The following is a 270,561-nucleotide window of genomic DNA, read 5'->3' as shown; positions in this document are numbered from 1 at the left end:
ATGATTTAGAGAGTAAATGATTCGCAATGAAGTGGATTTATGCAGTTACGCTTTGTTCCTGTCTGATGTATGTGCTTCACAATGGATAAGGAAAAGCCACCACCACTTTCAAAAGCAACCTAACTAAATTCACTTCAAATGTCAAAAAAACATCCTCTAACATATGGACTTTTCTCACTAACTCAACCTGAAAAGATCCCAGTTGTTTTCAGATAGGGTGAAATACTCCAGGCGGGAAAAACACTGTCTGCTTGCGACCATCTGTGGTGGGTCATCCCCTTCAGAGCAGTGTTATTGTCCGTTCAGCCAAAATTGTGGGATACTTTGCTCTGAAATGTTGCTAATTATTCATATCAGATCGGGAGGATATTTCGAAACGTTGAACTGGCACTTAAAGAAGCCATGAAATGATTTTCATCTAAGAAGCAAAGCATTAGAGGGAAAGTGTTACTGGCTTTACTGCACTGGAAAATTGGAGCAATCCACAGACAGCAGAAATCTGGCTTAGTCTGGGAGAAATAATGTTTACATCCCAGCTGAGGAATGTCATGATTATACAATCTTAGGTCAATGTGGAGGAAAATATGAAACAGTATATGTTTTACATATGGTTATTGTAATTGTTACAGCTGTTTCTTTTTTTTTATGAATTCTTCTTTAGTAGACATGCCATTGGCGGAGTGTCTAAACAAACAACAAGGTCTAATCACAATATCCGTGGGAGAAAACGCACCAACAACAGCTTTTCTTCTGTAACACACTAGATGCTGCTTCTGAGACGACGGGGAATCCACCCCCGGGCTAAAAACACACAGACACACAGACTCACATTTTAGTCAAATCCACCTTCGAGCATAAAATGGACGCCTACTCAACCTATAACTTCTCAGAATCTCCAGAGCCCTTTGCCAGCTGGACATGCTGAACACACACAGACACACAAGTAAGGTGGAAAGGAAGGCAGTGTGCACCATAGATGTGTACTGCATACATAAAAAACATCACAGATGCCATTTTGTTTGCTCTCTCTTTCTTTCACACACGTACACACACACACACACAAACATCAGAGTTTCCATTATTCTGTAATTACTGTTTTTTTTGAGGGGGAAAAAAACAAATCACAGCATTGGCCATAATGTCATAATGTCAAATAACAATACCCTTTAACTCTTATATCCATTTTTCCCATGGCACAATTATATACAAAGTCAGTGCAAAGTGTTTTCGTGCAAGTTGAAAATATTCAGCTTTCTCCCTCCAGCTTGCAGTGATGTCATCTTTGGCTGCGAGCCATCCCTGGACATGGCAGCCAGGTATTTGTTCTTAATGTGGTGCAGAATAATGCTAGTATTACTTTGATTTGTTGCCTTTCTAGAGGAAATGATCCCATTTCGCTTAGTACCGTTTTTTAAAATTGTTTTAACCTCAGACTGCTCTAGCAAAGTTAGCTGAGCATGTGTGTGTGTGTGTGTGTGTGTGTGCGCGCGTGCAAATTTACATTCCCATTCTAAAATGTTTTCAGCCAATCACTGGTTAACCACCGACATCCTCCACTGACGGCATTGTTTTGAGCTTCTGCGGCAAAGAACATTGGTGAACTTTTAAACAGAACACAGTGCATGTCGTGGTGTGCTGTTTCTGACTCTTGATCTTTTAGCTACTTTACAACTGTTACTTTTTACCCTTCCTTGGACATAATTGTGTTTTGTCTTGCTGAGTCCACAAAGACAATGCTGCTTTGTCTCCCCAGGTTCCTCTGGACCACTGACCGGGAACCTCTGTCTCCTGACTGTTGGTGTCAAATCATGTCACTTCGCTTCCACTGATCTGACAACACCTGACGCTGCTCAGCATCCTCCTGGATTCATATTATTTTTCAAATTATACATACATCTGTAGTTTTGTCAACAACATTTCTATATCTTGGGATTTATGTATTTATTTATTTGTTTGTTTGCTTGCTTGCTTGTTTGTTTGTTTGCTTGCTGATGGCCTGTTCTCTTCCAGGTCTCCGTGGCAGAGAGGAGGTTGATCCTCCTTGGTCCACATTCTTCACATATATTTTAGTAGTCACATAAATCAGTTTTTTCATCATTGTAATTTGTATACTATTTTGTCAGTCTGTTCTATAAACACAACTTCTCTTGCTGCCCCAACCCCCCGCCCCCCCATCCATTTTCTCCTGTTAAAAACATTTTGGCCCAGTAAAACCATGTGATTGTGAACTGTGATTGTTATTAGTGATCAGATGTATGCTGAAGCACACACAATCATGTACATGCACGATCTTGGTACCAATACGATGCAAACACACACACGCACACCACATGGTGTGGCCTGGGGCCATCATCTGAGGCAGGTCCAAGCGAGGGTCTCAGGATTATTGGAATGTCATTTCATTGTTTTTGGAAGGGTATCAGATTTCCAGTTTCCCTCGACCCCACTCCTCTGTGTTTCCCTTAGGGCTCTGCAGCAAATGAACAGGGTCACCATGGTAAAATAGGCCCCGCCAAGCACTGATCTGCCACAGGCATGCTAGAGGCTGAGTCCATCTGATCTAGCCAAGAATGCAATAAACAACGCATTATAGTGTGATTAGTTTTATGTCTGTCACCATAAAATAACAGTGAGCATTTAGAACATTTTGTCACACGCTGGAACGTTTTCAGCAACAGCTGGAGTGCTTGTTGCTTCATTTGAGGTTTGGGTGAGGGGAATTGAGAGATGAGTTTGAGGTAAATGAAGAGTCTCTCACCTCCATGTTTTGTGTGAAATTGTCTCAGTTTTTTAGCACCCTCTCCTAGCACTTCCATTCACACACTGACCCCTTTTTAAACCACTGTTGACAACCACATAACACTGTAATGGAGGGTGTCAGGAGCAATCTGGAGACGTTGCTCTCTGGGATCCCTCCCTCAGATTCAAGTCCGATGTGTCCTGCAGAGGAAATACACTCTGGGAGGAACTTGCTGTCTCTGTTTGTTGTTCTTGTTCTGCATTCATTCTTTTCTCTCTCTTTCTCATTCTCCCCCTACCAATTCAGTAATCATATCTTTGCCTCCGTACGAAAATGTATGTTTTGTTTTGTTTTGTTTTTTTAAAAAGCCAGGTATTGTGTACAGAATCTGTCACCTCCTATCGGTCAGATGAATTGGACTCAAAAAAACACACACAACCACAGTCACAATCACATACACACACACACACAAACGCACATTCCTTGTGTGCCTGTTTTTGGAACATTTCATTGTGGTAAATCGACCTATGGCCCACTAAGAGGATGATGGGAGGTATTAGGGGTGGAAAGAGAAATACCTGGGTGGACTAGATCACTGGAACAACCACTGATAATGGAAAAGGTAATACCTCACCCACATGAATTAGGATGGACTTGGATGAGCTAAGTTGCCTCTGTGTGATGGAGCAAAGGGTCACTCACAGATACAGTGAGAGCACATGGACACAAAGAGAGAGCAAGGAGCAACACACCTCTGGTTCTCACATGGTTCTCTCTGCTGATGGTGAGAGCAGCCTTCAAGGATTACAGTAAGGGTAAATCACTGGACTTACCATCCATTCTTTCCACTTTCTCTATATTTAACTCAGCCATGGCAGCTGGATTGCAGGTGTGTTTGCCATTCATTTGATTCTAATGCCCTTTATCTCGTTTGAACTCGGTTCAGTTCTCTGAATACTTATTGGCATAACATTTTGATTGAAAAAAGATGTTATCGAACATATACATAAAACAGTGAAGTGAGCTATATGTGTATGCATATGTGGACAAAATATGCATATACATATTTTTGTTACCTTTTGGGTTTTTTTACATGTAGGTACTGGGGAACCAAATGTGAAGTTATGAAATAAGGTGGTAACAATTCAGGACACTGTATTTGTCTTTTAACTGCAGGGTACCTATTGTGTAATTTAATTACAGTAGAAGTCTATATATGTCCTACTGAACAATAACATAACCCATATAACAACAACCCAACAATATAACAATAACCATAATGTCATATGGGACATTTGGGAATGGATGAAGTTACTGTTGTTATTATTTCCCTACTGGGCACCTACATACCTATCAGGCCCACAGGGCCCATGACCATAACACTGAAAAAAGTCTCTCTCTCTATCTCTATGTAAATATTGTTATATTATGTAGTTTTGACCACATTTAACCTAAAGTGTCCAAGTGTTGTTTTAGTTTAAAATAGGCCAATTTAATTTGCCTCCAATTTTATTGTTTTTTGATTAATAGAACAGACATACATTACATCTTATACATTAAAATAGGAAATTATCGTTGCAACTTTTGTGTTATCGACCAAAACTGTACTGTATCAGAGCTGAGAAGAGAGAACCTCTCTCTCTATCGCTCTCCTTCTCTCTGTCTCCAAAGTTCCTATTCTGTAGCCAACATCACATCTCCCCACACCTCTTGTCATACAGATGAGTGAGATATAGTCCCACATTCCTTTAATCATTCCGAAACCTAAAGGATCCAGGCCTTACACTGTTTTATTGCCAAGATTCCTCATACTGTTCCGTGTACTTGGAGCATATCCTCTGGCAAATGCATTAACTTGCCCATAAAGGTCTACTTTAACTTCTTTGCTTCCCGGCAGGACTATTTCGAAACTGCAGTAAAAGTAGAATTCAGAGTATTTTTCAGGAGGAGAGAAAAAGGGCACATGAAGGGCATTCCCAGTGACACAGTGGGACTCAGTGGTTACTGAGTATTGATGTTTGTCTCTCTTTCTTCACTCCTTTCTGTCTGTCTTCCTCCTTTCTGTCTTCTGCACAAGCTTTTAAGGGATCCCCAACCATTCTGACAGGCACTTAATTCAGTTTTTGTGTGTGTGCGTGTGTGTGGGTGTGTTGCTGTTAGGGCCCAGCAGGGATACCCACATGTGGAAGTGGTAGCACAGATCAACTGTAGTTGATATTTATTTATTTATTTATGCAGACAGGCCAGACTTTCAAAGAAAAAAAATCTTGGCATCGTCAGCCCATTATTGTTTAATATTTTAATTTTCATAAAAACCTAATGTTATTTATATTAGCCTACATCAGTACTGATTACTTCATAATCACCCCCAGAGGATCCCAAATGGTTTTTTATACCTTTGAGATTATTTCCTTATAGACTGAAGGTTTCATGATATGCGGAGGGGACACAAATTGGTCTGACGATGCACTTGACCAAGTTTATTATCACATCAGTGCAGGAAATGGGATTAATTGATGTTTGGAGAGAACTTTGCCCTTTATAAAGATAGTACACACTATTCAGAAACTAATTCTGTTTACTCCAGAACTGATTACTTTTTAATGCTGGTCAAAGTCATCGGGTCACAGAGCATAAAGATGACAGATGTATCAGACTGCAATATGACCAGCTTGACAATAAACCTGAATAGTAGGGAAAAAAAGAATAATTTGAAGGCTAAATGTGGGCATTTTGAACAAATGGCTACTTTCTCTTCCCTAAAATAAGGGAAGAGATTAAAAGGTCCAAGATACAGACAGCAGGTCTTCAGTGCAATTCATAAAATAAGAGACCCACAACTCAATCAATTATTACACGAATCAGATGATCAGTCAACCCAAAAACAATACAAATTCTTCTTGACTTGCACAATCTGCCATCCATTGGTAAGATACTAACTGATATCATTATGTCATAACTCACAGCAAATGCTGCAATCATTAAACAAACGGCCAGTAAATCACCAGCCTGTGGTGATGGTTTTCAATGAGAGAGCTAAAAAGCCATTTATAAAGGTTTTTGGTCTGTTTTAACTGGACCCATAAAGACAGCAGCCCCCCAACACCTCTTCATGGAAGGAGCAATTATCATTGTACCTGAGGCAAAGACAAAGAAATGTAAAAAATTTTAGGTCAGTCTCACTGCAAGATACTTGCCTCAATTATTTGCAAAAGAGACTTCGAGACTTTTGTACCAGACCTCCTCAGTGAAGATCAAACTGGATTTATTAGAGCTCAGAAAAAGTGTTTGATAGTGTTAGTTGGGCATTTTTATGTGAAGTACTGAAAATATTTGTCTTCAATAAAAAATCAGCTAAATGTATCAAAACGTGTTATGAGCCTACAACTATGATTAAGGGAAATGAAATCAGTCTAATAGGATTCAGCCAGTGAGAGGTTCAAGTCAGGGCTGCTGTGTTTCTCCTATTATTTTTGCTTTTGGAGCAATAATGGTCGGACTGCGCTGCTCACATTGTGGCAGTGTGGCTGCTCTAACCTTTTAACATGGGTGCCAAACTGAAAAGCAACAGGTTGACAATACGGCAGAGTGAAAACTTGTAGGGTTTTGCAGTATTACAGGGATAGAACAGATCATTGGGCTTGTCGCAGTCAATGTGATTTTCTGTTTTGAGCAACCATGTATGTGCTTCTTGAACCTCATGAGCCTACTGGAAGCATATGAACACTACACAGGGTATAAACTGAACGCAACACCAGTTCTTTCACTCAGTTATTCTGAACAAATCAGAGATGCACATGATCTGTAATTGAATTTTAAAACGATGAGCATCTTGGTCTAACTGTAATCAAAATATTGTCTGACATGTTTAAAACCAATTATAACAAAAATGGTGAAGACATCTAAAAGGATGTTGAAAGGTGGTCTACATTTCCTTCACTGCCAGAATACAAATGGCAAAAAAAAAAGAGAATAGCCTACCTAAGCTACTACTCTTATAACAATCCCTTCCAATTAAGGTACCACAAAACGAATTCATAGCCTGTAATTAGATGATCCCTACATTCATTTGGAATTTCAAAAACACTTCAGCTGTCTAAAAATAAGGAAGGACTGGCCCTATCTGATGATGAAATGATGGAAAGAAATCAAAAGGGAGATATAGGGTTACCAGACACAGATCTTGGTGGGAGATAAATATTATATATTTATTATTTTGTTTGGGGTTTGGAGTTTTGTTTGATTACTAATCTAATTCCATATTAAGATGTTTTTTCACACAGACACTATGCCATACCCTGCAATGAAGACTCTTCTTTACACTGCCTTTGTTTTATATTTTTTACGCTGAATAAGTGTGTGACTTTCTGCAAGCAAAAGAAACGTGACTTTTAACACGACAACATCGGCTTCATCGGTGATGCTTTACATATGCATCGGCCAGTGCTTTCTAAGCAATAACATAACATGGCAATAAAAAGCATTTACGGTCCCTGTGGCGTTTGATCTCTTCTGCTCAAAGGGTAAGGAGCTCCTTGACCTGTAACAGGCTGTGTAAAATGAGCTATACAAACATATTTTTCCATCTATATGTACATATGTAAATGAAACACAGTAATATCTATATCTGCAAAGGACAGCCTGCACATATCTGTATGTCCGTGGCTGTGCTTCAGTTCTGTTTACGCTGCTGGTCTTAACTATCATAGAAATGTAAGAAGTTTTAATGGTGCAACCCATTTCAGTAAATCACTAGTTTGAAACTAGAAACTAAAACTTACAAAGAAACACAAAGCTACTCATGGCTTTACAAATAGCTGGTGCCACCCTATCATGATGCCAAACACACACGCACAAAATGCAAGTACTTCACAAACTTACACATATGTGCCTACATTTCCCCCGTCCACATCTCAACGTCATGGCGGTGAATTAAAGAAGGGATCAGTGAGTCTGTTTTGCCCTTTAATTAATAACTGTCTCTGTCATTATCAAAGCCACACTATCTTTAGCAGGGAGGAGAAGAGGAAGTCCTCCCACTATACCTCATAAAAAACTGAGGGTGGCGAAAGAGAAGTTTAACATTCGGAGCAGAAGACTAAAGTACAGGACATGTGAAGTGTAACAGCAGTCAGCCAACAAGTTCTGCTTCCATGCTGCTTTTTTTTGTCACTGTATGATGAAGGGGTACAACTTGCTGCATCTGTTTGCAATTGCTTTACGGTAACAGTAGCACAGATCATACATCTTTTAAAGCTACATATTTCTAGCATGTTTCCACATGTTGTTTTTGTCTACAAGCGTATGTACTACACTTTGTGTCTATGTGTGTGTGTGTGTGTGTGTTGGGGGGAGGGTTATCGGGGGACTAATAACAACCTTGATACTGTTCTCACAGAGGCCTCTGAAGTTGACTCCACTCCATCAACTTAGTGTGCGGTTGCCTGGCAACCAAGGGTCCGGTGTTCCCGAGCGACGCTGTTTGTTCCCTGCGAATGATCCGCCAGAGAGAGGAAAGATGGGCGGAGGTGAGGATGAGAGAACGAAAGACACAAATTGGTAAATGGAAGACGCAGCCTCGAGGGGCCCTGAATCAATGCCTGAGCAAACAAGCTCTGTCTGTCTCTCTTCGCCATCGTCTTTCGCTCTACTTCTGCTTCACTGTCTTGTCCTGTCCTGCTCCTTCTTTTTACCATTTTACATCCACACTGTCAACTAATTATACCCAATTTTTACTTTAAAATGTTCTTAATTTCCTCTGAATTATTCAGCTTTCTGTCTCACCCCACAGGCTACTGTCTACCCAGTTTGTTTTCCCCCCTCTTCTCCCACTTCTATTCACACGTTTCTGTTCCTGTGCCATTAATAAAGACTGCGCCTCACAACATAAAAATCTTATTTCACTTTACCATCTCTTTGTAGCAGCTGACTGATGAAAATAGGCTATAATCTTATTTCTTGTGCCTTGTGATCAGAGTTCAGACTCCTAAAGGAAACTTTCTGCTACTTGGTGCTACGTCCCATGAAACAAATACCCCCATGTGCATGGATACAACCTTGACACCAGCTGTGGAATTACCTCCTTTAATATGATTAATGACAAAAATTAATTTTCTTTTTTTTCCCCCTGTTTTCATATTCCAGCTTCATAATGCAGTTTATCCAGTGATAAGAATTAAGCTGGCCAGCAAACTAAGTTACAGTATAGTAGCATTACTCTGTTGAGGTTAACAAATTACACAGCTGAACAGTGTTGCTGCCAGAAGAAAAGTGACGTGTAGCAAGAACAGTATCATACACATGTTCAAAATGAATATAAAAAATATCTTTGGACTAGAAAGTTAATTATCAAATCAAAATTTTGACCTGCATCAGATATACATTATGGTTGCACAAAGGATATTTACCCTCCACTATGTTTACTGTAAGACCAGCTGACCAGTCAGACCTCCCCGTCTGACAGTTCACACCAAAGCACAGAAAATGCTATGAGACAATTTCATATGAGCAGAAGTTCTCATGCATTGTGCAGTGTGAGAAATAGAGCTAACTAGTTCAACCAAAATATCTGTGGTTTGACCAAATCATTCCACAGGGCAGACTATGACCAAACCAAACAGATTCATACACTGTGAAGTATTATGTGGAAAATGTGGAAATCCAGTCTTGGTTTTCGTTTGGAGGTCTGTGGAAGATGTCTGACGTCAGTGCATGTCTTCACTATTTTGTGAAACACCGGATTTGCTGGTTAGGCAAAGATAGATGTTATGAAAATATTGCATTACACTAAAGATGATGTATCCTGACAGATCTTGTTACACAACATTTCGGACAAAATCAGTTTGTTAAAGTTGGTTCCATTGGAGTCAGGCACAAAGCAAACACTGAATGCACAGTGCAGTGCGAGAGTATACCTCGCCTTTCTGCCAAATGTGGCTTACATCAGCTCTCAGACTTAACCAGCTAGGGGTCAGAACACACACACACACACACACGTGTACTGAGTTACACAAAGGACACAATGTACTCAGTACCGGCTCTTGTTCTTATTCTTCTTTCTCACCCTTTCCCCCTTCCTTAACCTAATTGTATCTGTCCTTATACGTCTTTCTCCTCCCTTGCACTGCAGTGCTGGTGTTCTCAGTGCCACTAATGACATGGTGTGATCTCCACAGAGTCCCCAGCCAGCGAGCTGGGGTCACATATGTTCTATATCATCTCCTGAACACTTCCATATGGAAGCATGCCACCCATGCCAAGACCTGACACAAACACAGTGCCTCAGCAGGAGGAGGGAGAGAGAGAGAGAGACAGAGAGAGAGAGAGAGAGAGACTAGGACGGACAAACTGAGAGAAATAATGGGCTGAAAGACAAGAGATTAAACAATAAGGAAAATGGACAGAGAAAGATAGACAGAGAGAAAAAAAGGAACAGCCAGTTACAAAAATCCAAACAGGGAGAGTGTGAGTATGATGGAAAAGGAACACATACCAGGTCTACTTTTCCCCTGTCTGGCTGTTGATTTAGACAGACCAAAGCAGTCATAAACAGGAAAGCCTAAAGTGATGAAGCACCATGCTGCTACTGCATTTGTCTGCCCCCCGCTTCCCGTCTTCTCAGAATAAGTTTGCTCTTTCTTCATTTTCAAACCAGGTCTTATTGGAAAGTACAGCTTAAAGAAAATAACACTTTGTTGCAGCTTCTTCTTTAGCTTAAATGCAACATACCGTATTTTCCGCACTATAAGGCGCACCTAAAAGCCTTAAATTTTCTCAAAAGCCGACAGTGCGCCTTATAATCCGATGCGCCTTATCTATGGATCAATATTGGTCAATCGTGGCTACCGTAGTCAGGGGGCGTGGCCGAAGTAACAGGTTTAAGCGCACTGTGGATAAAACGAGAGCACGTACGGTGAATGTTCGCACCACAGGGAATGAGAAGTCGTCCTTCACTGTAGTTCTCGCTTGCCAGGCTAATGGCCAGAAACTACCACCCATGGTTATTTTCAAGAGGAAGACCTTGCCAAAAGACTTTCCAGCCGGCGTCATTATCAAGGCTAACTCGAAGGGATGGATGGACGAAGAAGAGATGAGTGAGTGGCTGAGAGAAATTTACGACGTTAACGACGTTAACGAGCCGGGCATGTTGGATGCCGTATTCGCCCAGCTGTTCAATTCGGACACTGAAGAAGAAGAATTCGAGGGATTCGTGGATGAGGAATGAACTGATAAAGTGAGCTTTACGTGTTTCTTTTGTGTGTTCACAACTGAACAAGGTTGGTCATATTGTGAATATGGACAGTAACGTTTGAGCAACATTGAGTTATTGTTAAATGGTTATTGCTTTGCACTATTTCGAGAGTTACTATATTGTTATTGCACTTACGTCTGAGTTACCGTAACGGTATCGGACTGTTTCTTTTACGTGTTTATTGAATCGAGGAAAAGTTCCCGTCCACTACGTGATAAAAATGTTGCACTACCTGTTATACCGTGCTGTTGTTAAAAGATAAACTGTGTTGCGAAAATACTACACCGCTGACATTACCTCGGGAAAAATAACACAGCTGTTTATTCATTTTGGGAGTGAACGGGGTTGTTATATTGTTATTACTTTCCACTATATAGAGAGTTACTATATTGTTATTGCACTTACGTTTGAGTTACCGTAACGGTATCGGACTGTTTCTTTTACGTGTTTATTGAATCGAGGAAAAGTTCCCGTCCACTACGTGATAAAAATGTTGCACTACCTGTTATACCTTGCTGTTGTTAAAAGATAAACTGTGTCGCGAAAATACTACGTCGCTGACATTACATCGGGAAAAATAACACAGCTGTTTATTCATTTTGGGAGTGAACGGAGTTGTCAGAACGCTGGTTTGTATTCTATTAATAAAGTTTGACTGACTTATCTGACTGTTTTGTTGACATTCCCTTTAGCGCAGCTCCATCTAGTGGACGCAAAACGCAACCTGAACCACTGCTGTAGCTTCTATCCTATGCGCCTTATAATGCGGTGCGCCTTATATATGAAAACAGTTTTAAAATAGGCCATTCATTGAAGGTGCGCCTTATAATCCGGTGCGCCTTATAGTGCGGAAAATACGGTAATAATATTATTTTGGCTTTTTAAATTATGATGAATCTACGTTTGTGCTGTGCAACATCTGTACAACAACCGGTTTGCAACATTTACAAATATTTATCATTTTAACGGCACCATATAAATACATTTTGATTGACTGACAACCTGAATCAGTGACTGCACCTTTAAGTAACCAGGCTCATCCATTCTTATTTCACACATCTGGTGATAAAAATGTATATTTCAGTAGAACTCTGACTATAATGCTTCTGGATCATAAGTGGTACCATTAAGCTTAACGTCTGTATTTGCAAGAATCTGACTGTTGAGCAAAAAATAAAATAAAATGAAGGTGTTTGCACGATTCTTTAGTTTAGAAACACATTTAGAAAATAAAAAACTGTAACAGGATATCTTTACAATACAGTGTTTTTGAGAATCGATGCAGTGTGACAAGAGATACATTTGTGACACTCAAGTATATATTGTGTATTTTCCTCCAAGCCTAATATACACATGCACACGCACAAGCACACATAATCTCGCTCTTGGCAAGCCTTAATCACTTGCTGTGACCCTGAGTTAAAGACAAATGAAGGAAAGAGACAAACAAGTTGGTTGCCATGCAGATGTGTATGGAAGTTGTGAGAACGCCGCTCTGCCACTAATCAGCCCATCACCCAGACAACATTAAGCCTTTTAACATTACAACTTACCAAGACAATGGAGGGCAAAGAAATCTCCTGCTGGAGGAGAGACAAAAAAACAAAAAAAACAATGCACTATGCATTCAGCATTAAAACACAGACATAATATTACGTTTCACAAGTTTGGAGTGATAACAGAATTAGAAATGCTGATCCGTGTGTGAAAATTGTAGACATGTAGGCAGATGCACACAACCACACGCAAATACGCACACACAGGTGCAGGCACGTAAAGAGCGTGAGTGTTTTTAAGGGTAAATGTGATGTTTCAAGAATGATGCAGGGCATACCCACTTCATATAGCAACAGCCTGCGCTAGCATTTCCTCAAGGGGTGACATATGGTAAGGAGTGCTATAGGGGGCAGAACAGCCTGTTCATACATGTGTGTTAACTGGAGTCATGTCCTTTGGTGCAGCCTGTAACGCAGAGGAGGACGTATGCAAGAGGTACACTCATGCAAAATATAGACTCATATGCAAGTAAACACAAAAATGAAGGCACACCGAGAAAGTACATGTGAGCAAACATACACACTCATCACGTTAGGTGGTGATATGTTGGTTTTATGTGTCACTAAAATAGATAACAATACTGTTGTGCATCTTGGAAGCATCAGAATACAACACATTCACACATTATTACCGTTTAAATTTGTTATATGGAAAATTAGTAAATGCTCTTACATAAACTGACACAGAGCAAAATTGGCACTAATTTGGAGTGGTCTTTAATAAATCTAAGTCCAATATTTTAGCTTTTTAGTTCTGCTTTCATCTTCCTATGAACCTCTGAAAGGAAAACCCATCTTGTTAGATGCTACGTGCTACACTGTATTCATTTGTCGATTTTTACATCTAGTGGTACAGGTAGCTGCAATGGCTTTATCATGGCTCTCTTTTAACTAAAAATGCCACCCCAAGTCAATAACTTGAGACAATGTGGAAGATACTTTAGATACTGTATGTAACACAGTTGTAAATCTTCATGCAACCAATTTGAACCTCTAATACAGCCAAATCTTCTATCAAAAAATCATCCCACAGAAAGGGATTACTCCCACAGCTTACAGTGCTGATTTCTGTCTTGATGCACTAACTGACAATTTTAACTGTGATTTTGAATGTAACCTACCAAAGTCTGACACCCACACGTCTGCGAGGGACAGCAGACAAGTGATCACAGAGAGATGTGATCCTCCCTGCACTCCGTGAGATGAAAACAGCACAGTAACAGAGTGCTTAAAGTGAGATATTGTGTTCCCATTACCCACTGATAAAGTGATGAAGGCACACTGAGTGAAAAATTGAAAATGAATAAACTATGTCCTTGATATGTCCTTTTCTTTTCTTTCTTTGCTGTTTGTGTGTGCTCTTCCTCCAAAATGTCACATGCTGAAAACATTGTTCATGATGATATTGTTATTTATAGACAGCAGTTCATGCTATGTGGTGAGAGTGAAGTCAGGAGAGTCTGGTTTCCTAATAAGGGGCCATATTGGAGCATGGCTGGATCTGTATTCTGTATGTGAGACAGCCAAACACGTGGCACACACTCACACACACACACACAAGCAAACACGCATGGCCTGCAGATGTATTAAGCTGGCAAATACAACACATGAATAACATCGTGTTCAGTTTGATATTCTTCAGATTTCTCTGTAATAAGATGCACATGCCTATGCAGCTTCCTGGTAGTGTCAGAGAACAAGAGTGTGTGCTGGAGGATGAGATGGGCTGATGATAGTGGCTCAGTGGACATATGATCTAAGGAACTCTCATTTGCAAACATACCTGTCCTTGAGTTTTCTGTTCCTTCACCACAGGTTTCCATGGAAACCAGGGAAAGCAGGGCGCTTGTGTGTGTGTGCGTGTGTGTGAGGGAGAGAGAGAGAGCAGATGAGAGGCAAGAAAGTGCTTGTATCTTGAGGAGATCGGTTCATTTTTTGACACCTGGTTGTTCCCAGAAATTTGAGTAGAAAGTGATTTTCAGTGATAAAAGGATGCTTGAAGTGAATGTCTGGAACTATAGAAGTGCAAAATTTTAGTTAAAATAGATAACAAGAAATATAGCTATGCAGTGGTTAAATGTGTTTTGAAAAGTCACTGTGTGACCAACAGTAAACACTCCCGAGGAAGACCTTATGTGAAATGAGTCTATGACTTTCCTCTTGACACCAAAGTCAAAGATCAAGCATATAAGTGCTGGGCTCATTTTAAGGCAGCCTTCATCAGACACAGCAATACCAATGATGTATTTACAAGCGACAGACAGAGAGGTCCCAGTGAATTTTTAATGAAAGCCCTGTTTGAAATTTTGAACAAGCTCAAATTGATTCATGATTTTTTAATGGGGCCTGTGGAAGCTTCCAGAATTGCTGATTGTTTCTCCCACAATAAGCAAACTTCCACAGTGGGGGGGTGGGAATGGTTTGGGGGGGAGGGGGGACGTTCTCTAGACATTCTTCATACAAACTTTAGGTAGGTATGTAACGTGATGACCCCATGAGTCAAACACTCACACTGAGAGCTTCTCCTCACCCAGCTGTCTAAAACCGGTTTGCTATCTTGCCTGAACATGACTTTGGACTCAGAAGGAAGAGGAATAATATCCACGTGGAGCTTGAAGTAAGATTATTTCCTTATAAGCATGGATGTGTAGGAGCCGTGAAGCAATTAGCTTAGCTTAGCTTAGCTTAGCTTAGCGTAAAAAAGTGACAGCATGGAGAAACAGCTAGCCTGGCTTTCTGCCAAGTTCAACCAACAAATACACACCAAAACAGCAAATCTAATTCTCGCTATAATCAACATGTCGTATGTAAATGTTTTCATGTTCCACGCATACAACAAATGTAAAAAATAACAATTTAAGGCCATTATTTTTCTCTTTTTGCCCACACAAAATGGAAAAAATGTACAAGCTGTGCAGAACAGATGACACCCAACTATGTGAGAATTAGTGACAGTATTTTTGGATTTGACAATGCAGAAAAATGGTGCATAAAAGTGAAGCTCTTTGGTGATTTTGTAAAACACAACTGCTATTTGTTAAGTTGTCACTCAAGCTCAAGAAGAATGAAACAAAAGTTAAATTGATTTTGTATTTTGCTAAGTGTAAAATATCAATTTTAAATAAAATATGTTACAGGAACAGATGCTACATATTCATTACGCATGTGTGTTTTGAAGCAGGGAGGGTGAACTTCTTGCCAGTAAACTAGTACACCAGTCTGTGTGTCCAGGACAAGCATGCTTTCGAGCAGAAGGAAACTTTCACAACAAGCCCTTCTGGTTCGTGTCCCGTAATAGAGAATTCCTGCTGTTCTCCAAGTGCTCTGCTTATGTTGTTGAAAGATTCAGATTCCATTGATCTGGCATGAAAATCAACACAATCTAAGCATCAAAGGGCCACAGTTACTATGACCAGCAAAACTTTTTGTCAACACAGAACGTTAGAGACATATTCAATAGAAATGAAACTTACAATATAATCCATAAACATCCTCCTCCTGCAACCTCATCACCTTATTTAAATATTTGAGCTTCTCTGTAAAATAGCTCATCTCAAACAGCGATGTAAGATTAGCCCCAACAGTCAAACCCACAAGCAGAATGAATGCAGCGGGGGGTAGCTGGGTAGGATTTCATGGTCCATCCATCCATCCATTTTCTATACCGCTTATCCGACAGGGTCACGGAGGAGCTGGAGCCTATCCCAGCTGACTACGGGCGAGAGGCGGGGTACACCCTGGACTGGTTGCCAGTCAATCGCAGGGCCAACACACAAAGACAGACAACCACACACTCACACCTAGGGGCAATTTAGCGTAACCAATTAACCTAATGTGCATGTTTTTGGTACTGTGGGAGGAAGCCGGAGTACCCGGAGAAAACCCACGCAGGCACAGGGAGAACATACAAACTCCACATAGAAGAACCGGGATTCGAACCTGGAACCCTCTTGCTATGAGGCGACAGTGCTAACCACTGCAGGATTTCATGGTCCTATTTTAGAATGACAATTTACTTGTGTAAAAATTGTCCAGAAGGTCACTGGTGAAGGCCTTTAGGTTTCCAAACTTGGCCTGTCAAACAGTAATAAATCATGAGACAGGAAAGTCAGGCTGCTTCATGGAAGAGGTTCAGGTGTCCATCCTTTCCACTTCTCTGCCCACACTTAATTTATATTGCAGGTGTAAAGCAGTCTCAGCTCAGCTAAAGGGCTCCTCCAAGACCCTCAGGGCCAGCACTCGCCCCAGCATGCAATAATTTTTGAACAAAGTTGCCAGGCTTTACAAGACAGTTTGTGATACCTTTATATATTCTGGACACGGACTCTGACTGTCTCAAATATAGATCAAAGATTGTGGCCTGGGTATAAATTAAGAGAATGTAGCGCAGAAAAGATGCAGCCGTTTACAAAAACAATAATTCATCTGTAGGTCAGTTTAAGGTTTGTGCAGGAATCACATCTGCACAAAGTACAGTGGCAGAAGAGAGGTGTCATTATTATATGACATTTGGGAGACATTACCTGCTGTCACGTGTCAATGTAAAGAAGACATCATGCCTGCAGGATGATCATTAGACCAGGGAAGAACCGTGGACCATCTATCTTCACTGTGTGAAGACACAAAGCTGATATCTGTCAGCCTCTCAATGTCACACTAACCCTTTTTCATCCCTGGTGCTTTTTTCTTTTTGCTTTTTGTCTCATCTCATTATGCCTCTACCTCTAAGTCTCCCCATAACTCTCAGCCATGCTATTTGTCCACGCAACTCTCTCTTTCTCAAAGTCTACAGTGCATCGGAAGGAGAGCAACATGAGAGAACCTGGCACACCGTATGATGGGAGCAGAGGCCACACACATCATTCAGCCCTGGCAGATATTTGTTCTCTTTCTAGACGAGGGCAACACTATTAGAGTGCTTAGAGCCATTCATCATCCTCCGCTCTGACTCTGTGCTTGCTAGCTTCTCTCTTTCAACTTTTTGGAGGTCAGAGGAACAGAATGAGCCATCTCAGTGTTCTTTAGCATTTCAGCTTCACGCTGGCGGCGGGGAGACGCAGGGCCTAGCAACGACAGGAAGGAGAAGGCTGCCATTTCTGCAAGAACACGCACGGGGTCAAACTAATAGACTGGTTTCTGACAACAAACACTCAGATGTCACCAGGCGCGGGTTAAAGACATGGCGGGGCAGCGAGTACAGGTGCCCCCACTGGTTTTGTAACAGGAGGAGCTAGTTCAAAGGCTCCTGCTGCTTACACAACAGACATTTACCACCTCTCTGCTGTCTGTCACTGTGTTACACAAGCATCTGTGCAGCACGGTGAGGAGATGTGGATTTTCTGAAGACTCTGCTGGGCCAATTGCAGGTGTGCTAGCCTCTTTGTCATCTGCAGTGGTGCTTGAAAGGTATGCTTTAGCTTAAAAAGCTTTCAAAAGAAAGCAAAATACTTCAAGCTGCTCATTACCAGCACAAGCAGCATCTGACAGGAGAGACTGTATAGTGGGAAATTAAGAGGATTGGCAAGGAAGTTAAAACAGATACAACGTGTCTATCTGCATGTCTGCTGGGCTTCCTGGAATTCCAAACATGGGCATGCACACAAACGGCTGCCGCGACACTTGCCATGAATGCAGCTAACTCAGGAAAGACAAACAGGTTGATGGATAGGCTGAAAGAAGACTGAAGACAATGTCAGATGAAAAGAGGATGAAGTCAGAGTCACACATCGATACAGGAGCATTTCTGTAGTCGAAGCCCTTTACCTGGTCTCATGACTGCGCAGAGACCATGTGATGTCTGCCACAGGACACAAAGCTGCTTTTCCTAGAATTCTCAAGGGCTCACACGCTAGCTGCATAATTATGTCTTCTCACCTCAGATCTTTCCCTCCTTCCGTCTCTCACAGTAGCTCCCTCTCTCAGCAAATTACTTGTCAATCCCTTCTTGACAAAGTTGGTTTAACGAATTGATAATGCCCTTCCCCTCACCATGAATAATGAAGAACACAGCACAACAACAACAATCTCGCACCAACCTCCTGTCCGTTGTCTTCTTTGACCGTGGAGATTAAAACACGTCTGGATCTTGTGTATTCACATCTTTAATGCTGTCAGGCTTGATTGTACTTAAATTTACCAACACAGCATCATGAGTGATTGGCAGTGCCCAAGGGGAGAATGTAAGAACCTTACTTGGCAGCTTTTTGTTTTGGTTAGCATACCATATATGTCTCATCAGTCATAAACCTGAGATTAGATGCTCAAGGCTTGCAAACTAGTGCTGAAGCAGGAGTTGATGCCTGGGCAAAGACTCAGTGTCATTTGAACAAGCATGATGGACAGAATAATAAGTATTTCAGTGAGCTAATTTGTTGATCCTGGTTTTCAGAAGAAGATGGAGGCAATATTACATTGAGTTCAAATTGACTGTTGCAGGCTGCTTGACTGAGTGTTGGCATTGTGAACACAATAAGGAGCACAAGCACTCACACGCAACCTGACAAGCACTCATTTACACACTTGCCATGCTGACATAATTAGCTGAGCGAGATAAGAAGGGGTACACGATAAAGCAACAGAGACTGCATAATGAAGTGAAGAAATGAAAGCAGCGGCACAGGCAGCTGTCAGTACCTCTGCTCTCAGATGTTGCTCTGGTCAATAGCGATCGATAAGCAGAGACAAATACCTCCCAACTACACACACACACACACACACACACACACACATGCACACAGTTTCTCTCAAATCAACTCATTTGTCTCTACTGTTAAGTTCTTGACAAACCTATCATCAAATCTCAGTCCAAAGACAACTTAGCCTTTCTTTCTCGCTACAGCCCAGCTGACAGTGATACTGGTCAAGTAGATTATCCAACAGTTTAACTTATCACAGATACATTGATGTCAGCGTACCTTGGCCAATATCTAACAAAAAACTGCAGTACAGAAATGCATCACGCAGACAGAGAGAATTCAGGTTACATTAAGGATAAATGATTCTGAATACATAAGGATGAATTAATCATAGGTGAAAGGCTGTCTTAACTGTCAAAACTTAATTCAATGTTCATAATACAGGTTTCACCACACAGTACATCTATTTGGTAGAACTACCGCCTCACGGCTTATGTCTGTGCACGCAAGTCAAGATGACGGTCGCATCGATGTGTGTCAAGACTCATAATGTCTTGCTGACTGACAGAGAGCTTCATCACATGGTGCACCGGCAATCACATGAGGCTCAATGGTATCAAAACCAGTGAGCTTGTGATAAACTACAGTGCTTATATTTATGTTATAATATTTATGTTGCTTCAAAGAAGCTTTAAAACCCAAAACATGCAGGCTTCACACACATCTTCAACCTGGCAGCACAGAGGATCTTGACAATCAAACACTCAAATTAGTTGTCACCAATTCAGTATCTGACCATATATGAGAAATGGTCAAAGTGACCCTGACCTTTGGGATAGAAAATATTATTACTTCCTCATAATTACTGCAGGCATTCTTGAAATATGGATAAAAACATGTGATGTAAGGTCACAGTGACCTTTGACTTTTGACCACCAAAATCTAATGAGTTCAGGTGGATATTTGTGCTAAATCTGAAGAAATTTCCTCAAGGTATTCACGTGAATAGTATAGACAGACAGACAGTGCTACAACAGGCAACCATGCACCACCATCCATTATAATCATAGGTGAAGCCTATTGTGTTGGCTTCAAAAATCCAGTGTGGGTCAAGCTCATCTGTGCACACACATACACACTCATGTCAACATTTGCACTCTTTGGTCAGGTGACATGGTTATACGGCTAAACCATTAAAACTAGCATTGAAAATATTGCCCATCCACACATGCTATGGCCTTCCATTTCCCATGTTTAAACAGGTAGCTTCTTGAGGTCGTAAGTTTGCGAACAGTCAGACAAGATGAGATGCGTATCTGCAGCCCACACCTGTTTTTCTGTTTTTCTCCCGTCAAACCTTACTGACCCATCCAGCGCACTCTGAGCACAGCATGCAGTGTTTTGAAAACGTGTCAGCTCTACTTCCAAACTATTTCTATAACATCCGTACACCACATGTGTGTGTGTGTGTGTCTGTGTTTGACTGGATCTGGGCTGAATTATCTCTCAGGCTTTGGACCTGAAATCTTTGTTGTTTACATGCAAGCGTGAGGAGGACAGAGATAGTCAGGATTTCTTGAATTTTTTTGGAAAAGAAAGAAAGGGCACTTTAGTTCAAGTTCAACATTGTTGACTGACCTCCACTTGTTAGAGAGGGATTTATATGTTATGCACTGAAATTGACCTTAGGATGAATGTAATTTGCATGGTTGTTTTAGTTTGTTTCATATATGGCAGGAGGCATTCAAAGCCCCTTGTTTTCTTAACAAATGACACTGAACTTTTGAACCAGATGCGTGGATTAACAACTGTCCTGGGAGCAGCAGAATATGGGAAACTATAATTAAAGTTGATTAAAGAACATTCCTTGGGTCTGTTTCTGCATGTTAAGCGAGCTCCAAAGGTTGCAGCAGTCGCGAGCCCTTATCAACCGGGTGAAATATGTTCCTTCATCATGAAAAGTGCCACAAGGCGCAACAGACATGTATATTCGCAGGCATTTAGGGAAATACACTTATGCCTGCTCACAGGAAAACATACACTCACGCTCAAACCTTCCCTGATTGTGTCCCATAGCAAAATGAACAGAGAGGAAAACATCTCTGAATGCTTTGGAAAGCCAACCAGTCATTACTGCAATCATCCCTATGGCATCCACAGTATAATTAGCTGAAACAGGCAGCACTGTACCTATAAATACCAGAGACTAAACAACAGTAAACAAAGGGACAACCGCAGCCAGCAACCTCCCACATTAGGCTTCACTTCTTTCCCACAAGCTCTGACAGCAGCAGTATCGACAAAAACTGTTGCAGCGGCGACAGCAGCGGCAGCAGAACTCAGCAACTGGAGGCTCACAACAGCAGCTACAAACGGTCGCTTTGTAAGGGACTCTCTTCTTCATAACATAGACACCACAAGCTTCTCCTTTTCCTCCTCCCTTTTCCTGCCCATGCTTTCTCCTCGCCAACTTCAAACATAGACATGTCACTTTCATTCAACTTGGTTTGGCCAGACTGCTAAAACAATCCTGGAATTAAACCATCCTTAAACTGGGTCAGAGGAAGCCTGAGCATCCATTCTTTATGCTTAGCTGCTGGCTCCAGCTTCATATTTATTGTGCAGACATGAGAGTGGTATCAGTCCTCTCATTTAACTCTCAACAAAAAAGCTATTTTTCCCATATGTAGAACTTTACTAAACTACAATGAAATGCATCACAATAGTTGGTTGATGTCACTGTTATGCCATTCAGGCAACAGTACACTGTCACACATATAATGATGCTGCTGCTGATGCTGACAACTACCTATTGCTTATATCCTTTGCTGATTTTTTTCTTGCTTTCCTTTTTGCATACACCAGGGCTCCAGTCACCACCGTCTCCTCTCACACTCATGAGGCTTCCTAAACGCACGCACACACACACAAATAATTTAAAAAAACAGGAGCTGTCATACTCCAGTCTTTGCTGCAGCCTGTGTGACCCACAGATGTGAGTGTACAGGCCTCGAGTGACAGGCGAGTGCTCCCCAGCCCTGAGAACAATTAGCACTGCCAGCACTGCAGACAGAGAGACGGGGGGAGAGAGAGAGAGAGAGAGAGAGGAAGACTGTCAAATGGACTTGGCTCACTGGAGAGAGATGATGGGTTGTGACCCTGCCCCAATGCACGGTGTTCAGTCGCCAGATGCTTCACGCTACGAGACGTATTGACAAAAACATAGAGAAACGGAGACGGTGACAAAGGCTGAGCTCACTCGAATGTTCATTTATAATTTTGATTTCAGAGTATCCATGGAGAAGACTTAGCCCCCCCCCCCCCCCCCCCCCCCCCCCACAACAGGTACTTCTAATCCCAGAGAGCAGGAAGGGAGGCCACAGCACACTCAGCTGAATCAGCCTGTCTTGGCCACACAGCACTGACAACTTCATAACACACACACTGAGCCTCACTCACCAGCTTCACATACACCCTTCATTGTAGTGCAAAGTCTTTAGCACAAAAAAAGATTTTCCGTGAATAATTGCATAATTGCAGCTTCACCACAATACGTCAAAACCCTGACAATCGAGCAAATTGTTGTTGAGCTTGACCTCTCACTTTTTAACCACAACTAAACTCAGGAACTATGGCACATTGAACTGTTTGGAGAAAAATCAGGGCATGTTGGTTTTTTGTTCTCAGTTTTCACAAAATGATGCGAATTCCTGGCATGACTTCACAGGCACATAGCCTTGTTTTTTTATTGTGCTCTTTGTAGATAATATATGTTGGTAGTGACAGGGTGCTGCTGGTGAGGGATTGTCCATGTGCACATTTGCAGGCAGGTGTGCTCATTGGTTGACGCATCCTCCATCTCAATTAGGTCTGTACCTGTGTTGTAACTCTTTTGCCATCAGTTTGGAGAAGAAACAAGCCAACCTCATGTGATATATTCTGGAAAAAAAATGCTAATATTCAAGCCAACATTTGCTCACGCCACCTTTGTACACCCGGTGTTATGTAATTCAGTGTTCATAAGCTTATTAATCTTAAGATTTAATCAAACGGGTCCCAGAAATCCTTGTTAATTCTCAACCCTTTTACATTGTTTAATTCATTGCTGTGATCACACTGGTCTTGTTTTTGCAGCATTAAGGAGCTACCCTCTTCCTTCAAATGACTAATTTCAGTCGGGAGAAGCCACAACGGCGTCTGAGTCAGTGGATTCAGGAAAAAAAACAAAAAACAAAAAACAAAAAACGATATAATCTATGTTAGAGTTGACAGCCCAAAATACTGTGCAGGCTGCTGGAAATACGTTTAAGTCTGGATTCCGTCTGCCATGCACAGACATTTTATGATGTTTTTTATGACCTATGACATAAACAGCACAACATCTTTAAATATGTTAAAGGGCGCTCGTCCCAAATCGTAACCGCAAAACTCGATGAATCATAATGAAGCAACTGGGAAAAGGAATTGGACGGAACATTAAAAAAAGATTTCTTCTTGTTTTCCGTTAATTGTTAACTTCTTCACATGTGATCACAACACCGTTCAACAGGAGGGTAGCTTTTCGGTTACAGCTCAAGCTGCATTTTGTGTAAGTTTCAGTTGTTTTGGTATGGTGAGTTTAACCCCTCTGCACTCCAGACAACAGGTGACTTCAGTTATATCACATCTGGCTGGTACACCACCTGGCCACCCTGCTCTCACAGGAAGAAGTCTTAAAACGCACCCACCCACACCCCCACACACTGTAAAACACGAGACAGGAGTTTTGTTAAAGCTTTAGCGGAGTATAAACTTCATCTGATCTTTAATCTTTAACTTTAATCTTACAATACTGATGAACATCCACATACTAAGAGGCTCATATAAAGTGCGAATCGAGGGCCTGACTCTGGTATATGAACTAAGCAGTCTTTGTGAGACTGAACAGTCTCAGCAGCAACTGCATACAACTTCAGCGAGAAAACATTTAGCAGTCAGTCGTAGCCTTCACTTTTATCAAACAGTGCTCGGCTTGTGACACTGTTTACGGTTGTCATGCTTTATATGCCTGAAAGTTAGTTTGGTAACATCTAAATGTTGTGTTGGAGGGACAAAGCGAGATCCTCAGAGTGCAAGCACAAGACTCCTGGATTTAGACATGCTACGTATTAAACTGACTCTTAAAATTCATTCAAGTAAAAGCATAAATTCAATGCAAATGTGACCAAGCAGTTGTTGTTATTAACCTAATATCTTACATCTGATGAACTCCACCATCTCAGGGAATTTGTACCAGATGGTTCCACATTACAATAACTTACAGAGAAGACTTTTAAGAAGATTTTTAAGAAAGCAGGGAAAGTGTTTTAAGTTAAATCAGCTTACATTGTTTTACAGCGCACATCCTCCATCCAAAGCTGCTGAAGGCCAACACACATAACACTCAGGTCTCACCTTTTCCTCTCTAACAGGGTAAGACCTCACCACCTGGTTTAACAAGAGTAATAAAACACACACACATGCACTGACACAAGCATGTGCTGTTTTACGGACAAACATATGCTCAAGTGGCTCAGGCGTTCGGTCCACAGTAAAAGCTATTGCCAGTTGCCCAGGATGGTTTCACTGTTTTCTGTCCGTGTTCAGGCTCACAGTTAAGGTTAGGAACGTCCTGAGGTGATGTTCACAGAAAATTCACAGGAAATTTCAAGTTTAAGTGCAGGCCCAGCCGACTGTGTTGGCTGGGTGTCTGGCCTGGCAGGTCCAGGCTCAGTTAGACGCGCACAGCCATATTTCATGTGCTCATTTCTGGAGCTCAACAACTTGTGGAACCCAAACAAGCATTCTGAGAGCGTGTTAGGAAGAGTTGGCTGAACATCACACAAGCAACTGGCCTAGTAGTCATGCACGCACACACACACACACAGGCACATTGGTGGGAATTCCAGAGGAAAAGTATAAAAAAAAGGCTGATTAAGTGAGGGACGAGGAATAAAGGAGGATATGGAGAAGGAAGAAAACGAGCATGAACAAGAGAAGAGAGCTAGAAAGAGAGTCTACATCTGCAACAGACTTTACAGGGTTAGCGATCACGCTGCCACGTCAACAGAAGACAGATAGTCTGAAAACACTGGGGTGAAGTAACGAAGAATCTGTCTTCTTTCTCGCTATGTGAACAACAAACTCCCTCGTTCTCTTAAGTCCATGACCTTAAGAAGGAAAATTGCCTCCTGAATAGCCCTTGATATTCCACTCCAACTTCCTAGCTCTCATTTTAAACAGATTAGCTGAATTACGGCAGCATTTTTGAGAAGCCCCTGGATTCCATATGAGCGCAATCAGGTGAGAATCATATTTACAGTTACAGTCCATTTCAGGGCAATAATAGAAAGCCTTGTGGCTCTTTGCACGCAACTTCTGCTGCATTAATAAGCTTCAGTGACTCTGTGGATACAGTGCTAAAACTGAATGTAATAACTACTTTGTTCTGCAGGACTTCACATTATTTTATCATTATTTGTTCCTGTCTCTTCTGTGGGCATCTGTTGAACATTTGCTTCCACTTGTGCACGAGTCTCTTAGGTTTTTTTTTCTTTTCTGCAACCACTTCATCATGTGCTGCTCCTTTATGAAGGTGAGATGGGGGCTCACATCCCTGCAGCTCTGTTAACTGGTACTAATTTTATGGACACAGCTGTAGCGCTTTACTGTGAAGAGTCAACAAACACAACCAACAGAGATCAGTGATGCATTCCTACCAGCACTATGTTCTTTCATGACAGGCTGAGCGTGATGAAGAGAGACAGGGTTGAACTGTCTGTTGGGGCAAACGTTCTACTTTTACTCAAGGCAACAAGAAATGAGTTTGATTCTCTATTAAGCCTCTTGTCTTAAGTTTCAGAAATGAGGTTTAACAAGAAAACCCATGAAATAACATTTTTAAATTATATCTATATCCATATAGATCCTATTCATGGCTTTAATGGACAGGACAGTCAGACAGTGAGAGGAAATGGGGGGCAGGCCAGACTCAAACCTGAGTCGCTGCCATGGCAGGATTTCAGCCTTCTGTACACGGAGCGAGCACACTAACCACTGCATCACCCCCTGAAAAAACATTTTTTTATAGCACAAAATTTGAAGACTTTTCTTGGCGTGACCATTAGGAGAAGTAAATAACTGCCCTGTTTTATGTTTTTAAAAAGCTGTAAACCAGGAGAGTTCAAATTAAGTGTTAATATGGGCATTATAACAGCTATAAAGCATAGTAAAGAACACACACAGAGTGAGATAAAGACGTGCATGCTTATGCTTGAGAAAAAAAAAAACTTTTCTTGTGTGTTTGCAGGGTTTTTACCAATTCACAATTAGTCATACATGTGTTAAAGAGACAGTTCAGTTCAATTCAATTCTATTCAATTTATTTATATAGTGACAAATCACAACAAAACTTATCTCAGGACACTTTCCAGTTAGAGCAGGTCTAGACCAAACTCTAAAGACTACAGGCAGAAACCTCACAGCAGAGCCTGACTATAGATGGGCAACCATCTGCCTCGACCTTTTGGGATGTGAGAGAGAGACAAACAGAGAGAGAGAGAGAGAGAGAGAGAGAGAGAGGGAGAGTGGGAGAGAGGGGTCACTCAGACAGAGATGTGTGGCAACAGCAATAACAGCAGAGTAGTGGAAATATTAAAAACAATAATAACAGCTGTATTAGCAGCAGTGGTAGTAATAATGATAATGTGGAAACACGACTAAATGTTAATAATAGTTCCCCGTAAAATCAAATACACTTATGTTTCCTCTTACATGTGATGCTTTTCTTTCATCTAGATTGTTTTGGTGCAAATTGCCAAGTTTTAGACCTGTTGGACGTCAGAGATGTCAGTTTTCTCTCGAATTTGATGGAATGAGATGGCCCTCAGTGTGTCCTGTGGGCACTTGCTGTGAGCAGTATCACATAGGGACTGTTTTCTTTCTTCTGAACTACATCGCGTCATCATGTGGAAGGAAACGTTAATCAAAACATTACAGCTAAGCAGAGGTGCACACCGTTAGCGTTTACGTCCCGCCCTGACACAGACATGAGTAGATGCACCCTTCCTTCTGCACCAGTTGGGGTCTGCAGTATGTTAGAAAAAGAAAATAGTTCCTACATGAGTCTGTGGATAGTCTTGAGTTACTGAGTCATGATTCCTGGAAACAGACATTGTTGTTGAGGGTTTTTTTGGCATGTTGAGCACCACCAACAAAGTACTATCTAGTTCAGTGGAAGAGAAGAGACACGACTACAGCTGATATATCCAAAACTCTGCAATTAACACCAAAGCAATGTTGTGTGTGTAATGTGTAAATCCACCACAGGTAAGAGGAAAAATATGCAATAGATATGTTTAATTTCTGAGAAAAACTGCACTTCCCCATCTTGATTTCTGGTTTAAAATCCAATTAAGAGGCATAATCAGCAGGGTGTGGCACAAGCAGATCATTATATTTACCTGGAGGATAATGCAAATATAGAGGATCTAAACATATAAAGCTTTAATCTGTCAGTTGTGTTTGTTAATATGTAAACTGAATTGTCTATAGCCATCAGCCCCCTCTGCAAACCTAACGGATAAGCGGTATAGAAAATGGATGGATGGATGGAATTGTCTATAAATGGAAAAAATGACATCACAATTTTCCAGAGTGCAACATGTCATTTTTAAGAAAGCTTGGTTTGTCTGATCAACAGTCCAATACTCAAAGGCATGTCATTACAATGATATGAGACACAACAAAAAGTATCACTGCCTCAATGTCTGGCATTTGTGCTCAATAAATTATTTTATTAATTTCCTTAATGTGATGAATAGACATAATGTGCCAGCAGTCGGCAGGCGAATATCTTAGAAAAGTGTTAGCAGTACTCAGTTAAGAATTGATCCTATTCCCCTGCAATCATTAGCATCTCTGATTGGTATTTAAACAATAGAAATATATTAAACTACACAACTCAGAACAAATGTAACACAGTGTTATGTCTTACATACTGCTTTGGTGTTTGATAAAATAATAGGAGGATATTCTTGTGGTCCTACTGTGTCCTAAAGTTTCCTGTTCAGCTTCCTGTCTCACATGGTCCCTGCTCTCTCCAAATTCACTTCAGCTGATGTTATGAGCCATCAGTGACTCCTTCAGACCCGCTTCAGTGGATGACATGGACGAATTAGTTTTTAGTGCTTGTTCAGAGGTGATCCTTTGGCTCCACCATGTGTCTACAAATATTAATGCACAAAGTGTCATCCCCAGGTATTCAGGTATTAAATGTTAATTTTCAGCTTTATTGATCCCCAATGGGAAATTCTCTTTTCATTTGCCATCCTGGAGGAAAATCAAAAGGTCAGGCTCAACTATAAAACAGCACCTGTGTCTTACTAAAGGACACTTCAGGGTGGATGAAGTGTACTTGCTGGCACAAATGCTTCAACCAAGATGGCCTCTCTAACCCACTAGTCAGTCTCAGATGAGAGTGTGCATGTTTTCATTTCTACCAAACACCCACTGATATTCACATCATTTACATGAGCTGCTGCACAGTTTAGTCAGAACGAAAGCCTGCATACTCCTGGGCATCGTGACGCAGCCTTCACCAGCTGTTCGACACACTCGCATCTTCAACATCAACCGCCACAGAACGCTCATAATTATTCAAAGGAAAGTTAAGCTATTGTGTAAAATGTGGTCACTGTGTGGTGCAAGATGGTAATGTGCTTGCTTCAGCAGCACGTTTCATACATTTTCAGCAGTCACTTTGTGCTTTATCTAGTGTTCAAAATCAGAGCAAGACTGGACGGAAAGGAAGGAAAAGGAGGCAATACAAGGAGAACAGATGTAGAATTTATTTTCAATATCCACTGCAAATGCAAAGAATAAGAGGTGACACAGCTTGAAACAGATAATATAGAATTTATTTTCAACCAGAAGTAGGAAAATACATAGGTAGGTGTAAAGGAAACAAGCAGAACCTGTAGTCAAACGGAAAAAATAAAGAAACAAAACTAGTCCAAAGAGAATCGAGAGGACGGCTAAGGGGTACAACAGAAAGCATTGTTTACCATTCAAATTCTTCTTAAAACAGTATGTGTTGATTTGAAAACAGCTGCCTTGATTTCTCATCTGGGTTAATGGACATTCTACAACATTGTGCAAGTGTTTTGTTATTATTCTCCTTTTTTTTTTCTTTTTTTTTTGCTGGTATTTCATGAATGGTAAACAATAGTTGGTCCAGTGCATAAACACAGTGACACAGATCAATATATGTACTCAGATGACTACAAATAGACAATCCTGATCATTGAACAACAACCACTAGATCAGCAGGGAGAAGATGAGCAAATATACAAGATGGATTATAAAAGAGGGAAAAGAAAGCATATAAAGGTGTTCAGGTAACGAAACAGTCAAGAAGGCTGAAGACGGGAGAGTTCGAAAGAGGAAAAAAACGACCACAGTTTGAAAGATGAAATAGCTACATTTTCCAGATAAAATATTTAAAAACCATTCTGAGCGTGTATGAATATTTCTGGGTATTATTGCCAAGGTTCTTTTTGTAAAAGGGTGCATTTAAATGAGCTGGGAAACAAGAGTGAGGGTACGGCCACACTTGCGAATGCGAGCGAGGGGCAAATAAAGTATTAGCATCAGTAGTCGCAGCCACAGCCAAAAGTAAAGATGTGTGTGCATTTGCCCCCCCCCCCCCAACGAGCTACAGACGAGCAAAGTGATTTCCATGTGTCGCTGGCCATTCTGCACAGGCAGGCGATGGTCGTTCACCTGCATTCGCTTACATGTGACCCTGCCACGACACATACGAATATGAATGCAATATGGATGAAATTCAAGGAAAGGGACAAAGTACCTTGCTTTCCTTACAGCCCTAACACTTCATGAAGACTATGATTTAGGTAAGAATTAAAAAATAATAATAAAAAAAAATAAAATAAGTGTGACTACTTGGTGAAAGAACTTGCTCTACAACAGAACTGAACTGCAAGCAGCTTTGGTGTGCACCATTACAAAGAGATGCAGCCTGGGAAAAATGTCTCTACACCTAACAAGCCAGCTATGAAACACAATGCAACAGTGGAAAGTACAAAGCCAACAATGTGAGCACTCGCTGAAGCTTACAGGGTGACATAACTCAGCTCTGTGATTTGCCAGACTTTCAGTCAGAAGTCATAGTCTCTGGTGAAGAGGAAGGGGGAGTCGACAATAGAAAAGATTTAAGAATAAAGTCAGTGACTATCAATAGTAGCTAGCTAGGGTAACAAATTTATCCACTGTGATGCACAAGAACAGAGTGAAATGGACTAGGAGTACTCAAAATCATCACAGGACCAGTCTAGTGACCAGCGGCAAGTCGTTAGCTTAGTCTTACAAATACATTTTACACCAGTCAGAACAGTGTTCTCTAGTACTGAACTGCAGCCACTAGCAAGACAGCTCTGCTGCCCTAACCTACAGACACTAGCTCTCTCCAGCTAGCACCATGCAACATCCAAAATAAAGCTGAAAGGTAAAAAAAAATAAATAAAATAAAATAAAATAAATTGAATATCCCTGTGCTGAAAGTTTTTTTTTTAAACTGATTGCAATGATTCATGTATTTTTCCTCCAATAAGCAGTCAATCCTTCATTCTACAAGGCTACATAAGGAACATTCAACTCCTCTGACCAACCATTCAAGACAACGTCTCCTCAGAATTTTTACAGAGGATTTGGTTTGTGATGGGAACAAGAGCATGTCTAAAAAATATATGGAGTAAAGGTAAAAACAATGTAGCAAACATAACACGATCATAGAATTCATGATTTACACATCAACAACACAATTCAATATCTTTTTAGAAAGGAAACATGAGATACATCTTTTATTCACACTTTACAAAAAGCTAGGCTTTAAATCTACTACAATACTAATGCCATTCAGGAAAAAAAAAAAATCAAACTGGACAGTTTCCATTGGAATACAAACAAAACAATTTAAAAAAACATGTAGGGAAAAAATAAAATGGGACAAGAGACTTTGATCTGAGGACTAATCTTCCTATTTACTTGCTTCCCTCTTGCTTTAAAAAAAAAGAAGTCATTTTAGCATATACATTAATGAACTCTTTATTCGCTAAACAGGGAGTGAGGGGAGCTGCATCTGAATCAACTAAGTGCTCATCATCAGTTGTCCTCTGTGTAAAAGCATGGCTGTTGATGTAATCGGCTCACCGCTGACATGTTTTTGTGTTTGTTTGGGATGTAAGTGTGATTGATAGCATTGCACTTGCTGGCTTTCAGAGAGATACAGCTGAACTCGGAGCCCTTCCTCCCTTGTTCCTCCAAAAGCAAGAGCAAAGTGGGCCTTCCACCTTTTCCAATACAGAGGTAGGGGGTCCACAGATGGCACTATAGCTGCAGTAATGAGGGTACAAGAACTATACAAAGTGGTTGAGCTGAGGGGGTTTAAAAGACACTGCTTGAATAATACAGTGGGCAGGGAAAGTCTGAGGTATAGGGCGATGGACAGGCTTAAGGAGATTTAAAACTCATGGCCAGGTAGGAAGCTAAGGGCTACATATTTTAGGGGTCTGTGTATGTGCTAAGGTACAAAGAAGAAGCAAAACAATCCTGGAGTGTGGATTCAGGAAAGTAATCCGACTTGTGTTCCTTTGAGGAGAGGAGAAAGGGTTGGTGGAGAAAGCATACCTCATTTCTGGAGAGCTCAATGAATAGGAAGGATATACACATCATCATAACATTGTCACAGCTCATAAAAAAGGAAATCAACATTAACAAAAAACCCAATAAAAGGACATAAAATCTTCACAAATGTCTCAACAGTATTTAAAAATAAAAGGAGAAAAGGTTGTTCGGGCGTTCGTCATATGGAAATAGTGCAAGACAACAACTGCTACAGTGAGGCACGATGTTTTGTTGTACAAGTGGGATTTATATAGGTTGTATCAGTCACATGCCACTGGTAGGAGTGTATGTAAAATCTCTCGAACAGATGTGGACTCACTGGTGGGCTGCGACTCATCCTTGCATGTCCTTGTGTCTGAACTGATGGCAGCAGTGTGGATCAATGGCTTTGTTAATGGGCAAAAAGCAACAAGCAGAATTAACTCTGTGTCTATTTACAATTGCAGCAATGTGCCAGCAAATCAAATCAACAGCTCGGGGTGGTGGGGGCAATAAAATAAACAATACCGATACATTAATTACAGTTAATCACTAAGGAGTGCAAAGTGGTGACAGTGAACGCCCTGAACAACCTCTTCTTACGTCTTTTGTACAGGCTGGTAATATCAATTCATCTTAACATTAACTGGATAAAAATTTAGCCATAGTTTACAATACAATCTTTTTTCAAACCCGATCATAATTTACTCTTAGTACAAAAAACGCCAGAAAACAGGTCTTTTGTGGTTCATATACAATCATGTAAAGACTGAGTCTAGATTGCTATTCTGTACAAACACTTGTGAAAAAACCACTGCCTTTGTGTATGGAATTTATGGCTGGGGAAAGTCACTACTGGCCTTGGAGACAGTGCTACACATCTGCCTGCAAATTACCTGTGTATGCAAGTGAGTGTGAGTGAGTGTGTGAGTGTGTGTGCGTGCGTGCCTGTGTGTGCATGTGTGTGTAAGCTTGCATGTGTGGAGTTGGATGGCAACTCCAGACAGTGAGAGGAATGCTGGTTTTACTCCTGTGTATCAGCCATTACTCGCTCTCTCTGCCTAAAAACAATCAAGACAAAGAAAACATATGCGAAAGCCCCTCATCGCTTTGCCCATCAACCTAAATCCCTTGCCCCTTGACTAAAAAAAAAAAAAAAAAAAAAAAAAAAAATGGTGGCAGGTGGGCCACAATAAGTTCCTAAGCACAAGACTAGCCTAACAACTATACAAGCTGGGGTGAAACAGTCTGCCAACAGGATGGTAGCTGCTCTCAGATTCTCACCATGTCGTTCCTTAACAAATAACCGCTACACGTCACCAATGTGAAATTGGGCAAATGTAGTTCTTCGATGTCTGGTTCTTGAGGCATCTGTGGATTTCGGTAGCTAATGCACCAGGGCCGAGGCCAGAGGTGTTGACTATCTTGTAGCACCAAAGGAGGCCGCGACCACACAAAAAGGCCTCAGCACCACAGAATGACAGCAGAAAATGTCACCTCATACAAGCTGCACTACATCCACCTCCAGGGACGCTTAAGTAACAGCTAAAAAAAGCTGCTCTAACTCAACAACATCCGACTCAACAAACGTGTGCATCCTAGAAAGACTGACAAGGTATGCAGGCTGCCCAGAGAACCAGGGGCACACGAGCACAAGCAAGTGATGGGGGTCTGAGATGGACAAGTCTGCTGTCTTTGCTGGTTTCAGATTTATACAGGACAGACAGACAATCAGACCATCAGCTATGGAGCTTATCAGGTGAATGCTGTACCTTCAGCCACTTCCCAGTTTCCCATTGCTGTTAAACCAAACAGTGCCCCATGTGACAAATCTGAATGAGCTACCATCCCCTCTAGTTTGAAAGACAAAAGCAAAGTGGGTGGGTGGATACTCAGGAGGAAAGGGAGTCCAAAACACAAAGTATGAAGCAGTTAAAAAAAGAACAAAAGTGAAAAACGGAGAAAGAAAAAAGAAAAATATAGAATATCTATAACATTATACGAAATCCCTGTCGGCCAGACCTCACTGTACGAATATTTTACAGGTTGTGTTGTTTTGTCTTCCTCCTCCTTTGTGGAGGGAAGAGCTGGTAGTGAGAGGGAGGAAGGTTGGAAAGGGAGAGGCTGTGGCTGCAGCTCGCCCCTGGTGGTACGGCAGGGTCTCACTACCTGCGTGATGGCATATGGAGCCCATTGATCTGGGGGGGCACGTTGAGGAGCAACTCCAGCTGGGCGAAGAGGGAGAAGTGGTCGGAGGGGATGAGCGGATGTGGGCAGCCGCTGACATTGTTCTCTACGAGCCAGTGGGGGTCCAGGGGGCCCAAGATGCCCAGCACGTTCAGGTGAGGCTTTGAGTAGAAAATATAGTCGATGACACCCTGAGGAGAAAAGAACAGGGGAGTCACCTCAACAGAAGTTTATGAATTCTACATCTGGGCAATCTGCTTATTTCTGAATAGGCTTAAAGCTGTAATTTGCTGCCAAAGTCACCTCTCTGCTCATGTATAAGCCACATCACTCACTGCAAACACGAACGTAAACATACGTGACGTCAGCAGAATTACCTTGAAGTCGAAGGTGTAGTTGGTGTAAGGCATCAGGCCGTTTTCGTAGGCGCTCTTCAGCTTGAAGCCGTGGGTGATCATACCATTGGACGTGCTGTTCTTGCCATTGCAGTTGAATTTGGTGAGACTGTCGCTATAGCGAAGCTCTTTGAAGTCCTTGTGGGTGCAGTCCACTCCACCAGAGCTTAGGTACTCCACTACGCCTGAATAGAACCGAGAGATGAGAAGTAGTCTTCATCAGAATCAAGAAAAATTCAAGTGGCACTTCAAGGTCCCAACAGACAAAAACAAGTTTGTTCTGAGTGTTACCATAGATACTGTTTTATGGCATCGCTAAGGCAGAAATATTGGACACTGTAGGTTATTAGCAGTATTAGCTGTAACACCAAAGTGGTTATTCATTCATTCTCTACATAGTAACGCAAGTCATCTTTCTGGCACACTTGCAGGGACAAACACCAAAACAAATCAGATTAATATTAATCCAGTCTTGTTCTCTTGTGGGCTCAATTGAATGATACACGAAAATCAACATCTTGAATATATCTATAGTTAAGCTGATGGACTGACTAACTTTATGCATGCAGGTAAGGTAGGTACACCTTTCCTTCCATGTACACAAGGATGGGTACTGATGACACGCATTATTAATAAGCTGATCTTTCTTTTGCAAAACACAAACTGTATTTTCTTTTGCAGTAAATACTTATGTTTGTTTTACATTACCATCATTACAAACTTTAAGTCTATAACAGTAATTTGTTCAAAAACAATGTTGCAGTGTGCTACTCAAGAATGTTACTTTATATATATATACGTATGAGACAATGTTAATTATTTTTTTCATTTAAAAATTTATGTTTTTTATGTTTTTTTTTTTTAAATATCAAAATAAGTAGTAAGTATGTAAGAGTAGTAGTACCCTTAAAATATTAACAATACCCATCCCAGACTGCATTACTACAACTTAGAATTTAATTATTGCTGAATTTATTTTCACAAGATTTCAGAAAACTTTTTTCACAGCAGTAAACACATGCGGTACAAATGATAAAGAAGATTTTGCTCCATTCTGGTGAAAAAGAATCACGGTACAGATATTTGCACACAGGCTCACTGGAAAGGCTCTGCTAAACTAAATGTAACAAAATGAATTACTTTAACCTCACATCAATATGAAAAGTCCATTAAATAACCTGCAAGGTCCAGGTTAGGGTCGAGATGATTTCTTAGTAATTTGAGTAGTTTGAGTTTTCTTTGCATCAAAGCTTTGTTTAATCCATGTTATAATCCACACTCTATATAAAGTATAAGTATCCACCACACTTGTATGCTTTGTTTTTTTTTTTTTTAAAACTTCAGAACAACAACAACAACAACGCGCTGGCTAGAAGGAACACATATTGACACAATGGCACTGGCATCCTGGCTCTGGCCAAATCTGCTGTCCACTGCAGATGCACTACCCACAACATGGCTGAATAACTACTACACATTAGTATATAATGTTTATATATTAATTATATGATGCTAATGTATTCATTATACTTTTATATAATTAGTACACTACAGAGTTTACCAATAATATAATATTAATTACGGCTGGATAATACTGCAGCTTTGAAATACATATTTATATCCTTTCTGAATTATTTTTTGTTCTTTCGCATTTTGTGCAGGATAAATGGCCTGCAATGGTAGCGCCTAATTTGTAACTGTTTGTAACAGTGAATACACAATTTTTAAAGATTACTGAGGAACGTCAACATTTTTTTCAATGTCCTGCCCAGTGAAAGGCACTATACAAACAAAGCTGTAGTTAGTTATAAATACAACAGATATTTTAAAAACTGAGGAACACCCATTTGAGTTATGCTTATTCCTTTTTTCATTAAACTGATGAAACAGCCATGAAAGACAAAGACATAATCATTATTTCCACACTCAATGGTCGGGTACAGCACAGCTCCACTGGGACTTGCTTACTTACCAGAGTCAGGCAAGGAGTTGAGGTCAGCGCACAGCACCAGTGGAATGGCATTGGTCTCACCAGAGACAGAGGACAACTTCAGGCTGCGTGTGGCCTTGTCCACTATATTCTTCACCTCTGACAGGAACATCATGGTCTGGACCAGCTTGACATCAGAGTACTCTGGATCCCAGTGCATGTGGGCATTGGCTACCAGGAGCAGCTGCTTCTCCATGCCATGGAGTGACTTTCCAGCTGAAAGATGTGGGGAAAAAGTAAGGATGGAGAAGACATACAAAGAGGAACTGAGACAAATTAAATATGCTAAATATGCTCAGTTACTTATACTCCATGGACAAAAACAATTCAGGGAAAACACGTGCATCACAGCAAAGGGTGTCTACTCACAGGAGACCTCCATCATCTCTTTGCGGACTTCAAGCAGCACAGCTACTCCGATGTTGTCCTTGGTCATCACCCTGTTCAGCATAGCCTCTGAGCCTTCAGAGTTAGCCATGGCCAACTGGTTGAACTCCACTGTGTGCTTCTGCACTGCACTGAACCTGGACATAAACACAGGGAGATGAGTGAGCTTAACAATATTTTTTTAATCAGACTCATTTAAATATTTTTACAGAAAACAAGTAAGAATTTCCCCTACTTGCCCCTAAAATTGGACATCACTTTAAATCAGTATAACATCAAAGACACCGCTGTACAATAAAGATTGTTTCTATCACACAGTGAAAACCAGGACTGGGTGATAGAGATGAATAATTTATCATAATAAAATGTTTCACTTCAGATGATATCAATAATTAGTTATTAAAGTTATTCTAAATTTTGAAAAGATTTTAATTTTTACTGCTACTAGGGGATCAGAATCAGCCCTGAAATAAAAACCATATTGGCCAACCCCAAATGTGCAACATTATCAAGGTATATCAGGCTCACAGACCACTTTCAGATTCTCTAACGAACATGTGCAGTTTTTTTAAAAAGAGAGTATTGTGCGTATTATAATAGTTAATACTCACTTCTTTGTACTATGGTATAAAATGGAGCCTAAACTGAATTGACTGCTGTCAGCTCTTAGTATCCTCTTTAAAAAAAACACACTACTAATGTTGCTTCATATGATAACTACACTGGACATTACATTATTAACTGGTCTATTTAATTATTAAAAATAAATCATTTAAATTTGTGTTTGTGGTTGAGACTATCTTAGAGTCATAAGTCAAAGATTCTAGCTTTTATACAAAAACTTTTAATATCTGTTAAACTATAATGAACACTGAACGATTGCATTAACGCTAGCCAGCAACAGACATATCTACAGAACTACAAAATTGCAGGAACATACTTTTCCGTCTTGTAAAAAATTGCACAACCATCCACGTGTTTTCGGTCAGACTCCGACATAGTCCTGGCTCGTGACTTTGGACTGAAGAACCCGTCATATCCCTGCTCTTTCAGCTCGGGCAGGAAGAAATTGTAGTACTGCTCCGTCTCTACTTCCTATAGTCAACCAAAAAAAAAAAAAATAAGCAGAAGTGTAACAGTGTAAGTATAAGTATAACAAAAACCCTCTTTCCAAACCAAAAACATAATTCAAGGCTTAGAAAAGTAAGAGAAACCTTTTCATTGAAATAGCACACATTATTTTGCTCAAGTTGAAGCAACAAAAAATGTCCACAGTGGAAAAAAGTGCACAAAGGAAGAGCAAATATAAAATCCACAGACAGACATTAACCCGCCTTCTTCTGACTTCGATCCATACAAAGTCTTTTTTCTTCTTTCGGAATAATTTCATTTAAGTTTTTTTTATTAACTTTTTCCTTGCAAAGTAACAACTATCAGCATGCCACTGTACATTAAAATGGATATATGAAACCAAGATGACAGCAACTGTCACCACACACCCTACAGATCAGAAAGTAAAAGCAAATCATTTAAAGCAAAGCAAACCAAATTATGCAAATAGTACAATAACAAGTTACTTAACATTCTGACTTATTACAGGAAAATGAGAGAATGGACACACATCATTGGTCAATGTTAAGGCAGTGTCATCACTGAACATATTGCTTCACAGGTGTTGCTTTAAGTGAACAGTGGTTCCCACTAAGACCACCAAACTCTGTCTTTTTTTTTTAATGGTGTTGCATCTGCATTGACAAACAAAATAAACATTAATTTCTGTGAAAAACCAAAAGCTTGCCTTGACATCCATCACTCACCTGCAGACTGATGATGTCCGCATTGCAGCCCAAGATCTCCTGCATGATATTTTTTTTCCTGTAGTCCCAGTTTAGAGCCCAAGACGGGCAGTAGCCATATAGCTGTCGTGTGGCATATTTATCACATAGTACATTGTAGCACATCACAGAGAACAGTGCTGAGGGGAGAAACACACACACACAAAAGAGTGTATCTTAGCTACATTAAAGCTATAGATTTTTGGCTCCATTTGATATTTTCAAGGTAAGGTGGGGACATAGCTTTAGAATTAGACAACCAAATTAAAATCCACTGCTGTGCTGTATTTTTCTTCTGATTTCTGATTCTGTCTATACACAACACATCCATCTCATGCAGTATTTTGTAAACCAAGTAAACTTGATGCCACTTAGTCATGTGTTTCCTAATATATATTTTTTTTATAAAAAAATTATTACAAAAATAAAATCTGACATAGAGAGCAGAGTGCTATTATCTGCATTTGAAACAGCATTCAAATGGTAAAATCAAACCAGTTATAAGTGTACCCAGCAACCCAGCTAGACCTGAGGCAAACACTGGAATATTGTGTATGTTTCTGTGAAATCTATTGAACCTCTTAGAAAAATGGTTAGTTTTGCTCAGGTTCAACCACAAGAAGTACGCACGCTCTAAACTGTGTCCAAAGTATTGCTTATAGATTAGGCCAAGCAACATCCACTCCTCACACAGAACTAAATCTGGACTACGACTGGACCAACTGCTCCTGAACTGCACGCTGATGTAAGTAAAAATTTTTTCCTCTCGTTCACCTTTTGTTCAACAACAAAAGATAAATGTGGCTAACAGCTTTTATGGAGACAAGCTGGTTTCATATTTATGGAACAGCTGAGTGTGTTACAAAGACAACTGACAAGCATATGTGCATCTGTTGAAGATCATGTTTCGTGTATTCTTTACTTACCTGATGGCCATGTTCGGTCAGGTTCCTGGAGTGTGATCCATGACCGAGCCGGGGGCTGCTCTGTTGGTACTGAGCAGTGGGAAAGAAAATTTAAATTGCTCAATATGGGTGACGACATGAACACAGACAATGACTTCGATAAGGTAAAGGGCACATAAAGTGTTGGGTTCACAATATCCACATCTATTTATATGCTGTATACATGCTTATGGAACTATACTTTGTGGAAATAAAAACAACTGACCATTCTGACCACAGTCTCAAAACTGCCAGGGAGAGGTGAGACTTACTGCGCTTGATAGCCCCTGCCAGATTGTCTAACAAGTAGCTGAGCAGTCTCCGTGTGCCATCAGGTTCCTGGTAGAGGCTCATAATTTCTTGTGCAAGTGGGTTTCCTGGAAGGAAAAGCAAAGTAGGCTGAATCATTCCAAAGAGAACCATGGGATTTCAAGGCTGAAATGGCAACAAAACATGGCCACTCACCTTTCAACCCCAGTGTTTGTAACTGAAACAGTTTCCCCAATTCAAATGGCAGAACCCGCAACTGGTTGTTATTTAAAAGTAGTTCCCTGCGGAGAACATAGTAGAACTTGATCATTGCAAAGCAGGTCTCCTGGCAAACAACCATCTTTGTTACTTGTCAAAAACATTATTTACAACATTGCAGCCATCAAGAACATCTTTAACATGCTTGTCAACTTCACATTGGTTGTTAAGATAGACTTTTGACATTAAAATGAAACATTCCAAAAAACAGAACTGAAAAGCAGCAGAAAGCCAGATATCAAAATCAGGGATACAATGAATCTACCGTTAAAGGAAACACTCATATTGAAATGAACAGAATCAGTACACGGCATGTATGACTACCAAAATAGAATTCAAAATGTGACTGCTACTCCTTTCCATTGTTCCTGAAGTAAGGGTTAATGTACAGTCTGAATTCTACCTGAGAGAAACCATGTTGCCGAGCTCTGCCGGCAGGCTCCTGATCTTATTGGATGAGAGATCCAGGTACACCAGGTTGTGTAGTTTGGCAATGTCTGGCGGGATTCGTGACAGTGAGTTGTCACTGAGGTGCAGGGCAGTGAGGTGGGTGAGAGACCACAGGGCTGTGCTGAGACTCCTTACTCGCCCTGAAGTGACAGTGCAAGAAGAATAAAAAAAAAAACAGAAAAATAAGTAATGACACCCAACCTTAACCCCTTTGCACCCCTTTGTTTTTATCCTTTTCACAATGATAAATGATGCTTGAGCATAACTGGCAGTCGTGGATCAGCGGTTAGGGTGTCGGACCCGTAACCGGTGGATCGCTGGTTCGATTCCCCGTCCCGGTGTCTATGGCTGAGGTACCCTTGAGCAAGGTACCTAACCCCCACTGCTCCCCGGGCGCTGCACGCGGTCGCCCACTGCCCCGGGTTTGCTGTGTGTGTGTGCACGTCACTTGGGTGGGTTAAATGCAGAGAACAAATTTCGTTGGAGTGAGTTCCCTCCAATGACAAAATATGTCACTTTAATCTTAATCTTTAATCTGTACGGTTTCATAAAGACCATGAAATTATTAGAACTACTTAAACAAACAAAATTCTGTTAAGAGCGTTGATCACATTGCATCTCCAGCATGTAATGTGACCCATTTTAAACTTTGCAAAACCTAGTATGGGACTAGATCTAAAATGACAAGTCAATTAATCAACAGAAAATGAAATGACAACAACTTTGATAATGGATAAATCATTAAACTTATTTTTACAGGAGAAATGCACAAAATTCACTGGGCCCAGATTTTGTACTGGTTAAAATGTGGATAATGCCAATTTTGCTTTTCTATGACAATAAATGGAATATCTTTAAGACTGTTTTGGACAAAAAAAAGAAAAGTCACCTTGGATTTTCCACAACTGTGTATTGAAATTTTGAACAATTTCAAAGCGATTTTATATGCCAAGCAGTAAATTAAGAAATAATTGTCAGATTAACTGAAATAGAAAATAATCCTTAACTGCAGTCCTATATGGGATTGTCATATGCAGAGCTAGAATGGCAGACCCATGTCTGTCTGAACAGTCAAGATTAAGTAATTGCCTGTGCCTAATGCAGTGACATGAACTTAATCTCTGTAACATCATCATAAGATACATGTGAACAATTATACCTACAAAACTACAGCCATTATTGTACATAGATTTTCTTTTTACATTTCCCTAGAGAGTTATTTATTTTTATATAGCTATATTTTTCTCTTTTTTTAATTTAACTGCACGGCATTAGTACTAAAGCAAGAGAGAGAAACAGTATTTCAGTTCTCCTGTATGTCCTGCACATCATAGTGAATTGACAATTAAAATCTTTGAATCTTGAATCTAGAGCTCAGGCAAGAATGTTACTCACCGCTGATCTCCAGCTCTGCCCAGTATGACTTCTTCCCATTTGCTGCCTCCTCACTGGACATAATTGTGTACATCCGCCGGGGATCTGGCGGGTCATATTTTTCCTTGGGCATTCCTATAACACTATATAAGTAATTTTATATTTTAATGTAACTTCTGGACATGGGTAAAAACATCTCTGAAAGTGCATCAAGTGTAAATCAATCTGGAAATTTTAGGTTTTAGTTAAACATAAAAGACTCTAATAATTCAGATTAGAAATTTTGCATTTAACTTAAGAGGCAACCATATTTCCATTGAGAATTTTAATAAGCTGCCAAGTGCTCATATATTAGCCACAAATATTAGATGATACATTACCAATCATGAGGAGCACTTTTCTGATCAAGATGTGGGTAAAGTTACACGTTGCTCCAGACCGTTTATAATGCAAAAATAAAATAAAAATACAAATTTAAACAGTTTCCCACAACAGGCTGATTTGAGTGGCGTTACATAATAATCAACACTACATCAGCAACGTGGTGCAGTAGTTTTCACGACAAACTAGTCTGTAAACAGCTGTGTAAAGCTTTCAGTAGACAGAGTTAAAAAAAATAAAACAATGTTTATAAAAGTGGGAGCAAATCAGCTAACGCTAACTACGACTACACGATATTTCTTCTTTGTCGCTACGTGATTAGCCTAGCTTAACCTAAATAGATAGCCATCAAACTATACACAACAAATGCTAATTGGCTAACGCTAGCTAGCTTGCTAACTATCATAATGGAAAACGAAAGCGTTAAGTTGGCGACGTTGAGAAACTGACTGACTTTAACGACCTACCCAAGCAGGTTAATATAAAAGGTTCAAAACAATATTAAAGGATGCCATACAATTGTTGTTTACATAACAGCAAAGCACTGACTTGCGCATTAACTGTTAGGCCACGAAACAGCGAACAAGTTAGCTGCCGCTAGCTAGCCTCCGAAGGCAGAATCTCAATCGCTGAGATAAACATTTGGCAAACGAGCTCACAATGCTACACAGAGCTGGGTTTGCAAGCAATTGCGAGCTATTTAGATTAGCTGGCGTTAGCCTGCTAGCTAAAAGCTAACAGATCCCTGTTATTCGAAGCTGACCGACTTCCTATTCAAATAAGTCTTAAGTCGGGAAATGGCCACACTACCTTAAACATATAACGCTAAATAGAAGAGAGGTCAAATGGATGAAGATACTTCGGCTATAGCATAACTGGTTCTGTTTTTACCTGCAAGAGCATACCAAATCGCGAGGACGACTGCGTGTTCTCTTTTGTTTTCTAGCTACTTCTCGCCCGTTTCCGCTGCTGTATCATGGCGACTGTGAGGATTTTTTTTTCTCTGCCGATAACAGCAGTTGATCCTATTGGTCAGCGCGCGGACGGTCCAACCAGCTGTTGAACCAGAGTAAATAAATCTTTAAACGGTGGTTAATGGACTAAGAGCTCGATAGATAGTTATGTCTTTGATGGTTAAAAGACAATATAATTTATTAAGAAAAGCCAGACGTTAGCAAATTTTAACTTTATAAGAACCAAAAGGCACAACTTTTTACAAACAGCAAATTGTACACAATGTACAGACAACTCATACAAAATATTAAATATTAAATTAATACCAATCTTTATAAATCATCCAAGAATTTTAGCAAAATAAAGTTGTTGGGTTTTTTTTTAAAGTCAACACTGGCAGACATCCAGCAGGTGATCCTGTAGATAAGTGAGGGACTCTTCCACATGGAGAGGTAAGGCTTGGCCAAGGTCAGCTTGAGATCTGGACAGGAAGGCCTCCACAGCTTCACAGACAGCAGGCTTGGATACCATATCTTCTTGCTTGTAGACCAAGGTGCCAACTCTGCCTCTTTGTTCACTGAGCGAGCTGCACAGCAAGCCTGGGTTTAACAGATGAGAGTAAGTAAGGAATAAACCAAAGTGGGATAGGTAGAGTCATGTTAAATTATTTCAATTACTAGGGCATCGTCAAATTCATTATTATCATTATCATTATTATCATTATTTTTTTATTATTATTATTATTAGTAGTAGTAGTAGTAGTGGTGTAGTTGTTAAAAGGAAATATGCCCACCCATGCATGAAAATAAACCAAACTTTGCACATAATGTAAATTTGCCTTTACATGCAACTTTGTGAAAGTCATCAGGTGAAGCCCTTGATGGTTTCTCACTTGGAAGGTAGCTCAAAAAGATTATTGCTTGTTACTAAGATTCAGAGTTTGAGCCCTGTATGATGCAGAGTGAACGTCTTTTACCCAGCTAGGTAAAGTCCTGCATGCTTTAGATGTACCCTCTTCCAGCACACTTGATTCAAGTGATCAGCTCGTCATGAAGCTCTGAAGAAGCCCGATAAGAACCCATTATTTGAATCAGGTGTGCCGGAGCAGGGAAACATCTAAAACATGCAGGACCAGGACTAGGACTGGATCAGACAATTTAATACATTTTAAATGAACTGTGTGAAGCCACCTCAAAGTACTTCTGTTTAGTTCAGCATGATCACAACATGACATTTGTGGCAAAGGTTCAACTCTCAAGACGCAGGTAATGCAGAATAGACATCTTATTTCTACTCAGGAACTGAGCTGTGTGAATTTGAAGGTATGTACTGAAGGTTTATTGAAAATGTTGGTCCAGACAGTGCTGCTGATGGAACCTACTGTATTTGTCATTTGTCTTCTTTCCATTTTTTTGCCGACTCAAAACATCAGCATGTTAAAAAAGGAACAGGTACAGGAATGTCTGGAAGTTATATTTTGTATATCAAATCTGGTATATAGTAGGTGGTGAAGAAATAGAATACATGCACAAAAGTTGCAAGAGATTCACCAAACACAGAAATATACAAATGGGGGAATTAGTGATGGAAAACTGAGAATATTGTATAGTAGAGACGAAAGGGAACGACATCTGACCGGGTGATCTGGATAATCCAGCTCTTGTTTGATCTTTTTACCAAAGTAAGGACTTCAGGTTCACTCTCTTTTCTTTTCTCCGCTGTACAAAAGATTCCAGTAAAACAGTTCAGTACAATCCCAAATGGTTTTGCAATGCATATTGCACATTCACTGGAGTCTAGGGTTTCCCTAAAGTGCTGTCTGCTTTCTGGAAGCAGTGCACCGGAAAGCTGGCCTAGTCATTACAGATGCTGGTTTTGATTTTGACGAGATCACTTGACTCACTTTATGTTTTGAATAAAAAGTCATCTGACAACATTGTGTATCATGAGTATTTGTTTGATCATTCCGAGACACCCATTGTCACTACCAAAAGGCAATGTTCTCTAAAGCCAGTTCCTGATTATAGCTTCAAATACTGCTGCACAGTGAGCTCATATTTACCAACATCTCACCTTTCATCGCTTTGTTGTAGCTGAGCAGCAACATCCACAGAAGATGGACCAACTCTTCCCACCTCTGCCACTTTTCAGAGCCATCCTGGGGAATATAATCATCTATCAGTTGCATCCTGGTGCAATGTGGAGTACCATGTACCACAAATATCATTGCGTTTTCATCGTTTCCAACCTACGCAGTTGTCATTTTCCAGCCCAGTACCTATACATGCTCCATGTACCAAGGACCACATACTTTGTCCTTCAGTGAAGATGGGTGTTGCTGTTTAAATATGCAATGTGCAGGCACATTTTGCTTTTAAAAGGAATGGGAGATAGCACTATAATTGTTTTTATTCATATTATGCTCAACAAACACCTAATATTAATTAAGAAACTAAATATAAGCCCTTTGCACCTTCCTTTGCACCCATATTATATATCATTTCAATAGCAAAATACAGTTGGACAAAACCAACATGCACCTTAGTCATGCACTTCAGACAATGATAGATTGTTTAAATAGGGCCCACTGTGTTTAAACTTCTTTTTTTCTGTATCAATGTATTATAAATCAGATATGTTAATAACACTGTGTAAGCCAAAGATGAAAACAGGGCACAAGAGTGATTATCACCATTGGGTCTGGTGCCAGAGTGCAGTTCTTCATAAAGTGAAGCAGAAGACTGAGCGACATGGGCAGAGAGGTTTTCATTGGGCAGGCATACTCCAGCAGATGTTCCAACAGCTTACATCTCAGCAGCTTGCTCTGCATGCTCTCCAGCAACAACATCCTGGGCGTCAGAAACACATTAGTCAATGAGAGCTTGTAAAACGAGGGAGAAGAGGTAGATTGGAACAATTACTTATATATTTTCTGTGGTTAATTGTGAATATCTTGATTGACAATATAAAAACATGCAATTACTGCCAATAACTTTTGTTTAAAAGATGAGCACAAGAATTTATTGTTCCTCCATTTTAATGTGTTCTGTCATGACATACGTTTTACAGTTGATTTGTCTGCATGGTTTATTGTGTTACATACACTATGACATTTACGGATATAACATTTAAGAAGGTCAGTGTTAAAACAGGAGAAATTAATCTTCTCTGGCACATGACGTAAGACCAATTAGTGAATGGAATGTATTAAAAAGTTCAGTTTAAAAGCATAATAACAGGACAGAAACAGACTGCAACGGACAATCAGGTCTGCAGAAAAAATCATCGGGGCCGACCTGCCCTCCATCCAGGACTTATACCAGTCCAGGGTCAAAAAACGGGCAGGAAGCATCACTGCAGACCCCTCACACCCTGCACACAAACTGTTTGATCTGCTTCCCTCTGGTAGGCGTTACAGAGCTCTGTATGCCAAGACCACCAGACACAAAAACAGTTTCTTCCCCCAGGCTGTCTCCCTGATCTCCCCATAAACCACCTGCCATTGTGTGAACCATCACACTGTTTGCACTACCTCATTCCACTGTTTGCACTACATGTATATATATATATATATTTTTTTTTTTTCTTGTAAATATTTTATTCTTCTTTTTATTATTATTATTGCTTTTTTGTATTTTGTATGGTGCACAGGACAGAGAAAAATCCGGAGTCAAATTCCTTGTATGGTCACACATACTTGGCAAATAAAGCTGATAAAGCTGATTCTGATAATGAAGATCATTCTGTGACTCCACTCAAAATGAAGTAATCATTAAAAAAATAATAATGACAACATATCACACTTGATATTTTAACCTATTTTACAAATTGTTCTATACTGTATTATTTAAAGGCAAATTATAATACTTTATGCCAGTTAAACTGTCGAATACGATTAACAACGTAATCAAAGGTGAGCGATTTAAGAAAAGATAAGCCTTTTTTAGTCCCGCAGTGGGGAAAATGGCCTTGTCGCAGCAGCACAGGAATAGCAAATAAAGGTACAGATCAATAAAGGGGAAAAATAAAAAAAATAATCCCTCCCTATCACTCGTCAACTTTCTCATAACTCAATCAAAACTACTTCTCTTGCCTCCTTTCACTCATTTCCCACCTCCTCCTCACCTGTGTGCTCGTAGAGGTGTATTGCCAATGAGCATATGGAAGAGCTCCTGGGACAGCTTGGCAGAGCTTAGAGCTGGAGAACGGTCCACCTCGACAGCCAAGGACAGCATCCTCTGGAAGATGGATACCATTCTGCAGGGGAGAAAAATTTGAATGTTGAGAACATAGCCACCAAAACAGCCGTAATGATATAGTGAGCTTATAAACCTGAGAAAGGTTATGCTCCTGTTGTTCCCTTCTGTTCAACCTGCCAACCCACTATAAGAAAAGCTTTTTCGATTTTTAATCACCTTATTTGTTCATCTCTCTCTCTGGCTTCTTCTTGATTCTCTCCATTTTCTGTTGATTTCACAATGGCAAAAAAGAGCCACTTGATGACATCTCTGGAGGAAAAACAAAACAAAAAAACACAATAGCATCACTTAAACAAATGAAAAATATGAATAGAAACTCAATTTGTCATATTTTATTGTAGATGTCATAATGTGGTGTCTATAAAAATTGTTTACATTTTGGATAGTCTGTTGAAGCTTATCTAACTTCAGGACATCTAATGCTGTTTATCTGAAAGAATTGGTCTCACAGATTGTTTACTGACAATTATAACAACTATAGGTTTCATTTATATGAAAGAGGTTTGGATTTTTTTTTAAACATCAAATAGCATGGAACATCAACAAAAAGGAGCACTGACACATGGAAAGATTATGTAATTGCAGTGACAAAACTGTCTAAAAGACAGGAAATGAACATTTGTGTGTGCAGTTTACATGATCAGATCCCTTGACCTAAACATGTTCAGACAGAACAGTTTCAAGAAAACCTGTTTCTCAAAATGTGTGTATTACCTATCTCAGATCTTGCTTTATGTTATAGGCCACTATTTACTAAACTCACCTGACACAAGGGAACCTCTGATCACATGATAATGTTGCCTTGGCAATGGAGTGGTGATGGGTAGAAGTAGAGCGTTTGGCCTGGAAGTCATCCTCCAAAGTCTGCACGACGTACTCCAGGAACATGCGGACAACCTCGCATCGATATCTCTTTGTATGGTCCTACGAAAGCAAAAGAGGCTAAAATCACACTAAGATCACAAACAAGACATTCAACTGTGTATATGTCTGCACATTAGTTCAGACTGATTGTGACAAAAACAAATATTTAAATGTTTTTCATCAATGATAACATTGAGGAAGCCTTTTGGTGCTTAGATAATGATGCATGAGATTTCCTTTCCACAGTGTTACAACCAAAATCATGATCAATATGGACTAGAGTTCAGCAACACTAATGGTACCATATACTCATGTATCACCCAGCTATATTGAGTATTCACACATTTTTCTGCCTGGAGTAGTACCTGATTGGTCATGATTGAGGTCAACAACTCCCAGTCCCATGGTACAGTGGTTTTATCAGCCATGTGGTGTCTAAAATCAGAAAACAGCTTTAATCTCTAAATTCAAAGAAGGAAAGTGATGAGTCAAGATGGAAACGAGGACATAAAAGACAGTTTAAGAATTTAAATAGGCTGCAAATTCTGCTCCTATGTGTGTGTTCACTGCACATAATTTGCTGGGTGTTGCATGCATGTTCAACTAAGGATGGGTTAAATGTAGGAGAAAAATTCAGTGTATGTAAAAAAACACATATACTGCCAATAAAGCTGATCCTTCCTCTTCTGCTTCTTATACATCACTACTGACTTTTATTTTCATGGTTCCTTCACCTCTGTGTCCTGATCAGCAGATTAAAGGCCTGCACACACAGGTGATAAGGACACTGTGGATCAAGCAGAATGCCATGTAGCAGGTGGGAGGTGATATCTCTGGGGGGATAGTAACCAGGCTGTAGTAAGTCAGACAAGAGCTGCAAGGTGCCTTCTGTGTAGTTCTCATCGATGGTACTGTAAACCAGGCTCAGGCTCTGACGGCATAGCACCTCTGGAGGTCCAAAGCTTTCATCTTCCTCATAGATCTAACAATAAAACATTAAAAAGAAAAGCTGTACATTAAGCCTAGCATATAATCACGTGCACTGAGTTAATGAGAGCAACAGAACAAACTCAAAAAATGTGGTGAAATGTCTCATACCGGGCCTTGAGTTGCTCCAGACATTTTCCTAAGTGCCACTGGGCATACATAAAGCCTGTCCTCTCTACTGGCTGCCCTGAAGTCCATATCAAATCTGCTCTCTTCGTTCATTTGTTCTCCATCACTCCCCCCTTGCCAAAGAAAAGACACTGGACTGTCACCTTCCAGATCCCCTTGATATATCCCACTGCCAGATCCGTCATTCATGTCCTCACTTTTACAAATTGACCAAGGAGATTCACTCGGGATACTGCAATGCAAGAGGTCCGGGCTATTTGAGGATTTATCAGCGTTAACCTCCCCCAACTGGCACTGAGATGTATTCTCAACTTGCTCAGGTTCAGCTGTGGGTATTGGGTCAACTTGTCTCATAAGCTTATGAGATATGACACTTGTGGGAGACAGGGGCTCAGATGGCTCCAGTCCAATAGTGGAAGAGAAGGGGGATGGGTGATCAGAGAGATTGTTTTGTTGAAAGTCTACTTGCTCTAATTCCAGTTGTTCCAGGTTGGAGCAGAGAACTTCAGAGGTTGCTCTATGGAAGGAACCCTCAGCTTTATTTTGAGATGAAGAAGGGGATGTCGGAACAGGGACGGGCACAGCTGAGCAAAAGGTATCACTCCCGTCTTCACAAGTGATGTGCTCCCTCGAGGCTGCGACTGAGCTTCCTTTATCTGAGCCGACAGAGTAAGCATTTAGCTGCGTGCTTGTGAATTCATTACTGTTCTCTTGTTGTCTCTTGTTGTCCTGTCCGACAAGAGATCCAATCACCTCAGGAGGAGAGTCATTCCGTGAACGCTCCATGGGAGTATCACTTGATGCGGTAGCTGTCCTCAAATTACTAATGCAATCCAATTCTTCTGCGAGACTGTCGAGTTGCCTGGGTTGCACTGATATTGTTGTATAGTCTTTTGTTAAGTAGACAGAACACTTTGATGTTTCCACTTCTGTGACGTGAGTTTCAAGAAAAGGTAACTGTTTTAATGTCACAGTTGGTGCTTGATGATGTGTTTCATCGATCTGCATTTCGTGTTGTGTTTGAGAGTCTGTACGGCTCTGCTTTGGCTTTAGGTCACCACAGTCCCACTGTAGTGCAAAAAGAAGTGGGTTTCCTAAAGACCTTTTCTGTAAGTTAAAATCTTGTTCGTCTGAAGTTTTATTTTTATCTGCATTATCTTTTTTTATTTGATAGTCATTTAGTAACAAATTCTTTGTCTCCTTTTGTGTCCCATTTGGTACGTCGCTCTCAGTCAAATCTACCACTGCTAAGGATGTGGGATGCAGTCTTTTACGAATCTTCAGCTCTGGAAGAGTCCATCTTGGATCTGTGAGGTCGATGTAATGCTAGGAAGGGGAAAAAAACAGAAAAATATGTAAGTTAATGCTGTGGTCTTCTGATTATCTCAGAAACAAGGAATTGCGAAACGCAGATCAAAACGGTATGTCGGTATTAACACATTTCTCCTCACCCACTGATAGGAATATAATTATTTCCTCTGTCAAAGACTATGAATCATTATAATTACATCTGCTATTTAAGCTGATATTTCTGAGTTAAAATATTTTGAGCAACCAGTATTATAATATTCTATGTTGACATATTATTATAGTATGTACTACTGTAGCTGTAACATAGTATACATGGGATTTTTTATGATAAATTAAGAAAATCTCATGTGCACTTTTTCCATATATTATGTGGGTCTTGTTATCCTCATACATTTTTCAGAAAATATTATATATCAGTATCGTGATACAAATGGTTTCCCATATAATACTGATAAAGCACGAAAAATATATTCAAATTATTATAAGGCAAATTGATATAACGTTACATAACAACTAAAAGACACACTGATTTATCAAACTGTTAACCTACACAAGGGGATAGGACATAAAATGTTAACAGCTCAAGGGAACATAACGTTCCCTTAGCATGTGGTAAAGTACAGTGATAAAAGTTACATTTTGTTAAATTAAAGTTGTGTTTGTGTGTTATAATAACAGAACCAGTCCAATATTGGACTGTACTGATTTCCGTAGGCAAAAACAAAAAAACAAAAAGAAATAAATACTAGTTAGCTGTAATCTGACACCGCCACTTTGACAAGCCAGCACTCGTCTGGGAAGTAAATGTAATAATAATTGCAATAACATCTCTATGTTAGAAATTTCACTACTTGCCTGAGGGTGGTGCTACCGAGCAGACTTTAGTTACCTTTTACAGTCTGGGTCGTTTTTCCTCGGTTTAAGTTTTCTACCTGTGACGTCTCTTGGCGGTTAGTGAAAGTTGAACTACACTAACGGTGGAGTTTGTTTCGCTTACCGCTGGGACGTTCTCGTTCGCAGCGTCAACGTCAACTCGCACGGCAGTGAGGGGGAGCGGTTCACCTTTGGTCATGAGGTTACTGTAGGAGCCGACTATTTCCACGTCGGAGTCGTCTTCATCACTGTCGGAGCTGAGGGTGATCACATCATCCATTTCTCCTCACTCATTCAGGACGCAGAAACCTTAACAGCTAACTGATTTTAGGGAATATTAACCTGTTCACCAAAACGCCATCCAGTGCAGACTAATGATAATCTCCACAATCCTAATAAAAGAGAAATTAGACATTGTCCTTAGGTTAATGTGCAAGTCCCCATCGAGATAAGTGTTCTAGTGATGGTTTAGGACTTGCAGCAGTTCCCGTTTTAGATTTGCAGCCAAGGTTCCATGCGCCTGATGCTGCCCGGTAACTTTGAGTTTAATTGTATTCCTCATAATTCTCGTCGCAATTTAACTATCCAGCTAGCTAGCTAGCTTGAAACTAACGCTAAAAGTACATCCTAAAAACAATGATAAGACCCTTATATGGTTGACTCAGCTGTGCATCTCAGCGGTTTAACTGACATATCTGAAATTTGATGCTTCCTGTTTTTTGTTGTCATGTTTCTTCGGTGCTATGGCGGATCACCAGCAGGCATGCAATTGCAAACATCTCCACCTGCTGTACAGGAGTGAGACATCACAAATCATTTCCACTCCTAAAACCTACAATATCTTAAAATAAGAGCCCTAATTATGCTTTTTTTTGACGTCTTTTACCCATTTGATTTCGCCAATCACATATATCTGTCCAACGTTTTTGAATTACACAACAATTTGGCCAGATGGAAACCCTCTCCACGCTCCTTTGCAGGTTTGTTGATCTCAACTTCAAAACACTTAAGCATGTAAATTTGTGTAATGGAATTAGATCATCTTCAAAATTATTACAGTGCTCAAAAGTGATATGTTTTATCTTGTGCACACAAGATCGGGTCATTAGGCTGCGTTTAACTCACAACATACAATTTAAACTAAACAGTAATGCCTTATGGGACTTTAGGGGCTCCCTAGTATTAAAATAAAACTCAAGGAATTATGTTGGTTTGATAGGGCTACCACACAGCAATATTTTTACAAGCTTGCTAATAACACAAAATGATATCTGTAATAAATTAAACGTGTGTAGTCTCACATATCACCACTGGAGTGCACTCACATGCAAACATTCTGGAATTTGTCATCTACATTCTTAAACACAAGATGGTGCGCAATAATCAAATGTCTGTGTGTTCTTCACAGAAATTTCCCTAAGAATAAACTGGGAACACAACAACTTACAGCTCAGATTAAGACCTGACGTAAGATCAGATGAGTTTTTATTTGGTCTTATATCATATTTGAGCTTGGGGATTCTGTGCACACGCAGGTAAATGTATTTTCCGTCCTTTTTCTTGCTTACTAATGAGCTGTCTGCTGTGGCCATGTGTGAAGCGGGACACATCATCCAAACATACCTTGCAGCCCTGATGCATCCTTGGTTTTCCTCTTACTTCTCTGATCTCCGGGGATACTGTTCTGATACTCAGTGGATCCAGTGTTGGAGTTAAACAGACCCTATAAGTGTGTCAGTGTGGAGCAGGCTGCAGCAAACAGGTTACACATACAGTGATGTATTCCTGTATTTGCGAGCCATCCATAGATGACACACAAACTCAGTGTTACATGTTATTTCACGGCCTCCTTTCCTGTTAGCCTTCCTGCCATCATTAAAAAGCTGCATCCTTTTGATGGGGAGCTCTAACACATACTAGAGTGTTGAGTTGATAAGGAAACTGGAATCGTGATAAATGCATTGCTTAAGCTGTAGGAAATGTGTCCACTGAACCACTTCCCGTAACAGCCTTGTTTATGTTGTTCTGTATAAATTCTGTTTGTTTTTTAAAATGCATGTGTTGTGGATAGGAGATCTTCCAGGAACGGTGACAATATTCTTTCTGTAGTGATGCAGCGGTTAGCATTGTCACCTCATAGCAAGCAGGTTCCTGGTTCGAATCCCAGTCTGGGCCCTTCTATGTGGAGTTTACATGTTCTCCCTGTGCCTGTGTGGGTTTTGTCCGGCTTCCTCCCACAACCCCAAAAACGTTAGGTTAAATGGCTACTCTACATTTGTGTGTGGTTGTCTGTCTTTGTGTGTATCGCCTCTTGCACGTAGTCAGCTAGGATAGGCACCAGCCCCCCCCCCACCACGACCCGATGGATAGATGGTTTTTAATGTAATCGGATGAAAGGAGAAATTAACCTCAGATGCCTGCAGCCGTCACACCCTGTGAGGAATATCAGGCAAGATGCACAACTTTCTGTCGCATATTCAGCAGTGTGAAAACTTTATTAGGGTGGTTATGAAGAGGAAGAAATAGTGTGTGTGTGCCCATCAGTGCCTTCTGTGCCTTGCAAATCATCTCAACCATCTTTAGAATACGCTATGATAAATTTCTTACAATGGTAGCAAGTTACTATGAGTAATGAGTCATATGCACAACAGGGGTTAAAAGCCAAATCATTACTGTCAGTCGGTCCATGCTATTGTAGTCAACACATTAGTTCTGAGAGCACAAATATTTGCCACAATTTCAAACTTAATTCAGCTGGGAAAGATTGTCCAAGTTCAATTAGACAGAGAGGGAGAGCTATGGAGATGTTTGAAATCCCAGATGAACCTTCAAACAGTTTATTGCCCATACATGGACACATATTAAGGATGAAATACTTTATCAGCGACTGGGCATGCAGTTTCCTGTTTTAAAAGGTGAACAAAAGCATGTCTACACTCAGTAGTAGTTACTTGCTTTGGGAACAAGTGGTGTTTAACGTGACGCCAGCTGGCTTTAGATGGACATATTTGAGAAGATCTGTGAATAGCTTTGGACAAATAGAAAACTATGCAAGTCCCTCTTTTCAAATAAGACTGTGATTCAGAATTTATTAACTGGAATTCAATTGACCAACTAAATATTGCAATAACTGCCTACTGTTTGAATACTGCTACAGGCAACATGTATTGCAAATGTACAGCTACCTTTTCAGGAATAACTTGATGGGATATAAAAGCCAAAACATGAAAATGCTGTTTCCTCGAAATAATTTTCATATACAACTAATTTGCAACAGCAAATAGGTTTAGAATAGAAACATGATGCTGACCAGTTCAGTTATATTTTCTATTAACAGAATGAGGAAATGTTGTTAATTAATGTACATGACAAGTCACAAAAATGTTGATACAGAACATACAAGTTAAATATTCACTGACATCACTCATTAACATCCTTGTATTTATCCTTATATTTGACTAATATGAGTGTGCTGTTGATTTTTTCATGTAATTTTTGGCAAGAAAGCAATTAAGTTCATTTCCTTGTACTAATCCTCTAAGGGTATTGCACTTTATCTTGTGATATTTGTCAGAAGAGAAATTCTCAGGTCGTCGCTTGAATTTTTTGTGCATCACTTTTTGATTAGTCTTGAGTTTCTCTCGCACATGAGACTTTGAGTACGGTTAAATTCACTTGTGGCAGCTTACAGTCTGTTTATAAAGTCCACTGCACATGTACACCAATCAGCCACAACACTGAAACCACTGACAGATGTAATGAATAACATTAATCACCTGTTTACACTGCAATGTCCTGCAGGGAAACCTTGGGCTCTGGCAATCATTGTAGACCCAACTGGACAATGTACGCCGTCACATTACTAAAACAGCTCGGCTTAATCCACCCTCTCTAATGCCTTGGCTGATTGGTGTATATCGCCAGTCGACAAAATCTTCAGTCAGTCAGTCAGCTGTCTGACATAAGACGTGTTCCTCAATTTAAATCCGCTCAGTGGTATTCTTTTTGGCACATAATGCTTTTGGCTTTCTCATCGGAAATTCTCACAGGATATGGAAGCCCACAAGGACACTCATCGTAGACAGGCACCAAAGCATGGTGGGAGCAGTTGTTATCCATCATGAAAGTTGCAGTGAAAACAATCATAACTCCACAAAGTTTATTTTCAAGAGTCCTGAAAAGAGGTCTTATCTTAACGTTCCAGATATTTTCGAAGAACAGAATCAGCACATGAATTGAGTCCATGCTCCGAGACCTAAAACTTACACATAGAAAAGCATGCATGGTTTGTTATTTCACAAAAGAATGTAAAATAAATGTGATAAATAGTTGGAGTGTTAAGTTTTTCCTGGGACACAGGGGACAAAAAATACCATTGTTCAACAACATGCCTGAGCAGAAGTGGTGGATAAGAGCAATAGATTCATCCATCACTGTGACCACAAGTAGTTTCAGTCTCATATAGGAGATAAAGCAGGCAGAGAGGAGAACTAACTTAGAACAGCTGATAATGAGTTAGAGACAACTGTGTTTATCCCTTCCTGTCACAGCCAGACAGTCCAGGTGGACTTTGACACTGATAGAGATGTTAGCCAACACTCTCCACTGCTGCAGGTCAGAGGTCACATCTGCTGTCTTATCACATTTAGCAGAGAATGAATAACGTTTAAATAAAGATTTGGAGGGAAAATATCTTTTGGGGGAAATTCACAGTCTCTGAAAAACACTGTCCGGAGTGTGTCATTAATACCTTGAGACCTTAGAATTTGCATAACTCTTCATAATACTTCATACTTTATGATATTCATAAAAACCAGACGAGGTGGAAGACAAAAGAAAACAGGTAACAGGTGTTTAACAGTAGTGGAAGAAGTACCCAATATTATCATATATTTTCAACCAAATATCTTGAAAGTATCAAAGTAAATGCAAAAATTCCACAAAATAATGGGACCCATAACTGATATATCAGTGTACAGGATATTACATATTGGTCCATCACTGTCTAAGTAGAATTGTACCAGTGACTGTTTAAAAGTCAAATTGTGACATTTTTGTGCTTTCAACTGTTATTTAAATGAAACCAATGCTAAAGGCTGCATTTTAGTTTATTTTCAAGAATGCATGCAAAGGTTAGTAACTACCAAGCAGCTATCATATCTGTCATAACTGTCTTTTTTCCCCCCTCTGAGGTGCAGTAAGAATCACATAGCATAAACTGGATATAGATGTGTGAATGGATGTACTCATGAATGTCTCAAAATGCAAAATCTATTTTTTTTAAAGATACTTTATTAATCCCAAACTGGGAGATTACTTCTCTGCATTTAACCCATCACTGATTGAAACACACACACATGCAACATGTAGTGAAACACACAGGAGCAGTGGGCTACATCAAGCGCCCGGGGAGCATATATTGGGGGTTAAGTGCCTTGCTCAAGGGCACATCAGCCGGCTAATGGGGGGTGGGGACATTATCACTCCACCACACTCAAATTTTTCCTGCCTGTCCAGTGAGTGAATCAAACCAGCAACCTTCCAATCACAAGCTGCTTCTCCAACCTCTAGGCCACGGATGATAATTGAGGGACTTTATGCTGTTAGTGGGCTCAGTTTACCAGAGCCACAGTGGGTATTGGACCCCGCTGCTGCATGGTGGGTAGTTCATGCATTCTTGCGGTGTTGTGTGATTATGGAGGAAGGGACATTGGCATTAGAGGCACAGGTTTGCTGTCACAGAGCAGCATGGCAAAGGGCTGAGTCTCTCTCCACCATCATCCAAAAGAAAAAACACCAGATGGTCAAGGCAGAGAGCACCCTCTCATGAAGATACTATGTGACGAGAGGGAGAGAGAGAGGGAAAAAGGGATGAAGTGAAACAACAGCTCAGAGAGCCAACAGGTGTCAGCTGCCTGTCACCACAAGAACATGAACAAGACAGCACTCTTCAGGTCTGACAACGTGAGCCAGAGGTGGGTAACACAAGGACGCTGTTTGAAAAGTAATCAGCAGCCACCTCCTCGCATTTCCGTTTTGCCGTCCACATTTGTGTCATGCCCTTCAGTTGTTTAGACCATGCCAGGTCACAGATCACGCTTCACACTGCCATCAGATTCAGGACTGTGTCAGTCACCTGTTTTCTCTCTCTCTCTTTCTCTGGCTGTGGACCCTAACGAGGTTCATTTGACTGGCAGAGCATGCCAGGTCCAGAGACAGAGGAGGGTGATGGTGGGCCAGAACCCGATGACTCACTCCGCAATCTGTGACCCCAGATGCTGATGAGTGTCACAACAGGATGCTTCACTGGATGGCTGTATGCTGTAGCTCTGAACTGAGAAGATATTTTGGCATCTACCATTTTGTAAAATAGGATTTTTTTTTTTAAAAAAAAAATGTGGTTTAAATGGTTTTTATTTTGTTTTTTTAAGATGCCTTATTCTGCCACAGTGCTTCTCACTGAGCTTCAACTTGTTCTCTGGTAGTTACTCTAATACACATTTAGCTTAAAAGCTAAAAAAAAAATCAAAGCTGAGATTGTTTATATACTAACAGTTTTCATGGATGTTTGAATGGAAATTTTACAGAAAACTTATATGTTACTGTATGAAATAGAAAGCAAATCATTATACCATCATACATTTTCTGATTGTAATAAAAAATTGTCTGGTGCCTTTAATCTGTGATAGTTTTATATCTAAACTGATTTTCATAGGAACAAAGATTAATCAACAATGATAAAAAGTAAAGATAAAAATACCAGAAATGATCCTGTTTTTCTTTGTCCAGTTTCTTTATACTTAATAATGTGGAGCATCTGAGAGAGCTTGTGTGCCAAGAAAAATGCTTGTGGTTAAGCAGAGATGTTCTCTGTGATAATGAAAAGGCACAATTGCACTCTGCAGGCTGATGCAAAAATAACAGGGAACGAGGCCAAAGTCAAATTCAAAATGAATGCTCTAATGAGCACTTGGCCTGGCGGCAGGATACTGAGGGATACCTTGAATACTAACAGTTTACTTTCAAGAGCTGCGGTGCGTATACAGCGGAGTAAGAAAAGTGGCAATTTGTGGAGATTAAGAGTTAACGAGAGCTGTTTCAAGGTAAATTGCTTCATTCAAAGATAACACTTTAAGATGGGGACCATGTGGATCATGGCCTTATTCAAAGTCACCCAATGTGGAGTTAAAAACGTTTTCCTTATCACAGAGTCACAGGTGTGAAAACTTTTCTGCCACGTCTTCAGCCATGCTGGCAGCTCTGCGAGGCGTAGCAGTGATTTGAGCTAAATGCCAACATCAGCATGCTAACATGCTCAGAATGACAGCGTCAACATACTGATATTTAGAAGGTGTAATGTTTGCCATCTCATGCTAACATTAGCTGATTCGCACTAAACACAAAGTACAACTGAATCTTATGAACGTCACTGCATGTGTTTGGCCGTAGCGCTTGAGATATTTCAGTCGTACCAAAGAGGTGGACCAACAGACTAACAGTGCCATCCCTTCAGTCATGCTGCTGAATAAAAATATGTCTTTCAGTGTTCCCTACTAATGAATCAGATTGCACACATTGTTTTAAAGATGCAGTAACAAAAATATGAGTGTTTGACCTATGTGTCCGTCATAAGTTCTAATGGCAGTGGTTCATCTGTATGTGTCATATACAGTATGTGGACCAGGAGCAGCAATGTTTTTCATGGATTTTTCTTTCATTGAACACTATGCTTTGCTTTCTCACATGTAATTAACGTTACAATGCTTTTTGATCTGGTTTTCAGTGTAAATATATCCCATCTAAAAAAAAAAACAAAACACGTCAGTAGACTATTCTCTACACATGTTCCCTCTGATGTTCATTATGATGTGATTAATGGTTAATTACATTGACCAAATCATAACCTCTAGTGAGTCATCAGTGAGTTCTGAGTCACTGACCATCAAACCAAAGAGAGTAAACATCAGCCACTATAAACAAGATACAAACGCATCCTTTTTGTTAACATGAGGAGGAGGACCTCACTCAAGTGTTTTTGCAGGAAGCCTATTCTTTAGGCTCTTGGGAGTGGATTTTAAAAAGCACCTCCCTCTGCTCAATGGTTACACAAACATTACAGCTCTTTATCAACGATGAAGCCCTTTACACGTCACCAGAGAGCCACTGATGAAGTTTGAATCAATATGTTAATCGTCCCTTGAGCGGCAACAACTTCCCTGATGAAAAGTCACTCCACACCGCAGCTGAAATATCCCATAATAAGAGGTGAAACTATCAAGCAATGTGCTGACATGTGTGACCTTCAAGACTTTGTTAATCTGCTCACACTTTTACATTTCAGTGTGGTTTTGTCCAAAGCTGTGGAAAAGTCTGGGGGAAAACTTGTTTGTTTAGGAAATAACAAAGGTCACCAGTTATGCATTTATCCAGACCTGCCAAGTCTACTGACAGCAATAGCAACACTAGAAGGAGGTGGGAGATGTGGAAAGATGTGAGATCCCTGAAAAAAGAACATGTGAATCACAGTGCGGCTGTGACACACACACACACACACACACACACAAAGAGTCCTCTCCCACTCCCTTGTGCATCTCCTGCACATCGTCCACATGTCGTCAAGAGCCACGCTCGCTGTAACACACACACATGTAAATAATTATACATATGTAGTATTTGCAGCCATCATTGTGGTCCGGCTTCTGCAGGCTGAATTACCTGAAGAAAGTGTTTACTATGAGAATCACCTACAACCTGAAATGAGGTTTTCACACACCACCGCAGGCCATTTATTCCGGGAACGTTACATAACGCAGCAGTGGGTTCTGTTCACAACCAGCCTAAACAGCCTCCTAAGAAGAAAACAGGAAGGTAAGAGGATTGAGGCAGAGAGAGGAACACGGCAATCAGTTGCTTCTGTGTACGACTGGAGGGCTCTTCTTTCTGTCTACACACTCTTGTATGGCCAATAAACAGATGGATCAGCATCATCATATGTCAGCATACCATATTTTTACAAAATCTCCACCCAAAAAGGCTGATCATAAGTGACAAACTCTCTCTTGCTTATTCTCCAGCAAAGCTGGACAATTACGACATGCTTTGTTTTGAAAGCATTCACAAATAAGCTTTGGCAATGAAATTGTGTGCAGCAAGCGTATAAATAATCGCTGCAAAAGATAATGAATGATTGCTGGGGCAGCAAATATCACTAAAGCCACATTACTCAAAACATTACCTGCTGGCAGTGGGCCACATTGTTAAATCCTGGTTGCTTATCTAATGATTGATGAGTTGACAAGATTAAAGCCATTTGGGTGATTCAGTAAATGTCCGTGCTACTCCCAGGACTTCTGTAGCTTCAGAGAACTTTTTATATTCTAAAAGGCGACGGTAAATGAATTTAGCATCTGTGTCATATGTGTCACAAACATGTAACACGCTGCACAGCTGATGACTTTTGCCTTTTACTCTAAATTTGCAAATGTAACTGTTTGAATAACTAATTGATGAGAGATTTGATTTTGTTTAATCTCACAGGCAGGAGACCTCAGACTGGACCTGAACGTACATACACCCCTCATTAGGTGGGACGCCTGCATCATAACAGGAAGCTGGATCCACAGTGACAGGATGCTGGGTATTGTTGTATTACTCGGAATAGAAAGTACAGAAAGCTGGAAGGAACATCTAGCCTAAGTAATTATTTTTCATATTTAGATTTCCTGAGATCACAAAATAATTTTCTGTGCTTTCAACAGCTTGTTAAATCAAGATACACCGTGTATAATATGAATTATGTAAATATATTATATATGGATATTTGCTTCTGTCTGTGTCTTTCTTTTTTAAGAGATATAGCAAATGTGCAGCACATTTAAATGTGCACTTTTTTAGTGATGTGCACAAAACGCAGAAAGATGCGTTTCTGTGCAAGTGAATTAACTCACAATATAAAGCACGTTGAAAATTCTCTAGTTTTTCAGTTTAAGAAGATATTTTGCAAAATGTATTATGTAAGTGTAAATTCTGGCTTAGAGAGGACAACAGCAGTATTATGGAGACAGTCTTCTTTATGTATTGAACAACTCTGTGTTGAAAGTAAAGTCAGTGCACAAAGCAGACAAAATCCAGATGTTTTGTAATTTCTTTCCTTAATATTCTGCATCTGCATAAAAGTCAAAGGACTTACAGTCCTACAGTATACAACTATTTTAAGTATGTATTACTTTTTGGCTTTGTCTGGTTTGTCTTCTGCTTTGGAATGTGTTCACATATTTGTTAATGTCATTTTAATGTTAAACTGAAAAGCAGTTAAAAAAAAAAACAAAACGAGGAAGTGTGTGTAATTGCATCCTCGATCAAAATTTAGCATATCAAGACTAGCTAATTTGTGATGATTGTAATTGTATGTAATTTCCCCCCTGGTTCTACAGTGAGACACAACAAAACTCTGCTTTTCTTTTTCTATAAAGAGCGTGTTTGTGTTGGAGGACACTGGGTACTGAGGTCAGTGTTTTTTTCTGTTTTTATGTAGCAGGTGGACCCCTTGAGGGGGCATCTACAGACCACTGATACATGGTGACAGTCACCCTTTAGATGATCTCCACTGTTTTTATGTTCATCCTGGGGAGTGAGATCATAGCGAGGGGGAGAGAGAGGAGGGGGGGAGAGGGTGAGGGAACAGAGAAGGAAGTAAGATAGGCTGCATTAGGCATCCATCGAGCAGCTTTAGCTCAACTGAAAATCCCATACTGACAGGCTTCCAGCAGATGCTATTTACTTTACAAAACGATTTTTTTAAATCCAAAATTATTGAAGGGCATCTGGTGAGCAGAGCTACAGTCTGTTCATCAGCTCAGCAGCTATTTTATTTCATTTTTTTTTTTATTTCACAATGACCACTGACTAACCAAATGTATGCGTGTGAGTGACGTTACGTGTTGTTCCTGACTGGTAAATTGTCCTCTGGTTACACGACTGGCTGCCTTGCACCGCTGCGGACGTGTTGTATGACTACAGCTCCAGACAAAAGAGTTGCAAGCTTCTCAGCAACAGGTTCTGTGGTCATCACATCATATCATCACACATTTAATAAAATAAATAAGCAACGATAAATTAAATTGTTAAAGAAAGACGTGAAAGAAAGAGAAAGACATTAAATAATTTGAATGACACCACTGCACATTTTTCTCTACGTAAATCATTTTCATTTAACTTTTTTTCACTCTACATTCACTCCATTCCCTCCGCAGTAGGGCCCCCCTTCACATTCCTGTAGCGCTGCCATGAAATATTTATTATTGCGCCTTTAAAAAGAAGAAAATAACGAGCATGACTGCAGGACTGTGAGATTTTTAAAGAAATTTCAAATCTAACTATATAAAAATGCTCTCTCTCTCTTTCTCACTCCATCCCCCTTCGCTCTCATTTAAGTTTGGAGATGGGTTGGTCTTTGGAGTGATGTCACCTCACTCCTGCATGGGCATCCATGCTAACAGCAGAGTGCGTCTCCCGTGCGTCTTCAAAAGGATGCTGTTCTCCAAGAACGCAAAAGCAGCATTACACATGGCGGTGTGACAGCAGAGGAATGACTCCTCAGATATTTCCTGAACTCCATGTGGCCATCGGGACTATTTGCGGTGAAAGGTTTGCTATTTGAAGGGATACATTTGTGCAGGTACGGAGTCTTTTGTGGGCTACACGGCGTTTACCGACCAGAAGAGTTACGCGTAACGTAGCTGCACGCGTTAGTGGAGGGCAGCTCTGCGCACCCAGTCGTAGTTGTTTTGAATAAGAAAAGGGTGCAAAACAGCAAACATGGTACGAAAGGACGCACTGGAGCCAGAATGGATTTAACCCAGTTAAACCTGTTGGTGGAAAACGTTTCCAAGGATGAGAACACCACGGACGCACCGCTTGCCTTGCCACACACGGAGGCAGCCACGGCGCTCATCATCCTGGTAGTTACTGTGATCATTTCGGTGACTATTGTTGGTAATGTGTTGGTGATTGTCGCAGTGCTGACCAGCCGGGCTCTCCGTGCGCCCCAGAATCTTTTTCTGGTCTCTCTGGCCTCAGCGGACATCCTAGTGGCCACGCTGGTCATCCCCTTCTCCCTCGCCAATGAGGTCATGGGCTACTGGTACTTTGGAAGTACTTGGTGCGCCTTCTATCTCGCTTTGGACGTGTTGTTCTGCACCTCATCCATTGTACACCTGTGCGCCATCAGTCTGGACCGCTACTGGTCGGTGACAAAAGCGGTCAGTTACAACCTAAAACGGACACCTAAGCGCATCAAATCCATGATCGCCGTAGTGTGGATAATATCTGCTGTCATCTCGTTCCCTCCTCTTCTCATGACCAAACATAATGAACGGGAGTGCCTGCTAAACGATGAGACCTGGTACATCCTCTCGTCCTGCCTGGTGTCCTTCTTCGCTCCAGGTCTCATCATGATTCTGGTTTACTGTAAAATATATAAAGTGGCCAAGCAGCGCTCCTCCACCGTATTCGTGGCCAAGAACGGCCTGGAGAGGCAGCCCTCTCAGTCCGAGACCTGTTTCGTCAGGAAGGACCGCTTCGAGATGGAGAGCCCCAGCAGCCAGAGCTCCGGCAGCCACCAGCAGAGGCAAGGAGAGCTGGATGACATCGACCTGGAGGAGAGCTGCTGTCCGTCGGATACGAAACCCCGCAATCATCGCTTCACCAAGCGGAGAAAGGTGGAGGGGTCGGACTGCTGCCCTCCTCAGAACTGCCGCCTGTCCTGGGCTTCAGCCAGGGCGTTACAGCTCTACCCGGAGCAGAAGAACCCAGCCAGGCGACAACAGCTGGCCGCGGCCAATAAAACTAAAGTGGCCCAGATGCGGGAGAAACGCTTCACTTTCGTGCTGGCGGTAGTGATGGGTGTGTTTGTGCTTTGCTGGTTCCCTTTCTTCTTTACTTACACCCTGCACGCTATCTGCAGAGACAGCTGTTACATCCCTGGCGCACTTTTCAACCTTTTCTTTTGGATTGGCTACTGCAACAGTTCTGTGAACCCAATAATATACACGATTTTCAACAGAGATTTCAGGAAATCCTTCCAGAAAATCATATGCAAAACTTCCAAACGTACATAATAATTTTCTGGGACCCATCTGTTTTTGCCTCTCTCGTTCCACTGTGCTTGGAAGGAATTTTACTGTATGAACACATACTTCATTGTTGACTGTTTCCTGTCCCCCAAACTCATTGTAATGTAACTACAACAGATAGAAAAAAATATGATCCAGTGTTGTGTTGAAAGTCTATAAATAAAATGTCAAGATCAGCAAAACAATAGCGACACATTTTTAGTGATTCAGTGTTGTAAAACCTGGTCAGCTACTTAATGACTTAATCCCATTTGGGATGTGCAAAGTTTTAATATATAGGTTACTGCATAACAAGTCCTGCAGGCTGGCACCTTTGAGCAAGAAATCCCAGTATATTAGATCAATCTTTCATGCTGCAGCAGCTACTTCAGAGTTGAATTAAAGTCATGAATGCAGCTGGATTCCAGTGCTGACGGCTGGTTCACAGTGGGTGTTTTTTTTGTTGAGATGAATAGAAGATTAAACTGCACCATTTCCAAGATGCGAGCATGGGGATAAGCAGGAAAGCCAGTATCCACTGTGAGTATGTGTCGTGGAAAGAAATCCTGTAGATGAAATGATTTAAACCAGGTTCATGTGAATGCTGCATAGTTGAAGTGTTTGGTGATATTGCTGGTAATTCCTAGACATACGTTTATCTTTGCTTGCTTCAGTTGAAGTTACAGCGAGGCTATCAGCTGTTTCTTATCAGTGAACCCCTAAAATTACATAAGAGTCTAATCTCACAGCCGCTGCCACACCGTCACACCACCTCACACCAGAACAATGGCCAAACTGAGGCTGAATCTGTTGGATAAGTTCATTTCAATACCTCACAATACCTCAGTGTTTTGTAAATATTTAAACCCTGTGAGATCACAATTCTGGTAGAAGACCTGATAACAGAGACATGGGAAAGAGAGCAGATCTGGGTTACAAGTGTGACTTTCGTTGTGTTGTAAAATGTGTCTTTTATCCTTATTTACATAAAATGTCACTGGCAGGGTGAGAAAAGGAAAACTCAGAAGATTTACCTGCCTGAACGTGTCAGAAGAAGGATGTTTATGTGTGACACAACCAAATGGTCCTGCTCCTTCTGTCTGACAAAATAACACCTCCTGGCCCACAGTTTTGCAAGCAGAGCTGGACTTTCCTTCAGCATCAGGTCTCCCAGGTTCAATAAGAGAGTGTAATATCCACAAGCCAAGCCTCAGGGCTGTAATCCTCTGCTTTATGAATCTGTATCATCATAGGGAAAAAAAAAAATCCACATATTATGGCTATAATCTAACTTCCCACCTTTTCAAAATACACAGAAATAATTCACAGCAAGAAGACACATTCAACCCGTATGGAAAAGAGCATATAAAAGTTTAAGTGAATTGTTGCAATATATTATGAAGGTTGAATGAGAAGTCTTGTGCTTCTCTGGGAAAACTCTGGTTAGTGGTAAGATGGCTGACCAGCCTATTGTCTGCATGGGGGTGCTGGGAGTAAATACACTATTTATATCCTCTTAGGAATGTCTTCAAAGCACTCCTCTGGCAGACTGGCGCCCTGCCAAAGATAATCACCCCATCTGAGGGGTGCAGTGCTGAAAAAGAATATAAAAAAATTAAAATATATATATATTTTTAAAAAAAATATTGAAGTGTTTTTTTCTGTGAAGTGTGCCCATATTAATGAGGGTGTTAATATATCATCAAGGGAAGCAAGAATTAAGGTGGTTACTTCCTCTTCTCTTGATGTGTTGCAACAATTTATTCATGAACAGAATTAGCTGGAGAGAAGTGTGAGAAGGGAAGCTGTATCTCAAAGGGATTTGCAAACTCTTGAAACAAATGAAATGTCTGGACCGAGTCACACTCACAAGGAGTTGTAAAATTATCTTTCATTTTCATCTTGTGGGGTTACCAGGAAGAGAAGTGATGCTAATTGGGACCCGTGTAAGTTTATGGGATGCTGTTGTGTTCATGTTATTTGTAGCTTAATTTCTCTAGAGAGCATGGCCATTACTCTTAATACCTGTTATATTATCCGAGGAGGAAATATTTAAATGAACAGTCATATGTAATTTTCTTCCTGATGCGACTCCCTTGTGAAATCTCCCTTCCCAATTCAATTATCCTTCTAATCAACTGCTCCATTGCAGTGTAATTTCTCTAGGCATGTCTCTTCTCACCCTTCAGGTCTGTTGCATCTTTTGTTTCAGAGTTTAAACTGATATGCCTAGCCCAGCATGGGATGTTAAATTATTTTAATTTTCACAAAATACTAAACATTAGATGCCTCACAGTCCTTCACTATTTATGAGATAAAGACTAACAAATAAAATCTTCAATTTTTAATTCAGTTTTCAATCAAGACAAAATCAGTGCTGATTTGCAGGCCTCTCCAAACTGTGCTTCCATTCACCGAGCCTTTCGTTCATCCTGTGCTGTAAACAAAGTTGGGGACTAGTTCAGGGACAGAAGTGAGTTGTGGGGACCCTGAACCTCTCAAATCCTCTTCTAAAGACTTGATGAGAGCAACAGACCAACTGGACAGAGTCAAAACATTTCCTGGTGTGGGAAGGGGAAGTTTAATTCAGGCCCTTTCTTTAGAAGGCAGCAAGAGTGCGAGGGTTGCTTAGGGTTGCTTAGGGTCAGCGAGCAGTGTGGGCAAGGCTGTTTGCAGTCACAATAATCACACAAGATGTGATTATAAATGTTTCAAGATGGGTGCAATGCAGAAAAAAAGGAGCCTCTCAGGACAGAAGAGAGAGAGAGAGAGAGAGAGCACTGAGGAGAGCAGTTGCTTGTTGTCCTCTCCTCCATTACCTTGTTTGTCAGACACAATGCAGTGTCTGCAGGCAATTGCTTTTTTCAATTGTCTCTAACAAGATAAGGGTTGGAGGCGAGCAAGGCCAAAACTCGCGTCAATCCCAGGAAACCGCGTACCTGGAGAACTGGAGCCAGTTTGTCATTAGTGTAAATCAGCTGGTGTCATGCTGAAGTGAGGGTGGGACTGAGCTTTCTGTGTCCAGGCAGTTCCAATATATCACCCTGTTTAACACAAACAAACGGGATATGACTTGAGGTGTCAAAGGAAATCAGAACACTGCAGCACTAACTTAAACCTGACACTCAGATTACTGGTCTCCAGTGTTCATGCCTTTGCATGCAAACATGTGCAGATGTGTACCCTGTCTGCCTCTTGATAAACCAAGCAAGTGGACATACTATGTCCAAACAGAGTCTGGAAATTTCTATTTTGAAAAATATTTACCATATATTTGGCAAAAAACTTTGGATTACTGCACTGCAGAGATACAGTGCAACAACATAAGCAACTTTAAATGTGAAGTAAAATGCTGTTCTGTATTTTTCTTGATGGCAGTTCATAAAAAGATTAAAACTAACTAATTCATTGTTGTCCGCTTATCCAAAGCCTCATATAGCTTATTCCTCTGTGCCGCAGAGCCCCACAAATTTAAAACACATCAAGGCTGTTGCACAGGAGTGTATTTTGCATCACTCCCCACACACACCATTCTTCTGCCAGAAACTGTCTCACTTGAGCATATACTTGGCCAGAATTGAGGTCCAGGGTGGCATTTGGTGGCATCTGGAATTTGATCAGCCACTTCAAGTGTCACCCCATTATTCCATAGTATGACTGGTTACCTGCCCAGTCGGAGACAGGACGTTCGGTTGAACCCACTGTTTGGCGAGTATTTTTGAATGTTGTTTTCTTTTGAATATAGCCTATTTTTGGAGGCACACTTTCTGTCTGAGGACATATAAATTATAAATAAAGAATGGAATTTTTTTATATTTGCATGGCGCCACTTGGTTGTGTTGTTATTGTTAGGATTATTTGGCTTTTAAATCTTGAGGGAATAAATGAATAAAACAGTCTTCCCTCCATTTCCACGAGTTGTCTTCAGGAAAGGATGACTTTATATGTCAAAGCTGAGAGCTAATTCCTGGAGTGTACGAGCAGAGCAACCGTCCTAGCACAACCAGATGACACCCCAAACTTTCTATACATGTGGATACCAAGAGATACCACGGAGGTCCATACGCTCAAGTGCAAATTGTCAGACAAAATTTATTAAGTTAAAAGAAAATGAACAAATCAGAAGTGCGTACAGAACAAAAAAGGCTTGGTGTGTGATCTGACTGAATGTCTTATTGTCTTTTTCTTAATTGGTCGAAAGCTGTTAAAACTGCTGTACTTGTATCCTACGCTATCCTACTTAACCAGTTCATGTCCAGGCACAGTAATAAGCCCCAATTCATTATAGTGCAGTATGTCTCATTATGCCTCCACACAATAGCCATGGCCCGAGCCAGTCTTGTCAATGTGATATAGTAACGCCTTAAGGGAATTTCTTCAAATTTGGCCCAAATGACCTGCTGGACTCGAGAATTAACTTTGTGATGAAATGTCCAGGTTATTATATGAGCTCAGAAAACATGCTAATAATTACAGATCAAATTTAACAGAAAAATGTCTTCTAGGATAAAATAATGAAGTGATGATGTTTTATATCGAAAAAAATAAAAGGTTGATTTTACTGTGACATCATCATTTTCTGCAAAAACACTTTGCTGGGCATTATTCAGCTCTATAACTCAGGAACAGAAGGGGAGATCATGACCATATTTCATATTTGGTCGGATACTGAATTGGTGACACTCATCTTAGGTGTCCACTTTACTCTCACTCATTTGACCAAAAACTTTTCAAAAATTATCATTATCATAAATACATACAAATCAATACAAATAAGCTGGTTCAGTAGACACATTCAACCAAACATAGTCTGTAAATCTGACATCATTGACATCACTGTTAATAAAGTGATCTAATTGTGTAATTGGCCATTCAAACGCACACATATCACCCCTGCATAAGTCAGTGCCCCACTTGGGCCACTCCAGTTAAATAAAGTCTGGACACGCCCCTGCTAGCAAGCAACACGTGTATAAATCAGCAGCTTTAAATAGGTCATTACAAATGCTTTATTTGCTCCTGTTTGACTGACATTTGCTAAAAATCAGCCCAGCTGTTTCAGTAAATTCATTGTCCCTTTTAACAATGAAACTATACATATATATATATATTGACATGTTTTTAGGGTTAAGTCCACAGTAGGAACAAACAGAAGAGGAAGACAGGAAGACAGGAAACAGGAAAGAAAATAGATTTTGAAAAGTAGTGAGAGATGGACTGATGTAGTTTTAGGTTTTTCATAGGATTTGTTGCCAAAATTAAGATATGGAATATTTCCAGCGTCATCATTTAAAACTCTTTGAAAAATGAAAAAAAAATGTATGAAATTAGTTCAGCAAGGTGACTAAACCAAAGTTTCTTAGTTGGTTGACAAATTAAATTATGCTTGGTGGCTATAACACTTTCACACAAAGGTGAACTTTCTCCTCCTCTTTTGGGGGATGTGATAAATGATTTCAGAAACTTTCCATACCCAAATTTGCAACAAGGATAATGTATCTTCTCCTTTCTTGTTTGGTTGCCTGTCTTGTTGTTTGTTTTCCTACATTAGATACAAAATGGATACAGAAATAAATGGTAGTTATTCCAAGAGATATGTGAATAAAACATTGTGCTTCTGTCTGTATTTATCGATTGTTTATTTTCATTCCTTCCTGTTCTGTGTATTTGTTAAATATTGCTTGCATGAAAAGATGTTTCCCTCCAATATCTTTCCACTTACAGTTTCAAATTATTTACCATCCATCCATCCACTGCATACATAACTGAACATTCAAGGAGTTTCTGCTACCCTCCATAGTCAAGTTTACCTTGATGAATGTCTCAAAGACCACAGAAGACAGATGGGCTACAGACTGACAAAAGTAGACAATGAGGCTTTTGTTATTCTTGAACATTATATTGTTTTATTGTTTGTCTTTACATATCAGTGGGGGGTATTGTACTGATACACTCTACTCAATCATGCGAGCATGCTCACTAAGTAGTCTGTGTGAGATTAAATCTTTTTTTTTTTTAATTTGTTTCTAGTGGCCATTCACAGGTAATAAAATTAAATCCAAAGAAAACAGCTGTAAAGTTCATTCATTTTCCAGGGAATTTTTGTGTATCATATGGCTCTCATAGTCTCTGATGAAAGGTGTTATTCTTAGTACCCTCAAGGGCTTTCCGTGTGATCCTCTATTAAGGAAGATAACCGGGATGATACTGTGCCCTGTTGGAACATAGTGCATCTCTCTCCCTATAATCATCTGTAAAAACACATCCATACATGCACCTCCTGCACTACCATGTGCTGGTAACAACACCATTAAAAGGGCACCTGTGACCTGTGATTATGGAAACTTGGCTATCTGAAAACAGGAACCTGATGGGTCTTACCATCATGCAAAGGTAGGTCAATGCTGAACAAAAGGGGCACAGAAAATGCAGTTTTATGACACAATGTAACCATTACCTTGTTTGTAGTCACCTCTGAAAACATAGCAACCTGTTTGGTATGATGAAAAGAATGCGATATAGATGGTCAGAAAAAAGGACAAATTAATAAATTCAGTAAAGCAAAGCAACCTACTTGGCAAAAAGAAACGGACATGAAAGCCTTGCTGAAAAGTTTTTTTAATGTTAAAGAATTGACTTCTTGCAGTGGCAGCTCTAGTACTGGCACCAGCAGCAGCAAGTGTGCAGCCTGCCAACTCATGTTGCCAAAGGACAATGACTATTAGAAATAAAGATAATGAGAGTATACTGACATAAAAACACAGAGTATGTATTTTTCTTCGTCTGGAGAGATCAGCTCTAAATTCTACTTTTACAACCAACTCAACTATTCAGTGCAAACTCTGCGCTGCCCCAGTTTCAATGAGGAGAAAGGGTGGGTGTAAAGATACTGAGGGTGTAATTAAACGGTCCCCATGTTTGCCTTGAGCTGAGTGCACCCATTGGTGGTGCACAGGCAGAGACAGTAACGTTTCACGCCAGGAGGTGTGTTAATCATGCAGACTTGGAAGCTGTACTCATGAATCTTGGATTAAGTTCAAGAAGTCACATTGAATAGAATCCGCAGTGAGCTGGATATGAGAGGTAACAAAGCTTTCAACCTGCTCTTCATACACACAGTTGACTTCATCGTGTCTCACTGGGATTTTACAACACTGCAAAAGGAAACTCAGCGCATCTCATGGCGATGCCTGAGAATCTCAGTATGCAGTATGAAATATAATGTTGAACAAGTAATAAAAATTAAGACAATCTCAAGCAATAAAAGGCTACCTATAAAGCCAAATCTATGTAAAGAAAGCACAGCTGCCACAAGAAAAGAGCAGGCGCATGTTGTGGATCGAGAAATTTGCCTTGATAAGATCTCAAGTGTTCAATCTTAATGTGAGAGGATTATTTTGTTGCCAAGTATTCCAGCTATATAAATCTGGTCCAAAAAGTGTATGCATGTCACTGCCTTGTTGTCATCAGCTAAGAACAGCTGATATATTGGCACAGCTCTCTGACTCTTCTAATCCTAGAGGAGATAGGACATTTTTTTTCTTTTTTAAGCTACAGTAAGAAGAGGATAACATGCTTTTACTCCTGTCCCAAAAAGTAGGATCAAATTCACATCATTCTCACAATTTGTTGTGGGTGGTTGGAACCAATTTTATACCCTGCAGATATTTAAGGGCTTAAATGTGAGAATCCAGAAGGCAAAGTGTTTTGCAATTCATTGTTAAAAAAAAAAAAAAAAAGCTCCTACCTGCCCAGTACTAAAGATATTTGAAAAAGTGGTTAATATAGTTGAGGTTTTAGTAAGTAAAGAGTCTGGTATTTCCCTGAGTGATGATCAATTCTGTAAATGTTAATGATACGTAAACGTTTAAGTGAAACGGTCAAGTTCACCATTGTTAACTGATGCAAAGTTTTTTTGCGGTTTGTGTCCAACTCTGAAAAGCTCTAATTTCTTTCTTTCTTCATACAGATTCTCAGTTAAAAGTGAAGACAGTGAAATGAGAAATTATCACTTTTCTCGGGGATGGGGAAGAGCCATTTGGGACAGGAAGTGGAGGAATATGTGGGAAGGGTGGTGGATTGTTTCCTTGCCCCAGACTCAGTGACCCTGAACTGAATGCATCCTAATGAGGCCTGACGCTCAATCCATCAGACAATCACCCAATAGAGATTTGGTTGTTTAGTCACAAAGACTAAGTGCTATTTTAATCATGCCAATGCAGATGCACAACTGGAGAATAATTACTCAAGTGTTGCTCCCACCCTTCACTCCCTGTGGGACCAGAAGTCACAAAGCCATCACGATGATGATGATGGTAAGTTCTCACAAGCGTACAACCTGCCCACAACCAGCCAAGTCATTTTGTTTTCCATTATGACATCCCTTTTATCTCATCCTCTGACTCCAAACTATTTTAGACCCCACAGCTAGGCCTTGCGGTCAGCGCTCCCAAGCATCAGAAGAGCTGGAGTTTCAAACTGTAGCTAAAGAGACGGTGTAGTGAAATGTAGCAATCCCAAGGACAACAGGAAGTGATAAATCAAAGCGAACGGCTGATTGAAGGCGATTGCTGAGAAGAGGACAGCTGTGCAAGATAGGGGCTCTCATACGTAATGGAGATTGTCACAATTCCACTGTGGCATCAAAATACAGCAAGAGGAAACATACAGCATTAATGAAACATTAGCTGAGGACACCCTAAGGAAATGGACTGATGTCCCACAGAGAGAACAACACAAACTAGTCCAAACAACAGCAATGTTTATTTTCCTGACCTTCTGCCCCTTTCTACTGCATCTATTCGCCTTTGCTTATCCCTCTGTTCAACTATATTCTTTACAAAATAAAGTTTGTTTTTTTGGTTTTTGCCAGATTAACATTCCAGGACCATTTTGCTGTAGTGTTTTCAAGGTCGGATCAAGTATCCTCTAATGTTTCACCTCGACGGTGATATTCGTTCAAGGAAAATATTTCACACGAACAACACCAATATTAAAAGAATGAGCTCGACTTTCATCATCTAAAGAAAATCTCTATTATTAATCAAAAAAATTTTGTCAAAAATCCACACCAAGTTAATAAAATACAGAAGTAATACAAGAAATATGCTCATCCTGAATAACCGGCCATTAATAGAACTTCAACTCTGACCCAGTCTACACATTCATCAAGCTGATTTATCACCTTGTGCTTGGCCAGTTCTCTGAGAGGAAATCCATCTTCAGCAGAAATAACCACTGCTTCAGCTGATGTACTAAACTTCTGCTGATAAGTATCTAATATTTGAGGGTCGTGCAGGGACTTCCCAGATGAACTACAGCTCATTAACTGACTTCAGGAAACACAGGGCAGCATGAAGAGAAGGTATTTTCAGGTGGTGCTTGAGAGAGATTCTAAGTGACTGAGTATGATATTTTTTCATTATTATCTCTCTGTGGAGGCTGGTCTGACAGCACATCAGTCCATTCAATTCAGAAGAGATATCAATCTTTTTTTTTTTTGTGCCTCCTTTTCCAAATGCTGCACAGATCTGAGAGAGGGGAAAACAAAACAAACAAAAGAAATTAAAAGAAAAAACTCTCATCTAACCTCTTTTCATATACATGATGACCTTGGACCTTAAATGATCTGCTTGACTTTTTTATAAATAAGAAAGAGATTATGAGACTATGTGGGCTCATCCACATAGTCACAATCAGTCTTTCCCAATAATGAATAAAAATAGATTATAATGTCATTTCATTACTGGCATTTCTATGAAAGCATGTGCATAAAAGATCGGGACAGAAATGAAATTCACTATATTACGATTTTAACGCTTGTTGGAAGTGAAAATCAGCACTGGCAGCTTGCCCATCATTAATAATACACAGTCTATTGGTATTTGGCAATTGTTTATTTTTTCCAGATTATTTTAAACATTTCTTTTTGATAGAACAACAAAAAACCTGCATGTAAACATCAGGTAAATATAAGGGTCATTGTAGTCATTTAGAGTAAAAAGAAGGTTGCATTTCTCAGCCAGTGAAATGAGAAAAGCCTTTAAGCCTTGTTACTGCTGTAGAAATGTGGACCTCAGGGGTAAATGAGGATAAAGTGAAGCTTGATCCAAATGTCGGGGCTTCACCACTCTTCAAGTGGACTTTCTGCAGACTTTCAGACTGCCGGGGATGCATACTTAACTATATTTACTCACAATAAAGGGACACTGTCGTTTTTCAAATTGCTAACTAAAAAAAAACCCAAAAAGAACTCATGACGAATATGTGAAATAATTAATCTCTCTTAAAACATTACTTGAATCATATGGTAGATATGTCACATGTCCACAGTGTGTGCATGTGAATTTTGCCTGTGTGATTTGTACTCACCACCAGGTGATATTTTCAGGCTCTGCCATGCTTGACCTGCCCACTAGGTGTCATCATCAAGTTTCGCCGTTGCTGCTGATCACCTGTCTGCACAGTGGCACCTCATTATCTTGGTAGCCTTTTAGTGCACAAGGTGGACTCTTCATGTTTGTTGTTTGTCAGACAGAAACATTTTGACATAGCACAGCAGAAAAAGCACAGGTGTAATGATGGCTGAATCCACTTAACCGCTTCAGTATCAGGGTCCTGGTATTGTGTATGCTGGCTCTCTGTCACACTGTCATGGCTTACTAGGACATTTGAACAGAAGAGAGCCATAGTTAACATTATTAGTAACACCTTTGCTTTTCCTTGAGCAGGTCAGGATGCCTGTGTGCATATGGTTTTTCTTTGACATGTGATATGTGGTGATGGCAGACTTCATTATCTTACATGAAGCAGGTTGTTGGACCTAGAAACAAGTATTGATACAGGTTGAAATAAAAAAAAAAACAAAACAAGCATTTAATATTTGGAAAATGTCATATTAATCTTTTTTTGTGAAATTTAATAGGTCTTTTTTTCACAGCAGATATTTTTGATAGTTTTATCTGTAAATGATTTGTGACTGGTCTAATAAGGGAGTTCAACATGAAGTTACTTGAGCTCTGCATTCACCTGTTTGCCGATAAGGCAAATGATTTTATCCGTCCCCCGAGGTCAGACAAAGTAAGAGTTTCTCCATTTTCAACGAAAACTCCTTTTCTCCTGGACCATACGTCAATTTTCTTTGGAGACTTTTCCATCTCATTTCTACATTAAACTGCGGAGCTGTCCATGAACACTGCTAACTTTAGCTAGCAGCACTAACACTGTTGACAGCAAGGGTGTAGAACTAGTAGGGACACACACTTGATTTACTAACAAACACACAGTGATAAGAACAAAACTGGCCAATGTGCACATGTCCTGATTCTGTAACTAAGAATATTTTATTACACACATTAGTGAATAAGGCCCACTGCAATGAGGAAATCGGTCCTTCAGTGCTTAACAATATCTGACTGCACCCTCTGCGGAACATTTTCACTCAAAGTTCATGGCATCTTATCTTTTTCATTCGGAAATCAATCCAATTGTACAGGCAAAATTCATGTGTAGTTAAATCCACCACACAACAAAGGCCCACAGGGACTTCACTGTTGGGCACAAGGGAACTAATATGGAAAGAGTAGACTGGACTAACCATGTTGGATATACTGGTACATTGCTAATAAGCGATAAAGGCTGAGCCTTATGTCAGAGGGTACAAGTGATGAACACCCAGTGGGCCAATTAGACTTACGGGCTTACGGGGGGTGAGAAATTACTGCTAAAAAAGTGAGTGGGAGTCTCTTAACCCCTCATGTCCCCCAATCACTTTGCAAATATTTTATGCATGCACATGCGCACACACGCACACACACACAACTTACTCCACATTTGATAAAGGGGAAACCTTTGAGAGAGAGCTAGTCCATGTGTCAGCTTTATTTATGTCTGTGAGGAGACAAGAAGTAAAGGAGAGAGTCATATTATTTCTGTGAGTAAATATAGAAATTATAAACTTCAAGCACAGTCCCATGACTCACACATGTGTAGGAGTCATGGGACTGTGTGCATGCTTGAATTTGTACCATACTGGCTTTGTGTGTAAGGGTGTTCATGCAAGTTTTTATGAAGTTTGTGGATCCAACTCAATCCTAGCTCCGCCAAGGAGGTCATGTTTTCGGTTCAGATTGTTTGCTTGTCTGTTAGCACAATTATGGAAAAATTACCGGTCTGATTTTAATAAAACTCTGTGCAAGGGTGTAACATTGGCCAAGGAATAGCCCGTTAAATTTCTGAGTGAATCTGAATAACAGGGAAGAAAAGCCTCATGATCACATAATGTTTACCTCCATTTGAGTTAGTAGAGTGCTATAAAACAGAAAGCTAGCCAGTGCCGTGACAGCCCTCTTCTCCATTGCTGCATGCTGTTCTACTACACATCCATGGCCAGGACAGATAAGAATTGTGAGGAACAGATTTGTTACCTTCAGGCGGTGTGAGGACCAATTATTTTTTTTAAGGGCGGCCCAATAAATACAATAAATATGTTAGTATGCTGTCACACTGCTGTGTCTTAGTACAGCAACACTAATTCGTTAGTATGGCTGTAAAATAATAAAAATAATAATTAATTAATTAACCAAGGTTCAAGGGTAAAGTTCAGCACTGATGTCATTATAAAATATAGCACTGCTTAATGAAATACAGCTGTAGCCTCTTTCATACACAGAAAAAGTAAAAACAGTATTGAAAGTATTATGTAATTTTTAAGAAAAGTGTGTCTATGAATTGTTGATACCTTAATGTTTGGCAGAAATAATATTTCTCCTTAATTTTCACACTTCCAAGAGGCTCTACTGTACTATATTTTTAAAGCTTCACAACAGTGCCAGATTATGTCATACCCTCCTGTTTTGTCAAAATCTCACCAGTGGAGTCTAGAGTCTCATGTTGAGTTTCAAAATGTGACCTTTAGCTAATGTGCCCTCATTAGACTGATCCATTTCAAATGGTAAAGGAAGCTGAGTGTGTGTATCTAGGTTTGTGTTGGTGTTATGTTTGTCAAACATCAATCGGGAATTCTGACCTTTAATTATAATAACCCCACTGAGCCAGCAACTTCTCTTCTTCTTAAAATGTTTTTTTTTTTAAATTGTGCTCTCCTAAGTTTTGTAAATCCGTGTCGGTGATGTTAATCTGTCCGATCATTGTTCAGTTGAGTAAAAAAAAAAAAAACAAAAATGTCAATTTAATGGTGGCACTAGAGGAAACGTCAAGATCACCAAAGTCAGCAGGACTGTCTGAATGTATCTTTACATACACTTCATGATTGTCTATGCGACAGCTGCTGAGATATTTGACCAGATCAACAGAGCGCCATTGTCGCTGCTGGTGGAGATAAAATGGATACCTAAACAAGTCGACAGTGTCCATATCTTTAAAAAAAAAAACTGTAGGTTTTCTCTGAGTGAAAATAAACTACGCATCCCAACATTCACCATGACCATCTACAGAACACTGCGCCCTTCACTGAGTTGGTTTCTGTTTACTTATCATCCTGTTCTTTGCTAGGTGAAGATTTGTGTCACCCTGTCTTATTACAGTGATGGGTTCCTGTACTCTACCCATAAATTATGCAATACTCATGTGGAATACAATGCCCAACAATGACAGCAGTGTAAAATTTCAAAGCATTTTATCTCCGGTGCCCAGATTGAATTCAAAAATCCTCCAGTCGGGATGCTGCTAGAGCTTGAGGGGTTCAGCCAGACTGAATATGGTTTACAAGCAGATCTAGATGATGAAAACTATGGGAAAACAAGGTGTGGGTCGGGGACTGACACTTGGGCCTTCTTATTGTTTGACATAAACCCATCGAAAAGAATTTCTCAACTGACAGTCTAAAAGGCCCTGAGGCTCTGTTGTGCTCTTCATATACATTATATGACTAACCCTTTATCTCTCTCTCAGACACACAGACATTCAGAGGAACATGTGATATCAATGCTAAAATAATTCAGGACCAGCAGAGGTTTAGTCCCAAAATGCCAATCTCTCTCAACTGTAAAAAAAACAAACAAAAAACAGACAAATGGGATGAGAAAAAAAAAGTAAATGGAGAAAATAAATGGAAAATTGTGAAATATCTTCTCTATGAACAAGTCAAGGTACTCTGTAGCTTTCATTTAAGCCAAACACGAAAGAAGATGATTTCTACAGCGTGTCGATAACCAGTGAGTGGATGTAGCCGTAATTAATGGACTCAGCTGCTGCAGCATTTGGTTGGAAGGAAACCATGACTTCTGTTTGGCAAAAGAAAAACAAAAACCTTGGCGAGAGTAAAGCATTCAGCGCACAATTACGATTCAAAGCTGCTAAAAAACTGTAAAATGATAACGTAAATGTGAATGTATGATCTTAGGAAAAGTCTTACTTTTAAAGTTGCTCAAGTTAATATTTTTTGCTATTGCTGGATGAAATTGCTGTGGGCAGTTCGAAAGGGGTATCTAATTGCAACAAACACACCGAGAATAATCATCCAACTCTGCAGTTCCTTTCAGGTTTAAAGATCATTTTTTCAGATCAACTTTTTTTTTTTTTTTACAGCCCAAGACTTTATTGTCTTGGCTAACTGTTGCGCGTAAGCACAATACCTATGTCAGTATGTGATGAGTATTGACCAATAAATACTTTAAAGTGTAATATCAGCATCGGCCTGTAATGAAGGTTTTAATTATAATTTGTAATGAAGGCATTTAAATTATGCATGTGCCATGGGATCCACTGACTACGTTTTCTTATTTTTGCTCAGTAACTGTGTATTTTGATCATATGTCTGATTTATTACTGGGCCGTTAAAATAAGAGTGGGCATTACAATATGTTATTTCCACCAGGAAAGACTTCTCTGCAATTAGGCAGAAGGAAATACTTGGATATGTCGGTCTTGACAATTGGCCAAAATGAGTTGGAAAATATTGGCATATCAGATATCAGCAAAAGTCCAATATCAAGCATCCCTGACTGATCCCTTGATTCAAGCTGCAGAGAAACGGCTCTCAGTTAACAGCCAGAACACCCAGGCTACATGAGCTGCATCTCAGGCTGCATTGAGGAACCTCTTGATGGTCATTTCAGCCATATTAACAGGCTAAGAGCAGCGACATTGCCCATGTGAACAGTGCAGCTGCAGTTGCGCTTTATCTAGATTTGGTGCCTCGCCCGTTTTTTTCTGCTTCATCACGGCTCTTAGCAAAAACAGGCAATGAATACAATTTGCTGATTGTCATACTGACATCATACCAGCTTTTCACCACAGTTTCAGTGTCTATCTGTTGAATATGTCACAGGCATGAAGAAACACAAAACATCAGGTGAAGAGCAGGATTTTTGCGGTATTCTTTCTTTCTCTCTCTCTTTGCCCTCATTAGTCTTTACTCAGATTGCACTTGATGTCTCAATGTCATGTTTACATCTTGTGACACTGTCCAGAGCTGCTAAAAACACAAGGCTTAAGTGTGTGTGGTCTTAAGGCAATGACTTAAATGTCATACTTGGTATATTTCTTCACATTATAGCTACATTTATTACTAATGAATGAATTAATGTATACAGCCCTGTTCAGACAACACAGCCTGTGAGAAAAGATAACATACCCAAACACAGCACATATTTTCTTGCACTGCTGTGAAACTTTTGCATTTAGACTTGAAATACCCAAAGCGAGATTATTTGTCGTTGTTATTTTACAGAAACATGATACAGGTCATGTTATTAGTTTGCCGTCTAAGAATGAAGCCTTGTTTAAACATACACAAGGGTTGCACAAAATCATGGTCACACACATGGATTTATTGGCAACCCTCTCTCCTCTTTCTTACACTTACACACACACACACACACACACACACACACACACACACACAGACCATAACTGTGCTGAGACATCTGCTTTCAGTTAGCAGGAAGCTTTCAGTGGCAACTGCATGTATCAAAGGCTCTGAAGTTCAACAACACATCTGCAGCACATCTCTCTTCAAGCATGTCTCTGCTGCGAGACAGAGCTTTAATCTAAAAGACACAGCCTACTCTGTCTCTGTCATGGTTAATGAAGTCTACGTGCAGTTGTGTCACAGTTAAGGGGAGTGTTAAATTGAATGTAACATAATACAACATGTTGGTCCTCTGCAGGGAATGTCTCACCTTTGGCCTCTCCTGTACTCACTGAGTGAGTGCTTATCTGGCCCTCAAACAGGAATCCTCATCAGACCTAAATCCTCTCCAGATGTTCCAGTATATTAATTACCTTGTCTGATGCTATATATGGGCTTAAGTGTCACAGTTTTCAAGCCGCTTGGCGCTTAGTTACTGGTGATGTTGGCCAGGCCGCCTGTTTTTCTTCAGCCATCCAGTTAAGTCCACACCTGCTCTCTGCTTCAAATTTTAGCCAGTAAATGTCCTAAATTCGCTTACTTTAGGGACAGTCTGATTTACTTTCTCATAATGTATCTGAATATGTGTTTTGTTGTTTTAAAATTTCTCTGAACTGAAAGACAAAATGCATTCTTGCCTTTGCCTTGATACAGTCCAAACTAAAACCGGAAAAAACAAACAAACTATGAAATATGAAAGAAATATGAAAGAAATCTTAGGAAGAGCTGCAGAGGAGGGATCTTTCACCCTTGACAGACAGACACATGATAGCTTTGTGTGTACAGAAGAAACTGAGTTGCTTGGGGTCTCACCAAGTGGTTCCTGTGCCATGTGACCTCCTTTCCGCCATGGTGATCTGGAAGAGGATAGGCCACACAAAGAAAGTTAGCAAAGTAATCAGTAGACAGGTATAAAGATTGCATAACATAAGCAATGATACATAAGGAAACCCAGTCCAGGTCCAACTGCTGAAGAACATCTGAAGAGCCATTATTTTTCTCTGTAATTTTTTTCTAATTCACAACTCTGGACCTCTGATGTGATCACAGTCATCTTCAGAGGAATTATGTAATCAACCATGTAGGCTACTGCACATAAGCTCTGACTCTGCTTGCTGGTGACAGAAGTGGAAATGGGCTGAGACACCAAGCAGCTGGTGGCGCAGAGCGAAGAGAGCAGAGAGGAGCTTAGATCAGAGTGCAGGCTTCCTCCTCATCCGGGCAGCACTCCCACGTGGTCTGGCCCTGTCCCATGGAGGGCTAAAATGATCACATCACAGTGAAGCGGAGGCAGACATGCTGGAACACTGGCTGCTGAGTGGCAGAGAGGAGAAGACGAGAAAGAGGAGGAGAACTAAGGTGGCTTAAAGGAGCTCATCGCACTGTAACTTCATAAAACACAGGAAAATTAAGAAAGCATCTTCATAAATTTGACAACACATTCTAGACTTAGTCTTACAATCTTATTCAAAAAAAATCTTACAAAACAAATTCTCAAAATTATTGTGAAACATCGTCCTTCATCGGTGCTTTGCAGCATGTTTCTGTTTTTACTTCCAGCACGTGTTGTCAAGCTTTCCAGGCTACGTGAGGAGAACAAAGCAAACACGATATATGTGTTTGTGTGTGCGCGCATGCGTGTGTGTGTACCTGTGTCATATTCAATGACAGATAGGAAGTCAGGTTTTAAGCCCCTGCTGTTCTTGTTCCTAATGAGATACCATTTCTTTAAGTCCCACATGACACTGACAATGACAGGAGAATAATCTCATTTTCTCAGCTGGCATCATAAAGCCATGTACTGTGTCTTGATTTGTGGTGTAATTTTAACTCACAAGCATAATTTCTTATGCCACCGGTATGCCATGAAGCTGAACCCAATACTGCAGCTCTGCATAAATAGTTCAGCACGAAAGCATTGTCTACATTAGAGTTTGACAATTTTAGGTTTATATAAGAACATTTTCACAGTGCTTAGTCACTGTGAAGATGAACGTGTTTTCTGGGGATAACACATTTCCATATTGTGGTACAGTAAACACACAACTCCTCGGCGTTAGGTTATAGTTCTAATAACACACTTGACTCGCACACTACGAAATTTGTGCACTTGTTGGTGAGGACTTTTATTCTCAGTCACATGTTAGTTGTTACTGATGTTATTTGATTAAAAAGAGGGCCTTCTATGTCTTGTTACAACTTTGATATGTAAACACATTAACCATGGCGCAAAAAATAGCAAAATAATAAAATTTTGTTTTTACTGACCTCCAGTGGTTGCCTTTGAGTGTACAAACAGAAAATCTTGCCGTCACTGTTGGATATTTTCAGTGAGGTCACAACTGTGTCCACAGCCAACAGTATATTACTGTCATATATATGTATATCATTGTATATCGTTTAGTGTAGCAGTGATTTCCAGACTGATGTTAAGTAACTTTTGGAATAAAAAAAACAAATTATATATTTTTTGTTTGACCTTCATGTAACCAGGTAAGCCATTGAGAACAAATCTCATTTATAATAGTGGCCTAGCTAAAGGTGGAGCCTTTTGAGGAAAGCGGGCAGGGGCTAAGAAGAAATACCAATAAAAATATCAATGTGTAAAATAGCATGGGGCCTATGAGCTACCCTTGGGGTACACCTTTAGGGGGAAAGAAGGGCTGAGACAGGAGGTTTAGTAAACACATTGCACGTTGTCCGTGAGATAGTTACAGAACCACACCACAATGTAACCAGAGACCAAAATGCTGCCCAGACTACCGGTAAGGATAGAATGATCAATAGAGTCAAATACTTTAGCTATAGATCAGTAACAACTGCCGAGTGATATTATTGAATATCTGAAGATACATTGATGTCACTGAGAACACTAAAAGTTGCAGTGATACAGCCATAACCAGATTGGACAGACAGAGTGTTACGAACAATCAGGTAATTAGTAAGTTGTTTAACAGAATCAGAATTCCTTTATTTATCCCTGGAGGGAAATTCCTGAAAGTATTTGCAAGTTTTTCCAACTCTTTAGATACATGATTATGATTTCAGCTGTGTGGAGGGACTGGTTAATAAGACTGAGTAAACAAATGGGTGCTCCCTGAAGGGGGATAAGGTTGGGTATTTTTTGGGATTTTTTTTCTAGCATTTTCTGACAGTTTACAGATCATCAGATGGTAACTTTTTCTTTTTTAAAAAAAATCTCAAAATCTCACTTGATAGAGCGCAAGTGGAGCAGTGGCATCAAGTTCCGTCTTGTCAAAACTTCAAAGACAGGTGACAAACACTTAGAACTGTGGGCAAACAGAAAGAAATAATCTCCTTTATTAGAGGATTCCGTTTCCTGAGTGTGTCTCAAGTGACTACTAAAAGAAATGAGTTGCAGCACAAATCCTTTTACTTATTGAATGAAAACACATGCATACAATAAAAGGTAAGTCACCATTGTAATCAGTGTTCTCCCTCCTTGGACAGAAAACTCATTTGGGTGAAAAGGATCAGTTTATTGTGTGTATCATTAAAACCACCTAAATGTCTATCTCACTATCTCTCTCCTTTAAGGGTTGCTCTTTCCCAGAAGTGCACTTCTAGCCTCTGCTTTGTGCAATGCCACATATCTCATGTCTCAATCACCAGCCCGCTGAAAGCTAAAACCTCACAGCTCAGTAAACCTAAGCTTATTTCCCTACCAAGATGCTGTTTGTGGTGTGTCAGAAGCACAGTCTCTGTTGCTATAATATCAGCCAGCAGAGGGGTTTAAGGGGGGGATTGACATGACATTCTGGTACAATCATTCGGAGGTGCTGAGTGTCATCTTTGGGTTTATGGGAAGGTAGAAAGCTATGAAACAGACCCCATCATCACATGTATCAACAAAGACTCATAAAACTTGAAGGCTGCTTATGGTTAAACATCTAAATAAATACAAACTCTGTCACGACAAAATGGCACACAAAATGAGAAAGGCTGACTCTAGAAGTGCGATTCCTATCAGCCTGTCTTTATCCCATGAATCTTTTATGCTTTTGGAGTATGCAAATCCTCCTCTTTATCTCTGTCTTTTCTCAAAGGTACAGAGATCAAATCCTTCAAGACTGAATTCATTTTTACACTAATCTAGACAACAAAAACAGGACAACTTTATTCTGACATCAGATGAATGCAATAGTTAAACATGTGCTTATCGGTTATCTGCGCCTTGTTTTCTTCTGATTAAGAGCATGATTTGGAAACCATTATCAGAAACAAAGCAACGGTGTTTCCGTATGTCATGATGCTGTTCGTGACTCCTGCTCACTGAAGCACACAGTTAAAGGCAAATGAGTCCATAAACAGACCCTGACGTGCAAGCTGTCATCTGATGGGTATTTGGCTCTGCCAGTGCTCATTTGAAGCTGCTAGATGAGCATATGCATGTGTGCACTAACACGCACACATGCAAGCGGGGGCTCACGCACACACGCACACACACACTGTCTCATGCCATTAGCGCCTGGCAGTGTCATTCCTTATTGGAAACCAAACCAGGTAGGTCCTTCATGCATTACCCATCGTGCATAGCCAGGCCACAGTGTAACAGGAACCTGTCAATTAAAATGGATTCATTCTGTTCATTGTGCACCTACTTCAACCCAGAAAGGAAGGGAGGAAAGGGAAGGGGCTGAAGGGTGTTATAGGAGTGTGAGGGTAAGGACAGCATAAGAGGAGAGGAGAGGAGAACAGCTGAGTGTTTTCATAGAATGTCATCATGAGTATGTGTGAAAACGATCAGTTATTCAGACCGACAGAGTGGACCAGCATGGGTGTCAGTGTCTATTGTGGACTTAAACACATTCAAAGTGATGACTGGAAGTGACTCCTGCTGGCATTGTCATGGCAACCTCTGACCCCCACTTTCACCACCACCAACAACACCACCCTTTCCTCTGTGGATATATTATGAGCACCGAGGGTGCAGCCCATTAATTGCAGTTAAAGCTTCTCATATCCACTGCACATACTGACATTTTCAGGCCTATTCACTGCTGGTCCTCGTGACACCCCGCAAGAGTCATTCTCTGGCTCACAGCACATAAATGAAACAAAAATAATGACTTGATAGGATTCTCTGTGCCTGTAAGTGTAATTTAGTTTTAAATAGCTAAAATTCAAGGAGTCAGTTTTGAATGCCCAGGTTCCACACTCGCACACATGCACTCAGGAACACACATACTCAGACACACACTCAACGTGAACATCTTCCTGGGAATTGAGTGGGAGTGGAACAGGAAATAAAAGATAGTTGAATGTGATGTGACTGAAATATTTGAAATTACCCTTGAACTTGTAATGTACCTTGTAAGGTACTTGAAAACCCTGCTCTTGCATTCTCTTACCAGTAGCTTTATCTGTGACACCCAGTCTGTTCTGAACTATTCTGTCACACCTATTTTTAGTTACTCTGTGGTTTCTGCACCTTAGCAGGATTTTAGAAAAAGTCTAAGTTTCCCCAAATGCATATCTAACCCCTTTTTTTTCCAGATCAGACACCAAAAAAGTGTCCCTTTTTTCTCTTCTTTTGGAATTTTCATCTTTAAGTTGGATTTTAATGGGCAAAATTAAGACCTAAATGCTGCTCTCTTTTAACTGGCAGGAATAAACTGGTGTAGAAATGCTGTGAATCCTTTATGACTCAAAAATGCTATAAAATACGACTATGAGTTTTAAACTGTAGAATGGAAACTCCTTGCAGGTTGCCAAAACACCCAAATTCCCAGAATAATTACTGAGGACATGAACTCAATATCCTCCGCAGTTCTTGCCTCTTGACAATTCCAATATGACTAAATGAAGGATACACATTTACACACACACACACACACACACACACACACACTCGCTCAGTCAACCATAATAAGACTCCGTATGAGGGATGGCGTGACTGCACATCCATGGCCTTTGTGACTTAACGTAATAATCATGGAGATCATGCTGAGCACTTAGAGATTGGAGGATTGCACCTATGATGATAAAAGTAATGCATGTTCTTAGTGCTATATGATATGCTGGTTTCATATTCTGAAGTATTAGGGTGTAGAAGCCTAACACCTGCAAGTTCTCTGTAACAACACTGGTCTAAACCTTTATTCATTCAGGAAAGTAGCCCCGAGAGCCTGAACATGGTGACCACACTCACGGTTGCATACCTTCACACCTGGCTCGCACAACCACAGTCTGCTTTGTTGGCCACTGAGCAGCTCCACTGGAACAGCAGACTGGCTTTGCTCAAGGACACCTCAGTGGTGGTAATAAAGGAGAGACAAACAGTGCTATTTCAGCAGGAGTCTTGGGGCAGTATATTATTCCACCACAGCACCACTATTTAGCATCAACCTGCCAACAGGATTCATAAACAGCATACAGATTGAGCAAAGTGGACCAAGAAGGGCCAAGTTTTGCCTTTAAAACCCCTAATGGGTTGATATGGGTTTCACTAAATGACACCTTAAAAAGCTGTACATAGTCATATGGGAGCAGGATACCACTGTCTGCATGCAGGTGATATAAAAGCTACGCTCTTCATGGCAAATAGCTGTGCTAGTTGGTTCAAGCAAATCCTCACTGGTCCAAAATACACAAAACATTCACACGCTTCAGGAAAGCATACTATATACTGGATTCAAATGATGCAATTTCTTCTTTCTTTTCTCAGCATGGAGCAGAGTGAGAAAGCAGTGTACAGGACATGATGTTCTTGGGGTAGAAAATAGTGCATTTGGTCTGAGTGTGGCTCTGCTCTGCACCCCTCAAATTAGCAAGCAGCTTGAGTGGACTGAAAGCATTAATAGTTTGTGCTGGTCCTGTAAATAATTATATAAATGCTGATTAATGCTTGGAGGACCGCTTCTCTTAATAAAATGATTTTTCCAGATATTTGGGTTTTTATTTAATGCTTTGAAACCTAAAATACATTTTTGAAATTCTGCACAGTTTTCTCCAATATGCACATTGAATGTATCACTGAACCAGCAGTAATTAGTAACTATTTTTAATTGCTTTAAGTTTTACTAGATTTATGCTTAAAAAAATGATGATGTTACCAGGGGTCGGATGATGTTCTGGAGATGAATTTGTAAAATACATAAAAATATTTTTGGTGAGGATTATTTCCATCAATATTAGCTAATTTAGGCACAACACACCACAAGTGTGATATGTCCTGGTGGAATGACATATGGGTCACTCTTTTTTGGCAAAATGAACTACCTTCCCACTCTAACCGGAGCTGTCAACAACAGGGAGAGAGGGACCCAAAAAAGCAACATGCTTGGACTGAAGAGAATTCATCTCTCTCTCTCCATCTGTCTGTCTGTATATCTTTATGGAAATCATGGGCACAAAAGAAGCAGTGACCTCTCAAACACACTGACTGTCTTAATTTGCAATACAGCAGAGGCAGCATCACAAACCTGGCTTTAATTGGACTATTTAAATAAAATAAAATGACGTGTCCTTGTTTTGCATTCTCTATCAGATGATTTTATCTGAAGAAATTAAACACGTACGTCTGCACCATCTCGAAAACCTCACTCGAGTTTTATTTCAGTCTAGGCCAAGTGAGAGAGATGAGCAGACAGAGCCACTTCACTTTTAAAAGATAAAGAACATGTAGTCTCACCTCTGAATGAAATAAAGCTTTTCTTCTTGTAGAGTCACTGACAGACACTGGATGATATAACAGCACTTTACATGTTCCTGAAAAAAAAAAACGAAACAACTTTTAAGCCAGTAGAAAGCCATGAGAGTTAAGGCCAAAGAGCACTTCTGTTGTCAGTAATAATTCCATTAGTTTTCAGCACATGGACATTCTAATGGAGGCACACTAATGCAGTCTAATTTGGGGATTCTTCTACTTTTTGTTGCCACACAGAAAAATTTGTTTTCTCATTATAACAGCATTGCAGCACAGCAGTGGTGTAGATGTAGTGCTATGATAACAGTATAACAGTACAGTAAACAGAAAGTATGCACTGGGTTGGGATTGTTTATGTGACAGGGGATACAATCCCATCCATGCAAGGTCAGGGCTGGATCCTCTGCAGATGACTACGGGTGTGAGGCGGGGTACACCCTGAACTGGTCTCCAATCAATTGCAGGGCTGACACAAAGACAACCACACACTCTCACACTCACACCTAGGGGCAATGTAGAGTAGCCAATTAACCCAATGTGCATGTCCTCTGGGACTGAGCCGGAGTACCCAGAGAAAACCCACGCAGGCACAGACCAGGACTCAAACCCAGAACTCTCTTGCTGTGAGGCAACAGCACTAACCACCGCACCACTGTGCCTCCCTATGCTATGTACCATAAAACAACAGCAGTAAAATAAAAAAAGGACACATTCACATAAGAGAATACATGAATGTGTCTACATATTCACGTATGTGAATGTGTCTAATGTGCAGATACTTCTCGTATTGTGTATTATTGTTAACATTATTGAACTCCTGTGACATTGGTTGATTGAATGCTAATGTTAACTGCTGTCTAAAAGTAGCTATTTGGTCATCAATGTTGTTTTACCTCAGAATATTGTTCAATGTCTCTTAGGACTGCTACAATCCATTGTCCTTCATTTGCCCAGGAATCAGTGAAACAATGACAATTTGTCCGATTCCCAGTGTGACGTCGGGATATTGGCTGCTGTGTGAATATGATCTAAAATCAGTAATGATGAGTAGCATCAAAGGCCATGCTAAAGGTTAAAGCACTCTCCGGAATTAGTATCCACCAAAAAATAATAAATAATCCTAACCCTGACATTGTAAAAATTATCAAATTGAAATTTGACCAATTGCTATGGGGGAAAACTTTACAATGTATATTCTGCTTGCACTGTGTTCTGCAAAATAAACAGATGATAGTTTGCTTCTGGGACAACTGTGATAATGTGGTCATTTATTTCTGTTTCAGATCCTGAGGATAAACAAACACTGTCCTACTTCCCTTTCAGTAATTTGATGGATCATTTGGTTCTCAGTGTGTGTGTGTGTGTGTGTGTGTGTGTGCGTGTGTGTATTCCATGTTTTGGCATGCTTGATTGTGTGCATGTGCATGCAGTTAGAGGGCTATCCACAAAAACAAATGGGTTGAGGCAAACTCATCCATGACTCCTGGTCACGACACTAAATGAAGGCACTAGGAGTGAGTTCAGTTCTTACAGCTGAGGACTACATGGGAGTACAGGAACCTGTTTGCAAAAATAAAAAAATGACACTACACTATGTTCACAATTATTTAGTGGCACCTTAAAAGGTTTTATAAGATCTGGCACTTGTTGATGCTTTTGATATGCTGGCAAGATCTACAGTGAAAATGACTTTTGCCAAGATTCATGTTCCTGTTGCAGACTACGGAACAGACTTAGTTTAGTTAATCAGTCATTTTAAGAGTCATTTCTCTCTGAGAACTGAACAAAAACTGATGAGAAGAAAGAAGGGAGGGCAAGAGCTACTTACCTACCTGTCAACAGCACCACTGCTGCCCAAGCTGCTATTTACCACAGCTGAACTGATTCTCACTGAAAAGGTTGAGGTTTTAACAAAGCCCGATGTGGAACAATACTCCAACAAACCAGTAACTCTGCTCTATGTTTACATTCTGATAACAGCAAGACAACACTACGTTGTTAAAAATGCAGAAATTTCAGGTTTGGTTTACACATAATATTAAATAATCAGTGATTTGAAAACGCATGTGAAATATGATTACTTTGTGACATTTCTGGGTCACTGATATGAATAAACTTCTTTTGAGACTGTTGGCAGTGGCTGAATGTTTATCTTAAAAGACAATTTCCGACCCACCATTGTAAATAAAATCCAACAAAAACAAAATCCCAAAATTAAAGTCACTGTCACTCAGGTTTGTTGGATCAGCTCTGTTTGGGTAGCATGTGCTGGCTCCCGTCAGCACAGTCGTTATCGTTCTGGCTAAGCCACACACTTCTGTTGGTCCAAAGAGAAAACAACCCACTGTGTTTAACTGGCTGCTGGTTTGTGTTTCTTTGACTAAAATGTTCTGGCACACACACATAACACTTTCTGCATATCTGACTTATACTGTAGCTGAAACTACACAGAACGCCAGATACTGACCTCATACAATTTAGAGCAAATAAACCGTCTAGCAACTACGATAACTCTTTGAACCACAAATCCTTCTTGAGATCACTTTAATTTTACATTGTCTTTAAATTTAACAGAACTTTATTTTTGACTGTTTAGTCTGCACCAAATTCAACTGCACAAAAAGTAGAGCTGAATACAAGTTACAGTTAATCGCTATGGGATCAGTTTAATAAAACATATAAAGCATATTCAAATGTCATTATCAAGTCTCCTTGTTAATCAACACATGAATACATTACTTAAAATAAACAATAGCAATCTTTCATTTCTGAAGCTATGAGATTTAATAAATAATCAATTTGTATTTAATTTACAAAGTAAATACTTGAAAGATAAGTGTACCTGGCAATGGCATGGAGATGACACTGGTTGTCTGACACAACAGAAAAGACAAACTGGCACAGGACGAAGGGAGACGAGGACTATACACACACACACACACACAAGGTAACGGCACAGGTGGAAATAATCAGGGCGGAGACAGGTAATCCCAAAGGAGGGAAAACAGACAAAGGGAAAAAGCAAAGGTGACAACAATAGACACAGACAGGAAGTAGTGACAAAATAAAGCAGGAAATCACAAGACAACATAGGGACAAGACAAAACTGATAACAACATTTCCTGGGCATAACAGGTAACAATCTATTTACAAATCACATTTTGTTTAAAGTCCCAGAAAGGTTTATCAAGTCTTAAATGTGGTCCATTGTTCTCCAGTCATTCTTGATCATGGTCAACACTGATCAAATTATAAGTTGTATTTGGGAGTTCCTCTTCATTGTATAGTAGAGAGTTAATAATTTTCTTGTGACCAGTGTGCACCAAGTCGTTAAGTTCATGGCACATCTTGAATTTGCCATGAAAACACCGTCTCATCTCAGATGGAATATCAGTAGATAATGTGATGTACAGTGGTTGTTTTGTCTCACACGTGTCTTTTCTTATTGTATTAACTGTGGGGATTTGGGCAAAGTCAGGGAATATTCAAAATAGCACTGACATTTTGACATTATCTACAATATCTACTGCTCCTACATTTGATTTTTAAGTGAATCACAAGTGTAAAAAAATCAAATCATATTTTTACTGGTACTGTGCATGTGCGAAGTATGAAGTGAAAAGCTTGATTACACATGCAAAAAGTAAAATGAGAAATGCCACATGCAGTGAACACAAAAAGATAAACACAAATTAGAATTTTCGAAAAAGAAAAAAAGTGGATGTGTGTGTGTGTTGTTGTCACAAGTCCACCAGAAGCCCGAGGGATAGAAAAAGACCACATTCAGGAACTGTCCCTCTTCCAGCTTTCCGATAAAACCCACTTAACCATCTCCTCCTCTTTCGTTCCCGTATTCTGCACAGATCTGCTCACTCTTCCTCTTTATTTTCCTCCCTGTAGCCTTGGTGTTACGGCAAATTCCCTACTAAAGCTTCCCCACAACAAGCAGGAAACTACAAGCTATTGTCAAGCCTTGCACACATGGCTGTTGTTATTCTTCAAACGAATGATTAAACACATCTTGTTGATGGTGTACTTTTGGTTGGCTACTGGCGTAATATTTTTTTTTTTCTAGTACCTTTCCCTCCAGTCCCTCCATTTATGTTCTCTTCTATTTACATTCTGCATGACATGTCGACCAAGAATGCAGGGTTACAAGCTGCGTTTTAAAATGTGAACCTAATCTATTGATTCAGATTCCTTGCGCATCAAAGTTCTCATTAACTTCTGCGTTCTTGTGTACTTTTGAAATACTTGCATTATTCTGATTTCTATAATTCTGCTTTTCGTTGTTCCACATTATCCAGATATAATAAAAAAAAAAGTGTTCTGTGTTTTATTATGGCTGTTCCCAAATATACATAAAATGTCACTCCCTGGTTTTTGCTGCAATGCCTGACCCTGACCAAGCAAATAGTGAAATTAATGGAATGTAACAACACATTATGCAAGACTTATTGTCTACCAGGAGTTTGAATTATTTCCCAACACAGCTAAAATTGCATATGGCCCAGAGGTCAACACAATCCCCACTGCGCATACACAGTTGAATTGTTCACTTGGTGTGGATATAACTCTATAATGTTTCATCCTAATGACAAACTTTTTTATCCAAACATTTGAGAAAATGTAGGCATTAACATGATGCTGCACCAAAATAATGGCCAGAAATGGCAGTAAAAGGGATGATAATGTTGTTTCACTTCCTGCATAAACAAGAATAAATTACATATGAGCATTAGCTGGCATTCAGTAATACCTAACACGCTGTATAAACAACCTTCACTAGCAGCCTGCACGCAAGCAGGAACACGGAAAGCATCACTGTGCATATTTCAAATCAACCACCCACCTTGCCCTGCAGGAAAAGAGCTTGTTTGGCCCCCAAAACTCCATCTGTTTTCCATCTCTTCCATCTCTCTCTCTCTCTCTCTGTGTCTGTCTTTCTCTCATTGTATTCAATGCAAATGTGTTTGTGCTGTGAAGAAAGTAATTATGGAATGGCATCACAGATATCAATACCTAGTGTAAAAGCAAAAACTAGAACTAAAAACTCTCTCTTCTCTGGTTGGGTTCCTTCATTGTCTTATAAGGATTTCCCTATATTTTACCCGTTACTTTTACAAGCCTTCCAGGGCCTTCGGCTGAGAAGCATCCCCACAGCATGTTGCTGCCACCAACATGCTTCACGGTGAGGATGGTGTGTTTGTGGTGATGTGCACTGTTAGTCTGATGACCAAAAAGCTCCACTTTGGTCTCATCAGACCAAAGAACCTTCTTCTGATTGACCCTGAAGTATCCCACATGCCTTTGGGTGAACTCTAATCAAGATTTAATATGAGCTCTCTTCAACAGTGGTTTTCTCCCATAAAGCTTTAATAGGTAAAGACCCTAGGCAACAGTTGTTGTATGCAGAGTCTCTCCCATCTCAGCTGCTAAAGCCTTTAACTCCTTAGTAGTCATGGGTATCTTGGTAGCCTCCCTTACTAGTCTCCTTCTTGCAGCTTGTGAGCCTGTTTTAGGCAGATTTAGACAATGGCCATACTCCTACCATTGCTTAATGATGGATTTAACTGAAATCCAGGGTATGTTCTGTGACTTGGATTTTTTTTGTTCAGGTGTCTTTATACTACAATGACTTGAGACACATTCACTGTTCTCCATCTCACTAGCTGTGACTACTAGCACCAGTTGGCTGGACATCTGCTGAACTAGATCAGTCACTTTAAAGGGAGTGAATATTTATGCAATTACTTATTTTACATTGTGTATTTTGTTTAAGTTGACATTACTTTGTAAAAATCTGTTTTCAATTTGACATTTAAAGGGAATCCAACGGGGTGAGTACTTTTTCTAGGCACTGTATATCAGAATCGTTTTTATTGCAAGTGAAGAGGTTTCACATTACTAGGAATTTGTATATATGTATATCATGCCAGGTTAACATTTTTAATTATTTTGCATGAAAAGTATGCTGTCCAAAAATAGAGGAGGTCTTATGATAATGCACCCAAAATAAACTTTAAAAAATGCCAAAGAAAGACTTCAGTGATAATTATGCCCTGCTGTGGGTTCATTTTAAATTCTGAACATCGTCTAATATTTAACATTATCTCCAGTTGTTGTTCTAATGAGAGGCGACCTGGACTGCACTGAGAAATGCTTCAGTCTTCACCTCTATTACTGTTTAACAAGCTTTCTTTCCATATGTGCCTGCCACACCTTTCCTAATGCTCCCTTAAAGCACAAAGAGGTTGTAGACATTTCACTCCACCGCGCTTAATTAAATTTTCCCTCGCCCTGCCATGGCCATTGAGGTCTGATCTTGGAGTGGTATGTGTAGGCATGTGGATCTATCATCTGTCATCATATGAGATTACTGCACTGAAAACAAAGGATCTCATTCAAATGCATCATCACGGGCCCATTATGCACAGCCCTACCTGAGGTATGAGAAGAAGATATCCAAACGCATTAAAAAAAAAATGTGCATTACATGGATTTTACATGTCTTTAGTCGCAAACTGGATTCATGGAAAACAGGGAAAGCTAAGCTAAGAGTACCTTAGAGCACCTGGTGCTGCAGGTTTGGGTTAATGTACTGTCCCAACAGGCCAACATAGTGCCCACTTAACAATGGACACCAGCAAGAACCAAGTAATTTTCACATGTGGCATAATTTTTGTGGACATAATTAACACCTACTACTTGTAACACAGTTGCAGATTTTTGTTAAAAAATGATTTCATAGTTATATTTATTATACTTATAACTACATGCACTGTATAGACAAAGGTAAAGGGTTGTTTTTCAGAGGTTGGGCTTGGCCCCTTACCTATAATGAAGGGAAATGTTAATGTTTCAGACATTTGGGACAATGCCATGCCTTCAACTTTTCACTTCCGGCATGACTGTGCCCCAGTGCACAAAGCAACGTCCATAAAGACATGATTGACTGAATTTGATGTATAATAACTTGACTGGCCGGCACAGAGTCCTGACCTCAACCCCATCAAACACCTTTTCGTACAAACCCAAGTGCCTGACCTCACGAATGCTCTATCGCATGAATGGGCAAAAACATACACTACTACATAAACACTCTAAAATCCAGTGGAAAGCCTTCCCAGAGGACTGGAAACTGTTAAAACTGCAAAGGGGGGACAAATTCGTCATTAATGCCCATGGATTTAGAATGCGGTGTAATACTAAGATGTCCCAGTGCTTTTGTCTATATAGTGTATATTCTGACAACATCTAGCACAGGAAGAAATTGCTATTGACAGATTATTGTTGCATCAGCACCTCTGAGGCAAAGCAAAATGCTTTGTGAGCAAATTCTGAGAGCTTGGGGGTTGAAAGCATTCGTACAATTCTGTAAATATACTGCATATTCATAATACATCTTAATAGATTATTATATATAATAATCTTAATATCTTAATCTGTAATCCTGCCATCAAGACTAACAGAGTAGCTGTTTATTTCATGTGGACTTTCATCCACTGTTTTGTCAAAGGGTCATTCCCTCCATCACCTTAACAAGTGAAAACGTCCATGTCTCATTAAATCAACAGACATCACAGTCGGCATTTCTTCAACGCATTATCAATTGTTTCAGTACAGCAGAGAAAACACAGCACATATTCACACATTCAGCAGCACCTCTCAAGTGTGCATAGTCTCCCACTTAGCAAGGCATACACACACACACACACTACAGCACACACACACAACACATTCATACGCTCCTTTGTAGATAATATCAAGAAGCTAATGTGATGATTCTTTGAATCTTTTGTAGTGTCTGCATGTATTCAGTCGCCCACTTAGACTTATATAACAAGTGAGTACATGGTATTTTAACATAATGATCAAACATTTGCCAACTTGGTAATGGGATTGTTTTATCAATAGACTCTTGACTGACAACAGCGATGGTTTCCTTTTCTTTTCTTTGCGTTATTATCTGTTCTTGACACTAACAGAAAAGAGAAAATGGAAGACCTTTGAACAGGACTGTTGAATCTTGTGAAATTTGAGCGCTAGTTTATATTCACTCTGACATAAACCTTTTTAAAGATGGGTTCAGACTACAAGATAACAGCCAAATAACAGCCAAACTTGACAGACCTAGAGCATAACAAAGGAAAACGGTGGTGATTTTCGACAACTGATTATTTTATCCCATATAACGTGTCATTGTGGTGACAACCAACGCTGCATCTGAGATTATGCAATGCAAACAGGAGTGCTGGGTGCTCTTTTGTGCAACTGTAAACATGGCAAAGCAAATAGGAATGATGTTGTTGGTGTTGCTACGTGGAACTGTGAAACAGAGGGAACATCACTTCTATTGTTTCTTCTGTTTTTCCAAAAACCAGACAGCCAGTAACATACAGTCCATACGTTCTTGGTCCCAGAGGTTGGCTCCATGCACCTCTTTGCTGGTGATGTCACATGTGTCATGAAAGACTTTAAGCTAGAATTTTCCATCTTATCTTAGCTATGATTGCTCTGAGACATATAGTCTGTCATCTCTCTGGAGCAAGTCATGGGAAGTAATGATTTTATATTTCGCCACAGGGGCTTACTTAACAGATAAGGTTTTTGTGTTTGTGTATCTGAATCTGGCATTATGTACGTGACTGGTCGTTCACTAAGTAAATAAGTATGATTATTAATTATTGGCCTTTGCAAAAGATGTTCTGAAACTGGTTTGTGAAATACATTTGTGGGGAAAAAAAATGTCATTAGCTAATTAAATGGTTTCGTCATATTCTGTGTTTGTTAGAAACCAACTGCCAATTATGCCTCCGAAAAAACTGCTCCATAGCACCATGAGTGGTCACTCCACAGGGTACCTTTAACACAGTTAGAGAATCATGACTCATTTTATGTGCTGTTTTTTGTGTTACGTGTTCATTAAATTCATTTTTGACCTTGAGAACAACAACTGACAAAAAGAAAAGAAGAAGAAGAATTTTAAAATCTTTAGCAGCTGTTTTGGAGCTTTTGATCATATCATTTGAAATTGCTTTTGTCAGTATTGACAAAAGAGAGTACAAAATAGTTTGACAGTTTGACTACAATGGAGTGCTGTTGCATCTCTCTAACCCTTTTAATTTAAGAACCCGCACACCTGGTCTACTCTCATCCAGGTAGTCCAGGGCTGGGTTGTCATAGGCCAGCTGTGCCTTCTTCTGCGTGGACTCCTTCTTTGGGTTAACAGAGGCCGTCTGTGTCGAGATGCGGTCCTCTTCTTCTTCTTCTTCTTCTCTCTGCTCTGCCTCACATGTGATGCTGCAGCAGACAGTTGCCTTGGTGATCAAGCGATCAAGTGGTTTGAGAGAGCGCATCCATTGGGGCAAGAAGTCCCAGGTCTGGAGTTTTGAGGGCAGGTGCCTGGGACTGTGAGCCTGCATCACATTTACCATGACTATAAAGATAGTCACACCCATGAAAGGAGCCCCAACACCAGCCATCACCTGCCAGCCTGCCAGCGAGAGACCCAACACCAGCGAGGGCAGGAGCAAGAAGCACAGGAGAAGATACAAGACTGCAAACCAACGATACTTGGCAGTTCGCTCACCCAGGACACGAGCCATCCTTATCGGCAGACGCATGAAGGGAAGAGGATACCACAGCAGAATGCCAAAGATGTTGAAGAAGAGGTGGCACAGAGCAATCTACATACAAAATGAAGATAAAGAGATATTAGATAAAGATTTACTAAAAAAACAGAATTGTGAAAAGGTGCACTGTGATTTTTCACTGACATTTACAGGTATGTTTAAATGCTGTTTAATGTGATGCAGCCAAACAGCTAATTAGCTATCTAACTGATGTCAGCAGCTTGATTTTCCCCGGGGGATGGTTGTTCGTCCAACAACTTAATGAGCAAGACAAGACGTGTATTCATGTTTGTGAGTCAGATGAGAAGGAGACTTTAGCAGGAGAGCTGATGCTGGTGATTGTTCAAAGTCTGTGCTTTTTGTGTAGCTGGCTGCTGTCTGGCTCCATGTGACTGCATGCTCTTCCCGTGACAGAAAATCAATGTTACTGCTTTACATGGGATTTTACAAGCTGTGCTGAAATGAGGTTTCCATCCAAACTAATACCAACACTGTATTTCTTCAAATTAGTTCAAATTCCGCTATCATGAAATAATATAAATGTCTCCCTTTTGGTGTCTGTTTTTTTCTTAAAGGCTGACAACAAACTTAATAACAAGCTTTGAATTACATATAAGCTATTGTGTGTTGTTATTTACATCCTCCAAAAGAGTCTACACGACCACGTTCTGTCATCATGTAACATTTGTTGTATACAGTAAACATAATCCAGTAACATGATATGGTTCGAATTTCCATGCATCCGTGTCCTAGAGAACATCAACAAAAATGATTTCTTTTCCTGGGACATCCACTTTGTTGCCCTCAAAGCTTGAGTGCACACATTTATGCATAAATACTCGATCATAAATATACACTCGAACATTTTTATAATCGACAATCTGCAGATAATTCATTGTAAGGCCCATGTTTTTGTTTGTGTCGGTGGACTCCATTATTGCTGTCTCACATTTGTGTTCGCCCTTCTCTCTGAAATGCATATCAGTGTAAAACATATTCATGAAAATGAATAATTCCTCATAATATTTAGATGTAGCCTTCACTTTTTCTCATTTTACTGTAAAGTAGCTGTTGTATCTAACACAACAATGGCTTACTTGTATGGCTGCTGCTAGCTTGTTCCCAGGGCTGGCCAGAGCTGCCAGCAGGGCTGTGGCAGTGGTGCCAATGTTGGACCCGAGGGTGAGAGGATAGGCCCGCTCCAGACTGATCACACCAATACCTGAGGAGGAAACGCAAAAGTAAAGGCAGTGAACAAGCAAATGTTACATCTTCTGTCATCATCTTGTTGAAATATTTACAGTGTAAGCTACATTCTTAGAAACGGGTTAATGCACTTGACACCACTTTTGTTTGAAGTGCCTTGCAATCATCAGCTCTTGATATAAAAGATACAGTGAAGACAAGTGTCAGCAATGCTAAATTGCAGGTTTTATCCCACTTAATTTATCTATGCAGAAATCTGGGATTGGTCTGAAAATCTGAAATCATTGCTTTGACAAGAATTAGAAGCAATATAAAAGCCCAGCAGTTAAATAAATGTTCTGAGAAACTTACTTAGAGTCACAAAATCCATTCTCCAATAGGTTTAAAAATAAATATTTAAAATATTGAAACAGTTTGACTCAAATTAAATCCTAGATAAATACACAAAATACCAAATCATGTGCACATGGTGTTTAAGATGAACAGAAGCCAAATATTTGAAAAAGCAACTTTGGAATCATAAGGGCTGGAATAAACCTTTGCCAGATAAGATGACGAATGACAAACGAGTGGCTGCTTGACAGCAACTGACTGCTAAAGTAGGGCAATGCTGCTCTGCCGTCTAGGCAGTCAAAAGTATTGAAACTTAGTGAAAATGGCTGTTCTCTATATGTTGTTTTCTATTTATTTGCAAAAGGTTACAATTACATGGTAACATAGTCATGCTTAAATGTACATAAATGCTTAATTAAGTATATCTGTGGATTGGAAATCATCTGGCATGTGTATAGTCTCTTTCCTTTTAGGGTTCTTTTTTTTCAAGCTAGTTAATTACTCCTGTTTAAAATGAGAAATTATTCCCATCTCACATTTATCACTGTGTAGCAGGCTGATGACTCAGTCATCACTGATTTTACATGCTTCATTTAGCCAGTGGCATACATTGCTGGTTACGCAACATGTTCTTACAAACTTCACAGGACTCGATCAGTGAAAATAAGCAGGTTTATGTCCTTATTTGGCCCTGTCTAGCAAGCAAATGAGCTATTAGCCAAAACGGAAATTTGAGTTGTTCTCTCCCTAGGATGAGAACACACTCATTTTAATTATTCATCTATACATGACTAGAGCAATTGGGAACCACTTGCTCAGCATAAGGCTAACAATTTATTACTGTAGCAGTAAATGTCTTTTTAGAGGTTGTGTGGATAGAATTTATAACTTGGTGCAAAAAATAGTGGCCTTGGAAACAATAGTTGAGTTTACGAGCTGCTAGATTACAGTGGTAATTCTTCTCGGTTTGACTGACAGTAAAAGGCATGTAGTGTTGCTGAGAGTCAGTCTCTCAGCCACGTTTTAGCAACTTACAAATGAAACAATCACATAAATATATGTAAGATATATAAGTACGTATTTGCAGAAGCTGTGATTTCAAACCAGAATCTAAGAAAGTAACATGACTGTGCAGTGTTAGCCCACTCAAGAATAAGACCCCATACTCAGCACAATAAGATGTGAACCAAAGTCATAACTGCAGGGTCGGGATGAGGAGGAAGTGCACATGGGTCCAGACTTCTGACTGGAAAATTCAGACGCTGAGATCTCCTTGGGTTATAAACAGCACTTTTTCACCCCAACACAAACTGAATGAAACTAACCACACTGAACAGAACACCCACTTCACACTTCACACTGTCTGTCCGACTTAAGGAAAGCTGATTCTCTTGATCACCTGTGAGTGAAAGTCAGTGAAAGCTTTCAAGGCTCATCTGATGTTTTTTTCCCCTAAAATTATAGTCCAAAGTACGTCTAAAATATTGGACAAAGTGAAAATTTGACCTGATGATGGCACTAGAGGACAAGTCAGAGGATTGCCAGAGTCATTATAACTACTGGGAAGCTGACATGGATCTGTGCACCAAATATACTGGCAACCCATTCAAAAGTTGTCGACACATTTCAAGAAAACTGCAGCAAAGTTAACGGCAATCCATCCAACCAAAGCTATCAACCTCATGGTGACACTGGAGGAAAAGTTACACAGTCATCATAAATCATCCTCTTGGGACCATGAATGTCTGTACAATTTATTTTCTAAATCTGTCTGGTAGTTGTGGATAATAACGCCAAAAAGCTGATACTGCCACTCTAGATCATTCCCAGAGGAGGAAGATTTGTGTATCACCTGTACCCACTGATAATCACCTGGCGTATTTTTCAGTGCTGCTGGTTTTCAGCTTCAACTCGTTTTGCCATGGTTTGAGAGGAAGGGCAAAGACATTCTGGTTTGTATCACATACTAATGAGAAATATCACTCCTCTGACTGGTTTGCATGGAAAGGGGAGAATTTGGCACAAAATGTATGAATAATAATAATAAATACAAATACAAATAGTGCCAGAGCCACAATTAGCTTGGCTGCCCCCTGTGAGAGAGCTTTAAGAGTTCCACCTTTTCTTTTGTCTTTTCTGGTGTAGGCCTAACAGTTAGAAAAGTAGTGCAGCATGTCTGTGAGTTTGACCCTGGCATTAGTCACACAAATATCCTTTTACTGTACTGTACTACTTCAGAAACTCAAAGAAGAATCCAATGATTAACTACAATGTATAATGAATGAGTAGAATTTGAACAAAAGAAAAATAACTAATTATACATCAGGGTAGTAACAAATTATGTAAGTAACTATAATCACCTTAGTCTATGTCAGTTTAATTTGAATTGTAAACAACTGAAAATGCATTGTATTTAGACTAACACTGTTCTAAGATGATTAAAGAAAAAACAATTGTGGGACATTTTGGCTGGTTCCATTTTTTTCAGTGTAAGGTGCAATATTTTCAACGTTTGATTTTGAGGTAATCCGAAAATATTAAGATTACATTCTTTTTTATTTCTATGCATTATGTTAGTAAATACAAAAACTACCATGTAATTTGCATTCACTAACTGACATTTCACATTGCGAAGTAATCTGACCCAGCCTGCAGGTTGCTATGATTAGCTGTCTAATTTACAGTATTCTACAGAGAGAATCAAGCAGTGGACATATGGATCAAATAGTTGTTTAACATTTCTCACATATCTGTTACACTGTAAAGACAAAGTGTTGCTGCCACAGGGTTCAGACTCAGACAGAGGCAGTGACAGTGCACAAGGTTAAATGGGTATTGTTCAGAATATTAATGGCTGGGGGTGTGGAAATGAGCTGCCTGATTCAGACTGTGGTGGCTGGTGGAAGAGGGATGGTATGCAGTATATCCAGTAGGCTAAAAGAAAGCTATGCAGGAAGATTTTTCAGCCTTTGCTGTATTCATAAGGTATGCCTTTAGCAGCCACTTGTTCAACAGGGTCACAGGCTCAAGTGCAAAGGCAACAACACAATTTAATTCACAACCCAAACCCAAGCCGACAGTGCAGATCTACAGCAGCACTGGTCCACTGTGTTAGAGTAACTGTTGCAGAAGAGTCATGGATCATTAAAAACAAAAAACATTTAATATTGCCTTTCAAGCATCTGTTTATTTGATCATTTTGCCATTTAGTTATATATTAGCCACTACTGTGGCTTTGCAACTAACCTTTTCTCTATCTTATCTTAATCTTATCTCCACATCTGTTGTCAAGTCTGCTATAAGCATGCAGTACTTCAAAATACAATCACATAGTCTCCAAGAAAAAAGGTTAGAATCATTAATAAGGTACTTAATCATGATTAGAATTCCTAATACAAAATGTGTTTATTTACTTCAAGGCGACACGACACGACATGTATAATGCACATGCACATAGATTTTCATGCTTTGTCTCATTTATACCATTTCATATTGGGTGCTGGTCAGCCCTGCACCCCTGACGGATAAGCAGCATAAAAACTGGATGGATGGATATTGGATGCTAAAAAGTTTTCATCTTCACTTACATTTTATTGTCTATTTTGTGCCCTATTAACATAAGCCTTTTTCACATTCAGATTTTATATTGTGAATGTTTTAATTCAATTCAGTTCTTTTCACTTTGGATGTTGGTGCACAGTTTTTCATTCACCCCCCCTCTGTCTGAAAGACAGACTGAAGTAAAAGATATACTAAAGAAAAAGGGAGCCATTGTCACTGGCTTCCGCTTCAGTATTGAAATGGTGCACATGTGCAGTTAGAAGTGTGACGGCTCGTTGTTAAGTTATGTCTATCGCCAGCTCTGGAAAGAAAAACAAGTGTGTCTAATTCAGAACATTATTAAGACTTTTTAAAGCAAGTTTTAACATCTTCTGGAAGCAGTCTAGGGAGGTATACAATTTGCTGCTTTCTACTGTTCCCTGTTTTCCGGCGAGTTAATCGACTGCTTTTAGCAGAAAAAACTCAGATACTCATTAATTTTGGTGGAAAAATGGTTCATAGTTTCCACAGGTGCAAAAGCATAGATCACTCACCTACAAGGGGAGTCATGGCTGAAGTAAAAACAGAGCTACTCTGGACCACAAATGTTACCCCTGCTCCCACAGCCATGGCCACGTATCCTGCCAGCCACCCAAATGGATATGGCAGGTCTGTTGAGATACAGAAGATATGGGTAATAAAATGAACTCAGCCTCTTTTATGCAATGTGCATGCAAAGCAGCTTCTGTTTTCTTGGTTTGTTTCCTCATTTGCAGACTGCATCCTGCATATTCAATCCAACATGTTGATTTGCTGTGTTAACACTCCAGCAGTTCAACAGCAAGCCCACCTGTGTTGATGACCTTATGGATGACCTTTGCTACTTGGCCTTTAAGAAGAGAGTTGAGCAGCTTGACTAGAAGCAGCAGACAGGTGCAGAGGACAGCCATGGAGCCTGCCAGGAGAATCAGGCCCACCGTGAGGTCTGACAGCTGAGTAGACACAAACAAATGCCGACCTGCACAGTGACAGGACCAACAATGAAGAGGAAGCATCACGTTTCATTGCATTTTAAACAATACTTAAACAAATGCGTGCTAGAAATACATGTCGTAAAATGTGTCCTCATTGTAAAAGTAGTTTGCTTGAAGATATGATTGACTTTGAACTTACACTTCAGCGACGACAGGGACAAATCATGACTCGGACCACAGTTTTCAGTGCTCACATTGTCAGTGGCCTGTAGAAAAAGAAAGAAAGAAAGACAGAAAGAAGGAAAGAAGCAACTGTGATGAAACACAATTTAGCAACACAGTTGTCACTGGCATCATTGACAGGCTCTGTTTGGCGCCAGTGTGTGACACATTGTCTGCATGTGCAGAAGACAGCAGTGGAGCCATTACCATAACAAGGTCAGTCTGGCACCATTGTTTCACCAGGCTCCTGTTCTTCATGTCCTCATTTCCCATGGCAATGCCTGTGATCACACACTCATCTAGCTGAGGGTGAAAGGAGAAACATTTTTTCCGCTTTTAAGTTCAGTGATTTAAAGAAGAGCAAGGAAATCGTAAACCTTTGATCCTTCAACAAGCTGCTGTCTGCTGTTAATAATAATACGTTTTCCACAAAGAATTCATAGCAATATTTAAAACAGTGGGTCTTAGCTTGCTAATTAAGCTAACCCTGGCTATTTAAAAATGAAAATCTTGGAGTGGTCTTAAATATAAACTGTGTAGAGGACCTACACAAACAGCGTGGGTCTCATATTGTAATTTAATGGAGAGATAGTTAATCTGTAAGGGGTGGATGTCATAAAAATGTATTCAAAACCAATAGTCATCAATTAAATATATTTGCTGTTAAAATATGAAATATAGTATCATGGGAATTAAATACAATATAACTTTTAACATAAAACCGTTGCTCATCGATTAAACACATTAAGTTTAAAGATAAAGCATCATTGCATAATTTAAGATGACTGTGGACATTTCAACTGGGAAAGCTTTAAGCACATTGCAGTTCAGTTCACCACCATTTTTACTGAAGCATTTGGTTGTAGATGAGAGACCTGTCTGTTACCTACTTGTTAATCACACATCATGCTCCCATCAGAGAAATTTGGGCTTTTTTTTTGTTTTATCTTCTAAAAGCTGTATTTAATTCCTATTAAATTTAAATTAAATGATACTTTATTTATAAAGTAGGTTTAATATATTTAATTGATCACTATTAGTTTTCAGTTGTTTTTTGTTTTTGTTTGGGGTTTTTAGGATTTTTTTTTGTTTGTTTTTTTTTACATCCACCCCTCATAGTTTGGGTTAGGGTGTTAAAACTATCTTGTGTAGCATCACTGGGGTGCCTGGAGTGTAAACTTCCCCAATAAAGATCAGTAAAGATCAGGTTAATGATAGCCTCTGTAGCATCTAGCACATTTGGAAAACTACACGGTGGATGTGCTAGTTGCTTTTTATAACTTAATCCATAGCCCACAAACTAATTTCAGTTTTGTGATGTGCAGATTCACGCCCTGCAAAGTAACACTTGGTTACTACTGCAAAGGCTGTAGGCTAGTTATCCAGACATGCTAATGATTGCAGCTAACATTGGAGCCAGTGGACACAACATTTTCCTTACACTTTTGTAATTGTGTTTACAGAAATCCAAAGGCTGACAGACTTTAGCTACAGTTGCTAAGCTATGATTGAACAGTTGTTAGGAGTTTGGCCAACAGTCAGTTACGAGCTGGTGCTTGGCTGATAGTTTCACCTGTATGATGAGCTTGGTGATTGGCTCTGTGATGACCTTGAGCAGTTCAGGTGCTTCTTCCCCAGGTTGAAGCCTGAAGCTGGTGACCAGCAGATGCGACAGCCGGGTCATGAGGCCACTAAAAACCTCCAGCGGCATCAGAACCAGCACCGACAGCCAGTTGAAGCAGTCGTGGATCGTTGCCCCAGCAAAGGCCCTGCAGTGGGACAGAAATATTTTCTATGTGAACTAAAGCCATCAGCATGATCAACTACTTAAAATGATTGCTTGTTAATCTGCTTTTCATGGCTCAACTTTTTGGGATGTGTGTGATGTTAGGAGCATTTTAGTTGACCCAGTGTGAGTATATTATAGTGGATTAATAAATTGTGTTTATTTTACCAGACACAGATTAAGTAACATGCCATCTGTTCAGTACCATATCATTCATGCCAAAGGGTTAGTGGTGTGGGATCAATGTGGATTGATGCCATTATTGTCCCTGTTACAGAAATTGCACTGAAAAGAGTGCTGAAGCAAAGAGGTCGTGAACAGCTGCCAATGCTCTCTCTTCACCCTCTTCTGCCCCCACCCTGCACTTTTGTCCTTCTTTCCTCCACTTATCCTCTTCACTTTTCCATTTCAATTTCTTCTCCCCTGCTCTTCAGCTTCCCCTACACTTATCCTCCAGCCACCTTTCTTCACTCACCGTTGAAACTCGGCCCTCTCTGCTGCTTGCATCATGGCCACTATGGTGTTCGTGACTGAAGTCCCAATATTGGTCCCCATGATGACTGGAACAGCCAACCTCACTTCAAGCACTGAGAGATGAGACCACACAGAGCGATACATTCTTCATGAAATTCATGCATCACACACATGATGATGATGCTACACATGAACTTCTGCATTTTCTGTTTTAATGGAGATGAAAGGTGATTGTATTATCAGCTAATTGGAGGCATACTTAGCATTTACACTCTGCTAGGGTCTTTATGTCTGACGATATGGATCTAGAGGACACGTGCATGCATACTCACACTCAAACAGACACGCTTCCGTGCCTCTGCATCTCCTTTTTCTTTTTGATAATTAACTACTATCTTTCTCTTGCTCACCTACAGGAAGGATTTAGAAGCACATTGATATAATTTTCTTTCATCACTAATAGATGAAAATGGGTGACATTGAATCCTGGAACCTAACAGTTGGGTGGTAATGATCTCATGACTTGTTTTGTTTTGTTTTTTTTTAAATAAATGGCCGCCACAGCACTACAGTCTTAAAATGCCAATTTCATGTCAGTCAGTTAGTGTGTAGTAATACATGCAGCCCAAATTACATTTTTTGGGGTCTCAAAGGTTCAGTGACAAAATTTAAATTGCAAAGTAAATATAATATAAGTAAATCATTGCTTCAAAATTGCACTCATGATTTATTTGTACTTTGCTAACATTATAATTATGACTCTAATGAGAGACGAGGACAGGAGGGGAGGCATCACCCAAGGTGTATTCCCTCCCATGCTCCAAAATCTCAAAACTCATCTTGACAAGTAAGCAACAAGGGCTGAGTCATTGTCCTGTGCTTGCAGGACCACATTTGTGCACAAAGAGCAGCAGTACTCCCTCGCAGGGATTCTTTTCCTCTTGCAAATAATGTTCTATGCACTCGCATAATGTTCAAGTGCCTGGAGCTCCATTTCTCCCTCTTATCAGTCTTTTGCCTCTTTTTCAGTATAGCTGTCGCAATGCATGCTTCCTCCTCAAAAATAAAAAAAACAACATTTGAATACTTATTTTGGACTTTGATTACCATGACAACAGTAGAAGCTTCAAGGCTTCTAGGCAATCGATTCAGCTCTACATAAAAGAAAGATAAAATCATGCAAACCTTAATAATTAAGTCATTTTAATGAAACTGAAGGGATGATGCTAATGCTAATTTTATATTTTTCTTAATGTCAAAAACATTCAATGGAAAGACAAAACCGATAAGAAATTTTCTGTGTAGCTCAAGCCTGATATAGCTTAGTATGTGCGTAGAAAGCCGTTGTTATCCAAAAACCATTAAAATTTTGCATTAACCAACATACTGCCCTCATCAGGCAGAACACAGGCATTGTAGTTTATTTTGAGTCAGTCCCATATGAATTGTTTTGGCTACTTGAAATATATATAATATCACCAAATGTGTATTAATCCACAGCTGTTCAGCTCAGCAAATGCGTTATTTAATCCTCTTTGATATGCTATTTGTCAAAATTTACAGGGCCCAGCTGTTTCAGGAAATAATTTAGCCTTTTTATAATAATAATCAGGGCGGCACGGTGGTGCAGTGGTTAGCACTGTCGTTCCAGGTTCGAATCCCGGTCTGGGCCCTTCCATGTGGAGTTTGCATGTTCTCCCTGTGCCTGCGTGGGTTTTCTCCGGGTACTCCGGCTTCCTCCCACAATACCAAAAACATGCACATTATTTTAATTGGCTTCTCTACATTGCCCCTAGGTGTGAGTGTGAGAGTGTGTGGTTGTCTGTCTTTGTGTGTTGGCCCTGCAATTGACTGGTGACCAGTCCAGGGTGAACCCCGCCTCTCGCCCGTAGTCAGCTGGGATAGGCTCCAGCTCCCCCACGACCCTGACGGATAAGCGGTATAGAAAATGGATGGATGGATGGATAATGATAATCAATATGCAATTACAACCTAACATTTTGTCTCTAGTATAAATGAATGGGTATTGGGTTGAGAACAGGGTAAGAAGGTTATGTGTAGGATTAAGAAATGGACAAAACATCCTCTTTTGCTTGTGTGTGTATGTTTACTGTATTAGAGTTAAATCTTCCTCTGTCTTGATACTCCCTCATCTGCTTACAGTGATGCATTTAACATAGGCTGTATTCACCAGTTTGGTCCTTTATGCTAAGCAGTAGCTAAGCAAGTAGCACAATTTACTGTAGCCTTAGTAAATTATGGGAACACAATACTGGGCTGCATGCCAGAAAACAGAGATTATAACTGTGAACTGCAGATTAATTAGCTCAATTTGCTGCCACACATGCATCGTAGAAGCTTCCTGTTTTTTGTTATCTGTATGTTAACTGCTTTTCTGTTTACTTTTTTTATTTTTGTATGCCACATAATAGCCTGGAGAGATGCACCAGCATGCAGTGTATACAATACACCTGGAAACACACAGAACATACAGTAAATCTCAGGCTAAATGAGGTCAGACTAGAGTGTGTGGCACTCACACACTTGCACACACTTTTATGCGCCTACTCACATCCAGAGGCCACCAGACTGACGACGATGGAGGTGGAGGTGGATGAGCTCTGGACCAGCACAGTCACCAAGATCCCCACCACCAGCCCTGCCACGGGGTTAGACAGCACCGCATTGTCCTGGAAAATGTCCCCTGCCACTTTACCTGGTTACATATGCCGCCCACATACACACACACACACACACAAACTACTAGTCTCAGACATGACAGGGTTGCCAAGAGGAGTGTTAAACAAGATTCAAAGTGCTTGTTTTCCCCAAATCCAGAAAGGTCAGCAGATGAAGCTATGCAGTAAATTATACAGCACTGCCCCAGTAGGACAGTGTGAACTGTTCTGCAGTGACGCACTTATTTGTCAAACATCAACTGGCTGAGTCACTATCAACCCGCTGAGGGGGCAGTGAGGGTAATAGCACTTACCCCCTGCTAACTGGAAGGCGGAACTCAGAGTGTCCAAGGAGCAAACAAAGAAGAAGAGTAGGATGAAGAGGAGTGGGATCTTGGACATGTTTATAAGGAACTGCTTTATCTTGCTCGTACTCTGCTGAAGTGCTGATGCATTTTGTTGAGAGCTACCTGTTCAAAGCAACAACCAGGAAGATGGTTAGCCTCATAGTGTTTCAAAAAATGTATCACACATAACACAAACATGTGGTCTGTTTCTGCACACTACATTGCACTTGTTTTTCTTATTCCTGTGATTTCTGTATTGTGGATGACAGGATTGCCTCAGGAAACAATCTCACATGTAGAGAGAAAAGCAATCTGATATACTACATCACCTATATGCAGCCAGACACTGCTGAGTGGCAGCAGGACTTTGCCTTTGTTGCCCAGACTGCATGATCCCACAGGGCCAGTGTGTATTTCAAATATGCACTTATCTAATGAGCATGTGGTGCAGCTTCTGCTGTTGTTATTTGCCTTTTCAAAGAGGTCAGACCTGCTGCCAACCCAGGACATGAATGTGTGATTCTGTCACCCTTGTGCCTTTACCTTCAGGGAGCCTATCTGCTTCCCTGAGTGGAGATGTATTGAAGGGATGATTGGTATGGTGGTTGTAGCCCTCAGAGCTGCTGCTGAGGTCAAGGGTGGAGCCGATGCCAGACTCCCTGTCTTCCTCCAGCAGAACTTTGGGCTGTGAGGAGAGCTGAATGCTGTGCATCATCAACCCTGAAAACAGAAGTAAGATAAGTTTGAACCATTGTAAAGACCAAAAAAAAAACGGAACAATGGAAACTAAAAATAATAAGTTACCACTGTAGCTGAGCCCTGTGCTCTGTCCAGAGGACACTATAGTTATCGATCGAGAGGACATGGTGGTTTGAATGCTGTGTGGAGACATGGAGGCAATTATAATCACAGTACAACACCGTTGTGGAGGTAATGTGAGAGTGAATGTGTTTATCAGCCACCTGCAGCAGTAAAAAAAGAAACCAAAAGCGACCAAAATGTCCATACACGGGCCCATCCATTAAGTAAGTAATTAGAGTAAGTACGGTAATTAGAAAAGAACAAAAGCGGCTCACATTGTTTCTAATTGTCATCTGTCCTTGATTCAAGGTCAAAACGCACAACAAAACAAATGGACACCTCGTCAGAATCAAAAAGGAAACATCAGCATGCATGTAACTTGTCTTGTCCTCCATTTCCTGCAGCTGCAAGTTAGCTCTTAGAGGGACTCTCCACTGTCTATAGAGCAGCAACTGCCTTCAAAGATTTTCACCGCTCTCATTTTAAAGAGACCGTTTTTCCCTTTTTCATGTCTGCCACTTTGCCGTATTTTGGAGACTCCAGAGGAGGAGGGAGTGCCAATGTGTCTCTTAAAAGCAAAGTGGATGGAAGTGAGTTCAGTAATTACAGTAATTACAGTCACGGCATCGTTCTCATTCTCTGTGGCATCCTCCTGCAGGTTGTGATGTGCAGAGAGTCCCTGTTGGCACATGAACATCATTCTGTATGTAGACTTATATGAAGTAAGTTCCATAGATTGCAGCTGAATAAACTCTGAACGCATTTGTGATGTTATTTTGTTTTTTGGTGTGTGTGTGTGTGTGTGTGTGTGCACTGAATGTTATCCCCTAATCTTTCTGCCCCACGCTCATCTGTTTGCCGGTCTGCCACTCTCTCTGTGCTATTTGTGAGTTTGCCTCTGAAGTTACTATGACTCACATGTATATTTCTGATGCCGTATGTGCTTCTCCAGAACTTTTCTAACTGCTTTTTACCTCAAGTAGACAAATGAAATGACAAATGAAATGTCTAATAACTAAATGTCAGTGAGTGACAGCTGACTTGCTTTCATTTTCTAAAGAATGTATGAACTGTGTGTCCAACAGCTTTTAGATGAGAGGTCAGAGATCAATTTACAATAAATTAGGACATTCATTTCAAATAATAACATGAAGCTGCAGTGTTGTTTTCAGCACATGGCAATAGTATGGAAATGTTACATAAGCTAAACATTTGATATTGACCCATGCAGTGAAGAATCTTACCTTGCTCGAAACAGTCTGTGTTGTGCACACCCCCTGGAAAGGAAAGCATCAAAGCGAATTGCAAATCATCTTTAAATAAGCTTCTTGGTCCGTAGGTGTCCAGAGGAGCACCTCATGTCTTGTCGATTAACTTGCTTCACCAACTGAGACCTCACTGTTAATCAATAACACAAAGCCATAACTTAATCAGGTGATGAATGGTGTTTGCTCAACCAGTTATTTTTCACCTGATTTGGGGCCAGATAAAGATTCCAAGACGAACAGGCCTGTCGGTTGTGATTAATGTGTTGTTTGAGCTTGTCTCAGTCTCAAGCGTAAGAGCAGGAGAAATCTGACATCTAGTGGTTTCAATGTTGGGAGAAAACCATGAAGTTCGCTCATATTCTCGGGTAGCACCTGCAGCCTGACACAGATTAAAGCCAGGGGATCACATGATCGTGTCCTCCATGAGATAAGTCAGGGGAAGTATTTCAGACACGTACGGCGCAATCTGCTCGACTTGTGCAGAACGTTCAGGTACTTGGGTACTTTGCCAGGACTCAAGATCAAGCGTGTTGTGACTGGAATTGAACTAGAAGGGAGGTTTTCTGAGATCCTCTGGACACACACGTGTGCATACTTTTTGTACACCCCACTACACACAGGCAGAGTCATGGGAGAAGACCGTGATGGGCTGGGTAAAGGGTAATTGTTAATAATTAGTCCAGCTACGGTTCTGTCCTATCAGCAGTGCTCTCAACCAAATCTGCCAAACCTGCTGACCCTAGACTCGCATCCATGAACTCAGAGGAGCAGAACTTAATAACCCCCTCAAATGAGTTGTTACTCTCCAAACTGTTTTGAGAGTCAGGAGCCAGACAGAGATAACAGCCCTGTTGTTGTGTTGTTGGGCTGGTGCCCATCCATCAGTGGTGGTGGTGGGGGGGGGGGGGGGATCCTTGAGATTTGAATTAAGCAGTGGAAAAGAGGAATTGAGACGTACATGCACATATGGACACACACGTCACCACTTATACACACACACACACCTAATTCTCTGGCGTGGTTCCAGAGCTCTTAGAAAAAGAAAAAAGCCTCTATGATGTTGTTAATCTGCGCTCGGGATGTGCAGCCATGGGGAGGTCACCACCGCCGCTCAGCATGCAGATAAACCACACAGGCCACCAGGTCGTGATCCTGCTGCTCAAAACACCTGCCAATCAATGAGCTGCAGGTGCACGCTGTGTGCCCTCTTCTGCCCCTCAGTAGGCTGTGTTATCCCGTTAATCTTACACTGCACATACCATATGATGTTATGCGAGAGCTCCCAGTTTTCTGTTATCCGAGCGAAGGGAATCAGTGGAACATCATGTCAGTTAATTGTCTCTGGACATACGGCGTGATACGGCGTGATACAGGTGATACACGAACATCCACGCAAGCAGGAATACAATTATCATTCAAATGTTTGAGCTTTTGTTTGCCTAAGTATGCCGATGCCAGGACACCTTAACTTAAGATGTCCACTTTTGTTTGGTCATCTGTGTGGTTTTGGTCAGATAAAACAAACTGGCATTTGGACTCCGGGTGATTATAACGGAATTGTTTTTCCTACTTTTTGACATTTAATAGGGAAATCATTTAAAATAACCGAGTCCTATATTCCAACTGCAATTCTGCTATAGTTTCTTTTTTTTATGTTTTATGCCTTCTTTAAAATATTTTACATTTCACATTAGTGTGTTGTGGTTCTGACTATTCTGTTATTATGTTTATTCTGGATATTAATGTAATGTCTTTGTGCTACTTTTGTACTTTGGTGATTTCCTACTCTGCTGGGCAATGAACGTTGAAGTGGTCATGAAGTTGTATTTAATTCTACTCTAATTTCTCTAATAATTAAGGTTTAGCGGGAATTTGTTGTTAGCTGAATATACTTTAACTGCCTACCTGTGTCAAAATGGCTGCTGTTCTTCTTGTCAGTACAGTCATATGTTAATGCACACATTGCAGCAGATGTAAGTTAGCAGTTTTAGAAAATTTGTTTCAACCTGTTCAAACTTTTAGTTTTTTTGTAACTGCATCGAGATATTGCACTTTATCACTTGTCGAATGTTAGATGCGAACGGTAGCAAAATAACGGCAGACTCGCTCAACAGCATGACTTTATTGTCAGTACACATTCAGTTTGTATACAGCACTCACAGTACAATGAAACAGCTTCATCACGGGTATCTTTTTGTTTACATGCGATTGTTTCGGCGTGCGTGAGTTTGTGTGTGTTCCATTTACCATTTTTTTTATACTGTTTCCTTCAACCAGTCATAAATTCTTTTTTTTTTTTTGTGGGTTTGTTTCGCAGCTTTTATAATGTAATTCACTATCATCCTAATCGTTTTCTATGAACATATGTACATCTTTCTGCGTGTTTATGATGATGTCGTAGCTTGATGGCCACTCTGGTTTCCTATTGGTCCTCCTGTTTATCACTTTAGTTCCTCTGTGGAAGATATGGGCATGTCAGAGCCATCAGGACTCTCCTGAAAAACAGAAAGATGGACAAGGGTGATAGAAAAATAATCATACTATTTTAATAATAATAAAAGAAAAGCATAAAGGAAGAAAAAGCTACATTTAAGAATACAATCACTTTGTTTTGAAATACATGAACTCATGTCCAGTGCTCACCTTCACTTTATCCAGCTCTGGTCTGCCTGGGAGTGATTTTTGTGAGGAAAAGGCCTGTAATGTAAGACAAGGCAGTCACATTAGAGCTGATGAGTTTGTTAAGTACGGGGATTCGAAACATTAGGAGGTGTGAATGTCACACTGCTGCTGCTCACCTTCTTTGTCTGCTGCATCTCCTCTGTGGACTTGGACCTGTTCTTCATGTGCTTCTGAGGAGAGGTGGTGGTGGGACACTTTAGAGACAGACAGAGAGACAGGGAGGATCATATTAGACATGGTCACAATTAAATATGATTATATATTAAAAACATGAGTAGCTTGAAGGTGCCTGCAAATTACTTTTCAGGCAACTCATAGAGAATGCAGTATTTCATGTCCTCCTACTTCTGTCTACAGACTGAAGTAGGATACTGTCCCTGTCTACCAGACGCACACTATTTCAACACACCAATAGAGTGCCGACATTAGGTGACTTCAGGTGGCTTTTCCTTGGGTGGGGTCATCAATCCAACTGATGAGGAGTTTGTGCCAAAAAAGGCCTATGTTTAATGCAATATTGTGTTTTAATGGAGAAAAGTGAGAAATTCTTATTCTATTTGAAGTCTGGCTATGGGCATTTCAAAACTGAAAAATGATACTACAATTTAGACCATGTATCGTGACACTATTTTTACATATTATCAGGCCTTCACACACCTCATTAGTTTTCTGGTCCATGGCTGACTTGTTCTTGACTGAGTTTTCTCAGGAGAAGTTCAGTGCTGATGGATGTTCAGGATTCAATGATGTCCTCTTGTATACTGCAGCTGCACAACTACAGAGAGATGAGAAAGAAAAAGAGAAACTTCACAGACTTGCTGCAACAGCAGTGTTTACATGCAGGCCATTTTACAAAAAATGCTTCTCACAGTGGGAGTGCTGATATAAAGTCCCTGCCTGTGTTCATTTTTATTTCCATTTAAAAATGAATGAAAAGCTGAGCTTGTCCCTGATAGATCTGCACTGAGGGAACGTGATGAGCTTCAGTCAATGAGAGATTGGCCAACTGATTGATTTTGGGAGTAATGAAAAAAAAAACAGATGATGAGCTCACAAATCTGCAGTTATGGCCTCTTTTCACTAGATGGCGACTCTGATTCAGGGACCCACTGCTGCTGCTACTCCACTGTTTTGGATGTTTTGCCGGGTGATTTTTTTGACAGAAATCATCACCAAAACCAACCATGAACATGGCTTTGGTTGATAGCACTGCTTCCTATATTGCCTGCGTACAAATATATTCTGTCAAATATTAATACCAATAATATTAGCATGGCTTGTCTGCCAACCTTCAGGTTTTAGACCCAGCTGGAACAGAATACCGATACAGATTGAACTGACATTTTGGTCAACTCAAGATTAACAAATTGAATAAAATTCATAATAAACAAAATAAATAAAAAATATGTAAAGTAAAGGTTTTAAATAACATCATAAGTGTACACAAAGGGCAGAACAGACAGGGAGATATCAACACTCTCACACACAGTGGGAGCCATGCAAGATTAAAAAAAGATTCCTGCATGCCTGAAAGGCCACAACGAAGACCAGCCAACAGTCACAGCCAGATCCACAGCTGGCGTCTGGAACCCTGAAGGCTGACAACAAAACACCTCTGGGTCTGGTTCAATTTGCAGGAGACAGATTTTATTTATTCTCCAAATATCTCGGTGCAGCCTGTCAATGTCTGCTTCTGTCTGACATCTGACCAGACAGCTCAGATCAAAAAACATCCTGGCATTTCAGAGTGAATGGGGAGTTAAAAAGTCAGAGACTTTCTGGGGATTTCTGAGCTCCAGAGCTTCTTCCATCTGCTGAGAAAGGCCACAAGAAAATGCTGTAAGCTTCAGAAGCATCAAGCATGTAGACCTCATGCTTTGCTGGCTTTGCTTTATTTAATCAAATCATCAACATTATGATTACATTAGATTTCCTTTGGCATTTTTAAAATGGTGTGTGGAGTATTAACACAGAATATGGCCTGTAATGTAAATTTCCTGAATACTTGGCTTCCTATCTTGAGCATTTATAACATTAAGTGGGTATTATTCAGTGAAATATGAACTAAAAAAATCACCTAATGTGCCGTTTCAGCAGATTTGATTGACAGTGGCATCAGCTGTCATACAAATTTCCATTCAAATGTGGTTAAATGCACAGAAACTTATTTATCACATTTATCTATTTATAAGAGGACCAAGAAAAAACAAAAATGTGGGAGCCTTGCAGGTAAAATCACCAAAACTCTTCTCACTTTGGCAGGAATGCATAATTGTGTGTGCATGTAAGATCCCATCAGTCACGATTGAGAAAATACATTTTCGAGGCCCTTAAAGGAAGTTATCACTATATTTGTTATGGGTTTCATTGTACTACAAAGTATGGTTATAATTTTGGCAAGTGTCTCAAGGTCAGGCCCGGTGACACAAGACAGCACACAGAGTTAAGATAAAATAAGATGTAAAGAGTCATCACCTTTTGATCTGACTAAACCGACAGTTAATTGTCTACCGCCCGGTTCACCCTGCTGCTCTGCAGGAAGCATTCAGCCCAGGGCTCATGAAGAATGAATGGAAGCTGATCGACAGGCGTTCACTCACCCACCGTGATGTCTGACGTCAGCAGTCATGGTTGCAGCACAGTCGAGGCTGCTCGAAATGCTATTCCCACTTGGACTGGAATATACGTGATATTCAACACGGGCTACCTGCTGTCCAAGTGAATCATCTGTACCAGCAGGGTCTGACCCAGTGGGGTGTGACCAGCTTCTTTTATACATCAGGCCTCTCGTGCATGTTGGTTCACTTGGCACACCCAGGGGTATAGAAGACGGTTGCACTCCATGCACTCTAAAATGTGCGTTATAGCCCTGGTTAATCTCAGCTCTGATGGAAGGGCAGTCATTCAGTGAGTCCTGAGTGCTCTCTCTGACCAGCTCACTGAGGGAAATGGCCTAAATGAGAATGATTTGCCTGCTTGCCTCACCCTGTCTCTCCCCATACATTCCTCTGTCACTGTCTGCCCATCTTCGGCTGGATGAGGACCTCTTCCTTTGTAAGCGAGGCAAAAGGACGGAAGGCCACGCAGGCTAGACTGAAGCGGGTGGAAGCACATCTCCTTTGTGGCCGAGGTAGAAAAGCCCTGTGGCTCTGAGAAACACTTCTCCATCGGTTAATCCACATGACCAAGCAGCTAAACAACAGTCAAGGTGACACATCAAAAAACACTATGCCTTTTTGTGGTGCACATACAAGAACGGGTACACGCACAAAGGCACAAAATGCTCACACATCATTATTTAGACATGGGCATATACACACACAAAAGCAACGCAGGGACTTAAAAGCTTCTCAAGAACTCTTTCTGCAAGGATGGGCAAATAGAACCTTTTGCCTCACAGAGTTTTCCACCCTTTTCCTCCTTCCATCATCACTTTGACTGCTATTGCTCTGCAAGAAGAAGCTGATGAATCTGAATTAGAAAAATTTAATAAATGTACTTAGCCTTTAAAGTTCATAAAATGCTGATGTGTGCATTCATTTCATTTCATGCACTCATCTAACAACAATGTTGAAGACAAAATATCCTTTTAGCTGTGAAATGAGTGACACAACCTGCAAATGATTTCCACTCTCTTGGGTCAGCTAATCCTCATAATTCAAGTCCAGGGGCAAAAAACGAAGCCTGATCCGACATCGCCACATTTGTGCTGCTGAACATGTTAATCGTGCTCAGCATGTGCATAATTGTGCACACAGAGGTGGTCAGGAGACTGAGGTGAACACGTGGACAGGAACTGCACCAGCAACCAGGTAGAGTGCATCAAGAAGGCTCACAATTGCAAGGACACAATGTCCTGTAATTGATGATGATGGGGTGTCTGTTCTACTACGCTCAGGTGTGGCACACATTGCCCCCGCCACCCCCCACCCCCCTCACACACACACACTCACTCTTAACTGGAGGCATTCAGTCAGTATTCGACCCCTTGAATCACAGCTCAACTGCGTGTATCTGGCCTGATACCGAAGTCAGTGCTATTGAATCCGCTCCCGTTTTCATTTCTACCACACTGAGCACACAGTCTGTCCTTCAGCAGCCGAGCAGAATCTTTCAGTGCAAAGTAATGTGCAAGCATTGATCTGATGGATGGGTTTTGTTTTACACCACTTATGTATTCTTCTGCAGGACTCTCAAAGGCATCGCGAGTACCATTTAGAGCTCTCATTAGCATTGGACTGAGTTCAGAAAATAAACATTTTCAGATATTCAAAACCTGTTTGTTATCTATCCCAGTGTAGAATACAGAAGGCAGTAAATAAGAGAGATAGCAGAAAGCTTTGGCGCTAAATCTGAGTGAAAATGTGGGCTTTTCTGTGAATGGAGGAGCTTAAGAGGTTTATCTCAAGACATTTAATGAAGCACAAGAATGCAGTGAAGTGGCAGTCGGGTGGAGAGAATGAATGATGGGAGTGACAGAGACAGAAAGGGCAGGTAAATATATCTACTGAGTGAACAAGCACACCGATCAGCCCAAAAAAATGAGATTAGGGAAATGCCTGGGGGATATTTCGGCACTCACCTCCTTCCCTGCCTTCTTCCCTCTCTTCTCCTCTCTCAGTACAGACGTGCGGCAGAGTAGATGGCACTCCTCATCTCACTGCTGCTATGGTGTCTGCGAGAGCACAGCCCTCTCTGCCCATTCATAGCTCCGCCGACGCACCACTCATGCATGGACGCACACACACACATGCACACATATTAATATGTACAATGCTGGGTGTGCCAATCACAGTTGTGGAAGTTCATGTATCCATCTTGGCAAGAAGCAGCTATGGGTACCTAAAATAGGTATCATACACTGCACATTAATTCTTAGTCATGTGTGCTCATTGTTTCAGGCCAATTACTTTAGTCGCAATCACATCTACAGGGTGATGATGCAGGGAAAGGTGGGTGAATGAAACGCTCCCCAAACCTCCTCCTGTCACGTAGTTGGAAATATGCGTACCGACTGCATCATTCATGCAGCTGAATCGATCTATGATTCATCTAATTTGTTTTATAACCCATATAATAGCCAAACACACCCCATAATAGTCTTCCCGGGCTCCTCAACTGGAAAGCACCTGACAGCAACAAGTCTGTAGAGAGATCAAGCAAATCATTGGCTACAAGCCCTCCATAAAGAGCCAATCACACAAGTGTAATGATCCACCGTCACTGTGCAAAAATGACATCATGATGGCATTTTAGAGGGAGGCTTCACTACCAGCATACAACAAAGACACAATATAATATAATCATATCTAGTGACAGTCTACACCTACACAGATGGATACAGATCACTTGTTTTACATAACGTGAGTCATACAGGCAGTCCAAAGGGGCAGTGTGGGGTCCGGCTGCACTTCCTATAAAATCAAATCACATAGCATTTGTTGAGCCAGAAACGGACCTCATCAACCGATTAAAAACAATCTTTACTGAGGGGTGAAAACTGCAACCTGAAATTATTCCCTCCACAGCACATACAGAAAGGAAGATCAACCGATTTCATCATGAATCACTTTAATTCTCGTCTACTTACATCTGATTCATTCCTTCTAATATGACATTACTAATTCACGATCTGAACCCTGAGATGCAGTCTGAGGTGACAGGAACACAGGACTTAACACAGGACTTTTCAAAGTGCTATCACAGCAAACAACAAAACGCATTTAAGTACCACAAACACACATTTGAAAACAGCAAGTGAGCAAACAAATGAAAACTGGTTATTTAAAATATTTAAAACATATCTCTGTGGAAAAAAGAAAAAAAATTCAATCTTAATTCAGAAGAAAATAATAGTGCAATACATTTCTACATCTTTTCTGGAAAGCCCTGTGAAGAAACAAGTTTTTGCTTAGAGTTTGGCGAAAAGCACTGTGGAATTGTAAGAAATAAAAGCAATGTCAACTGCAAAGTGTACAGCATTAAAATATCAGGGAACTTTTCAAACATTTCTTCATACAATCAGCTAAGCAAGTCACAGGAAATATTTTTCTCATTAAGATGTGTAGTGTTTTGAAATGACACTATAAATGCTTGCCATGATCTTTCTTCTCCTTTAAGTACTGCCTCAAAAGGCCAGTCACTATTAGCAGGGATGATCTCACACTGCAGTCTCAGAGCTTATTTGTAAACAATTATTAAAAGTGCTTGAACATTTGTCTTCTGATGTGACTGGTAACATGATGTTCTGTTGTAGTTTTTCCACCTCGCACATGACAGCCTTTCACACTGCCGTTTCTTTCAAGTCTTTGGCTTCAGATTGATCAGAGTCGGGGGTTCCCTCCGCTGCTCCGGCTGAACTTGAAGTTAATGATGTCTTGTCTTCTTTTTTGACCTTTTTGTAGTCTTCAGCGGTGGAGCTTTTTGTGCTGTCCTCGTTCGGCACCGTGTCCCGGCCCTGGTCTGAGGACAGCTGCAGGAACTGAGGCACCTCCAGCTGCTCTTTGGTCAAAAGGCCTCGTTGGTCATCAACCCTGCAGCACTGAGCTCTTGTCAGCATGTCCAGAAAGCCTGACGCACACACGACATCACGCTGATTTTGACGCACTTCAAATAAATAAACAACACTTCTACATCACAATACACACAGCTGCCTAAGGTATTCACATTTTATACTTACAGCATATTTATGTCATCAAATTAAACTGTGGTTCGGCTGTGTAGTGTTGTTCAAAGAGTGCCATAAAAAAAAAAAAATTAAAAAAAAATTTGAGAAAATTGAGACTGAAGGTTCATCCTCGGCCTGTAATTCAACCAGAGTAATCAGTTTCATTATTCCTTTTCTGGAGCTTCTTATTCCACCACACAATCTTCCTCAGTAGATGGAGTCGTCACTGAATTAGAATTTTAAATTTTTGTAATTTCATCTGCAGAGACAGATTGTGTGATGTGACTGAAAGCTCCCCTCTAAATGCACCCTGTGGCGAGACTGTTGAGTCAACAACTGAGAACTGTGACTAAACACAAGCTCCGACTCCTCTGTGTTGGACCTTGTCTTCAGAGTGTCCCATTTTTGCTTCCAAGGTCAAGAATGAACCTCCGTCTCAAGTGTCAACATTATTACAAAATCCTCCTACAGTATACTGTATGATGCCTCATCACTTGACACTACTGGGATGTCCTACCGTCTATGTCGCGGTTCTTACTGGGCCTGGGCTGAGTCCTGACTCTGTCTGTCTGCTGAGATGATCTGGCCTCCAGATCGCCTGCACTCACTGCTCCTGTCTGGGGCCAAAAATAGTTTCCAGCGTTATTAATGTACATTTCACACCGACTCTCTTTAGTGCAGTCAGAGTGCTCCACACAGTAACACACATAACAGTCGAAGAAGAAAATGTAAACAAATAAAAATGATCAATATGGTTCATAAACAAAAAAGACAAATGCAAGACCTTGACATGCTCCTGGTTAATATTATCTAAATAATCAAAAATCACACCCTTGTTCACATATAGTCACAGCCCTCAAATAATAATCTATATCTTATTTAGGTGATAATAACTGATATCCAATAAAACACTAACATCTTTTCTTTTAAACATTCTGGCTATGTAATTAAGCAAATACATAGCAAAATAATATTCATACATAGTTCATATGACTTTATGATGGCAATAAGATGTTTAGAAATCTATTAACATTGCCTCACCTGTGGGGCTGCAGCTGTACCACCAGCTCTGGAAATGTCTTTTCCTGCTCAAACCAAACACAGATTCAAATCAGTTTCCAAAAGCACTTACACTTAGGACTCAGGATAAAAGTAGTGATGGTACTACAGTACCCAACTTCCCTGTTGTGTTAAACACTGACATCAGCCAGATAAAACACTCCTGACAAGAAGTAAACTGGCAAACCTGGGATACAGCCACTCCGATCTAATCTACTTCCTGTTAGCGAAATGCAGCAAGTGGAGCTGAGCTGAGACGAGAAGCACTGATCCAAAGTGAAGTTGGTTCTGATCTCTCAGCAGTTGGGAAAAGAGACGAGTGAACGCAGCACCTCTTTTGGAGGGGACCATTGTAGCTAGTATTGAATATTATAGTATACATGATTCTCTCTGCTTCTCCTTGAAGTTATAACATAAGGCTTTAAAAAAAAAAAGGTCACGCATATTAACCTTTGATTTTGTCAAGTCGTATCGTCTTATTGGCCAGTTTGAACACCGTGCTGCTCATGTTCACAGGCTCATTGCTTCCAACCTAAAAACACACAGGAGAGTAGGACATGAGAGACTCCGCTGCACAGTTTTTTGGATATAAAAATACACATGAGCACATTAATAAGACGGTGTAATCCTGCTTATTCCACTCAGGAAATAGTGTAACACATTCATTCATATTAACATGCACCCAAAACCGTTGCCTAGCAATAGCTGCTCCAGGCAGGAGAGGCAGACGAGTGCTGACGGGACAGACGGACAGAATTTTTAAATAGTACAAATTAAAAATATGAGACAAGTCTGCAGCTTGACTGAAAGGTAGATGTGGGTCATCTATGGAATTGAGTTCACAGAAATATAGGATTATTCCAGAGGAACGTTGGTCGGATTGTAATTCAGCCAGAATAATCAGTTCCATTACTCCTTTGCAACTGAGAGAAAATCATTATTAATCTAATTTACTTTGAGGAACCGCTCAAGCACAGACTACATATTATGTTCTCACTCATACAGACACTCACCATGGTGACCAGGGCCTCTTGCTGTTTGAGATGGTGTTTCTGTAGCACAGCAGAGAGGGCGTCCTGCAGCGTCTTGCTGGATTTAACCATGATCCCCACGGTCTTACCAGTGAAGGCAATCTCCAGCCTGAAACACACACGCATTTCAATAACCTCCCTCGCAAAGTCAGCACAAACAATAATACCGAGTCAAATTCAGTGGGACAGCAGTCCGGCATCATTAAAATCTACCCATGCAAAGCCTCTAGTAACAGAAAAATCTGCCAGTGATTTCTGAGCAGGAACTCCATTTTAAATATATATATATATATATATATATATATATGATTGCACTGAGAGCCAGTCTGTAAGTCTGGTGTTAACACCAGGACTTCCCTCTAATATGGTGAGAAGTGGCATGCTGTAGTGGAGATGTGGGTGTGAAAGTCTGTTAGAGTGATAAAGACAGAAAAAAAAAAAAGGAAGTGAGAAGTTGACTCACGCAAACGTCACCCTGAGTTCTAGAGAGACCTGCTGATCTCTCAGTACGAAGCAGTCCTGGTCCAGAGATAAGGGCTGTTGTAGAGGGAGCACCAGTGTATCAGAGAGAGAGCAATTAAGGGGACTTTCAGAGACATCAGCATCAACCAGGAACACTTTAAAACAGGTCTCAAAAAGTTTCACAGTCAGTGAGAGGCTAGAGCGGATGTTAAAATAGGAAGAGGGTAGTCATCTGAGTCACTGAGATATTTTATTTTTGAAAAACTTATTGACTTAAAAGTTGTGGCTGATGCAGTAAACAGCTTTACCTTGTCCTTGCCATGCAGATAGATGATGACATCTTTTAGTGGGAAGCCTCTCTTCTCACACAGGCTAGCCAACATGTCTTTGATGGGCTGGCCAGTACGTGTGGGAGCCAGGGAGGCACTGCCATCAGGTAGGTAGACGCAGCAGTAGCCCCCCTCCATCCCTAATCGAACCCCACCTCCACCACCCTGCTCTGGGGACCGGGGACTCGATCTGCCATTCTGTGATGATATAATGTAATGTCTTACAACTCAAAACAATGGCGTTAGTGACGTAATGACAGACTTTCCTCTAAACTGTCAGGTTTATGGTTACACCTTGAAGACTACATTTTGTCATTCACATAGTATACTTAGTAATCCTAAAATTTTAAAACAAATTTAACAATGACCAGCCTAAGACTCAAATCCCATTGCCACAAATGCACTGACCTCTATCTGCCTGTAGAGGGAGCCGAGCTCCACACTGCTGCTCGACTTGACCGACATATTACTGAACTCTTTTCGGGGGACTAAACCATTGTTGTTGGATGCATCTGTTCTTACCAACAGGGAGAAAAGGACAAGAGGGGCAAAGGGGAGAAATTGTGAAATAAAAGCTGCATGAAGGCATAACGCAGAAGCACAAGATCAGACCATCTGAAAGGCACTACCTCCCCAGGATCCTCTTTTCTGACGCTGTTTCTCTGAAGCACTCCTGCCACCAGCCAAGCTGTTAGAGTCTGACGTCTTGCCCTGTTTCAGACAGTGATGGCAAACAGCACAATTTTAACAAGAATAACTTGCATGCTTTTTTCCCTTCCCTTCCCCTCAGTCCATTTCCTCCCACTCTTACCTTCTTGCCACTGAGTGAGGGGCCTCTGGTGGCAACATCCTCCCAGGATCCCATCCGGGCCGGCTGAGATAGAAGTTTACCTTCTACACCTGCCAAAGTGCAGCTCTGGTAGAGAGGAGAGCGCACAAAGCGCCTATAGCTGTCCATTTTCATCAGTTTAAATATCTGACACAAAACAGAGGCCAGTGGTACACACAGTCAGTCAAAAGAAAGCACCAACAACGTATCTGCATGTTATTGAGCTGATCCGGGAGAGAGAACTCGGAACAGACCTGTGCTTGAGCCTTGCTGAACATATCAGGTGTGGGCTGTTCCAGGTCCTTCTCCTCTGTCTTGGCTGTGTCGTCGATGTTGACCGAGTAGGGAGCGCTGTCAGACAGGTAGGTGTTGTAGATGGTGCGAGCTTCTGTTTTGAGCTGAGAACAAAACAGCCCCATCAGACCAACTATTTCTAAGCTGACTAAACATCTTTTTAACAAGAAGAGATATAAATCCTAGCAACACATTTCATCTCAGCACTTAGGTGAATATGCAGCCTTTAATACCCATCTAAGAAACCTCTCAATGTGTATATATACACTGACTTGGTGTCTTTACTTATTAAGTGCAGCAAGAATCAAACAAACCCTTCCCATGCATCCACAGTGCTAGTCATATGATCAATAAGTTCCTAAGGGCAATTCATTTACCAGTGAGCTAAACAACTGCAGAAACAAGGCTGATTTGCACACAGGCCACATCCCTGTCAGTTTCCACACTTCCTGTTTCTTTACCAATAGAATTTAAGTAGCCAAACAATTTTTCTGCCTGCAAGGTACAAAATAGATCTAAAAATAAAACAAAACAAAACAAAAAAAAAAACTATTATAGCAACACAGCAAGCCAGTTGCTACTTTTACTCAAAGCAGTATAACAGAAGCAAAAATTAACTGAGCCTTGTTCATTAAATATACAAACAATGTAAAGCAAAATCAAAGCAAAACAAATAATTCTGTAGCTGCAGGTCGCTACATGGACACAACTATAACTGCATAGCGAGTTTATTATTTCATTTTTTAGTTCATGAGTTCATGTTGATTAAAACACTCAATGACTGCATAATGACAAAATTATTTAACCATGTAAATGGGTAAAAAGTGGCAGCATCACACCTCATCCAAGGAGGTTGCTGAGATCTTCCTGAAGTTTTCACAAGCCTGCCAGAATAAAATGTTTTCCGCACTCACTTCAGACTTCAGGAAGGACTGTGAAGAAAGACACATACACAGTGTATGAATATACACACACATGTATATATATATATATATATATAATTTTAAATGACACCACGCATGTTGAGTGCGTCTCACCGTAAAGCAGTGTACTCCGCAGGGGTCCTCCAACAGCTTCTCAAATGAAACAGCCCAGCTCAGTACACCGCTGGCTGGGCCAGCCTCTCCACCGGGAGTCCCGGGTAGACTTGAACTGCTTCCTCCACAGCCCCGTGCAGACATGTTCAGCTCTACAACACATCCACACACACACACACACACACACACACACACACACACACACACACAACAGCTTATTAGCACAGGAAAGCACAACTAAGAACAAGAGTTAACCTTCTGTTACTTTTACACACACACATACTTCAGTGAAACCCAGTTTGTTTTTTTGACCCTGCTTACCTCCATCTGACACTGCCTGGCTCTGTGAATAGAGAGATAGAGAGTTGGATAAGATAAGTAACATTAAAAAAAATACATAAATAAATAAATCTGAAAAGATGGAATCTTATCAGCTGTTACCCACCAACCCGTGGTATTAAAGGACAATTCCCATTGATTGTGATAAAGAAATTGCATTTAAATATACCTATTCACTAATCGGTGGCAAACTACGGAACAAAAATCCACTCTGATGAAAAAATGTTCGCATTTGCTGTACATGTCGATATCACAGCCTCAGCTTTACAACGTACATAGCACAGTGCGATCAAAATAGCACTAATAGAGCAGCCACACATGTATTCAAAAGTGCAAAGGCATACATTTAGGAAGTGAAATGTGAATACCAGCTGCATGTGTTTTGCTTTTTATTTTTTTTTTTTCCCCTCTGTGACAGTGTAGTGCAATCAGTCAAGGCTGTTTTCACAGGAAGTGGTTGTGACACAGATGACAGTGGCTCTCATTCAGCTTTCAGAGCTCATATCTTGTAAGGGTTCTGTTTCAATTCCAACACTCTCATAGTTAGAAATACTGATGGTTAATTTTGCAAGGCGTCTGCACATAGTCTTGTGCAGACGACCAAGTTTGGTATTTTAGAAAAAGAGGATCAGCAGGTTATCTGTCTGGATATTAAAGTTCTGAGAATAACATTTACAAAACAAAAAGACAAAAGAAAAAGGCCTTCATGCATGCAGTTTGCATGGTTTTTTTTTCTGTACCCCCACCCACCCCTCCAGACTACAAACATGCAGATTTCAACTCTAAAATTACCCAGAGGTGTGAACATGAGTGCATTTGTCAACATTCCTGTGAATAGCAAGCTGTCCACAGTGTGGGTGGGTTTGAACTTTATGAAAATAATTATTTACATGAAGTGATCTGTGCTCAACATCCCAGTCATTCCTACACACATGTCTTCCTTGACAGTATTAACCATGTGACCAACGAACATCATCATTATGTGGACATACGTGATCAAATACATTCTCTAACACTAGAAGGGCCCTTGGAGAGAGCATACCAAAGACAACAGTCCACTCTTTAATGATACGCAAACCTGCAAGAGAAACCACTACACAGATATTTCCAAGTATTAGAATTATGTCAAAATATGATTGTGTTTTATGACCCACTAGAAGTTTTTTTTTTGGAGGGGGGGGGGGGGGCGTTTCTGAGTGTCAGTCTTCGGGTAGTGGGATTGTAGCCTCCAGCCAATAACTGTAGGCTAAAAACACAGCGACCAGGCAACATCGCAGACTCTGTCCCCGTCATGGACGTATAAAGAGCTGCAGGTCTGCGTGTCTTTTTGTCTGTCACACAAAATCCAGCACTGTGGCACCTACCTACAGGGCTGTGCAAAACGTGTGGACACAACAAGTGCTGTGAAACAACAAGAAACTTTTTATTTCCGATTCACGTCGCTCCTTCACTTAATGCACTGTCTCGCTCACTCAACTGGAGTGAGTGAGCTCTGACATTATTTTCACAATTAAACGATTACTTAAAAAGTCCACAGAGACTCAAAATATTGTGGAAAAATTTCAGCAGTTTCCCAGAGCCTAAAGTCACATCTTCAAATTGCTCCGTTTGTCCAAACAGTAACAGTTTAAAACCATTTACTATCACACATGACAAATGAAAAGCAACAAATTCCTTCATTTAGGAAGATGGACACAGCAAATGTTTTACATTCTGGCTTGAGAAAAGGCAGAAGAAATTATCTGATAATCAAAATAGCTGGCTCTAAATGCACGTCTCCACCGTGAATCGGTTCATATGGGTTCTTCTAGGCACTTGCTACACCCTTCCCCCAAGTTTCATGGAAATCTGACTGGTAGTTTTCTTGTGATCTCGCTGTCAAACCAACCAACAAACAGAACCCAAAACTCCTTGATGTATGTGACAAGAGGGATCCACAACTCTGAAGTTGTTTCCTTCAACAAACTGCATATGTGCACGCAAAGACAAAGCGTCCCGACAACAGCTCAAAGATCTCGGCAACTGACGAACTTTGATAAGGGCTGCAGGTGTGAGCGCCTCAATGGCCCTACCTCTTCAGCTTTTTCTTTTTATTATTTCGCTCTAACGTTCAAATTCTGGCTCCAGAAACACGACACGTCCGTCTCCACAATTGACCAAAAGACCAACATGCACTTAATCCACATTTCTCACCAAATTGTAATAAAAGCCAGTGATTGCCTCAGCTGTGCACCTTTTGATCTCATACGCCGCAACAGAGAACTAGGTATTCTCTGCAAATTCTTTCAAGGACAGACAAGACATGCATATGTGCACAACAAGAGTCTGATGCAGTGCCAATTACAGGAACATTTCCAATAGAACAAAATCGAAACCACACAGTGCACCTTTTTATCAAATATAGCAACATCCAGGTATTCCCTGCTTCTACACTACATCATTACACACTTAGATTTGCACCTTTTGCAGAGTTGAGACAAATTCAGAAACACAGTCTCGCACAGAAGGCCGCCAACTGTGCCTACACATGACAGACCGGCAAACAGGCATTGCTTGGTTTCCGCTTCTGACTCAGGCAGGCCTGGGCTGTTTTCAGCATATCTATTAAGAGTAGCCACACAGCCTGATTGGTTCTGATACTGTTAAGGAGTTGAGACAGACAAATACGCAAGTGACGGCTCTTTGAGCATGGTTAAGGAGAGCAGACCAAAAGAGTGGACCAACGTTTAAAAAAAGACATTCTTGTTTACCAAATTCTTACAAGGCTACAACTTAAAACGGCATTTCACTCACAACAAACTGAACTCCTGTGTATTTATCTTCAAGTAAGCTTCGCAGAAACAAAACACTAGATCCAAAGGACATCTGCAGGAGCAAACCAAACTGCTAAGTAAGTTGCTAACTCACCATGTGGCCAACAGGTATCCCTAGAGCATTGCAGTTCTTCGCCATGGTGGCCCAGACACCAGACTAGAAGCTGAGGTCTTAAAGAGATGTGTACACTGTCAAGGGAAACAGTATAGTGCTCCACCCAAACATGATGCACACCCTTCACTCACTCACACACACACACATATACACACACTCAAACTCATCACTTGAGTCTTACTGCCACTTCCTGCCTGGAAGGGAAGTCCTGCCATAGCAACAAGCCACAAAAGAGGAAGTATGGTTACTATGACCAAATTGTTCTCAGCCAATGTCTTGAGAAACACTGTGATGTGGGCATTTGTTAGCAAGACAAATGTACTCATTCTGCTTCTGATGTAGTCACTGTATGAGTGAGTTGACGCAGCTTACAACCGTTATACAATCCAGATCTGAAAGCAGTTTTGCAGTTACAATACTGCAGCTGAGAGGGTTTCTTTAACACACGTGAAACACTTTTCTTCTCCTTTTAATGCATCGTCGTTTTGCATAAAGTGAAATTCATGGTAGGCCAAGTGGTTGATATTCATGGAGTATTTTTAACTTCACATCTCCCAACAAGTTTTTTATGGAAAAACTTCAACAGCTCACGTTGCACATTTCGGACACAGGCACACACAGCATCAGAAGTTCATCATTATATGCCCATTATTCTATAACTACACCAATACCAATGAGGCCTTAGAGTCTGAACAATGTACAATGTACTTTACATTGTACTTTAATTGCTTATAGTGTTAAACACGCAAGCACTCTCCACTTACCTTGCGTGTAAAATACATTGTCATACCTTTTGGTCCGTCCTGATGCCTGCAGTTATGGTGTCATATTTCCTGAATTTTGTTTGAGCTGCAACTTTTGCCAGGCGGGAGAATCTGTGATAAAGTCCTCTAAGAGCGACCATCTTTGTGGAAACAAACACTGCAAGCCACGACGAGAGGGAAGACAATATCCGGGGGGAAAAATGGGCAAATTACAGGTGAGAATTAATTAACACCGTAGCTATTTGCCAAGTTCTGACATGCGCACAAGCTGATGACCCAGGTGGAGCGGGGCGTTTTAATCAACAGTTCACAGTCTACTGATCCTGTGAATTTGTCGTTTAAAACATTGCTGATTGAATTAGTTGACACATGTCAACAGCTTCCCTGACTTCTTTTGCTCTGATATAAATATTTTTCGTGAAAAATCTACTTCTTTTTCAAAGGGAATGAATAAATTAAAATGAGAAAACACAATTGTAGCATTAATTAAAAAAAAAAAAACATCTTGGGGAAAGAAAGTAGCGTGAACAAGAAATGTCAAATGTCGTGAAGTAAATATCCCAAAAGCAGCACTGCATGGTCAGGCTGTGATATAATCTGGTTAAGAGTATTTAGCCAAAGAAACTCTAAAATAGGCAGAACTTCCATTTTCTCACACTTCCGGTTTTGTAGGGGGCGCTCACGAGGCAGTCCAAAATAAATGGGGTTTTATGGAGCTGTGACCCCAAAATGTAACTTTCATACGGAAAAAAAAAACATTTTTGGTCAGTAGTTTTACAGTTTCAATTGTCCTTTCATACAGCTGAATGTTTGAAACATTGACCTGGTGGTGGAACTAGTTTAAATGACTGAAGCTTATTTAACAGAATATTAACAGAATAACAATATTATCAGAATATTATAGCACTTTCACTTGATAGGCATTGATCAATGGTTAGCCAATAAATTGGAAATGAAAGCCATTACTGAATAACCATTACTTAATCTGAAGCATTAAAAAAAAGTTGTCGTTATGGCTCACCATGAAATTGGTTCCTGGCATTGCCAAACATACTATATATATATCATGGTTAGGTGGAGGGAAGAATAAAAAGCTCACTCTTCCTACTCTTTTAGATTATTCATGTTTGATTAGTATTTCTCATAATGCAGCTTAATTCAATACAGTAATCATTAATAAGTGATTCCAGGCAGGCAGAACAGCTCAGAGTCAGTTTTCTCTTTGGACAGGAATCCCACGTTCTGTTCTGTTCTGTTCTGTTCTGTTCTGTTCTGTTCTGTTCTGTTCTGCCCCGTACAGCTGGTGTAAGATTTTAGGTTTGGTTAGGCATCGCTGAGGCAACTAGTTGGGGTAAGCTTTGACAGTGTGGTTGAGGTAAGGGAACACAAACTGGTGGGGAAACAACACTGTCCTATTTTATGCACTATTTTATCACCTGATTTTCATTACTGTGCATTATATGTAAGAGTGGAAAGTAACTCAGAAGTGATTTGAATCGAAAAACCAGTTTTGTTATTTGTGTGTGAGTTTGCATGATCACCTCTTTCCTTTTGTGTGTGTGTATGCTCTGTTTCCTCCCACAGTTCAAACACATACAGGTTTTGTTCAAGAAATGTTTAAATTGCCTTTTAGCTGTCCAGTGTGCACCCTGCCTCTTTCCCAGTGCAAACTGGGAGAGGCTCCAGTTCACTGTGACCCTGAATGGGATAAATTTTAATAGATAAAAGATGATCAGCAGCACCCTCTACTGGCCACCATGTGGATAAATATGGATGACTTCGGTGAAAATAATGTAATAAAATAATAAATTGTATTTCCTTGCTACTGTAGACGAGTTGAGTAGCAAACATTTGTCATTGCAGGACACTCTGAGATGTTTTTTATTATTTACTGCTGTATTCCACTTAGAGGAGGTCCTGCTATTGTGCAATGACAAGTCAAAATATCTGTTGTGCAATGAGTCAATTCTTCAAATTAAGACGTCTGTCTGTCTCTCTCTCTCTCTCTGTCTCTGTGTGTCTGGCTTGCTGTTTTTTCTCTTTCTCACAGCATGTAAAAATGCCATAATTTCAACCTAAATTACTGCTCAACTGAACTAACTGAAGTTGTTACCCAACAGCCGCAGTCTGTCATCACTTCCACCTGCAGAACATACAAACAGGGTTATTGTTTGCGCTATCATCTATTTGCATCAGTGTCAGTGTTTATGATCAAAGTAGAGCAGGGCATCATTCATCTCACTGTGTGAGGAAACAACATCACCGCAGGTAAGACGATAAAACATTTGAGCAACATAATTCTGTTTATTTTTTTAGCTTTAAAATGATATTTAATATCTTATGTACAAAATGATGGATTTGTCTGTGCTATGACATTTTCTGCTCTTAACTTGTTTAATGTTGTTCTCTTTTACTCTGAGACAATATGGCATATATTGATGTGAAGTAATGTTAAATTGTTAAAGCTACAGCTACTTAATAATATTTTTCTTTTTCAACACAGAATGGTTATGGGAAACATAGCTCTATATGTTTTGCATGGTTATATCTTCATGGGTAAGTATCCACTTTGAATTCTCCATAAATATGACTGTTTAGCTCTACACATATACATTTTATTATTGTATTTACACTTTATTCATACTTGCAGCTGCTGTTGGCTTGTTCTGTGTTCCCATCCAGTGTTTGAGAGGTAATGTCGAAGGGGAAACTCCTGCAGGTAAAAAAAAAAAAAAGGAAAGTAATCAAACTAAATGTCTCTCTATTCATAGACTGCTTCTGGAAACAATGAGGTAAAATGTTCTTAATGCTGTTCCTTCTCTCTGTTTTCCATGTGGATTCTTGTCCTCTCTGCTCAGACAGTGCAGGGCTGCGCAAGAATGGTAAGTGTTATCTTTTGTGACATTTGTTTCTTGATGATAAAGCCAATGAATTTTATATATGGTACAGGGTGTGGCAGTACAAAGAGAGTGCATCTATATTTTCTGAAAATACTTGCACATTTCTTGTATTTCTTTTTATCTTACAATGAATGAATGCCTGTGCTGTATCATGCATGCTCTGTTGAATATAGAATGTTTACTGTGACTGTATTCATTCCTTTCCATGTTTACTTCTCTCTGTAGATAGTTCATCAAACTGCACAAAAGGTAAACTCTGTGGAAGTGCTTTGAAACTCACAAACTGTCCACTATCTGATTACCGAACACTATCCTTGTTGCTTCTTCCTATATATATTTACTTTGGCCATCAGACTTTCAGGTGTCTGTCAACAGCACTGGATCCAATGTAAAGGAGGGTGATGACATCACTCTAACATGTGTACATAACCTTCTTAATTTGACTGTGTCGTTTAAATGGAAGAAGAATGGGAAGGAAATCCTTGAAGGTCAAAATGGCAGCAAGCTTGTTCTCAAAACAGTGAATAAACAAGGGCAATACACGTGCTGTGTGATTAGCCTCTGTGGCACTTATGAGTCTTCACCACACGATGTCACTGTAAATGGTAAGTAGACATCTCCCTGCTTATTTCACACAGCCACAGCCTACTGTTGCCTTGTGTAGATTTTGAATTTTGACGCATTAATCAGAGGTTTGAATGAGTGAATTTTACAGTGGAATGAAAATGAAAGAGCAGAGCTATTACTGGCACGTGTCTTCACTGTCTGTCTGTGTTTCTGCCTTTGTTATTGTAACAGACCACTCCCCATTGCTCCTGGTGATCTGTGGTGTTTCTGCCTTGGTCCTGGTTGTGATCATGGGGCTGGCTATGAAGTTCAAGCTGAAAAGAGACAATGGTAAGAGCTCAAGTTTAAGTTATCTGTGATGTAACATAGCACAGGGGCCTAACATTGTTTTAATGCAAACAATGATGATACTTCTGCTGTAGGTCTATGATACTCCATGGTGTACAGATATTAGGTTTCAGATGTTTCAGATACTCATTTTGGGAAATATGTCAAACACGCATATTTGACTTTCTTGCAAAGATTAAAGTGAGAAGATTGATAACACTCTCATTTCTATCTCTAAGTAGACTTTAGCCAACAGCTTTCCTTAGTTGTGCCCAAACACAGGAAGTAACAGTTGCCTGTTTCTGTTCAAAGCTAAAAGAAATCCAGCCACAAAACCTCTAAATCATTCTGTTTTTTTTTTTTAATCTGTCCAAAAAATGAAGACTAAAAATGTCAAATTTCAGTTTTGTGCCAGAATATTTCTTGGCAGGGAGTAGTTGCCAGGCAACCAGTGGAGACTCCAGGACATTACTACCCCGAGCCAAGAAATAATCTGTGTCCAAAATGACTCCATATTTACAATATAGTGACTTTTATTGTGTGAGTGTATAAATGTATCCACTGTATACCGATAGTGGCCTCAAAAGGGCCATCTCCACGACATGTACACTCCCATGCTGACAGCCCCACAATGCAATGCATTACAGTTTATAAGTGTCAAAATGATGTGTATGTCCATGTCTATCTGTATATGTGTGTTTGTGTCTTTCTCTAAAGTTTTGTCCAGTTACATGAATCCACTGAGAAGCCTTTATGTTGTAGAACCACTCCCACTCCCACTCCTCCTTTTTGCTAGTGACCAGCTGTGGCTCATGACCGAACTTTCCACAAAATCTAATTATGTACCCTTTTTGGAATGGATCACACCCCATTGTCATGCCCTCATTTAGCCAACTGGCATGAATACAAGCACACACCTTCACAGACACACACAGTGCCAAATTTTAGGCTCCAAGGGTGAAAACTGTGACCACTAAAGCGTAATAAACTATTGAGAGACTATTAAATAGTGAGAAATAAATGAATGAATGAGAGAGTGATTTTGGACAGAGCCATAGTCAGGCACATAAACCCCATTAAGGAGCACTGTTTTGCTGTGCTGACTGTTTCACTGTTTGCAGTCTTTATGCAAAGCTAACTGCTGCTAATGCTGCTGACTCAAGCAACATATTTACCGCACAGACAGCGGCATTGATCTCCTCTTTTAACTCTTTACATGAAAACAAATGACATTTTTGCATCTCTCTAGTCATAGAATTACAGATCTGTCTATCTCTCTCTCTCCCTCTGCAGCTAAACACAGAGAGAGGATGAGACAGAGGACAGCGGTTGGGCAGAGTGGCTGTCCAGCTCCAATCACACCAAGACAGTCCTAAATAAGAGCCACTCTATTACATTCAGATATACACACTTGCATACACATACACACACACACACGTTTGCTGTTGTGATATCAAAATAAAACCTCTTTATTACCTGTCTTTGAGGCTAATTGTGTGTGATCTGGTGGGGTTACAAGCTTATGCACCAGGGTGGATCCATTGTTCAACCCAGCATTCGGGTTAACCACACCCACTGAGCAGAAAGCTTGTTCAGTTGAAGAAAAGACCCTAGAAATGTTTTAATCCAGACACACGACAGACATGCTCAAACTAATCCCACTGAATGCTCTGCTCACAGGAACACACACTACAGACAGCCCACACAGAGCAGCCTGATAGCGACCGGCATGTAATGGATATATGGGATGTTACTGCTACCCTCTCCAAGAGAGACGTGGTCATGGTGTTTGAAAGTTGATTTATGATCACAGAAATAATAAATTCCCTGCTTCAACAACATGTAAACATATATAGGTTAAAGTTACTATGTTAAGCTCTATGCATGCTGACAGTCTTCATGCTGTTCATGCTCTGCATTATCACCATTTTTCTCCCTTTATCCATATGGCAAAATCTATCTGAACTTTTTTTTTTCTATTTTAGTGTGTGAATGTGTCAGGAAGGACTATCTATTCAGTTTCCTCCTATAGCAGGTGGCTAAGGGATAATCCAGGTAAAGCCACTGTAAAGTGGAGATGGAGGGATGGACAGAGGAAGGGGGAGGGCGGATGGGGTGGCCTTTGCCTGGATGACTAGGGCTAATTCTGGCCTCCTAATCCCAGTCCCAACCGCCCTCCCCCTCTTCCTGCTTGCTAACTGTTAGGAGCAATTGACGCCCAGATAGACGTTACCATCACATACACACCTAGCACCTAACCCGCGCAAGTTTACTGAGGAGGAAGAGGGAAAAGACAAGAGACCACTGGTACCTTTTCTGAATAGCTAACCTGAGTAATCTGGATAGCTAGCACACCTGTGTGAGCTTCACTGGAGAATGTAGCTGCAGCCCTCCAGCCAAGCCACAGGAAACACGCCACCATGGGAGAAGCTCAAAAGGTAAGTGACCTGATCTGGAAGAACAGGATTCATAAAACCAAATGTGAACCTCCATATTTGTTTAAGGATGGTTATGACTTCAGAAAAACACATATTGTGTTTTACAGCACTTGTGTTGAGGTGCATCTGTACGACGGCTGGATTATCTAAAATTTGCTTGTCAAATAGTGATAATGTAATGACTGTACATCTAAATGGATACTCTAAAGTCCTTTGGTGTACAGTTAATCACTGTAATATCTATCACCTTGAATAAAATATTTAAAGTTTCAGTGCCTCTTGTATCTGCAGTGTGAGTCTGTGGGTCGTGTAGCCTTGCTTCACACTAATCACATTAAACAGCCATTATATGAATGGAGCTCCAATCAACACTAGTGCTTTTCTAAATGAAGCAACAGATTAATTCTTATAGAATGGGGATGGAAGCTACGCAAGAGCTCTGAAGAAGAAGGGCTGCAGATTGGTGGGTGGGTGGAGCCATATGGCCAAGCATGTGTGCTCACCAGTGCTGCATGTATGGGGGGAGTTTGACCTCAAATCAGTATGAGGTCAGTGAGATCAACCTTCAGGTGTGAAGTGTGTCTAAAAACCGTGTTTGACTTTTCTTTATGCGTGGATGTATATCAGAACCACAGAGGAAAGAAAACAAGATCTTTTATCATTGTAATATTCTGATTTTCCAAGAACATTACCATCCATAGAAGAGAAGTATATGCTACAAATTCTAAAGGATGATGAATATCATAAGTTTATGATCCTCCCTATTCCCCACCACCCATCCCATCCTCATCTCCACATGCAGGGCTTACTCTCTGTCATTGAGAAACTGAAGGGATCCACAGAGCAGGAGGTCAGGATAGTTCTTCTGGGGTTGGACAACGCCGGTAAGACCACCCTGCTTAAGAGCCTCGCCTCTGAGGATGTGAACACCATCACACCAACACAGGTGAGGGGAAGTTGTGTGTTAAAACTAATACACTTGCACACACACACACATAATGAACTTAAGGAAAGTTACTATAGGGCAAACAAAAAATCTCACAGCACCAACTGACAGGATTACAGATGATGTTTTTTTTTCCTTTTCTCTACCCAATGTTCACCATTAAGTGTATTTTCTATCGACTAATCAATATCTTGTTAATCAGCAAGTTACCACTCTCTAAAGACCAATGCAATTTGTCTGATGTAACAGAATCATTTTGCAAAAACAGGTTTGTTTGTTTTATTTATTTAGTTATTTTTTTGGAATGAGATTTTCCAAAAAATATGCACTACTTTCATGGCACCATAACCCAGCTTCATAAGAGGCAGGGGGATTGTATCTAATCTTGTGAGACCAGCTGGACCAGTGGACACTCTTGTTTAAAGTAATGAGATTCAGAGGACCTTTGCTTTGCTTACAAGCTGTGAAATGACTGGTCTTACAGTACACTTGCTTTAACCAACCCCAGTAAGCAAAATTATGCTGAATTTTGATCATACTGTTATACCATATCTTAAATAACCTTTCACCAAAAAATATTTCTTGGTCATATATGACCTTTGTGGTTTGCACAGTTTCTGGGAGGATCCTAATGTTGTGGTGAGATCTTTTCTTTTATCAGCTCTTTCAATGTGATTATCTAACCTCTCACCATCTAATACCCGTGCATCAATCTTAGCAAGACATGGCGCAGATGTGTGTGACTGCAGTAGTCGCTCATGGCAAATCTAAATCAAACGTGACAGATAAACACATACACTGTGCTTGATCCTTCCAGTCTTATCCTCAGATTTGCTCCTCAAATGACCCTCAGGATAAAGTCGTTATACAACCTCTCCGACTGAAACAGAAAAGAGCAGCATTATGAAAAACGGCTGCGGATTAACACAGTAATCAGTTCCGTGTAAACACCCAGAGCACATGTTGCACTCTTGCTGATTACAGGGCTGCAATACAGACTAACCGAATAGTGATTCATTTAACACACACACACCTGTGCTGTAGTACATTGCCCCTTAATGAATTGCTACACAACCGTTTGCAAGGTTTTCCAGGTGCTGCATACTGGAACCGTATTAAACTGAAGGCAGTGATGTACAGTACAGTGACACCAGCTTTGTGTTTCACTTCAGGGCTTCAACATTAAGAGTGTTGCCTCTCATGGCATGAAACTCAACGTCTGGGACATTGGAGGACAGAGAAAGATCAGGCCCTTCTGGAAAAAGTACCTGGAAAACACAGACCTGTTGGTGAGTGATGTAAACCTAATTTTAAATCAGTTTAAATTCAGTTTTCTCAGATGAAACATTTGCTTTCTTCCCTATTTGGAAGTGGCTGCTGGTTACCCTGATATCCACACAGATCGTCTCTAAAAACACACCGCAAAAAGCATGTGGAGCAATAAAAATCCATCGAGACCCATCCAAACCAGTAGTAAAATATAGGACACGGTTACTGCAAAGAGAGTTGACACATAATGCTTATACTCAGGACAGGGCAATAAATATATATACACACATTAAGCAACATAATTATATCTTGATAGAAAATAAGGAAGTTTGGTAACATTATCTTCCATTCTCAGTGAACAGACTTTTTTCTTTTTATGTCTTTGACACCTTCAGGAACTTACATTGCATACAGCAAAATGTTGAGGCCTCAAATAAACATTTTATCTGTAAATGCTTTGTGTTCACTTTTAAGCAAATTTTATTCTTACATATTTGTTCTTTCAGATTTATGTCATTGACAGTGCAGACAAGAAGCGGTTCGAGGAAACGGGACTGGTGAGCTCAATGCTGTTGTCATTTCTGCATGCAGATATGCTCCGCCAACAACCACGGCAAAACTACTTAAAGTTGAAATTAGAGTCAGAAAGTCGTAACCCAGTAACCTAAAAAAAACCTGTATGTGTGCAGGAGCTGTCTGAGCTGATTGACGAGGAGAACCTAAAGGGCGTTCCAGTGCTCATCTTTGCCAATAAGCAGGATCTGGCCACGGCATCACCGGCCAGCGAGATCGCTGAGGGACTCAATCTGCACACGTACCGCGATCGTGAGTGGCAGATTCAGGCCTGCTCAGCTGTTTCTGGGGAGGGAGTCCAGGTCAGACCCAGTCCCAGTGTTGACTTATTGATTTCCCCTCAAATGCAACCTAATCAACCATAAGAAAGTGCTCCCTGCCTTTCTGTTGTACAATATTGTATTGACAGGCAGACTAATTTAGTTTTATTTTCATTCGTCCGACAGGATGGTATGAACTGGATTTGCAACAACATTGTGAATAAGAAGAAGTGAGCCAGCGTCCCAAACAACATTGACCAGACTCAAACAGACGACCAGCATCACAGAAGCGGTTCATTTAACACCGACACACTGAACCTATGACAGATCCTGCCCCGACTCAGAGCTTTGAATAACAATTCTGTTTTTCAGTGTCATTTTTATGAAGAATTTGCAAATGTACCTAATTGAAGGACAGATTTAAACTACAATGAGTAGTTATTGTTATTCATCATTCTGTTCCAAAAATGTATGTTGTCGTTCCCCCTCATCCCCAGGATCCTTGTCTGGTGAATTTGTGTGCTTTCTTAACCACTGAGAAAACCAAGCTGAATGTGTAGAAATGTAGATCTGTTGGGGTTCATTAGTTAGACACCGGTTCAGTGTGAGTGTAAAGTATGTGTTTTGAGATTTTTGACAATAAAATAATTAGTAATTTCTGCTATTTTTCTTTCTTGGTTTCATATCTTATGTAGCCATCAGTGTAAGAAAAAAACAAAAACATGTGAGTGTGACTGTAAAATGTCAACGCCCCAATGAGTGACAAGGAACAATAACAAGCTTATCCACTCCTACTCAGCTGTCAACTTACTTTATTTTCACAGCGCAGTGACAAGCTCTTACATCGTACAGTAAGAGAGAGACTAATTGAAAGGCAAGAGTGAGAGAGAAGAGAGTTTACAATTATAAACCCGCATGGCAGAACAAGATATCAAATCTTCAAGGCGCAGCAGAACAAACAGTGCGGGAAATTACATGCAGAGAGGCTGACTAATTTGCAGCAGGGAGACCTTTCCCCAAAATGTTTGTTTTATATGTTAATTCTGGGAGTGTTATATGGCACGCGGTCTCGCTTGCAGCAATGCATTTGTCTGTTAGAGCCTGTCACAATCTACATGACGCATCTGACGTCCAGCTGTGTGTATCTGCACAGGTACAAATAGATTTAGGTTTCCGTGAGCAGTTCTGACGTTCACCTTTTGTTCTGAGATCCTCAAAAGAGGAAAAAACAAAAGATTGTTCAGATCAATGATTTCAGAAGACTTCAGTCTTTGCCCACATGCACTTCATCTTTCCTTGGAGATATATTCTAGATATTCCCTCTTCATATATTTGTCCTTCAGACTGACCTTGATCTTCCATTCGGCCATTTTGGCTCTATACTCAGCTGCAGTTGGATTTAATGGATCTTTTATGTCTATTGTCTGGAGCTGTAATTAACCATCTGAAAGCACTCTTAAGCTGGCAGGCTTTGTTCTGTGTCCTCTTCTACATCAAATTATGCTAATGAGCATGTTTTCTTTCTTCGTTCGTCTGGCATTTATGAGTGAGGTTGGGGGAAAAACAGCTCTCTGATTTACTTGCTGTTAGTAGTGCCAAAATGAGTGAATATTGAGTCATCTCTATGGTAACTAAACTTTGGTGCAAGTTCTGACACATTTTTTTAGGCAACAACTCCAGTTGGGGGAGCACAGCAGGGGGTGTAGGGCAAATTACAACTTAAGGATCATTAAAGGATCATTATGGCTGTTTGAAAGAGATCAGACACGACAGGCTAGTGAGGTGACTCTGCTTTTTGCAGGGTGTTTCTCAGTGCGGCTTCTTTTACCAACAGGTGGCAGTATTAGAAAGCCTGATTAATGTCAGGGCTGATGAGGAGACTTGGCTCTTTTCAAATAAGTGTTTTGATACACTCTAATTTGATTAATTGCTGTCCCAAATCAACAAGTTTGATTCAACAGATATTTTAATTCTTTTCAGAAGAGTACCAGAAAATTACAGCTAGATTAACCTTTATAGAATTTTTTTTATAAGCCACAGGTGATTTGTGTTGCAAAGATTGTGGCTTTAGTTGTGTGTCTATTCCTAATTTCACAGACAGCCATTAATACCTCCCAGAATCCCCATTTTGTATAAGCCACCTTAAAACACATTTATAGTCTTAAGGTGATATGATGTCACTTCCATACTAGTGGCCCCTTAGCAGATGTTGCTATGACAACCCCGCCTGTTATTCCTAGTCCACCAGCCACCTCACTTCTTCAGTCCAGCGCTCCCTCCCTTGTCCTCCATTTCATTTTCCCAAGCTGTGCTCATCAAAAGAAAGCCTGAGTCCTGCTCAGAGAGACTGAACACACACTCCAGGTACGAAAGAAAGAAACTGTGTCTGTCTTTGGTTGTCTTTGAGGAAGATAAGTGATGTTGGTAAGATTAATTATGTTTGATTTTTTTTTTTTTTTGTAACATGGCTTATTATTGTGTATGATATCATACAAATTCTGCAACATTTTAATGCCATTGTTTCCTGTTGTTTTTGTGCGTCATCATACATGCATAATTACTATCTATCTATCTGTTAGACATTATCTAATTAATGTCTTTATCTATGCATGTGGCAAACCAAATTATAGGTGTCTTTTGCCTTAACAGCTGCAACAAGGTATCCCAAAGTAACTGAGGGCACATATTGTCCCATCATGGCAGAAGTCATCCACCTGGTCTCCACGAAGCCACAGTTGCCCACAGTGACTTACCCACCCAATTTCAATGCTACCCTGACAACCTCCAGCCTCCTGACCACCACTACACTGTTCCCATGGGACGAGGTTCACATGCAAGTGCACACCATCCTGATTGTCGTCATTTTCTGTGTTGTGTGCCTCCTGCTCCTGCTCGCTTTCTTCTACGCCTTCTGTTTCCACTGCTCCATCAGTTCTTTACCCAAAGACTCGCACACAGCCAACAGATGCAGTCTGGAGCGTGAGGACGCCACCTATAAGCGCAGCTCCTCTGATACTCCATCAGTGGGGAATGTGGTCTGACTGGAACACTGAACCAGGATAACTGATATTTGACTGTCTATCAATGTATTTGTGTTAGGATAACACAGTTGTTTAAGTGGTATGTCACAGTACATAGATACCATGCAAGCCATACATACATGCAGATGGCAATCACAAAAAATGGATTTATGATGCATTTTGGAGCTAAATTCCAAGGATATTACAATTGTGTATTAGGTTTCATGGGTAAGATACAGGCACACATGCATGCATGTCACATGAGCAGCACATAAACACAATAAAAACATATCTACATCAATGGAGAATTGTTTTCAATGAACGAATGTGTAATGTATGCACTGCATGCAAAAGCAAATGTGAGTCTGCCTTCGAGTGACAAGACAAATAATAACAAAGGGAGGCACAAGCAGTTCAACAGTCATTTCGCTTTATTTTCACTGAGCTGACAAGCGTTTAGGTTGTGCCGCGGCTGTGTATTTGACGAGACTGATATAGAACAGCGAATTCACACATGCAAGATGGAGGGGAGATGAAAGAGTGACAGAGGAGAGATTCAACGTGATTTCTTCATGGGATGACACTTGATGTCGAATCTAAAAGATGCAGGAAATTACTGAGCTTGTGTCCAGCTAAACCACGTGGCGGTGGAACTAAAACATGTCACACAATGGCTACACAGCAAAGTTTTAGCAGCAAATACTTTGAGGTGACTCATGTAGGGTATAATTAGAAAAGTGTTGGCACACTCTGGCCTTTCAAGTGATTGATTTCTGTATAGTTAAAGCCAAATGAACGCTTTTGATAATGCTGTTCGATATAACACCATGCAAGGCTACAAGAAATTTCAAGCATTATAGACTAGTCTTTATACAAACAACACGTCTTTAGAGCTCAGATCATCGTCACAAGAACTCTTCCAAAAGGGCAAAAATAACAGCAAAACCTGCATTCCTATCTGTCATTTGGCCTAACATTGAATGCTATAAGTGAGTTGTACAAAAAGAGCTTCAGAGACAGTAACGCTAATGATTTAGTGACTATAACATCATTTGTTCATGACACAGAGCACATGGCACTCTTGGAGCAGCGGGAGTCACAGGAGCTGTCACAGGACTCCATGATGGAGTCTCTGCCGTCAGACTCAGGGGAGTCCATTTCCAGGTGAGAGTCCGGCAGGCCGTCCTGCAAAGCATCCTTATAGTGGGACTGGGGAAGGAACAGCTCATTTTACCACACCAATAAAAAAAAAAGAACAGTGAGATTACAAACCAAGAGCTAATAATATACCCAGGAAGGGAATCACAGTGATGGGTACAGATGAAAATAAAAAGAATTAGAAGTTAAATCAGAGTCTAGCAATGTAGAAATCCTGCCACCAGACATTCTCTCTCACCTTATGAACTGACATCTCCTCCACCCGGCATTCCTCCATCGACTCCTCCAGGGAATGACCTGAAATTTCCATCTTGATTCGATGAGAGCGAATAGACTTGACATCGTCTTCGTCCTCCCCTGCCACCAGTGGGAAAACCTGTGGGCAAAGTCAGAAGGAGACTCAAGGACACTGATGATGATGGCATCCAAGAAAATGAGAGCATATACTATTCAAGCATGTCTTAGTTGGATTCTTACCAGTCCCTCTTCATCCCCTGTGGCCTCAGGGCCTGAGATGGTTGCCTTGCTGATGGCCTTACTGATGGTCTGTGTCTCAAACTGGGGACACGCTGCCTGAGCATTCCCGTCTTTGTCTCTCTTTCCTTTCAGCCAGTACGTCTCGATTTCAACATTCCCCTAGAAGTGGATGAAGGGAAAGAAAATGTAAGAAGGCGATTTCGGTCTGCACATAAAAGCTCTTCGCATAAGCACTTATTCAAAAACATACAGTCATAAAAACAGCTTTTTTCATAGAGGGGATTAAAATGGCAAGAGGTAGATTTTCAGGAGTCAAAAATTCCCAGATGAAAAATGAATCTTGCTTTCCTGAAATCGCCATCTACAATCAGCTGCCTCAGAACCCTTTGGGAGTCACTTTGCTGCCTTTATCACTGAATGTACAGCCACAAAGTCAGACCCTGTGATAGAATAGACTTGCAATTGCCAGCTCCGAATATTAAGTGTGCTGGCTCTAGCCAAGACAGTGTGAGTTATTATTCACAAGTGTTTACTATGTGTGATTGCTGATACACATATATTCCATTCACACAGATAACAACCTCACTGTTTAGTGTCAGGCAAGTTGTGTGTGATGTGATTATGACATGTATTTACCTTTAAGTGGAGATGGTCAGACTGCTCTGAACACGACCAAATCACCATTGTTTAATGCTCATGTGTTCTACAGCAAATCATTTTGATTATATATTATTGTAGTGGCTGAGTGACTGTAATTACTGTGGTGAGTGTAGATGCTGTGGTAACAGTTTGGACCCCTAACCTTGATGGTAATTATGCCCCTCCTTTCAAAAATAAAGTGACTTCCTTTCAGGTGCTCATAGGTGGCGCTGCTGAGCTGGATGTGCATCTCCTGAATGAGATAAAGAACAAACAGGAAGTTAAGAATAAAATACACAATAGTACCCCTTAATCCCATGTCTCTCTCTCTTTACTTACCTTTCCATTGCTCTCCATGGCAGATGCAGTGTGGACCGTGTCCCCATGCAGACCATAACGTGGCATCTTATGTCCCACCACACCAGCCACAACCATCCCAGAGTGGATCCCTGCAACAGAACAACAGGTTAGTCCACTGGCAGTCACACACTGACATAAACACACAAACAGTGCCACAGGTCTTCTACCCACCAACACGAATCTGTATGTTGTTGCCATTAGAGGGGTCTTTTAGGTGATCTATGGAGCGAACCATATCCAGGGCCATGTCACAGATGTTATGAGCATGGTACTTTGTCTTCTCTGGAGCCCCGGCTACAACCATGTAGGCATCTCCTATAGTCTCAACCTGGAAGATGACAGGAGCGGCAGCTGTTACAAAGCAGCACTTATGGTTGAAGTGCATTAAAGATGAAGAAAGCACGCAAACCTTGAAGACACGATGCTTCTCACTGAGCGTGTCAAACAGCGTGTACATGGTGTTGAGCATGGAGACGACCTGCATTGGAGTGATGTGGCTGCAAATGCGAGTAAATCCCACAACATCGCTGAAAAGAATGGTCACATCTGGGAACACCTGGGAGAGAAGAGATATGAGAATTGATGAGCAGGCAGGTTGATATGCTGAAAGCACTCAGGACTCATGTCGTATCTTGTATGTAATTCTTGGACTTTGGAGGTGACGGTCAGTGGATTTTGTTGCACTTGTTTTGCACAGCCATGCTAGATATCCCCCCTTGTTTCCTGTCTTTGTGCTAAGTTAAGCTAACTGGCTGCTGCAGCTTCGTGTTTGGGTTGCCATATGCCATGAGAGTGGTGCCAGTCTTTTCATCTAAGTCTTTGAAAGAGTTTGCAAAAGTTAGATGAAAACTCTTGTGGCAATATCCACAATGCTGACCTCACAAGTGTTTACAGCTGGCTCTCCTTTGCGCAGCCTTTTGGCCACTGGCTTGGGAATCATCCTGTACAGAAGGTCATCAGTCTTCTTCATCTCATAGTCCAGCATCTTCATGCTCTCCTCGAGTTTACTGGATTTCTTTTGCTCCTGGTCTCACAGTGGGTAATAGAAAGAATAACACTTTAAATTTGCATCTGTGCCTTTCATCTCAGGCTTCTAGATTAAAGAAGGGCTTCAGAGCAATTTTACATAATGCAGATCACACATATGAAATTCAGCTGCTCTTCAGAGCAGAGTGAACCTGTATGAGAGCTCTCTTCAGCTCCTCTGACTGTTGTGTGCCAGCCAGCACCAGGTCTCTGCTGGAGTCGTGCATGCTCAGGTCATTGATGTACAGGCCAGTTTTAAACATGGCACTGAGGCTCTCCATCCTAGACACACATACATACATACACAGACAGAGAAAAATCAGAACAAATGACAACAATGATCATTTTAATAACATGTTCTTTATTAGAAATAACATTTGCAGTGTCTGCATAATGTGGAATTAAAAAGACAGCCATTCTGAGATATTATTTTTAGTTTACTGCAGTATTAATAATGTTAGCACTGTGAGATGGCATTAAACATTTTAGTAGTTAAGTAAGAGCATTTACTTCCAAAACAAAATGTTTTAGAAGAGGAGGGAGATGTTTTGGTTATGTACTCGGTGGAAAACACCCACAGTTGCAGATGGGTTCCCATTAGACTCACAAGAGCTGCACTGTCTGATTACAAGCTAATTAGCAGCTCATTTCATGCATGGTAAGTGCTATTAGAATGGGCCCCTGATTTGATTCAGTGCCCAAGCTTTTATTTCCAGCCTCGTAATTCAGTTGAGCTCTTGCTGCTTTTTAGAATGTTTTACTTTTCAACTGTAGTGTTTCAGTTTTCATAAAGCTCTGTGGGTGTGGGTGTGCATTTGTGTGTGTGTGTGTGTGTGTGTGTGTGTGTTTGGGCCATACACAGGGGTTCCCAGGAAGATGATAGACTCCCACTCTGGCATGTATCTCATTTGTCCTTTTAGTTTTAGGCAGCGGCTCCCATCTCCCCAGCTCTCCATCGCATTAGCACTGTTACCATCTGAGAAGAGGAGCACGATGAATTGACAACAAGACCAACCTGAGTGTTGTTTTTGTGTTACATTTCAGCAGTACATAATAAGTGCACTGTACTAAGGCTGCGGCTCTAATAGGTGTAGCATAGCATTTCAGGGAAACTCATCAACTCTCAGTAAGAAAGCAAATAAGTGTGTTTCCCAAATTGTCAAACCTTTCCTGTGAAAGTGTTTCGTATTTTATTGTGCCTGTGTCTTTATTAGGATTTATTTATTTTGTCACTATCAGTCTGTATGTGTAGGTCTTGTTCTTTGTTTTTCTTTTTGGATAACAGAAATGAAATGACCTTTGTAATCATCTCCAATGATGGACTGGAAAGCCATGAGCTCCACATCTACATCAGCAGAGCGATTTGCATTTTCATAGTCAGAATCTGTGAAAAACAGGATAAACTGTCAGAGTCATAAACAATCATATTCACACCCTCCAATCATAACAATCAGGGCAGGCCTCTGTTCCACTAAATTCAATCAATTTAAGATGAAAGAAGACATCAAACAACAACATTTGTGAAACTGTAAGACCTCCTGAAATCTGTACTGTAATTAAGCATTGTTATCAAGATTAAATGTTGATGTTAGTGCTCCTGTACATGAAGAGACATCCATTTTACTGCACACCTGCTCTTTTATTATTTTAATGAAACTAAACATGTCTTTTGCAAATGACTGCAGTGAAACTGATCTGACCACAAGCCAGCAAGTCCTCGCCCACCAGAAACACACCCCTGCAAGTGTTTGCATGGCTCCCACTCTTACTCTGGACTCGATTGTGGAGGTTCCTCTCTCTCTTCACAGGCTCCTTCGACATGATTTCAAACAGGTTGTTGGGGTGGGAGATGATCTGTGTGCACAATATAGCTGATATTTTAAGATACATTGTTGTTTATTGACGCTGTTGCCAAAGTTTGACCTGAATTGACTGGAAGCGTTATAATTTTGCCTGTGTGAACATGGAAAGTGTTGTCTTACCATGTTCCAGGTGAACTCCACTAGGGGGCGAGCCAGTAAGAAGGCATCGTTTATTTTCTTTCCATCCAGATCAGGGAAAACGGTGGCTAAGCCTGAGCCAACGTTATGCACCACCATGTCCTAAAGAATCAAGGAAATGTGGTGACTGTTCATACATTTACCACTTCATTTCATTCATTACTGCCCTGGCGAGTTTAGGAATGTAACTCAGTGGGATTACCTGTCTGAAGACGATGTTAAAGGGGAAGACCTCAAAGAAGAAATCTGATGTGATGGGCAAAATCTCCTGCTCTTCCTCATCCTCCTTCATGATGTAGCGATAGGCTGAGTTGTCAAAGTTCAGCCTGCTCACACATACAGGTCAACAAGTATTGCATATGTACCTAAGTATTACAAGGAAACCACACTTAACCCTGTAAAGCCCAAACTATTAAATAATTGACAGAATTATTCCAATTCTTTGAACTTGGAGCCTTTATTAGTCCCTCTGAACAAACAAACAAAAAAATTTTCAAATATCATATCTGTGCACTGCATGTATCTGATTGTATACATCAGGTTTTTCAGGGAAAAAAATATTATAATAATAATATATACTCATGTGGAAAAACTGAAAAACTCATGTATCAAATGTGATACGTTTGGCGTTAAAGGGTTAACCGTGCTTAAATTATCAAAAGTATAATATAATATTATATATTATATTACATATATATATATAAATATATTGTGTATGATATATTAAATCTGAAGAAAAAAATGATATACTGTATGTGACTGATGGTTGCGTTAACATTTCATTAAAGCGTCCTGTGACGTCGGCTGTCAAGATATGCTTAGAAATGTGTCACAGATATTTTCTCTTACTGTGAGTGTTATTACACTGTCAAATGCTTTTGTGATTTTGTGATGAACCATTTTCCTCATCTCAGCTAAAGTGGTAAAATGGCTCGTTTCTTTGCTACTTCCATTATCAACAAGCTGTACTTAACATTCTCGGTAACGACTCAGCAAATAACTGTGGTATTGAAATTTACACAATGTCACGGGCGCTAAAAATGTTATTTCTCTGAAGGGAAAAATCCCATACTTCAATAATACTTCAGTCATTTAAATGACACCATCTGAAAATAAGTAAAGTAAATGTTTTTTTGGTGGAAGTGCTACTATAAAAATACTTGAAATACTCAAATAAAGTACACCTGTCTAAACATGTACAATACTTCAGTGTACTTTTTGTATGTGTGTGTACCTCATGGTGACATGGGAGTAGTCTCCGACCATCTGCTCAGACAACACCTCCACGTGGATGTCGGTGTCGTAGAACTGTTTCCCCATCTGCCTCAGCTGACCCATAGCGTAGTGCAGATAACCTTTACGCTTACTCCTGCAGGTCCCACAGGAAGAAAATTCTATATCAGTCTAATCACACAGCTTTCTATCTGTTTGCCCTCTTCCTCTTCTGCTTTTATGTCTGATGCCAGACAATGCATCAGTCTCTCCCTTCTTCTCAACCCTCTGCCCTCCTCCTTATCCTCCTCGTTTCAGACCTGTAGTGCAGGGTGACTCCAGTGGCAGACTCCTCCTGGCAGAAGAAGGTTGGAGGCTGCACCTTGGGGTAGCTGAAGCGCAGGTATTCGTGGAGATTATCAAGGCCATTGACAAAGTCACGGACGTGACGGCCCAGCACCTGGAGGCAGAGGATGACAGGTCATGTTTAAGAAAGTTACTCCAAAAAGGAATAATGGACTGACAAAAAAAAAGTCAGTTTACTCATTATATAATGTATTCTGTGACTCTGGATACCCTAATAATGTCACAACAATTATTTTAGCCTGTGCTTGAGGACAAACCAATTACGGTAAAAAAAAATACGAGGCTTGACCCATAAAAGTGACTATAAAACAGGATATCTTGCCCTTTGCTGCTGTGACCCTTATTTTATAATCCATCTTATGTGAGTCCTGCAACTTCATGACACCGCAGTGCAAAATTGCCACTGGTACCTTTTCTAAAGGTCTGTCATATTTTGCTCCTACTTTGGCTGAAAATGTAATGGTATCACAGCACTGAATGGTACTCTTAATTTCATAATTTCTTAAAAGCACAGGCTGTAAGAAATATTCAGACATTCAAAGTATCTGCTTTGGGCTCAACTGAAATTATGACCAGAAATGCAGTGTTTATATTGATGCATGTAATGCACTAATTTCATGACAAATTATATGTAATATCAGATATATGAGAGAAGCAAATCATTAACTTTAAACCTTAAAAACCATAACTTTACACCAGGACAATTGTACTCTTAAGGATTCACAGGTTACTGGGTATTTAATACTGTTCTCGTACATCTACTAAAACACCACAGTGTTCTGAGATCTGAGCTCTTTTTTCACCTTGAGAATCCTGTCATAGCCATACTTCCCAACAAAGCCCAGGAAGTAGACACCCCAGGAGTTCATCAGTTCATTGTAAGGTGTGCCTGTCACTCCACTGGCTGCCTTTGCAATACGGGGAATCACACTCTCACTATACACCTGCAGACACACACGCACACACACACAGAAATGTATGTTTTGACATCAGGAATGTGAGGCTTCAGACAAAAAACGCAGACAGATTGACTTGGATGCACAAAGACAGGTGACAAATAAATCACTATTCAATGCATGCATAGAATTATATTATTATATCATATTCATGTCAGAGACTCTGTACCTGGTGGGTGACAAAGGAGTGTAACCTGACATCTGCTCTCTCCCTGACCAGCTTCCACACATCATCTCCGTACGACTCCTTGATGAAGTCATGAAGACTCTCACACAGCAGCCCGTACATTTTGTCTCTCGAGATTGAAGCTCAAGCTGAGCACTGTCAAGACAGCTTCCCAACTGACTGACTTCCAACAGTCCTCCCAAAAGGCACCTGCAAGCGAATGAGAAAAGTTCACAACAATGACTTTTCCAGTGCAGCAAACTGAATCTTAATGCATTTAGCTTTCAGCGTGAACCTATAAAAAGCCATGTACTGAATATTACTGCTTCGTTCTCTCTTGCTCTTGACACGGCCTGTGGAGTTTTGGTCCTCCTCAGACTAGCCAGCCAAATAAAGTTTCATCTGAAAGCCAACAGGACTAATGGTTTTAAAGGTGCAGTAAATGCACAAGCCCTTGCGTCAGAATGGGTCTCCATTGTTCTCATGTCAGCTGTCAGCACCTGGTGGCTGTACACGTCTTGCTATGTGACATGAACACACTGCGGAGGCCACCTCTCAAACCCAGATGACACCAGTCACCAAAATTTGACCAGATCTATCTTTTTCTTTCCTTGTTTATCCATTTCAAGAAAATGACCTTGTGAATCACTAACTTACTAATAACACTTGTTGAAATAACTCCATTTGTAATGAAATGTACTAAACAGCTTTTTAATAAAAACCCAGATTGACTGTAATTGTAAGATGACACATAAAAGCTGAATCGTATTAACAAGCAAAACACTACTGACCTACTAACCGACTAAGCAAACACTCTTAAATAAACCTTTAATGCTCAGCAACTATTCAAATTCAGCTGTGTGTCAGCAGATCATTTTCTGTGGCTCAGAATGATGCCACATCATTGTGAGGGCTTCCCACTGGGGGGACAGTGGCATTTGGAGAGCAGGACAGGTGCAAAATCGATATCCAATCTCAACAGGGTGAAGGAAAATGTTTTTTCCCTCTAGGCTCCCGCTGAGCTCAGTGAATCAGTTTGTTGGGGAGGAAAAAGTTGCTCAATAAAGACTAACTTGAGTTCAGAAAGGGCGGCTAAATATAAAGCTAAAGTGCATCTCCTCTAGTGTAACACAATGTGTGCGTTCACACAGAATTCACTGGAATTTCTCAGCAGCTGGCAAGTCAACAACTAAACGGAAACACATACGAAAAAAGGATTCTTCCATTACTTATTTCAATCTTTTACAATCTTGGGCAACTGAGAGATATGGAGAGCGCCATAACTCACAGCGGTGTGAAAGGAAAAGGACGTCAAAGGTCTCACACCATCAAAAGTGGAAGAGCAAACTGACAGTTTAACCTTTGATGGCAAATTGGACAACTGAAACTGCCTGTATATGGGAAACATAAGGTGTGTGTGTGTGTGTGTATGTGTGTGTGTGTGTGTGTAAGCACCTAAGTGCATAGGGCAAAGTAGGTACCAAAGGGTTTTAGAGAAGAGAGAAAAGAGAGTGAAAACAGAAATCGTGTTTAAAGTGGAGAGACTGCATGCTCGCTCAGTGTCACTGTGTCGACAGCAGTTGTAAGCACGTGCACACACACACACACAAACACACACATACAAAGAGAGAAGGGATCAGATTTTTATCATCAAAGAGGCTCAAAGTGAGGATGTTAATCTTTATACTTGCCCCTTCCTCTTAATCACCCATTTCCAGCCACCTCCCAAACACTCCCTCCATCCATCCTCACTCCCTTAGCCTCTGCTAAAATAACCCAGTGAGGTAAGTGCCTGAGGCATCCTGGGATGAGTTTGGTACAGACTGTTCCCTCTCTGCTGAGGAGTGTCAGACTGACGTGTGGAAGCATCTCAGCTCCAGCGTGGGGCAAACCACTCGACCATCCACACCAGCTCCAAAACCCAGTCAGACAGGAGACACAAGTAAGGACTGAGGTGAGTGCAGGCATTTCCTATCAACATAAACAGCAACAGGCTTGTGTGGAAGCCGCCAGGTTCTCAAGTGAACTGATGAAATGCTTTAAAATGTGATGATGCACTGTCATATTAATGTACTTGGAAACTTTTGATTTTTTTCTAGTTACAGATTAAATTAATGCAAATAGACAGTTCACATAAGTAAATACTGTAATTTTAGAAACTTGGAGGCACCTTTAATATAATTAAGTAGCAGATGTTTCAAAAAACAAACTGCAGTTTAGAAAAATCCTTATTCTAAGAATAATAATTCACATGGAAACATGTGTCCATCGGGGGAAGATGATGATGATGATGATGCAGGCAGGCCATGGTGATATGACTAAGAAGAGGATGCTGCAGGCTAAGGCTCTGTCCAAGGAGGCCAGAGGAGGTAAGCTTGGATTTTATTTTGCCCCAGACTACATTTTGAAACAGAACTAAAACTTTAAAATTGAACATACATAACATTTGGAAGTTAACTAATATACTTATTAGTGCATATTAATACATGTATTACTATTTAAATTAATACACCAATTAGTTTGCATGCCGGTCTGCATGAGATGTCAGCTGTATTAACATCAAAGTGTGTTAATCCATCGCCTGCAGTTTGGTACACCCAAATCACAGGACTGCCAGTCTGCTGTTGAGATTCTCTTTCAGCAGGGACCATCCCAGATGTACTGTTTGTTTTCCAGTGCTGTCTGCCAGCTAGGCTTTGAAACCAAGTCCCCTAAACTCAGCAAAATGTGACTCCCACCACTGAATTTTACACAGTCCGATCAAAGACAGTTCCTCAAGGGTGGCACATGCCCGGACTTCTTTTCAAGTGAGGGCCATCCACTCTTACGTGAGTCTTTCATCCAAAGATTCTATTTATATGCCCAGTTACCCATGCAATCCGGGACCACAACATGCATTACGCACCCCTTGATATCATCTCAAGGCTATTTCAGACCCTCTGCTGTGCCACGATATAACATGAGAAGACACCCAGAGCAAATACTGTGCTTAGTGATGCTGCAAACAGTATTGTTTTTATTTCAGTCCCCCTCAGCTGTTTGAAATTGACAGAAACAAGAAGATCACAGGAGACATTTAGACTTGCCAAAGGTCCTTATTAGTCTGAGTTACTTTCCTTCTCTTTCCAAATGTTTGGAAGTTACTCTTGTCACTGCCTTTGCACCAACAATGCATGTCAAGAGCTATTCGTGCCACACAGCATAATAACCTACAGCAAACTGACTTCTCTACTCCAATACTAACATTTTGAAAATGATTAAAGCACCTCCATTTGTTGTGCCAGGGGGTCTGAATCTGGGGAAGAAGATGAGCGTTCCAAAAGACTTGATGATGGAGGAGCTCAACCTTCCATCTAATAGGGGCTCTCGCATGTTTCAGGAGAGACAGAAGAGAGTCGAGAGGTTCACACTGGAGAACACTGCCAATGGGGCTAACACCAACAATGTAAGGAACTGAGAGAGCAGCACATACACTGACTCCTGTGTCCTGATTTACTGTAATCCACACACCCCAAATTATGTTTATGATACATAGTTAATGTTTAATAACAGCTTATTAGTGTGTTGAATCCATCAGGGGGCTTAATTAACATCCAGCGACGTTCTTCTCTGACCTTTTTCAGTGTCTTGAGTACAGCAAAAAGCATTTATCATCTCACCACAGTAATTCTATCTTCCAGCTTGAATGACACAAGTATAAACATTTTAGTCAAACAGGAATACCGTTAATAATGAGCTTTGTAGGGAGAGATGTTAGAGGGGTACCCCAAGAATTTCATGAAGTCGACATGTCCCTGGAACACACATTTTCAGCTGCAGCAGCTCCTGAGATACCTTCACTTTAGGTCTTTAGTTCAGGACAAACTCCACACACCAGTCAAGTTGAAGGGTACATCCAGAGTCATATAATGCATGTAGTGACGAGTTCTTAAGGAATATAATTAAGGGCAATAAGTGTAGTTCTTGATAAAGTGGCAAGGTTTCAAGGTGGGCACCCAAGATTAGTGTGAGACCAAATGTGAAATATGAGTAATGGTGTTGAGTAATGGACAGAAAAGTGTTTTTCAAGGTCACAGTGACCATGACCTTTGACCACCTAACTGTAACCATTTTACGCTTGAGTCCAAGTAGATGTTTGTGCCAGATGTAATGAAATTCCCTCAGTTCCCTCCATCAAGAACGCGGCTTGGAGACAAAGTGATAGATGGATGGAGTTAAAAGAAAAAACTTCGTCCCTCTGTCCAGAGCATCTGTCTTTGAATGCAATTACATTTGCACAATGTTTTTTTTTTTTTTAAATGTTATGGTCTGCCTACAAATGTGACATTTTGCATTTTGAAAAAAAGACACATCAAACTGATTTTGCATAAATTTGACATTTTTAGTCATTTAAATTTTACCCTTTATGTTTTATTATTTTTTCTAATTATTATTACATCCTAATCTTTTATCACATCATCTCCTCCAGAGTATGCCATCCCAGCATGCCGAAACAAAAGCATGTGACAAATAAATCTTTGAATCTTGAAACAAAATCAGACTCTTCCCCCATTCTCAGGCGCATCCAGAGGCTGTTCCTCCCCGGCAGGTCATCCCAGAGCCACAGGGGGGAAAAGAGAACCAGGCTTTCTCCATGACTGGTAAGCATAGCCTGGTCATGAACCTTCAGAAGACTGTATCAAAGAAAGGCTGTCCGGACGTCCTGGCTCCAGGTAAATGGCCACAGGACTGGCTCACCACAGGGCCAAATGCTTGGGCAACGTATGGACACTGTATCTCACCTTATGTCTGCTACTGTTCAGTTGTTATATGGAAATGCAGTGAGCAAATAAATGAAGTTTATCATTATCAGCCCCGGGAGAGTTTGCAGTATGCAGAGAGCAGTTATCTGTGACCATCTTTGCTGAGTGCCGTTGTGTATTTAGCCTGACAGAAGGCACTGCTTCCAATCTGACTGACAGTGAGCTAAGCTGTTTATTAAGGAGGATTCACACTGACATCTAATTACTGAAGTTCCTGTTGTTGACAATGATATTAAAGTGATTCATATGCATATTAGATGTGGTTGTGCTTTGCTGGGGCTTATTTAAGTCATCTAATGGAAATTGCAATGAAGTTTCAGAATCTGGCATTATCCATCATCCTCATCACAGGGTACCTTCTTTTGCTACTTTGAATTTGAACAAAATTACTCCAGATTATAACAGCACAACTTTGCCTTTACCCCTAGTGGGAAGTCATTTCTGCCCACTCACATTAAAGTGTTGTTTCTCTTAGGATATTCTGGCCCCCTGAAGAACATTCCTCATGAGAAATTCAACACAACAGTAATCCCCAAGTCGTACTGTTCCCCATGGACAGAAGCTTTGGGAGGCAGTGAAGTGGTCCTCAGTATCCAGCCACCTCAACTTCCACAAAGACTACAGCCTGCCAACTACAGGTGCTTCAACAGGTAAGTGTGCTTTACTCTGTTCACCCAAATTAATCATCAAGTTTTAAATTCATCTGTGCCCCCCAGTTTAACAATTATTAAATTAGGGGCGCAGGAGCTGAGAGCCACCCATCTTCAAATAGCCACACAGATGACCTAACCACGTTATCCATGACAATCATCTCTTCCCTCGGCTCCACTCCATGTTTCCAGTTTGAAAATGAATCCAGCCTCTTTGGCTTGCACCTCCTTGGAGTGTGACCATGTGATGGCTATTTTGAACTGTGGCTCTTGAAAGATGAGCCACTGGTGGGGCCACAAGCTTTTAATGCCCCACTGCCCACACAAGACAGATTACGCACGGAAGAGAATCGACTTTCTCATGGCTCACAGAGAATCAGGATCGAGGATCGAGGTTAAGTTTGGGCAGAGGGAGAAACTGAGAATATGTGAAAGACAAACTCAAAATTTAAAACTGTCAGTCACTCAGTTTCTGCCAACCAGTCTGGAACTGTACCTCCTGTGGACAGATCTGTTGACAATGAGATGAAAGTGTGATGCCTCAATTAAATCTGAACTCAGCAGCTACGCAAGTAGAAGAGATTGAGTTCAACACATTCTGCCTGAGCAATCCTTCAACCCAGGCAGTTTTCCCCTGTTAACAGTTCCAGTTCAAACCAGAGATGACCTCAGTAGCTTATTGTGTGAGGGTTGTCCCCCATTAAGGGAGGGAGTTTGAGTTATGTGACACCCGAGACTCTTTTCTGCCAGGAACGTGAAACACAAAGCAATCAGCCTGCTTAGTGAGGTCTTTCTGTCTCTCAGATCTGCCATGCCATTTGGGGGACCTATGGCCAGCCAGAGGGCAATCCCAGTGATTAGCTTTGAGGCAGTGGAGTCCAGGAATCTGCCCAGCATCCATCAGGACCTTATGTGTCGGCGGCCCAACTTCAACAGAGCACCCAGGGGATGGGGAATTGATTACTGCCCTGAATCTAACGAACTATGAAAAAAAGGGCTGATCTGCTAAAGACTAAAGCATTGACCTATGCTTGCTCCTCTCCTTCCTCTCTCCACTGAGCAACGGGCACGGCGGGAGAGAAGAAAGAAAACAATCCTGCATGATATATAAAGTGGTTTGCTACTGCTGAGTGGTTTGATCTGCAAGTCACGAGTGTCGGAATCAGTTTATTACCACAGCAGAGCCCAGGACAAGGTCGCGACCAGCTGATCAGTTCTGTCGTCCCTCCTTTTTGACATCCTTAGCAGCATGTGACCCCATCATGTATCAATACCTGACTCCCCTCTCTCGCATCTCCATCCAAAATATACACCCTGAGATGATTAATGACAAATATGTGTCATTTTAATAACAAGTGAAAACATTTCAAGAAAGCCTTACAACAAAGTCATTATGTTGTGGAATATTAAGATTGTAGGAAATAAAAAAAAGACAATGTAATGAACATTATGATGTCACAGACAATGTTTAAAAATGCTTGTCAGAAATTCACTAAATGTGACACTATGAATAATGAGACAGGTTTAACCCACAGTATGAGTTTTTATATTTATGTACAAAGGCTCCAAACACAGAAGCCTGAAAAATACCCCATACATTCCTGATCTTTCACCATGTTAACTTCCACTGTTCAGATGCTGTGCTGGTACTTTATAACTGTGAGTAGTGACAAATTAATCTCGTAAGATCCTGGCTGTTGTCACCACAGACCCAAATGGCTCTTGTTCAGTTCATTCACTGCACTGATCGTGACATAATAAAATCAAATGTTATGCTGCAAGAAATAACTCTGTTCTATGCAGTGTATTTCTCCCAGGAGTCATCTGCAGACCACTGATGGCATCTGAGGTGAAAGCATCCCACCAGGGTTGACATAAAGAAATGAATGACACCTTAACACAGTATGATTTCTAGCAGCTAATCACCATGGCGAGAGCCATGTGCGGCATGGGCACCCATGCGCTGAGGATCCTGAGAGGGGTAATGGATTTGACCAGGAGGTCTCATGCTCATTGGAGGGGGCATAGGCGGAGCCATGGGACCCATGGGGTGAAACATAGGCGGTCCAAATCCTGATTGAACAAATGAAAAGACAAATAATACAGAATTAGGCACCGACTATTCCCTACTGTATTTAAATAGCTTACACAGTGCCACCACATACACAGATCAAGGTTTTGATTTTACCTGGAGGAGGCGGGTTGATGCCCGGAGGTGGAGGAAGAGCAATGTTCATGACAGCAGGAGAGGTGCTAGGGTCCAGGTTGAAATAGTTTGCAGGAGCTTCTTCATCCAACGCTGGTGGTGGGGGAAGAGCTATACAGCATAACAATAAATGGAATTTAAAAACTAATGTGACATCTCAACAATAATTCTGATACACAAAAAGAGAAGAAGTATCAGCAACTACTACTTCAAATGACACTCACATGACTATGCATACACACATAAATTCCATCTCTCCCTGCGTTTGCAGACTTACCTCCCGGCAGTCCAGGTACAGGATCAAGCCTGGTGCCCATCTCACTGACCCCATCTTTAATGCCCTCCTTTCCTCTTGCTGCCTGAGACCTAAAAAGACAAACATCATAAATGTTTATCACACCTTTTACTTCAATAAATACCACTGGTGGGCAGCAACAGAACTGCGTTGAGAACATAACATTTCCCGGTCCTGTGCAGCACGTTTTTTTTTTCCTTGATAAAGCTCTTACAACGTTTATAATAATATTCTCAAAGCACTGGAGTCAGTAGTTCACTTTCAGTTCTCACTAGCATTACTCCAGGGAGTTACTGTCAAAACATGTTTTTCACACCCAAGAAAATGGTGTTTAAAAAGCAAATTATCACCAGAAATGTTCACATCCTCCCCGAAGCTCCACTTAGTCAACTTCTTACCTTCCCCACTTGACAGTGAGTCTCCGTCCATTGATGATGAGTTTATTGAAAGACTTCTCAGCAGCCATTTCAGCTGCCTGCCGCGTAGCAAACTGGATGAAGGCACACTGCTGCCTCTGGACTATGGTAATGGTGCGAATCTCACCAAACTGGTAAAAGTGACTCCTGCAGTAAAACAGAAAAATGACCAACAGACTCTTAACACTGGAAGTGAATGTCTGTATCACTTCTTTTTATGACAACGAAACAAGATTCAACAGAACATTAGCTTGTTACACAAAAGAAATCCTTACTTGAGATCTCCATCTGTGACAGTATCTCCCAAACCCCCTATATAGAGGGTGCTAATGGATTTGTCCTCTGGTGGGTCCAGTCGGGGCATAGTTGAGGCCCGTTTGAGCAGCTTGTCAGCTACTGGGTCATTGATGCCGTAGTAACGGTCCTTTATGTTCTGGTCAGCTAGAGGGTCATCGGGATCTGTGGGCTTCTCATGTCTGTGTGAAAAGAAGAACCAAAATGAGAAAACACATATACAAAAAAAAAAACAAAACACAAAAATTACAGTGAAAGAGAACCATGAACACTTCAATTTCTATTTTGTCCACACTAATAAGTACTAATGAATGCAAAACTCCTGAATAAAACAATAACCAAGATACCAGCACCTACAGCCACTGGAGCCTGGTAGTATGAAGTTTCACTGACCTGTAGGGACACTCCTCCCCTCTCTTACACTCTCCCTTCACCCAGAAGGAGCAGATGTGCGGCCGGTTCCTCTTGTAATATGGTGTGGTCCGAGCTAGTTTGAGCAGCATATCACTGGAGCTGGGAGCTTTTCCGAGCTGGCCTACCGGCCGTGTTCCATCAGAGTTGGCTATCTGAGAATAAAGAGGTCCAAATTGACTTTAAAAAAAATCATAAATAAGTAGATTGAGAATACATAAATGTTACAAAATATTACAGGTGAAAGCCAAGAATCAACTTTAATATGTACTGTACAGGAAAAATGATTAAAACAAAAATTGGACCACACTGTTTCAGCAGATATTCACAATTTTAAAATCAAGGACAAAGAAAAGTGCTGGTTTTGGCTACTGTAGTATCAGAAAGAAATTATACCTCTCGCTCCATGTTCTGTGTGTAGTACTCTTTGTTAACATCCGACTTAGGAACATCATCTTTCACTGACAGCCCAGTGTCTCTGACCTGGATAGGCAAACCTGCAAAACAAAATGTGCAAGAAGCAGTTAAACTCACATACCTACGTGCTTCAGATATAACAAAAGTACACATGCTAAATTACAACAAATCAGTCTCAGACACTCACCATACTCCAGGTCCAGTAGACATGTCTGGCAAACATTCTTCATTTTACTGCAAGTCTGACAGACTTCTGTCTTTTTGAAACGCATTCGTGTCCCTGGACACCATCGGAACACAGTGAAGGGTCGAGCACAGATCTGATCAACAAAGAAAGAAAAACAAGAAATGTTCTTAGATAGAATATAATGTTGCAAATTCAAGCTAAATTATGTTGAGTGCTGCATAATGATAATTTCAATTATTGTAATACACACCTTGCATTCTTTTCCATACTTCTCCTTGGTCTGTAAAACAAAGCGGCAATAAATTTGAGTTCTATCGGCATCGACACTGCAAGAAAATGATCAATTTATTCCAATTCATTACAATGACTACAAAGCTCACTCACCATACGGATGTAAGGGTTTTCTCCTAAACATGTCTGACACAGAATTGGAAAATCCTGGAAGACAAAGGAAAACGGATGTTCATTTAGGAAAAACTGAACCCCACATCAGTTATCAACCCAACAGCCCCCTGATGTCAGTCATCTGAACCACTAACTTGGCTCTGTTTCACCTTCTGCTGCAGGCACCTTGGTGAAGTTACATGCGTGACTACAGGGAGTGCAATGGGACTGGCTCACTCTTACTATGCCATCTGCTGTAAGGTGCTGTTTCAGTCCAAGTGCTAACTGTTGAAAACAACCCTGCCTTAATCCAGCTCACTGACAGCATGAGCCAAACATCTAAATAAGAACGGCTCTTGTGGGTCAAACGTCAACTACACAAGTATGTGGTTGCAAAGTTTATATTCTGGTGTCTGGATAAACCAACACTGGCCAGGGGCCTTGTTCTGACTCAAAAGAGAAAACGTATTTGTTACCTTAATGAATGGACTCTACGAAAAGAAATCCAATAAACATGTATTTGTTTTATTGTAGCGTCACATCAAAAATTGAAGAGCCAGTATATGACAACTTCAGTCTGGCTCAACTGTGAGGTTAGTTTTTCATTAAAATGAGCAGCGCGTCTGTATGACGACTGACAAAACAACAAGCTTGGTCGAAATTTGTAAAGAGAGCTAATAACATTTTTCATTTTCTTTTTCTAAAGTTATGAATGACCATTCATTCAAGCGGATTAGGTGCTTTTCTATGAGCGCCTGCTAAGCTAATGTTACACTTCAAGATTCATGATATGAGTTTGGATTTGTGTAGACATAATTCGAAACAGGTTAACAGTTTCTTTTTGAGCCGGACTTCCTCGATTCTGCACAACCCAGCTGTGAGTGTAACTTGGTGGTTGCTGGTTAGCGCTATTTGTCGCAATTTGGTTTTATCGTTGGTAGCCTGCTAGTGCTAGCTTAGAGGTGGCTAACTTTAGCATAAACCACGTTAAAGTTAGATTAACCAAGGTAGATTTCTTAGATCAAATAATAATATTCTTGACCAGATTTCAAAAACGTATCGCCCATCCCCTGTAACTCTGGTGGGTCCAGGCGAAAAAGTTCCATTCTATGAATAAACGTTGATATTCACTGACTTGCTATAAAGCTTGCAGTCACGCTTACAGCTAAGTTAGCTAACGGGATGCTCACTAGCTACCAAGCTAACCCGCCATGTTTATGGCAAGCTGACAGAGTCCATGATTATAATATCTCATAACGAACTGGAAATGGTTTTCTTTTAGTCATACTTGCTGTCCGACAACTACAATGTCGATTAAACGTACCGCGTCTTCCCAGTTCTGTCTATTGTAGGTGTTGGATCCTAGGGACGTCGCCATTTTGACGAGTATGAGCCAAGCGGGCCAAACAACCAACGACGCAAGAGGTGTCAGACCACAATGCACCGCGCCAGAGAGCCACGTTTCACCTTAGGGTGTCGCCCTATTTCAAGAAAGTGTCAGACACAACCTGATTAAGAAAGAAGTAGATATGAACAAATATAAATAATGGAAAGTAGTTTGCTGTGTACTATAAGCAACTCTGGGATCTTGCAGGTGGAAAGTACACTACATTTGAGAGGTAGGCTTAAATATTGTGGGGTTTTACACTTATGCAATGTTGTTTAATTAACAACTCAGCAGTAATAAAGTTGAAGTAGTGATAATAAAGTTAAAGCGTAAGCAAATTTTGCTTATCATTTATTTATTTAAGTAAGATTTTGAAGCAATTCCACTTTTTGCCGGTACTACTTTTAATTAAGTAAAGCATTACAGAGAAGAGACCTGCGTATTGTCCTTTAACTTGCAAAAAACTTTATTGGAGATACAACATTCTAACATAGTCTAAGGACCTAAGGTCAAAGAACTGAATATGTTGTATCTCCAATAAAGTTTTTGCAAGTTAAGGGACAGTGAGGTCCCTGTTCACTTGACCAAGGATAGTTCATCCTGTGCACCTGCCTTCAAGAAACTGAAGTTGTGCATGAGCCTTTACAATCTAACGGAGTAAAGGATGTGGGTACTTCTTCCACCTCTGTGTGTGTGAGAGAGTGAGTGAGACTGGCAGACTGATTGGCTGCTGTGTGAGAGCTTGTATAAGCCAATTGTGTAGGCCACTTACTGTTTATCTATCCACCTGTTCCAGTTCAGGTCAGGGTGTCTTTGCTGTGTGAATCTCCAATTAGTGGGGTGAGGGATGTTTGAGATTATGGAAAAGCATTAAGCCCCAAATGTTTATTTAAGGTCAGGGTGAGGTTGTGGAGTCAAAGGACAGGGATTATACCAGCCTGAAGAGCTGACAATTCTTTTATGGTGCAGCTGTCATTCAGGTGTTCGAAAAAGGAAGTATGCGCTAATTCTGGGCATCTTGCAAATGAAAAACATCTTTGTCATCCTCTTTTACCTTTGATGTGATGTATTACTTAAAGCCATCATCAGTTGCTTTGCGCTAATCAATACTGGTTATTGATCAGCAATTGCTTCTGTGATCTTATTTCCATGGGAAAGGGTCAAACTGAAATCTGTCTCCTCCTAGAAGCAGCGAGCAGAGTCTTGCCCTGTGTTTAGAGGGAGACCAACGTAAACCTTCCGGGCACTGGCTTCTTTGTCTTAATGAGTCGTGTGACCCTATCTCCACAATCATGTGACGTGGATGAGACAGTCAAAGCTATTTTGAAGAGGGGCTTTGTCTTAGATTTAGTCAGTCTGTAATCAAAATCACCAACCTCACGAGTCACAAGGTCAGGGGACGTGCAGGTGTACGAATGGCCTGCCTCACAGCTTCATGTTTCAGAGCCCCATTTGAGCAGTTATGGTTTTGTTAATGTTATATGTCCCTATGTGGTAACCTGTGACCTTACTTTCTGTTCATTCATAATCATATTTATATTTCATATTCATTTGTGGACTGTTTGTTATCCTTGGGAGAAGCCAAGCAGTACCTTGAGTATTAGAAGGTCCCTGATTACAAATGATATATTGATGATTTTACAGGAATACACGAGTGATTCTTTTTCATTAGGAAACATATTTAATTTTTAAAGGCACTTAACCTACACAAAAACACACATTATTTTTTTGCATGGGCACTTTCTGCATAATCTGCATGGTATGGTGACTAATAATCACAGCTATCCCTGAGCACTTGTTATTAAGAAATGGAAATCCTAAAAAACTTTCAGGATAATCCCGGTATCACGGCGCAGTTATCCTTATGTATTTCCACACAGTACACAGAGGCCACAATAATCTGACGACTGATGAGCAGGGACGCAGATAAGCCCCTGCACCAACATACGTTTGTGGAGTTGTGTAGTTTGCATGTACGCTCGTATCAAGAGACAAAATGTGCCGTGCTGGCGCCTCCTGTCGACAGTTACGGGTCACTGCCGGTGCACAGAGCTGCAGAAAGACAGGAGTATTCTCAGATTTCCCGATTTCTCCCAGCCGAGTCCGCTGTGCAGCTTCCACATCACGGCCGACAGCAAACCGAGACGACGACGACGACGACATGCGCCCAGCGTGCCCCAATTCCGCATTCATTACCGAAGGCCAGCGTCGTCCCAAACCCATCTAGATCCAGACAAGGTGAGTACATCGACACAACACAAGTCTCGTAGCGGTGTTTTTCGCACATGTTTGGTGGACGACCGAGATCCCCGCCGCTCGGTCTCTCAGGCCAGGCTAGTGAATGTTGTCTGGCGCAGACGGAGAATGAGGCCAGTTTTTCGGCCTGACTCTCCCCTTGGCTGGAAACATAAAAGCCGCGGCGCTGTAGCGGAGACTCGGTGCCCCTTCAGCTCGTCCATATGGCAACAGAGAAAGGAAGGCTAACGTTATTATTATTATTATTATTATTTTTAAACAAAGCGGGTCAGGTCGAACTTTGTGCTCAGGATAGAGCCGTGTCCTGCTGTCCTGCTCTGTGATTGAATATCGGAATTCCTTTATCCAGCCCGGATACCGTAATGCAGCCCAGGACCAGCGACAAGCGAGCAACTTGTTTTTGTAACTTTGAAGCAGCTGAACCGTTATAGAGTTTTATCATATGCTCAGCCTAAAGTTAGCTTAAACGGCCATTTACGGCCAGATGTTAACGTTACACTCCAACGTGTGTCTCTTGTAATGAAAGGGCCAAACGATTTTGTGTGCGAATTCAAATTAAAGGTCGATACGGCTGTCCGCCACCTAATCTAACAGCACCGGACAGAGGTGGATAGAAAGATCACCATGGGAATGCAACGACTGCGTTAACATTACTTAATTTGTCCAAGTGATTACGGGGAACTTGGGTTAATTATGAGCAGCGATTTGCGGGCTCTGTATGACAGATGGTGCATTAGACTATTATGTAGCTACCTGTAGGAATCATCTGCAGGCTCATAACCAGAGCCTCAATCATTCAGATCATTCAGACTGTTCTCCTTTATCCTGTTTGACTTTTTGAAAAAGTATAGGGTGCACTGTCAGAAAAAAATGCACCCAATTCTATACATATATATATATATATATATATATATATATATATATATGTGTGTGTGTGTGTGTTTTTGTTTTAATTTGTTTTTTTCCCCTATGTGGCATAGCTGCCACATAGGGGATGAGAGATAGCTGAGATAGCTGCATCTATTAAATACTATAAACACTTGACACTGCTCTGTAGCAAAAAGGGGCAGTCCAGACCTGCCTGAAATCTGTTGCCTTAGGGTGTCTGCGCATGCAAGCGTGCACCTTTGTGAGTAAGAGATTACTAAACGAGAATGACTCACGCTCAGAATGTATTTGGCAAAGTCATAAGGACTTTCCCTACATTTTGCTTCAGCTGCAGAAGACATTCGTGTGAAAACAAGAGCGCTGTCCTTCTGGTTTCATATGCCATGAGATTTATTGGTCCAGTGCTTCACACTTCTGCTATTTCCAAGCCATGTGTTGTTTGTCACATGTTCCACTCTGTCATTTGTTTAAAAATGCAGGCTTTACTCCATTTGCAGATCAAATTAAAAAATAGTGTGCTTGCTGTCATTTGTTTGTCAAATTTGTGGAGAGCTGAATCTTTAGTTGTGCTCTGTTTATCTGTGCCAACTGTTTGTCTGGTTGTTCTAACCCTCCATCTGACTGCTCCTGCTGGCTGCCAAACATGCTGTGAGCTAGCACTTTTAGTTGATGAAGGCTGCCACTGCTGCTGCAGCCATTTGATCATATATCAGCATCTCGTCACTTAGATACGCCTGTGACTGGGTTACAATGCCCACATACACATCGACGTTGTTAAAATACTGCACGCATCACATCTGATGACGGACTCGACACCGAACAGAGTTTGGGCATTGATCAAGAACGAGACATGATGACGGACAGTTCGTCAATTTTAGATTTTAGGTTTGAATGGGGAACAGTATAAAGAGCGCTGCTCGATGTCCGCTATCGCTTTGGCTGCTTTATTGCCACTTACCTCCACCTAGAGCAAGATGTAAGTTAAATTGTACTGCGGTAAATGTACCATCACATTTAATGCTACACAAGGAAACTGTTGGGAACTGCAGTGCCCAACAACATGCCAGCTCTTGTATTTTTCCATGTCAGTGCCCCTTGTATCCACACTCAGACCTCTCTTTAGAGTGGGGCTGAAGCCAGGCATCTTTCCAAAACTCAAGTTCCCCCCAGCCCTCTCTGCTGGGTATAAGCACTGCTTTGTGCCACAGTGTTGCTCCCTATGGTCCTTATTCATATACTACTACAACACCTTTGGTGCTCTGGCTCGACTGGAATCTACAATTGGATGTGTACCCAAAATAGCCTGCTGTTTGACATATGAACTCAGATGTTTTCTCATTAAGTCAAGCTTTTGGATTAATATGCCAGAATGTAAGAGACAGGCCGTGTCATAGTAACCTGCAAAGTACTTTGTACTGAAGTGTCTTTTTCTGCTTGGAATGTGGCTGTGGTATTTTCTGGCTCAGGTCGTACTATCGTGAGGGATATTGGAGAGCAGGAGCAGAGTAAATACATTTCAAACATTACAGCACGACCGAGCATTAGCAAATGATCCGATAGCATCTGTAATCCTCAGGAAAACCTGGAGAGTTGTTTTTGAATAGTGCTAGCCTCCATCAGATAGTTGGCAGGGACTGCGGGTGTCCACATGTGTGACTGGCTCGCTAGGCTAGCAGCGTGGCTGACTACAGTATGCAGGCAGATCAGATTACTGAACGATTAGCCATGGCCTCCTATCCTCGGCCTAGGGAAATGATTTTCCACTGTCATAATTCCCTAGACTGAATTACGCAGGCCAGTGACTCAGAGATACTCAATACTACAGGCCCAAGTACTGCAAGGCATAGCTGTTGCTCTCTGGAGAGGGGAGATAGGTTAAAAGTGGTTGTACCATTGAGGACAAAATAGTTTTTTTTTCTAATTTGAATTTCTAGTTGAGCTCTGATGCTTGCTCCCAATCGTGGAAAGTAGCATAGCCGAGCATCAGTTGTGTAAAAGGGTTAGGTTCGTTGTGATGTTTGCACTTTGGTTGGGACTTGGACATAAAGGAGGCAGCAGACAGCTGGAAAACAGTACTGAAGCTCTAAACTGTCCCTCACACGTCCTTCTATTGTGAAGTCATTCGTCAAAAATGTGAGCACATGTCAGATGGGCAATGAGGCAGTGTAAATCAAGCAGGCTCTAGTGGAATTTCGCTGAATGGAAAGAGGAAAAGTGGGAGAGGCTATAGCTGGTGGAGGTAGGACCATGTTTCCAACGTGCTTACCCCCTGAGGCAGGAATCTGATACATTCCAGAGGCTCCTGTGTCCAGACAAATAATGGTGACTATGGTGTAGCGTTTCATCATATGACACATGATTGGAGCACAAGTGCTGGGAAAGTAAGAGCTATGTCATAGGCTCAGAGGTAGCCAGCTCTAGTTGCCTGAGGGATTGGGAAGTATGCCAGAAGAGCAGGACAGGTTATGTGAGATATGGATTTATCCCTGACTGAAAACAACTCGGTTTCATAGTTCCTCCCTATGTCAACCATCCACCCACCAATGTTTAGATACAAATATTTGCATGGTTTAAAGCATTAAGGTGACTTTCTGATCGACAGCAATATGCAATAAACGGTGCAGTAAAAAAAACTCTCAGTTGCCTTTGGTAGATTGTGCTCCATTGTGTTCTTATTAGGTCCATAGAGGCAATGAGTAAGCATTTAAATGACTTCTGACAAATAACCAAAAAGTCAGTTTATCCTGCTTAACTGCTCTCTAGACAAGTTATGGCATGAAGTCATTCACTAGGTCTACGGGGTTTTGAGAGCTGTGTGACATTGCGCTTCATAGGCGACTACACATTCACCTTAGTCTAGATCGACGCCTGTGACGCGGCAGTCTCAGGAATCTAATGTATGGGCTTAATTTAAATCTCGGAGTGGATTTTTCAACCCCAGAAATTTGTGTTCACCAGCTCCTAAGCTAAAGGCTATTTATACTGCAGACCCAGAAAAATATCCTGTTTTATTTAGTGGTCAAAAAACAAGCTGTCGAGTGTTAATGGACTTCACCTCAGCCATTCTGGAGACCCTCGGGGTAGAGTGCGTTCATATGCTCGGCAAGGGAGCTCTCGGCACTAGCCTGTTAATGAAGCCATTTTCAGAGATGGAGAGATGCTGTAATGGGAACGCACTACTTCACTGCGGGATATTTTATCCCCGGCCTCCTCATAAGTGCTATCAGTCATCGGATACTTTTTTTTTTCTTCTTTATCTGTTTAGTGATTCAGAAGACTCCTTTTTCAGATTTGGAGAAAGTGATATAAGTGTGTGTTGCTTTGGCATTGCATTGAGACATACGTAGCATTTATATTTAGAAACTTGGTGCATGTTGTATTGGGGTTTTGTACTGTTACAGGCAGGAGAAATATGAATAAATTACACTCTCGTTCTGTTTAAATGATAGACATGAGCCTTACATCATCGGACCTGTGGCTTGGTGCTAAACGCTCACTTGTGCAAACCTGGGAAGGCAGACATGTGGGGGGGGGTTGTGTTTACCCAGTTGTGTGGTGACCTCGGCTTCGTCTGGCCGCAATACAGATACCACACACATACTGTGACCTACTATAGAAGTGACAACATGCATATAGCATATTAAAGGAAAGCGCGAATGTGCTTGTGTCTTAAATGAGAAACATGAATTCAAAGGTTGAGTAGAATTGTAAGGTTTATTCATGTAATAGTCAAACTGATAACCTGAGACGAATGGATCATTGGCATCTTGTTACAAAAAAAAAACTTTACGAACATCCATACACATAACATAAAATGTGAAATATTCTAAATCAGTATTATGTATTTGTCGATTGTCTGTATTATCACTATCATGTAACACTTGCCAGTTTGAAGGGAACGCGCTGCAGAAATGAATGAAATAAAACCTGCCGTTGTGGAGGTTATAATCGGTACTGAAACTCTTTAACAGAGGTCATTTTGGAGGCTGCAGTTTGTGGTGCTGGTTAATTACATTTTAACAAGAGGAGTATCTATCATGCAGTCTATGCTTATTGATAAGCATGAGTGGACAGAATACTTGGCACACCTGTCAGCGTTCAGCAAAACCACAAACTGAAGCCTCTAAAATGGGTGTAAAATTGAATCTTCCCAAAACACTGTAGTTTCTGCCTTCATGAAGGTATGAACCATGTCGGAACTGTTTTGATTAGACTGCAGTAGGTTTAGTGTATGTATTATAGCTAAGTATATAGTCCACGTCCTTATCTAGTTGATAGTTGCAGCTGTCTGTGCTTGACTATTTCTGCTGAAGCTTAAACAAGATAACAGCTGTGACCTGATGCCATCAGGAAGGCCGTGTTCAGTGTTTACCAGCTAGAATTTGTGTTTACAGTTTTTCATGATAAGCAATGGCGTTGTGGGAAAATGAGGAGCAAAGCCCTTCAAACGGCCGTGTGGAAGTTTCAGTTTTCCTTTGATAGCCTATAATGATAGAGACTGTTAGCAAGGACAACAGTACAACATAAATAAAACAGGTTGATACATGCTGATACGGCCTTTCTGTGTACTGTCCTGATGTAGTGCTCTTTTCCCTCACTCTCTTGTCTCTCAGCTCCAGAACAGACCCCGCCACCACACCACACCAAAGCAAGTCATCTGGTGTCCAGTTGGTTCCCATCTGTGAGTGAATTTGGCTTCAGTGCAAACAAAGCATTGCAGCATGCGAACGGCCTCCGGTACATCTAAACAACCCAGCCCTGCTATCTAGCTTAATCTTTGGGTGGAAACTATGAGTGCATTGCCAGGGCTATGGGTCATCTCCATTACAATTCATTAAATTGTACTGAGGCATTCAGAATTCACCGTAACAAACTGACCACAGCCAATGGCATACCTCTTCTCCATTTTGAATTGCTGAGGTGGAAAGTATTGTCATGGTGCCGACCTGAGGTTTAGCTGCTGGCGGCTCTGAGTGTACCCCTCCACTGATCCGAGGCGGTGCCGTGTCTGCCCAGCCTGCTGTCTCATCCATCCTGGGTGGTAGGGAGGTCCGTGTGTGTGTGTGTGTGTGTGTGTGTGTCTGTGTGTCCCTGTCTGTGCAAGACAGGTGTTGGCAACCCAGAGGGCAGTCCAGATGCAGCTGGGGGAACCTAGACAGAGCTGACGGCTGGAGACTGCAAATGACAGCAGGATGAATGAGCTTTGTTTTGCCAAGATTTTGGTCAGTTGTATTCAGAGGGTACAGCTTTGAATGGGGTCAAGTCTGACGGTCAGGTGGTGTAACGGCTGGCTGCTCTCAGCGGGACGTGCTACAGCCGCAAGCATTTGGTCCTAACAGAGAGGCTAGGAGACTGTTTGGGTAAAGAGGCTCAGCTAAAGAAGCCATAGTGGGGTGTGCAGCCCTGCAAACACAAACACCACCCTGCCCCTTCTGTGAAGTGTTAAGTGGCCAGATATGTTTGGTGAATGGGACACAGGTGTCTGGGCTGGGCTGTGTGTGTGTGTGCCTGGCCAGAGGTCTATGTTTGTTTTCTCTCCGTAATGGCCCCCAACTCTGCTGCAGCTCAACCAGAGCTCACTGGCTCTCAATGGGCCGGGGTAGCCCATTGAGAGCCAGTTTTTTTCTACTGTGGGACAGGGCAGTGGATGAACTTCACAAATCTGATAATGAAATTCAAGGCACCTCACAACAGAGTGTTCAGGCTACACACTAAGCAGGTCTGGTGATCTTTAGATTCTTCTTTCTTCCTTTATTCTTCCTTTTATCCCTCTGTTGCCTCTGATCTACCCCAGCAAAGCAGGCGTTTGAAGTTGTCAAGGCTCTGGCTTTAGCGTTGAGTCCTCAAAGTGCTTATGTGCACAGGTAGAGAAGAGCTGGAGGGGAGTAATGAAACTCCCACATAGCCCAACGTCCCCGGTCTCCATCCTCCACGCCCTTGTCTCCGGCTTGCCTCCTGCACACATGCTTAGTCTCTGTGGTGATGATACTCCGCCATACTCCCTTTTGTTGACTAACAGCCCAAAGGTGCGCTTTACACACACCGACTGTCAGCACAACCCCAAACTGTGTCTCCTCAGGGAGTGCTCTAGGGTGAGGTAATGGGTTGTTAACCCCTCAGCCACCTCCATGTTTGGATGTCGTACTGTCGGCAGTGGCTGCTATCACAACCCTGATCTGATTGTTTGAGTAACCCTGTGGCCACCCCAGATGGCCAGGCTTCTGAGCTGGTTTATGATAACCATACAGTTAATATCTGGCCCACATAATGCTCTTACCGTTTCCTGTCCCTGTACACCCCCCTCCCAACTCTGCTCTCATTTCTCCCTGCCACCCTCTGTGCTATTGTCTCTGACGCCCTCTCCCGAGTGCACTGTTTTATTTCTTTATTTCGCTCATCTTTTTAAATTCCAGAATCCATTTCGTTTGTCCCCAGGCACAAAGGGTGATAGCTAGAGGAAGGTGTCGCAAATTAAATTTGCTCCCCTTGGACGTGGGCACGATGGAACAGTAGAAGGAGAACAGGAGCAAAGAAAGCTGGGGGAGAAAGCCCATTTCCTATGCATTACTGTCTCTTTCCTCAGGGTCTACAGTGGAGTAACACCAACACCTCTATCGCTTTTTTAATTTTCTTTTTCTTGCTCTCTCCCTGTCGCTCCCGTTGCTGCTGTTCCTTCTCACACAGCCTAACCTGAAGGTCTCTCTGCTCTTGCTACCAGTGCGAACACAGTCTGACCCAGTTTATTAGTTTGGGTCTGGTGAATCATTAATTGAGGTTATCTAACTGTTCCTGTAATGATTCCACCGTGACTCGTGTGTCAGAGCCTCGCTGTGTTCGTAACTGATCAAGCTGTACCTTCATGCCTCTCTCTCCGTGCACTTGTACTCTGTATCATAGCCGTCTTGCAGAAGAAGCACTGTCCCTCAAGCTAGACTATGTGTTTAATAGGTGCGCTGTGCACTGTAATATGTCATTGTGTCAGAGCACAATACAAGGACTAAGTGCACTGAATGCAAATTAATCTTGTGGGATGGCAGCAGCTGAATAGAGTGTGGTTTTGGGGAAAGAAGGGGAGCAAAGGGAGGGACAGAAGGAGGGCTAATGGTGGCGACAGAAGAGAGGGAGAGAAAAGAGCATGTGAGGAGGAGGAGGAGGAGGGATGTGGGATGTAGTCATCGCCAGCCCCATTCATCATGCAATGCCTGCTGGGATGCGCTGGGGTCAGTCCTGCACAACACAATTACAGCCTGTTCTGGTGTGTTGTGCTCGGCTCCACTGTGTTCCGACTATGCTCCGTTGTCTTTTGTTAGATTTCCTCTGTTCTAGCGCTCTTGTTTTCCCCTTTGCATGTTTTCCTCTCTGCTCTGTGCTGCACACTTGTGTTCAGTGGCGCATTTCTCATCTTCCTTCTCCTGTCAGATTATTTTTGAACATACTGCACGAGCTATCACTAAATGATCTGCTGAAGCTCTTTGAGCAAAACATCTCAATTAGCTGAGCATTTGTTGTGTTTTGTTTATCTTTGAGTCCAAAACTCTCGACTTTATCTTTTGCAGTTAATTGCCTTTTCTTTTTTCTTTTTTCTTTTGCTCATGTGGTGCAGCCACTTGCTGGGCTGTTGTAGCAGCAGCCTCCTTTCATCCACATCTGAGTCACAACCACTGGCTTGATCCATGTGATTGATAGGCCCGGTTAGCATCGGGGGTTAGATGCTAGTAAGTATGTTGTTTACCCTGCCTGCCTGACAGTCCAGGCCTAAGAGCCCACAGATGTTTCCAGAAGGCTGTAAATATCTGCTGTGTGCTCTAATGTCAGCTGACAGCATAGCTGATCATAAGGATCCCTCTTGTTTTTTTTGAGTCTGTTCAGTGAAGAAGAGTTTTCCCTGGAAACCTTTTAGGTGGTCTGATGGCCTAAATGAAAACATTACGCCATAATTCAGCAACATCAGCTTTTGAAGGCTGATCCAGATAAACTATGTAGACAAACTGAGCTGAACTGCAGTGGAGATTGTGCGCCAGGCCTTTTCGTCCAACCTCGCAGATGCTCTCCTGCATGAATGGGCACAAATTCCCATGGAAAATATTGTGGAAAGCCTTTCCAGAAGAGTGGCAGCTGTTATACCTGCAAAGCTGTCTATGTATTTAGAAAGTGATGTCATCATCGTCCCTGTTGGTGTAATGGTCATGTCCCAATGCTTTTGTCTATATAGTGTTTTTTTTTTTGTTTTGTTTTGTTTTGGGGTTTTTTAGCAGGACTTTGTTGTCATCTGGAATCTGTCATCTGGTGAAAAATAATGAGATACAGCAGTCTCCATATAGATCAGATGGTATAGTTTGAGGTTGGAACTCCTTTCTGCACATATGAAGATTTAACTATTTGGTGCTTTAGGGAACAAACTTGATATTAAGTAATAACATACAGAGTGAGTCTGTTACTTTAGAAGATATACATTTCAAGTGTAATCACATTGTAAACAATTGGAATTTATCAACATTTGGATGAAAATAAAGCATTTATTTTTTTTGTAACTAAACAAAAGACTTTAATGCTGTGGCTGCAACTGACCGTTATTTTCATTACTTACTAATCTGGACATTGTTTTCTCAATTCATCCGTTTTTTTGGGTTTTGTTTGTTTGTTTGTTTGTTTTGGTTCATAAAGTCACATGTTCAGAAACCCTAAGTTAACGTCTGAACTGATTTCCAGTCAGCATTCCGCAAAATGTCAGAATTTTCAGTTTGCTTTTGTATGTCAAAGAAAAGCAAAAATCTTGCAAATGTTTGGCAGCTTTTCTTGTCTTCTTTTTTTAAAAACAATTATCAAAATTCTCATTGTTTTGCCAGCTTGTTTCAGCTTCATATAACACATTATTTAAGACTAGATACAGCTAGTGTAGTTTATACTGTGTATATCCTGTTAAGTCATGTGTTATAATAGGTTCCTGTTATGTTTCTTGATGAAAACGGGATCATTATAATAAAATATTGATTATGATGGAATATTTCTGAAGCTTAAGTTCTTCCTTTTTAGTTTCTTCTAAGCTTCATAAGTAATATTGACGATTAACGTGTTGTGTCGCACACGTGTGGCTCACATGTGTGTGACACAGAAAAATTAGCTGAAGCTCCACTGCTGCATTGCTCACGTGTGTCCTGACTGCTATAAATGCATTCTTGGCATAAACAAGTTGTTTATTAAACAGCATGTGGTTCCAACTACTTCCAGTAGTTGTTGAAAAATTTCTTGTGACAGAAGACAAATACACCCAAAGGCCTCAGAACTTCACTTGTTCACTAAGGATGTGTTTGGGTGGTGACTTGGCTGACGGGAACTAATAGGAAGCCCCAAGACTGGCTAAAAGAATGACAAACCCTGGCCAGAAAAATGCAACAGTTTAAGTTTACAGCATCTGGAAACAGTTTGAAACAATGGATTGTCTTCAGCAGGCTCCATGTCAGACTGTGTGGATGCTTCTCCTTCCTGACTTTCTTGGGTTTCTGTCTTCTGAGAGTTGAATTACATGGAAAGATTGACTTGCCATTCTTTGAAACCTTGAAAGTCATAACTGAAACCTTGCTCAAAACATTTGCTAGATTTGCACAATATTGAGGCTCATTTGGGAAGGTTTTCTTTTTTTCTATAGACTCCCAACTCTTACCCTGAAAAAGCAAATCATATCTCCTTTTCAGTCTTTCTGCCGATATTGGATTGTTACTACTTGACCTTATCTACCACTTGCATACAGTACAAAGGGTGAATCCTGATCTAAAAGATTCATATTTCTTTGTCAAGGTTATCAGCATTACTAAATGAAAAGTACATTTCAGAATTAGATTTCTTATAATTGGCAGACTGGTAGTCACTGGTGAGCTCTAATCAGCATGACAGCACCAGCAATAAACCTAGCCATATTGTGTTATCTAGGACAATTCTAACCACATCCCATGGCGTTCATCTTGGTTGCCAAGTGCACCTGCTCAGAGCCTCCCCAACCTGCAGACGCAGTGGCCTGTCTGCCCGTGAAGTCGTCTTTTGTTTGCTCAAGTGAAACCGTGGATATGTGACGACATGCCTCACATTTCACTCTTCACCTAATTGTGTTGCTGTGGAGGCCGATATCGGTGTTGTGGTGGTTAATCTTTCCCAGAGAGTGGAAATGGCGGAGTCCTCTAGGGATACAACGCAGCTAATTAGAACGCTTCCGCGAGTGGAGGGGAAAGGTGGGGATAAAGTGAGATGATGTGAAAAGAAAATGTCTTTCCTGCTCTTTGAAAAGTTTTTACTGATTGAATAGGTTCCAAATGCTGCTTCAACAACCCTTTTGAATATGCAGCATATTCTTTCAGTGTTTTGCTGCTTAATGACAGCAGCTACTTTCTGACAAGGCACAACTGGGGGGAACCTCAACATTCATTACAGCCTGACATTTTGCCCACTCCACAAATTGACGTCTTTGGAGAGTGTGAATTAAAATTATTTGAAACTGCACACATAGCAAATGACCGACCAGTATGATAATGCTGTTTTTGACTTCATCCTTCCCTGAGGAAAACGGTTAGTAGGTTTGACTGATTAGGGCCTGAAGCCGCTGGCTCTCAATTAGACAGAAGACAAAGCTTCAACCCGTGGTGCTGGAAAATCAGAAGTAATGAATTAGTGATAAAGGTTTTAAAGACAACACCATTAGCGGGGTTGTTGGGAGGAGTTGGGCTGCTTTTGCCTTGCAGTTTGCAGAGTAGCTAATGTGTAGTCTAATGGAATACAAGTGAAATGCTTTGGTGAATTTCTTTTTCCTTTTTGTTTGACATTTTTAGTTCTCTCCTTCTCTATCTCTTTCCCTCTGGCTATCGCTGACAGTAAGGTTAACCTCTTCTCTTCGGCGCTGTGCTCATGTGACCCGGAAGTCATCTCTTGTGAGGAGTGGTCAACTGTTCTGCCGCTCAGAGTCTCAGGTCTCACTTTGGCTCGTAATGCATAATGGCTTCGGGTCCCATTGCTTTGGGATGGGAGGATCGCATAATATATTATGGTTATGTTACTAGCTGTCACACACCACTTGGGTCGAGAACTACTATGCCAGCAATTTTTTTTTGCAGAGTCATACTTTGATAGATTTTTTTTCCCTTTTTTTCAAGGGCTGGCTAAGGCCTTGTTTGATCTAGTTTTGCCAATGTCATCCAACCCCCCATCCCACCCTCCCACCCCACCATATTGACCACCATTCGCACACACAGTGCCCATATCTGACGGTGTCACTGTGGGGCTCACTGCCCAGTCTGCCTATGTCCTCTGTTAGTGGAGGGAGCTCAGTCCTGTCACCTGAGGGATAAAGTGCACGGTGGAAACTTGTATCCCCTGAGGTATGCGGGGCAGATGCAGATCCTCCGTTGGTTCAGCTGTTGTTCCCCTTGCTGACAGGGTGGGCCCGGTTCCTGTCCGTCTCTGTTACTGGAGGAGTTACATCGCTGGATGAGGTATTTACTGTCTGCAGTGATGTTTTCATGCTCTGAACTTAGAGTCAGTGTGGTCTTTTTGCAAGCATGATTTTCTTGAACAATTTATTTATACATTTGCATTGCTTTTTGGTAAATAAACATCCATTTTCAACCTTTAGGATTTGTTACATCAAAATAATAAAAAAAAAAAGTTATTTCCAAACAGTCTGTCTTTAACCTCTTGTGTGACATTCGTTGGTGGTTCGATGTGGTGGCTTGAGGTCAGCTCACTTTTTACTGCTGATGGTGGGGGGGACAGTTTTCTTCCACTGCTTAAAGCTCTCTACTTTGTTGTTTTCTGGCCAAAAGCTAATTAACAAAATAGTTTTTGCCCTCATAGATTGGACAAAGTCAGTTTATGATGAGCTCCCTGGAGTCACTGTAGTTACGTTGATGTTACATTTTTAAATTCAGTGAATTTTTAGGGACCTGTCCAGACAGTCTTTCTCTGATCACTGTTCATTTTTGACCTTATTGTAGAGAAACAAATGTTTAAACTTGTTCTAATGACTAAAACGGCTGCCTTTACCAAACTCATATCATAGCAAAGCCAGTAAATTGTGTTTCTATCTGTTTTTCGACTTATCTCAGAGGTCTCTTAGCCTCGTCATGTCGTATGGAACTAGAGGCCTCGTGTGAATGTCTTGGTGACCTTTGCAGGATTTTTCACAACCCGTGCGTTTCCCCTATCCTTCTTAGCAAAACATTGTGACAGAGAGCAAAGTGATGACTTCTGCTGAGACACATAATTGTGACTGCTTCGTAACAAACGTCACGTCATCTCTTGCTCTCCTTCACAGCCATCGCTTCACCCTGCTGCGGCCTTGCCCTCTTATTTGATATGACTGTGACTTCACCCTGACATAATGGAATCCAACCTTGTTTCCCGCCCCTCTTTGCTCTCATCAACTGCTCACTCTAATTAGATGAGGGTGATTTCAATAAAGTTACTGTCGTCCTCACTCCATTAGTTATATTAACACTCAGATTCCTGCCCTGGAGTCGTCTATCTATCCTCCGCCTTTCAACGGGTGGGGGGGCAATGCTCTTCTTTTCATGGATCTGTGTAACCTAGTTACTGAGGCCCAGCAGGGGAGGCCAATCAATTAATGAACAAAGGAGCCCGCTCACTGAGCAGCAGCGCGAGTCTGGGACTATAAACAGGACGCTCCCAAAACATGGTTGCTGTCAGTTCGGTGCTCATCTGATAGATGTTGTTTTGCTTTGTTGTTTAGCGTGCTTGACCATGAGTACTATTTCTGAAGAGTCTAAAGCCAGTGGATACTGCAGTGTTACCTGTTTGAACACGGTTCCAGCCAATATTCAGGTGTCTCTTGTTGGGAATAGGAAGTGAAAGAAGACAAATCATTACATCTTTGTCCAAAAAACAAAACGCCTTTCAACCACCGTCATGTTTCATCACATTTGAGATGTAAGTAAATGGACTGTGCCTTTTTCTGACACTGTGTTGTCAAAAGGCTGGAAATAATATTTTGGATACTGTATTAAACCTCAATACCTGGAGCCGAGCTAACAAATAAGATGTGTGGTCAAACCGTCTATATTCATTGTTTCTGATCACTCTCCTGTGGCAACAGGCAGATTTGGACAAACCGCCCTCCCCGTCTGTCCACCGGTGCTCTCTCGCTATCTTTCAACACTTTCTCAACTTTCTCATCCTTCCATTTTCTCAATACCTCTTTTCATCCTATTGAATCCCCTGTGTGTGTTTTTTTTAACCACACCTCGCCTTTTATTCCACATCTCTCAGTCCCCCTTTTCTTCAGTTCTTTCTTCTCTCCAGCCACCCAGTCTCTCTGTCATTCCCTTTTTTTAATCCGCCTATTCGTCCCTAGCGTTCTCCTCCCTGGAGTTTCCAGCTCTGTCTCCCTGTGTTTGAGATCAGGGAGCAGGCTGTTGTAACAAGCTGTTGAATAATGTAAGCACAGGGCCATAGGCCAGGGTTTCAGTTAACCCTTTGATCTCTGATCATACACTGGGTGAGGCGGACACATCATAAATGACAGCTCGACAGCAGGGTAAAGCAGCCTGAAGGCTTTTTTTGCTTCCGTCTTCCTCCGTCCTCTAACTAAAGTTCCCCCATCCGGTTTCATCGTCATGGCCTTTGGAAGCAGGATCACAGTGTGCATCCCTAGCCTTTGTTATTGTAACATTGATGTATAATTAAAGGGTTAGAAAAGGCAATGCTGAATAATTGATATTGGAGCAAAGATGTCATGGCATCCTGAACCTTGTGATACTCGGTATACTTACTGGCAACGTAGATGAAACATTTACCAGTTTGCTTTCTTTCTAGTCATCCAAGTCAGTCTGCACTGATTCGTTCTGGCACTGTACCCTTCACTGACTGAGCAGCTATTATCATTATTTCATTCAGCCTTATTTCACCCTTTATACATTGTTAAGTGTGAGAACCCAAGGCTGTGGACTGCAAAATAGTCGTATTATATCCTTGGCAGTCAAGTTTGTGCGAATGCTACCAATTTGTATTAATTAACCAACCTGGCCACGCGATTCCTATCTTGGAAAAAGCGTAACTAGCGCACAAGGTCCCATTAACCCTTTGTAATCAATACAGATTCCTCTCTTCTTAAGTGCTTCTAGTTAGCTTTAGAGCCTCATATCCTGAGGCTAGGGCGTATTGATCTGGTGGACTGATTGGAAGTTACCCTTCAGGAGGTGAAGGATAGCAGCGGGACAGCAGGGATGTTTTGGCAAGAGAGGAGAAGGAGTCTTCATGGCTGGATCAGCTTACCACTTCCTACCCCCACACACCTGTTACAGCCAACGGGAGGGAAAACACGCCACCAAATCTGTGTGCGGAAGTGTGTAGCTGTGTGTGTGCAAATTGGTTGTGTGTGAGAGACGGTGGAAAGACTGTTTGTGTGCTCAGGAGAGCAAATGGCTGAGAGGCGTAGCGAATGAGAAATGTGTTACATCGGGTTTATGGTGACGGCGTGTGCCTGAACCGCACTGACTCTGGCAGCTGCTGGCCTTTTATGGATGGGTGACAGGAGACAGATTTTAGATTTTAGATGGCTAACACATTATGTGACAGTCTGCTTTTCAGATTGGGTGCTTGGACCCACAACCCACCTCAGAGCCACATGTACACTGTAACGCATAAAGGAACAAATAAGAGCACACATACATACACGCCATTAAACTCGGGCAGCATGTGTGTGTGTGTGTGTGTGTGTGTGTGGATACACTGCAGCACAGTGGCGTTTAATCCATAATTCTGACAGGCTTTCCTTGAACTGACAGGGAAAAGCATATCTCTCTTCCCACATAAATACACGTACACATACACATCTCGCTCTCTTGCACCCCCTTGGCCTGTTTCCCCCTCTGAAAAAATAATGAAATACTGTTTTGATACCAAAGTGTTGTGTTCCAGGACATACACTATGCATGCAGCCCTGTGGAGGTTTGACCCTGTTCACAGACCCCAGCTACCCCCTTCTGTAAACTGATATCCCTGTGTGTGTGTGTGGGGTGTCACGGTAAGATACACAGCAGCTGTAGAGGCGGCGGTGAAGGGAGGAAATGGGAAGGGCCAGCACAGTAGACAGAGCCCAGATAGACCTGTCAGCTCCGTGACACCCACGCATGCCTCACCCTCTGCTGTAGGACGAGAGCAGAGGCAGGCAAAGCTGCTTGGCCGGGGACAGGTGGAGCGAAATAGACAAGAGTCTCGACAAGGAGCAGAGTTAAGACTAAAGCTGTGAAAGGGATAATGGTGAGCTTCGGAGGAGAAGTGTTTATTTCAGGGAGCACGGGGAGACTTGAGGGAGAGAAGATAGGAAATCTGGCAGGTAGAGTGCCTGGAAAAAAAGTAGTCACCCTCTTAGTACAAAATTGCACAGGTTGTGATGAGTTACATGAACTGGAAGTCCTGCAGCTAATTCTGGATTGGATTGAGGTCTGGACTGTCCACTTCAGAACATGAACAGTATTAACAACATTCCTGCGTAGCTTTTGGCCTATGTGTGTGTGGGATTGATATCTTGCAGAAACATAAATCTTCCAAGTCTCAGTTTTCTGTCAGACTTCAGGAGGTTTTTGCTGCATTAATTTTGCACTCTGCCTCCACGGGTCTTCAAAGTCCTACTGCAGAGAAGCACCTCCAAATACTGCAAACCGACTTCACGGTGTGGATAATGAGTTTCTTTGCCTTACACCAAACATAGCATTTAGTTTGATAGCCAAAGAGCCACTTTTCTGTCTCATCACACTATAAAATTCACTTAAACTTTGTTCTAAAATCCCCTTCTGGTAAATATTAGCTTAGATGTCATGTGAGGGGTTTTTTTTTCTTCAGCAGTGTCTTTCTCTTCACCAGCGTGCTATAAAATTGTGTCTAGTGTTTCTCCCAGGCAACGGTTATTGAGTGCAGAGTGTCTCCTATCTCTCAACCACGAAAGCCTGTAAATTCTTCAGAGTCGCTACAGGCCTCTTGCTGGTTTTCACACTGCTGTCCTTTAATGCACTGATACTCACTTTTAGAGGGCAGCCTTCTCTTGGCAAATACACAGCTGTACCAGATTTAGTCCTATAATGGCTGACCTTACCGTACTACGAAGGATAATACCCTTCTATTTTCCTTGGATTTTCTTCTATTTATTTAGACTCTATTTGTAGCTTCTGGCAGGAAAGTGTGGCAGTTGTTTCATCCAGATGCAGGTGTATTCGCAGTTGTGTACTGTTTTCGCTCCTTAATTACACACAGCTGCTCTTTGCTCAGATTTGTATGATTTTCTGACATCATTGTCAACATAAAACACGTGGAGCTGATGCATAAAAGAAATGCCTTAAACTTGTCATGGTCGTTGTATCTGTTTTGAGCCACTTTTGTTGATCCATACGTAGTATTGGTTTTTAAAGCTTAAAGCTTAAAATGGCAAAGACGGAGTCTAAAGCGGATGAATACTGCCACGTTGGAAAACTTGGAAACTCGACTGTGGCTTGTGTTTTAAAAACCACAACTGAGTCAAGAAGTGTGAGCGAGAGAAGAGAAAAGCTGGAGCTGAGCTTCAAACCCCACAAAAAACTTGTAATATGATTCATGACTGGGGCTACAATTGGGAGTGTAATTATTGTTATTGCGACAGGCCAATCATGAAGCTGGGTATTCTCTGCAGCTGGAGCTGTCACACATGGGGGCACGAGTCAAGTGTGTAGTGTTTGTTTATGTAAAACGCACTGTATACAGCCCTCGAGACAAATTTCCACTTCCATCCATTTATCCGTGGTTCTCGATTTGTGTTCTGAAAGTGAGCTGATGATTAGGAAAAATCCTATCTGTTTGATCTCACAAGAAAAAAAAATATGGGCAGCCCAACAGAATCTCATCTTTTGTGTCAGCTATTCTTCTGCGGCGTGATATTCCCATGGGAACGCATTTCTGCTGCGCGAATCACAGTCGGATCAGTGCGGGCTCTTTCTAATCTGGACATGAAAGAAGGGAAGATGGAAGAGGGAGGTGTAAGACAGAGAGAGAGAGAAAGGGAAAGAGGAGAGAAGAAGCAGGGCTCCCTTGGGAATGGTAATACCTGAAATTCACTGGGCAGCTTCTTGAATCTAGCTCATCATCATTTCATGAGCAGGTATTGTACTCGGCCCTATTACACCTCCAAGACACATCCTCTGTTTTCCTTCTCTCTCTCTCTCTCCCAGATTGATTGAGTAGATTAGGCGGTTATATTGTTTCTGCGTGTGCCACAGCCCATGTTACAGCATGCCTGGGGGCTTTATTATTAGTTTGATGGTTTCCTTTATTCATCCACGGGTCATCATGAGCGTTGTTGTGTGATAACATCTCTGGTCTACATCAGGTCAGCAAATCTGTTATTGCTCTTCAGCTGCAGGTGTAAAAGTCTTAATAAAACTGTTGTGCTTTAGTCAGAGTTTTAGTTCAGCTCTAGGTAGTTTTTCGCTGCTGAATAGGCAGTTGATTTGATCGCCAACACTCTGCAGCATGATACCTCACCGACTTTTGCCCCTCTTCTATTGACACCCCCCCCCAGCTCCTGCTATTGCTCACACACTCGCAGACGTGCCTTGTCCACGAACAGTGTGACTTTCACCTCTGAGTGATGTGTGTTGTCTGTATAAGGATAGACCCATTACAAATGCTCTGTCCCAGTGGAGGCACTGTGCTGCCCGCCATGCTCTCCTGTCCTTCAGCAGCATCCTGAGATGACAGTAGATAAACAATGGGAACAAACAGTCACTCCCACCAGCATTGATCTGGCTCCCTTACCCCCCTCTCCACTCTCACCACATTGATTCCACCTACACTCACTTTATATGAAAGCCCCCCCTGCCCCACCTCCCTTTCCTACCAGAACTGACAAAGATGATAAATGACCAACCCCGTCCCCCCCTGTGCCACCACCTCCCTGTGCTGTCCAAGGCACCACAAGCCTATTTCTCCCCTCAGAAATACAATAGAGTGAGTAACCTCTTTTCTCCAAAGTGTACTTTTTTTTCTTGCAGGAGGATGATGGAGGTTATTCAATGCTTCAGGTCCTTCCTATAATTTCTACACATAAACCTGTCACTGGTGTAATTTCTTCCCTGCAGGGCATCCTTATGCATGTTGTCAAATCATCACAAAGGACCAATGAAGGAAATTATTATGCACTTCAATAACACACGCTGTAGGATCTCCTCTTCTGTAGCTACTGGCTGAAAGTCTGCAGTGGCACTCAAAGATGAAATCGTATGCAGAGCCTCCAGCGTGGGGTCAATTATTTTTCTCTCTCATTGGCTTAATCAGGCCACTCTCTGGTTATGTATCTGATTAATCTGTTCACTGTGTAGTCGCAAGAATTACATTGCAATTAATTCGGACATGACACCTTGGCTATTTGGATGAGTTGAGTGTGAATTATAATGGGTCGACTGTCCATCTTGAAGGAGTGTTACGTTACTGCAGTATTTTCTGTGTGTCTTTTCTCAGAGCCATCCTTTTCTCCTTCTCAGCTGCAAAGGTCTGCAGGATACAAACGATGTCTTCCATAGTCTCAACTATACTTATTTTACAGATCCAGTGTCCCATGCCTGTAAATGGGGCACAGAGTCTCTATAAATAGATAACTGTGGTAGCGAGCTGTGATGTTTATCAGTAAAGGGGAGGGTATATGTGTACGCGGTGTGTCTTATGTGCTGCGTGGAGGCGATCAAAGCTATTGATGAAGGCGTTGCTTCCACTCTGTCCCACCGCCCAGGGGAATAATACCGTTGAGGAAAGTCTCCATGTCAGATCTCGGCTCCACCTTTCCCCAGTGACCCTTCCTCGCTCTGTCTCCACCCCTCCACAGTTTTCCCATAGCTCTGACAGCTTATCCATACTGTGTGGTAATCCATTTTATACTTTGTGCTACTCTCGGATCCCTCTTGCTTGAGATCCCAGATGTAGAGGAAGACTGCAGATTTGGGAACCTAGTCTAAGATGAAAAACACTCTGAGAGCATCATGTATATTTAATCCTCTGTCCTCTGTGTTTTTATTCATCTCGGTTGTGATCATCCCCACATAATATGAATGTGTAATCATGCCATTATGCCTGTGCCTGCACAGGTTATCTTCATGGAAGATGTTATCTTTGTTGATGGGATCTGACATGACCCCTCCAATGAAAGTCGAGGGGTGGGCTCCTGCTCTGTCTTGTGCTGGATATAAGACAACACAGTATTGGCACAGAATTGCCCCAATTCTCTGTAACTGTTATTGAACACACTTTAGCTGTCTTCCCATTCTGATTGTAATTGCTCTTAGGAAAAGATTGTACTTCCTTGTCTGAATTTTAAGATGCCTGCCACTTTCTCCCATCATTGTGTCAACGAATAACATTGCAATCATTTCAATTATGACAGCACTGGGGCTGACATCTTCAAGTAGGGCCTTGAGATGTAATTGGAGGGGCACAGGCGAATTGAGGAAAGGCATTTTTCTTCTGTGAAATTGCCTCAGTCTTGGGGACAGTAAATTGAGGTGCTGAAAAATGATGTGATAATTCAGCCGCATGGTTTGGTAGGGGAAATGGTCTGAAAGTCACTTTGTGGAGAATTAGAAGGCAAAACTACATTTCCCTCCTGAGTCCTCTGTCCTTCACGCAGTAGCATGAAATGAATTGATGAGACAGAGGGAGAGGAAAGTGTCAGTGTAAATGTTTGCAGCTAAAATGAAGCTGCCTGCTTGTGCATTCAGATTGGTTGAAGGGTGGGAGGCAGAAGCTGGAGTGAGAATTCGGTGCTTTGCTCCACGCTATTTCACGGCCTAAGCCTTTAATCACAGCAGCCACAATGGATGCATAAAATGGAATTCAAATTTCAGATTGATTGATTCTGTATTGATGAATGCCAAGGCTGCCTTAAGGGAAAAAAAAAAAATCTGTGACTGTAGCTTTCAAATGCAACCTCTTTAACATGTGCTTGTTTGTTGCTTTTAGATGTGCTTCAAAAGAAATATGAACATTTTTGCTTTTTGAAGTTTAATCTCTTGCAAAAAAAAAAGGGTAGGAGGCTGAATGCAAATGCAGAAACTTGCTTGAGATTTGCATTTTGCTGCTTGTCATAGCACTTGACAGTGGTCATAAAACTACTAAAACTACACTTCTAAATTTGCCGTGTTTAAGTCTTTGCACTCTAATATGCGACACATTATTATTTGTGTTATTTGTATTATTTTATGGCAAGACTACGGGCAGAGATACGTAGATCTGACCTCTCTCTCAATATAATGTTCAATCCTGTCCTTTGTCACTCTATTGTGTCTCGTTTCTTAATCCATTCAAGGCATCTCACAATCAGAGCTGGCATAAGCACATTTGGTACTGTTTGCAGTGTTAAGATTAACAGGATTACACATTGCAGATTACACTGGCGTCGTTCTTACCCGTTTAACCTTGACCCATGTCCCGGTGTCCAATTCAGATGGTCAGACTAAACTTGTTTTTGTGATTGTAAAGCCCTAGCGTTTGCACAAAGGCTCAGAAGTGTTTGTTCAGGAATAGCTACAAACAAAACACTTGTGCTTGTGTAGTGAGATCATTTGGATTGTAGATCTTCTAATGAGTCTCTCGGGTCTATGTCTGGTGTGAGTGTGTATTGATGTGCATTTACCAAAGTGGCTCAGATGATTAAATAAAAAGTGACAACAACAATGACCTTATCATTATTATTATTGTTGCCTGCCCTTTCATTTCATTCTGCACAGCAGAAGCCAAGGCCTGTGGTGACTGAACACAGAGGGTCATCATTTATTTCTGTCAGTCAGTTTTGAGGCGACAGGGACGCTGTTTGGTCCCGAAGGCCTCGGGGAGATCCAGCTCTCCTCTAAAAGTTTATTTGTCAAAGGGATCGCGCACAGCTAGTCCGGCTCTCATTGATGGCGTTAATGTACTGACCCTCCTTACAAGCCCCGGGATACATGGTCTCACTCGCACCTCAAAAGAAGTGTAACAGCAGTGTCAGGGAGGGAGGCGGCGGGGGGTGAGGGAACAGGACGTGTGAGGCTACATATGGCCAACCTTAGCGTTGTTTATTCAGAGAGTTGTTACAGCTGAGGAGCAGGCTCCATCCCCCTGTTCCTCATTGTCTCTCATTAATCTGGCAGTCTGGTTCTGGCCTGCTTCCCATGATGTAGAGGGAGCAGGTTTGAGTGGCCACCCACCCCGAGGAAAAGCATTAGTCCGTCCTCTCGGCCGTCGCTTGCTATTGTTTATGCCTGCACTTCATTCTGTCGCCATCTTTCAGCTGCTATAAAATAACGAGGGAGATATTTAAATTGATGTTTTCAAAGCCTTATGATTGATGGTCGCCCTAGGGGTGAATTTCTTGCTCATTTCGCTCACCAATCTGTGTTTTTTTTGTCAAGGTCTGGTAGTTGATCATCTTGTCCTTCCTGCTGCAGGCTCCCTTTCCACTTGTGCTCTGTGCTCCTTCTGGTCTATCGGTCACCTCCATTTAGGAAGACTTCTAGGCCACGTGTGCAATTACAGAGCTCATATTCAGTCTGAGCTCTTTCCATCACCGAGAATGAAAAGGTTGGCTACCAGATACGCATTAGTCTCCATCTGCCTCTTGCTTTATGCATGAGTTAAGTCACTGACTCTTCAGCAGAGCTCTGGTCTCTGCACACCTTTTTGTCTGCTCTTTACCTTGCTTTACGTGCTGGCTATACCTCTGGCAAGCTTCTTCTAAATGTGAAATAATCATGTTCTCTTTTCTTCCTCCTCTGATTTTTTTTTTTCTTTTCTGTCAGTTTGAAGGAAGAAGGACAAAGATGTTTGTATCTAGGCTTCTAAGGTATATATGGCACAGAAGGTAGAAGACACATTAGGTGAGATGGGTGTGCAGACATTTGAGATCCATTAGCTCAGTGCTATATCCTCATTTCCATTACAGTCTAATGTATTGTGCTCTTTTTTTAGCTGGCCTGATCTCAAAGCTGTAGCTTCACACTCAGGGACTTGAATTTTCCCTCTAATTGTGCCAACCGCTCTCTTATTTCCCATCTCAGGCCATCACCCGCTCTCTTTTTCTCTCTCCCTCTCCCTCCCTTCGTTCAGTTGTAGCTCTTGGTATCTCGGTCTGAAGGTCAACATTGGGAGGCGGTCACCACCGCTGCGACTTGGGCAGGAAGTTAGGTTTTCTGTGCCCCTTCTGTGTTTGTGTTGTGTCTCAGTTTAGTCCGCTTCCGAGCCTTGTCGACAGTGTCATTAGTGCCGTGCCAGAGCCCATTGTCTCGCTGCACACAAAGACAACATTTCTTCATTCTGCTTAATCATTAACAGAAAATGACTTTAAGATGGAGTTTTTTTTTAAAGAGAGAAGCTGGCTGATATGTGTTTATAATCATTCTCCTGTGCCAGTATGCTACACAATAAGGAGAAAATGCATGCACAGACACGTATGAGCTTGTTAAACTTATGATCAGTAACAGTTTTTTTTTCCCCAACGACTACGGTGGCATGATATGGATTTATTTTTTTTTTCAGGCAATAGCCAATAATTACTTACTCCTTATAGCCAATGTGAATAGAATAACCAATGATTTCATATTTTTTTATTTTAAACAGGATTTCGTGACCTGCAGTTTATGCACACCTGAGGTTAAGAAAGGCTATGATGTTGTGAGCAAACGTGGATGAATTAACATTCCACAGCCCTTATGAGATTGGTTATGTTAAAACTTGTAGACTTTTCTCCTCCTCTCTGAACCCTTCAGAAATGTCCACACAAGCAACAACACAAATTGGCTCCCTAGTCTACGCTACCAGCTTTAAGGTGCATGCCCCACCACCTGTTGTGTCAGAGTGTGGAGATGCTGCACTTGTTAAGTCAATGAAAGCAATATGGCTTTGTATTATCAGCTTTATTTATCTGCTAGAATTTCACTATTGCCTGAAAGCTTGTAATATAAATTTCTTGTTATCAGGCCGATGATTTATCAGTCTAATATATGTCATGCATCTCTGTCACAAACAGAAAATTGTAAAAGATGATATGAGCCTGCTGGAGCTGAAAAATATATCAAGTTGCATACATCAACACATTTGACCAAAAGTTGTGTTATGGAGCAATATTTTTATCAATGGGTACCTATTTTGCTTGTCTCATGCATGTGCCCAAGGGTGACACGATGCATATTGTAATCATTTAACATAATTCGGCCCTTGTACAGGTGGATTTAATGCAGCTATTAATCAGCAAAGGCAGAGAAGACTACTTGTACCCACTTAACAATGCAGGCTTTCAAAAACAAAAAATATCAGCTTTTCAATTTTTTTTAGGAGGAAGAAAAATACATTCAGCGCATTTGTTAGACATCAAAGACAGACAATTCGCTTTTGTGAGGAGCCCAGAATATAAACACAAACTTTATTTATTCACAAGAAAAATCCACTTGGCATCTTTAATTGACAGAAGGTTATTGGTTGAAGAGAACAAGCAGTTTGAAGACGTCATCTTGTAAATATGTGCTTGTTCTGAATTTGATGCCAGCAGCGCATTTTAAACAACAAGGGACAGGGAAAACAAAAGACTGGGAAAGTTGTGCACCGTTCGAACACAACAGTTTGAAACATTCCACTGATAAACTGGTTAACTGTTAACAAGGTGGTATTATCATGAGTGGCAATGAAAGGGGTGTCCTCAAAAGGCCCAGTCGTTCACAAACAAGGGCGGGACAGGGTTTGCCACTTTATTAAACCCATGATTGTAAAAGATATCGCTGCGAAGGCCACAGTTGGTTTCATATTCTGTTTTCATATTATATGGTTTCATCATATTCCTCACATTAATTTATTTACATTTTATGCGTTACTTAGTCCCAACATTTTTGTGAAATTTGGTTTCTGATTATTGAATCAAAAAATACACAACAAATTGCTAGACAATGAAAATAATCAGTAGTTGCAGCCCTAGATTCTGCTGAAAGACAGTGAATAATGTTGAATTATTGCCTAAGCCTCATAACTTTCTTGATAGGGATTTCATTTTTTTTTCTGATCTGATATCTGGGCAATCAAATAATTTACACATGTTGCCTGTCACTTATGGATATTGGCTACTTGTGCAATAAAAATGTTATGTAGCATGCAATGTACATGACACTGCTGGTTAGCAGCAGGATCATCTTTCTAATAAATAAATTACCCAATGTCAGATCAATGACTCACGTACTTGCCGATCCTTCATTTATGTCAGCGTTGAAGGCATTTCTGAAACTTCTCTTGGTATTTGAACAAATCTTTTTGTCAATGACCTGTTCATTGGGAGCTGTCATTTATTTTTCCTTTTGCAAGTGCCAACAAAAGTCCTCAGCCAAAAAGACCTTAAAACAATGTTAGACCTCTAAAAGTTGCCTCCTCTGTCTTCTGTTTTTTTTTCTTGCTTCACTGTTTTCAGCAGAAGTCACTTCCTGTGGTTAATCATACTTTGATATGCCATGGCACAAACCCTGGCTCCCTGAGAAAAAAACAAACAAGGTACCTTGTTTTCCCAAGCATCTTCAAGCAGCCAGGCCTGTTGGTTTTTGTCTGCTCTGCTGCGATACATTCTCTATACGCCCACTGTTTTTTCACGGCCTCTCTTTACATTAGACTCTGCCTCACCGTGAAGAGGAAATTTGGACACAACTCAGAGGAAAAAAAAAAAGAAGTGTGATTTCTTCCAGTGCACTTACAGGGAGATTTAAACCATTCTGGTAAGCTTAGCTGGAAGGCTAGAGGGGCCAGAGCTACTCACCAAAACACTGACCTTGATGGCATTAAAGGGACACTGTATGGACTCAGTTTTCCCCCTATGTAGTACTCTGTGTACACGAACGAAGGTCATTGATCCAAGGATTATCTTTAAAAAGTCTGTTTGGAGATACATTGCTATCAGGCTTTGAAATGTCAATTTATTGATTGAAATTCCATCAGATAGGTGATTGTAGCCCTTAGCATTCACTGCTGAGCATAGTGTGACCACTATTTTTCATGTTACTCACCTTTTAATTAAGCCTTAGTTTATAGTGTTGCAGATAAACCTTTTGATGACATTATCAAATCTATTTTATGTCTGATTTGTGTCTGATGAGTCCAGATGGGTTTGGTGGTCACTGTTTAATGTCTCTGGGTTGAGAGCGTTGTGATTCTACTGTAATGGGTATCCAGGGTTTTATAAAGGTTTGTGTGTGTGTGTGTGTTGGTGTACACACATCTCGACAGCTCTCCAGCTTAATGGACGGCGCATTTCCATGTAAAGGTAATGCCTCTAAATGGAGAAATGATGTTTTTTGTAAGGCCCTAGTTAACTGTGTTCTCATGCTGCATCCTGTACTTTTCGCACTTAGCTTAGACAGAGGTTGAATGAAGAGTTGGTATATTATGATAGGTATGCCGAGGGTATGGGGATATATATATACTTAGTGAAGGATCCCACAGTGACTGGCCTGTCACTGTCACCGATCTCAATGCTGTTGTGGATTTGAGAGAAATCGAAGGCAAGTGTCCCCACAGGTTATGGCTTCAATAGTATGCAGTCACACAGTCCTACTGGGCTGAACTGTGAATTGGTTTGCTTTGAGGCTTTGTTGTCACTCACATTCTGACTATTGATTGTGTGGAGGCTGCGTGAGCAAGTGATTTTGTGTGTGTTTAAATTTGAGCACACAAGGGTTAGGTATGTGTGTGTGTGTGTGTGTGTGTGTGTGTGTGTGTGTGTGTGTGTGTAGGGAGAGATTGGCAGCTCTTACTTTGTGTAGGTGAATGCAAGGACTTCTTTGGAGTGAACTTTTTGGAGTGTTGGCACTAGCAGTATACACGCTCCCACACACCTTTAAACCCACACAACAAAAGTATGTTGTTTGTTCTATAGGAGCTGATGCTGAGCTCTCAGAGTTTAACATTGTTTTTCTTCTGTTTTTCTAGGTCAGGAGAATCGATCCTAACGGAATGGTGCCTCTGAGATGACCTGCATGACCTCACTTTTCTCAAGAGATCATTCTCCAATCAAAAGAGCGGAGAGAAATCTCGCCGGGACATGGTTGGCAGGTTCGCATGATGGACAGGTGATGGAGTCTTCCATCATCTTTCTCCACCAGTGACTCGGCCTGCCAGCCCTTCCTCTGAGGTAGAAGTGTGTACGAGCAGTGCAAGGCCTCCCATCTCTCTGCCATGGTGACATAAGCAGTGCTGCAATATGAGGGAGAGCCAGCTCGAGACCGTCTCATTTCTTTCTCCAGTAGCTGCTCCAGCTGCTACCTTAGCATTTGTATTTCGCTGCTTAACGAGACTGACTTTGTTGTGAATAATTCCTGCTTGGCGTTTTCTACCCACACCAAGAGAGACTGTCCTCGAGGCGTGTTGCTGGGCCGGTGGGGCGGAGAGGCGTGGCTTGAGACGATGCTGGGATGCATGACACGAGTTCGTCGGCTGGTCCGTCTCCTCCCCCTCCAGACCTCACTCCTCATCCTCTTCCTTTTCTGTACTGTCAGCGTCTTCATTTCTGCCTACTTCCTCTATGGCGTCAAGCGGGAGCTGGAGCCATCGGGAGGTGGCGTTTCCGGGGCCGAGGGAGCATCTGCTGACTCCGATGACCCGAGGGTCACTCCGTCCCGGCTTCTACCTTTGCGGAGCGTCTCAGGGGGCCCCAGGGTGGATCCCGGAGGGGCCAGGACAGATCCTGTGGTTCTGGTTTTTGTGGAAAGCCAGTATTCTCAACTGGGTCAGGAGATTGTGGCCATCTTGGAATCTGGCCGGTTCAGGTACCGGACTGAGATCTCTCCCGGTAAAGGGGACATGCCCACATTGACAGACAAAGAAAGAGGGCGTTTCACACTGGTGATTTATGAAAACATTCTCAAGTATGTTAACTTGGATGCCTGGAACCGAGAGCTGCTGGACAAGTACTGTGTGGAATATGGAGTGGGCATCATTGGCTTCTTCAAGGTTAGGACAACACCACACTCCCTCTGCCTCCCTCCCTCCTCTTACTCACACCTTCTGGCCTGTCCATCTGGCTCTGCCGTCTCTAAGGAGATGGGATTCATAGGGTTGGAAAGACCTGCCTGGTTCAATATCACTCAGTCCCACTGCACTCTTTCTCTTATGTTCTGTCTAGTTCTTGTTTTTCTGACCTCCTCCTCCTCTCCTCTCCTCTGTCTCTTCTTTTTCTTCTTTACTTATTTTCTTTCCTTTGCTTTAGTTTTTTCAGATTCTGTACCTCTTGCTTTCTCTATATCTGTCTGTCTCTCACTCACAGTAATCCCAAGTTGAGCCTGTTTGCCCAAGGCTTGTTTTCAAGTCTTATGTTTTTAATCACCATCTCTGAGCCATGGAAAGAATATAGAAAGAGATGTGGAGGCATGGATGGTGGTGCAGTGACGTTAGGCAGTGTAGGTGAAGGTTAGGGAAGAAAGCCTACTGGGATTTACTGGCTACTGGGAGAGGAAGAAGTAGAGCGAGGGTGTGCATCCCAATGACCTGGACACACAGCACTGCTGCTCTGCTGTCTGAACCAAACTGTTGGCAGTAACTGTTATCTGTATCTGTTGTTGCAAAGTAGGTTCCTATGTGTTCCTAATGACTAATTTCCCTGACATTTTAACGGGGAGTTTAAATTTAGGCTCATGGACTATTCTAAAAGTTGTTGCTCAGTAACAATTTATTAATCAGCATTGTTAACATAAATAACAGATGCAACAACACAAACACAGTCCAACTTCTGCCTCTTGTCTCTGATGGAATATTTACGTGTATTTACGTGTTACATGCAAGAATTCCTAACCGTTGTCCATAACTCTCCATACAACTCAACAATGCGCCATTCATCTAGCATAGTGGTCGAAAAAGTGTTTGGGCTCCTACATATAGCAACACCTGTCGCCTGAGTCTATATTGTAAGTGACCCAAAGCCCAAAGGTGACACCTACTGGACCAAGGTGGTTCACAATTTAGCTGTCGAAATGGCTCCTAGGTGTACGTTAGATAATAGAAAAATTACAAGTAGTGTCATAACCGACTGGTATTTCTGGTGTGACATGACATGAGTAAGCAATGCAGCAGTCTGTTTGGATTTCTCTTATTGGTCCTACATACCAGTTTGCTAGCAAGTGTTAGAATTCCTTGTGGCCTCATTGGCTCAAAACTTGAGTAACGTTATGATATAGGGTGTCATTTTTCTTTGTTTGTAAAGTCCATTTTGGTGAACCAAAGATTACAAAATATATGAAGCATTAAAAAATGGAAAAAAGCATGAAATATTTTATGTTTTTGGAAGAACATTATTCTTATTCTGCTTACTTTATACTTCACTTTACCACAGTGTTTCAGCTTTATCAATTGTCCGTGTCCAAAATGCCAAAGGAAAGGGTTACTATATATAAAGAGTTTCAATAAGGTCAGAAGAATGGACAAGTTTTAACAGTTCGTTATTATTATTATTATTATTATTATTATTATTTATTTTGTAATGGGGTGGGGCCTGTTAACCACATATTAAGACTCTGGTTTGCTGCTATCAGATGGAAAAAAAAAAAATATCAGTAGTCACCATGTGGACACCACACAGTGCATGTAGGTGTTAACTTTATGATTCTTTTTCAAACACCCAAACACACACACACACACACACACACTCACACACAGCACACAAAGTGTTGAAATTTTAATTTAGAACACCAAATTTGGATAAAAGGAGATATAAAGACTGTCAAAGAATTGGGGAAGAACAAATTTGGGAGGAGAAATTTCAATGAATAATCACTGAATCTTCTTTGAATCTTAGAGGACACAGCAGGAGGTTATTTCATTTTGACTGCAATCTCGGAGCATAGCAGATTGAGCGTTGCAGGTAGAAGCTGCCTCATGCCTTCACGTTTGAGTAGGCCTGACATTCCTCATTTCGCACATGATTGGAGAAGTGTGTTCAATATATTTCTGTCTTCATCACTCTGCTTTATGATGAATCTGTGTGATTTCTCACTCTTGTCTCTGTCTCCCTGTTGATCAGGCCAATGAAAACAGTCTGCTCAGTGCGCAGCTGAAAGGCTTCCCTCTCTTTCTGCACTCTAACTTGGGTCTGAAGGACTGCACAGTCAACCCCAAGTCCCCCCTGCTCTTCATCACTCGATCTGGGCAGCCTCTGCCAGGTCCACTCCCTGGGGACGACTGGACCGTTTTCCAGTCCAACCACTCAACATACGAGCCTGTGTTGTTAGCCAAGACACAATCAGCAGAGAGTGTTGCATCGATGGGCCAGAACGCTGCTCTGCTCCCATCAGTGGTTCAGGACCTGGGGCTCCATGATGGTATCCAGAGGGTCCTGTTTGGCAACAACTTGGTCTTCTGGCTGCATAAGCTGGTCTTTGTAGACGCTGTGGCCTTTCTGACAGGAAAGAGGCTCTCGTTGTCCCTGGAGCGCTACATCCTGGTGGATATAGATGACATCTTTGTGGGCAAAGAGGGTACGCGCATGAAGGTGCCTGATGTGAAGGTGAGTTTGTGTTTGTTTCAGAGTGGGAAAACTTTGTCAGAATAGAAACTGAACCCACCTATGTTTTTAACAGCCCTTTGCCAAAGTATAAAAATTGACTCACACATAGCATGCGCTATCCTCTGCCAGTCATACAGAAACCCCTTCGTCTCACTCCTCTTCTCCTTTTGAATGCCTTCGTCCCAGTAGGCCACTCAAAGCTGACAGGCCCCACTGCTCACACTGTCACAGAATCTCCACAGCAATGAATATTTCAGGGGCCCAGAGACATACAAAGAATGTTGAAAAGCTCCTTGCTTGCGTCCCCTCAGAGCAGAACAGACCACCCTCGCATGTGGAGGCAGAGGGTAGAAGAAAACATTATGGCAGAAGCATCAAGGCCTCCTCACTGGCAGCGCAACAACGACAAGCTTTTAGGAACAAATCACACCCAGACAAGACGGAGAAATGCGAGCGAGTGAAAGAGGGTGGATGCTAGCAGATCAAATGAAACAAACACCCGAATCAGAAGAAGAAAAATATCAAACGGAATGAAGGAGAAGGAGAAGGAGTGAGGCAACTGGGAGTGGATGTTGGATGTTTACCGAAAGAAACTTGCAAAATGAAATATGTATGTGGGCTTGCGTGCGCCTGGGCGTTCACGCTTCCTCATTAATGCACTTGTGCACCAGTATGAGCACAACGTGCATTGACTCACTCTCCTTTCCTCCCACTGTTTCAGGCCCTGCTGGAGACACAAAGGGAGCTGCGCACTCATGTGCCCAACTTCACATTCAATCTGGGCTTCTCAGGGAAATTCTTTCACGCTGGTAAGATTCAGCCTGTGAAGACAATCTTTGCTACTGTTCACTCAAGCAGGGATGAGAGCGCATGCTAAACTGAAAGAAATAATACTTCTGAGATTAAGTTTTTCATTCAGATTATTTTAATTTGTCTACTTCTCTTCTCCTTTGTGCCCTGACTTTATTTCTCACCTCTGATATCTGAACTTTCCTTCCTTTGTTGGCTGACTTTATTTCACCTTTACCTTCTCTTTGTCTTTGCCCATTTTTATCTCCTACGTGTCCACTTCACCCTTCACCCCTCATTCTTTTGCTAACGTGCCTCATCTCCCTCCACTTCTTCCCTCTTTTCCCGACTGTTTCCCCCTTCTCTGTCATGTCCAGGATCCGACGAGGAGGACCTGGGAGACGACCTGCTCCTTTCGTATGTGAAGGAGTTCTGGTGGTTCCCTCACATGTGGAGCCACATGCAGCCCCATCTGTTCCACAACCAGTCTGTGCTGGCTGAGCAGATGTTGCTCAACAAGAAATTTGCTATGGTAAGTGACAGGAGGGCGAAGATCAGAGCATCTTCCAATCTTAGGCTCAATTGTAAGTTTTTGAAACATTTTAAAGTGTGACATTTCAGTGCTGGCTTGTTTGGTAACACCCCTCATTATCGAGGTAACAGCAACAGGTGGTTTAAGGCTTCAGCAATGATGTGTTTACAGTGCAGCCAGACAAACTGACATTGTTGCAATTAAGAAGAAAGTCAAAAATAATTCCAACCGCGATCAGATTTGATGCTGCACACAATGTGAGATGTTTTTCAAACACCAGGAGGTCCACAGCGGAGTTGGTAATCTCGCTGTGGAGCTGGAGGTGTGCAGCCTGTTGCTTGCAGCTCCTCATTCAACACCTCACTGCAGCTACTAAAAATGATCCGCTGACAGAATGAGGCAGAAAATGACTGTCTGAATTTGTAGACGCATTTTTAATGAACAGTCTCTCACAGCTCTCATCGCAGTGAAAAACATGCTGAGTTTTGCCTGTTGAACACATGTAATGTGAAGCAGCTGTAATAGGATGTATATTTGTGTGTATATATATATATACCCTCTTATTCTTGCCTCCTAACTTTCACACATTTATTTTCAAACCCCAGGAGCATGGGATCCCCACTAACATGGGTTATGCTGTGGCACCCCACCACTCAGGCGTCTACCCTGTCCACATGCAGTTGTATGACGCCTGGAAGAAGGTGTGGGGCATCAAGGTGACCAGCACAGAGGAATACCCGCACCTGAAGCCTGCTCGTTTCCGGCGAGGTTTCATCCACAGCGGCATTAGTGTAAGACTACTTTTCATACACTCATAAGGCCTCATTATCTTATTACCTCTGGCCAATTGGCTAGTTTTTCACTGAGCTTCTGTTCAGCTAATAATCACTTTCAGGGTTCTTTTTCTCCTGTACATATGCTATCCTTTGTGCAGTAATTATCGCTCCATCTACATTTTCTTCAGTTCTTTTGTATTCATGGCCGACGGTTACATTCCTTGTCCATCATCCTCCTTTCCTCTCTGCCGTTACTTTTGGTAATTCTTGTCCACAAAGGTGCTGGGTAGATTTTCATTTATTCTGTATATCAAAGAGTCCAGAGAAAGGCAATCATCCAATTAGTTTTGTTGGGTTGTTGTACTCCTTTTCAGAATGTGAAACGACAATGTAGTTAAATGAATCAGTCTAGCATGAGACAACCTGTCTGTGCAGTGCTGCCTGGCAGGCCTCAGCACCATAACGAAGACTGACATCTCTTGCAACAGCATAGCAAGTGGCTGCACAATAAGGAGTCACTGATATGTCAACACCCTGAAAAACTGCACTTTATTCGGCTTCACAGCGCCAGCCGGTGCTGAATAATATAGTTATGAGAGCAGAATTAAAGTTGAACAGATTACATTCAAGAGATTCAAAAGACAGCGAAGGGGGTGGAGAGGGGGGTCTTATCTATTTCTTTGCCAGGTTGACCTTCAGGGCTGATAGCAAACAGCCTCAGTCCAGTTCCTTTGTAGTGCTGGCATTCAGTCAGCCTGTGTGGTCTCAGAGCTACATTCACATCCTTGAGATAGTGCAGTCTGAATGGACAGTCTCCACTGCTTACCGATGATTGATATTCAGATCCCCCGACACTGCAAACTGTAAATGCATTTCCATGAATTTCCATATAGACTCAGGGTGAATAAGAGGTTTGCTTTGGCTAGATGAGCTGCATAATATGAATGTTATTGAAAGCAAACAATGTGTGGAGTAACTGCCTGGAGTACTGACAGCTCTGCTCTCAGTGGAGGGCTGATGGTGTGTGTGTTTATTTGTGTGAATGTATTTCTTTATTGTTCTGTGTGCGTATGTGATATTTTTTTGTTCTTCTTGTTTTTGCCCTTTTAGTTTTCTGACATTGTGTTTGTTTATATGACAGGTGCTGCCCAGGCAGACTTGTGGTCTTTTCACACACACAATCTTTTATAAAGACTACCCAGGCAGTCCGAACGAACTGGACAAGCTCATCAATGGAGGAGAGCTCTTCCTCACTGTCCTACTGAATCCTGTGAGTAAAGCACACATCCACACGACACAGCTGTTTTGTCTTGCGCACTTGGTAACCCATTTAACTGGTGATGTAAACTGAAATATTAAAGATGAACGGGACAATGACTGTTCAGTGACTCATCCATTGATGTCTGCATTGTCCTCTCTCTTTTTTACACCGCTGTCAAAGCTTCTTTTATTGGAGATGAAACGCAGTGCTGAAAATTCCTCGTCTTCATCAATATGTTTTGTTCTGAGATGAAAAAAAAAGGTTACTTTCATTACTTTATCTCCAGAAAATGTCACACTGTGTTGTCCGCAGATAATTGCATTTATTTTGTAACCGTGTCCAAATTATGGAAAAAGAACTATTGTTCAAGTGATTTCGTCACTGTTTTGGTCTTTCTCCTGCATACATTTCTTCACTACTTTTTTTCTTAAAATGCATTTGTTTAGTCCAGAAAAGGAGCCAATCATCGTGCGGTGTGAGTGACACCGCCATTAAAGAATACGTTCACAACTTTTGTTGTGCCCATTCGAACGTTGCAACGAGTTTGTTGTAATGTTTTGTTCACACTGCCAAAAAAAAACAATGTCGGCGTACGCGATGACAAGATAAAGGTCTCATTCTGTGTAAGTTTATATAAGGTTAGCATCAGGCTTCATCAGTCTGATTTGACATGAAGAAAGTGTCAGTTTCAGTCTTTTTAGCACCAGCTTCCCTCTCTGTGTTTAGTGTCTCTAAACTGTAGCTCTGTCCAAGGAAACAAAAAGAGAGACATTTTGTATGAAAAAGATTTGAAACTTTTGGAAGAAATCCACTTGATTTGACTACATCAGACTGCACACATTAACTTCAGATAAAGTGATTATATTTTGCACGAAAATGAACACTGTGGATTTTGTAGCGTGTCTGTTATGCTGAAATTGCACCAGAATGAATCTTTGAACAGCCATTATCAACAGGCAGAATGATTATGTTGAAATTGCTGTGATTTTCATATTAACACCTGATAATTGTTTAAAGAAAGACTTGGCCGTTAACAGGCACTTAAATCTATTTTAGCATGTTTTAAAAAAATACTCATTAGAATTTCTTACAGCTCAGCTGTTACAGTTACTTGTTTAATGCGGCCAACAGTAAAATCAAATGTCAAATGACTCATACGTGGCACATATTTCAAATAGTGTGCCATGTTCACAGATTATACCCCTTAAATTATTATTTATCACCTTCAATAAATCGTACTCTGTTTGCTCCCTCCTACACACAGATTAGTATCTTCATGACCCATCTGTCCAATTACGGGAACGATCGCCTAGGCCTGTACACCTTCAAAAGCCTGATGATGTTTGTCCAGACGTGGACCAACCTTAAGGTGCAGACCCTGCCACCTGTTCAGCTGGCTCAGAAATACTTCAGCCTGTTCCCTTCCGAGAGAGATCCACTCTGGCAGGTAAGAAGAAGATGTAGCTTAAGATATCATTTGTGTATATATTTATTATGTTTTTCATTTATATTGCACTAAACACATACCGTACACACTGCATGCAGACACAGCATATGCTTGACGGTAGAAACTTTCTTTATCGGTGGATGGAGAACAGCATCACTACCCATGGAAACATTTCATTGAATGCATCTGTTTTGTTAGCTGTAGCATCTGACTGACATTGACTAAACAAAGGTCAACATGCTTTCTCTTGTATTTTCAAATTGACGCATCTCTTATAATTTTGTTGGAACCAAGCTTAAAACAAAGGATTGTCTATCTATTGGTGGCTACAGGATCCTTGTGAGGACAAAAGGCACAAGGACATCTGGTCCAAAGAGAAAACATGTGACCGCTTCCCCAAGCTGCTTGTGATCGGGCCTCAGAAGACAGGTGAGACGTGGTCCTTCAGCACCCCCTACAGGATGAGTTTGGATATGATTAAATCTGAAGTTTGTCATTCAGTGTGAAGCAGACACATCTGTTTTTAGTAATTTTCATTATTTCTTTGAAAATCAAACATGCTGGCTATAGATTGTGACTTGTGCTACTATTGCTGTAGTACTTATTCGGATATACAGTCCCTTAAAGTTGTCTTTGCTTTTATCTTTTTCATCCTGTCTGCATCACTCGTTCTTTCTTTAAACTTCAAACCTTTATTGTCAGTATATTTTATATCTTTGCCCTCTCAGGGACGACAGCGCTCTACCTGTTTCTTGGCATGCACCCTGACCTGACCAGTAACTACCCCAGCAAGGAGACCTTTGAGGAGATCCAGTTCTTCAATGGGCACAACTACCACAGAGGCATTGACTGGTAGGAAATCTCACAGACAACAGTCATATAATTAAAGGGTTATTCCGCTTCATGATTTTATATTTATTGCTTCTTTTGGTTTGAGTGTTAACTTGTTTTTGACATTTGGCAAATTCATTCACTCTCTTCTTTAGCAGTTTACACATCATCTACGTGAACTAATGCCATTGTAGTAATTTTACCAACATTTGAATCAACATATTGCCTCCCTTTATTTAGCATTTATAACCATTACATAAACATTTTTAAAAAAAAATATATAATATATAACATACTATAATGTAGTTCTAAGTAAGTATACTGTAAGTGCTAAAGTATATAACCAGATAATGGATGACAGTATCGTAAAACTTAATAATATATCATTTGCCTTCATAGGTGGGATTTTTATGTCTGGTGAATACTGTACATTAATAAGTACTTATAGCTGTGTATTACCATTGAGGTGTGTTATAAACCATAAAATGTTTGTGTAGTGAGTATAAATACTAAATAGGGGGATTTAAAGTAAACTGTTACAGAGGAGGGGGGTGCACTGCACAGTTGCCAAGAATTATGGTTGTTGTTGTCATAATAAACACACTTTCCAACTTTGCCAGTGCAAAAGTATAAAGGAAACATTAGAATCTCAAATGAAACTCATAACTCAGAACAGTAGGGCTGTTTGTTTTTATTGCAAACAAAATCAAGAATCAAAATGCAAATGATGCCAGTACGAAAATCCACTCATTAGTGAAATTCTTAAGAGCAAAACCAGAAACACAATTAGGACCTGTTTGGTTAGAAATCCATTATTACTGAGTTTTTTATAAGCTTAATTGATTTGAAACCAGCATCAATGAGAGGCTTCATGCATCGCAGCAGAATGAGTCCAACAAAAAAATAGTCTTGGCATGGAATGTATGTGAGTGGGCTGCCCAAATATTAACGTTGTGCTGTGCTGCTCGATGTTTTTTCAGCGAGCTGTTGCACATGGCCGATCACCCACACAGCACGCAGAGAAATTCTCCTTATCTACATCGTGCATATTAGACCAGCTCCACAATGTAGCTTGTAACACTTTGTATGTTTGTGTTTGCTGTGTGTTAGGTATATGGAGTACTTCCCCCTGCCCTCCAACACCAGTTCAGACTACTACTTTGAGAAGAGTGCCAACTACTTTGACTCTGAGGTGGCCGCTCAGAGGGCTGCAGCTCTCCTCCCCAAAGCCAAGATCATCACTATCCTCATCAACCCCGCAGACAGAGCCTACTCTTGGTACCAGGTCTGTCACGGACAACACGACGCCAAATAAATAACTTGTAAACGTGTGGGAATTCGCACAGCCCGCAGCAGTGTAATTCTGTTTGTAATCTGTTTTTGACTCTTCACTTCTCTGTGTTCCCACAGCACCAAAGAGCCCATGATGACCCAGTGGCATTGAAATACTCCTTCCATGACGTCATCACTGCAGGCCACGATGCTCCAGTAAAACTACGGGTCCTCCAGAATCGCTGCCTCGTGCCAGGCTGGTACGCCATCCACATGGAGCGCTGGCTCAACTACTACCACTCCAGCCAGGTATTGCTGGTGTATTCATGCACACAGTAGTAGACAGTATGAAGTAAATTAACAAATACGAATGTTAAGTGTGTTAAGTCAGCTCAAGTCGGGATAAAAATCAGACTTTATGGGTGGCTGGTCTGGAAAAACAAGTTCCTGTTGCCTCGAAAGTAATAGTCCATCCTATTTTTTTTAAAAAAGGAAACATGTCTATCAGCAGCAGCATTTAATTCATACTTTTGGCAATTAAAAGAAGACCCGGAAAGTTGTTAAATTTGGAAAATTATGATATTCTTCTGACTAAGCACTGTGAATAGCTTAGTCAGAAGAATATCATAATTTTCCAAGTCAGAAGACTGTCCAGTTTCTGTTATTACATTTGGCCCTGTTGTGTGTCTTACCCAGCTGTTAGTCTTGGATGGACAGATGCTAAAGACTGAACCTGCTTCTGTCATGGATAAAATCCAGAAGTTTTTGGGCCTGGCCAACATCATCAACTACCATAAGATCCTAGCGTGAGTATCGTCCTTTGTTTTAAATCAGTCACAGTATAATTTCTTTCGCTGTCAGGTTTGCAAATTCATTTACAGATTAATTTAGAGCTTTAGACTCTCCATGTTACATTAGTTGTTGCGTGGCAGAGATCAGTTACTTTATGCCACATGTATGCAACAAAACCGGTTCCAAACAAGATAAGTTTCAGGTGTTGGGCCAAAAACACAAGAAGGATTTAATATTCAGCTGGCAGGAATCAGTTTCTGTTTGTTTTGTTGAGGAAACCCACAGTCAGTTTCACATCTCTATTGTATGTTGTGTAATGTAAAGGTTCGACCCTAAGAAAGGCTTCTGGTGTCAGCTGCTGGAGGGGGGAAAGACCAAGTGTTTGGGGAAGAGTAAAGGACGCAGGTACCCTGACATGGACCCTGAGGTAAGATTAATTGAAATGCTTTGGGAAATGCATTTAACCTATACATTGACTCATTTCCATTATTTTTTCTGTTCCGGTATCTTTATTATAGCTTACCTCTTTTGTCTCCTTCAGTCCCAGGCATTCCTCAGGGAGTACTACAGGGATCACAACATTGAGCTGTCCAAGCTACTCTACAGGATGGGTCAGCCTCTGCCCAGCTGGCTCAGAGAAGAACTGGTCCACACGAGGTAGCATCACCACAGGAGGAGCCCACAGCTCCGCTCGCTGAACCGCCGCTTGACCCTGCTTGGGATTGGGGTGGTGGTGGTTGTAGGGGGGACTTGCCATGTGGCCTGATATGTTGAAGATCCCAAATAGTTTTGAAAGAGAGTGAAGAATATGGAGATTGAGGATGGGATGCCCAGCTCAAACTCAAAACTTAACCACGATCTTCCCAAATGGTAAGCAAGAATAGAGCATAGTTGCTTTCAGCAGCTGATAGCTCCGCCCTCTCTTCCTGAGCTTCGGGATCCCGTTACTCCCCTGCAGGACAAACCAGGACCATGGAGCCCTAATGAATGACCTCCAGTGTATCCTGAAGAAGAAGAAAAATTCTCAGTGGTGTGCAGGAGATAACTTCACTGTTTGATAATCACAGCCCTGCTCTCCTCAATCAAACCTACTTGTCTTCACGTGAACTTCTTGAAAATCAAAGAAAGGAAAAAAAAAAAGTCTGAGGCTTGAGCAGTCTTGACCGTTTCAGCTTTAGGAAACAAGTGAAAGTGATGAACATCTCCTTCGTCTCCATCAATGAAGTTGTGTTGGGGATAGATTTGAAGAGGCAGCATAACATTGACTAAATGAATGACGATGATGGACAGAGAGACATTGGTTGCAAATGCCTTTGACATAAGTGAAGTGTTAGTATGGGAGGAGAATGGGACATTTGAAGTCTTGACTCAGGCTGCATGTTGTAGCCTCACTTGATAGGCCTTGGTAGAATCTAGTTATCGCATTTACAAGTGCCAGGAGAGAATCTTCATTAAAATATTACCATGTGCTCTTTTGAGGGGTTTTTTTGTTTTGTTTTGTTTTGTTTTTTTCAAGTTTTATGGTTTGTTTTCTTTACTCAGATTTTGTTTTAACATTTCTATAATGCCGATAGCAATGCATTATTGTAGAATGTACCAAAACTAAACATCTTAGCTCAGTTTTCTCATGAAGACCAGATGTACAGTAGGCCGGTTTGTTAAACTGTTTGACTCAGCCATGAACAGTAGGATAGATGTTGAAAGCACAATATTTAAGGCACTCAAGTGAGCATAACAGGTTACTGGAAAGCACACTAACAAAGTGAATCCTGCTACAATCTGTGAAGAAGATCATAAGCTAGCTGCTGTATGTTTAATGAAACACTCTGGTCCAACAGATTCAGATAGTATACAGAACAAGATTGTTCATTTCAAATGTGTTCTCAGCATTGTTTTTCTTTTTCTTTTCTTTTCTTTTTTTTGTCAAAACTGTATATTTTGTCCCATATTTTGTCATTTCACTCACTACATGACTTTATGTTTGGAGGAGTGTGGGGAGTGTGCTGTCTCTGGGAAAACAAAAACATTAAAAGTTTCCAGGAAAACCAACAGTATGCCCACTGAGACCGTACGGACGTTTGGTTGTCGATCGAGGTGTTACCACTGCAACTAGATGTCAAGCATAGATAACAAAAAGCTGCTCTTATTGCAATAGTTTTGTACAATGTTCTGATGTAATAACAATGCACATGTTGGTCCTTTATTTCCAGACTTTGTAATGTACATAATACGCAACCCTCGGTAGACCTAAATTATTGAATGTGTTTCGGTTTACACTCGCCATCAGCCCATTCCCATAGTGTGACAAGTCAGTGCTGTACTGAGGGGAGTTTTGGAATACTTCATTGTGTGGAGGTTCGTCGCTAAGATTGTTTCCTCTCATGTCCTCTCACTGCCAACTGTTGTAAACAGGTACTGAGTCTCTCCATATAAAGTATTAAGTGATAACACATAACAGCAATGATGGTACTAATCTCCTGGACTGTATGATAAAGATTTGTAATTGTTGTCAATAATTTTTACAGTGTAACTAATATTGTCGGTGCTTTTTAATTTGCAAATAAAACACCACTGTATTTTTCAGTAGTTGGATTGTTTTCGTTTCTTTCCTCTACCCGTATATGATCATACCAAAAGAAAAGGATTTTTATTTAGTTTTATTTAGTTGCAGAATCTTCTAGAAGCTTATATCACTGTCTGATTTGAATGTGGCCAAGAATAAGATTGGTTTGTCTTTTGGTTTCGGTTCTTTTGAGAAGAAAACGGCCTCTCAATGTCCCATGAAGCATACAACACAAAATATACTTGTGATTATCATTATCATGATGTCTAACCTAACCCAAGTTAGCTTTACATGTGGCCCGTGTTACCTTGATTTTAATTCCTTGTCGGGAAAACAACAAACAAATCAGTCCTCCTCTGTTGTTCCAGGAAGAACACTGTAGTCAACATAAACTAAGAGAAGATGTTGCATTTAAAAATACTAAGAAATATAAGTTAATAGTATTTGATTAATATTAGAACTTTAATTGTAGAACTTTAATTGCATTGTGCCTTTATTGTTTGCTTTTTTTCTTTGCTGAAAGTAAAAGTAGGCTACGATATAAATAAAGTTTCACAAAGTATTCACACGTTGTACAGATTCGCCAAGAAAAAATGAAAGCGTAGTAGCATTTAAAAAAGTAACTACAGATAGCCTAGTATTTAAACTACATTACTCAGCATATTTTCTTAGAACTACTATAAACTGTGAATAATATGGCAAATCAGGCCCTAAGCAAACCAACGCTCCTCGGTATTGTCTGCCTCTATCAACAAGTGATGATGGCACATTCTGACCAATCACAGCTCGCACGCTCTCACACAGCTTTCTGAGACATCCCACAGCGCTTTTTAAGACAGGGGACTTTTCCACATCCCTTCACCTTTCTCAGGAACCTGTCTGCCAGTCCTTCCTGAATTTTGAGACTATTAATCCGCTTGTCTTGCCGGACGCTCTGCAGTCAGGTACTTTGAAGAAGCTGAGACAAACTTTCAAGACGGATGGCTCATTCCCCTGATGATGCTCCCTTGGCCAGGGACAGCCTGGCAGGCAGTGATGAAGCCCTTATTCTCTCGGCAAGACCCGCTGGGTGAGAGGAGCTTATCATGTAAAATTGTACTTTTAACAGCAGCAGTTATTAGCTCAGTAGTAGTTTCAGAATATAAAGTGCATGTACCTCTACATTTAGCTACAGGACTAGGCTGATTCTCTATTAAAACTTAATACATATTTCAGGTTAGTAGCCAGTTAGTAACATATTGAGCATATAATATGCTATAAAGTTGTTTTTTTCTGTCACTTCTAAACAAAAAACAAAAAAAAACAGTCTCCGTTTGTGTTTGCATCAGATTAGTTCATGAAATAGTGAATGGATTTAGTTATTGCTTTTTAACATTTTATGTGTTAAATTTGTTCTACACTTAATACATTGTAAAGGATTTGGAGCAACTTTAAATCGAGTTCTTGACGTTACACCAACAAAGGGCGTCTGCCTAGTAACTGGTGATGCTCTCATGCTATTGGTCCATCGTTGCATTGATTAACCAAAGAGGAAAACAAGCGCCAAGGGTGTGATCACATCTCAACGTAGAATATACTTTATAAAATATGATTTATGCGTGTTACAGTTTATCAGTGTCTCAAATGTAATCACATTACTCTTTTGTTTTAATAATTATTAAATGTTTCTTTTTAATAATATTCTCTTTAAGATAAACTGCAATGGACCGACTGACATATTTGTGAAAATGTCTAGCTTAGATATGATGGCACTGTTTGCGTACATTATTCGAAAATAGGTGCTGGATGCCACCAGTTTCCGGGTTGAAGTTAATAAGAAATCAATAGATAGGCTCTAAATAGCAATTGGCTGTGTACTTCCTTATGCCAGAGAAAGATGTCTGCCTAGTAACAAGTGATGCTCGCATTCTATTGGCTGATTATGAGCAACAAAGAACAAGGTTGACTGTATTTTTGTCTCAGGATTTTAACATATTTTACTCTAAGTGACTACATTAAAGCTCCAAAGGCATGATGATGTTGATATGCATCCAAACCCCCACCCCCCAGTCACTTTAATATTTTGGATTATTTTGTAAATAAAACATCTTGTGCATCATATTATCTTCTCTCCCCTGCCACTTTACCCTCTAAGATGCATTTTTATATTGCTCTTTCTCTCAGGGGCTCCAACAGTCGTGCTTTGAAGATCGCAGGCCTGACAACCCTGGCATGTCTGCTCCTCGCCAGCCAGGTTTTCACTGCCTACATGGTGTTCGGTCAGAAAGAACAAATCCATGCACTGCAGAAGAACTCGGAGCGAATGGGTAGACAGCTGACCCGCTCATCCCAGGGTAAAATGAGACATTAAGTCCCAATAATCAGACAAGGTGGCCCAAGCAGAAATGTGTTATTAATGAGTCATCGTCTATGTCGGAGAGGAAGAGGGAATAGGAGAGTAGGCTTTAAGGAACTTGATTTGAAACCTGGACAGGGAAATGAAAGATCTGGTAGTGAGTCACTGGGAGGGGAAATCGGCTGTGTGCTATTTCAACCTGCGTCATAACAGCCGAAGCAACAGAGTTGCTCTTATTAAAAAGCATAATTTTGAAATTTTACACATGATCTTTATTTAAATCAGTTTAATTTGTGTATTTGTATGTTTTTGTTCAAATCATCCATGCAGTTATTTGTTCTGTGGGGCGTAATGTTATTTTATGCATAATAATAGAATTCTAGATCAACAAACAATAAATCAGTTGTGCATGCATGCATTTAAGCATTTTTTTCATCATTTTCATGAGTAAAAACCTTTTTTACATTTTACAGCTGTGTCTCCAGTGAGGATGCACATGCCCATGAACACCCTCCCTCTGCTGATGGACTCCCCTGCAGATGAGGACTCCAAGACGCCTATGATTGTAGGTTTACACCTGCCTCCTGGAAAAATTTAAAGTTAACTGTATCATGGTGGCAACAGACTTTTTTGAGACTTAAAATACCGTCCTGGATTATGTATAATGAATTAGTACATTTCAGCGTTAACAAACATCTTGAATGTGTTTGCCTCCTCCCTTCAGAAGCTGCAGGATGCTGTTGTCAGTGTGGAGAAGCAGGTGAAGGATCTCATTGAGGTATGTTGCACTTGCTATCCTGAGTGACTCGCTTCACTGTTGTTGTGTATTGTCACTAAACTGTGGTCATGTTTTCAGCTGGGCACAGAGCTGCCACACTTCAACGAGACCTTCCTGACCAACCTGGAAAGCCTGAAGCATCAGATGAATGGTACTGAGTGGCAGGTAATGCTCCATGCACATTTACATGGAAATTACTACAACTAAAGTCACAATGAATAGAATTAAATTATCTTGTCAGTCATTTTTTTTTAATGTTTTGCACTCTGCAGAGCTTTGAGACCTGGATGCGTTACTGGCTGATCTTCCAGATGGCCCAACAGAAGCCTCCACGCCCAACACCTGTAGCAGGTTACTGCGACTTTCTTTTCTTTACATTTTAGCTGATGTTCTGATTCGAACTGGTGCTGTTACAGTAGATAGTGGTTTTCCTTAATTTTTCAGTAGGGGTTAAAAGATGATGGTTGTAAAACACCTTATGAAAGAGAGCTATGTTGAGTATTGATGCAGTGTGTTGTGCTCAGGAGTTCACAAGATGTATATCACTGACTTGTTTAAGATAACTTTTATCATTTTCATTCATTTTTTCTCCCATTTCTAATCTTTATACTGAGCTAAGTATTTGACACTAAACGGACCTTTGATGTTCATATGTTATGTTCTTTTCCACCCCTCAGCTACTGTGATCAAGACCAAATGCCAGCTCGAGGCAGCACCTGGACCCAGCAAGATCGGATCCTACAAGCCCCAGTGTGACGCGCAGGGTCGCTACCTGCCCATGCAGTGCTGGCACGCCACTGGCTACTGCTGGTGTGTGGACGAGTCTGGCACAGCGGTCGAGGGCACCACCATGCGTGGCCGCCCCGACTGTCAGAGAGGTAGGAAGACACAGATTAAAGGGAAGGGTTTTTGATTCAGTGCTGCGTCTGTAGCTTGTCATGCGAGGCTGTCATGCATGTTGAAAGCAGCTTCAATTCTCCAATTTTTTTTCGTGTTTATTTCAGGCTTTGCTCCTCGTCGCATGATGTTTGCACCCAGGTTGATGCAGAAGACCATCAGTCTTGATGATGGTGAGTGCGTTATAAATTAGGTTTTGAAGTGGACTAATAGTTTAAATGTTTATTCACAAACATTTGTTGGTTTCTATAATTCATCACGTGTTTTTCTTTTTTTTTTCCAGATCAGTGAAATAAGTGAGGGGAAAGTGCTGGGTCTTTCTTTCCATCAAGCAAACTTTGCAGCCATGAGAAATTGGTTATATTAAGCTGGATGCAAATAGTTTTAATTCCATCAATCAGCTATTCTTCCATGTAATCTCTTGATTTTTTTCCCATTTTGCTGACTGCTTGAAATCAACTCAATAGAGTCTTGTTACAGTTTACTGCTTTTGATATTTTAATTTTTCGTACCTTAGAATAATTTTGGTGCATCCTCAATGGTATTCTGGCCTTATGATCTGCGGTATGTTAAAGTATGCGTGTTAAACGAATATCTCTGAAGAAGACTTAAAGGGTTGGTTCACACACATTACGTATTTTCTCTCTTACCTCCACTAGAATCTAGAAATGAAGATGTCTGGATTGTTGGCTTTAAGATGTCATCTCTTAGATGTCACCACACCGACGTGAGCTGAAGTTCGTTTATGGTGTACACACAGCATTGAAAAATTACATTCAAAAACGTAATCAGACTCTTTCCTGAAACAGTTTTCCCCTGTTACTCTGAATGGACCACAGACAACACTGGGGACTGTTTCTTTGATAGAAAGTAAAAACAGTTCACAGTGATGTCTGTTGATCATTCAGGGTAATGGAGTTTCTTGAAAGAGATGTTGCAGCTTTAAATGTTTTTCAATGTTGTGAGGACCACAAGTGAAAACCCAGCTAAGCAAATACCGAAATATCTGCATGTCTTTAGAGAGAAAATATGTGATGTTGGGTGTGGCAGTATGAGGAAGTGTCTTTCCTGTGTACATGTCTGTGTTGAAAAGACTAAATAAAGTTCTCCTAACAACACTGTTTGCATTATTGTTGAGATCACAGTGTCCCAAGATGGAGTTAAACACAAAATAAGACCTTAATAAACTGTAACCTGATTAGCTGCAGTGATATTTGCGGTGATTCTCTGGCATCTGTTTTCTTTCAACTTTCACTTTTCATTTACACGCACTAAACTCGTTCAGTTTTGCATTCAAGACATTTCCTGTTGTGGTCTGTTATTTGTCACTCACATGATTTAAGAAATGCCTTCCTCTCCCTCTCTCTCTCGATAATTTAATTAAAGTCATGCTCTGAGATCATCGTTCAGGTGAGACGGACAGAAAAGCTGGCACGCTTGAAACGATGCCATGCTTATCCATCAAGTGAAATTAACAAGATATGATAAAAGTAAAGGAAGAGTAGAGAGCCACGTTGCTTTCTGTCAGTGGTGGAATATGTGAGCAGCACTTTCACCAAAGTAAAAGAATTTTGTGTGCTGTCGGTATCATGCCTGGTGTTTTTTGTTATGCTTTGTCTTTTGATTTCAGTCCATGTGCCATGTTCCATGTTTGTCTTGTCATGTGTTTCCATGTATTATGCTCAAGGTTTTTGTCATGTCCTGTTTTATTTTGAAAAGCGTCACTTCCCCTGTGTGTCTCTTGTACTCAGGTAGCTTTGCTTTTGGTTTTCTTGATTGCCTTCTCCCTCCTAATGTGTGTCACCTGTGTCTCATTGTCATGTCTATTTAGTCCTTGTCTTCCCAGCCACCTTTGTCTGAGCATTAGTGTTAGTTTCACATTGTCAGGATACCTTTGTCTTGCTTTGCTTTGACTTACCATGCCATGCCATGCCATGCCATGCTTTGCCATGCTTTGCCAGGAGTTTTTTGCCACAGTTTCTCTCAGTTCCCTTGCCACAGTAAGTGTGCCTTTTTGCTTTGTTAAATAAAGACTTATTATTTTTGGACCTCTACCTTGCATCCCTGCCTTTTTGACTCTCTCTAATTAAATTAAATTATTTAAAAATGCACAAATAGAAAAGACAAACACCAGATAAAGAGATTTTCATAATCTGGTTATTCAGACCTTGTGCTTATTAATGGTTTATAACTGATCTATAAAGCATCATCAACAATTCAAACACCAGTCATTAATAACTTTTCATTTCTATTAATTGCTAACAATGCTAACAAACTTAGTACGCATTAATAAAGTCATTAGCTACAAAGTATAACCTTATTTTAAAGGATGCCTTATAAACAAGGGAAACTTGATAAATCAGTTTTTAATAACGCTGTTGCAATTTTATTTTTACATCATCACAAAGTGTAATATTTTTGTAAATCTACATGATTTAAACTGAAAATTTAAGTTTTGTCAGTTTGGTCTTTCGCTGTTCCACGTTCTACCATGGCATAATGATTTTATAATTATTATATCCTCAGCTTATATCCTCAGCTTTCTGTCTGTCTTGGTAACTGCATCCTGATCACCTAAACCAGTGAAAGTAGATTCTGGCTCATTAATAATTCAGTGCAGTGTAATGTAATCCAGGTGACCCAGTGGCTGTGGTACACAGACACACGGGATGGCCACTGTGAACATGAACACACCTGTAAGTACCTTCATTTTACAACCCAATTAGCGTGTAAGGACAGGAAAAAGACGAGGAATCCAGACTAGGATGTTTTATTTGGTGATAGTTGACCGATTTCCATGTTCCTCCAGCTGTGTGAGGGAGCCGAAACGGTGAGAGTGGGAGTTATGCTTACTGCCATCCCAGGTAAGGCAAGGCCGAAAATATATCTGTGGAACTGTTGTGCTGTTTCTAAAGATTTGTGTGTTTTGTGTTGTTGTTTTGTTTTTATTAATTGCACAGAGGGTGATTGTTTAGTTGTTGGCGAAGAAGGACGAGTTATAGACTACAAACCAGGGAAGGATGAGGTAAAACATTTGAGTTCACTCACTGCCTCAGTCAGCATTCAGCAGTTTGCTTCCTGAAAGCTCTCGCTGATGTTTTTTTTTTTTTAGGAAGCAAAGTCCTTCTCCTTTGACCAAGTTGTGACTGGTGACAACATGCAGGTACAAACGAGCCGTGTGTGACTTTTCTGTTTGGGTTTTAAGTCTCTTTATAGCTTGGAACTGACAAATACTGGGAAAATAAAAGTCTGTATATAAATGTGCAGAGTTTTCACCCTGAGCTCCTTCAGCCGCTCACTGAATCCATAAGCAGTGGTTATCACGGAGTGCTGCTGATCTGTGGAGTCACCACAGAGAAGATTAGTACTCTGATTGACCACAGTATCATCAAACAGGTGGAGCCCAAAACAAATCTACACTTCACATTGGTGGATTTTTATGTTTTCTTACTGTTAATCTCACTCTTGACTCTGTCTCAGGTTCTGGCAAATCTGTTTAGCCATATGTTGTCACAGGTGAAAGAGGAGTCGTTCATTTCTGTGTCGTTCGTTCAGGTTGGTCTTGTATCTAATAGCATAATTTCAGCTCATATCAGGCACAGCAGGGTGACTTCTGATGTTTGTCGGTTGTCAGTTTTATCCTGATGGCACTGCTGTGGATCTCCTGAGTGCCAGTAAACAGACTTTAAAACTTGTGGCACATCCAGTCCTTGGAAGGTGAGTGCAGATAATCACCACTGATATATCAATATAGACACAATAGATGACCGATATTTAAATGAATTAGCCACACGACACGTTTAAGTGAATGAAATGTCTTTTTTTTTTTTCTAAGTCTTGTAGCAGGTTTGTGTGAAGTGTGTGTGTGTTCAGCAGAAGAAGCCTACACTCTGTATAAAACCTGCAGGGAGACACTGAAAGCCAGTGCAGGCTCCATTTACAACAGGTACGTCAGACAAACTTTGGCTTTGTAATTCATTAACTGAATTACTTTGAATGGATCAATTACAACGGTGGATCACAAGAGAGCTGACTGTCCGAATGCTGCATGAGTGATCAGATTATCAGATCAGATTTTTCAGATTTAACTCACACGGTGTCATTCGAGTTGCCCCCATCTGCACATAATGATTACTTACTGCTCTCTGTTTCTGCTTCCGTCAGATGTAGTTCCCTGTTCACGGTGACTTTTGAGTGGAAACTTCATCCAGAAGAGGTGGAGTCTGAGATCTGCCGCAGTAAACTGCAGCTGTTCAGCCTGGCAGGAGGAGCCAGCAGGACTGACCTCAGAGGGTCAGTCTTACACTCGCATACAGCAACATATCTGTTACATGAGCCAGATGAGCTAAAAGTGATGTCCTAACGTTCAGCTGAGTGATAAAACACTGAAAGATCCCTTCCACACATATATTAAGGCACGCATAAAAATCACCTCCTGTGTGCAGAATAAAAGCATAATTAGCTTATTAAAAATCTTTAATGTGGTCATTTTCCTCACTCCTTCCCCCTCATTTAAATATTTCATTTCACAAGTTTAACTGCTAGACTCAAGAGGTCTCCTGCTTCTCTGTAAAAGTCTGTTCACAACACCGGAGATTTCAAGTTTCCGCATCATACTTGCGTGTGTTGAATACTGGATCAGGATTGGCTTCCAAACCGTTTGTGGTGTCACATAGACTTTACTGTTAAAATCAGATTTTCAGTGAGCACAGAGAAAATAACACATTCAGTAAGAGAGTATGACGACGACCTGAAAGGTTCAAACGTAATCATTCTACACAATGAAACTCAAATATTTAAGAGGATGTAGGATGTAGTTTTTGTAGGCACAAGAAGAAAGCCACATGTTTTGACTGGAGGAGGACTTCAGTATCTGGCTGTCATGCATGACAGTCGTTCAGAACTCGTGAAAAGAGTATCTCAGTCTTCTCAGTCCAGACCAAGATCAATTTATTAATAACTTATGAACATTTACACCTTCATGCATGATAGATTATTGTAGTTGAGGAACCCTTGATCAAGGACGTGCTAAGTTTTACATCTTCAGATGCTCTGCAGCTACTTCCATACTACTACTACCGTCCATTGGTGCTCATCTTGTTTTTGCTGGAGGATGAAATGTTTTGAAGAAAAGAAAGTTATGATCAAGATCTTTTGCCCTGAAAGGACTTTATTTCAAATTTTATATCAACTCAAATTACCCCTGCAGCTGAATATTTGTGGATGTGAAACAGCTCCAGTAACACCTCCATAAACACACAAATAACTATTGACATTTTGGGAAAAACTTTTTGCTGACTGTTGAAGTTTATCTGGCAGAGGCATTAAAGCTATAGTTTTATTATTGCCACATTAAAGTATGTTGATTTCTTGGACACTACTGGTAAAAAAAAATATATATATATATAAAAAAAATTGTAATACTCTCCAGAGTCAGCCCGCTGGTAAAAGTTATGGACCAAATCAAGTGTGAAGTCACAGCAAGCGACAAACTCCTCCATTTGCTCCTGAACGATGCCTTAAGAGGAAACAATAGGACAGTCCTCATCTACTGCATCCACCCTCAAAGTAAGTGTGCCCACTAACACCATCTTAACCAGAATCCTTTGTGCATAGCAATGACTGTCTTTATTCTACCAGGTCTTCTACCTGATGAAACCACCTCTGCTTTAGCTTTGGCCCAGAAAGCAAGAAATTTTGTAACAACAGCCACCACCAATCGCTGGTGTCAAGAGGCAACTGAGCAAGAGATCAGAGACAGCATCATGGAGCTAAGGACCAGGATTATGTCACAGGGGGGAAATGAAGTTTACGACATCTACAGGCTGGCAGAGCTGACCCAAAACCTGCAGGTAATTCATTCGATGAGCCTGATATTGCTTTCTCACCACCTTGTGCTGGAACGAATTGAGTTCATAGCTGAAATAAATTCTCTCTCCAACAGATTGTGAAAAATCAGTCATGGGAGAAGAGGAGGGAAGAGTCAAAGAAAATAAAAGGCAAAACACAGGTTTCCACCCACACAGGTTCCCCACAGGTTTTGTAAGATTATGCACGTTTCCAACTTAATGAGTACCATGTTTCGCACTGAATTTGGCAGGGTCATCGGCCCCCAAATAGCGACTGGCTCAGCAGTGATCACAGGGAGAGTACAGACACAATGAAATATTTACAAGACCAGCTGAAACAAGAAATGGAAGAACACATCCAAGGTCATTTGCTGTGATATAAAAAGTTGGTCAACCTTTAAACATAGGGATAGCAACGATGTGTGTTTCTCTTATCCTCAGAGGGTAAAGGGAATGTGGAGAAAGTCCAGGAGAGTGTAGCAAGAATGCAGCAGCTGAGGGAGGATCTCAGAGAGGAGATACTGAAAAAAGGGACTGCTGCAAACAAGTCTGACCTCTGTCAGCAAGTAACACAGTCCATCTAACTCCTGCCATTTTAATGACAATATTGTGCACCTATACATCTGACTGGATAATGTGTATAAGGTTTCGTGAAAGTCCCATTAAGCACATAAATAAGATTTATGTCTACGAGTGGACAGGCCAAACTATGTCTTTTACCTTTCCTATTTAATGCTCAGTCTCAGCTGGAATACGACAAAGCGCAGGAACGGAGAAGGCAACTAAAGGAGGACCACGGGAGATTAATTCAAGAGGAGGTGGAGAAGATGGAGAGAGACTTGGCACAGGAACTGGTAAGATAATGAGATACACCGTTGATTAACGTTTTTCAGTTTGTGATCTATGTCAGCTGAGGATGCTGAGTCAGTTCAAATTAATGCAAGGCTGAGTTTATGGTGGGCAGCATTAACTGCTGCATTTGCAACTTAATGCTGTTATTTCCATGCAGTTTTTTTTTTTTTTTATGGTTTCATCCATTCCTCCTGCTAGACAGAAGGCCTGCAGAGAGAGCTGCTGGTGCTGACCAGAGAGAGGCAGGTCCTGGTGCTGCAGATAGAGGCCCTGCGTGCTGAGGCCCAGCAGGCTGAGAGAGACCTGCAGAATCAATATCTCAGACACCAAACAGAGCTGCATTGTCTGAGAGAAGAGAGCCTGCAGGTGAGGGTTTTTTAGGATAGTACACTGATTCAAATAATAAAAAGATTCGGTTTCTACTGCTATTGCTACAGTAGTCTCTTTTACCAACAGACACGATTCATTCAGCATGCAGGAAGTAAATGTGTTTGCATGATTCACATGTATTTTTCACATTTGGGCTCATATATAAGCTCATGTAACCATGGGTTTTTTCAGTAAAACTGCAGATGTTAGATCAAATGTTTGCATAAAGAAACACATTTGGCTCCTTCCTGCACCCCTATGTTTTTCTGTGTTATCCGTTTCACTCCTTTCTAGGTGTTCAGAGTGTTTCGCCAGGCAAGTGAAGAGCAGAGGAAGATGTCAGAGGGCAGATACAGAAGTGTGCTGCTGGAGGCTGTGCAGGACGCCGTCTACCTGTCCGCCCAGAATCAGCAGCTGCAGTCCGACAACAAACAACTCCGTAAAGGTCAGTATATGTTGCCTCACCTCTACTGGACCGGCTTATTTTTATTACAGAGCTTAGCCCAAACTCAGCCTCGAATGCCAAGAGATGATTCATCCCCCCACCAGCATTTTAAACTTTTCTTTTCTTTTTACAGCACTGGGAGAGTTACAGGATACTTTAGTTGTGCGAGGTGATCCTAAAGCTGAACTGTTATCCCAACAATAATGAATATATGATCAAAGGATATTTATGAAACTGTACACTTTATGTAATTCGTGAGAAATAAAGGTTTTTGACAATTTATTGAATATCATGCTGTACAACACTTACATATCTTTGACACTGTTCTTGGCAGAGAATGTAATACAAGACATAATCACAAAAATGACAATAGCAGCACTCTTTAGAAATGTGTCAGTGAAGCCATGATATCCAGACATGCATTACTTGAAGTGTAACAGAATTATTAATTAAACTCTGAAATGAATGATGTAAAAATGATGTAAATTGTCAAACCAGGTGTAAGTGGTTACAAATCAAATACAAGCGTTGGGCTCTGGATGTCAGATTCAGAAGGCAGACATATAAAAGACACATCTGAAACTCAAAACTAGAACATAGAGATTCAGTAAAACTGTACTGAGCTCTTTTGGGTTGCATGGCTCATCCAGTAGAGACTTTATTATCTGTAATAAAGGTAAGCTGCCAGTCCAATCATAGAAACAGGAAGCAGGAAAAAAGGTGTGAGCTGCAGCCCTAAGGTGGCCCATGACAACAGAGCGTTAACCAGCATGGAACAGGAAATGACAAACAGTCGGGTGATCCCACTGCCATGCTTGAGCACCACGGACATCAAGAGTCCATTAGCTGCCTGCCCTGCTATAATAGTCCAAACCAAACCCGAGTATCCCTCCAGAAAGCTCTTATCACTTCCTACAGAGAGGGAGGAGACTGCATTGATTGCCACACCAAACACATAGAGGTAGAGATTCTGCAAGCTCAGGGGCAGCCTCTGGCTCTTCAACACCCTCTCTGTGTAAACTGCTGCCAGGCCTGAAACACAGCAGTACACCAGCACAAGCAACAGCCCCCAAGCTGTGATATGAAGCCTGGGAACCTCTTTGACTTCAGACGTCCCAGGGTCTCCCAAATCCAAGCTGCTGTAGGTGTGGCACACCCCTGCACACATGAGGATCCCGAGAGCCAACCACTGAGCAGACCGGAGCTTCTTGCCCAGGCAGAGGGAGTACAGCAGAGCAGTGGATGCAATTTTCAAGTTAGACAGGATTTGGTATGAGCTTGGGTCCATGTAGGCCTGCATGAGAACTACCAGATTGTTGTTGAGAGCGTAGAGTATGGCAGGGACCGCATAGGGGGCCACAAGGACTAGAGTTGGAGGAGCATGTAAGGCAGTGGTACCCCCAGTTAGTACAAGAGTCGCCAGAGATATCAAGAGCTTGACTAACTCAATCATGACAACACATGATGAGGAGTTAAAAGGGATTTGACCATCTACCTTGGTGAGAGTGATGAGAGGTGCATGAGATCCATAGATTAAGACCATCAGCCCTAAGAGGACACCCCACTGAATCCTTTTCATCCACCGTTCCTTGCTCGTCACTGGGGAACTTGACCCCACATTCTGGATCACAATCATCCTCAGTTATGCAAAATAAACAGTTTCAAACAACTCTAAGTAGTAACTGCAGTGCAAAAAGCCCTCACATTTTGGCTGTTTATAAATTAAACAGCCATAAATATCCACAAGTTAAATATCAATTATGAAATACTTAGATGCGCTATTCTGTGTATTGTTCTCTGTATTTGTAATATGTAATGAAGAATAAAGATGTAGGAAACATTTGTGGTAACTACTGCCTGTTTTACACATGAGCAATTCAAAGTCTAACAGGCTTAAAGAACTGCTCCAGGCAGCCAAGTCATGAAAACTGATGGACCAAGCATTAAAACTTTGTAGGCAGCGTGTCTTACATCTTGTGTTAACACCAAAAAGATACAACAGAAACTTTAACTGAGCCTGAAACAAAAATGCAACTAAAAATTGTAGTCTTTTACTGAGTCCCAAATGAAATTCCAGTCATATCCATAATCCAGTCTACACAGAAATCTTGGGAGGCTAATCCATCACGAGCCACCGACAAGCCAGCATATGCAACAATGTTTCTTCCCCTCGTAGCTGTTATGGAAAGAGCAGCAGTCAGTCCAAATCACTTTGGTCCTTTTTTAAAATTGTTAATATACTCTTTCACGGTCCTTTCAATGTTGGGCACTTGATAGTTCTGTGCCGCATACATGCCAGTGACTGTTCCCAGCAGCACTCCCAGGATGACAGAAGAGCGTAGTTTGGCCACCACGTAGCCAGCTAAAAGGCCCTTTAGAAATGGGGATCCAAACACTGAGCCTTCCTACAAAAGCAAAAAAAGAAACCAAACAAATAGGACACAGATGTGTAAACAAACCTGAACACATTAACAAATAGGGTAGGGTAGTGGAGTAGGGGGCAGGCATGTTTTTCACAATAAAACATCAGATTGTAAATAAAATAAGAACAGTACACAATATAAAGCAAAACTACACCAAAAGTAAATAAAGTGAGAAAGACATTAAAATTGGGGTATAATGAGATATGGACTAATTTTCTAAAAATCGTTGTCCTTTTTTTATTAACTTGTCTTCAGTGAGGAGAAAGGCATCACCATTTCAATAATACAAAAGGCTGAAGAAGGACAAATGTTTATTCCCATTTATTTTCAGTGTGAATTACATTCACCATAGAAAACATATCTGAAACGGTCCAAGCCTGGCGGACGAAAACGCTTTCAACAATAGTTAAAACCAACTTTAACCTGATTGTACTCGTGAGGTCAGTTATCAGTGGCACCTAGAACAACTTACCTGAGGGATTCCCACGTACACTTCGTTCTCTACTCGCCTCTGGATTTCTTCCAACTGATTTTTGAGCTGCGTCAGATCTCGTAACTGTTTCAGTGGATCCTGGCATAAAAGCAAAAGACGACATTTGAATGAACTCCATCGTTAACCGAGGATAGCTGTACAACATAGCCTAAAAATACAGTTACGGACAGAACTCAAATGAAGAACGTCAACAACTAACATTAGTCAGTTTTCTTGAAGTTTGCTAGTTAGCTAATGGCAGCGTAACTTATCTACCAACATTTGATACAGAGGCAATGGTCGCCCCTTTAACTTGATTTCACAGCCAACCGCTGGCGAGATGAAACATATTTTCGTCCTCCTTTAACTTTTGCTGTCACCTGAGAAAACACAGGAAGTTAATACATTTAAGCCAAAGCACAGAAACTCACTCACCTTGTCATCCGCCATTTTTGCTCAGTGGGATGATCAGTGTTCAGCTCATAATCCTGTCTGTTGCTTCAACTCGATTAACTTGGTCTACCTGCGATATAAATTATGTTTCAAATATTGTCGTGTAGGAAAATTATGGTTATGTTTCTTAATGTGTTCTTACGTGCTTATTTAATTATTTTTTTTCTCGGTACAACTATGCAGTTTATTCCACCCTGCAAAGACAAGGATTGTACATCTTTGTTCAATAGAGTTAAATACGGCTGTTGTTTTTTTGTTTGTTTGTTTTTGTAGGTTTGGTTTTATGCCACATAATCACTGTTCCCTTTTGCCATGTTATATCTCTTAACTGTAATTGTGTAAACTGCCACTGTTGGTGGACACAATCTGTATGCTAAAGGTCTAAGGGACGCACGCGCTGCTTTCACGTGTCAAAAACGTCTTCTGTGATTGGGCCGTACTTGTTTATTCCGACATTTGATTGGTTGAAGACCATAGCAACAAATCGCCATGTTTTCAATAAGTCGACGAGAAACGAGGCTACTTTACAGACATTTATGCATCCAAAATTCCCTATTTAATGTAAAACACAGGAAGATTTCAACCTTACTTATCGTCGTCACAATGCCTTACTTTTTCGGCTTCTTCCAGAGGTTGTTCAGAGCACATTTGTAAAGCCTCAAGCCATCGTAGGTAAGGCTTCAATAAGAAGGCATTTCATTGGATAACTCACTGACTGTGTAGGCAGTATAAAGACACGCCATTAAACCTACTTTTAAAGCATCGAAGGAGTCGTGTTTTAACATGCCAGCGTCTTGTTGTGTCTTCAGGAGTCCTAAGCATGACAAGTTTGCATGATATTTTATTTTGAAAACGAGAATGTAGTGTTGTATTCCCTGCATGAAGTATCAGGCCGTAGTCACACTGCCATATTTTTTGTTTCTTCAATATCAGTATTTGCCTCTCGTCAGAGGCGATACACAGCTACCTGCTGAGCTATAATAAAGTTAAGAAATCCTGTGGTTTCATTTAAGCACAGAATGGTGACGCTTGCACAGTCATGTTCTACTGTTGAGTCATTGTATAGTTTACAAATTAGGTTGTTAATCAGCACAACGCAGTATACAATAACTTTCTTTTTTTTTTTTTTTGTAGGTGAAACCAATGCTATCTGATACAACTCTCCGACAATAAGAATATACCTTCATGAAGGTACAAACCTGAATAGAAACCTCATCTCATGCAGTTTTTCATTTTGGGCCCAGATCTTCTGAAAACATGGAGAAAGTGGAGGTGTTTGAGGTTGTAAAAGTGACTGAGGAAGTGGACAGCTGCTATAACCAAATGGAGGTGACAACTCCCAAAAAGAGGAAGACCAAACTTCAAGAAGACAATATTGATAAACCTAAAAAGCCTAGGTAATGTGCACAGCCCAGACGACTTTAACACACAGCTGTTAAAATATAATTGTACTAAGCACAGTCAGGTCTTGAACAGGAACTGAGCCTCTGAAAATCCAAAAGTTCTTTTTCTTTGTCTGGTACTAATTGTCAGCGTTTAATCTGTATGTTTTAGGTCTGCCTACCTGCTATACTACTTTGATGTTCACCAGATTATGCAGCAGGAAATCCCTAATATTCCACAATCAGAGATCAACAAGCGGATCAGTGAGAGCTGGAAGAGGCTCAGCGTAGCCGAGAAAGCCTACTATCTGGAGAAGGCCAAGTCTGAGAAGGAGGGAATAGACGCAGTAAGCAACGTTGTCAAGTTTGTTTATTTACATAAGCAAACCAGTCATTTCAGCATTTGTAGAACCTCTTTTTTTTTCACTAAACCACTGAATCAAACATCCCTGTGTACATGGCACCGGGAAAAAAAATGCAGTGTTCTTAAGAAAATTTGAAGGTGCGCAAAAGGCTTACTTTGATATTGATCAGAATACATATGCTGCTTTTGCGCACAGAGATAAAAGACTTCCAGGAGAATGAAAATTGTAACTGGCGCCAAGTAAAACTGCCACAACCAACTTTAATAAATTTTAGCATTAATCATGTAAATGATGAAAAAGTACAAAAGTAGTTAAAGAAAAGTCTGATAAATCTAGCAAAGTCAGAGATTACATGATTTTTTTAATCCTGTTAAATATTAATGACAAATCTAATAAATACTAATGAATACAGGGATTGTAATGTATATTCTGACAAAACTGCCGTGCCAGTAGAACCTGCGGCAGTAAATTATTGACAGTGCTAAGCAGTCAACCCAAGACAATCTTGCTGATAGGTCTACCTGTGATGGAGCGCTTGATTACAGGCATAAGCTATTGTGTATATCAGAGCCTTTCTTTATTATTATGCACAACAGGGCATTCATGTAGTCAGCAGGATTGATTTAATTTGTAATGCATACATTTGGCTCATGGGACTACAGATAAAGGCAGAATGAGGTGACCTAATAGAATCAAGTATGATAACAGACATAAAGGGTTTTTTTCTTTGCTGCTTATCCCAACTAGGGCTTAATTCACTGCTAAGAATGATTATATGAACAGCCATTAACACTTTTCAATTGTTCTTTTCCTTCAGTCATCCCCCAGCCCGTCCAAAGACCTGCCAGGCTTCCGCAGAATCCTCCCCAGAGCCAGTTACTTTCTCATGTCTAAGAGCTGCTCCTCAAATCACCAGCCAGGAGGCTCTCAGGCTGAGGTGAACGTGGACTCTCTGGACTCTCCAGTGGAGGGAGGTCTGCCTTCTGTTTCTGTCACCCAAGAGCCCCAGTTCACACCACTTGAGTTGGCCAGTGAAGGGGATCTTTCAAAGCAGCCCGTCGTTATTGATGAGATAGCAGAGGGAACTGCAGTGGTGTCTCATATCACAGACCCTAAAGCTATCCCACACTCTTCTTCCTCATCTGTCTCATCTACAGTCCCGGCCTCCACAGCTGTTCATGTCTCACAGGGCTCTGACGAGCTTACAGCCAATGGGGTCAAACTGAAAGGAAATGAGACAAGAGTTGCAGGTAGTGGTTGTGGTGGGCCAATGGTGCAGCAGAAACAGGGGGGAGCTACACAGGTGGTTGCTATCATACCCACCCAGGTGAGACTTAAATGTTCTTCTGCCAGTCAGCACATCATGCGTAATGTTTTTATATTAAGAAGAACTATATGGGTTTGATGGGTAAAATCTATATAACTCATTACTGTAATCACAAAAAGTGTTTTAACTAATGCAGTGAAGAGATTTGTTCCTCACTTCAGAACCTGCTGGAGACCAGTACTTTGGCAGGTGTCAGCCCTGTGGGCCCAGTGATGATGCTCTCTGTAGGAGCTGGCATCGAACAAAGTGCCAAAACTTCATATAAAATGGTAAGCAGTCACATTGTTAATCCACCTTCTAAATATCAGTTTGGAAATGGACAAACGTAGAGTGAGCACACGTGAAAGGACAATCATGAATATCATCACTGTATTTAGATTTAAGACATCTGATTTTTTTCCTTTTTTCCTTTTTTTTTTTGCAGTCCGTGAAGACATACACCCGGAGAGGTCGAGGGAGGTGTCTAAATCCTGGGTGTTCATTTGTCTATGTAACCCGTCACAAGCCACCAACATGCCCTGATTGTGGGAGCCACTTGGGTGGAAAATGGGTACCTGCTGTAAGTGTGCAGTGGTAGTACAGTGATCAGCATCCAGTTTTGACCTGTGCCTCAAGTCAGTTAACTCTCCCTTGGTTTACATATCAGGCAAAGAAGACACGAGAGAAAGAAGCTGCGTCCAAGTCACAGAAAGCTGAACCCAAGCATAATGAAAGCTGCCAACCCACACCTCCTTCTGCTCAGGAGGGGAACACTGATGTTCGGAAAACAAACACTACTGGGAATAAAAAAGAAGGACGAGTTCAAAGGTGCTCCCGGAAGCAGCATGCAATTCCTGGTGGAAAGACACCAGAGGGCAGCAGCGCCAAGGAGCAGGAACAAACAAAGTGAGTGTCCTATGAAGTTTACTGCCCCAATCCCGGATTGGTGTACAGTAGACCCTCCTTTGAATATTAAGCATGTTCTGCTACATGAACCCCAAAAGCATGGTGACCATGTGGACTGTGATGTTCAGTGAAAAGCAGTTTCAGAATGGTGCTTTAATGCTGATTGTGAAGTGTGTGTAAGTGTGAAGTGAATTAAGTATACATACATTAACTGGCATTATAATGTGGTAATACTGTAGTTAAATGGTCTAAGTCTCTCATTGTAATTTGCGTTAAATACATACCGTGGCCTTATTTCTTTCCTGATTTTTATTATTGCTGAACTGTCTAAAAGTGTTGAATGAAAACCTTTTATTGACTTGAAAATGTAGCTGTAGTAGGATTATAATGCCATCTCTGTGTGCCCTGCTGCATTTTTTTATTGAAAGTGTTGATTATACTGTGCATCTCACTTGACATATGTTTTATCTGTCATTGAGTAGACAGCTGAAAGACAGTCTTAAGGGCGCGACGGTCCAAGGTGGAGACAGAAGCAATGCTGCTGTTCAGAAGAGGCCTGTGAGACCCATCCTTCCTGCCTACTATAGCACAGGTGAGATATGAGCACAGGTGTTCTGCTGCACAATAAGCTGTCACAGTGTGGATTTACACATTAGCCTGTGTTTGTGTGCCTAGGCCGTACTTTGTTCCAGATCTTAACTGTCCCACCTGAGAAAGGAAAATTTCAGAGTGCAATCAACAATAAATCATCCACTGGTACCGTACATCATTTTATTTTTCTTTCTGATTATGCTTACTTAATATTTCGGTCCTTAGTTGTGATGCAGCTTAATGTTCGTTCAGTGCTCGTTATTGACATGCACAGACTACCTTTATTCCACTAGAGAAAGTGATGTGTTTACATGTGTGACTTCCTGAGGTTTTTGCTTTCTACTGATGTGGTCAATTTCTTACCGCAGTGCCTCGAGACAGTTTCTCAGGTCTCAAACCCAGCACTTTAAAGCAACTCGGCCAGACAGTCACGACAGCCACAACCAAACAGGTTAAAACACGCACACGCACACAGAGTCAAATATTTAAAACACACACAAATAGAAACAGCGAAGATGCATGCTTGGCCCATTATCCTCACTTTCTGCCTGTCTTTCCATAGGATTCTTATGTCTCAGCAGAGGGTAGCCAACCTATGACTTCAGTAGCCGACAAGAGAGTGAATATCCTGTCGTTTGTGCCTTGCAAACAACAACACACGGTTTCCAGCTTTGTCAGTATACCACTGTGCAGTGTCTTAGCCTGCTGTGTTTTCATTTTTTTTTATTACACTCAGTGATACTTTTCAAACGCTAAGTTGTTGCTAGTGATCCTTTGTCTTGCTCTTCTTTATCCTTGTAGGATTTGGGACTTTCTACGGCACGAGGAAGGGGTCGGTGTAAGAACCCATCCTGTGACTATATGTATAAGAACAGACACAAACCTGCAGCGTGTCCTAAATGTGGCTGTGAACTGACCCAGAAGAACGCCAAGGGAACAAAGGTGAAAGCTTTCCTCCAGGTTCTTCTCAAGTCAAGAAAGTGCAGAATTACTTTCCAGCTGTGTCTCTCACAACTTGACTCCGTATAGGAGTCTCAGTCCAACAATGGATACCTGAGCAGTTCCTTGAATTAATTGCAATGTTGACTTATGTCTGATATCAAGTCATTATTTCTGCAAGTTCTTGTCATAGTAGAACAACATTTTTCTAATCTTGACATCAAGGTCTGTCCATTGTAATCATTGCAGGTAACAATTTAACCTTTTTCCTCCTCCTCATCTTAATTTAGCAGTTGATAGAAATGAATCACTTTCACGTTAACGATTACTGCAGCTAACCCCTCTTTAACTTCTTTTCTATCATTCAATGTGGATAAGTTGCTCTTATCGTTCTCTTTTTTTTTCTCTCTCTCTCCCTCAGTCTGGGACTCTGCTCGATCCATACCAGGCCTTGAGTCCTGCTCAGAAGGACATCCAGCGGCAAAATACCCTGCAGTTACTGCACCGGTCCCTGCAGATTCCTGAGAGTGAGACTGAGCTCCAGGAAACATTGACCCTCATCCAAGAGCTCAACAGTCTCCAGATCATCTTGGTTCAGCCAGGCGACCAGGAGCATGAAGGCACTGTAGAGACAGAGACGCTGGTTGAGTCTGGGTGGCCTCAGTTCTATGAATCAGCAGCGACTCACTGTAGCCTGTGTAACTACCCTCTCTTCAAAGGAGACCAAAGGTATGAAGATGTGTAGTGGGACAACAAAGTGAAGCAGATGTGGTCTAGAGTTTGTCATTTATCAGTTTGGCTCCCTGGCTTCTCCTCAGTACTTCTGGCTCTTAAGTATCCTGTATCCGGTTTTCCTGGCAGGTTGTGCTGATGTCTTCTTCCCTAATGTTTGCTCTTATTTGTGTGCTAGTACTGTTGCTGGACAAGAGGACTGCTGGCTGCTTACTGAGACACTCATCCAGACGGCCTCCCTCCAGCTCAAGGTGTGTCTCAACGTTCAGTGTCTGGCTCTTCACAGCTTCACTGACCTGCATCCAGGTAAACTGCACCACTTACAGCAGCTTTTCTTCAAGTACATTGTTCAACTACTTTTACATCAATCAGTTTGAATTTCTCTCGGCATCAATAAAGTATCTATCTATCTATCTAAGCGTCAGACACAGATTTTCATTCCTATTGGTTCATTGTTCACGTGTAGTCAGAGATGAATCTGTATGTTTATACACACAGAATATCTCAAACACAGCAGATCAGATTATGGGTGGATTTGGGAATTATGTGTATTACTGCTTATTTTTCGTAAAAATTGGGTTTTATTTAGTGTGACAGTCTGTATATTAACAAACAATTAACAAACACGTCGCTGATTAAATTTGCTCAGTAACAATCCATTATGTGCACAAAATAAAACATCTTTTTAGCCGTGTTTATTTGTCACAATTTTCCACTCCCTGACCCTCTTAAGACTAATTTATGAGGACGCGTTTTTTGAAATATCTGCTTTGTGTGAATGCTGATGTTGAATGCCAAATAATGTGAAAGACTAGACTACATTATATTTCTCTGTTAATGTGGCAAACGCACACACAGCATTAGGGCACAGTTTGATTTAAAAATTCTAAAATATCCTTATTATTTTCATTTGTCTTCAATATTTTTACAGCCACTTTCTGTTGCCTGGTTTGATATACAGTAAATAGTCACTGATTGCAGCTTTTTACATTTTGTTTTGTTTTATTTGTGGACAGAACACCACATTCATGGTAACAGAAACGCTATTGTACTTGTGCTTTTCCCAAGGAGTGTTTTTTTAACTGCTGCATGGCCTTTAGGCAGCTTCCTCTGTGAAGTTATATTTGGTTCTTTTTTTTTATTTTTTAATTTGACAGGTTTGTTCAATGTTGGGAACAGACTGCTGGTTAGTATTGACCTGTTCCTGAGGGTCAGGGCCAGTATCAAACTTGGCCAAACCCCCCCTCAGGCAGCCAGGACCATACTGGACCACATCCCCAGTCACCCTGGTAAGCACTTGGTTAAACTCTGCACACAAATTCTGCAACTTTATTTTTGTCTTCCATTTTGCACATATGCATTCTCACATCGTCTGTTTTCTACAGTATGTTTTCTGTGAATTTAATTTTTTCTACCTCTGTCTGCTCAGTTCACACACTGAGTCCGGAGGAGTTATCTCAAATTCAAGAGCTCCTCCTGAGTGGCTACTGGGCCTTTGAGTGTTTGACAGTGCGTGATTACAATGATATGATCTGCGGCATTTGTGGTGTTGCCCCCAAGCTGGAGATTGCACAGCGAAACACGAGCAACGTACTGGAGCTGAAGAATGTGGAGGTGAAAGCTTAATTCAAGAAATTTAAAGCCCATGAATACACGCTTGGAGCTGTTTAACAGTAACACTGTCATGCAGTGGTCTTCCACTTGTAAAACCTTGAGAAAGTGAAGTGAAGTCGTGAAGATGTTGGGTGTGTTTGTGTAGCGACCTGTCCAAATGTTTACACATATTCGATTTTGTCCGCAGTTTACCTGGCCTGAGTTTTCCGTCTCCGATGAGGTACATGTAGATGACTTCTGGCTAACCATGGAAAGTGAGGCCATCGAGCAAGCGACTTTCCCCACCGAGATTCCTATCACACGGGTGGATGCTTCTATCATCGCTCCCTTCATTCCCCCGCTGATGAGAGGCTCCACCGTCATAAACACAGAGAAGGACAAGGTCCAGTCACACACAACGCAGCCCTCAGGTACCTGATCTTCATCTGTTACATGTGTTAATCTTGTGACCGGGACATTGTGTTCAGTTGAGTTTGTTTTCAGTGGCACATGTGGGCTGTAAAAAAAAAAAAAAAACACAAAAAACGGATTTTTAAAGGAACAGTTTTCATCATCTGTTTTAGGAGATCCATCGGTTTTAGTTCGTCTCATTCATGATGGTCAGCTGAGACTCGACAAAATTGAAGATCACACTGAGGACGAGCTGAGAACAATGCTGGACCGCTGCGGGGCGAACATTACCCCGGGCTCCACTAAGGTGTGTGGGTGCGTTTGTGTGTGTGTGCGAGAGAGAGCCTGTGGTTACGTGCTTAATATGCTCATGTGTTGTCAATGATGAAAAATAAACAAACTGAAAGATTTAGCTGAAAGGCGATGTCTTTATTCATCACTCTAAGTTTATCTTATCTATCGCCAATCTGTGTGGGTGTTTGTTTTAAAATAAAAGCCTCCTCTCTGTCTTTCACTACGTTAGAATGAGCTGCTGGCCTCCCTCATCTCCTTGTACACACTCGTTCACAGTGGCCTCTCCACGGCCCCACAGCCTCCAACACACCTCACTGCTGGAAAGCTGTCCAAGGTCTGCCCCCACAAGGTAAAGACAGCAACCTTCTTGTTCTTAAGTCCTTCATTTCAAACAGGTGCACTCACGGGACAAGTGGTGTTTTAAAGCCTCAAATGCAAAAGTCTATCAGAGAAAATATTAGACATGTTGAGAAAGCACATTAAAAATTGACACCCAGATGTTCCCTTTGTGTTCTGACAGGTTTTTTCACTGTTCACTTTGTTTTGTACTGTCCATTTCTCTCCTGTACATGCATCCAGGTGGTGTGTGGATCTAAGTACCTGGTGAGAGGAGAGACGGCTCGAGACCACGTAGACCTGCTACTGTCCTCTCGCTACTGGCCCCCGGTCTACGTCAGCGACTGTGCTCGTCAGGTGGCAGTCTGTGCTGACATGCAGTACCCAGAACTGGCAAACAAGATGTGGGGCAGGAACCAAGGCTGCTTCTCCGACCCTTTTGAAAAGCCAGAGGTGAGCAAATGGAATGAAATCCAGGTATCTCTTAAGGTAATCATGTGTGCTAATTAAAGTTCAGAAGAATGAAAGGCCCAATCAATAGTTTTGAGTAGCATATTTACAAAAATGAGTGAAAAATGAAAGGTTATCTGAAAAGATATTAAAACTTAAGCGGCCATTTAGAGTTGGGGTGGAAAAACAGGTTTCAATCTTGTTTTCTGTTTTTTTTGTTTGTTTGTTTGTTTTTTAGTCTGTGTCATGTGCTGAGCTACAAGACCAGCCCTACAGTGCTGACCTGTCGTTGGTCGCAGAGAACCAGCAGGTTCACCCCATCACCAAGTCATCTTGCTGCTGGCTTGTTCATCCTGCTGGAGCAACCCAGGAGCCTCCTGCTCTTCCTCACGAGCACCACTCGATGGTCCTCTGCAGAGAACTGGAGCCCTACATCGGCCTGATGGACGAGCTGGGGAAAGAGGAGGATGACAAGAGGGCAGAGCAGAAAGAACACGGGAATGAGAGTGACTCAGTGGACTGTTCCTCTGTAAACCATGTGCGGCGGCAACCTGTGGTATTCAACAACACCGCCTGTTACTACCTTTACAACCGGCTGGTAGATTATCTCACCAGCAGAGACATTGTTAGCCAGCAGATCAACCAGGTGGTGAACGCTTGCCAGCCTGGGGAGGTGGTGATCAGGGATGCTTTGTACCGACTGGGTGTGGCACAGATCAACACAGAGAAAGAGGAAGATGAAGGAAGCGGGATGGAAGGGGAGGCGCAAGCGGGAGGGACTGAGACCTATGAGGTTGTGCTTGGTGAGTAAAAATGTTCAGAACAGACAGTCAGGAGGCAGAAAAAGTGACGGACTGAATCTCAAAGACGGCTGCATGCAGTGACAAGAGTGCACATAATAAGACAGACGTGAGAGACATGTGGAGAGGAACAGTTGCATTAAGAAGGATCCCAGAGTTTGGAGGCGGTTACTTTATTTGTAATATAGCAGTCTAGCCTGAACAACAACACATGCAGTCAGTTAGACGTTGTTGTCAGATTTTACTGATGTATGATGAATATGGATAAAGCGGACTGAATTTAGCAGAAATGGACCCGGTCTTCTAACCATCTGTTAATACAGCAAAAGAGTAAATAAAAGTTTAGATGACACTGACTGAATGTCAGAATTACCATTTCAGATGACTGAAGGAATGTAACAATATTTTGTGTCTTTCCAAATGGGTGCCAAGAGTGAAAAGATGAGAAAGTGTGTGTTTTCCTGTGACTGAAAGAATATAGAAACTCGGCAACATCAAGCCTAAATGTATGATGATTTAACCACGAAGGTTATGTTGTATTTATTTCCCTGTCATGAGCAGAGACACATATGCTTTATGTTTTACACTCTTACCTCTCGCCTTTCACTTGTTGCCTTTTGGACTGATGTTTGCATTTGAAAAGTGAAGATGATGTAAACAATGTATCTGTTGATTATACTGAACTGTTAAGTGGTGATGGACTTTGGGGCCTTCACTTCATTTTAGATTACATTTCCTTCCCAATAAAGATCTATTCCAGGACACAAACGATCAGTTGTACTACTTCCTGTCAGCCAAGCAGCAGTAAATCAGCCTCCGTGAGGTGCTTCAGAGAGATTTCTTTTTTGTTAGTACTGATCACTAATGTTTTTCTTACTAATTATATTTAACTAACAAGACTTTAATGAAGACTTGAGATTGTCCAGGAAGTTGTATTAAAAAATGCGTAAATGCCAAGTGCTCAGTGCGTTCCCCCCGTTTGTGAAACGATATCACTGTAGCGACGTAAACGAAAAGGAACCTTTTTAAAATCTGTGTCATCATGTTCTGAGGTTGTACTATCACATGTGGATAAATGTCACTAACATTTAGAAAGTATGGAAGACCAGTGTTTCTGTGATTAAACAGTGATGAAGCTTCTTTCAATAGCACTTGGACTACAACTACGCTTTGATAAGTTGTCAGAAATGATAGACAGTACTTTACTTTAAATGGTGGACAGTGGAGAGAAACAATCTAATGTAGCCTGCTACAAACCTAAAAACTATAACTAAAAAGACATGCGGACATAGTCTTCATGCAGACAGACATGCAGTATGACCACATGGAAAAGCTCAGGAAAAAAGCCTTTTTAATGCTGATAAAGTAAACAAGAGTTCATGTGATGACGTCTACGTGGTTTAATTAACAGCAGTGTTTGTTGTTCATTAGCTAACTTCTAATGTTGAATAAGTTCAGATGTGAAATCAATTTAATTGCCTCTTAACCAGAGGCAGAGGGAGAATTCAAATCCTTTACTTATGTAAAGGCACTAACACTAAACTGTTAAATATAATCAGGAAAATGTACTTGAGATATTACAAGTAAAGGTGGTCAATGCAGAAAAATCTCCCCTTTGACTGTTTCATTATTATATATTATATGATAAGGTTATTAATACACATGCATTGATGTATGAGCAGGATTTTACTATTGTAGTCGTAGCTGTCTTAGTATTAGTATCTTTATTAATGTATATTCTTCATTAATCATTTTATTGCTCGGTTTATTAAAACTGTCCATCACAATTGCACAGAGCCCAAAGTGACACATTCACAATGCTTACTTTGTGCCAACAGTGAAAACGGTATGGATATCAGTGACTTATTTCACTTGTATATACTGAGCAGTTATATGTATATGTATGGTTTGTATGCAAAAAAAAAAGTTCAAAGTAACTCCAAACTAAAAGCTGAAATTTTCTTCTCAATCTTTAATCAAGTATAAAGTGGCATTAAATGAAAAGACAAAGTACAAGTAAAAAGGATTTTTACTTTTAGTACTAAAAGTAAACTTTTAGTACTCTTGTAAATGTAACTTAACCTAAACGGTGTGTTCTTCTGGCTTATTCATGTAAAGGTACACACTAAAATTCAGCTAGTTCTGTATTTTATTTATTTATATTTTTATTTTATTTTACATGTTTATTTAGTTAGGATTTTTAAACTTCCTGTGACCAATTTTTAACAATGCTTCTAATTGTGGCGTTTTTGCCTCAGGCAGAGTCATCTGAAATGTGAGTGTGTATAAAAGCCTCATGGGACTTTGACTTCACTAAGTTTCAAAGAAATATACAGAGGAGTTTTATTCAGTAGCATGGCTACATAGTCACTGTTCTCTTCCAAATGTTTTGCATGCACAATTGGTTGTAAATCTCATGCAGTGCTGTAAATACAAGTCTGAAAGTGGGTAAGTTACTATTATAATATAAAGCTGCTTTTTAGCTGAACCCACACAAAGGAGGAAAAGCACTTCGCAAAAACACTTAGAATTTCTATAGTCTAAGCGATGGGACAAATACTTCCCTACAGAAGATTTCAAAGTTGTGCAATAATGACAGAGACTGTGGGAAATGTTCCAGAGGAAATGCAGATTGGACGTTATCCAACCAAAAATAGGAAGTGAGGAGGGAAGAACCTGAAAGCAGCACAGTTTCTATAAGCAAAATACACGAAAGACAAACAGCTTTGAAATATCTGGCACCAAATCATAATCTATTAGTATATATAAACTTTACATTGGAAAATGGAGTCTCAGTGATAAAGCTTCATTCAGCACCTCTGCAGTTTTCCAGTGATTTAATTGGCAGCTTTTACACTGATTGTCTCATTTGCACAAAAAACACAACAGATATATGAAATACTAATGCACTGCTATCTACAATATTACAGAAAAACGTTGAGAGATTTCATGAGGTTTACACATTATTAGACATCATGTTTCATTTGGAATTTGAAATATCCGAAGTCACACAAATTTCCAGTCTCTATCTTACTATAGCTTATAAATTATTCTCTAATCTTCATAGAGTTGGCAGTGTAGGCTGACTGCTACATACAGATACTGGTAAAGTTTATATCCATACACTCGTGTTGCTACAGGAAATAACAAGAGTAAGATGTGCCAAGCAGCCAAACACACACACACATACACACACACACAAACATTCACATTGTCAAACATGAATCATGGTTCATCTGATCCATAATGAATCCACACATCTCCCTGCTCAGTTCAGCAGTACCCCGCTCCTTTATCACACTGAACACTGGTTAATTAATTAGATCGAAGTGGAAATATCCCATACCACCCACTGACAGCTACTGTGAGTGTGACACAAGAAATAAAGCTATGACCAAAGCATGCAGCGGAAAACAATGTGGTCATTCTTTGCTTCCTCCACGATAAATTTAGCATATCTAAGTGAGCGGCAAAACACTCGTACTGTTCAGATGGTTAATTAAGGTGACCAGAGAATAAAACCTAACCCTACCCTTCTTTATGTGTCTAGATCACATACAGAAGGGCAGACTGCTGGGTCAATTCCTCTGAGAAAGCATACGTGCAACAAACTGATGATAAGGAAGTGAACCTGCTGACAAAAGTGACTGAAATCTCCACAGAAACGAGACTTGAACTGTCATGGAGCAATAAAAAAAAATATAGCGATAAACATGGTGTACAATATACAGCATAATTGAAAACGCTCAGAAGAAAGGACAAACATATGGATGAACTGTAATAGATTATAATTCAAATATATAACAGAAAGAGGGCTAAACAGTCCATGACAGAGTAACTTTTAAGATAAGGTACAGCTTTGGATGCTTGTGCTTGTTTCCTCCTTTCATGTATGCATTCGGTGTGGCAATTTCTACTCATTGTCTGCAAAGAACAAGTCACATGCTTGCTGCAGCTGCTGTCTGTCTGGCGAGCAGACGCCGACAGGCAAAAAATAGTTGTGAAGGTGACTCTCTGCAACTGTCCGGCGGTTAGAACAAGCTGAAGTATTGTGACCAGCTGATCCTGCTTTACTGATGCTTGCTGACGGGTGATTGACTTGCTGATTGATTGGCAGTTAGGGCTATCAACAAAACTGGTAGTTGTTAGTCTTCATCAGAGGCCGCTCCTCTTCCTCATGGTCACAAGACTGATCGCAGGGGCCGTCGCAGCACTTGGGCTCATCACACACTTCACCCTCTGTGACCTCCTGCTGCACATTCTGGTAGATTAGCTGTGGAGACGCGTCATAAGGATTTTGAGACCCAAAAGCCTACAAATTTTGGCTTCATTTGAATATTATGGTGTGACAAGAGTGCAAGCAATGTTTTGTATTTAAAATGTCATTATTTGTTAATAGTAGTTTTCAAAATATTGAGTATCTCCACTGCAAAAGATCTTATCACAAATTGGTTTGACAGCACGGCTAAATGTGCTGCGTCTTTGGGATAACTGAACGGAAAAAGGAGGTTTTCTGACGACGTCTTGGCTGCACCGTCACATGTTTGTTCCATATATAGTGTTTGAAAAGTCAGCCTTGAGTCGCTAACCCCCCCTTGACTCTAACTCACCTGTTCCTGCTCAGGATGGTCCACAAGTAGTCTTTCTATCATCTGAGTGATCGTGCTAAATTTGGGACGCTCTGTAGGCTCCAGATTCCAGCACATCTTCATGATCATGTAGCTGAAACAAAAGTGAACCACGCTTAAGAAACAGTTTTGTTTTTTTAAAAAAAAAAATCCTGTACATTTTCATTTGTTTGTGTCAGGGTCTTTGTCTGGCTGAAATTAGACAAATAAGGAGAGGCTTATTGAGTTAGTGACGCAGTTTGATTAGATAGACTCGTTCATAAAAACCCCTGTCCCTCCAGTCTCATTTCGCTGCCGTGAAATAGCAGTTATATGGCTTCCTAGCTTCCAGATCATGTGGCTAACAGGCAGAACTGGGGCCTGACTCACAGCAAAACACCAGATGATTAGGCCCTGACTCAGATTCAGTCTACTCCATTTCCACAGCATAGTTACTCCGGGTGGTGTGACAGCCACGCCAAATCAGCACACAGAGATGCCCCTCTGAGATATTGGGAAAAACACTGTCTCTTTCTTTCTTTCTTCCTTTCTTTGATGGCTTATTAAGTTTGGAGTTTAGCCTTGTTATGTTTTGAGTTTGGGCCAGTAAATTTTAATCAAGAATATATTGTTTCATGAGGTTGCCTCATGTGTGAGTTATTTCAGATGTTAAATAGGACAGACAGAACACTGGCAAACAGAAAAAGGATGTTTGTTCATGTCGCGATGCCCAGGGTTGAACTAAACTTAGAAACATCAGTCATCAGTACAATGTTACTAATGACTACTGCGTGTTAGCAGTTGGTCTGATCAGCTAGCAACACAACATTGATTCCACTGTTTCTCTTAGTCTAATAAGTTGAGTGTCCACCATTGACTGATTCAGTTGTAAAAACCCCAGCAGATAGTCACTTGACTCTCCAGTGAAACTCAACTGATAATCAGGTGACACTAAGTTGAGAATTAATGTTGGTTTAAAAACATAAATAATATTACTGAAAGTTAGAGCTAACATCTCTATTTGACATGATATCAGAATTTTATGTTTCAGTATAATTCTATAAAAAAAAAACAAAAGAAAAAGAAAGAAAAAGTCCCAGCCACTCATGAGATGGGACCTTTTTTGGGATTATTTGTTTTTCCTTTTTTATTAACAACCTACACACACATTGCTGGTATCAGAAAAAACATCAGTGAAAACAAACCAAAACATTTACATGAATATCTGTGCCGCCTTGGGTTGAAAATCTGACTGGAGATCTTATTATTATTTTTAGCTTCTATACTTTCAATACCATCAAATGCAAATTTTGTATCATTTTGAAGATGTGCCATTGGAGTACTTCTGACAACTTTACTTACATCTCAGGAAGGGCAAAGTCCGGTTGGGACATCTGGTAGCCACGCTTCACCATCTTGTAGAACCTGGAGTCCACAGCCATGCTGGGGTAGGGGCTCTTGCCTAAAGTGGAATAACAGACTGTAATTTTAGCAAGCAAATCATAAATAAATGCATTTAAATACAGGGTATGCACGCATGTCTCCTGACCCAAAGAGAAGATCTCCCACAAAAGGATGCCGTAGGACCAGACGTCACTCTGGACGGTGTAGACACATTCAAAGATACTCTCTGGAGCCATCCACTTCACTGGCAGACGTGCCTTCACGTGCAACGCAAAAAGGACAAGAACGCTTTTTTTAAAAAAAAGAAAAATGTGAAGTCAATGTGAAGTTAATGTTGGACCTAATCTACTCAACAGCTTACGTTGCCCTTCACTACGTAGTTGGAGTCATTCATGATGTCACGTGCCAGGCCAAAGTCACAGATCTTGGCTACTCTTCGGTCAGTCAAAAGGACATTCCTAGCAGCCACATCTCTGTGAATACACTGTACACACACACACACACACACTAAATAATTCTGTCACACAGCATCTCACAGCATCTGCTGTTATAAATAATCACAGAAGTGGTTTCTGTTCGTATATTTAAATCCTTTCTGTGCTAAAAATCACTCACATTTTTTGCAGCCAGAAATTCAAGACCCTGAGCCACTTGATAAGAAAACCTCAGCAAATCGTCAATGTCCAGTGGCCAGTCAGCAGTCTCCTCAAACACTTCTGAGTCACGGTAAGAATCAGGCAGAAATAATGTTAATGACACAGAAGATAAATCAGCGTGTGCTTTTCATTAGCATGCTGCATAATGACTGAATTTGTTTGATCATTTAAACTACAATTGAATGAGAAAGCTTTTTACCTTGAGATGATTCCACACATGGCAGCTGGGTGGGCCTCATCTCCAAGTAACTGCTTGAAGATGTGCTGGAGATCCCACTGTCACTGTTGAATTGAAAAAAAAAAGGAAGAAGAAGACAAAGTGGGTGTCAACAGAAATATATATAAAAATGTTTTTCCCAAATCCCCCTTCTTTTTTGGCGATGTACCTTCTAATGAACTGTTTTTGATGGCAGATGTTTTTATAGTCAGTAGAGTTCTCCATAATGTCTGGAATGTTCATGACAAAGTTCACAAAAGTCTCCGCCTTCTGACGAAGGAAGTTCAGGAGGTCGCCAAGGCTGCAGTACTCTGTGATCACAAGCACTGGTCCTGATGGGGAAACATCAAAGTATGATTCTTACAACAGAGAAAACATGCTTGCATTCAAATAACTTAGCTATACTAGATTTTCCATGAACTGAATGACTTCACAGTCCCAACTTTTAAAAACATGGTCTGATATTATCTCAATTTCATTGGACATAATACAGAATAAATACATAGAATAAAGTAGAATAAATACAGGATGCGGTCTGACCTCCATAAGTGCAGGCTCCCAGTAGATTGACGATGTTCTTGTGGTGTCCCAGGTGGCTCAGAATCTTCAGTTCAGACATCAGAGCTTCCCTCTCATCTGCATGAGCGCTGGCTGCAGAAGCACAATACAAACTGTCATCATATTATCATGTGAAACAACTAATTTAGGATTTCACTTCATTTTCAAGTGCTTAAATAAGACCATGTTATGGATTTTATTTATTTATTTTTTATTTTTAGAAAAAAAAAAGAAAAACATTAAGGTCCTGACATTGGCTCACCTTTTAACATTTTCACAGCCACACGCATCGCATTATCCTTCTCCTTTCCCAGACCAAAGGCTGTGGCCTCAACGACTTTTCCAAAAGCTCCTGCACCCAGAATCTTCCCTGGTGGGATTGAAAATGCAACAAGGAAGCATTTTGAATATAACCTCAACCAGATCTGTCATTCACCATAAGATTTCATATCTAATATAGTTTTTTAAAAAATCTAGTATACTGTTTCCGAAAGTTTGTATTCAAAGGCATAGACTCAGATTAGCATAACACAATGCAAACCTAGCTTGAGCTTGTCTCTTGGGAACTCCCACTTCTCATTGTAAGGCAGCTGAGTGGGGTCAATGAAGGTGTAGTTGTTTCCGTCTCTTGCCTCGATGATCTTCCAGCGGATTTCATACCTTGGTTTCTGAGGATTAAAGTAGGAAATAAACAGACTGTAGCCCATGTGCCCAAGAATTATTTGGGTGTCTCAATGATGTCTTAAAACAAAGATTAAACATCCAGGACTGAAAAATGAAGCAAATAAACAAACTCCAAAAACTGGTCATCCTCCCCACTTGAGACTGGCTGCAAAAGGTGAGTTTTGTGAATTATGGATTAAATTATAGATAAATAAGGGCGTGGTCACAAGCCACAAGCTGTCTGCTAGGCTTCACCTCACTGCTCTTGACCCCTCAACCTCATTTCTGGTGCTGGTGTCTTTTTTTCATGCAAATATTGAACAAATAATACGGCTTGTTATGTAAAACGTTTACTCTTTAAGAGTTTAAGTATACCTTACCTGTTTATATTTGTAAAGCAGAAAAACCAGTAGCACTAGGAGGATGACTAGAATGCCTGCTGCTCCAGTCAAGGTGGAAGTGAAGAGCTTGTCTGCACAAATGGAAACAGGTCAATATTGATTATTTGTTTTCGAATTGATTATGATTCTTTCTGTATCCTGTTAACTTATGTATACTTTTATGAAATGCTGAGATACACAAAATGAAACAATAGAATTATACAGTTTTAGAGCAACTACAAAGGGATCAGCTGATTGTTGCAACAGAATTTCACAAATTAAGACAGTGGATTTGGTTTGGTTGATCACATCCTACAAAAGTGATTGTTGTCTAATACTTACCAGAAACCTCCATGGCAAAAGTGTCACTGCTGAAACCAACAAGATTGAAGGCCACACACTCCACCGTCATCCTCTGGTTGGACAGCCCCACAGTGAGGACGCTCTCAACCTCCACGGCCCCATACTCCTCCCGTTGGACCTCCACTGTCAGGCCCTGGAGAGGGACCGCCGCCTGAAGCCCTGAGGTGTTTCCCTTGCACCTGCATCGTTGTAAAACATGCACAGCCAGACAAAGACCCTGAATAGCTGTTTGGTTGAAAGTTTTAGCTAAATGCGTTGTAAATTAAAGTCATTGCGCACAACATTTTTTTGACCACTGATCCTTGTGCACTAATACTTACGTGGGCCGTATCCCGAAACATTGGTACCAGATGATTCTGGGAGCAGGATAGCCGAATGAAGTGCAAGAGAGTGTGGTTACATTTTCCCATCTCACCACTGCAACAGGTCTCTCTGCCAGTGAGGAAAAAATTAAGGAAAACAAGGACAGGCATCAGATTTGTTTTTTTTTTATCTGAGAGACTAAACAAAACCACAAATGTGATAACTGATTTGATTTGTTCACTTACGATACATTTGAACTTGGAATGTGATGGATGCATTGGCTAAGTCGCTCCTGGCATAAAAAATGTATTGCCCCTGCTCCTGTGCATTCATTCTCTTCAGCTGCAGATTAGCATGGTATCTAAAAAAAGGAAAAATAATATTTAAAGTGAGACAAAGAGGAATATCTTCAGGATCCAAAATGACTAATCTTGCAGTTTTGAATTCAGACAGTTCCGATGTATCATCACTGAGTACATCAACAAATTAAAAAGAGAACCCCGTTCTTCCTTCTCACAGCAGTTTCATGACCTGAAATATATGACCTTAGTGTTCCCTGTCAAAATGCATGGACAGCATGTTTTAAATCCAGAGTGGCTTCCCCTACCCGTAGTACACTGTTTTGTTTTGTTTAGACTGTGCTGACACAGGAATAAGCAGTTGGATGGTGTCCTTTGTCACCAGTCCTGGCCTCAGTGTTGTACCTGTTGTTGTATCTGATGAATTTGTGCTCCTGTGTGGATGTGTTGGGAGATGTTGGGGTGTGCCATCTGTGTTCTATGATCTGAGGATACGCTTCAATGAGCACGCTGAGCTCCAGATCTTCTCCCTCGTTCACTTCAACCAAAAGATCGTGGTGAGCCAGTTTAGGGGATAGCTGCGGCAACATCCTAATGTAAGGCTTGTCTGTTTGAAAGAATCCAAATAATGTGTTTTCAGTGACTGATAAATGCTGTTTAATCTCAGACATGACAAGAGTGACTGCCTCTGTGGCTTACCTACAACCAGCAGGTATGTCGTTGAACTGTTCACCCCTGCTTCATTAGTTCCAATGCAGGAAATGTTTCCTGTGTCTGCAAGGTCCACAGCAGAAATGGTCAGTGTGCTCTGTATGTCCAGGCGATTTTCTCCACTGGAGTAAACTCTTTCCTCTACCGTTACCTTCTGAAGACAACAAGGAGAAATAAAATCAGAGCTGAAATTATGATTACTACCACAATCAAGCAAACTCCCAAAATGTCTCATACTTACCGACTTGGTGGTGTATTTCCAGGTGACATTGTAGTTGAAGTTGGGGTTGTGTGTTGTACAGCGAATCTTGAGTTCCTCCCCAACAATGCGCACATATTCTTCTGTCTCCAAGAAGACATATGGAGGAAAACGAAGCTCTACAGCAAGAGAAAACCATACCAAAACCATAAATAAACCATAAAAGAGTACCAAATTTGATACACACGTCATTTGAAGACAACTTTGGGTAATCATCCCTAACAAGCAAGTCTCACTCTGAATGACATTGATGGAAAAGGCCTTGGAGGTTCTCTCCACTCCGTTGACTCTGGCTGTGCAGACATAATGAGCAGTGAAGCTGGGTTGGAGGCTGTGGATGAGAATACCACGATGTCGGTAAACCGTCAAGTTCATCCCTGGTGGCACGGCGGTGCCATTGTCCATGCGGAGGCCCATGTCTGTGGCTTCTGGGTCGGTCAGCAGGCAGGGCAGCAGGTAACTCTCACCCTCCTTCCTCACCACCTGCAGGGATGTACTGCTGGTCCAGAACACACGGTTTGGATCTAGTAAAGAAATGGATGAAATAATGTAACATATACAAATCACATCTACAATACAATCCATGCAGACAGCAGACAGGTGGATAGATAGACAGACCCTCATTAACCAGAGCTTACCTTTTACATACACATGCACTGAGGAGGTCAAGTCTTCACGCTGTGATCCAACACTGTAAAAACACTTGTATGTTCCAGTGAATTCTGCGGAGGGATGTTCCACCTTTAAGGTGCGGACATTCCCGTTGCCTCTGGACACATAGCGTCTGTGTTTGGGTAGCCTCGTTTGCCAGTTTACAGGCCCGTCACCCACACACTGCAGATCCAGAGATGTCCCAGGCTTGACCACCACCTCAGAGCTCTCCACCTCCTTAGAATTGAACTTGATCACCGGACGCCTCCATTCCACTGAGATGAAAAGAAAATATGAATTTTAAATGCATTTATTGAGTTCAGGAAACCTGACCCTTGACCCTGATTATCCCCCATCCCTCTCACTTCTGTTTTTCTCAATGTTGCTAACTCAACACTGTAACAACTGTAAACATGCAAAGCTTCACATCTAATGCTGTTGTATTTTGTCTCTGTTGACTGTTGAAGAATAGAAAGTCTATAGAAACCCAGTTGGGTAATTCATTAGATCTAATGTTTGTGGAGTGTTGGGCTGCTTATGTAAAATTTATTGACACTGGAGAGAAATGCATTTCCTGCTAACCTGAAGCTTTCTTTCATTTACAATTGACTCTCCACTTGCATTAAAGGTTAAAAAAGTTTCCATTTAGAGGTTTAAACAATGTGTTTTGAAGCTTGAAGCAGAACTGAGATTTCATGATCAGCATTTTTTCTATTCACCACAGCACTCAAGATAATGTGGCCAGGACACAATCAGCATTTCAGTTCTGAAACCTCTGATTGTCAGTGTAAACTGTTGCCTTTCTCCTAATCTGCTTGTTCAATCATCTGAGTGAACTATGTGTCCAACCTCAGAATGATCCAATTACACCTCATGCAGTAGTACACCACAAAGTAAAGCTAATTCACTCACTCAGACAAAAGACGCTTTTATGTGCTCTAATGCATATGCATGAAATTGCAATTTGATGCTCAGTGGGTGATACTTCATATACTGTATGTGGTGTTCTTAGTCAAAATCAAAATGAGGAACAAAGCAAAATAAGGCATCACAAGAATGACCCCAAAAACAGCTCATGACCCTGTGCAGAACTGTCCCTCTGATCACACACAAAAGAGTGTCAGATCTCGGATGGAGTGTGTTTCTCAGCTCCTCTGCACTAACCACGAGGTTACTGCATGAAATGTACTATGAAATCATTAGAGTGTGACACAAGAGGTCAGGTTTCAATGTGTGTTGTATGTCTGTTACATAAATAATTAGTTAGTTGTGGTGCAGACAAATGTTATTTGTTGCAGTGGAATTTAATTTTAAAACTTTTGTTTTTAAAATTAAATTACTTTTATTTTATTTGTTGTTTGTCAAACAGGAGCTTTTTAACAAAAAAAAAAAAGAATGAAAAGAAGAGTATCAAAATACGTTGTGGCTGTAGATTTAACAGTCATGTCTTCTTACCTGAAGAAGCGGAGACCACAATCCCCATCAGCAAAGTGAGGTAGGACTGCATCCTGGATCAAAATCAGCCCTGCAGTTTGAATGTTGATGTTCGGTGTGCTGTGGAACGCAGTGAGAGAAAAGCCCCTCTGAAGTTGTGCTATTGCTCGTCCTCTCTCATTAACTTCTCTTTTTCTGTTTGACACAACTTTTCCCATATGAATCAGTCTACTGCACTGTCTGCCTTCTTTAATGTAGGCTACATTAAAATCACAAAACACACTGACTTATGAGATAGCATTTGATGATTAAAGTTCACTTCAACAACTTCAGCTTGACTCATTTATTTCAAATGTGCTCACCTGCAGATGTGTTCAGCCTAAGAGACGGGTATGGTAACTTCCCCGGGTTCCAGCATCCAGAACTGAGTCCTGCCGTCCCTTCTTACTTTTGTGTTTGCCTCTGCCCTTCTGCTTGTTTACAGACTCACACTCAAGTCACACAGCAAACATGAAATCTTCCACACAGCAAGTGCTGGAGGGTGGAGAGAACTCTGTGTGTGTGTGTGTGTGTGTGTGTGTGTGTGGGGAGGCGGATCAGCACAACATGCTCAACAAATTAATGAGCCGATGCCAATTTGCCACAGAAAGGTGTAATTCTCCTTGGACATCGGCTGAGGTGAGACTAATCACGTCCACCACCGTTGAACCACGGCTGCCAGACTTTTCTAGCTAAGAGAGTGTGGACTCATGGGAGAGTGAGGGAAAGTCAAAGGCCTCTTAGAAATCTGACCTAGGAATCCAATAAAATCACTCAGAGATATGGCAGTGTAGAGTGAGAAAATAAATAAATACAGCTTCTTCCAAGTATGTTGTGAGAATATTTTTCCTGATGGATTCAGCTAGAAATCACTGAATGTGTAGAACAGAAATTTATCACCAGGAATTAATTTCGATCTATATTAATATTTTTAGATGTTTACTTTTAATATATTTTTTTTTTAAAAATGGATTGGGAAAAAAAAGATGTAAACAGTGCAGGGCAGATAGAATAGAGGCATTGAATTCATGATGGATAAAAGAATCACTAAACCAGTGTTACTATGATAGTACACATTTATTGTCACATTTACAACTTATAAAATGGCACATATAAAAAATACATTTGTAAACGTTAAGAACTGCTTTGGTACCATAGCTCGTGATACAGTGATCTTGTGCATTTTAATTTGCTACAATGTGTTGTTTTAAAAGGTGGACAAAGTATTGAGAGTTGAAACAATGTGTAAGCGGATGTTATGCAATGTCACAAAGACTAAAAGCACGTACACGTATGGCTATCTAGCTCATTCAGTAAGCAAAAACGGCTGCAGGACAAAACTCTGTCAGTCTATATACAAAGGCACTCATGTGCTTCTTGTGCTATGGCAGTGATATGCTGTGTTTATTATTTTCACTTGTCGATCACAGAAACTGTTTTACTGTAACAGCAAAAAAATTTAAGTCAAAAGCTGATTCTCAGTTGAGTTATTCTATCTCTATTGTATTTAAACCTTCATTATGAATATCCACATTTCTCTAAATAAAGTGCAAATCTGGTACAGAACTACGAAATAAACCTACATTAGAAAAGTAAAAAATGCTCACAAAGAAACCTCCCTATGACATAGGTAGCTAAAAAGAAATTATTTCTCATAGTAAAACAGTGCATGTAGAATCTGCATTTCAGGTCCTTTTACAAAACTATTACAACACAGAGGATACTGGTCGTACTTAAGGCATACAATGCAACATAAAATTTTAATTCACTTAACACGTTTCTATGGCTCATTGTGGTTTAATGCTCATGATTCCCACTAATATGTAACTTACCTTTTTTTTTTCTTGTTTGTACAGTGTTTTGTTTCCATGTGTGTGAATTTGTTTAATGGGTTATTTTTATTGTCGTAAATCATCTTGTGCTTGTAAAACTAATAAAATTGCTCATTTAAAAAAAGAAATACCCGCTTTTCTAAAAATTGACACTGTGGACTGTTAAGGAGGGCTAAAGTAGTAAGAGCAAAAAAAAAAGGATATATGGTTAAATGCAGCTGAAAAGGCACATATCTCATGAGGCCTCCTAAGACTGGGACATACAGTAAATGCATCTTTACTTAGTGTAAACTGATTCAATAGTATGTATTCTATGTGTCCGTGTGAGGCAAGTACCGCATTTATACTGTGGCAAGCTTCTAATAAATGGATGATAAACTCATGCTCATTATTTCTAACGATTTTGTAGTTTCAGAGGTACTAAGTGTGATACAAAAAGTCAAAGATGGGCAAAACTTTCCGAGTGCTTAGTGTAGATAAAGAGGTTGCCCTCTCAGTCTCAGTTTTGCTACATTCTAGTTTAGTCATGTTCTCCTTTTGAGGCATGTTTGTAAAAAAAAAAAAAATCCCAGAAAAGAGCTGTGTTTTGTCAGGGTTTCCTACGTGTGGCTACAGGAAGCTGTCTTCTACCTCGGGTGTCCCTCCCGAGGAGCCCAGCAGAGCGTCTCTCTCGCTGGTCTCCTCCAGCCTGTCCTCCTCTGGAAGAGTGTCATTCGTGTCCTGCGACATGGAGTCAGTCTCCTCCTCCAGAGCCAGAGAGCTGAGGGCAGGAGAGCAAAACACAACTTCACACTGTGTTCTCAGTCACGTATGAGTCACAGAACTCGGCAGTATGTATTAATGTCCCTTTGTGGTGCCGTTTCTGATCTTCCCCAATTTTATCATCTTCCTTCCAGCCACCGCAAGTCTTTTTTTTTTAACCTAGAAATGAAACTACTCATTCATTTAGAGAAATGATGCATCTTTTGCTTTTCATCCTTAGCACATGAATAATATTTTCTAGAGTCAGAGAAGTATTTACAGTACGGCTGGGTGCATAGAAAAATGTCGAGTACTCGCTTTGTACTTCTTGCACCTGCACTCTTGCACTTATGTACTTTGCAGCGTGCAGCAAAATAATCCCAGACGAAATGATTTGGAGCAAAATGTCTAAATTTTATTTTACTTAGTAAACTTACTTAGCACTTTTTACTTGTTAAGATGTTGAGCAGCATCTCCCTGAATAAAGTTTAAAAATAAATTGTATCTGTTGGCCAGTTAGTATTAGTGATACAGCTGAAACTAGAATTTTTAAAGGCCATTTATAGGTTAATTGTTAATTAATCTGCCAATTATTTTCTCAATTTTTATTAAGTCTCTGTCAGACAGTCAGTCTAAAACCTAAACATGCACAGTTTTGAATCAGAAAGAACAAACAAAAGCAAATCATCGCAAAAATTAATAATTAGTCTGTTACCATAATATTTATTGATTTGATTGCTGTCAATATACTAATTTATTAATTGTTTCAGCTCTAGGAAATATCTTTGCAATTGTAAATATTGAATAATCTTGAGTTTTTTAATTTCATCTTAAGCTTTATGTGCTCATGAGATCCTCAGTGACATCAGTCTGTGGACCAACAGTGCAACTCTGTTTTCTCTCATAAAGGGGCCAGAAACCTCAAGCCCAAACCACAATGTTAAAGGTATCTATGACCCAAATGTAAGCAAAAGAATCACGTCAGTGCTAGAAGTCAAAACATGGGGCTGTGCTGTCACTCCCGGACTGATTGGCAGATCTCCTAACAAAGAGGCTAACACTAAACAATCACTAAATAAGTCATGCAAAAACAACTTGAATTATATGTGTAAATATATCTAGATGTTGTCTGTTAAAGCGTTTGTTTGACCTTTCAAGCCAACTTTGCCTGGCTGCATGTTTATATATGCTATCAAAACATGTCTCCATGTCAGCCTCCATAATACAGCTTTTGTCTCAGCTCTACATCTGGATGTGTGGGTGTGTGGTGGAAAAAAAAAAAAAAAAACACTGCTCTTGTTAAGCAAACACATCCTCATCTTTCTCCCGACCCCAGCATTTTGCACATATCTGCAGGATCCTTTTCAGCAACTCTGTACCTTGCAGGGCTTTCTGACGGGACGTCAGTGAAAACTTCCTCCGGCTTGGGGTCTGGAATGGGAATGATGTATTCATTGAATGAAGTTATGACTTCCTGTGCGTTCGCCTCTTGTCTGATCTCTCTAGGGCTCGGGCTCTGGTTGTGAGGGGCCGGGGGGAAGGAGAGGGTGACGGGGGATAGGGAGCCAAAAGCTGGGTTGGCAATAGGAAAGGGTGAGGAGAGTCGGGGTTTGGTGCGGGCGACTGCCGGGTGGTCACTCTTCAGGAAGTTGTCATCGACTTGGTTGTATCTCTGTTGACATGAGACAACAGTTTCATTATTTGAGCAACAAGGACTGTAAGTGATTAACAATTTGTGATATTTGAGGTTATGCAACAATTGCAACAGTGTCATGCAGCATAAAACAAAAGTGGGTGAAATACTGAATCTTTTGAGAGGAAAAAAAACTTCATTTAAATTTTTAATTTTACATTAGTATTATCTGCAAAATATACTTTAAGTATCAATAAAAAGCTTAAGTAATTGTTGTGTAGTATTTTATTAGTATCCTTTATTGTATGATTGGATTAACTATAAAATACATTTTGTGTAATTATAAGAACAATAATTCCATCTGAAATGTAGTGCAGTAGTATAAAGTAACATAAAATGGAAATATTAAGTATTGTACAAGTAGACCAAAACTGTACTAGAGTAAATGTACTTCATGTATTTTTACCACTGGTATCTACATAGTTGACCAGCACTAAGTAAGTAAGTTTTCTGGTTCAGTGACTGAATGATTACCAGGCCTACAAGCAGCCACTAGGGGGCAGACAAACTGAGTGTGAGTGAATAAATAAATGGGTAGATGAAGAGGAAGATGAATGAATCAATTGGTATATGACCTTACCAAACTATAATATAACATTTTAAGATCAGGTGTATGTGGTACAGCGTTAGAGGTCCACACTGACAGTGTCATGCAGCACTGATGTATAAATGAAGCACCTTTTTGTAGCTGTCTGTCAGCATATTCCCCACACAGTGAACTAGAAAAGAGAACTCAGGCCTTTTCTCAAACTTCTCATCCCAGCACTTCTTCATGAGCTCATAACTGCAACATAAACAACATAAAATTAGTATTTCATGTTTTACACTTTCTTGTCAGACTTACTGATAACACTTAAGTCTTCCACTTTAGTGTTATCAGTAAAACATATGCCAGGACTGAGCCAAACCGGAAATGATTGATGATGATTTTGGTGAGTTTTATTTCGTTTATGTCTTGTTTGAATAAAGTGTGTTTTACAGTGACATTAAGCTCATCTTAGTTCATCTTAGAAACTAGAGTTCAGAAGGTGTATTGTTTTTTTCAGTGCAGCACTTGCTACTCAGCCCGTTAACTTCAGTATATATTTCTGCATTCATACATTGACATCTTTGACATGATGTCAACACTGTTGCTTTCTCACATTCTGTTTTTTTTTATGTTTTAAACTAAAATTGTGGCCATATCTTACAAAATGCACCTTTAATGGTAAACAGAGAGACTCACACTTCATCAGAGGCGTGAGCGGGTTTGGCCATTCGATAGCCTCTCTTCAGTGCGCTGTAGAACAACTCATTCATGGGCAAATCAGGGTAGGGGGTTCCTCCTGCACAAAGCATTTCAAATCATTTTCAAACCCAGAAATCAGAAATTTATATACCAGCTAGAAATAGAATCAGTAAGTGTCAGTTAGTATAAATCATAGGTTCATTTCATTAATTTCCCAACAGACAGTTAACAACACTGACAGTGTAAAAAATGGATCTGAAAAGTCCAGTGAATGTGAGATTGAGACTGGGAAGCACACTGAATCTTTGGTTATCACTTACAGAGGCTGAATTGTCACTTTGTTTTTCACCATTAGGGCTTAAACTGCATATGCAATGAACCGTCTCCTTTGTTTTCATGCAGTTTCAAAAAATCGTGGGAAGAGACTTTAAAAGAAAAAAGAAATTCACAATACTCTGACCAAGGAAATGTTGATTTCAAAGCTTAACTGTGCCAAATACGATTAAGACCTCATATGAGGCTTCAAACAAGCCACTATGTACTTGCAGGCATGGAATGTGTGATTTGTTTTAGTTTTGCATACACATACCGGTATTTATTTAATTTAGCCATTTTATGCTCATAGAAACATATTTATGTAATTTATAGTTTACCAGAAGAGAACAAGAAGGAGTCCGTTACAGTGTTTGTGACTTCAAGTATTAGTGAGAAGTCAAGCAGGTGAAACCAGTAAAATGTGACCCACATAAGCGATTAAAGGAGATGAATCCCTCTTCTGTGTAAAACAGTGGTTCGGATTAATGACTATTTGTGCTTATGTGTGTGAGTATGAGTGTGTTCAGACGGACCCAGTGTGAAAATTTCCCAAAGAAGGATGCCATATGACCATACATCGCTCAAGGTGGTGTACAAATTATGGAAAATACTCTCTGGTGCCATCCACTTCAAGGGCAGGAAGGTCTGAACAAAACAGAGAAAGATTTCCTGTGAGTCAATAAAAAGCCATTTAATTCAGCCAGTTAAGAGTCCAGTTTGTAGTTATTTGCTGCCATTGTGGATCTTACTTTCCATACGTTATTTATACGCTGTACAATGTAACTATATGCATTGCATTATATTGATTTGGCAGATGCTTCAAGCGACTTTCTATGCATCCCTTGAAAGTGTTTAAGAATAAGGGTAACTTATGGAACTGATCTGCTCAGTGATTTTTCCTTTACTTACACTGCCTTTAGAGATGTAGTTGGAGTCATGCATGATGTCTCTGGCCAAGCCAAAGTCACAGATCTTCACCAGTTTGCCCTCACAGATCAACACATTCCTGGCAGCGAGATCACGATGGACGCACTGTGGTGGAATAACAAAAAATTAAATTGTTGTTTTTACTCTTCAGTTTTTGTGCAGCATAAACAAACAAAATAAAAGTGTTAATTAGTGAGCTTGAGAGATGCTGGTGGGTGACTTTTGTTTTCTTCAAACAAGGCCAGGTTACCTGCTTCCTCCATGTCCTTATGCTAAGCTAAGCTAAGCATACAAACATGAGAGTGGTATCAATCTTCTCTTCTAAATCTCAGTCAGAAAGTGAACTAAAGTATTTCCCCAAATATGGAACTATTCCTTTAAATGGAAACAAATTCACAGAACCTCAAGGCTAGAGTCAAATATCACCAGCTGATGAAATACTAGTCCTGAAATCTTACATTCTTAGAGGCGAGGAACTCCATCCCCTTTGCCACTTGGTAGCTGAAGCCCAAAAGATCATCATAGGTGAGAATGGGAGAGTCACTGATGACCAGGTCCAGTCTGCCGCCACCTGAATATGGTGAGATGGACAAGGTGAGATGTCGAACATGAAGATGACAAGATGAGGAACATCTCATGAATGAAGACATTGTCTTTCTGCTGGGGAAACTCCGGCCGTCCTGTGACTGCATGGATTGAAATGAAGCTCAGGCCTTTATGTTGTAAGATTTATGTGTGTGTACATTCGCTCCAGTCTGTGAGCAAAGAGCAAAAACTGTCATTGATTTATGACGCTAAAGCAATTAACATATGCATGAATTAAGCTATTTTAAGTTCATTGATTGAAAATAGCACTTTTCACACATAAGTACAGGGGAGTTCCTCCACTCTACAGCAGCAGGCAGATGGCTACTGGCTGGCCTCACATCATACTGTACTTTAAGTGTAGCTCTTTCTTGTTTGTTCGCTCTGCTCAGCATGCTAAATTAGTCATACTTGTTTTCAAGTTCAACACTGAAGAACTGTCAATATAGGAGCCTATGTGGCTCGAGTCAAACCTTGTTCCTGATAGATATCCTGTTGGTAGGGAGATTCATATGGAGAGGGCTGGATGTCTGCATACTTGATGGCGTCTATCTGCTCCTGCATGGGCACATAGACTGAGGGCTCATCTTTGCTCATGTCCATGTATCCTCCATCACTCTCACTTCCAAAAGACACATAGCTGGGGAGAGGGGGGATACATAAAGTGTAAAAATGTACTGAAACCGATGCCACATTTTATTCATGATTGACAACAAAATGAAGGTGCAAGACAAACTGGTCCTCTCTGCAGCCCTAAATAGGGTTTTTTGTGCAGATCTTTGAGGTTTTGGTTTGTTCTTCTCACCATTTCCTCTGGCTGAGCGGAGTGCTTCCTCTGGAGATGAGACAGTCGTTGTCTTGGTTCTTCTCGGCATAATACTGCAAGAAGGTGTGCTTGTTCCTGTGCAGGTAGTCCACCAGGTCGCCGTAGCGACAATACTCAGTCACCAGATACAGAGGGCCTAATTCATGGAAGAAGAAAAATCTATGTCGTTTACACTAATAAAACATTAACTATAGACAGGGCACATTTTCTTTTCATGGAACAAAAATGTACATTTAAAAGCATATATTAATCTAAATGAAGTTTGTTTAGGAAAGTCTCTGTAATATTAACTGAAAAGGTGTTCATTAAGTGAGTATACATTTTTTATTAAACATTCAAGATTAGTTGATAATTAATTTGATACATTAGTCTTTCATTAGTCATATTTCTGACATGTTCAGAAACAAACTTTGTAATTATTGTTAAAGTTGCTGTGCCTACTAACAAATGTAAAAGAATGGATAAGTAAACATTATGTGTGCTGCGTAACTGTGGTTTATAAATGTGCAGGTCATAAATGATTTAAATCGTGCATAGGTGAGCAGCCCCTGATCAGGTGACGAGCTACCGAAAGTAACATCATGAATGGATCATAATGTGGTATAAGCTTTTACATTAACTTTTTAGAAAGATGAAGCACAGCAGAAGGCCAGAAATGAGGAAAAGCTGAGTTTTCTTCCTTAAAGGGAACTGGCATGCTTTAGCATTTGTTGGAGAGTCCCCTTTTACAGAACACGAGTATGAGAAATTTGTTTTATGAGACATGAGAGATTAGACGTGCAGTAAATAAGTGTGTCCTAACCCAACGTTGCCTGTGCGAACACAAAGCATGACGGTTTCCCCTCAAGAAAACGCTCACCACTGATATCAGGTGATGTTAATGCATAAACAGACCATAAAAATGACCTCATGACCTATGATGCGCTTTAACACAATAAGGCACTGATTCCTACCATGTTTGGTGCAAGCTCCTAGCAAGTTTACGATGTTGAGGTGAGGACCCAGGTGACTCATGATCTTCAACTCTGACATCAGAGCCTGAGTCTCACTCCTCCTGGCTGTAGCTGGATGGAGGAAAAAAAGAGAAGGAGCAGGAAGTAGGTATGAGAACAGCAGAACTAAACATACAGACATCACACTACACCCTGGCCAAATTGTTCAATGATCCGTTGGATGAAACTCAAACCAGGCTGGCAAACAAGCTAAAGCTCAGCATGCTGTTGCTCTGGAGGAATATGGCTGTGGTGTCACAGTGTTTGACAGCAATACGCAGGCGACTCTACTCTGATCCACACATGGCTTTCCACTGTGTTTTTACATTGTATGTCTTACATTTCAGCATTTTCACGGCCACCTTTGTGCTGGATTGGGAATGAGTGAGGCCATACGCAGTAGCCTCGACCACCCTGCCAAAGGCTCCTGATCCAAGAGTGCGACCTGAAATGCAGAGAAAGGCTCAGTGGGAAACAGTGTGAATGTAGCACATGGTAGACCTGAAAAGGAGAGAACCTCTCTGTTCATTTTGTCAGCGATGGATATAAAATGGTTGGTTCACATATTGAGCAGAGGTCTAACCATGGAAGGCCTCCGTGAGTTTGGTATGCTTCCTGTTTGTAGGGAGCAGCTGACTGAGAATGACATATAATCAACAACAAAAGGCTTAAAAAGGGCTTTAAAAATGAGGTGGGATCACAGCCAAGAAGACCACTTTAACAAACCTCACTTAGTATTCTAGTCTCAACGACGCCCAGACGACCCAAACCACCCACAGCACTAAAGTCACCTGGTGATAGCTGCATGCTCGTTTGTTTGCTCTTGTCTGAGCAACAAACAGATTGCTGATTAAAAGTCTGTGCAGTCTGATATTAACTTTTAATTAAATTTTTTATTTAAATTACTTTATTAATCCCAATCTGGGAAATTACTTCTCTGCATTTAACCCATCACTGATTGAAACACACAGGAGCAGTGGGCTGCATCAAGTATCAAGAGCATATATTAGGGGTTAAATGCCTTGCTCAAGGGCACATCATGGGGGGTGGGGACATTATCACTCCACCACACTCAAATTTTTCCTGCCCATCCGGTGGAGGAATTGAACCAGCGACCTTCCAATCACAAGCCGCTACTTATTAAAACAGCAACACTGAAGGACCATGTGATGTCAGCAAATAGAAAAGAAACAATATATTGTATATATTATATGTATATAACATAGCGCATATTATCAAATGAATCATATATGTGCATTTGATGCATTATGAAAACAAAACTAAACTAAAAAAAAGTAAATGATAATCAAGTAGGTGAAAGAAAACAAAGGTAAACTGCAACCTAAATTTTAACAAGCTTTTTGCAGATATTATTGCATTTATGTGTGAAATTTGCTTTTTATATATTTACTTATTTTATACATTTTTAAACGTGAAATGAGTATTGTTACTCTGTCGATCCACACAATAATTAAAAATTAAATAACAAATTCTTTTAATAGACTTGTTGTCTAATTGAATGTAAAATGATAAATTATTACAATAATGTCAACAGTCTCACTAAGTACTTTACCTAAATTGTATTTCCTGCTCTTATACTTCTTATATGTATTTGAAACACTTTTTGTTATTGGCTTTGTTACTATAAATGTTAAAAGAATACAGTGGCAGCACATCCAAGTTAAGGTAAGTTAATTTGTATGTTACATAAATTGTCTCACTGGGTCCACATTAGCACGTCTTCATGCTATCTGTCCCTTTTTGCCCGAGAACTCACCCAGCACCAGGTTGTCTCGAGACATTTCCCAGGCCAGGTCATAAGGCAGATGGATGGGGTCCACATAGATGTACTCATGACCGTCCTGGCTCACAGACTCTATGACCTTCCATCTGATCTCATAACGAGGTTTCTGAGAATACAGAGAGAAAAATAACACGCATGAGAACAAAACTGAACCCCAAAACAAAAGGCTTCTTTGTGCATTTTAAATCGTCACACTTTCTCTTACCTTCCTCCATACAGCGATGAGGATGATGATAGACAGGATAATGATGGCCACTAAGGCCAGAACAGCAGCTAATACTGCCACCTGGGAGAAGAGAGCTGCAATAGGCAAATATACGCAGAGCATTAGGAGGCAGATGAGGTTTACACAGAGAACATTTAACCAACTGTTGTCAAATTCCTCAGGAACATAAAACAAAAGTTGCAGCTTGGCTGACATTTATGGCTAAAGTACAAATACTTAAATTTTGTATTTTCTCGCTGTTCGGGAAAACATGCCTTGATTTTACCAGACCACCATGTGTCTGTTTAGTTGAACTCAAATGTGACAGATCTTTTATCAATATCGTCGTTCAGCTATTGCGCATTTAAACAGTGAAAAGCGTAAACATACGTACTACATAGAAATTTCAGTTCCCTATGGACAGGCGCTTCAAGTGACACCGAAATATGTAAACCATTAAAATGGGACACCTACTGCTGGACACCAGCTTGATGTCTCTTCTGTCAACAAGTCCTTCTTGGTTGCTGGTCTCACAACGAACTGTGACCTGCTGGGGTTTGTGGAAGGTCACCTGGCTCCGCACTTGGCTGGTTTTACGAGTCTCACTGAAGCTGACATTGGTCTGGATGCTCAGCTGCTCTGGCTCTGGTAGCAGCGGCTGCCACGCCGCTGTTTGGTTGCTGCACCTGCAGCAGGACAGGAGGCCCGCAGGTGGAATCATTTAGACAAGTCAAAGCAAATGCACAGAAAATGAAAGTAAAATAGATTTTTGTGCATGGTTAGCCCCCTAGTGTTTGTTACGTGACAGTTCTGTGATGAATGGGTGCTGGTGTGACTTACTTGAGCATGCTGTCACAGCTGTACCACTGAATGGCCGGGGTTGGGACCCCCTCTGCTACGCAGGTCACCAAGTGTCTCTTCCCAGGGAGGTGGTGGTCCGTCAGGTCTTTAATCTGAGAGGGAACTACACACATGGGGTGCAGCAGTCATTAATCATTACTGACATGCACATAAACAAAGTGTGTCCTTTGATTTTTCTTATGTATAAAGGATACTTTCAAAAAGCCTGTGCTTCAAAACCACAACTGTAATTTCAGAGTGAATTATACAAAAACAACACACTCCCTCAAACCTAATTTAAAGTTTCTTTAAGCAGCCTCTCACCTTGGACTTCCAGGTCAAAGGTCACTTCCTTTGAGTCATCTCCATTTGTGACAAGCGCTGTGTAGAGGCCCTTCTGCTCCGTCCTCACCCTCACCAAGGTGAGAATAGTGACATACCTGAGGAAGAGGATATATGGACACAGTGAGGAAATTAAAAAAAAGACCATTCACTTTTCCTCCCATATGTATGAGTTACCAAATATTTGTCATGAAAGGAAGTAAGATGACGAAAGAGGTGATGAAATGCTTGGTTGTGTTTATCAACAGCGGGCTTATTTCTCCATCTGTGAATTGAAAAGGCAGACGATATTTCACTTTGTCATTTTGATTCTGAACGTGTGTTGGTCAATATGTGAGAATATGGTGCTCCATTTAAAACACTGTTTGTTTTTTTTCTTTTCTATTTTTTCTCAGACAGACGTTTGTGAGTTGCGACAGGTATCTTGTATTTGAGGTTCCTGTGTGATGAATGATGGAGTCCTGCCCTCTGGAGAGTATTGTGTTTCCCTCTGTGGAGACCTTATCTGGTGATGACTGACAAGAACTAGACGCCACTGTAGGCTGTCACCCTAACAGAGATCCAGCCCTAATCGTGGTCAGAGGACAACTGAAGAGTCTGGGTCAATGTCTCACCTGATCTCATGCTCTTGTCTGGTTATGATGGTTTTGTCTCCCTTGATAGTGGCACCAGCTTTGCTCCAGCTGACCCACGGAGGAGGGTAGGCTTCAATCTCCACTCTAAGCTCCACGTTCTGTTGCAGCTTGGCTGAAATGTTCTGTTTCTGAGCGGGCTTCACCGCCACAAAGCCGAGCTCTGACAAAGAGAAATATTATCATCAGTGACACAATTAACATGTCAAATATTTTGTGTTCTGTACACAATCCATCTTATTTGTAAGATAAGATAAGATAAGATGAACTTTATTGATCCCGCAGTGGGGAAATTCACTTGTTCTGGCAGTTCACAAGGACAGAAGAGTTTGTAGTGGAGGTGTATTTAATCGCTAACTGTTGTGTTTGCAAATCTTAATGCTGCATCAACATTTTTGCCACTTGAGGGCAGCAGAAACAATCATTGAACACAACAAAAGCATATCACGTTCGATAAAGCAAACATGTTGCCTCCTTGCACATGCAAAAGACACTGAGCAACATTAGCATTCATTTGGAGTCATATATTTTGGCCACCTAGTGACTACAAATCCAGTGTTGACTCTCAGCTAGCTTTGTTTTGTTCTCTGCTCAAAATCCTGGGAGACATATTTGGCTCTTGAGTTGGTAAATGCTCCACGAGGTAGTTGGTAACTTTGTCCGTCTGCTGTCTGGGACTGAGCACGTAGCCTGCAGTGGGAGTTAAGCTGAGGCTTAAAATGATGGTGAGAGCTGTGAGAACCAAAATAGTAAAGCTGAAGTAAACAAAACAATGAGCTGAAAAGATTAAGAAGCTGCATATGCCTGTGAAGCTTTGTAGAGTCTGTCGATATTTCTGTTTTTTCATGAAGAGAACTGTCTTTCCAATACAAGCAGTCATTTGAACCATAGTTTATATAAAATATTTATTATATCATAATCATATCATAGATTATACTGAATATACTGAAGTTACTTCACTGGACAGCAGGTGAAAGTCACTGACTGTGCTGGGACAGCTGAACTTCTGTGGACAGACACTATCTGTCTTTTCCACGGCAATGTCCAGAAAGCTCCACTACACTGTCCCTCTCTCCATGGAGCGTTGTGGTTCAAGTTATTCAAGGATTTCATAAATACAAAACGTGTCGCTGCACACAGAATAAGCATTTACAGATCCAAATGCACGAAGTGACTGAAGTGAAAAAGTTTGGTGATGAATCCTGCTTTTATTGGCTCTTAAACTGCTACTTGTAAAATCACATTTTTGCTGGCCTTATGGTATATTAATGGTTGAGTTAAAAAAAAAACTGTTGCACATTACTTATGTACTTGGAATTTATTTACAAAAGCCTAAATACAGAGTTACAGCACCCACCTGGTTTGAAACTATGTTCTTCAGTGCATACACACCATGTCAATGGTTTATTTCACACTTTGAACATAAATAAATAAAAGTCTTCTTCGTTTCCTCTGAAAGAAGCACCTCTCTCACTCGACTTGCAAAGGTTTACATAATAAGCAGTCTGATCTCTGCCAGTGAAACACAATAATAATCTGACCGGCATCAGTTTGTTTTAGTTCGGTGTGTATATATATGTGAGTGTGTGTGTGTGTGTGTGTGTGGGTGGGCGGGTTTCTCTCTAACCGAGCACAGTGATGTTGACACTTGCAGAGGCAGTCTGGTCTTGGACACCTTCATGGACATGGCAGATGTAGTTTCCGCTGTGGGCCACCATGGCACGAGGGTAGATCAGGCTGGAGCGCATGTTCATGGCGGACAGCACGTATGTCAGCGGCTGGACTTCACCAAGCTAGAAGATCAAGGAAAATTCTATTTTGTTATCATGTTGAAAATGAACATACCACACAGTTATGAGTGTAGCGAATGTTATCTGATCTGTAGCAAAGATCGTATGAGAGATTCACCCACGACTGGCAAAGTTTATCAACAAAGCTGGAACTTCTCAGTGGTGATAGTCGTAATCATCCAAGAATGGTCCCAAAGAAAACTGATCATTACAAAACCAACACCACATGTTATGGGAAGATTTTCACGGGGGGATAAAAATTAAGGTGTGTCTCTACATCTTGATGCAATCTGGGCTCAGTCACGAGGCCTAAGGGTGATCACGAAGGGAAAGCTGAACAAAAGCGCTTGTTCTGCACCACTCCTACTCACCTCTCTGTTGGGGATATCCCAGAAAAACTTCACTAGCTCCACTCCGTGCACTGTGCAGTTTACGGTCAGGGGTTCGCCCTGCTTCAGGACGGTCTTTGACACGTTGATGTAGGCGTCGATGGTCTCTGGGACTGGGATGGGGAGGGGAGTGTGTGGGTGAGAGGAGGAAGAGGTGGTGTTGATGTGATTTATCGGTACAATATGTAGGAGAGTCTCCTCCGCTAGTAATCACTTAACAAAAATAAAGCCTGAAATTAATATTTTTAACTTATCAGTATTAGTCAGAGCTGAACTGGTCCCTGCAGTTTCATCCCAACTAACAAAAACTTTACAGCTACACAAAAGTAAAACCAAATGAAGTTCTCCAAACAATCTAATATGTTCTCTAGCCAAACAACTGCACTCTGAGATCAAAAGCCCAGTATTAATCTCATTACTTCCTCTGGCTCTTTCTGCACATCATCTGGTAGCAAGTCTTCCACCAGAGAGTCGTTAGGTGACCAAAACATGTGCAACAATACAGGAATAAATTATACTTTTGGACTCACAGTGCAATATTTTGGCCACTAAACTTGTATATTATGCTGCGTAAGCCATTTTTAGAAATGTGATAGACATTTTATTGGAATTTTTATAGTGCTTTGAAAAGATTCATTAACTTTAATAGTTTGGGTGTAGTCAGAGATTGAATTGAAGGGGCCAACTTTGTGTGGGTTTGTGGGCTCTCAGGAGTTCCAGCACACATGGGGGTGAGTTGATAATGACCACATTTTGGACTTTGGAAAGAGCTGTTTCACTAACCAAACTTTTTAACCTGCATACCTACCAACAATGCTGAGGACGTTGAAGGCCTGAGACTCTTTCACCTCCCCGTCCAGCTCTCCCTGACACACATAGGTCCTGTCCTCTATCGCTGCCGTGTACCCCTCACTAGGAACATAAAACCCTTTGATGGGCACATCGGTGTCCGTCTCATACAGGGTGACACTGATGTTCGGATTAGTGACCACACAAGGGATAGTGCTTTCCTCACTGGTTTTTGTTACCATGCCGTGGGAGCTCTCTACGAACCACACGTCGGGGTCTGTGGACACAAACAAGACTTGGTTGATTATCTTAATTGTGGATCAGAAAATCAATCTTTTTAATTAGAACATATGAAATCAGCATTTTCTCCAAATGAAGAATTTTTTTTTTGTTTCATAAATGATTTACCAGAATGCTCTCCTTTGAAAAAAACATACTGAGTCAATCTAAATTTATTTCCAATAAGCCACAAAAATAGTCACAGGCAAACAAACTATGCCTCACCTGGAACAAAAACAACCACCTCCTTAGTTTCATCACTGTGTCGATCAATGCACTGATACACCCCTGTATGCTTCCAGCTCACGTTCCACAAGGTCAAAACACTGGTTGCAGCGCTGCTTTGCATTATTTGGTAGCTTAGACCACCGTTTTGAAATGGCTCCATTTGGATGTATGGCACATCTTCCCGTTTGAACTCCCAGGTGGTCTCTCCTGAGCCCGAGCAGGTGATGGTGACAGAAGAGCCCTGAGCCAGGACGAGCTCTTTGTCATCAGGTGTGATCTCCAGACAGCATGACTCGGAGCAGAAATACACAAGAGCTGCAGTTGACACAACAAGGAAAAAAAGGTCACGTTTGAGGTCAAAGAGATGGCAGCATGAGGTCAAAGGTTAAATCAACAATACATGCCAGATCCTGTTCTATCTCCAAATGATGAAGGACACGAGCTGTCTGGAGTGGATATGTGGAAGGATAGTGACGCCTTTTCAATGACAGATGCATTTAAAATGACAGAAGTCAGCTTGAAGGAATCAGTTGTTCTTTACATCAAAGTGCTGTTATCTCATAGGCTGAACTGCTAATAAGTAATTCAAATGGGCACATTATTTTTTAAAATATCTTTACTTTGAGGATCATTGTCAGTATTACTTCATATAACCCTTCTCCTCAGCCAGCAAAGCGTGACTTTGTGGCATTTGTTTTGCAGTTGCAACGTTTCAATCATCTAAAGTTACATTTTGATGTGTTGGAAAGAGAAAAAAATTCAGCAGTGTTGCTCTGAGTGTAAATTATTATTCTTGCCGTCAGTTCTTGCTTCTGTATAAAAGCCCCTGTGGTCCTGTAACAGATATTGATTTTTTATTTGTTAACTTAAATTGAGTTCTCACCTGCAACCGTAACTGTCAAATGGAACATGGATGCCGTCACCCTCCGCATGGTGGAAGCCTTCAGTGCGCTTTATTCTGCAAAGAAACTGAGGTTAGAACAATGCTGAAGTATCATCAGTCAATACTTGACAGGCCGGTCTGTCCACAAAATATACAATAAAATTCAGTGGAAAACAGCAGGAAAATCTAATCTGTGAGCACCACAGCTGACGCATGACACCACCCCAGTTAACATCTCTCCATAAGGCTTCATATAATGATGGATTGATTCCTGCCCTCATGAGCTCCAGCAGGTCAGCTTAAGTGAGAGCTTAGAAAACAAAGTAAATCACTTAAAACTGTTCATACTGAAGGCAAAAAAAAAAAACCCAAAGTATTTCTGTCTTGTCAAGATGCTTCCTTCATTGGTTTCAGAGTCTGAGGTCCACATGTAGCTCTTGTTATGAGGTATTTGATGCCTCGCTGCACCAGGACAGAGCGACAATGTCTGGTTCTTTTTGTTCCTGGTTCACCAGCATTCTGCCCACTAACAAACGGGTCACTGTGTGCAGCTTTGCAACACGCTTGCTGGCAACAATCCTGCGTCCAAGCTGTTCTCGAGTCTTGCTGAGCCATTAATTGGTTTTGGTGTAAACAAAAGTGAAAATGAGGACATTCACACACGCTGCTGACACAGGAATGTACCTCAGGTTTTGAAAGGTTGTGGTTTTGTAATACTAATGGGGTATCATATTGTACGTCAATGCAATATCAGCATCATGGAATTTATTCAAGAACTATTGAGGTTAAAGGTGCATACAGTCCTCCAATTTTCAGCATTAAGCACTGTTAGGCAATTTCACTGCAAAGTAAAAAGGCTTAAGAAAAGACTGAGGAGGGGAGAAATGGTTTGTTATTATGTTTGGGATGGGGGTTAAGGCCTGCAGCACACAGATGTCTGGAAACAGTTAGGGATGGATCACAGGCCTGTACGCAAAAGGGTGGGAAAGAGAGAGAGGGCGGAAGAGCGAGGCTTGGGAAGAGCGAGGGTGGAGGAGGAAGAGAGGGAGGGAGGCGGTGGAAAAATTGTGAAATGCATCTTGCGAAAGCTTACCCCATTTAACTTTCTTATTTGATAATGCAATCCAATTTTACAGTCTCTATTTTAAGAATCTGGACTGTGTTTATGCATTATATAATGGAACACATCTTTTAAAGATGACATAAGTCCATCTCATCTGAAACTAATAGTTTTCTCAGTTTTCATTTATCAACTGAACATGTGCATTGTTTACAACTGTATCTATAAAGGTCTATCAGAGTTAATGAATTTTTTTAACAGCTCTTCATTCTGGTATAAACAAAATAAAAGATATAATGGCTAACCCAAAGTGAGCTACTCAAACTAGATACAAGTTGTCTTTCTAAACTAACTGCCTTTGGCACTTCCGCTCCCAAAACGAAACGCTCTTGAGTTGCTCCAAAAACATGACTGGTCCATTTCCTCCCCAGCCTCCTGCTTCTAATAAAAAGGGGTGAAGGAGAAACGGAGAGAGAGAGAGAGAGAGAGAGAGAGAGAGAGAGAGAGAGAGAGAGAGAGAGAGAGAGAGAGAGATTCTTTGTGTGTGTGTGTGTGGCACTATATACACACATATAGAAATCCATATTGGAAAATAACACATGATGCATGTGATAGAACACACATTCAGCACACACAACCCTCTTCTACCACACACACACACACACACACACACACACACACACACACACACAGTCACTGGTGTCTGTGTATAGTTCACGTTCCCACACTATTTCTCAGAAACTTTCCCAGGACCACTGATACACTTGGGACCCTACTGGTCATGACGGCAACAGTCGGGGGGGGGTCACCTTTTCCCCGGGGGCCCCAGCAACCAGCGGTGAAGAACTGTCCTCTGAGGAAGTCGTACATCAGCGCTTAGGATTGCCAGTAACCCCAGTGTCAGTGATGAAGACTTTGAGCGACAACAGCCAAACGCAGTGACGCCAAAGGCATGTGTCATTTGGCACCGTGAGGACTAACAAATCTTACTGTGACTGGCTGCTGCTATTTTTTGCAAAAACATGCCAATGAGCTATGAATTTACTGAGATCAAACCACAGGAAACGTTCTTTTCTGGACAAGAATCCGCATGTTCAAATCTTATTTGGGGGGGTCTTTGAAAAGGAAGGGATAAAATAACGTTTGGCTACTGCAATGTGATGAGGTTCTATGTTGACCACTGGGCAGTGGGGGATACTGAATGGAGGCCTTTGAGAAGGAATCTGACCCTCAAGATAGGATGTGCTGATGCGGAGCAGGACACCAAAGAGAGCCAGAAGACCACTTCAAATAGAGTTTAGAGAGTGAACACTGGAATTAATCAAAGACTTAGGAAAATGCAACAGTAACATCAAAGTTGTAGTCCTGGTGTGAGGACATGCCTAAAGGTATATCTGAACAGTGTAGAAAACATGACTTGTTTCGTGCTAATCTCCTGGTCAGGAAGGGGAATATATTGTACAATAAGTGTTTAAAGGATCAATCAAGGAAAAAAAACAGTTTGGCAGCACTACAGCAGCAGTTTGACCCCCGAAACAGAAAGAAGCTCTGTGTGTGAACCGTGGAGACAGCAGAGTGATGGTTGGGACAATTCGAAAAACATTCACAAGCAGCCACAAGTCAAGTGGTTCTCAGTCTGACGATGAGATGCTTAAAGATGACTGAAAAACATTTTTCTAACATAGTTTATTGTTGTCTTTTTAATCAGTGAAATGGGATCCTCCAATGATCGTGGAGGTCTGAAAAAAACAAACAGTGTTTATATGAGTGATGGCACAGTAATCGCCGTGACAGATAAACTGTTATCCCACCCTATGAGTTTTCCCACAGATGCTGGGAATTTGGTGGCTGATTGACCCTTGTCGGTTTTCATAAACAACCCTGCTACACTCAAAGTGTCACCAGCTAATGAGGAAGAACACTAAAATTGACCTCAGCGGGACGCACGCAGCCCACGCACAGCCCCAGTCCCACAGCAGCCTGTAATCCCACTACTGGGATTATCTATATATACTGTAGCTGCATGTTTTCTTTAAACATCTGGCAGTGATGAAGCAGTCCTGGATGAGGTGGGAACTGCTTTGTGAACCACATTTGAAGCCAACAGCTTGCTTGAGTGTGTGTAATCTATAACAAAGAAGAAAAAATACAGAAAGATGTCCAAAAAGCCTCCCGAAGTGCAGCTGGAGAGCTCTGACTTCCTGTACGGGGAAATTTTCTGGTCTTGTGTGGGTGTAAGGCAGTGATGCATCACTGACACAGCAGACCACCGCAACTTCTAACCAAATACTCATGGAAACAACAAGAGACACCACAATGAGAAGAGAATAAACTGCACATCGTGTAACTTCTACAAAGAGGGAAGTTGTTTTAAATAACAAGCTGCACAAAAAGATGTAAATCACAATCAGAAATGAGGAAAAACAAGAACAAAGAGCAAAGAAAGAGACAAACCAAACAGAAAAAAAACAGTCAACATGCAAAAACAGACCAATTAGACCAATGACAAAGCATGACAAACCATCGTCACACCGCAAGAATATGGCACACGGCAGCAGACAGTGGAAAACACAGCAAAGGGAGCATGCAGACATACAGAATACAATTTATGGGAAACACCACATCAAAGTACGGAGTGGGACGACAGGGAGTGCACACACTCTTACATCACAGACAGCGATGTTTACTCTGCTGAAGTGTACAGGAAGCTGTGATCTGCAAAACAAACATCTCCAATTTTGTGGTCGCTTCTTTCCAAAGCAAACAATTACAGCTCAAATAAAACTATGAAATATGGACTAACTCGTAAGACTGGAATAGCTACAGTGCAGAATGAATGTATATGCCATACTCGTCTTTTTTAGTTTTCAGAAGGATGTCATGTTTTCTTGACTTATCTCAAAACGGCGCCAGAGTTTGGAGAGCTCTGTGGGAAAAGAAAAATGACCCAATGTGTCTTTGTTAGAACAAGCCTCCATTTTTATCACTTGCCTTGTACAGACCAACCTCTCCTGAGGAAAACCCTCTGGTCCCTCTGCAGCTGACCCACTGCTCCCACCCCAGGGGGCTTCATTGCCTCACACCCCCCTTCCCAGAGTATAAACATAACGTGCATTACCAACTACAAGCACATGAGCAGAAGACATTGTCAGCTGGGACTGCACACATGTCATCAACACGCTGTCAGAATATGTGAGTTCCCGTAAGCAGGAAATTCTTAAGGGTACAACGTGCTTATGGAGGCCGTGTTTGCGTCATAACAATCCATCTTTCATATTGTAAAGGAAGAGATAAAAAGAATTACACCTCTAGCTGATCAGTCCTCAGACGACTGCATTTATGTAGAAATAACAGTGCCACACAATTCTGTTTTCTTTTATCTGTCTTGTTAAAATACTCTCCTTGCCTTGCGCCTCCAATGGGTTGAAGTCACTGGCTTCCTGTATATCATGATTTCTTCTCTAATTCTCTACATTTTCCTCACTATGAGCAACCAGTTCATCACACAAATATCTTTTTAGACCTATTGTTAACATAAAGACGTTGACTGCAGTGTTCCCTCCTGACAGACCCGGTCAAATGTAATACATCACCGTGATGGAAATGCCCCACATATTTCTGCACTCCAAAAACTTGTTGGTGTCATAATAGTTTTGCTAAATTTTGAGTAAATGTCTGTAGGATAGGGACAGACTGAAGCACATAAAAGGTCTTGAATGTTAATAACTTAAGTTCAAGAACTGGCCCACTTACAGTACACTGACCCCCAACAAGAAGTTGTGGTTAAACAGCTACTCAAACGTCTGTGTCAGCCAAAAACTGCTTGTCATCCTGTAACTCTAGAGCTTGAAGCTGCACTAAAGCCATCTCAAGTTTGCATTATCAGATTCTGGTGTATTTTAAAACCTACCTCCGCTTTTATTTGGTTCAGCATTAGGACACAATGACTCTGAGTTGCCTGGGCAACTATAGTGACTCTGTACTCGTGCTGAGGCAACACGTTTGGGAAACTGTGGGTCTTGGTGTACTCCCTTTCAAGCAGAGTTGTAAATACTGTTTGTAGTGGTGGTAGGGGGATGTAACGGGCTTCTGTGTAAAACTGATGGTTGTAAAATGCCAGCCTTAGATGTGGCTAGTGTTTGATATCAGCTTAATGATCTAATTTTCAAGTCATTTGGGAACCTAAATCTAGGAGAAGTGATTAAGGTATCAAAAACTAAAGCAGCTGTTGTCATTGAAGTCATGTCAATTTTTCCAATTTTCTTGGGCAGTAAATCATTGAGTTTCATTAGGCTTTACTTTTGTGTGTGGGTGTGCGTGTGTGCGTGCTTCTGCTCAGAGGGAATTCAGTGATATCAGATACACTTGCAAGCATAAGCACCACCATGTCCCCCCACTATTTTCTTCTGAGCTCCCCACCCATCTGTACGGTGTTACCTCTCCTTCTTCCTGCACACGGATCGGCCAAGGAACAGTTGAGGGTACAAGTCCCATGAGAAAAGGAGGACGCCTACACCCCCCCCCCCCCCCCCCCACCTCCTACCCCCCCAATTCCCTCAGCCCCCAACGAAAGAAAGAAACAGAAACAGCTGAATACAATTAGGCTTTAAATTCCATTCATTTCCCTAAGCACATAATGTTGAAAGGAAGGGGGAAAGGAGGGAAAAAAAGAGACAGAGAAGCATCAATCTGGGTGATAATTTACACAGTTTGTGCAATTTTGGCATTTGACATTTTCAGCAAAACAATCTTGGAACAGCTTTTTTGGGTCTTGTTTTTGTTAGAGAATTGACAAAATCAGGATATTAACATCACTGTTGCTCAAAGATGTCAGCACTTACTCTGAAAGCAGCACATAACCATGGTAATAAGAAATCCAAATTAGCGCCCATTTTCCTCTGTGTAGAATATTCTTATCTTGTAAAAGCAGCAGATTGTTTTCCTTTTTCCTCTCTCACTGCACTGTATCAGCAATTCCAGCATGTTTTTGTTGGACTGAGGACTCCAGAGAGAGAAAGAGAGAGAGAGACTTAAAGAGACTTATTTGTGCTTAAAAAGAATCTGATGAAGGCCAAAACTTGATAAAATCTGTATTTTTCCTTATGCATTAAAGTCAGAGAGACTTTAATAGACTATATAGACAAAAGTATTCAGACAGACAGGCTGTTTTTCAAGGGTTGGACTGGGCTCCTTACTTCCAGTGAAGGGAAATTTTAATGCTGCAGCACACCAAGACATTTTGGACAATGCTATGCTTCCAACTTTGTGGCAACAGTTTGTTGAAGGCCCTTTTCTATTCTAGCATGACTGTGCCCCAGTACACAAAGCAAAGTCCATAAAGACATGGCTGAATGAGTCTGGTGTGGAAGAACTTCACCGGCCCAGACATAGCCCTGACCTCACAAATGCTCTCCTGCATGAATGGACAAAATGTCCACAGAAAAACTCCAAAATGTTGTGGAAAGCCTTCCCACAAGAGGGGAAGCTGTTAGAGCTGCAAAGCTGTCTGTGTATTTAGAATGCAATGACACTGAAGCCCCTGTTGGTGAAATGGTCAGTGTCCCAATACTTTTGTCTATATAGTGTATCTTTCTGATATTACACCCATATGAGAGTGGAAGAAGAAGACAAATCATTTACTGGAATAAAGGTAGTAATACCCTTGTGTAAAAATAACATGTTACAAGCATGTTTTGACCCTTAAAAACATTTCAGATCTTGACATTTTACAAGAGTTTGACATTTTAGGAAATACACTTACATGTATTTTTATACTTTGCTTTGAATGGGAGGATCAATACAAATCTTACTATGAGTAGTAAATATGCAACTGCTAGCTCTGAACTAAGAGGTGCTGTTAGATAGCTATTTTTCTATTGATTATATAAGCAGCCCTTAAGGTTAATGACAGGCGTTAAAAACACTCTTATTTATCATTTATTAAGAATGTAACACTCAACAAGTCAGATAATCTGCTTCATTAGGGCAGTGTATTTGATCAGAATTCATTAAGAATGGCCTGGAAACATAAAGAAGTCTAGAGCCACGGGCACCTAAGATATTCTTCAGGTGCTTTCCACCACTATGACCATATGTTTGTACTACTTCTCTGTTACACGCATTTTAAAGGATTCTATAGGTTTGTTAGTACAAATCAAAAGGAAACAGTTCTTCCAGCAAGTCGTCCTGTAGGAGTGGCTGGCTCTCTGACTGAAGATGAGATGCAGCTGCCTGCCTGTCAGCTCAGTGTGAGTGGGTGGGAGGGAAAGAAGGAGGGAACGAAGGGAGAGGCCAGATGGACGGCCAGCCGTACAGGATGTTGTATAGCAGTACCACTTAGTGCTCTTCATTAAAGCCATATGATTCAAGTAAGAGTCTAAGTACAGCATTAAAGAAGCAATGACAGAAAGAAGGGCACAAGAGAGATAGATTTACAAAGAAACAACAGCTCATTTAAAAAGTATGAGTGATGAATTATGAATCAGCCAATAAGTGACCACCAAGGAGTGAGTCAGACACTGTAGAAAACATACAAAGTGTAGGAATACTCATGTAATATGTCTGTCTGAATGACCTTTTAAACTCCCCCGGTTTTAAACAACACTAGTTCTAAGAGTTGCTAAACAGCTGTGCGTTCAGGGATAAATCACAAGAGGACAGAAGGGGATCAGTGTGTTTCAAAACTTTCTGCTGAGCTCAAACTGTGTGAGCCAAATCAGACTGCTGGCATGTTTTCTGCATGGTCATAATGTGAAGCACATTTTCTCAGAGCGGCTGGCATGCGGAGAGTCCAGAGAGCCAGGAAACAGCTGATGACGAAGGATTAGGTCTGGACCAGGAGAGCAGAGCCGAATGGGCAGCGCTGCATCAGGGCCCGGGGAGAAGAGCTCTGCTGCACCACATACCAGCAGCCTGACGCACAGGGAGAAAAATCCCCACCACTCAGGAGACAAATGAAACTTCACTATGTTTTACAAATTCATGCCGCACAGATTCGTCCCAGCATATCTTCTGTTTATAACTGATGTTCAGCAAGAGACATCTAGCTGATGGCAAAAATATGATACGAATGCAGTACAGTCTAATACCGTTGATGGTAAAAGTATGACATGCATGCAATTTTCCAAGGGCTCATCTGTAACCACAGTACTAGACAATGCCTGGACCGAAATATCCACAGAGCCAGAGAAGATCAAAGTCTTCAAAAGGAGCCTCCTAACTGTAGAGGAGAAAACAAACACACAACACATGCCAACATTGTTTACAACTAATTCAGATGCCCCCATATCAAAAAGGTCATCTGTAGACACAGAAGATGTACGTGCAGTTAACCAGCTCAACAACTAAACACAGCAGCGCAGCACGGAAGTGGGAAGGCTTTCAGGTGCAAAACATATGGCGGGATTAGAGTGAAAAGTCATGCATGCCACATGTGTCTGAGCCATGAAATAGCTCACATGGCTGTAATGTAACTCATTCCAGGTACTAAAAGCTTCTCCTGTGATGAATGTGAGGAGATGATTCGAGCGATTGTTGATCCCTGCTCGGCCCTGCGTTCCTCAGGTGAGACCAAGTCACAGCTTTATGAGAGATTTCCGACTGAAAAACGGGCGACTGAGGCATCATGGCTATGAATTCAAGCTGGTATGTGTTATCACTAAAAGAAGACGTGTGCACAGTTACAGAGGATCCTGGTGACACTGACTGATGCCAGCTCTGATATCACTGCACAGCTTGTCAATGAGCTTCTCCATGTAGCTATGCAGTGAAGATTGATTCTGCTAGGGCCATCCACAGGAGGGAGGAAAGAGAGTGATGGTTTAGCGGTTATGGCCATCACTGGTTCACTCAGGGTGACTGAAGAGGGCTGTGTAAACAAACCCTTTAGCAGTGAAGCACAAAGTGGATTGCATACAAACAGCTTGTGCTATAAAGCCCAGTGTGTGTGTTTGTGTGTGTGTGTATGTGAAAGAGAGCGACCCTGGGATACCTTGTCAAGCGTATTCTCTTAGCGAGAAGATAAACATTGTTTAAGTTGCACCGTGTAAAGAGTGAAAAGGTGTCTATGTACAGAGACGCAAACAGCCATGTTGATGTTTGAACAGGTTGTTCACACTCTTTTACATTGTAATTCCTGCTGTGTACACACTCGAGTACGTGAAGAAGCGAGTCCCACCAGCAGAGATACATTTTCACATACTAGCAACAACATCACACAACAAAACCGACCAAAAAGTGTTAAAACCAGATATTGTTTTGTCTTCTGATTATTTTATCAGCTTCAATAAAGGAAATGTTTATGAACCGACAGCGGAGTTACATAAGGATGAGGGGCATCCTCTCTGTGACAGACAGCCATGAAACTGAATCTGTCACAGTGGGTATCCCATGCAGGCTAAGTGAATTTTCATCACTTTGTCCATTTTGCTTCACTTGTGCAAATAGCTGTCAAGCAGCCGTGGCTAAAAAGCATGATCTCTGACAGTGACAGAAGAATTAAGACCCCCCCCACCCCACCCTCTTACCTTCAGAGCGATCCTCGATGCATTGACAAGTCCTCCTTCTCTGTCCAAAGAGGTTTAAGGCCAGCAGTCGGTCTCTCCCTTCTGAAATCGGAGGAGAGATTTTCAGCTGGTCGTCTCCACAGGGGCTGCTGCTTCAGATGTATAGATCCCTCAGATGTTCAGAGTCTGAGGTTAATCTCTACTGTCCCAAGAGCCCGCTGGAGGAGGTGCCTCTCCGAGTCCGGCTGTTTGTTTAGTCAAATCACACAGCTCCGCGGGGGTCTGCTCTCCTCTCTCACACTCTCTCACAAGAGAAAAGCCTGCCCAACACTCCCAAAGAGTGCTGCAAGTCTAAAAAGAGGTGTTCCCAATGGGGACACGCACACACGCACACACACCACTTCCCTGACAGATTCACACAGAGGAGAGAGTCAGTGGTCCGGCCCTGCTGAGGCTGGAGTAAGAGTGAGTTGGAGAGGGAGAGGAGGGAGGGAGTTGAGAGGGGGGAGCTGAGCAGAAAGCAATAGAGGGAAGTTTAAAAAAAAAAAAAAAAGCAGGGAAGAGAGAAAGAGAAAAGACAGAGGGTGTGTGCTTCAAAACACGAATCGAGCTCTGCTTGTTGTCTTTCGGTAGCAGCTGAGAGTCTCCTGAGCTGAAGTGATTTGTTTATGAATGGAGGTGAACTGAGACAGTCTCTATTGGCAACAGCAATCTGGACCGCATCTAACCCTGCATAAAACAACAAACACAATTAAAAAAAAAAAAGGAAGAAAAGGAGTGAGAGAGAGTGAGAGATCCGAGCGGGAAAGAAAAGGTTTTGGCAGAGCTCACGGTGGCCTGCTTTGGAAACAAACTTGGAAGTCTCAGTTTCTCAGGGAAATAACTTCACTTATTTTCTGTCATAATCAGGCTGTTAGAATCAGGTGTAAAACAGGTCAAACACATTGGATGCTTCAAGTTTGAGAGCATCTATGTTTCCTACATGTTGCATCTCCTTTTTTCTGTCTTTTTTATTTCCTTTCTTTTTCTATTCATCCCTCATAACACGTCAACACCTCCCT

The 270,561-nt window shown here is 41.0% G+C and overlaps 19 protein-coding genes and 1 long non-coding RNA gene across 56 annotated transcripts; 9 read left to right on the top strand and 11 right to left on the bottom strand.

Moving 5' to 3' along the window:
- Nucleotides 1-29,099: 29,099 nt before the first annotated feature.
- LOC124067801 (CCR4-NOT transcription complex subunit 6) lies at nucleotides 29,100-43,401 on the bottom strand. Its single transcript, XM_046405426.1, has 12 exons — nucleotides 43,244-43,401; nucleotides 41,993-42,114; nucleotides 40,551-40,737; nucleotides 40,085-40,170; nucleotides 39,892-39,996; nucleotides 39,602-39,670; nucleotides 38,658-38,815; nucleotides 37,781-37,935; nucleotides 36,823-36,977; nucleotides 36,436-36,669; nucleotides 34,446-34,648; nucleotides 29,100-34,259 (listed from the first exon to the last, which is right to left on the bottom strand). The coding sequence occupies exons 2-12, from the start codon at nucleotides 42,102-42,104 to the stop codon at nucleotides 34,047-34,049; spliced, it is 1,677 nt and encodes a 558-aa protein (XP_046261382.1). The 5' UTR covers nucleotides 42,105-42,114; nucleotides 43,244-43,401; the 3' UTR covers nucleotides 29,100-34,046.
- A 291-nt stretch (nucleotides 43,402-43,692) lies between these two features.
- simc1 (SUMO interacting motifs containing 1) lies at nucleotides 43,693-52,472 on the bottom strand. Its single transcript, XM_046405425.1, has 10 exons — nucleotides 51,854-52,472; nucleotides 49,528-50,871; nucleotides 49,164-49,411; nucleotides 48,795-48,864; nucleotides 48,329-48,489; nucleotides 47,722-47,814; nucleotides 47,432-47,563; nucleotides 45,999-46,155; nucleotides 45,380-45,464; nucleotides 43,693-43,905 (listed from the first exon to the last, which is right to left on the bottom strand). The coding sequence occupies exons 1-10, from the start codon at nucleotides 52,007-52,009 to the stop codon at nucleotides 43,694-43,696; spliced, it is 2,658 nt and encodes an 885-aa protein (XP_046261381.1). The 5' UTR covers nucleotides 52,010-52,472; the 3' UTR covers nucleotide 43,693.
- Nucleotides 52,473-63,162: 10,690 nt separating this feature from the next.
- adra2db (adrenergic, alpha-2D-, receptor b) lies at nucleotides 63,163-70,467 on the top strand. Its single transcript, XM_046405876.1, has one exon. It carries the CDS (start codon nucleotides 63,576-63,578, stop codon nucleotides 64,845-64,847), a length of 1,272 nt encoding a protein of 423 aa, XP_046261832.1. The 5' UTR covers nucleotides 63,163-63,575; the 3' UTR covers nucleotides 64,848-70,467.
- Nucleotides 70,468-72,589: 2,122 nt separating this feature from the next.
- On the bottom strand, nucleotides 72,590-91,326 carry LOC124068016. Of its 14 annotated transcripts, none has more exons than XR_006844870.1 (7): nucleotides 91,224-91,301; nucleotides 90,214-90,698; nucleotides 88,367-88,443; nucleotides 81,526-81,569; nucleotides 76,667-76,730; nucleotides 75,213-75,663; nucleotides 74,835-75,002 (listed from the first exon to the last, which is right to left on the bottom strand). It is a non-coding gene; the product is annotated as an uncharacterized LOC124068016 (long non-coding RNA). The 14 variants fall into 14 exon arrangements; XR_006844865.1 differs by lacking the exon at nucleotides 91,224-91,301 and adding an exon at nucleotides 78,735-78,843 and having other exon boundaries at nucleotides 90,210-91,217; XR_006844869.1 differs by lacking the exon at nucleotides 91,224-91,301 and having other exon boundaries at nucleotides 90,210-90,271; nucleotides 90,558-91,217.
- Nucleotides 91,327-97,414: 6,088 nt separating this feature from the next.
- slc34a1b (solute carrier family 34 member 1b) lies at nucleotides 97,415-111,760 on the bottom strand. Of its 2 annotated transcripts, XM_046405873.1 has the most exons (13): nucleotides 111,622-111,760; nucleotides 110,381-110,454; nucleotides 110,120-110,296; nucleotides 109,544-109,699; nucleotides 109,124-109,267; nucleotides 106,553-106,664; nucleotides 105,865-106,060; nucleotides 104,499-104,594; nucleotides 104,269-104,335; nucleotides 103,946-104,113; nucleotides 103,650-103,766; nucleotides 99,114-99,238; nucleotides 97,415-98,070 (listed from the first exon to the last, which is right to left on the bottom strand). In XM_046405873.1, exons 2-13 carry the CDS (start codon nucleotides 110,439-110,441, stop codon nucleotides 97,468-97,470), a joined length of 2,022 nt encoding a protein of 673 aa, XP_046261829.1. In that variant the 5' UTR covers nucleotides 110,442-110,454; nucleotides 111,622-111,760; the 3' UTR covers nucleotides 97,415-97,467. The 2 variants fall into 2 exon arrangements, with proteins under 2 accessions (XP_046261829.1, XP_046261828.1); XM_046405872.1 differs by lacking the exon at nucleotides 111,622-111,760 and having other exon boundaries at nucleotides 110,381-110,581.
- An 8,121-nt stretch (nucleotides 111,761-119,881) lies between these two features.
- rgs14b (regulator of G protein signaling 14b) lies at nucleotides 119,882-130,334 on the bottom strand. Of its 4 annotated transcripts, none has more exons than XM_046406246.1 (16): nucleotides 130,093-130,334; nucleotides 129,484-129,510; nucleotides 126,357-126,378; nucleotides 126,036-126,187; nucleotides 125,838-125,930; nucleotides 124,959-125,102; nucleotides 124,687-124,851; nucleotides 124,505-124,586; nucleotides 124,284-124,387; nucleotides 123,855-124,073; nucleotides 123,548-123,621; nucleotides 123,067-123,193; nucleotides 122,504-122,585; nucleotides 122,036-122,079; nucleotides 121,512-121,611; nucleotides 119,882-120,897 (listed from the first exon to the last, which is right to left on the bottom strand). In XM_046406246.1, exons 1-16 carry the CDS (start codon nucleotides 130,204-130,206, stop codon nucleotides 120,611-120,613), a joined length of 1,836 nt encoding a protein of 611 aa, XP_046262202.1. In that variant the 5' UTR covers nucleotides 130,207-130,334; the 3' UTR covers nucleotides 119,882-120,610. The 4 variants fall into 4 exon arrangements, with proteins under 4 accessions (XP_046262202.1, XP_046262203.1, XP_046262205.1 ...); XM_046406247.1 differs by having other exon boundaries at nucleotides 124,505-124,580; nucleotides 130,093-130,332; XM_046406249.1 differs by lacking the exon at nucleotides 129,484-129,510 and adding an exon at nucleotides 129,282-129,358 and having other exon boundaries at nucleotides 130,093-130,245.
- LOC124068224 lies at nucleotides 130,148-135,700 on the top strand. 3 transcript variants are annotated; one of them, XM_046406251.1, is made up of 10 exons: nucleotides 130,171-130,281; nucleotides 131,367-131,441; nucleotides 132,187-132,334; nucleotides 132,570-132,622; nucleotides 132,717-132,785; nucleotides 132,925-132,948; nucleotides 133,192-133,215; nucleotides 133,320-133,571; nucleotides 133,765-133,863; nucleotides 135,154-135,700. In XM_046406251.1, exons 4-10 carry the CDS (start codon nucleotides 132,571-132,573, stop codon nucleotides 135,234-135,236), a joined length of 603 nt encoding a protein of 200 aa, XP_046262207.1. In that variant the 5' UTR covers nucleotides 130,171-130,281; nucleotides 131,367-131,441; nucleotides 132,187-132,334; nucleotide 132,570; the 3' UTR covers nucleotides 135,237-135,700. The 3 variants fall into 3 exon arrangements, with proteins under 3 accessions (XP_046262208.1, XP_046262207.1, XP_046262209.1); XM_046406253.1 differs by having other exon boundaries at nucleotides 130,195-130,281; nucleotides 131,367-131,417; XM_046406252.1 differs by lacking the exon at nucleotides 131,367-131,441 and having other exon boundaries at nucleotides 130,148-130,281.
- A 47-nt stretch (nucleotides 135,701-135,747) lies between these two features.
- arl3l1 (ADP ribosylation factor like GTPase 3, like 1) lies at nucleotides 135,748-140,058 on the top strand. 2 transcript variants are annotated; one of them, XM_046406255.1, is made up of 6 exons: nucleotides 135,748-136,298; nucleotides 137,101-137,244; nucleotides 138,417-138,533; nucleotides 139,020-139,070; nucleotides 139,203-139,388; nucleotides 139,533-140,058. In XM_046406255.1, exons 1-6 carry the CDS (start codon nucleotides 136,281-136,283, stop codon nucleotides 139,578-139,580), a joined length of 564 nt encoding a protein of 187 aa, XP_046262211.1. In that variant the 5' UTR covers nucleotides 135,748-136,280; the 3' UTR covers nucleotides 139,581-140,058. The 2 variants fall into 2 exon arrangements, with proteins under 2 accessions (XP_046262211.1, XP_046262210.1); XM_046406254.1 differs by lacking the exon at nucleotides 135,748-136,298 and having other exon boundaries at nucleotides 137,023-137,244.
- Nucleotides 140,059-142,747: 2,689 nt separating this feature from the next.
- LOC124068357 (soluble guanylate cyclase 88E-like) lies at nucleotides 142,748-157,480 on the bottom strand. 3 transcript variants are annotated; one of them, XM_046406549.1, is made up of 19 exons: nucleotides 157,353-157,480; nucleotides 150,730-150,936; nucleotides 150,408-150,548; nucleotides 149,559-149,698; nucleotides 149,261-149,395; nucleotides 148,229-148,352; nucleotides 148,009-148,128; nucleotides 147,796-147,880; nucleotides 147,324-147,410; nucleotides 146,885-147,002; nucleotides 146,179-146,308; nucleotides 145,878-146,024; nucleotides 145,410-145,556; nucleotides 145,172-145,328; nucleotides 144,980-145,089; nucleotides 144,804-144,893; nucleotides 144,002-144,160; nucleotides 143,763-143,900; nucleotides 142,748-143,575 (listed from the first exon to the last, which is right to left on the bottom strand). In XM_046406549.1, the coding sequence occupies exons 2-19, from the start codon at nucleotides 150,847-150,849 to the stop codon at nucleotides 143,423-143,425; spliced, it is 2,301 nt and encodes a 766-aa protein (XP_046262505.1). In that variant the 5' UTR covers nucleotides 150,850-150,936; nucleotides 157,353-157,480; the 3' UTR covers nucleotides 142,748-143,422. The 3 variants fall into 3 exon arrangements, with proteins under 3 accessions (XP_046262505.1, XP_046262506.1, XP_046262507.1); XM_046406550.1 differs by lacking the exon at nucleotides 157,353-157,480 and adding an exon at nucleotides 151,050-151,140; XM_046406551.1 differs by lacking the exon at nucleotides 157,353-157,480 and adding an exon at nucleotides 151,040-151,129.
- On the top strand, nucleotides 152,497-157,359 carry LOC124068360 (myozenin-2). 3 transcript variants are annotated; one of them, XM_046406553.1, is made up of 6 exons: nucleotides 152,497-152,680; nucleotides 153,005-153,095; nucleotides 153,990-154,171; nucleotides 155,285-155,438; nucleotides 156,004-156,178; nucleotides 156,983-157,359. In XM_046406553.1, the coding sequence occupies exons 1-6, from the start codon at nucleotides 152,534-152,536 to the stop codon at nucleotides 157,164-157,166; spliced, it is 933 nt and encodes a 310-aa protein (XP_046262509.1). In that variant the 5' UTR covers nucleotides 152,497-152,533; the 3' UTR covers nucleotides 157,167-157,359. The 3 variants fall into 3 exon arrangements, with proteins under 3 accessions (XP_046262509.1, XP_046262510.1, XP_046262512.1); XM_046406554.1 differs by having other exon boundaries at nucleotides 152,519-152,680; nucleotides 154,011-154,171; XM_046406556.1 differs by having other exon boundaries at nucleotides 152,519-152,680; nucleotides 155,285-155,366.
- A 16-nt stretch (nucleotides 157,481-157,496) lies between the features above and the next one.
- rbm22 (RNA binding motif protein 22) lies at nucleotides 157,497-162,265 on the bottom strand. Its single transcript, XM_046406552.1, has 11 exons — nucleotides 162,113-162,265; nucleotides 160,789-160,842; nucleotides 160,655-160,684; nucleotides 160,405-160,537; nucleotides 160,197-160,297; nucleotides 159,783-159,955; nucleotides 159,371-159,571; nucleotides 159,078-159,242; nucleotides 158,662-158,750; nucleotides 158,367-158,495; nucleotides 157,497-158,251 (listed from the first exon to the last, which is right to left on the bottom strand). The coding sequence occupies exons 1-11, from the start codon at nucleotides 162,164-162,166 to the stop codon at nucleotides 158,097-158,099; spliced, it is 1,284 nt and encodes a 427-aa protein (XP_046262508.1). The 5' UTR covers nucleotides 162,167-162,265; the 3' UTR covers nucleotides 157,497-158,096.
- A 1,663-nt stretch (nucleotides 162,266-163,928) lies between these two features.
- Nucleotides 163,929-205,117, top strand: ndst1a (N-deacetylase/N-sulfotransferase (heparan glucosaminyl) 1a). 3 transcript variants are annotated; one of them, XM_046405832.1, is made up of 16 exons: nucleotides 163,929-164,413; nucleotides 169,933-170,000; nucleotides 191,267-192,286; nucleotides 194,349-194,831; nucleotides 195,553-195,640; nucleotides 195,998-196,152; nucleotides 196,758-196,943; nucleotides 198,070-198,198; nucleotides 199,454-199,636; nucleotides 199,969-200,065; nucleotides 200,365-200,488; nucleotides 201,578-201,752; nucleotides 201,878-202,048; nucleotides 202,436-202,545; nucleotides 202,856-202,958; nucleotides 203,073-205,117. In XM_046405832.1, the coding sequence occupies exons 3-16, from the start codon at nucleotides 191,741-191,743 to the stop codon at nucleotides 203,190-203,192; spliced, it is 2,670 nt and encodes an 889-aa protein (XP_046261788.1). In that variant the 5' UTR covers nucleotides 163,929-164,413; nucleotides 169,933-170,000; nucleotides 191,267-191,740; the 3' UTR covers nucleotides 203,193-205,117. The 3 variants fall into 3 exon arrangements, with proteins under 3 accessions (XP_046261788.1, XP_046261787.1, XP_046261789.1); XM_046405831.1 differs by lacking the exon at nucleotides 169,933-170,000; XM_046405833.1 differs by lacking the exons at nucleotides 163,929-164,413; nucleotides 169,933-170,000 and adding an exon at nucleotides 176,609-176,796.
- Nucleotides 205,118-205,939: 822 nt separating this feature from the next.
- cd74a (CD74 molecule, major histocompatibility complex, class II invariant chain a) lies at nucleotides 205,940-210,222 on the top strand. The gene is made up of 9 exons (XM_046405493.1): nucleotides 205,940-206,163; nucleotides 207,258-207,427; nucleotides 207,903-207,994; nucleotides 208,154-208,207; nucleotides 208,286-208,372; nucleotides 208,480-208,558; nucleotides 208,885-209,085; nucleotides 209,212-209,277; nucleotides 209,388-210,222. Exons 1-9 carry the CDS (start codon nucleotides 206,075-206,077, stop codon nucleotides 209,393-209,395), a joined length of 846 nt encoding a protein of 281 aa, XP_046261449.1. The 5' UTR covers nucleotides 205,940-206,074; the 3' UTR covers nucleotides 209,396-210,222.
- A 2,038-nt stretch (nucleotides 210,223-212,260) lies between these two features.
- LOC124067832 lies at nucleotides 212,261-213,778 on the top strand. Its single transcript, XM_046405488.1, has 6 exons — nucleotides 212,261-212,267; nucleotides 212,372-212,500; nucleotides 212,585-212,659; nucleotides 212,739-212,821; nucleotides 212,940-213,050; nucleotides 213,269-213,778. Exons 1-6 carry the CDS (start codon nucleotides 212,262-212,264, stop codon nucleotides 213,465-213,467), a joined length of 603 nt encoding a protein of 200 aa, XP_046261444.1. The 5' UTR covers nucleotide 212,261; the 3' UTR covers nucleotides 213,468-213,778.
- A 762-nt stretch (nucleotides 213,779-214,540) lies between these two features.
- Nucleotides 214,541-216,823, top strand: si:dkey-201i24.3 (trichohyalin). The gene is made up of 9 exons (XM_046407051.1): nucleotides 214,541-214,672; nucleotides 214,745-214,956; nucleotides 215,049-215,114; nucleotides 215,205-215,316; nucleotides 215,395-215,519; nucleotides 215,694-215,807; nucleotides 216,004-216,171; nucleotides 216,469-216,619; nucleotides 216,753-216,823. Exons 1-9 carry the CDS (start codon nucleotides 214,558-214,560, stop codon nucleotides 216,821-216,823), a joined length of 1,134 nt encoding a protein of 377 aa, XP_046263007.1. The 5' UTR covers nucleotides 214,541-214,557.
- A 58-nt stretch (nucleotides 216,824-216,881) lies between these two features.
- slc35a4 (solute carrier family 35 member A4) lies at nucleotides 216,882-218,547 on the bottom strand. The gene has a single exon (XM_046405487.1). It carries the CDS (start codon nucleotides 218,253-218,255, stop codon nucleotides 217,281-217,283), a length of 975 nt encoding a protein of 324 aa, XP_046261443.1. The 5' UTR covers nucleotides 218,256-218,547; the 3' UTR covers nucleotides 216,882-217,280.
- A 101-nt stretch (nucleotides 218,548-218,648) lies between these two features.
- On the bottom strand, nucleotides 218,649-220,689 carry LOC124067833 (SLC35A4 upstream open reading frame protein). Of its 3 annotated transcripts, none has more exons than XM_046405491.1 (4): nucleotides 220,580-220,689; nucleotides 219,950-220,037; nucleotides 219,515-219,613; nucleotides 218,649-219,024 (listed from the first exon to the last, which is right to left on the bottom strand). In XM_046405491.1, the coding sequence occupies exons 2-4, from the start codon at nucleotides 219,962-219,964 to the stop codon at nucleotides 218,827-218,829; spliced, it is 312 nt and encodes a 103-aa protein (XP_046261447.1). In that variant the 5' UTR covers nucleotides 219,965-220,037; nucleotides 220,580-220,689; the 3' UTR covers nucleotides 218,649-218,826. The 3 variants fall into 3 exon arrangements, with proteins under 3 accessions (XP_046261447.1, XP_046261448.1, XP_046261445.1); XM_046405492.1 differs by lacking the exon at nucleotides 220,580-220,689 and adding an exon at nucleotides 220,110-220,274; XM_046405489.1 differs by lacking the exon at nucleotides 220,580-220,689 and having other exon boundaries at nucleotides 219,950-220,313.
- Nucleotides 219,201-230,834, top strand: hmgxb3 (HMG box domain containing 3). 8 transcript variants are annotated; one of them, XM_046405486.1, is made up of 21 exons: nucleotides 219,201-219,482; nucleotides 221,212-221,364; nucleotides 221,522-221,696; nucleotides 222,532-223,041; nucleotides 223,203-223,310; nucleotides 223,466-223,600; nucleotides 223,688-223,926; nucleotides 224,409-224,518; nucleotides 224,602-224,682; nucleotides 224,886-224,968; nucleotides 225,080-225,190; nucleotides 225,319-225,459; nucleotides 225,878-226,185; nucleotides 226,367-226,494; nucleotides 227,346-227,477; nucleotides 227,618-227,802; nucleotides 227,990-228,212; nucleotides 228,366-228,499; nucleotides 228,716-228,835; nucleotides 229,066-229,275; nucleotides 229,511-230,834. In XM_046405486.1, exons 2-21 carry the CDS (start codon nucleotides 221,225-221,227, stop codon nucleotides 230,081-230,083), a joined length of 3,846 nt encoding a protein of 1,281 aa, XP_046261442.1. In that variant the 5' UTR covers nucleotides 219,201-219,482; nucleotides 221,212-221,224; the 3' UTR covers nucleotides 230,084-230,834. The 8 variants fall into 8 exon arrangements, with proteins under 8 accessions (XP_046261442.1, XP_046261441.1, XP_046261439.1 ...); XM_046405485.1 differs by lacking the exon at nucleotides 219,201-219,482 and adding an exon at nucleotides 220,460-220,635; XM_046405483.1 differs by lacking the exon at nucleotides 219,201-219,482 and adding an exon at nucleotides 220,461-220,639.
- Nucleotides 230,835-232,892: 2,058 nt separating this feature from the next.
- Nucleotides 232,893-243,118, bottom strand: csf1ra (colony stimulating factor 1 receptor, a). Its single transcript, XM_046405845.1, has 22 exons — nucleotides 242,940-243,118; nucleotides 242,599-242,697; nucleotides 241,131-241,418; nucleotides 240,729-241,016; nucleotides 240,475-240,611; nucleotides 240,222-240,387; nucleotides 239,928-240,129; nucleotides 239,469-239,584; nucleotides 239,241-239,352; nucleotides 238,900-239,099; nucleotides 238,558-238,649; nucleotides 238,056-238,182; nucleotides 237,777-237,884; nucleotides 237,497-237,607; nucleotides 237,126-237,288; nucleotides 236,939-237,021; nucleotides 236,699-236,799; nucleotides 236,445-236,567; nucleotides 236,229-236,340; nucleotides 236,042-236,141; nucleotides 234,683-234,794; nucleotides 232,893-234,345 (listed from the first exon to the last, which is right to left on the bottom strand). Exons 2-22 carry the CDS (start codon nucleotides 242,648-242,650, stop codon nucleotides 234,199-234,201), a joined length of 2,940 nt encoding a protein of 979 aa, XP_046261801.1. The 5' UTR covers nucleotides 242,651-242,697; nucleotides 242,940-243,118; the 3' UTR covers nucleotides 232,893-234,198.
- Nucleotides 243,119-243,674: 556 nt separating this feature from the next.
- pdgfrb (platelet-derived growth factor receptor, beta polypeptide) lies at nucleotides 243,675-269,951 on the bottom strand. Of its 2 annotated transcripts, none has more exons than XM_046405844.1 (23): nucleotides 269,522-269,951; nucleotides 259,937-260,022; nucleotides 259,051-259,368; nucleotides 258,566-258,823; nucleotides 257,740-257,870; nucleotides 257,206-257,371; nucleotides 255,561-255,741; nucleotides 254,929-255,044; nucleotides 254,605-254,728; nucleotides 254,239-254,450; nucleotides 253,765-253,859; nucleotides 253,533-253,665; nucleotides 252,096-252,200; nucleotides 251,717-251,827; nucleotides 250,743-250,899; nucleotides 250,411-250,577; nucleotides 249,811-249,923; nucleotides 249,335-249,457; nucleotides 248,959-249,070; nucleotides 248,108-248,207; nucleotides 247,561-247,666; nucleotides 246,569-246,861; nucleotides 243,675-245,208 (listed from the first exon to the last, which is right to left on the bottom strand). In XM_046405844.1, exons 2-23 carry the CDS (start codon nucleotides 259,983-259,985, stop codon nucleotides 245,058-245,060), a joined length of 3,321 nt encoding a protein of 1,106 aa, XP_046261800.1. In that variant the 5' UTR covers nucleotides 259,986-260,022; nucleotides 269,522-269,951; the 3' UTR covers nucleotides 243,675-245,057. The 2 variants fall into 2 exon arrangements, with proteins under 2 accessions (XP_046261800.1, XP_046261799.1); XM_046405843.1 differs by having other exon boundaries at nucleotides 259,937-260,011; nucleotides 269,522-269,950.
- Nucleotides 269,952-270,561: the final 610 nt, after the last annotated feature.

This window comes from Scatophagus argus, chromosome 12, assembly GCF_020382885.2.
Source record: "Scatophagus argus isolate fScaArg1 chromosome 12, fScaArg1.pri, whole genome shotgun sequence".
In the NCBI taxonomy this organism is placed as follows: domain Eukaryota; kingdom Metazoa; phylum Chordata; class Actinopteri; family Scatophagidae; genus Scatophagus; species Scatophagus argus.
The sequence above is the reverse complement of the archived record's forward strand: the minus strand, read 5'-3'. Positions and strand labels throughout refer to the sequence as shown.

Coding starts and splice junctions, on each gene's coding strand:
- LOC124067801 (XM_046405426.1), bottom strand. CDS start 42,104: ATGCCCAAGGAAAAATATGACCCGCCAGATCCCCGGCGGATGTACACA. Junction 40,171..40,550: donor GGCAACATGGTTTCTCTCAG/GTAGAATTCAGA, acceptor TGTTCTCCGCAG/GGAACTACTTTTAAATAACA. Junction 38,816..39,601: donor TGACCGAACATGGCCATCAG/GTAAGTAAAGAA, acceptor TTCTCCCCTCAG/CACTGTTCTCTGTGATGTGC.
- simc1 (XM_046405425.1), bottom strand. CDS start 52,009: ATGGATGATGTGATCACCCTCAGCTCCGACAGTGATGAAGACGACTCC. Junction 48,490..48,794: donor CCTCAATCATGACCAATCAG/GTACTACTCCAG, acceptor TTGCTTTCGTAG/GACCATACAAAGAGATATCG. Junction 43,906..45,379: donor CTACAACAAAGCGATGAAAG/GTGAGATGTTGG, acceptor TGTTAAACCCAG/GCTTGCTGTGCAGCTCGCTC.
- adra2db (XM_046405876.1), top strand. CDS start 63,576: ATGGATTTAACCCAGTTAAACCTGTTGGTGGAAAACGTTTCCAAGGAT.
- slc34a1b (XM_046405872.1), bottom strand. CDS start 110,468: ATGTCTCCACACAGCATTCAAACCACCATGTCCTCTCGATCGATAACT. Junction 109,268..109,543: donor CGCCTTCCAGTTAGCAGGGG/GTAAGTGCTATT, acceptor ATATGTAACCAG/GTAAAGTGGCAGGGGACATT. Junction 104,114..104,268: donor GTCCCTGTCGTCGCTGAAGT/GTAAGTTCAAAG, acceptor GTCACTGTGCAG/GTCGGCATTTGTTTGTGTCT.
- rgs14b (XM_046406246.1), bottom strand. CDS start 130,206: ATGGTCGCTCTTAGAGGACTTTATCACAGATTCTCCCGCCTGGCAAAA. Junction 126,188..126,356: donor CCAGGCAGTGTCAGATGGAG/GTAAGCAGGGTC, acceptor GATGTGTTGTAG/AGCTGAACATGTCTGCACGG. Junction 124,852..124,958: donor TCAGCAAGGCTCAAGCACAG/GTCTGTTCCGAG, acceptor GTTTTGTGTCAG/ATATTTAAACTGATGAAAAT.
- LOC124068224 (XM_046406252.1), top strand. CDS start 132,571: ATGGTTATGGGAAACATAGCTCTATATGTTTTGCATGGTTATATCTTC. Junction 132,786..132,924: donor CGAAGGGGAAACTCCTGCAG/GTAAAAAAAAAA, acceptor CTCTCTGCTCAG/ACAGTGCAGGGCTGCGCAAG. Junction 133,572..133,764: donor ACACGATGTCACTGTAAATG/GTAAGTAGACAT, acceptor TTATTGTAACAG/ACCACTCCCCATTGCTCCTG.
- arl3l1 (XM_046406254.1), top strand. CDS start 137,050: ATGATCCTCCCTATTCCCCACCACCCATCCCATCCTCATCTCCACATG. Junction 138,534..139,019: donor TGGAAAACACAGACCTGTTG/GTGAGTGATGTA, acceptor TTGTTCTTTCAG/ATTTATGTCATTGACAGTGC. Junction 139,389..139,532: donor TTTCTGGGGAGGGAGTCCAG/GTCAGACCCAGT, acceptor TTCGTCCGACAG/GATGGTATGAACTGGATTTG.
- LOC124068357 (XM_046406549.1), bottom strand. CDS start 150,849: ATGTACGGGCTGCTGTGTGAGAGTCTTCATGACTTCATCAAGGAGTCG. Junction 149,699..150,407: donor GCTATGACAGGATTCTCAAG/GTGAAAAAAGAG, acceptor CTCTGCCTCCAG/GTGCTGGGCCGTCACGTCCG. Junction 143,576..143,762: donor AGGAGATGTCAGTTCATAAG/GTGAGAGAGAAT, acceptor TTCCTTCCCCAG/TCCCACTATAAGGATGCTTT.
- LOC124068360 (XM_046406553.1), top strand. CDS start 152,534: ATGAGTTTGGTACAGACTGTTCCCTCTCTGCTGAGGAGTGTCAGACTG. Junction 154,172..155,284: donor ATGGGGCTAACACCAACAAT/GTAAGGAACTGA, acceptor CCCCATTCTCAG/GCGCATCCAGAGGCTGTTCC. Junction 156,179..156,982: donor AACTACAGGTGCTTCAACAG/GTAAGTGTGCTT, acceptor TCTGTCTCTCAG/ATCTGCCATGCCATTTGGGG.
- rbm22 (XM_046406552.1), bottom strand. CDS start 162,166: ATGGCGACGTCCCTAGGATCCAACACCTACAATAGACAGAACTGGGAA. Junction 158,496..158,661: donor TGTACCTGGACTGCCGGGAG/GTAAGTCTGCAA, acceptor TATGCTGTATAG/CTCTTCCCCCACCACCAGCG. Junction 158,252..158,366: donor CATCAACCCGCCTCCTCCAG/GTAAAATCAAAA, acceptor TTGTTCAATCAG/GATTTGGACCGCCTATGTTT.
- ndst1a (XM_046405831.1), top strand. CDS start 191,741: ATGCTGGGATGCATGACACGAGTTCGTCGGCTGGTCCGTCTCCTCCCC. Junction 200,489..201,577: donor TACCACAGAGGCATTGACTG/GTAGGAAATCTC, acceptor GCTGTGTGTTAG/GTATATGGAGTACTTCCCCC. Junction 202,049..202,435: donor ACTACTACCACTCCAGCCAG/GTATTGCTGGTG, acceptor TGTCTTACCCAG/CTGTTAGTCTTGGATGGACA.
- cd74a (XM_046405493.1), top strand. CDS start 206,075: ATGGCTCATTCCCCTGATGATGCTCCCTTGGCCAGGGACAGCCTGGCA. Junction 208,559..208,884: donor ACGCCCAACACCTGTAGCAG/GTTACTGCGACT, acceptor TCCACCCCTCAG/CTACTGTGATCAAGACCAAA. Junction 209,086..209,211: donor CCGCCCCGACTGTCAGAGAG/GTAGGAAGACAC, acceptor TGTTTATTTCAG/GCTTTGCTCCTCGTCGCATG.
- LOC124067832 (XM_046405488.1), top strand. Junction 212,501..212,584: donor ACCACAGTATCATCAAACAG/GTGGAGCCCAAA, acceptor ACTCTGTCTCAG/GTTCTGGCAAATCTGTTTAG. Junction 212,660..212,738: donor TTTCTGTGTCGTTCGTTCAG/GTTGGTCTTGTA, acceptor GTCGGTTGTCAG/TTTTATCCTGATGGCACTGC.
- si:dkey-201i24.3 (XM_046407051.1), top strand. CDS start 214,558: ATGGACCAAATCAAGTGTGAAGTCACAGCAAGCGACAAACTCCTCCAT. Junction 215,317..215,394: donor AATGGAAGAACACATCCAAG/GTCATTTGCTGT, acceptor TCTTATCCTCAG/AGGGTAAAGGGAATGTGGAG. Junction 215,808..216,003: donor GAGACTTGGCACAGGAACTG/GTAAGATAATGA, acceptor TCCTCCTGCTAG/ACAGAAGGCCTGCAGAGAGA.
- slc35a4 (XM_046405487.1), bottom strand. CDS start 218,255: ATGATTGTGATCCAGAATGTGGGGTCAAGTTCCCCAGTGACGAGCAAG.
- LOC124067833 (XM_046405491.1), bottom strand. Junction 219,025..219,514: donor TGTACGTGGGAATCCCTCAG/GTAAGTTGTTCT, acceptor TTGCTTTTGTAG/GAAGGCTCAGTGTTTGGATC.
- hmgxb3 (XM_046405479.1), top strand. CDS start 220,751: ATGCCAGCGTCTTGTTGTGTCTTCAGGAGTCCTAAGCATGACAA. Junction 223,601..223,687: donor GTGGAAAATGGGTACCTGCT/GTAAGTGTGCAG, acceptor TTTACATATCAG/GCAAAGAAGACACGAGAGAA. Junction 224,969..225,079: donor CGACAGCCACAACCAAACAG/GTTAAAACACGC, acceptor GTCTTTCCATAG/GATTCTTATGTCTCAGCAGA.
- csf1ra (XM_046405845.1), bottom strand. CDS start 242,650: ATGCAGTCCTACCTCACTTTGCTGATGGGGATTGTGGTCTCCGCTTCT. Junction 239,585..239,927: donor TTCATCAGATACAACAACAG/GTACAACACTGA, acceptor TCCTTTTTTTAG/ATACCATGCTAATCTGCAGC. Junction 237,608..237,776: donor GGCTGTGAAAATGTTAAAAG/GTGAGCCAATGT, acceptor GTGCTTCTGCAG/CCAGCGCTCATGCAGATGAG.
- pdgfrb (XM_046405844.1), bottom strand. CDS start 259,985: ATGCGGAGGGTGACGGCATCCATGTTCCATTTGACAGTTACGGTTGCA. Junction 251,828..252,095: donor GGCCGTGAAAATGCTGAAAT/GTAAGACATACA, acceptor TCCTCCATCCAG/CTACAGCCAGGAGGAGTGAG. Junction 247,667..248,107: donor GCTCACGCCTCTGATGAAGT/GTGAGTCTCTCT, acceptor TTTATGTTGCAG/TTATGAGCTCATGAAGAAGT.